This window comes from Budorcas taxicolor, chromosome 6 (genome assembly GCF_023091745.1).
Source record: "Budorcas taxicolor isolate Tak-1 chromosome 6, Takin1.1, whole genome shotgun sequence".
Classification (NCBI taxonomy): domain Eukaryota; kingdom Metazoa; phylum Chordata; class Mammalia; order Artiodactyla; family Bovidae; genus Budorcas; species Budorcas taxicolor.
In genome coordinates, this window is record NC_068915.1 from 61,223,647 (window position 1) to 61,512,004 (window position 288,358).

At 39.8% G+C, this 288,358-nt stretch overlaps 3 protein-coding genes and 1 pseudogene across 3 annotated transcripts; 2 read left to right on the forward strand and 2 right to left on the reverse strand.

Moving 5' to 3' along the window:
• Positions 1-30,860: 30,860 nt before the first annotated feature.
• Positions 30,861-67,129, forward strand: TMEM33 (transmembrane protein 33). The gene is made up of 8 exons (XM_052641941.1): positions 30,861-31,182; positions 33,516-33,610; positions 34,131-34,318; positions 37,694-37,761; positions 38,667-38,800; positions 43,644-43,727; positions 44,978-45,106; positions 67,024-67,129. Coding segments are annotated over exons 1-8 (744 nt in total). The 5' UTR covers positions 30,861-31,137; the 3' UTR covers positions 67,025-67,129.
• A 1,611-nt stretch (positions 67,130-68,740) lies between these two features.
• On the reverse strand, positions 68,741-69,135 carry LOC128049885 (40S ribosomal protein S12-like; annotated as a pseudogene).
• Positions 69,136-71,856: 2,721 nt separating this feature from the next.
• On the forward strand, positions 71,857-149,310 carry SLC30A9 (solute carrier family 30 member 9). The gene is made up of 18 exons (XM_052642037.1): positions 71,857-71,968; positions 83,087-83,239; positions 97,305-97,367; positions 99,532-99,631; positions 101,749-101,841; positions 102,484-102,566; positions 105,423-105,481; positions 109,318-109,385; positions 111,843-111,945; positions 121,639-121,694; positions 123,864-123,999; positions 127,061-127,100; positions 127,933-128,004; positions 128,566-128,673; positions 131,091-131,256; positions 137,916-138,045; positions 140,983-141,096; positions 147,885-149,310. The coding sequence occupies exons 1-18, from the start codon at positions 71,857-71,859 to the stop codon at positions 147,927-147,929; spliced, it is 1,701 nt and encodes a 566-aa protein (XP_052497997.1). The 3' UTR covers positions 147,930-149,310.
• Positions 149,311-188,910: 39,600 nt separating this feature from the next.
• On the reverse strand, positions 188,911-218,035 carry BEND4 (BEN domain containing 4). The gene is made up of 5 exons (XM_052642327.1): positions 217,558-218,035; positions 209,415-209,981; positions 195,646-195,737; positions 192,680-192,920; positions 188,911-189,128 (listed from the first exon to the last, which is right to left on the reverse strand). The coding sequence occupies exons 1-5, from the start codon at positions 218,033-218,035 to the stop codon at positions 188,911-188,913; spliced, it is 1,596 nt and encodes a 531-aa protein (XP_052498287.1).
• Between the last annotated feature and the right edge of the window lie 70,323 nt (positions 218,036-288,358).

Consider the following 288,358-nt stretch of genomic DNA (forward strand, 5'->3'; position numbering starts at 1 on the left):
TGGTAATTATCACCTAGGATGTCTTACCTGAGAGCTGCCTATCATGACAATTGCTTTTGTCCCTCAGCTTCCACAGAGAGGCAGTACAGTCAAGCAGCACTCTATGGGTCAATTCTTCTTTTGTGTTCAACCTAGGAAGGTGCTTCATGCTGGCGTGCTTCTGCCATGTCTGGAAAAGTGAGCCACTATAATATGCTTGTGTACCACTCTCTAGTTTGACTTTGCCTCAAGTAACTTGTATCCTACACTCTTTACATTTTCCCAACAATCCATCTCTTCGACCGTCTTCCATGTTTTATTTTAAAGTCTAGCCTTTTGGTGATTGGTGCCCCATAGTAACTGTGGACTCACCTCTTGAGACTGATCATATTTACACATGGCAGCAGAAAGAGCGCGGAGCCTGGAGATGCAGGACTCGGCTTTGAGCTCCAGCTCCACACATTCTCACCATGGACAGAGTAGCAGAGAAAGACATCTAGGCAACATTCGGATTGCATTAGGCTGGTTTGGAATCTGAACCTCAGTACTTTTTACAACTCACTTGGGCATTCTGATGTGCATCAAAGATTAAACAACACTGCTTGCATCTTAAACTTACACGATGTTGTATGTCAATTACATCTAAATAAAGATGGGGGGATGGAGAGTGGGGAACCTCTGCTCTGTATTGATGCATTGACAGAGCACTTGGGGGTCCAGGAAACTCCAAGGGCAGGACCCCAAGGCTAGGAAAGCCAGTGCTGGGGCATCTGACTTGGGCTCTTTCTTTGTCATATTCTTTAAGGAAAAAAATATCCTCTTTATGATACTGTTCATGCTTATCATGATAGGGCCCAGGAGCATGCTCTAGAAGAGGAGAAAGCATACATGAGCCCAAGTCCCGGTTCTAACACTGCAGCTATGTGACCTTGGACAAGTCACTTTATTTCTCTTGGACCTCAGTTTTTCCAAATCTGGCAATATGAAAGATGCCAATCTCCAGTGCGCAAGTTGGTTAGAAGAACAAACTATAATAAGCACACCTGCCATTTATCATGTGCTTGCTCTGATGCTCAGGCCACGTTCAAGTGCTTCATGTGAATACCTCATTGGACTTGTGAAATTTCATCTGAGGAAGGTCTTCTGGGGAGACAGTGCACTGAAAAGGTGCTTTGTGGTCGGGAAGGCTTAATGAAGGCATGAGACGCTCAGGCTTCACAGGGTAGACAGACAGATCTAGTTTGATTTTATTTCTTCCTTACATAATTATTTGCCCTTCCTAGTCTTCCAGAACTCTCTGACATATATATATTATTCGAGGCTCCATAACTGAAAAGCAAAAACACTAGAATTCACATTTGACTCTTTTAACACTGAGATCGTTGATCTTTCTACTCTACTCAACTAGCTCCTGGTTAATTGAAAGTATAGCACATTTGAATCCAACTGTTAGCTCTCTGATACACAAAGTGTGATCCATGGACTTATAACATCAGCTTCATCAAATTCTAAAAAAGTGTTCAAAGTTTAAAATGCTTAGTTTCATTATGTCACTTACTATAGTTTCTGTATTCTGGCAGTGGGGCATGTCTCTTCTAGGCCTAAATATCAATTCTGGGCACATGAAGTATGACCACTTATTTGGATGTGAAGTCCTTCAGGTTTGCCAAAATGTGCACTAGTAATCCTTAAGTATGTACTTCCTGAGAAGCTTATAGTTGTTCTCCTTCTATCAGTCAGTTCAGTTGCTCAGTTGTGTCCAACTCTTTGTGACCCCATGGACTGCAGCATGCCAGGCCTCCCTGTCCATCACCAACTCCCGGAGTTTACTCAAACTCATGTCCATTGAGACGGTAATGCCATCCAACCATCTCACCCTCTGTCATCTGCTTCTCCTCCTGCCCTCAATCTTTCCCAGCATCAGGGTCTTTTCAAATGAGTCAGCTCTTCGCATCAGGTGGCCAAAGTATTGGAGTTTCAGCTTCAACATCAGTCCTTCCAAGGAACATTCAGGACCGATTTCCTTTAGGATGGATTGGTTGGATCTCCTTGCAGTCCAAGGGACTTTCAAGAGTCTTCTCCAACACCATAGTTTAAAAGCATTAATTCTTCACCGTTCAGCTTTCTTTATAGTCCAACTCTCACGTCCATACATGACTACTGGAAAAACCATAGCCTTGATTAGACGGACCTTTGTTGACAAAGTAATGTCTCTGCTTCTTAATATGCTATCTAGGTTGGTCATAACTTTCCTTCCAAGGAGTTAGCATCTTTTAATCCATGGCTGCAGTCACCATCTGCAGTGATTTTGGAGCCCAAGAAAATGAAGTCAGCCACTGTTTCTACTGTTTCCCCATCTATTTCCCATGAAGTGATGGGACCGGATGCCACATGATCTTCGTTTTCCGAATGTTGAGCTTTAAGCCAACTTTTTCAACTTTTATTGAAACTGAAACTAATTTAAGATGTGCTTTTTTTTAAATTACAGATTTTATTTATTGTAACTCTCTTTGGTTTTAATGAGTTGACTGCCCCCTGGTGGACAAGAACTGTCAGCGCACATGATATCTAGTGCTTTTGCTGTTTACGATATGAACTATTTTCTTTCGTGGGTAGGTCAGCCGCTCAGTTGTGTCCCACTCTTTGGGACACTGTGGACTGTATAGCCCACCAGCCTCCTCTGTCCGTGGAATTTTCCCGGAAAGAATACTGGAGTGGGTTGTCATTTCCTCCTCCAAGGGATCTTCCTGATCCAGAGGTCGAACTCGAGTCTCCTGCACCTCCTCCTGCATTGGCAGGCAGATTCTTTTTTATTTTTTTGCAGGCTTATTCTTTACCACTAAGCCACCAGTGATATACTGGCTGTTGCACATATCTGGGAGAACTCCACCTACCAATTTTGATTTTATACAGCTGTTTTCCTAGGAATCAATCAGACTCCTGGAAACCCCTCAGGACTCTGTATATAATCATATACTCCAAGGATATATTTGAAGATACAAGTAGGAGGAGGTGATCTCAGTGGCCTAAGCAGAATAACATGGTTTCAAAATACAGTCTAACATATCTAGCAACACAGGCACGTTATTTTGTCTCTAAATTAAATATTGATGGGGCCAGAAAACTTTCTGCTTATCTCTGCTTCTAATGAAGTTCATTTTATAAGATATTTGGTTGGATTTTATTAATAGTAAATCTAGAAATGGCAAAACAGTGTGGTTTTTCAATACCAGTATAAGATAATACATTTTATGCACATACGGAAATGAAATTTTTATAATCTCAAGCCCGAAGTATTGAGGTAATTAATATTGGATTTAATTGTTTCCTTTTTTCCCTTAAAAAAAAAAAGTACATCTGCATTCACCCAGAAGCACATGCAGAGTTGAAATCAGACTGTCTGGGTGTTTTGGACACAAAAGGAACCTTTGAAAACTCTGATTTGAGCATATGAGTGTCAAGGACCCCCGCAACAGAGCCGATCCAAAACACGCTACAGTGTTTCCATTCAGCCAGCATCAATGTGCCTCTTTAAGGGTTTTTCAGAATCCCAGGAAATTGTGATTACATGGCATTAGCTTTTCATTTTCTAAACAACGGGTGAAGAGCATGAAAGTCCTCTTAACAATGTGAAGAAAAGTATTTTTGGTTCTGGTAAACTTCTGCTGTTCTCTGGTAAAAACTACACAGAAATGCCTTTAGGATACCACACAATCCTACATACAATTGTAGCTCAGTAGTGTGGGTGCTGGAAGGACTACCACCTTGTCCAGCCTGAAAAAGACTCCCAAACGCCTATTGTTCCCCCCAAACAGTCACTTAGTCAAGGATGGTATTCATTCCGGTGATATCATGAATGTATTTGTCTCTATTAGATGTTCTCATTTTTCCATGGATTTGAGGAAGAAAATAAACCCAAGTAAATCATTGTAGGTTTTGGTAACAATTTACTTCATCTGGTTGATTCTGTATTTGCTATATAGAGAAGGAAACTTTTCAATACTCCATTATGTGTACAAATTGTGGAAATAATATTGACTTGGCTACATTACATACATTCTAGTGGTTTTCACTGAATATCAACAAAAAAAACACCAAGAGTCATTTCGGATCATCAGTGGATTCTAAGCATATTTATATGTACCCAAAGATTCCTTCAAGATCTTGGTAAGAAAGCAATGTTGTAATCCTAGAATATTTTAGGGCAATATAAGGATTGGGGCTGGGCTTCCCAGGTGGTACAGTGGTAAAGAATCTGCCTGCCAATGCAGGAAATGCAAGAGATTTTGGGTTTAATCCCTAGATGGAGAAGATCCCCTGGAGGAGGAAATCGAAATTCTTGCCTGGAAAATTCCATAGACAGAGGAGCCTGTCAGGCTATAGTCCATAGGGTTGCAAAGAGTCAGACACACACACACACACACACACACACACACACACAAGGATTGAGGCTACCACCATCACACCATTATCAATTTAATGTATTATGAGATCATCAAATGATAGTCTTATCAGAGAACTCAGTCTCTAAACTCATGCTTTTTGAATTTTAATATGTGTAACAATTGCTTAGATGTTTCCTTATTAAAGATTCAGATTCACAGGCCCCTTGTAAAGATCACGATTCATTATGTAAGGTGTGGAGCCCAGGAGTCAGCATTCGAATAACATCCCGGATGAATCCGATGCAATGACCTATGGCGGGCTCAAAGAAACAAAACTCAACCCTTTTAACCCACCTTTAATATTTACCTAATCTGATTGTCCCCACCTGTCCAAATGCTTGTACTCATCCTGTTGTGCTTGTCTCCAGGTTTGGATAAATAATTATTTCCTGTCCACATAGTACTAAATGGCTACTCCATCGTCACCTGGTGGGGAAAGCTAAGGAAATATTTACCTTATGGAGAAACTACCCGAGCCACTCATCTCTTGAACAAAGTCAAGTTAGAATGGGCTTACCTAGGTCTGGACATCAGTTTATTTCTTCGATATTTTAAAAAATGTTTTTATGTATTTATTTGGCTGCACCGGTCTTTCTTTACTTGTGGCATGTGGAGTCTTTAGTTGCATCATGCAAGCTCTACAGTAGCAGCAGATGAGATCTAATTCCACGACCAGGGACTGAATGCTCACCCCCTGCATTGGGAGCATGGAGTCTTAGCCACTGGCTAAGGGAAGGGACTTCCACCAGGGAAGTCCCTATTTTTCGATATTGAAGAAAAAGGTACATGCCATTCCCAGCCTCCTCGCCCATGTTGTATATCTTTGCTGCTGAAAGTGTGATCCATGGACCAGCAATAGCTGGGCGTTTATTAGAAATGCAGAATCTCAGCTCTCATCCACACCTATTGAATCAGACTCTGCACTTGATCAAGAGCCTGGGTGGTCCCTGTGCACGTGAAAGATATGTATGATCAACAGCCTTTTTTGGAGAAGAATAAATGGGTGAGTGTGGGCTTTTGACAGCACAATTAAGGTGCCCTAGGTAATATCTCATCACAGTAGGATCAAAGAAGTTCTATGGACTAGGTGGACAACTTTTTTCCTTCCAAGATCACCTATTTAACCTAACCCTTCAATTTTTAAAAAAATTTTATTTATTCATTTATTTATTTGGCTGCATGGAGTCTTAGTTGTAGCATGTGGGATCTTCTTTGCGGTCATACAGATCTTTCATTGTAGCCTAAGGACTCTCGAGTTGCAGTGTGCCAGCTCTGGGGCTTCAGCAGTTGCAGCCCGTGGGTTTAGTTGCCCCTCACCATGTGGGATCTTAGTTCCTAGGGATCCAACTCTGTGTCCCCTGCTTTGAAAGGTGGGTTCTTAACCAGTGGATCACCAGGGAAGTCCCTCTAGCCCCCAACTTTTTTACCCTGGAAGCCTGAGACAGTCCTATGACCTGGATTGCTTCAGGATTCTCACTGCTGGGACAGGATTTTACGCAGTGTGCCACTCCCCAGTCCCTCTAGATGCCCTGTCTCTCTTCAGCAGACTTGACCAGGCTCTCTTGCAAGCAGGGCTCTGGGAAAGAGGCTGGAAAGAGTACAAAAGAGAACCGGGAAGGCCTCTACCCTCTAGAAGCAGTGCTGGTTTAGTCTCTAAGTCGTGTCCAACTCTTTGCATCCCCATGGACTGTAGCCCACCAGGTTCCTCTATCCATGGGATTTTCCAGGCAAGAATACTGGAGTGGATTGCCATTTCTTTCTCCAAGGGCTTTTCCCAACCCAGGGATTGAACCTGGGTCTCCTACATTGCAGGCAGATTCTTTACCAACTGAGCCACCAAGGAAGGCCTCTAGAAGACTGTGATAATAATAACTAACAGTAATAACAGGACAGGGACTTCCCTGGGAGTCCAGTGGTTACGATTCCATGGTTTTACTGCCAGTGGTGGGGGCTGGGGGAGGTGATCCCTTGTCGGGGAACTAAGATCCCACAAGTGTCACAGTGCAACCAAATAATAATATATTCAATCAGGTGCAGAGGGTTCCAATCCCTGTTGCTGGCTCCTCACAAGCATTAGCACAGCTCCGTGAGGTATGTGAGAAGTCGCTTGCTAAACACGGCACAACCAGGAAGGGACAGAGGACGGGCTGCAGAGCCTGGGTGGAGGCCCACAGGAGAACAATGCAGCGAAACTGAGGGATGATGGCTGGGGAAGAAGGGTCAGGCTGAGTTCCCACAGAGCCACCTCTTCATAATGAGATCGGCAGTGTCCCAGGGTCATTAAAGTGAGGCAGACATAGCATCAGCCTCCGAGCTCCCACCCTACCTCCCCTTGACTCCTGCACTAATTCCTCCTCAAAGGAGCTTCTGGAGTCTCTACTGAATGGTGGGTGCATTTCCAAACCACGACCCTGCAAGGTGGGTAAGCGCCCTGGAAGGGAAGCAGAGTCCTGGGGGAACATGACTATTCCCGTCCTACTATTAATGCGGGGACATTACAACGAGAGAGTAGTAATTCCTGTGAGGGATCAGGCTGCAGTGAAACTCCTTTGCAAATTACATTCCTAGGCTTCCTGGAGGAAGTGGCATTTGAGATAGACCTCGTTGGTCACGCAGTCTTCCCTGGTGGCTCCGAGGGTCAAGTGTCTGCCTGCAATGCAAGAGACCTGGTCAGAAAGATCCCCTGGAGAAGGACTTGGCAGCCCACTCCAATATTCTTGCCTGGAGAATCCCATGGACAGAGGAGCTTGGTGGGCTACAGTCCATGGGGTCACAAAGAGTTGGACATGACTGAGCTACTTTCAATTTCACATGTGAGTCATGCAGGCTAAGCGGCAGAAGGCCTTCCAGCTCAGATCACAGCGTGGGATGGGGCAGCTTTAAGAACTCTCTTAGGACTGAGCTGTGTTTACCTGCTTGGAGGGGCAGGTGAGGGGAGCCGTGAGAAGGGTCTCCCTTTCCTTGGAGCGGGCTCATCTTGCCCTGTCATGTGGTAAGGAAAGCAAAGTCTCGAGCCCATAGCTAGCTCACATGCTTGTTCCTCAGGGCCTGGTGACTCCATCTTCAGTTTCGCCAGAAAGGGAGGTATTTCCTATTGCATCAGAATCCCCTTCCTCGGTGAGAGAGAGGCTTCTCCTACCTTTTGAGGCACAGTCTACCCAGGAATCTGAAAATATCCGTTCCTCACTTTGCTCCTACAAGCTCAGGCCAGGCCTTCAGCAGTGTTCCTGTCAAAAAAAACAGTGCTGATGCAGACTCTGAGGAAAATCCTGCAGAAGACTGGCAGCAGAGTCAGCAGATACACGCGGTGTGAAGGGCTGTGTGTGGTTTTAGCCCAAGCGTCTGGTGTTCTGCTCCGGGCGTGGAGGTGGTTCACGTTATCCTGTAGTATTTGAACCCAGAGCGGCATCTGCGGTGGCTTCTTGGGGTCAATCCAGAGCATGACCTGTCCAGCTATGTAGTCTCTAGGCTATGTTCTCCAACTGAACTGTTCAATATCCTTTAATACGTTCCTTTCCTTCTTGAAACAGCTGGATTTGAATCTTCTTGCCTGAAACCAAGAATCCTGACGTGGTGTGCTGGAGAATGGAAGGCGTGCCTACAAGAACTTCAGAATTGATTCCTTGCTTTTACGGAAAGACCAAATGGTTTTTGCATAGGTGATTGCAAATTCAGCTATTGTCTCGATTTCCTGAGTTATTTGACAATTATCTTTGGACCTGATTCTGTAGATTGTGGGGAGCTATAGCTGAAGTTGGGGAGCCAATCAGAAGAGCTGCGAAAAGAAATGTGAGAAAAATGAGATCCTTGTGCTTAGTCGCTCAGTCATGTCCGACTGTTTGCGACTCTCCAGGCAAGAATACTGGAGTGGGTTGCCATGCCCTCCTCCAGGGATATCCTTGTGAGAATGACTCAGATTCAATGTTTTTTTCCCCAGTGGGCCTTTCGTGGAACTGTCAAAAGTAGACAAAGGGCCCATAGCCTTTTGTTGTGTTATTAGAAAATTGACTATTCAATCTGTATTCATATAGTCCTTTTTTGGACTCCAAAAGTTATCTCCTCTACATTAGTAGAATGGTATAGGATGGTGTGAACAAGAGAGTCCCAAAACAAAGAAGCAGTGTTTACATTTGCTGCAAGTGGAAAGAACTTCTATGCGGCAAGAAAGAATTGTCAAGAACAGTTTCTGGGGATTACCCTGGTGCCCAGTGGTTAAGATTCCATATGAGCTTCCCCTGCAGGAGGCAGAAGTTCGATCCCTGGTCAGGGAACTAAGATCCCTCATACTGTGAGGCCAAAAAAATAAAAATAAAATTACCAAAAAAAAAAAAAAAACAAAACCCTGGCTGTTTCTTTTAAGCTCAGCTGCCAACAAAACAGCACTATTCATAAATATCACTCTGTTATTGTCACAATGATCCCAGAAGAAGTAGACTTTAAAATACGATGTTAAATTTATAAATTTGTTGAAACCATCAAATTTACTTCCTCATATGATGCAATACATTATTTCGGTTGCATAGGTCTTCAAGTAATTTGGTAGAGCATATCATGGAACAATATACCTTTTTTTTTTGTCTGCTCTACTAAAATGGTAGCTTCATGAAAAGAGGGTCTTCAATTGCTCATGTCCTCAGAACATAATAGGCGCTGGGTCAAACTTGTTTAGCAGAAAGATTATACTGCCTTGGAGTTTGTGAAGAACAGAGAGCGTGTGTGTGTATTGTACATCGTTGGTTACCCTGATCATATCTTTGCAGCATACTCTTATCAGTAAGTATTTTTAGAAGGCAAAAATGTCACTGTATAGTCACTGCACCCATCTGTCTCCAGGTAAATGTGTGCTAACCAGTAAGTCATACCTTGTTTAGGTCTTACTCATTCTGCATGCCACTTCTCCATTTTGTTGGTGGTGTTGAGTCGCTCGATCACATCCAACTCTTTGTGACCCCATGGACTGCAGCCCGCCAGGCTTCTCTGTCAGTGGGATTCACCAGGTAAGAATACTGGAGTGGGTTGCCACTTCCTTCTTCAGGGGATCTTCCCGACCCAGGAATGGAACCCAAATCTCCTGCAAGTCTCCTGCATTGCAGGCAGATTCTTTACCACTAAGTCACCAGGGATTCGATTCCCACTTCTCCCTTCAGGACTCCTGTTTTCCACATTGAACAGAGAGGTTATTTACACACAAAAGAACTTGACTTGGGCATTCTTGGATTTTTTTCCATAAAAGTCAGTGGAGGGTATATTCTATTTTGTAATGTAATAGGATGTAAAGAAACATTCTATCTTCAAAAATGATTTGAGCAGAGTGTAAGGCTCTAAAAACCAGTGTGAATCTCTGAGATTCTTCCTGTAATTGAAGCAAGCAGTACTTCAAAGTTAACTCTTAGACTTTTCAGCGTGAATAGCTTCTATCTAAATTGGCAATTTACTTGTGAGTCTGCAATCCTCTACCTATTTGCATAATTAATATTGTAAACAATATTAATAGTGTTCTTTGATATTACAGTTGGAGATGAAAATTTCATTTTTAATGCATCCCACAAATAATTTGATAGTTGATTCTGTAAGTGTCATTTTAAATTTACTTATAGCTCTTTCCCAACAACTGTTCTGGCAATAAGCCACACTATACAGCAAATGCTTTATTTTCTTGGATTAAATAACACAACATAATTACCTTCATCTTTGTTTGATTTTTACCTGTTGTGACTCGTTTTGCCAGCTCTGACTTTTAAAAATAAAGAGTAAACTTCTGATCACCAATTGTTTTTTCACCGTATTTAAAAACAAGCAAAAAAAGATAAATACAAACTTAAAATAAGAGTATAAAATGCTCTAGGTAGCCAATTACAACCCAATTCCAGAAGGTAGACAACTGTATTAGTTTTATAAGGCTGCCATAACAAAGTGTTACAAACTACTTTGTAATACTTGCAAAGCTTAAAGCAATGGAGATTTATTGTCTCCTAGCTCTGAAAGCTAGCAGTCTGAAACCAAAGCAGGGCCACGCTCCCTCTGAAACCTGCAGGAGAGCTCTTCTTTGCTCTTCCTAGTTTCTCGTGGTTTGTCAGATCATTGGTGTTTCCTGTCTTAGAGCCATCACCCCCATCTTCTGTCTTCACATGGGCATCTTCTTAAAGGACACCTGTCATATTGAACTAGTATGACCTTATTTCACTGAAGTATGACCTCACTGAACTCACTACACCCGCACTGATCCTATTTTCCATCCTGAAATACCAGGGATCAGGATATCAATGAATCTTTTTTTGGCTGTGGAGGGAGCACAAGTAAACCTATAACAATTATTTTGTTATTAAAGATTGACAAATATTTGTATAGTACAATTAATGCTAGTTTTATTATATAAAGTATTCCTTAGAAGAAACCTTTGGTCTAGCAATTTGAGACAAAAGCTTGAATGTGGTTCAGCAGCACCCCAAGAAGAGGCAATATCGTGTCAGTCCAGATGGAGCAAGAAGAATCAAGGTTTAGGCAGCCAGTGGGTCATTTTTCTCCTGTTTGTTCATGACCCTGTCATCATCTGCAAATATTTGGAAGAAAGAAAAAGGTGGTACATGTAGGTTTCCCAGTTGCTACAGATTGAATTATGTCCCACTCAAAATCCACAAGTTGAAGCCCTAATTTAGCCTCCACGTGGTAGTATTTGGAGATGGGGCTTGGGGAAGTTATTAGGTTTAGAAGAGGCCTTAACACCTCCTCATCTCTTAGCTATGCTGTCCTGTAGTAAAATTCCATATCCTAGAATCAAACCACTAATCTCTAAATAATAACACTTTCCTAGGCACATGGTTCTTTTTGGAAAAGATACAAATACATGTAATGTTTTAGCTAAGTCATACCAAAATATTTATAGTTATCAAAAAGACCCAAATTATTGAGGAAATGCATTCTTGCCTCCAAAGGGCACAAACTGCTACTTACCCCCATAAATCATAATTCAAACAATACTCTGAAGCAGATCCAATTCATGTGTAGTTAACGTCCTTGTAGCTCCCTTATATTATTGTTTAGGCTTCCATGTGTTGTGTAGGGTAAAGAACACACCTATTTGACTTTTTTTTAAAGGGGAGGGGTGGGCTTCCCCTGTGGCTCAGTGATGAAGAATCCAATTGCCAGTGCAGGGGATATGGGAGGATCCCACAGGCCCAGGAGCAACTAGGACTGTGCGCTGCAACTATTGAGCCTGTCCTCCGTAGCCTGAGAAGCTTAACGGCTGAAGCCCCCACCCTGCAGCCCAGCTCCACAACAAGAGAAACTGCTAAGATGAGAAGCCCAAACACCGAAACTAGAGAAAACGCCAGCGTATCAACAAAGACTCAGTACAGCCAAAACTGAATAAATAAAGGAAGAACATTACAAGAGAAAAGAAAACGTTAGGGAATTCCGTGGCACTCCAGTGGTTAAGAGTCCACCCTTTCACTGTGACCTCATGGGTTCAGTCCTTGGTTGTGGAGCTCAGATCCCACAGGTCAAGTGGTGCAGGCAAAAACGAAAATGTAAATCAAAGCTGAAATGAAATACCACTGCATAGCTATTAGGTTATTAACAACAACAACAACAACAAAACAGAAACAACAAGTGTTGGCAAGGCTAGGGAGAAATTGCGACCCATATGTGCTGCTGGCAGGAAGGTGTTATAAAATGGTGCAGCCACTATGAAAAGAGGACAATTGTTCCTCAAAAAGTTAAACATAGATTTACCACATACTCCAGCAATTTGATTTCTGGGTATACGTCTGAAAGAATTAAAAGCAGGGACTCAAACTATTTGTACACCATTATTCACAGTAGCATCATTCACTGTAGCCAAAAGATTAACACAGCCCTAATGTTTTTTTGATGGGTTCAGTTCAGTTCAGTTCAGTTCAGTCACTCAGTCGTGTCCGACTCTTTGCGACCCCATGAATTGCAGCACACCAGGCCTCTCTGTCCATCACCAACTCCCGGAGTTCACTCAGACTCGTGTCCATCGAGTCAGTGATGCCATCCAGCCATCTCATCCTTGGTCGTCCCCTTTTTCTTCTGCCCCCAATCCCTCCCAGCATCAAAGTCTTTTCCAATGAGTCAACTCTTCGCATGAGGTGGCCAAAGTACTGGAGTTTTGATGAGTGACTACCTAAAGTGTGATATATAAAGGGAGGCAGGGAATGCGGGTGAAAAAAATATGATATATACATATAATGCAATAGGTAGCCTTAAAAAGGAAGAAATTTTTAAAAAAGGCATGAAATTCTGATGCATACTACAACCTGGATGAACTTTGAAGCATTATACTAAATGAAGTAAACCGGACACAAAAGGACAAATAGTATGTGGTTTACTTTATTTTTTATTAATTTTTATTGGAGTATAGTTACTTAACAATGTTATGTTAGTTTCTGCTGTACAGCAAAGTGAATCATTTATACATATTCGCACACCCACTGTTTTTAAGTTTCCCTTCCCATTTAGGACACCACAGAGCATTTGAGTAGAGTTCCTTGTGCTATACATTAGGTTCTCATTAGTTATCTATTTTATGGAAGTAGTGTGTTTATGTCAATCCCAATCTCCTAATTCATCCCACCTCCCTTCCCTTCTATCTGAGAAGGCAATGGCACCCCACTCCAGTACTCTTGCCTGGAAAGCTTGGTAGGTTGCAGTCCATGGGGTCGCTATGAGTTGAACACGACTGAGCAACTTCACTTTCACTTTTCACTTTCCTGCATTGGAGAAGGAAATGGCAACCCACTTCAGTGTTCTTGCCTGGAGAGTCCCAGGGATGGGGGAGCCTGGTGGGCTGCCGTCTGTGGGGTCGCACAGAGCTGAACACGACTGAAGTGACTGGGCAGCCCTTCCCTTCTTGGTAACCATAAGTTTGTTTTCTACATCTGTGACTCTGTTTTTGCTTTGCAAATAAGTTCATCTGCACCATTTTCTAGATTCTACATATAAGCATTGTTATGCAATATTTGTCTCTTTCTTACTTCATTTTGTGTGACTATCTCGAGCCCCATCTGTGTTGCTGCAAATAGCGTTATTTCATTCTTTTTTACTGCTGAGTAGTATTCAATTGTATATACGTACCACCTCTTCTTTACTGATTCCTTTGTCAGTGGACATTTAGGTTGCTTCCATGTCCTGGCTACTGTAAATAACGCTGCAATGAGCATCAGAGTGTGTGCATCTTTTCAGTTATGGTTTTCTCTGAATATATGCCCAGGAGTGGGATTGCTAGGTCATATGGTAGCTCTGTTTTTAGCTTTTAGATAGTCTCTACATTGTTCTCCATAGTGGCTGTATCAATAGGATTCCTTTTATATAAGGTACATGTGTGTGTGCTCAAATGAGTCTGACTCTTTGTGACCCCATGGACTGTAGCCCACCAAGCTCCTCTGTCCATAGGATTGTCCTGGCAAGAATACTGGAGTGGGGTGCCATTTCCTCCTTCAGGGGATCTTACCAGCCCAGGGATTGAACCCAGGTCTCCTACATCTCCTGCTTTGCTGGTGGATTCCTAACTGCTGAGCCACCAGGGAAGCCCCATGTAAGACACATAGAATAGTCAAAAGCATAGAGACAGAAAGATGAATGATGGCTGCCAGTGGCTGAAGAGGAGGAATAGGGAGTTGTTTAGTGGGTACAGAGTTTCAGTTTGGGAAGGTGAAGAATTTTTGGAGATGGATGGTGGTAATGGTTATACAACAATGTGAATGTATTTAATGCCACTGAAGTGTATACTTTTAAATGGTAAAATTTCTATCATTTTTTTAACAGAAAAAAAAAATTTTTATTAGGAAGAATCATGGAGAGAGGATCTTGGATACAGCCTCTCTGACTCACGCCCTTCACCTTCAGAGGGAGAGTTCACTTGAGCAATCCTTAAAATCAAGGGTTTTTCTGGTTCATGAAAATTTGCCAGATGAGGATCTGTTGCTTTGTTAACCCAGGATATTCTTCTAGAGAGCTAACTTAAATCTTTACAAATAGTTTCCTTTATTTCTTCTTTCCTTTTCTTTCCTTTCAAAAAGTGTTACTGAGGACCTCTCCTGTGTAGGGCGCCATTTGGGAGATATCACAGAGGCAAAAACGACAGAATAGATAGCAAATACACAGACTCTGGATTTCAATGTCAGTTTTTCCAATACCTTCATTATCTAATGGGCACATTACTATGGATACCTCAGTTCCCACCCCCTGGAGAAGTGAATGGCAATCCACTTCAGTATTCTTGCCTGGAAAATCCCATGGACAGAGGAGCCTGACAAGCTACAGTCCATGGGATTGCAGAGTGTCAGACATGACTGAGCGACTAACACTTTGAGTTCCCATATCTGTAAAATGGGCACAATAATAGTGCCCATTTCACAGGGTTTGTGTTGAATAACTTTGTTTGTCCCTCCAGACCCACTCTCTACCCTTCTCTGCTCAGTTCCTGGACATGGGAATCTGATTACATGAGCTGCATCAATGGTCACCCTTGCTCCCTAGCTTCAGTTTAGATTTGAGCAATCCAAATCCCTGGTAGGAGATCAGTGGGAGGCAGGAATGAGTTATTTATTTTTAAGTCCCTGGTTTCTCCCAGTGGGGTCGCTGCAGAATGGCTTGCTCTTAGACCAAAAGCTACAGCTGCTGCTAAGACAGTTCTCTCCACATGTCTTTCTTTCCCTAAACTTCTATGAACATTCCCTCCTTTATAATGTCAAGCCTAGCCGTAGGAGTGATCATGTTCATATTAACTAGCTACCACAGAGGACATGAGTGTCAAGAGAGGGGCAGTGGCTTTTGAATAACTCAGCACAACGTTCTGATTCTTCATCATTAGCAGCCAGATCCCAGAGGTCACTGAAGATACCATGATAAGCAGGTTGCAGATGACCCAGCCCGCCCTAGAATGAAAGCCAAAAGAGGACAGGGACCTCACCTTTTTTATTAATAGTAACTATTCTCTCTCCAATGTCTGGTACCTAGTGACTGGCCCTTCAGTATTTCATGAATAGATGAATGAATATTGAAAAAACAGCTCTGAATAAAATAGAAGGGACTGGTGCTTAACACTGACTTCCGTTTTATTTTTGTACTGTGTGTTCGCTGCCTAATTTACAAGCTGTCCTTACTAAGCTTATGGTCAGTGATCGCTATATGTCGATTGTTATGCAATATGTGTAACAATGACACTTGATGCCAAGGAGAATTTCTCATTGTCTTGAAAACTGTAGATGAATTCATGAACAAATAGTCTAGTGATTTGCGTTCAGTTTTAAAGGTTTTTTTTTAAAGGTTCTGTTAGAGAATTTTTTAAATTAAAAAAAATCTAAATTTTATATTTTGAAAATGTTAACTGCTGAATTTTGCTCTCCATAAATTTTTATTATTTAATAATAAACAGTAATAAAACAGTGATAAAAAGTGAATAAATATCTTTTCAGCCACCTAAACAGTCAAATTCCTATTACAGCTGTAAAGATAACAAATATACCAATAATACCTAAACTATGGAATACGTAACTGGTAAAATACTATGTAAAACTTAAGTAACAATGACATGGATTGCTTATTGTATTATGTGAAAAGAGTAATATAAAAAATTTTTATATGGATGAATTTTACAATGTAATTAAAAAAGTCCAACAAAAACTTAGGCATTAATGAAAGCCAGTGGTGGTCTAGAAGGCTGTTCTGTGAATAACTTTTCCTCTTATTTTAAAAATTCTTTTCCAAATTTTCTAATATAATTATATACTAATTTCATAATGAAAAATATTAAAGCATAATAAGTCCATCATCTAACATAACAAATTATTTTCTTCACTAATGGAGAGACAATATGTAGATTAGAAAGAAATAAGTACAAAAATTATTCCTTTAGACTCTGATCAAAAGGATAAATACACTTAGATGCCATTTAGAACCCAAACTGATTTTTTCAGGTTTCTAACATGCATACAAATTCCATTATCTGATGTTCATTTTACTATCATTATTATCATTGTTTGTTACTCATTTTTATTTTGCTAAAAATTTGTTATAATTAGAGCACAGTTCCTCAGTGACAAGTATCAAATGAAAAGGATTCGGATTGGTAATGTTAGCTTAAAACAATAAAATAATCAGTTATTTCACCAGCAAAATGGGTTTATGCAGGAGCAGCAAAGAATTGTTACTGGGGACATACAACTATAGTGAACCACTTGCAAGCCCTTTAAAACAAAGGAAGGGGAAACTCAAAGAGAAGGCGAGGTTGGGAGGGGCTGTTATAAACAACAAGTTCATTGTAGGAAACTGGGAATTGGAGGTACAGTGTCCTTTCACTGGCGGAGTTGAGACAGTCCCTCACTGGCTGAGCTATTGCCAGGCAAGGAGAATATCTTTCTTTCTCCGAATGACGGTGGTAAAGTAGTGTCACCTTCTGCTGGAGATGGAAAGTACATCGCTTCCTATTGGGGTATCATGTTGAGTGCTGTGTGTATGAGAGCTCCCCCTTCTGGACTCCTGATTCCATTTCAGTGAAGTTTGCTTTTATTAATTTTCAGATGAATAAAGATACATTGAATTTATTGTCTTGTATTTTCCTTGTTTCTTCTAGACTACTGGAAATTTTGATCTATTGAGATGCTGTGCTTCAATAGGTAGGGTAAAGCTTAGAGTAACTTACCATGTCAAGGTGAGTTTAGGTGCTTGAGATGAAAGAAAATAGAGCTAGGGTAATTGCAGAACAGAGAACTCCCCAACATCCTTGTGAAGAGTAATGGATATTCTACACTCCTATGTAGAAATGTTTGACATGTTCATCTAGTCTTTCCCAAAACATTATTCGTTGCTCAATGACTAGAGGTAGGGTGTTTAGCTAATTATCAGTTTTCTCTTTAAGATGTATATTGTAAAACTTCTGGGATCCAGCTAGGGTAATGAACAGATAATCTGAAACAATTCTCTTAAACTGACTGTGATACAAATGTGATTTTCAAATGTAGGGGTAAGTAACCTGATCTTTGGCCTTGAACCAATACAGTCCCAGCCAGGTCCATCTCCTGCTCATGTTGAAATTTATGAATGACAGAAGAGAGTGGTAGATATCCTCATTTTCTAAAGCCCTAGAACACATCTTGAGTATATGTATGATCGGACCACCCAAGATGGCTCTTCTCTTGCTTTCGGTACATCCAGGCTTGACCAGTGCCTGCTTCACCTATACCCTGCCCACCTGACTGACCTCCCTACATACTTGCCTCAGGCCCCAGCAAAAGATTCTTCTAACTTTAGCAACCAAGCTAGCATATCAAAGGAATGGTGAAGGGTGTTCCTCTCTGCTAGTTTCCCTGGTAACCGATGAACCAACCTAATGTCAACTCCACCATGACAGGTAACCCTCCCACCCCACAACCCCCCATTCCCTGGAGAGCAAAGACTATTGCCACGTCCTGCCCATCGTCAGTGGTTTTGCTCCAGGACCTTGTTTCAAACACGTAAAATGCCCCTATCTGTTAAACCATTGATGTCTCTGTCGCTGACTCCTGGCTACTCTTCAGTCGTGAAGCTGGGCAAGTACAGGGCTTGCAAGCCAGAGGGGGTGCAGCCCAACAGTATATATGACACAGGAGGAAAGGGGGCAGAGCACAGCCTATAAAAGAATAACATAGCCCAAGGACACAACACAAATTGATTGGAACCAAATAGGTCCAAGATGGTAGACCTTGAGCCTCAGCAAACTCTTTGTTACCCATTAGCAAGCTACACCCACAGGTGCCATGACAGCTTCAAGGCTGACCATGCTGCTGCTGCTGCTAAGTCGCGTCAGTCGTGTCCGACTCTGTGCGACTCCATAGACGGCAGCCCACCAGGCTCCCCTGTCCCTGGGATTCTCCAGGCAAGAACACTGGAGTGGGTTGCCATAGAAGTTCAAAGAGTGGGCTGTGACCCAATTCCTGGAAATCCCCACCCCTTCCCCCAAATAGCTGGAATACTCCTCCCACCTATTAGCCTATGAAATTACCCACCCTTAAAGAACTGACAACCCCATGTCCTGGTGCCGCTCTCCCTGTCTGAGATGGCCCACATTCTATCCGTGAAGTGTGTTTCTCTCTAAGTAAATGTCCATCTTATCTATCACTTTGTCTCTCACTGAATTCTTTCTGCAGTGAGATATGAAGAACCTAGTCTCATTCAGTCCTGAGACCAGGTGTGTGATTTTAGTTAAAAGAACATGGGTTCAAGTCCCAGTGTGGGTTTTGGCTGGACTGGAGTCCCAATTTGAGCTGCATGGTTTCATATATAGGTTGCTGTTCAGTCACTCAGTTGTGTCTGACTCTTTGTGACCCCATGGACTGCAGCACACCAGGCCTCCCTGTCCATCACCAACTCCTGGAACTTGCTCAAACTCATGTCCATCGAGCCAGTGATGCCATCCAGCCATCTCATTCTCTGTCATCTCCTTCTCCTCCTCCCTTCAATCTTTCCTAGCATCAGAGTCTTTTCTAAGGAGTCAGTTCTTCACATCAGGTGGCCAAAGTATTGGAGCTTCAGCTTCAGCATTAGTTCTTCCAGTGCATATTCAGAACTGATTTCCTTTAGGATAGACTGGTTTGAGCTCCTTGTAGTCCAAGGGATTCTCAAGAATCTTCTCCAACACCGCAGTTCAAAAGTATCAGTTCTTCTGTGCTCAGCTTTCTTTATGGTCCAACTCTCACATCCATACATGACTACTGGAAAAACCATAGCTTTGACAATACAGACCTTTGTCGGCATATAGAGAAGACAATTCCATCTCCACTAGGCAAAATTATTTATGTGTTTGAGAATGTGAAAGGTATAATAGTGCTTTCCTCCCCTTATCTCCAAGATGTCCACAGAACCACAGATGTCCTTAGAACGTGTAAATAGGTACAATGGTGAAATGGAATTAAGTCTGCAGACAGAATTAAGATTGCTAACCAGCTGACTTTAGTACAGAGAGAGTATCCTGGATTATCCAAGTAGGCCCAATGTAATCACAAGGGTTCTTAAAACTGGAAGAGGGTAAGCAAAACAGAGTCAGAGAGAAAGTGAAAGTAGCTCAATAATGTCCGATTCTTTGCGACCCCATGGCCTATACAGTCCACGGAATTCTCTAGGCCAGAATACTGGAGGGGATAGCCTTGGGGGCACTGTTAACCACAGAAAGATGCTCAGAAAAACTGCTACATTGCTTGCTGGCTTTGAAGATGGGAAAAAGAGGATCAAGAAGCCAAAAATAGAGTGGGCTTTAAAAGCTGGGAAAATCAAGGAAATAAATTTCCCCCTACAGCCTCCAGAAAGGAATAAAGCCCTACAGATATCTTCATTTTAGCCCAGGGAAACCTATGTGGAATTTCTCTAGAACTGTATGACTGTAAATTTGCAATGTTTAAGGAAACACAGCAGTGGAAATTTCTTAAAGCAATAATAGAAAACTAAAAAATAAGTACTGCTGATTGCATTACTTATCAACTATCTACAATTTACAGAGCTTAAAATGGCTTAGACAAAGATGAAGACAGGCACATGTACACACACACACACACACACACACACACATTAAGACCCAACACTCACACTATAACTGCAGAGCTTATGGAACTACTTTGGGGCAGCAAATAAAAGTAGGAATATATTCCTAATGAGATAAATGACTCAGCACATAGCATTGCAAAAATGCCCTATGCAACCACAGGATCATTAATCACTGATGATAGCAGAAATGAGCAAATTGATGACTTGATGGTTCAATAGAATCCCCCTTGAAAACTGGGAAGAGCCAAATCATCAATAATTCTGGAATCAATTCTTGCTCCATCAGCCAATTTCTAGCCAAAAGGAGTAATGGCCTCGTGGTGGCCAACTGCTTCAGCTATAGAGTTTGTGTTACAGCAGAATTTTCTTTTTTTCAATTAAGTAAGCTGGGTAACACTTAGGACTTGACCCTCATCCCATGGAAAACTCTTATCAAGTAGAAACTGATTGAAAGGGATTTGAAAAAAAATATATATATATATGTACATAAAGCATCAGCTAAAAAACTTATGATTGAAGCAGAATTATATTGTTTTTGCTTTCTTGGCATCCATACCTCATTCTTTTCATAGTAACACACTTAGGGTTTCAGATGAGGCTGATTCCACACATATTCCTCTTACCACTCCATTTAAACAAGTGTGGGTGAATGACCCAAGCCTGGCCTTTCTGTCTTGCCAATTGGTTTAAGAACTTATGGGGCCAGACTTGACCCGTTGAGAATCAAGTTTGGACCATTATTTGAAAGTACCAGGCAAGAAGCACTTTCTATGGGCTGGTCTTGCTAACCTGGTGGAATATGAGTAGAAGTTAAAGAAGGATCAGTTTGGCCATGAAGTCAACTCAGAGGGAAGCAGAAACCAGAACACATATCCGCTCCTTTGATATCATTTGTACTCTTAAGTCCTGTCACGCTTGTCACAGGATCATTCGCCTCTGATCTCTTTAAAGTAGCCATTTTGTCTCTTTTCCCCTTGAAACCTGTTTGGGTTTAATTTCTGTTACTTGCAATCAAGACAGTCCTGACTAAGAAGACCTTGTAGATTTGGGAAGTTAACTCACTACTGAGGTACATTAAAAATGTTAACAGTGTATTTGAGCAAAAGTCAATTATAATCATTACCAAACCAGAATTAGTAGGTGTTCCACTGACAGGAGCTAGGGGAAAGGCTTTTATAGAAGAAAAAAAAAGGCAGAAGCAAAGCAATAAAGCTAATTTATTGGCTATAGCTTAAATATTTGCCTTATCTGGAAAAGCTTAGTTGGCTATTTGCAATTGGTTGTCCTTAGGTTTTGATTTCTTAACCTTGAGGTATTAATAGGCTTAGATTTTGGTTTGCTTAGTAGGTTAATAAGGTATTAGAACCACCTTGGTCTCATGGCCTTCTTATTTAATTAACTTAACATTATGAAACAGACTAATCAAAGAAAGTAAACAAATACTCCAGGGGAAAAAGGGCTTCCCTGATAGCTCAGCTGGTTAAGAATCCACGTGCAATGCAGTTTGATTCCTGCGTCGGGAAGTTCCCCTGGAGAAGGGATAGGCTACCCACTCCAGTTTTCTTGGGCTTCCCTGGTGGCTCAGACAGTAAAGAATCCCCCTGCAATGTGGGAGACCTGGATTGATCCCTGGGTTGGGAAGATCCCCTGGAGGAGGGCATGGCTACACACTCCGGTATTCTTGCCTGGAGAATTCCATGGACAGAGGATACTGGTGGGCTACAGTCCATTGGGTCGCAGAGTCAGACAACTCAGCGACTAAACACAGCATAGCACTATAGGGGAAAAAGACAATTTCCAATTGTTAGAAAACAAAAATAGGACTTCCTTGGTGATCCTTCAGTTAAGAATCCACCTGCCAATGCAGGGGACATGGGTTTGATTCTTACTGTGGGAAGATTCCACATGCTGTGGGGCAATGCAGCCCTTGTGTCATAAGTACTGAGCCCACGCACTCTAGCAACCATGTACCACAGGTACAGGAAGCCTGTGCAGCAATAAAGAACCAGAGCAGCCAAAAAAAATTAATTAATTTAAAAAGGGGATTAAATATCATTCATACATTAAGCATAACACAAATCATAAAAGTATTCACAATAGTTTTATTTTCACAATTTTCTTCCCACAGAGGAAAAATGATAAATGTCATGGCATTGAATAGTTAACAATAAAAGCTCTTACACAACCAAATGTCTTGACAAAGTGACTTCAACTTCTCCCATTACAACCTCAGTACATTTTATGCTGTCCCTGAAGTTCCTGAAACACTGTCCTGGGATTCACATCAGCATCTATACTTTGTCTGAAGTCTGGAAGAATGACACAGAAATGGAGAAAATATACTCTGCCTTTCAGAGGCTTATGCTCTAGGGAAGGGCAATAGAAAAAGAAAATCTAATGTCACTAAAAGTGAGCACCATTTGTAATAAAGGTAGTTACCCCCTTATTTTTATGTATTCAAAACACATTAGCTCTTCTTTGAAATCTTTCTAGAACCTCCACTGTAGGACTAGGTCTGTGGTCCTTTTTAGTCTATTTTTAAGCACATCTGAGAATGCAGAAGAAGCAAAGGGATTGAAATCAAAATAGCCCAGTTCTTAGAATAATATAATTAAGTTGATTCAGTCAGGAAAACAAAGTCAACCTATTAAAAGAGTTTTGATGGGGAATATCATCTTTCATAAATCAACAAGATTTGGAAAGCAACCTGGCTGGTGCCCCCTTTTCATTTATCTTAAGTTAACAGCTTCACAGATCCAAGCCTGGCAGTCTCTAGCTCAGCTTGGTGTCTAGGTTTGTGGGACAGCCTGTTTCTCTGTCTCTGCCCCATGTATTCACTTATTATTTTGATTCAGCTTTAAAAGGGAGCAGAAAACTTCCAGCTCATAACAAAAGACTACTTATCAAAACATAATTTTAACATTTACACATGTATTTTCAAAATTAAAACAATAAATAATAATGGATGTTAATAATAACAATGGAGTCCAAAATGCAGTACTTGGATGCAATCTCAAAAATAACAGAAAGATCTCTGTTCATTTCCAAGGCAAACCATTCAATAACAGTAATCCAAGCCTATGCGCCGACCAGTAATGCTGAAGAAGCTGAAGTTGAATGCTTCTATGAAGACCTACAAAACCTTCTAGAACTAACACCAAAAAAGATATCCTCTTCATTATAGGGGACTGGAATGCAAAAGTAGGATGTCAAGAAACACCTGGAGTAACAGGAAATTTGGCCCTGGAGTACAAAGCAAAGGAGGTCAAAGACTAATAGAGTTTTGCCAAGAGAACGCACTGGTCACAGCAAACACCCTTTTCCAACAACACAAAACAAGACTCTACACATTGACATCACCAGATGGTCAATACTGAAATCAGATTGATTATATTCTTTGCAGCCAAAGATGGAGAAGCTCTATACAGTCAGCAAAAACAAGATGGGGAGCTGACTGTGGTTCAGATCATGAACTCCTAATTGCCAAATTCAGACTTAAATTTAAGAAAGTAGGGGAAACTACTAGACCATTCAGGTATGACCTAAATCAAATCCCTTATGATTATACAGTGGAAGTGAGAAATAGGTTCAAGGGGTTAGATCTGAGAGACAGAGTGCCTGAAGAACTATGGATGGAGGTTTGTGACATTGCACAGGAGGCAGGGATCAAGACCATCCTCAGGAAAAAGAAATGAAAAAGGCAAAATGGCTGTCTGACAAGGCCTTACAAATAGCTGCGAAAAGAAGAGAAGCTACAGGCAAAGGAGAAAAGGTTTACCCATTTGAATGCAGAGTTCCGAAGAATAGCAAGGAGAGATAAGAAAGCCTTCCTCAGCAATCAATGCAAGGAAATAGAGGAAAACAATAGAATGGGAAAGACTAGAGATCTCTTCAAGAAAATCAGAGACACCAAGGGAACATTTCATGCAAAGATGGGCTCAATAAAGGACAGAAATGGTCTGGACCTAACAGAAGCAGATGATATTAAGAAGAGGTGGCAAGAATACACAGAAGAACTATGCAAAAAAGATCTTCATGACCCAGATAACCTAGAGCCAGACATCCTGGAATGCAATATCAAGTGGGCCTAGGGAGCATCACTACGAATAAAACTAGTGGAGGTGATGGAATTCCAGTTGAGCTATTTCAAATCCTGAAAGATGATACTGTCAAAGTGCTGCACTCAATATGCCAGCAAATTTGGAAAACTCAACAGTGGCCACAGGACTGAAAAAGGTCCGTTTTCATTCCAATCCCAAAGAAAGGAAATGCCAAAGAATGTTGTTGTTTATACTGCACAATTCCACCCATCTCACACACTAGCAAAGTAACGCTCAAAATTCTCCGAGCCAGGTTTCAACAGTACGTGAACCGAGAAACTTCCAGCTGTTCAAGCTGGATTTAGAAAAGGCAGAGGAACCAGAGATCAAATTGCCAACATCCGCTGGATCATCGAAAAAGCAAGAGAGTTCCAGAAAAACATCTACTTTTGTTTTATTGACTACACCAAAGCCTTTGACTGTGTGGATCACAAGCTGTGGAAAATTCTTAAAGAGATGGGAATACCATATCACCTGACCTGCCTCCTTAGAAATCTGTATGCAGGTCAGGAAACAGCAGTTAGAATTGGACATGGAGCAATAGACTGGTTTCAAACCAGGAAAGGAGTACGTCAAGGCTGTATATTGTCACCTTGCTTATTTAACTTACATACAGAGGACATCATGCAAAATGCAGAGCTGGATGAAGCACAAGCCAGAATCAAGATTGCCAGGAGAAATGTCAATAACCTCAGATGTGCAGATGACACCACCGTTATGGCAGAAAGTGAAGAAGTACAGAGCCTCTTGATGAAAGTGAAAGAGGAGAGTGAAAAAGTTGGCTTAAAGCTCAACATTCAGAAAACTAAGATCATGGCATCTGGTCCCATCACTTCATGGCAAATAGATGGGGAAACAATGTAACCAGTGAGAGACTATATTCGGGGGCTCCAAAATCACTGCAGATGGTGACTGCAGTAATGTAATTAAAAGATGCTTGCTCCTTGGAAGAAAAGCTATGCTCAACCTAAACAGCATATTAAAAAACAGAGACATTATTTTACCAACATGGTCCATCTAGGCAAAGCTGTGGTTTTTCCAGCAGTCATATATGGATGTGAGAGTTGAACCATAAAGAAAGCTGAGCACCAAAGAATTGATGCTTTTGAACTGTGGTGTTGGAGAAGACTCTTGAGAGTCCCTTGGACTGCAAGGAGATCCAACCAGTCCATCGTAAAGGAAATCAGTCCTGAATATTCATTGGAAGGACTAACGCTGAAACTCCAATACTTTGGCCACCTGATCTGAAGAACCAACTCATTTGAAAATACCCTGATGCTGGGAAAGATTGAAGGCCAGAGGCGAAGGGGATGACAGAGGATGAGACGGTTGGATGGCATCATTGACACAATAGACATGAGTTTGAGTACACTCCGGGAGTTGGTGAAGGACAGGGAAGCCTGGCATGCTGCAATCCATGGGGTCGCAAAGAGTCGGACACTACTGAGCTGCTGAACTGAACTGAAGAATAATAAAAGACAACACAATAGAGAGGCAAAAAAAAGAGGAAGATTCCTGAATGGCCAATATAGTTGTGAAAAGATGCTCAACCTCATAGTTACTTAGGAAAATGCAAATGATATGTAATGCAAAAAAGGCAATGATATGCCATTTCACACATATATGCTCAGTGAGAACTGAAAGTAACAAGTGTTGCCAGGGATTAAGAATTTTCTCATATACTAAGTACAGCCACTTGGGGGAGTAAATTTGCAACTGTTTTAATATGCAAGGTTGAAGATACCCTATGGCTTACCCATTCCACTTCAAATATTTACTCTAGATACATGCTCAAAACTACTCACTGTAGAATTGATTTTAAAAGTGAAAAACTAAATGTTCATCATTAAGATTAATTTTGGTAATTCATAAATAAAGTACTATAAGATACAGTATTTATCACTAGAATAAACAAACTAAGCCTAGGTATACTAACGTGGACATAACTTAAACACTGAAAAAAGGAGGTTCCAAGAGGTACATGAAGTATGGTACCATCTATTAAAAATGTTAAAGGATTCAAAGCTGTACTGTATATTGTTTATTCTCCATGTACCTAGGTAATAAGTATGTATGTAATAAAACAATAAAACGATGAACAGAAAAAATACAGTCACTTCAGTGAAGAGGTAGCTCTGGGTAACTGGGTTAATTAGATGGAGATGATTTTCAACTGTATATGTATTGCTTTATGAGAAAGAAAATATATAAAGTAAATATGGCAAGAGATTAACTTCTGTGACACATTGACTCCTGGGAGTTAAAAAAAAAAGGTTTTCTGAAAGATCTGCTGGCACTGATAATTTTAATGGAATTGACCAAACCATAAATTCCACTGCAGGTGGTGCCAGTTCGACCCTGGTCAGAAAACTAACATCTGGCATGCCACCAGGTGTAACCAAAAAAAAAAAAAAAGTTTAAAAATAAATAAATAGTAAATCATAAATAAGTGTACAAGGCTATTCACCAAAAGTCCTCCACCTTCTTCTACTTTCCATTTTTTCAAGTTTCTTTTCTCAAATGTAAGACCTTTGATAAGGATATAAAAGTTATCTTTCTGAGAATATGTCACACTAGTTCTTTTCCAACCTCTTTTTCTTTCTGTAAGAAAGGCATCTTAATCTTCTGAGTCTTAGTAGCTGTCAAATTTTCTAGGGCACTGAACAAAGAGACAATTTAAAATACCAGGCTAGATGTTAGGAAAAAATTTGACTCAATAACCATGTAAGCAAATCCTTTTGCAATCTCAGTGACTTTTGTATGGGAAGTAAAAAGTTTTCCCGTAACCCTTCTTAGTTTCGTAGGCTGTGGTCCTATAAATTAGACTGACAAAAAAGAGTAACAAGAGAAAAATCAAAGTTTGTTAACATGGAAAGTTTATAACATGCATGATTCATACACGTGGGAGTAACTCAAAGGGGGTGGTCCAAACTCTGGCATATGTAGCATCTTAACAAAAAGTGACAAGACAAAGGGAAAGGACTTTTGAGTTTCTAGAGTGGCAAATTGTGGGAAGGCAACTATATAGAGGAACTAATGGAAAATGAGGGCTAGTTAGTAAAGTTTGTTACATAGATTGCTTTGGTGCCATGTCTGCGCAGATTCGGGTAACTTTCGTCCTTCCTGGTAGAGAGAGGAGGAGGAAGAACTTCACAAATTTATGTTCTGTTTTAAGGCAAATGGAGGGGAGAACAGATTCTCAATTGCTGCTTCTCAACTGCCTTCAGCTTAAAACAACCCTTTTGCCAAAGTGACATATCTGCTGCTGTTCACTTTCAATACCACTGGAAAAACAAACTAAGCTGTCAGTTGATTGAATATTATATATAATACCTGATAATAAATTACCATATGATTTTGGGCCTACTAAAACTCAGAAGGCATTACATTGCTATAACAAAATTCCTTTTAATTTCTTCTAAGCTTTTTAATGTGGAAAATTTTAACAGATGAAATCAGAGAATAATACAATACTCTTCCATCTGGACTGAACAATTATTAACATTTTGTTGCATTTGCTTTTGTTCTATCTGTCCATCCATCTACTTAGTTTTTTGTTTTTTGCTGACACTTTTGAATATAAGTTGCAGACATCCTGAAACTACCTCTAAATCACATCTCCCTCAAAAAAATTAACAATAGTCACATAATGTCTTCTAATATTCACTCTGTAATCGAGTGTCTATAATTTATAATTGTTCCCAAATTTCTTTTATTGCTCTCTCCCAACCTAGAATCTAGACAATCAAACCATGCATTTGGCTATTATGATTTTGCATGTGTGTATGCTCGAGTATGCTCAATCATATCTGACTCTTTGTGACCCTGTGTACTGTAGCCCCCTGGGATCCTCTGTCCATGGAATTTTCCAGGCAAGAATACTGGAGTGGGTTGCCATTTCCTACTCCAGGGCATCTTCCCCACCCAGGCATCAAACCTGTGTCTCTTGCATCTCTTGCATCAGCAGGCAGATTCTTTACCACTAGAGCCACCTGGGAAGCCCTACCATGACTTTGTACATGCTTTTAATTTGGAATAGCTCTTTCACCTTTTGTAATGATACTTATTTTTTGAAGGATCCTGGCCAGTTATTTTGTAGAAATCAAAATTGCATTTTGATTTTTGTCTCATGCTGTGCTTAAGTTGTTAATCTGTCTCTTTACATTTTCTGTAGCCTGGAAGTTAGGTCTAGATGGGCTGGATTGAATTTGGAGTAAATATTCTGCCAAGAATTTCTTTAGAGAATATTGTAAATATTATGTCACACCGGGAGACAGTGTCAGGATAACCCAGTATATTTATGGTACTAAATTTGATCTCTTGATTAAGGTTTAATTGACATGTTTCTCCATGGAAAAGATTCATTTTTAACTACAAATCTCTGGAGTGATACTTCAGAATTGTGTCAATATTGTGCCATCAACATTTCTCTCAATGGTTTTAGCATTCACTGATGGGCCTTTCTATTATTAGTGGACATTTGTCCATTAGTGGACTAATTCCACATTAGTATTATTTTATGGCCGTTTTTTAATGTATTTATTTTTAATTGAATATTTTTTAAATAATAATAAATACAAGGTTTCCCTGGGAGTCCGATGGTTAAGAATCCGTGCTTTCACTGCAGGGGGTGCCCAGTTTGAGCCCTGGTCAGAAAACTAAGATCCCACATGCCACTGGGTGGCGCCAAAAAAACCAATAACGTTTAAAAATAAATAAATTATAAATACAGTGTATAAGGCTATTCACTGAAAGTCCTCTACCTTCTTCCACTTTCTCATGTTTCCTTTCTGAAATGTAAGACCTTTGATAAGAATATAAAATTATCAGGTTATAATACAAAAGAGAATCAAATAAATTCTCCAATAGAATAGGAATATATTGGGACTTCCCTGGCTGTCCAGTGGTTAGAACTCTGAGCTTTCACTACCACCAACATGGATTTGATCCCTGGCCAGGGAACTAAGGGCTTCCCAGTTGGCTATAGTGGTAAAGAATCTGCCTGCCAGTTCAGGAGACACGAGAGGCTTAGGTGTGCTCCTTGGGTTGGGAAGATCGCCTACAGTAGGAAATGGCAAACCACTCCAGTATTCTTGCCTGGAGAATCCCATGGACAGAGGAGCCTGGCAGGCCACACTCCAAGGGGTGGCAAAGAGTTGGACACAACTGAGCAGCAGGCCTGGCAAGGCAGGGAACTAAGATTCCACAAGCCAGGAAAAAAAAACAGTCATGCTTTCTAAGTGTGGTACCAGCTGCCTGTGTATCTCTAGTCAGCTTCCTCCTTCAAAAAGCCTCAGGTTTTTATTCTCAGCCTCCAGATCTTCTAAGTCTTCCTTCTCTACAGCTCTTCTCTAGGTCTTGGAAGATAACCTTACCTCTCCAGCCTACTCATACCTAGTCAGCCACCAATCTTGAATGGCCTCTCCAAGTCATCTTTCCTCTTCTCTTCCCCCACAACACTGCTTTGGTTCAGAATCCCATCACTTTCCCCCTTGTATATGCAATGGCCTCCCTATAAAGCCCCTGGATTTTTTTTTTTTAATTTTTATTTGTGTTTATGTATTTGGCTGTGCTGGGTTTTATTTGAGGCATGCAGGATCTTTACTTGTGGCATGAGAACTATTATCTGTGGCCTGTGGGATCTAGCTCTCCTACCAGTGATTGAACTCGGGCCCCCTTGCACTTGGAGCTCAGAGTCTTGGCCACTGGACCACCAGGGAAGTCCCGCAAGTCCCTGGTGTTTTTCATTATTTATTTATTTTTGGCTGTGCTGAGTCTTCATTGCTGCTGGTGGTACTGGCTTTCTCTAGTTGTGGTGAGGGGGCCTACTCTGTAGCTGCGATTCACGTGCTTCTCATTACAGTGGCTTCTCTTGTTGAGGAGCACAGGTTTCAGGGCAGGAGGGCTTCAGTAGTTGCTGCATTCCGGCTCAGTGGTTGTAGCGCACAGGCTTAGTTGCCCACTTGCTCCTGGGATCTTCTCAGGTCAGGGATCAAACCTGTGTTCCCTGCACTGCAAGAAGTACTCTTAACCACTGGACCACCAGGGAAGCCTGCCCCTGGTGGGCTTATGGGTTTGCCCCTCTGATCATCCCCTTATCCTGTTTCCAGAGTGACCTTTGTGGTTATACTGAACTGTCCAGTTGCTTCATGCACTTTCTGTTGCTGTCTGCATTCCCCTTCCCCATTTAGCCAACTTCTTGTACTTCAAAACTTGGCGCCAGAATTAGGTTTTCTAGGAACGCTTCCGGGACCCCAGCTGATTCAGGCCCCACGCTGTGTGCCGCCTGTGATTAACTCCGCCTCTGCACACATTACAGAAGCTCTGGGCTATGACTGCCGTTTCTCCTCTCTCTCCCGCAGTCTGTGTCATAACCATCTCTGAAATATTCTTTGCCAAGTACAGGGCTTGTCACATAGCAGCTCTCATTAAGTGCTTGTTGAAATAACTAATTTTAGAGGTAGCATCAAAGAGCTTCGTGGGCCTCTGAAAGAAAACGGCAAAGAAAACATTTCCGAGGCTTCTGTATCAGGGAATAGAGAGCCTTTCTGGTTTGGCCACGGGTAGAGTGGACCAGCTCTGAGAGGACGACGAGGTAAAAGCTGCTTCGGCTGCCCGGCTTCTTAGCTTACAGAACAATGGGCGTGCACGAAACGGGAAGCCAAAGCAAAAAAAACGACAGTTCCCGTCATGCCTCAGGGCACCGCTCCACCGTCCCCTCTGCGTCACCGCCTCTTCCCCACGGAAGCAAAGCGAGCACTTCCGGGTTCGGCAATAACCTGGAGCCGGTGGCGTTAGGTCGGTCCTGCTGGGCCCTGTTCCGAAGCCCCGCCTTCGTCTCGGTCTTTCTGGAAACCCAGCTTTGCTCTTGGCGGTGCCAAGCGGGTATTTTCCGGCCGTTGCGGGTGCCCTTGGGACAGTCCGCTGCACTGAAGCGGCGAGACCTTTGCTCTGTGAAGGTTCGGAAGCTCCCGCAGAGAACAGGGAAGCCGGTTCCCGGAGTTGCGGCCCCGGCTCTGACCTTCCTTTTTTCCCTTCCCGATTGCAGCGTCTCAGACGCTAGTGTGAGCGCCCCCATGGCGGATACGGCCCCCAACGGCCCCCAAGGGGCGGGCGCAGTGGTAAGTGAGCGGACAGGATCGTTTGGCTTGATTGCAAGTTAGGAAGGAGCTGGGAGTGTAGCAAGTCGGCTCCCAGGCGTTCCACCGGTTTATTGCTTTTGGGACTGGGATTAGTGATGGGGTGGGGGTGGGGAGAGAGCTGATCGTGAGCTAAGACGTTAGACGGAGCTAAAGTTTCTGATTCGGCAGCGACAACAGGCGAGCCTCCAGCAGTGGCCCTCAGTTGTATGCCCACCTGAATGCCGAGGACAGAGGGCCTTTTCGTCTCTTCCCACCCTTCGGTCTCTGTCCTAGGTCCCACGGTTGAAGATGCGACCTGAGATTGTGCTGTGACACACGCCTCATTACGCACATGCGTGCTGGCAGAGAAAAACGGTTTTTTCTCTTTTCCTCCTTCGTCATTTTACGAAGAGAAATATTAAGCTTATGTAAACTTTTATTTCTAGGATGCATTTCTGCTGCTTACTGTCTTTTTTTTTTTTTGGTCCCAGAAGCAAAATTGTACTTAAACACTAAGCATGTGAATTCAGCCAGTCACTTTTTAAAAAAAATGTACAGCATCTCTCTTTGTGCACACCTTTTTTATTTTGCTGAACCATTTCAGAGTTATACGCGTCATTATAATTAACCCATAATGTAGTACTTATGTAGAATATTTTTGTACAGACCACAGTGCAGTTACCTCAAAAATTTGTGTAGTTCATTTTGCAAATTTAACGTTGCTACTTGTTACCACCTAATATACAATTCATATTTAAATTTCCTCAATTGTCTTTTAAATTGCTTTCTTCTTATCCAAACTCAATCAGAAAGCTTGCAGGGTGTTTACTGACCTTTGGTCCCTTTCAGTCTGGAATAATTCCCTTGTTGTTCTCTTCCCATTTTTGTCTTACCACAGTCCAGACCTGTTGTTTTGCAGAATGCTCCTTAAATTGGAATTATCTAATTTTTTGTACCCCCCCCCCCGCCCCCCTTGACTAGATTCAGGTTAAATGCTTGGTAGGAATATTAAATAAGAGAGATTTCGTTCTTCTCAGGGCATTTTATATATATCAGGAATCATCTTATGTTGATTTATCCCATCACTGGAGTTTGGTCATTTGGCTTTGGTGGTGTCCACCAGATTCTCTATGGTAAAGATAACTTCCTCTCTTTGTGAATAAAGAGTATTCTGTGTCATGATACTTTAAGATTATGTGAATAATTTTTCACCTCAATATTTTTTTCACCCAAAGATCCATTGATATTTTTTGCCTGAATTATTTGTCGTGGTCAGTCAGTTCACTCTTAAAATGTAAACCAATACATTTTCTTAGATCTTTTTTTTAACTATGTAGTTAAAAAATGCACATGCATAAAAGAGTACGAGGTGAAATGCAGAATTCAATGATTTATCACAAAATGAATACCCTAAACAAATAGATTTTTTTTAAATGTTCTAAAATTAAATTTCAGACAGTTGTGTACAGTCTGAATATTTGTAGAGAAACTGAGCACTGTAAGCTGGATTCATCCTTCCACTTGACTTCCTGGTGAACATTTAAATTTACAAGAGTAACATGTAGTAGGTTTGGATAGAATAAACCCCGAGGCATGTATCTGAAACTACCTGCATACTGTTAGAAAGCCTGCAGTAAAACTAAAAACATCCTTGAAATTTTAAAATAGGCTTGCGTTTCTTTCCCCAAAGTTTTTTGTATCTTCTTCTAAAGAGAATTAAAGTTAGATTGGTTCCAGCAGTGTTCGAGACTCCAGGTTAAAACCTGTTAGGTTTGAAATCCTTTTTGTGTAAACATTGTTTCTAAAACATTAAATAGAATACAGAATAGCAGAATCCATCACACATAGTAAAAGTAAGTATTGTTTTTGTGAAATTTGTTTTATTTTATATACTCACATGTTTATGTTGGGTTGTGATGTAAAAATTGTTTATGTAGATACTATCCAAAAATGTAAAAACCACTTTAGAATTTGAATATGAAATACAGTTTGAGAAAATCAATTTTAAGTTATTGAATTACTGTGATGGACATATCTTTTAGCAAAATGCAGCAAAAGAAAAGATAGAATGAGGAATAAGTGGAGAAGAAAGTGATATGTGCATGTTTAGTCTAGGGCCACAGAAATCTGTGAAAAACTTGTCAGGGAGCTTTCAGGAGAAGGAAGAAACTCACTAATGAAGAAACAATTGCCCTAAGAGTCATACCTAAAAAAACCAGTTGGTACAGGAGCGTTGAGACATTTTGAATAGGACTAAAATTGCAAAATAGTCATCCTTTAAAACATAATTTGCAAGCTTAATTTAACTACAGTATTTTTCTTTTTAAATTCAGCAATTCATGATGGCCAATAAACTGGACACAGCAATGTGGCTTTCTCGCTTATTCACAGTTTACTGCTCTGCTTTGTTTGTTCTGCCTCTTCTTGGGTATGTATTATACGTGTTTCTGCTGTTCAGTCATTTTTTTCTGGAATACCTTTTTAGATAGCACACTGTTAAACAGCCAGGGGTTTGATAAATAATAAAACACATGTCTCATCCTTAAAGGTACTAATATTCTAGTAAGAGTACCAAGTGGAGGTATAATTTTATATTATGTGCTTTGTGAAAAGTAACATCACATTGAAAATCTGAGAGGAAATGAATGTGGGGATGAGTTCATGTTTTTTCGCCTTTTTGAGTGTTTAAAAGGAAGAATGGCTGCTTTCGAAAATTCAGTTGGATATTGTACATCAATTATACTTCAATAGAGAGAAACATTCAGTTGGATATATATATAAAATGATGCTTCTAAAAAGCTTCAGTAGAGTCACATAATTTTTTTTTCTATTCTCAAGTAATAGATTTAGGTATTAGGTGTTGTGCAATTATGATGCAGTTCACAAAGGAGGAAGAGGTATGGTAGCTGTTTACGTCTCCTGATGATCTCTCCACTGTAATTTCGCAGGTTGCATGAAGCGGCAAGCTTTTACCAACGTGCTCTGCTGGCAAATGCTCTCACTAGTGCTCTGAGGCTGCACCAAAGATTACCACACTTCCAGTTAAGCAGAGCATTCCTGGCCCAGGCTTTGTTAGAGGACAGCTGCCACTACCTGTTGTATTCACTCATCTTTGTCAATTCCTACCCTGTTACAAGTATCCTTTTTTACCGTTTTGACAGTGAAATTGCTTACTGAATGTAGGGAGATCACTTTTGATTATTTTTTTGCTACTGGAAGGATTCGGCAATGAGGGTGTTCCATGAAGCCTGGGTTGGTTAGTTTGTTGGCACCTCATTTGAAAGCAGATACGTTAAGTGTAAGAGTTTCTGACTCTAAAATGTGAAGTCGAAGTTTTGAAGAGGTGATTGGGAATTTTAAACTTTTTATATTTGATCTTATAAACTTCTCTGGTAGCAATGGATATTGCAAAATTCAGATTCAAAGCACAAGCCCATGGAGGACTTACATTTTAATATGTGAGTTTCTTTCATTTAATTCACACCTTCTTTGGGAAGATACCCAGATGTCTTGCTTTAAGAAAAGAGAAATCCTTAGCTCTGTCTTTTAACTTTCAGTAAGCTAGAAACAAAAGGAAATTAATCAAGAAATAACTTATATTTAAGCCGAGAATGAGGTAATTAATAAAGTAAAAAGAAATTAGTATTTGCTTTGAATAGCCTGAAATGCAAGAGACGCTGGTTCAATTCCTGGGTTGGAAAGATCCTCTGGAGAAGGGACAGGCTACCCACTTCAGTAGTCTTGGGCTTCCCTAGTGGCTCAGATGGTAAATGCAGGGGACCTGAGTTTGATCCCTGGGTTGGGGAGATCCCCTGGAGGATGACATAGCAACCCACTCCAGTATTCTTGCCTGGAGAATCCCCATGGACAGAGAAGCCTAGCAGGCTGTAGTCCATGGGGTCGAAAAGAGTCAGACACAACTGAGCCACTAAGCACAGCACAACACAAAGTAGAAAATAAGGACAGACCCATGGAGTTTTGGAATTTGTAAGTTTATACATTTCAGAAATATGTTGTGGGATAATAGGTAATTTTTAAATGGAGGGGAAGACATTCTTCAGTTTGATGTTTGGGAAGCAATAGCTTTAACATTGCTAAACAGATTGTTTACTGTGGGACCTTTGATATGGTAATGTGCAGTGTGAGACTAAGAGTTACCAGTCTTTGCTAAACTTAATCATTTTAATCGGTTGTCCACCCAGCTACCCAGTTCCCCTTGAATCATCCCTTAGGAAAATATTCTGTACTTTAAGAAGTGTTGCCCTTAAGTGTTCTTGAATATTTATGATACAGCTGTACATAATGGAAAGCACAATAAAATATGTCTCTAACACAAGTCTTAAGGAGAAGAGAATGGAAGGAAAATTTTTTTGAGCACTTGTTTTGACAGTATATGCGACATTCTAAAGAAAATTATTATGAGCATTGTATTATTGATAAGTATACTGAGGCTCAAGGAGTTTAAAATAACCTGCCTGATAGCACATTGGCAAGTGAATAGTAGTGTAGGTAAAACTTGCTAGGTAATCCTTGTACTGCAGCTGTAAGCGATTAGCACGTTTGTTGACATATCATTGGATTGACCTGTTTTTATCAGCCACATTCATTGAGGTTCTTTACAATCAGCAATATTAAAATTCTTGCTTTTCTGAGATATAATGGGAAATTATATAGAGATTCTTGTTTCTGCCCTTAGTAGCTTAAAACTTCCTTGAAGAGAAAAATAGAAATGGTAGAAACTGTTTTCTAGATATTAATGTAGAGCAAATTGAAGACATCAGTTATGACTTCTGGGACATTTATATTGAGTGAATCCTGAGATGCTGCCAAATGACTCAATGACAGTGAAGACAACCTCTCTGTCTTTTCTGTCCAGTTATTTGCTATGCCATCTCTAGGGAATGTTGCAGATTAAGGATTTAATGTTCTTTAATTCTTACTGGGAGGGGAGTATGTAGTGGGAATAACATAAGCTATTAATTGACAAGAAATACTAATCTGATTCCTAAAGTAGTTAGGTGTGACATTAGTAAAAGTGAGCCCAAAGTCATGTTCTGATCTTTGCTCTCAGAAAGGTGATATATTGTCCTATTTCTATTATACACTCTTTGTCCCTTGAATTTTCTAAATAGTTTAACAATGAATGCTAAAATTATGAGTCTCTTCTCAAGGATTTCTGAACTATAGAATGTTAGAGATAGGACTTCTTAGAAACCCCTAGCTTTGATCACTGCAAATTTGTGCGACAGAAGATGGAACTTGGCCTAGGGAATTGAAGTTAGTGTCAGAGCCAAGAATGAGACCCAGATATCTTGACTCTGAATTCAGGATTCTGTTAAAAGTGTAAAGCTATTTTTATGTATGTGTGATTTCTTCTCAGGAAATTGGCATTTTATTTAATTCTTATAAGTGACAGGGAAGGTTTGGTCAGGATATTAATTGAATAACTTTTATGTTAGAGAGTTAGAATTCTTACAACACTTGGCTGTGGGTCAGTGTTTTACTTGCCAGTAGGAACTTAGGAACCTTTGGGTCCTAAATGATGAGTTATGGTTATAATGAATTTGATACTCAGATTGTGTCATAGTGGTCATCATTTCCCTCACACCAAGCTTCCAGTTGGTATAGAAAAATATCATGGATTATTTTTTAGACATTGCTATTGAGGACAAGTGTTTTTTCCATTTATGATTAACAGTCTATATCATTTCATGGAAATAACTTGGACAAGTGGGGGTTTTTTGTTATCAACCTAGCAGAAGTTGGGATAAATAGAGTATTTTGAGCAATTTCTATTTTTTAAAAAAGCTAAAAGAAAATTGTATATATTCTCTATCACAAAAAGCCAAATAATGAAACTTAAAATGAGGATTCTTTGCTCATGTCTATAATTAAAACTGATGAAACTCTCAATTGAGTATATATACAAACCAGGTATATAATGTCTTTTTTATTTGTACAGATTGAGAATACCTTAATCATGAAAGCTGGACTATAAAAGCTTGATTGGAACCGTATCTCAAACTAATGAAGTCCTTGTAGGAAAAATGAGTTAAAGATCTATAGTTGAGGAAAATTTGGGAACTGCTTTTTAAACCATTACCCTATACTCTTTCTTAAGTTGTTGAAAGCAGTACAGAGACTGTGTTGGTATTTGATGGCTAAGGTATTCCGTCCAGAATGACCATTGTGGGGTTAAAAGCCATATTACTTATCACTTTGAGGTGGTCTAGATTTTAATTTAATTTAGCAAATGTTCACAATATGTTATATACTAGAAATAGGGGAAAAAACTTTTTCACTATTCATAAAAAGAACTGTGGGTTTAAAAAAAATGTTTACAGATTTAAAAACAAACACTTCATTTTATGAAGTATCAGTAAAACAGAAGCCATCACTGAACTCATTTTAGCAGATGGCATTTCAGATCTGTATACTTGAACATAATACATACCCTGTTGTGCAGAGTACTTGATGAATTTGTAATGTTTTCCTTAATTATTTTCTTCAGTGAGTATTTTCCCAGTCTTGTTATTTTCTTTGCTTCATGCTGCCACATACACAAAAAAGATCCTTGATGTAAGTAGAACAATGTTGGCCTTGTCTTTTGACTCCCGGATTTACAGGTAGTTGACACAAATTTGAGTTCCAAGACATTTGGGCGTGTGTCTCAGAAAGTTCTTATGTTCCTTACAGACCTGCTCTAAATTCGTGATTTGAAAATTTTGGAATTTTTTATTGTTTCAATAAAATAGTACATTTTGTAATAATGGATTGTAGTTAAAATCACTGCCCAGTTCCTGGAGGAGTTTCAGAAGTTTGAAATACATTAGATAAGTTGTCAGAAGTCTCATTCTGTCAGTGATTTTAACATACTAGATGAGTAGAGTGTACTGAATTTCTTTACACTGATGTTCAAAGCTACTGCGTTTCTAAAACATTTTCTTATTCCTGAGTCGGAACATTTAGTCTAATAACCTCCATGTGCCAGGCAGATTCACTGCATATGCACTGAAGTTTAAATTAAAATATCCAAAAATTTGCCTTGTGTTGGCCTTTTTCTTCATCTCCATAGTTCTTGGGTTATAGCAGTAAACTGAACTTTGTGATTTCTATATTTAATTAACTAAGGAATCTCAGATACTTTCTGCATAGCCAGATTTTGTTATGGTGAGAGAAATCACCACCACTTTTAGTGGAATAATCTAATCTTTCTTAAGGAAAACGAAGCATCAATGAATGAAAAGGGCTTTTATTAAAATTCTCTATTTAATTCTTCAAATATAGAAAATACAGTGAAGCAGGAAAATATGTTAACTTTTGTCCCTAAAAGTATAGTTTGTAAATTTTTATATCATCATTTTCAAATAATTGTCTTTTGATTGTATTGCATGTTAGATATGCCATTTATCTAAGGAAAGAAAATAATTGAGTGATCGAAAATGCTTTCATGACTTCTAATATTTATTTTCTTACGTTTTAAGGCAAAGGGTTCAAATAGTTTACCTCTGCTGAGATCTCTCTTGGATAAATTAAGCACTAATCAACAGAATATTCTGAAGTTCATTGCTTGTAATGAAATATTCTTGATGCCTGCTACAGTTTTTATGCTTTTCAGGTAAGAATAAAAATACATTTATTTTAGGAGGCTGATGTCTAAGTGAATATAATAAATGTATCAACTCAAGTTTTATGCTGCTTAAATCTATTGAAGTAAATACTAGTATGTAGAGCTTGATGGATCTTAGCAATCATCTTCTCATGTGATAGTAGAGAACTACTGTGATAGCACTATTACTGTAGTTGACTATAGTAAACCTAGGAATTTGTCTTCTTTATTATTTCCTGCTGCTGCTGCTGCTAAGTCGCTTCAGTCGTGTCCGACTCTGTGCGACCCCCATAGACGGCAGCCCACCAGGCTCCCCCATCCCTGGGATTCTCCAGGCAAGAACCCACTCCAGGAGTGGGTTGCCATTTCCTTCTGCAATGCATGAAAGTGAAAAGTGAAAGTGAAGTCGCTCAGTCGTGTCCGACTCTTCACGACCCCATGGACTGCAGCCTACCAGGCTCCTCCGTCCATGGGATTTTCTAGGCAAGAGTACTGGAGTGGGGTGCCATTGCCTTCTCCGTATATAGTATGAGTTATTTAACATTTTGAAAATTATTTTCCAAATAACTACTTTTGAAAGAGTCTTAGAAAGGCTAATTTAGTCCATTGTAACATTACTGAGATTATTTTTCCCATACTGGAGAAAAATCTGAAAAGTTAAGGTCTGGTATTGGTAGTTGCCTACTGCCACCTCCTTATTTTGTTTGTTAGTTATGAGAAGAATGCGTAAGTAAAGAAAACCTTCTTTTTGAAAATAGAACATTAGGACAGTATTGACCTCAGTCTCTGAATTCTTGCATTTAAGTTATAAAACTACATTTCTCTCAAGAGGGCAAGGCTGATTCATGTTGTACAGCAGAAACTTAACACAACATTGTTAAGCAGTTATACTCCAATTAAAAAATAAATTTTTAAAAATGTAAAAAATGTAAAGGAAAATAGTTAAATAAAACTACATTTCTTCCCAGATTATTGCTTTTTCAATTTTCAGTTTCTCAGATAATAGGACATTACAGATAAAAAACTAAAATATCATTTAACTATGAATGCTAGTTGCAATTCTGTCCTCTCCTTCCCAGAGCTAAGGAATTTAATAAGAGTACATATATGTAGTTATTTTAAAGGACTTACACAGATAGGAAATGTGTATTATTATTTTATGGGTGTGGGGCTTTGTTTCGTTTTTATTGTACATCACAGGCATGAGTTGTGTGCACCTTGGTTCTTTCACTCATACAGTATGTTTTTGTGACCTGTTTATATTGACATTCACAGTTCTGGTTTGTTTTGTTTAATGGCTGTATAGTGTTCCATCATATTATTATGCTACATTTTATTAATGGCCATTTGTTTTCAGATTTTTACTTTTCCAAATGTTGCTGCAGTAAACATTTTTTTTAACCTGTCTGCTTATACTTTTGTGTGAATCCATATATACTTTTACTGAGTCTAAGCTGGGTATATTTTATATTTAATAGACCATGTACCAAATTGCCCTCGAATAGATCTGTGTTACCTATTTTCCATAATCTCATTAGTTTGTAACAAACATTTTTGTCTGTGAAATATTTCATTTTAATGTTCATTGCCTTGATTAACTAGTGAGGTTTTTATATACCAACAGTTACTCCTTCCCTTAGCAGTGTTTTTAAGCTGGTAAGAGACTTTTTTAGATTTCCTCATAAATACATCTGTACCATTGTTGTAAATAATATTTTCCTCTGAAAATTCCAGGATCACCACATGTTGTTAAGCTGTGGGGTTCCAAACTAGATAATATAATTTAAATAGGGTCCTAGAATGGTACAATGGAAAAACTCACCGAGTGTCAGGGAGCTGGATTCTGGATGATTTGACAGTTAACTAGGCCTTCTGGGCCTTGTTTTTGTACATTTAAAAAACTAATAGTAGTTGAAATTAGTAACTTCAAAAAATCCTTCCAATTGTAACGTTCCGTGAATATTAAGTATAGAATTTGATGCAACTGTATTTGTCTATTATTCTCCTCTGGAATTTTCACCCTAGACGTTAATTCATCTTTTTTGTGATCCTCATCATACACTTAAACATTTTAATTGATGAAAGGAACTTTTTACCCTCTTTCTTTCTTGCTTATTTTTCTGTTTCTTGGGTTGCCTGGTCTTGGGTATCCCCAAATTCTGTGATTTGCTTTATGTACCTGAGTGAAAGTTAAAATGTAGCTACCAAAACTAACTCTATATGTGGAGATAATTGGTGTCTATTCAGGTTAATAAACAGAACACTTTGTTCTCCTTTTAAGTAAGCTGAAGAGAATTACAATGAAATGCTGAGACGCCAAGCACATTTAAACAAAAAACCTCATTATTGGAACTGTAGTGAATTTTTTGTTGGCATACCAAGTTTTTACTATATTGGTATATTAAGTCAGTTGTGGTATTTAGTCTTTTATTTAAACACTTACAATGTACAAGTTGATCTTAATTTTTAAGATTATTATAAAGGAAATGAGAATTTACCAAAATATTTAAATAGAAGAATCATGTTATTTTTAAAAAGTAAAACTAAGTAATGAAGTATTATTCAATTCCCTAATAAGAGAAGCTATTAATGGTTCAAGTTTGTCACTTGACTTTAACACAGATTATAAAGTTAAACATTTCAAGTCATTATTCCTTAAATGCTACCTTTCATGGTAGAAGCACCGTCTAATATTAGAAGGCCTTGTTATTAAGTTAAAGTTGTAGCAATAATGCATAGAACTATATTTAGAAGTGAACAGTTTTTGAGTTTATCTTATACATGGAGTCTGTGAATTAGTTTATCTTACATAATACACACACATGTGCAAAGACAGATAAAAGGATGATCATTTTGGGTTTGTTCATTAGTAGAGAGCATGTTAGTACATGCATAAAACGGAATATTTCAGGTTGTAAAAAGAATAAGATAATTTGTGTGTTGTGATAGGGGATGATCGCTAAGATACAATACATTTAAAGTTAGTTGAGAACTGTGTAGGGTATTCCCCATTTATGTTTGAGGTGTGCGTGTTTAAAGGCATATATGTTTTGTTCTGTTTCATCTCTTTTTTTTTGGAGTATAGTTGTTTTATAACATTGTGTTCGTTTCTGCTGTGCAGCGAGCGTCCTGAATCAGTTATATGTGCGTATGTCCTCTCCCTGTTGGCCCTTCCTCCCGATGCCCCGTCCCACCCCTCCAGGTCATCGCAGAGCACTGAGCTGAGCTCCTGTGCTCGCAGCTTCCCACTAGCCGTCTGTCTTGCACATGGTGTGATGCATATATGTCAGTGCTGCCCTCAGTGTGTGCTGCCCTCTTCTTCCCACCCTGTGTTCACACGTCCCCTCTCTGCCTTCTCTACATCTGCATCTCTGCTCCTGCCCTGCAAGTACGTTCATCAGTACCTTTGCTAGATTCCATATATATGCGTTCATGTATGATATTTATTTTTCTCTTTCTGACTTATTCCCTCTGTATGACAGACTCTAGGTACATCCACAGGGTTCTTCATCTTTAAAATAGGAATGATAATACCACTTCCTTCCTAGAGTTAACTGAGTTCAGTGCATTACAGAGTGAGCACTGCGTTTTAGCCATTATATACACTTGTTTATGTAAATTTCTGGAAGGCTATATTAGAGACTGCTGTAACTTTGATTAAGGAACTAACTTGGATGATGGAAAATTTGTGTGTCATTGAATATTCTTTTCTACTTAATGTGTTCTGTAATGCCTCTATTTTTCAATTTACAGAGTTAAACTTTTATCACATGATTTATTGGAGAAAGATATATTTAGTTATAAATTTGTAATCATGTAAATTTTTATTATGAAAGTAATACAGTTGGGGGGGGGGCAGAGAGGCTAAAAAGGAGAATTGCCTGGCAGTCCAGTGGTTAGGACTCTGTGCTTCTACTGCAGGGGGCTGGGATTTGATCCCTGCTCAGGGAACTAAGATCCCACAAGCTGTGTGGGTCTGACAAGGGTGAGTGGGGAGGCTAAAAAAATTTAACCTAAAAATCAAACCACATTTAGGATCTTGATGCATTTATTCTACCCCAAATTTTTAAAATATAGTTGTAATAATATGTATAGTTTTATATCCTGCTTTGTTCAGAGTTCCTGTGTAGTTTTCAGTAGTCAAGATTTTAAGTAATTGCATACTGAACCCATCAAATATACATATCATTTACTCAGCCCTGCTACCCAACTGGGCTTCCCTGGTGGTTCAGATGGTAAAGAATCTGCCTGCAATGCAAGGGACCCAGGTTCAATCCCTGGGTGGAGAAGATCCCCTGGAGAAGGATACCCACTCCAGTATTCTTGCCTGGAGACCGTTAGTTTGTTGCTGTGTTTTATTTGTGGTTGTTTTAGTGAACATCTTAAGAGAGTTTTTCCTAGGAAAGGATTCCAGACTTAGAATTTCAGAAACATGTATATGACTCTTGGGGTATTATGATTGTCAGTTTAACCAAGAAAAATAAATAATATAGGCTATGTTTAGCCTATACTCACATTTACTAGTGAGCCTATATGGTTTTATTAATTTTTTTATTTGTTTATACCAAATAAACTTTTCATTTTAAATATTTTATAAAAAGTTTTAAAACTTGATTACCAATTATTAGTGGCAGTTGTTGAAGCATTTATATAACATTTTCTGATTTATTTAGTAGCTTTAAAAAATTTAACAATACCTACATGAATAACTTGGACTTAGATATGATAGATAGTATTATGATCATTTGATGAATGTAAACACACGCATTGTCCAGTTAAGTTGCCTTTAAATGTTGAGTATACATATGAATCGATAATGTATGTTTATTTCCCTTGTATTTGTTTATTTCAGTGGTCAAGGAAGTTTGTTCCAGCCTTTTATATACTATAGATTCCTTACTCTTCGATACTCCTCTCGAAGAAATCCATATTGTCGGTAAGCTTGTGATTAGTTTAAATCTATTTTATTTATTAATAGTATTGTGAAATATACCATTTGTAACTTTTAAGACTTGTTTAACTTTTATGTTAGAATTTAGAAGCAAGCAATGTTTTGCGAATCTAAGTTCTAGAATTGATGAGGTGCTTGCTTTTCAGACATTAAGACTGAAGTTTTCTTGACCACATCTAAAACAGTGCTAAAGCGTAAGGAATTTAAAACTGTGTAGGACAAAAGTCTCCCTCTCCTGGTACTATCCTAGTTGAGGAAACACATCGCAAATAAGGAAGGAAACAGTAGTGCAGGATGTGGTATTCACATGTCAACCTGTGATGAATTTCATGTTTATTGTATCAGTACTGTAGTCCGCAAGAGGGGAGAGATCATTAAACCAGAAGAGAGAAGAGCCCAGGAAAGTTTCACAAAATATTTTAATTTGCTCTGGAAGGATTAAAGACTTTCAATAGACAGTGAGAACAAGGAAAAGCATTTTAGGTAGGAAAACAATAGGAGCACAAGTTCAGAGACAATAAGATAAACACAGTTTCAGGGGCACATATGGAGGCCTGTTTGACCGGAAGGGAAATACCGAGTGATGAGTGGTTAGAGCGGAGATATAAAGGTATATTGGAACCATATCGTAAAACTTCTTGAGCCTCAGGGTAAGAAGTTTGGAACTTAGTGCTTTTTAGATGTAGAGGAATGATGGTGGGCTACAGTCCATGGGGTCACAGAGTCTTAACATGACTCAGCAACTAAATGACAGCAACATTTATTGATCATTTTCTGTGTTGCCTCATTGAAACTTCACTGTGACTCCAATAAGTACATATTCCCATTTTTCAGATGAGGAAGGCTCTAAGAGGCAGTATGTTCTTTTAAGGAAATGGTAGGAGGGGTAGCTCGTATTAGATAACTTTCACATTCTTGCTCTCTTTTTTTAGACCTAGTTGAATTTGCGTAAGTCAGATGTGAAGATTATGTGACTCAACTGTGAAGGAAATACAAATCATCCCTAATCTCAGCCCTTAGAGAGCCATTTATTAAATGCATTTATTAAATGAATATTTTCCCCAAAAAAGGACACAGGTGTTGATTTGGGGAATTTTAATTCTGTATGTTGCCTGCAGTACATCCTGGTTATTACTTCTTTCAATTCTTTAGTGGAAAGTCGTTATCAGCATTTACTCTTGAATCACGTTGCTTTTTCATTGAGTTTCTGAAAGAAAACATATTTTATGTTGCAGGACCTTGTTTAATGAACTGAGGATTGTTGTTGAACATCTTATAATGAAACCTGCTTGCCCGCTGTTTGTGAGAAGACTTTGTCTCCAGAGTATTGCCTTTATAAGCAGACTGGCACCAACAGTCGCATAGTGTAACATCCAGCTAAGTTATATATAATATAAATAAGCATTGTTAGCTGCTGGTACTTCTGCTAGGGATGGATAATTCCAGGTGTAAAACTGACCTCAATGCAATTTACATAATTTACATAAAATGCATCTCAAAAGTAATCATTTTCCTGGCATGTTAAATCAAGCCTTTCAAATACTTTCTGAGAAACTTTCTTGTGATGTGTTGTTAATAGTTAAGGAAGTTTGAATCTTGTGATAAATGTATCAAGAATTCTTTAGATGCTGCTGTGCCTTTATCATGAAGTACATTTATTTGTCTGGTAAAAATAGCTCTAAAGTTTGTTTTCATCTAATTGGTAACCTGAATTTACATCTGGCATGAGTTCATTATGATAATATTAACATGTAAATTCAGTATACTTTGAGACAGTATTCTTTTGCCATTCAGTAATTTTGGTTGATGGTTGTAACAAAAACACCTCCCTCCTCCTGTATTTAATTTCAAAGTGCTTCTATGTAGAGTTTGTACTGCTTCATTAGGACAGATTTATTTTGGATTTCTTTATGTATCTTATACTATGAGCTTCCGAAATTTTATTTTCATATTTACTTCTGTGGCTTTGGGTTTCTTTTTTCTTACAGGCCCAGCTGAAAGGTTGTTAACCAACTGGGTAAATACTTGTGGTCACCTAAGCATTTTACATCAGCGAGCAGTAGTCATACAGTTTTCCTCTCAGAGACAGGTTGAATAACATTTCTCAAATAGTAAATCCTTTTAGGATTGTGGATACAATTACTTAGATCGGATTCTTGACTGCCAGTTTTCTCAGTTTCCTAGGCTTGAATTTTCATAGACAGTTGCACCAGTTCAGGTGCCCTTTGAAAGGAATGTAAGTGAAGATTGAGCTGTGACTGAACTCTGTATCTGTTCGGAAATAATAATGAAGATCATACATACTTACCTATCAAATTTCATTTAACATTAAATAGAAAGGTTTATAGGTGTTGGTTATTGATTGGGAATGGGGCCAGAGGAGTTGTGGGGGAAATAGTGTGCATTTCAGTCTTGTAATGCATGGATGAATTTAGAGGAATTGAATGTATTATGCAACTGTGATTTGAGTTGTTTAACATATGAAACACATTTGTTGAGCTTCCATCAACTCCTTTTTAAAATTCATTCTGACCTTTATTTATTGCATGATTGGAAATGTCTAAAACATGGCAAAATGTTAATGCAGAGTAACGTAATGGTTTTTGTAACCAGTTTTCTTCTATGTGCATGTAATTTGGATTTCTCAAATATACTCAGTGACTTAGCAGTAACATCAGTTTTCTTTTTATTCAACTTTTTGGTCTATAGAAATGTGATACCTTCTTGATAGCTCAACTGTAACCAGCTATTTTTGTAATTTTGTAATATTACCTACAAAGTTAGAGAAGCCTCATAATACACAGTCGATTGTTGGGGGGCACTCTCATTGTCACTATGTGTGTAATCTGATGGTTTTAAAAACTAAATTTTCTAGAGCAATAAATTAACTTTAATGTTAAGTAAACAATATATTATTTCTAATGATGTTTTTTAAAAATTTGAATTATATCAAGAAATTATGGCAGCTGAAGGCATATTTTTCTTAAGTTACTAAGTTTCTTTGTTTTCTACAATTTTTTTATCTTGAGATAATTTTAGATTTATAGAAAAGTTGTAAAAAATAGTAGAGTTTCTGTATATCCTTTACTCAGCTTCCCCTTGTATTAACAGATTCCATAAGTATAGAACATTTATCAAAACTAAGAAATTAACCCTGGGACAATACTATTAACTACTAAGATGTGGAACTTAAATTTCACCAGTTTTTCCATTTATTGATTTTCTTTTTTTGTGCTCTCTTTTAACCATGATTGTTATTTTTAATGATCTGTTAAGTATGCCTCTGTTTTTATTTTTTCTTCTTTATTTTGAAAACTATTATTGATCAAAAAGATTTTCCTAAAGGAAATAATTTAGGTGGGCTTTAACGAAAAGAATTTAACATTAATACTATTAAAATTTAAAACTCTGTGTGCTTCAGAAGTTGAGGCTTTTATCATATAATGGGATTATACTTCTGATATATTTTTTTAAGAAAAGTTTGGCTTATAAATAAGCTTCCCTGGTGGCTCAGATGGTAACAAATCTGCCTGCAGTGCAGGAGACCCAAGTTCAGTCCCTGGGTGGGGAAGGTCCCCTGGAGAAGGAAATGGCAACCCACTCCAGTGTTCTTGCCTGGAATATTTCATGGACAGAAGGGCCTGGTGATTACAGTCCATGAGGTTGCAAAGAGTGGGACACAACTGAGCAACTAACACTTTCACTTTCCTTTCACTAAACTCATGAAAAAATAAATCCTACAATTTGAGCATTGCCAGATGTTTAGTTTGTATGAACTTATAGTTAGGAATTTTGCAGTACGAATATGTACAGTCAGCTCATTCGACATCTGAAAGTACAGTGTAACTTTATATCTATCAAGTTAAAATTAAAGAAATACAGGAACTTCCTTGGTGATCCAGTGGTTAAGACTCCACCAGTCCAATGCAGAGTGTGTGAGTTCAAGCCCTGGTCAAGGAACTAAGATCTCACATGCCGCGAGGCCAAAAAAATAAAATTGTATGTCTTGGATGTCATTTACACAATGCAAAATGTATAACAAGAAAATTATTATAATAGAGTATATAGAATGAGTATACTAGGAAAAGTTACAGCTGCTGAATTTATTTTTATGTGTTTAAAAACAGTTGATTTAACATCTCGACTATCTGATTGTTTAGGAAGTTTTATAGTGCTGCTGTTCTAGCACTTTTAAATATTAAACTTTCTTGGACAGGAGTAGGCCTCATACAGAATCTACTTTATTCTAACAAAGATTCTGTATTCCTTTTGTATACTTGATTCCTCATGAATTTTAACTATTTAACATCAGTCCAAAGAGAAATTTCTTAAATAAAGTTTGAGATCAGAATGAATGAAACTAATTTTGAGGGATTGTGGTAAAGTTCCTTATGTAATGTTAACAAATGTGTTTTAATTAACATAGGTCTGAAGCTCCTCTCCACCCCTACCCAAAGCCCTTTTTGATCTGCTAGCTTAATGCTGTCACCCAAATTGAGGCTGATTTTTATTCTGTGGTGAAAAGCTCAAGGGAGAAAGTAACCAGTTATGCTGATGAGCAGTAGGTGGCACTCTTTCCTCAAGTAGTCCTCAGCTGTTTATCATGCCATGTTGAAAGGTTAAATGTCACTAAATCCTGAGTCAGCCATAAAACTAAGGACCTGAATTCCATGATTCTCTTTAATATGTAACTATTCAACGTTCGGTAAATATTTAATAAGCATTTACTCTTGAGTACATTTTTTAAATACAAAAACGTTCAAAAGCTGGAATAAGTACCCTATTAATATCTGCTTCCTAGGTAAATAGAATAGGCCACAGTTAGTGGTATTACTCAGATCATAGTCTCTCTGCTGTTTTTGTTTTTGTTTCCCTAAGTGCCTAATTTACCTAAACATGTCAGTTATAAAATTTTTCTTTCACCTTCATTTTAAGGTATAGAGAAAATGGTACTTAATTTTTTTCACGGTCATTTTGTAGGTAAACAAGGTACAGCCAGTTCCATCTCTTAAAATTAAGACTTCACAGTAATACAAAAGCATGTTGATAATTTTGGATATTAGGAATGGTGCCTAGATTTGTAAATTCAGTTTGAGTTACAGAGACAGCTAATTTCATTTAACACCTTACTGAAATTTCTCTAGAATTAAGAGAATTCTGAGAGGCTATACGATAGCATAGTTGAATGGATTTAGTGTATACCAAAGGCATATATGTTTTGTAAATCCAGAAGTTGTTTCCAGAAATTATTTTAATGAGCAGTCCTCTTCTAATACTCTGGGTGGAAAGTTGTAATTGGATCTGGTATTAAGGATAAGAAAGAAGCTGCTCAATGTTTGGGATATTTCCTGGTGGTAGTTATTCTGTGACATGTGTATCTTCTAAGCTGGTATTCAGGAGGGTTCTTAGAAGGAACACATCTGTGTGAGGGATTAACTCTAGAGTAGTCTTTCTCCTCTTGGGCAGTGCAAATAGGAAAACTGACCTGCATTGAATATGACTTGATGTGACCAGAGATAAAGTACAGTATTTTTTTAGTCTAAAACAGTTCCTTTTTCTTAGGAAATGATAGGAAAAAATTGTTGCTAGATATCTTTGCTGGAATCTAAAAATTACTTTATATTTCAGGAGAAAGAAAGGCCCAAGAATCATTTTACTTTTTCCATCATAGTTTTCTGAAGCTACTTTTAAAAAATACATATATATGCTCAGTACTTTTGAACTAACTTTTTGTTTCCCTTGGTTCATAACAGTTTAAATTCCAAACTTTTGACTTTTTTTTTTTTGTAATTTTAAGATAAATGCTTTTGACATGAATTTTTGCTTACGTTTATATTTGTAAGTTGAGACCAAATGGGCAACGTCTTAGGCAGGCAACATTTGTGATATGTATATATTGGAACAAATGTAAAAGGGCCACAAAGATTAGAGAGTCATAGAAAATTGCTTGATTATAATAAATGCATTGCTCTGGTGCTCTATGTAATGGAATATATTGAACTAAATTTGTATATACAGTTTGTCAGCATTTCTTGGTAACTTCTTGATTCCATTTTTAATATCTAATATTATACAGGTTGGGGAGTTATATACTCTTCAGGCCAATACTATCCAGACTATATAAATTTATAAAATAAATTGAAAAATTCATCATTACTGTGTATTCAAGACCAAAGCACATAAATGCTAATATAGGGCTCAGAGGGGAAATATACTGCTCCTGAATATTTGAGAAAATGTGAAGTCCTTTCAGGAGAATCTAATAAACATAATAATCATAGCCTGCTGACACTAAGGAAAAAGGACCTCATTCACTCTTTCTTTTATGCAGTGATTTACTGGTCCCTACTGATTTCCAAATTGGATCACTGTGGTAAATTATCTATGCTGGTACCTGTGAAAGTAAGCCCTGGGATCCATATTTGTTTTGTGTTCTGCTTAAATCAGCAAGAATGATATATTTGATGGTGTGAAATTGGAAGTGTCAAGGGCTTTCTCTGGTGATTGAGCAAAATAATGTCTCCACTTGTAATTTATTGTGACCCTTTTCCACTGTATGTGCTTTGTGTATCTCGTATTTATTTCAATACAAATTTAATTGTTGTTCCTTCATCTGTATTGTTATATCTAAGATTTTATTGATGTAAAAATCAAATTGTGTAATAAAAAATCTCTCTGGATTTAAGCTGATTTGAAAATGTTATGTTGCAAAAAAACATTTACAATTAGAATTTAGTTTTCTATTGTGCTTCCTTGCCTTATTGTTAGAATAAGGTGAATTTGAACTCTTCTGTTTTCTTCAGCTCATCACAAATGAGAAGACTGGTATAATTTTGTGATCTAGTATGAAGCAGAAAAAAAATGTGGCTAAGGTGAGACTGGAAAAAAAAGAAAAATTATAGTTGTATTTCTTAGCTATTGGCTTGCTTGCTCCCCTGTACTTTTTTATCTAGTGAAATTTACAGCCTAATGGATGAGTTATTTGTAACCCTAAAATGATTCACAGTATACAATATATTCAGAGTCATAAGTCAACACAGGATAACATAGAAGAAGATACTCAGTACCTCCCTTTGAGGGAAGTGTTTAGAGTTGGCAGTTATTTTCTGTGGCAATTTTAATAACTGTTACCAAGCAAAACACTGTAAAGGTGAGTTAAATCTTTGTCCACTTAGAGATTATAATCTAAGGCGCATAATGGAAATCAGCTATATAAAGGCAGTTTTGATAGGTAAACAAATAGTTTTAGGAGAATTGATTTCCTCAAGATTTAGTGGTATAAGGTCTTAGAAACTAAAACATTGTTAGTTCATAATGCTCTTTCCCTTAGCATATGGGAATATTTGAAACTGTGTAAGAAGTAATTCTGAGCTTTGGGAAGCGAAAGGTCATCTCATTCTTCAAGCTTGGTTGAATGAAGAGACTCCTCAAAGAATGGTCATCCAAGATCCTTGAGAGTCACCAGTCTGAACAAGTGATTTGTCAGCAAGTTTTTGTCTGTTTTTTTTTTTAACCTTTTATGGTGAGGTGTTTTTTTGTTCGTTTTTGGGGGAGTTTTGGCCTTGCTTCACGATGTGTAGGGATCTTACTTTCCCAACCAGGGATCAACCTGTGTCCCCTGGCAAGGAAGCTTGGAGACTTACCCATTGGACCACTAGGGAAGTAAGTCCCTGTTGAGTTTTGAACATATGTAAAATTAGAACAGTATGATGAACTTCCATATTATCATCATCCAGCCCTCAGAATCCTCTACCGTGGTCATCCCTGTGTATTTTTACCTCTATTTACCTTTTCTTCTAGTTTAAACAACTCACACCATTCTTTTCCACTTAGTAAAAATTGTGTTTCTAAAAGATGCTATTGCTACTAAGTCACTTCAGTCATGTCTGACTCTGTGTGACCCCATAGACGGCAGCCCACCAGGCTCCCCCATCCCTGCGATAACGATCCTTTTAAAGATTGGTATTAAATTAACAATAGTTAATCTAGGTCTTTTCGACTGAATGACTAGACATGGTTGACTAACAGTAAGGCCTGGACATGAAAAAGGCTTAACAATTTTATAACAATAAACAACATGAAGGGAAGGGAAAATTGTAGTGTCTTTCTGTAAAAGGAAGACTTTTCCCCCTGAATTGTTGTCCTCAGAGAAAGATATAAAGACCACCACTGTTAAGGGAAAGTGGTAAGGAAGATTTTGCCTTTCCACTTCACTTTCTCCCTCCTAAAGGAGACAGTGTATCTAAAGACTTTTTCCTTGAACACAGAGTGTGGGGCTTTGGTGGGCCTCCTGGAAATGGGGGCTAGGTCAGTGCTTCAAATGAAGAGAGTACTGTTAACCAAACATGGAGGTAAATAACTTGGCATTAAATTCTTTCAGTTTAGAACTCTAATCATGCCTAGACTTCCAAGAGTAATAGGCCATTTCATTTAAGTAATAAACCCTCAAGACAAAGAAATGAAACTTGTGCATGCGGGCTCATTGTAGATCTCATTCTAGGAATCATACACATATGTATATGTATATGCATATATGTAATTGATTATATAATTATGATTGTGTATGTGCTCAGTTGCTCTGTCGTGTCCGACTCTTTGTGACCCCATGGACCGTAGCCCACCAGGCTCCTCTGTCCATGAGATTTCCAGGCAAGGATACTGGAGTGTGTTGCCATTTCCTTCTCCAGGGGATCTTCCCAGCTCGAAGATTGAAACTTCGTCTCCTGCTTCTCCTGCTTTGGCAGGTGAATTCTTTACCACTGAGCCACCTGGAGAGCCTCGAAACCTGTAGTGATCGAGAATAAAATGGATATCTTTTTTTGTCATTAACTCATTAAAAAAAATACAGTTGTATTAAAGTTGTATATGCAGGTTTCCCTGATCTGAAACAATTGACCCTGATAACTGAGAATTATCAAGTTCATGTTTTACAATTCAATTTAGTAATATCCAAAATACATAGTTCATCTTTTGAAGTGTTTAGAAATTACCCTTTTTACCACTTTATCTGAAAAACAGCTTCCTTTTAGGACATAACTATTATTGGGCCTATTTTGAACTGAAGTTTATAATATGAACTTTATGTTTTCCTTTCTTGAGGACAATCCTCAATTTAAAAATGAAAGCAGAACATTTCTTACAAAAATATTGGAATAGTTTTCAGAAAAATATTTTAATTTGGGCACTTGGATGTAGTTTATAACTTTAGTTATAAATTATGTAAACTATAATAACCTTAGTTATTAGATATATTGCTGAGAATAAAATATTCTTTCAAAGTGAGTAATTAAACATTTACTCTTATAATTAGAACCCACCAAGGGACTTTCTTTCTTTCTTAACAGAAAAAAATATTAACCTCTTAAAGATCTCTGTGCTCCTTCTTTGTCACAGACCTTCTGGTTCAGTTGCCTTTTGTGCAAGAAAATACCGAAGTTTTAACCCAACAATGCTTCAATTTTATTCATACTCTCTTGCCAACAATTTTCAGTTTTTACCAGAGAGAGCAGAGGAAGGGAAAGGAAAGGAAAGTAGGCACATCTCAAGGAAAGGGAATCCTCAGGCCCCTGTGGCCTAAGGTTTAGCTGCATGGCTCCCTGACAACCTTGCCCTCTGCTCTGAGGTATTGAAAGGCAAGTCCAGGAAAAAGAACTCTAACCCTAAAGCTCTGCTGAGGTGAAATCTCACCAGCAGCCTTGGAAGGCCATCATTCCACAGACACTCCTGCTTTCTCACCTTATCCTTGTCTTCATTTCCTTTTTGTCCAAGGGCCTCAAGACATCATTTGAATCTTTCTTTTGGCAGTGACCTCAACATTTACCCATGGTCCTATTGCAGCCACCTGGCAAAACCTCAACCTCTAAAGACTTCCCTGGTGATCCAGTGGTTAAGAATCTGTCTGCCAATGCAGGGGACACAGGTTGGGTCCCTAGTCTGAGGAAGATCCCACATGCTGTGGGGCAACTAAGCCCTCACTCCACAACTGCTGAGCCCCCGTGCTGCAACTACTGAAGCCAGGGTGCCCAGCCTATGCTCTGCAGCAAGAGGAGCCACCACAGTGAGAGGCTCGCACACCACGACTAGAGAGGAGCCCTCACACAGCAACAAAGACCCAGCACAGCCAAAAATAAGAAACCTCAACCTCCAAGTTCAGTTCAGTCGCTCAGTCATGTCTGACTCTGTGACCCCATGGACTGCAGCACGCCAGGCTTCCGTGTCCATCACCAACTCCTGGAGTTTACCCAAAATAATGTCCATTGAGTTGGTGATGCCCTCTAACCATCTCATCCTCTGTCGTCCCCTTCTCCTCCTGCCCTCAATCTTTCCCACCGTCAGGGTCTTTTCAAATGAGTCAGCTCTTGGCATCAGGTGGCCAAAATACTGGAGTTTCAACCTCAATATCAGTCCTTCCAATGAACACCTAGGACTGATTTCCTTTAGGATAGACTGGTTGGATCTCCTTGCAGTCCAAGGGACTCTCAAGAGTCTTCAACAACACAGTTCAAAAGCATCAATTCTTCACTCAGCTTTCTTTATAGTTCAACTCTCACATCCATACATGACCGCTGGAAAAACCATAGCCTTGACTAGACGGAACTTTGTTGACAATGTCTCTTCTTTTTAATATGCTGTCTAGGTTGGTCATAACTTTCCTTCCAAGGAGTAAGCATCTTAATTTCACGGCTGCAGTCACCATCTGCAGTGATTTTGGAGCCCCTCAAAATAAAGTCAGCCACTGTTTCCACTGTTTGCCCATCTATTTGCCATGAATTGATGGGACTGGATGCCATGATCTTCGTTTTCTGAATGTTGAGCTTTAAGCCAAGTTTTTTTACTCAACCTCTAAAGTCGTACCTAATACCTCCTGAGCTTTTCTTTCACAGCATGCTATTTTTCCTTTACACTTTTTGTTAGAATTGTTCAAATCTTGTATGTCCTTTCTTATTTCTTTTACTACTGAATACTCAGAAAGGTATGCCAGAGTCTCACTGTGATAAGAGATTTGTCAATTTCTCCTGGAAATCCTCTCAATTTTTGCCTTATGTGTTTTAAGGCTGTATTACTAGGTGTAAGCAACTTTAGACTTTTGTCTTCTGGTTGAACACTTCATTATGTAACAGCCCTCTAACTCCAGAAAACAACTTTTGCTTTAAAATCTGTTTTGTCTGATTTTAATCAAGTACACCAGGTTTCTTTTGCTTAGTTTTTGCCTGATGTGTCATTTCCCACTCTTGTCCTTTCTGTTTTAGATGTGTCTCCTATAAAGCGTTATTCTGGATTGTCAGCTCAGTCAAGCTGGGAGCTATATTTTCCCAGGATTTCTCTTTCTGGGTTAGAGTTGGCTCCGAAAACAATTTTGTGTGAGAATTGAGTGGTAGATGTGAAGGTTTGTACCTTCACATTTGTGGTAGAGTTGAAGGTGTGTAGACAGGGAGATGGATAACTGCAGTAAATGCCCCGTAGGGTCTAGCATGTTCTTTTTGCCCTTCTTCCTCCTGAGGGCTGCTCCTGGTCGGCTTCTACTGCTTGTCTGTGTACCCACAGAGAAGGTAGCCCCACTGGGGCAATACATCCGCAAATTCCTATTGTTTGCACTTTGCAGATGAATGGGCAAAGCTTTTTTCTTTTTTTCCCTACAGTCCTCAGCACTCATGTGAGTGCTTAGGAGCACTAGTCAGTATCTTTGATTCTCTTATCTCCTTTCTGGATGTTCAGGTCTCTACCTCCTCATACAATTTTATAAAATCTACTTCCGTTTCTCTGCCTGAAACTTGACTAGCAGTAATGTATAGCTACATTTTAAAAAATGGTATGGTAACTCTTTTTTCTGTGTAAAACATTGCTTTCAGTTTTAATGTTTATTTCCCCAAGACAGCCTGGCCTGCATTCTACTTGCATAAATTCTACAAGCTAGTTTTCTGCTGCTTCTAGTTTTAAACTTTAACCGTGTTTCTGATGACAAGGAATGCTGCAAAAATACTCTAATTCAACAGAGTTATGATCACCAAATATCACCGAATAATTTTTATCCATTCTACAGTGTTTCAGAATTACCAGCTGATTTCTAAACACAGAGTAGATACAGATGTTAATGGTGGTTAATCTGGTATGTTTCTTACAGCAAACTGATAACTTCTTTTTTTTTAAGTGCATCATTTAGTCCACTCATAATTAATGTTATTACTGATATATGTTGGAAAAGGGCTTGGCAACCCACTGCATTATTCTTGCTTGGAGAATCCCATGGACAAAGGAACTTGAAAGACTACAGTCATGAGCTCACAAAGAGTCGGACACGACTGAAGCGACTGAGCGCTGATATATGTGGGTTTATTTCTAGTGTCTTATTTTGTGCTGTTCTCTGCCTTTTCTGTTTCTTTTTTCCTTGTTTATGCCTTTTGTGTGTGTGTGTGTGTGTGTGTGTGTGTTTATTTCCCCTGGACTTTTTTTTAAAACTCATTTCCCCTACTCTACCATTTTGGAATTTATACACACTTGCTGCCTTTTTTTCCCCATTAAGCTTTAGAAATTTAAACATGCATACTTAACAAAGTTTTGAGTTAAAAAGATTTAAATTTGCTTTTACCAAGTGCCTTGGGGCACTACCAGAGTGGGACCACTTTAAACTGAGTTCTTAGCTCTAGGTTTTTTTTCCCACATAAGAAATGTAAATTCAGGGCAGAAGTTCTGGCTTGTAGTATTGAATTCTTACAGGAGATTTTTCTTCCCTCCACCTGACACCAAGGTAGAAAAAGGCAACTTTGCTAGCTGTCTCTTTAGATTTCAAATGCAGTCATCATTTTACAAACTTCTGTTAGAAGCCACCTTCCCCAGTGGCTCAGATGGTAAAGCATCTGCCTACAATGTGGGAGACCTGGGTTCAATTCCTGGGTCAGGAAGATCTTTTATCGAAGGAAATGGCAACCCACTCCAGTACTCTTGCCTGTGAAATCCCATGGAAGGAGGCACCTAGCAGGCTACAGTCCATGGGGTCACAAAGAGCTGGATATGACTGAGGGACTTCACTTTCACTTTCCTGTTAGAATCCCCTCCTTGGGTGGGGCCTCTTTATCTCCCACCTTCAGTGTCCTGTTCTGGCTCCCACCTCTTACCTTAAATTTACCAGGAGCTAGAATAGATTCAGTCATTCTGAAAATTCTTTACATTTCGCCGTTTGGGGGTTACTTTTAAGCTGTGTGTGAGGGAATAGCATTTTCCTGTTTAACCTGATTTTTTTAGGTTGACTTGAGAACCAGTCAGTATTAACAAGAGAAAGGTTCACTTGGTGATGTTTCATTCTGAAAAATCTGAAGGACCCAGAGCCTCCATCCCAGATGGATGGGAACTAAAGGATCCTTTATTGCCAGTTCAAGATAACAGGAGGCAGGAGACAGGGAAAGACTTGGGAGAAGGGCTGAATAGAGGGAAAGAGATGGTTGGGAGGTGGAATCTGTGATACAATAGGATAAAAGACTCCATGGGAGAAGTAAATAAATGTTTTGCTCTATACTCTGGGCTCTTTTTTATTCAGGATTTTTCTGGTTTTCTTTTTGGTGATGGATTCAGCTGATATACTAGCTCATGTTAAAACATGATCAAGGAGTTTTATACATATAACATCAGGAATAATGTTAAAAAGTCCATAAACAGTAGCTCTAATCTTTATAGACATTCTTTTAATTTCCTTGGCCCTCAGTTTCCTCATTTGTAGAATGTGACCAGTTGAGAATTATTTTGAGGATTGTTTGAGTTGAACATATTTGTACACTGTGAAATACTGTACAGATAGCAACATTTTATATTATGCTTCTCATTTTATTGTACCTTAGGAGATTCTGGGGCTCCTGGAAATAAAGAACTTCCTTCAAAATTCTACTTGATGGGTCAGTGATGGTTAAAACTTTTGTTACCATGTTTTAAGTCAACACCTTTCAGGGCAAAAAAGAAACTTTGGACACTTTAAAAGAATGTTTTTCTTTTCCCCTTATTAAAATACAAAGCCTTATGTATGTTGACAGGTGGATTTTATAATTCTCATAATTCCAGGGACATAAAGGTGCTATTACTTGGCAAAATCAGATCAGCCTCTCTAATTGCAAGAGCTCTCTCCAGAAGTACTTCTTCAAAATCAGTAAATGATTGAAAGTCCTCTCTAAAACATGCTCTAACTATCCCAAATGAATTAATAAGAAGGATGCAAAAATAGTCTTAAGAAATGCTCAAAACTAAATTTATCTGCAATGTACAGAGAATGACACTCAGAATTAACAATTCTCTCTTGAGGGAGTCTGGCAGAAATTGGGTGTGACCTGAGACATGTAGGAAGTAGCAGAGACGATCACTGGGGGCTTCCCTGATGGTTCAGTGGTAAGGAACCCACCTGCTAATGCAGGAGACGTGAGTTCAGTCCCTGGGTTGGGAAGACCCCTGGAGAGGAAATGGCAACCCACTCTAGTATTCTTGCCTGGGAAATCCCATGAACAGAGGAGCCTGGCAGGCTACGGTCCATGGGGCCGCAAAGAGTTTGACATGACTTAGCAACTAAACAACCCTAAGTAAAGCTAAGCTCTGATTTATTTCCTATAACATCAACAAAAAATGTATATTAAAAAATTTTTAAAAGGTCATTGGAAGGCAGTAGAGCACAGCTGGGTTCTAGGACTCTGAAGTCTAACAGACCTGGTTCCAGTCACTTCTTAGCTGTGTGATCTCTGCTTCTCCCTGTAAAATGGGGATAATAATAGGCTATCAATTGTGAAATGATAAAATGAGCTCAAGCATATAGAGTATTTAGCATAGTGCTTCACATAAAGGGCTCAAAACATTTTGGCTGTCATCATCTTCATCATCTATAATTTAGAACAATTCTATGGAGTGCTATATTGAATAAATTGAGTAGTTGTTAACATAATTTGCCAGTTATTTTTATCCCAAATAGCCAGACAATAACTGTAATTATTTTTCAGGTACTCTTTAGTAATAATTGATGTTTGTAACAATGACCACCTCCCATTTTCTCCCCTACCCAGGTACTGTAAAATTTCGAATTGTCAAAGAAAGTTTAAATTTTGGAGATTACCTGATATTGTGATATAATAGTAAGAGAACAGAATAAGGATCAGAACCAGGTTTCAGTAGTAACTACTTCATACAGATCTGTGACCCTGGGTAACCCATTTAATCATTCCTCTGATGTGTTCCTGTTTTGAAGAATAAAGAGTAATACAGGATCCACGGGACTTCCCTGGTGGTCCAATGATTAAGAATATGCCTTCCAAAGCAGAGGATATGGGTTCAGCCCCTGGTTGGGCAAGTAAGCCTGTGGAGCAACTAGAGAGCCTGCACCACAACTGAAGAAAGTCCAAGTGCTGCAAGGAAGACCCTGCGCAGCCGAACTTCTTTAAGAAAAAGCGTAATACAGGCTCCAGATTGCTAATGTGTGCATGATGGAATGGGGTTTTCTTCCCTACCACTTCTTTCCGTTTTCTAGAATGTTGCATTCTAAAAGCTACATTAATAGAAGGGTCAGGAGTTTTTTGTTAGTTTATTTTCCCAAATAAAATCTGCCGTTTCTTCTTCTATAAAAGGGTGTTTTTAAAACAATATTACTTAATGCAATGAAGGAGAAAAAGTATCAGTGCAATGAGGAAAGATCTAATTGTATTAGATATTCTATCTGGGGGTCAGACCCCCATGAGGAGTTTTCCCCCACTGCCTCAAGCATACTCAAGTTTTGAAACCTGCTCACTATCAAAAGTAGAACCAGTTGGAGCAGAGAAAGACTGACAACGTCCTTTGGAAGCAAGACCCAGGAAGAACTGGAGCTGAGACTTTCCTGGAAGGAAAGAGTGAGTGTATCAAAAGGACAAAGGGACTGCGTATGTCTATAGAGCAGCACTGTCCAGCAGTAACATAATATAAGGCACACATGAGATCCACATACATAATTTAAAATGTTCTGGTAGCATATTAAAACAGCAAAAAGAGGGACTTCCCTGTGGTCCAGTGCCCAATACTCCATGCTCCCAATACAGGGGGCCCAGGTCATATCCCACATGCCACAACCAAGAGCTTGCATTGTTGTTTTAGTCACTATGTTGGGTCTGACTCTTTGCGACCCCATGGACTGTAGCCCGCCAGGCTCCTCTGTCCATGGGATTCTCCAGGCAAGAATACTGGAATGGGCTGCTATTTCCTCCTGCAGGGGATTTTCCCAACCCAGGGCTCAACCCCACATCTCCTGCATTGGCAGGCGGGTTCTCTACTGCTGAGCTACCAGGGAAGCCCCAAGAACTTGAAACCTACAACTAAAAAAAGATTCCACGTGTCGCAACTAGAAAATCCTGCATCCCGCAAGAAAGATGGAAGATCCCACGTGCCACAATAAGAGCCAGTGCAGCCAAGTGAATAAATATTTTTTAAAAAGTAAAAAACAACAGGTGAAATTAATTTTTGTAATATGTTTTATGTAACCCACTGTCAACAGTTATTAACTTAATAATTTTATATTATTTTTTATATCAAGCCTTCAATATATATTTTATTCTTCCAGCACCTCTCAATTCAGACTTGCCATATATCAAATGCTCACTCTTCACATATGGTTAGTGGCTAATGTGTTGAATAACACAGATATGGAAGATATGAAGGAGACTGAGATTCTCTGGTGACATTGGGATTATCACATGCTGTTCCCCCAGAGTCTAGGACTAAGACTCCATGGCTATGAATGGAGCTCAGAAGCAACTTGAATAGAGTGAAACACTCTCCACTGGCTGGTGGACTTGTGGACTTTGTGTGGTTTGGATGACATGGCCTGAAAATGAAGCTGCAACTGAACATTCTTTGCAATTTTGTATGTATATTAAATTGTCTAACATTAAGACTGCTTTATTATAGAGTAAGGGCTTCTCAGGTGGCGCTAGTGGTAAAGAACCTGCCTGCAAATACAGGAGACTTAAGAGACACAGGTTCAATCCCTGGGTCGGGAAGATCCCCTGGAGAAGGAAATGGCAACCCACTTCAGTATTCTTGCCTGGAGAATCCCATGGACAGAGGAGCCTGGTGGGCTACAGTCCATGGGGTCACAAAGAGTTGGACCTGACTGAAATGACTTATTGCACATGCTCACTGTATTATAACCACCTTTCTCTTCCATTATATGGTGTATTAGTTTGCTCAGGTTGCCATAACAAAATATTGTAAACTGGGTAACTTAAACAACAAGAATTTTATTTTCTCGCAGTTCTGGAGGTTGAGAATTCCAAGGTCAAGATGCCAGCAAAGTAGATTTCATTCTGAGGACTCTTGGCTTATAAGTAGTTGCCATCTCACTTTAACGGTCAGGTGGCCTTCCTTTGATGTGTGGACTTGGAGAGAGAGAGAGAGAGGAGATTTCTCTCTTCCTCCTCCTATAAAGCCACCTGTTGGCTTAGGGCTCTACCCTTATGACTTCATGTAACCTTAATTATCTCCCTATCTCCACAGTCAAAGTAGGGGTAGGACTTAAATATAAAAATTTGAACACAATCCAGCCTAGTTAATTAAGCAGACAAGGACTTGACTAACAACCATTAGCCTGGCTAACAACATGTTTTAAAAGGTGGGAAGGTTCAGGCTTGGGAGCTCTGAAACAGAATGAAGCAGCTTCCTATTGTTGTCACTCTTGCTGGGACACTCTCCTGGACTCTTGTACCTATTGCCTCTGAATTTGTGTATCTAGGCCTCACATCTCTTCCCTTGTCAAAATATGTTCCATGAGATGCCTTGCTTTTCCCATTATTTTCTTGCAAATTGAGGCCTTCCACAGATTTCTGATGGTTGGTTGGAGCTTCTGTCGCATCTGTGGGCCCTCACTGGAAAGAAATCAAGGGTCAGTCTTCTACCTGGGAGAGAGAAATCCACAAGGTGGGAGATTCTCCAGACACTGAAAGCATTCAAAATATGCTGGGCAGCCCGAAAATATAAATGTCCTTCACTGGCACTGAGCTCTATTATTGTTTGGAAAAAAAAATCCAGTTCAGGAGACATAAATTTAACTCAAAAACAACTTTGTTGGAGCAACTGTTAGAAACAGTCTGTCTGCTTTCAAATTTACTTTTCTTTATACCTGACCTTGCTTCTGACCTTTTCAGTTGCATCATATTTTTACATCCTGGTAAATAGCCCAGCAGGCTCCTCCGTCCATGGGATTCTCCAGGCAAGAATACTGGAGTGAGTTGCCATTTCCTTCTCCAAGGGATCTTCCCACCCCAGGGATCGAACCCAGGTCTCCTGCAATGCAGGCAGACACTTTAACCTCTGAGCCACAAGGGAAGCCCTAATAGTCCCTAACTGGAACCCAAATATTATTCAGCAATGGAATGGATAAACTATGGATACTCACAACAGTGGGATACTATACAGTGACAGGGATGAACGCAGCAACATGGATGAATCCTACAAACATAATGTTGAGATAAAGAAGCCAGACTCTTGCATACATATCATGAGAGTCCATCATCTATAATCCACGCATACAGAGTCCCCAAACAGTCAAAACTAACCTATGTTGTTATAAGGCAGGATTAGTGGCACAGTTGATGGTTGGGAGGATCCTGATGAGAAGAGAGGTGTTCTGGGAAGCCAGTCATGCTGGGTGCTGGTTACAGCTTTGCTCACTGCTTAGGATTCTTAGAGCTGTGCCCTCAAGACTTGTGCTGTTTTCTGTGCATTATACTTCCATAAAAAGCTAAGTTTTGAAAAACTTAAGGAGAATTTCCTGTCACCACCTGTGGCTTTGGGGAACAAATGAACTCTTCACCCATGCTGTTTTCCCCCAGAACATCAAATCTACAGTCCACATGCTTTCGGTCCACAGCCTATTTCTCTTAAGGATAAAAGTTAACCACATGTTTCATCTCTTTTGCCCTCCGAAGTATCTAGTAACTTGACTTTCCCTACTGTAATAACTGTAATCCCAATCTTGTTCACTGACCTCTCAGGAAAGGAGGTGGTGGGTTGGAATGTATACACGTCAGTTCCACATTTCATTTCCTTTGCTTCGGCAGGATGGCCTTGCCAGTACACACAATGTGTCTGTGCACACCCACACTGCCTCTGACCTTGGTTGTACAGCAGGTAGCATCACCCTTGGTGTGGTCCTTTTCTGTTTGAAGCGTTCAGGTGGGCAAGCTCTCTCCTTTTCTAATCCCACAGAGGAAAAACAACATGATGCCAACAAATATATCTGTGATCAAAATTAAATTTGTGTTCTTGGTAAGACTCAGGATAAAGCCACTGACTAGCTCATAAAAGATTATCTAAGTTAGTTTTCCAAATAAGCAGCCAAGTTTGTCTCATGATCAGAATTACTATTTTCCCAAAGCTAAAGACAGGATGAAACTGAGGAGCAGTCTGCTCAACTACAGAGGCAAATTTCTGCAAGATGTGGAACTTCAGAATTAAGGTTAACGGTAATATTCATGACACTTCACCCATTACCTACTACTATTTCTATCTGTCTCACTTAATATTCCCTGTGTGTGCTTAGTCACTCAGTCATGTCAGACTCTTTGGGACCCCATGGGCTGTAGCCTGGCAGGATCGTCTGTTCATGGGATTCTCCAGGCAAGAATACTGGAGTGGGTTGCCATGCCCTCCTCTGGGGGATCTTCCTAACCCAGGGATCGAACCCAGGTCTCCCGCATTGCAGGCGGATTCTTTACCATGTGAGCCACCAGAGAAGCCCTGATATTCCCTTTATTGGGGTATTTATTTATATTAAAAATTCTTGAAAATTTCCTGGTGGTCCAGTGGTTAAGACTCCATGCTTTCAATGCAATGGGAGTGGGTTAAATCCCTGGTCAGGGAACTAAAATCCCACATACTGAGCAGTGCAGCCAAAAAAAAAAAATCTCATGAAACAGACAAATTAATATCATGTTGCTCACACAAAATAGGGAGATATAAAATCTGGGGAAATGATCTCTTGACCTACATTTTAGACAACAGTGGGAAGAAAAGAAAAAAAGTGAGATAATGATTTTTTTAAAAAGGAAAGAAAACAGTGAAAGACCTTATATTTTCTTCCAAAGGACAAAACCCACTGGCTTAGAAAGTACTTTAGTGGTTGAGAGATCTTTGTGCCTCAGTTTCTTCATCTATAACTTGCTAAGGTATTATGAATGAGATAATGCACATAGAAGGCACGACAATTAGTGTAAATAATAAGTATTACTACTACGACTATCATCATTTGAAATTATATGTGTTTATTTTTGAATTTTCTGTCTCTTCCAATAAAAATAAGCTCCATGATGCTGGAATCTTACCTGTGTAGTACACACAGGCATCTGCTGAATGTGTCTCAATTTCAGCAATAAGTAAAGGAAGGATGAGATTTCTCAAAGAATTTAAGGTCAATGGAATTTTCCCCTAAGAAACTCTAAAGCTGATGCTGTTACCCCAAAACTCTGTTTGCTTCTTGGTGAGTGTCCACCCAAGAGATACAACCAAGCCAAAGAGGAAGAGAGAGGATTTTTTACTTGCAGCAAGTAAGAACACCAGGGATCATTTCCAAAGCAGTGTCTCCCTGAACAGCAAAATTGGGGAATTTTTTAGCTAAGGGCACATGCATATTGGTGAAGGGGCTTGAGCAGAGGAGAATTCAGCATTGAATTGGGGCAGAGGTCCACAAAGTCCAGACTTTAGTTGATTGAAGTTATGAGGGTCAGGAAAGTTCAACATCACCATTCCATCCTCCATCTAGCTCGGGCCTTTGTGCCTGCTGAACACAGAAAGGCGTCAGGTTGCTATGTATCTCCCTTGAGGAGGAACTAGGATTCTGTTTTATCACTGAACTATTGTTTTTTAACTACTTTTGTTTTGTTTCTGCATTTCCTCAAGATCATTAATTATAAAAACCTGTTCAAGGGCACGCATTATGGCCAGACTTAGATCACAAGATGGCTTCGGGCCAAAAATAGCTTATCTTATATCAAGAAAGCCATGCCTGGCTCTGTTTCTCTGAGGTGGGGGGTCTACTCTATGTGCTTACAACATTGCTTCTATTTTCAGCACTTGGGGAAATTTTGGAGCACATCCACCAGGACAAACATATGGTGACAGTATAGGTATAAACACCAAGACAACTGCAGAAGCATTTTAATCCAAGTCCATGGAGAACATATGTGATACAGCATTGTGAGGGTTAAAAAAGATGAAACAGCATGATTTATCTTATTCAAACTTTTAAGCAAGTCAAGGCTTTTGTAGGCTTATTAAAATTAATACAGTGTCTAAGTCAAGTTATACAGTGCTATGAAGTTTTGACTTTTTTTAAAATTTAATGATGGAAACGTTTTTTTTTTTTTTTTAAGAATATTTATTTTTATTTATTTTTGGCTGCATTGGATGTAAGCTGTGGCATATGGGATCTTTGTTACAGTGTTTGGGCTCCACAGCAAATCCGATCTTAGTTTCCTGACCAGGGATCTAACCCATGTCCCTTGCATTTGAAGGCAGGTTCTTAACCACTGGATTATGACCAGTCTTGATTAAAATGATAGTTGAAACTAAGGGTCAACTTTAAGAATCCAAAGTATTTAAGTTAGCAATATAATAAAAGTTCATGAATATTTACGTATAGTTACCAGAAAAATCCAAAGTATTTAAGTTAGCAATATAATAAAAGTTCATGAATATTTACGTATAGTTACCAGAAAAATCCAAAGTATTTAAGTTAGCAATATAATAAAAGTTCATGAATATTTACATATAGTTACCAGAAAAATCTGGGAAATAGATGGGGAAACAGTGGAAACAGTGGCTGACTCTATTTTTTGGGGCTCCAAAATCACTGCAGGTGGTAATTGCAGCCATGAAATTAAAAGACAGTTACTCCTTGGAAGGAAAGTTATGACCAACCTAGATACCACATTAAAAAGCAGAGACATTACTTTGCCAACAAAGGTCCGTCTAGTCAAGGCTATGGTTTTTCCAGTGGTCATGTATGGATGTGAGAGTTGGAATGTGAAGAAAGCTGAGCGATGAAGAATTGATGCTTTTGAACTGTGGTGTTGGAGAAGACTCTTGAGAGTCCCTTGGACTGCAAGGAGATCCAACCAGTCCATTCTGAAGGAGATCAGTCCTGGGTGTTCATTGAGAGGACTGATGGTGAAGCTGAAACTCCAATACTTTGGCCACTTCATGTGAAGAGTTGACTCATTGGAAAAGACCCTGATGCTGGGAGGGATTGGGGGCAGGAGGAGAAGGGGACAACAGAGGATGAGAAGGCTGGATGGCATCACTGACTCAATGGACATGAGTCTGAGTGAACTCCAGGAGTTGGTGATGGACAGGGAAGCCTGGAGTGCTGTGATTCATGGGGTCGCAAAGAGTCGGACACGACTGAGTGACTGAACTGACCTGAACCAGAAAAATTAGAGTTAAACCTTTAGGTGTTTTAGAGCATAAAACTGGATTACTGCTAAAATCTATTTACAAGGAAAGGATAAAAACTTTACAATAATATTCAGATTTCTGAGTAAACTTGAGGTTATAAATATTTATGGGGCAGCATTTTTTAATGTTTAAGCACTAAATGTTTTAATCTATGTTTGTCATAGAAAGTTAAATTTGCTTACCATTCTTGTGATAATTTAATCACTATGACTTCACTAATCTGGTTGTACTTTCTCAATTAGCTTAAAAGACTGTGTTGATTCTCTTAAAATTGGTAACATACTAATTTATTTCCCCTTGAATTAGTTATGTTGTAGCGAAACTGAGAAGAACCCTGTGGGGCCTTTCAGTATCCCGTTTCTCATTTGTAGGAAAAGGCTTAGTTGCTCAGTTGTGTCTGACTCTCTGCGACCCCATGGACTGCAGCCCGCCAGGCTCCTCTGTCCATGGGGATTCTCCAGGCAAGAATACTGGATTGGGTTGCCATGCCCTCTCCCCTCAGGGATCGAACCTAGTCTCCCACATTGTGGGCAGATTCTTTACATTCTGAGCCACCAGAGAAGCCCAGGAAAAAGGCTACAGCCTCTAAAACCTTCCCTGTCCATGGGATTCTCCAGGCAAGATTACTAGAGTGGATTGCCATGGAGTGGTTGTCATGCCCTACCAGGGGATCTTTCTGACCCAGGAATTGAACCCATGTCTCTTACTTTCCTGCATTAACAGGTGGGTTATTTACCATGGGACCACCCTGGAAGCCCCAGGATATACATAACAATGTATCTCTTCAGATATATACAATAGGATATACATAACAATATAGCTCTTTGTTCTTTCACAGGAACTAAGGCCCCCACCAGGTGAAAGAAGGTTGGAACCAAGCCTGGGCCAGTTGGAACCAAAAGGATGATGATTGAGATTCATGGAACATTACACCTGTTTTCTTACCATCAACCAGTCAGAGAAAGGTCACAACCCTGTAGACTTTTCTCCAAATTTTGCCCCAAAAGACTCTTCCTTGAAACCCTTCTGAGAGTTTGAGCTTACTGATCATGAACCACCTGTTGCCCTTGTTTGGCCGTGCAATAAATTTGCTCTAAATGCTGATGTTTTGATTTGTTAGGATTCACAATGCATCAGGCACATGAACTTGGGTTCAACAACAGTAATGACCTCTGAGAGGCAGTGGTGACCAGTGACATGAAGCAAGATCTTAATTCCTTGCCCAGGAATTGAACCTGGGTAGCCTGGATGGAAACATAGGAATCCTAGCCACCAGACTAGCAAGGGCTAGAGACTAGAAGCTGTTTTTCACTGGCTCTTACTCCCAGTGAAAAATTCATTTCTCACAGAGGCAAAAACTGTAAATGCAGGTACAAAGTTTATTATTAAACATAGCGTTACAACAAGAGGGAGAGCACACGAAGAAACAGTTAGTTTAGTTAAGAGAGGAGCAAGGCAGAGATTTACACACTTGGAGAGAAAGGGTGTGGGCATCCCCCTGAGGAGAAGGGAAGTAAAGAGGCAGTTAAGTCATTTATATAGGATAGTTCTTTGCTTACCTTTGGCTAATTGTCTGGTTTCTTTTTCCACACCTGACCTGCCCGAGGACCCTCCCCAACATGCGTGTGCAACTTTCCAAGATGGATTTCAGCCCAGAGGCCTATGGAATCACATATTCTGGGGTTGTGCCCCTCCTTTTTATCCCCCAGGAGTCTTTCTGAGCATGTGAAATGTCTCCCTTGCCCCAAGGAGGGGAAGTACATGACCTCTTGATTCTTTACTCAAACAATACTTAGACCCTCTCTGCTCCTGTCATGACTGTTATCTGAAGGTGTCCATAGGAGACAAAGTCTGACTATTTACCCTGTTTCAGTTGTTATTTCCATTTCGGAGAGCAAACAGGAGGCTGGTTGTAAATATCTAAACTGGAGCTCACCTATCCCTGCCTCAGTAGCACTATAGTCAAATGACTCATTAATTTTAAAATCATGTATTCCGTTCAATTAATTTACTTGTGTCAGGCATTGTTTTACCCCTGGGAACCAGCAATGGGCAAAACACAAGACTCCAGCATCATGATGCTTATTTTTCATTCTGAGAGACACAAAATTATAAAAAATGCATAGATAATTTCAAATATATACAGGCATTTTGAAGAAAAGCATACAGGGAAAAGGGGTAGAGAATAAACAGGCCTATTATAGCATCAGGGAGGAAGAAATTTTCCTCTACCCTTTGAGAAATAGAATATTTCCTGCCATACCAGTAAATAAAGGATATCACAGTGATCAGCGATTGCAGTCAGTACTGATTGCAGTCACCATCAGTGGTGAGCTGGTGAGCCCTGAGGAATCTCAGGATTCCTCAGGACATACAGGACATTGTATGAACCTATGGGACACTGGCCCCAGATAGCTGAGGCACGTATCAAGGGCATGATTTCAGCGAGCACAGACTCTTGCATCTTCCCATACATAGGTGCTAAATGAGGTATCTTGTATCCCTTTAATTAACAATAATCTTAAAAAAAAAAAAGAACTCAGTTTTTAATTTCATCATTTCTTGCATTTGATGTACACCTCGATGACATCCTTGGCCTGAGATTCTTTGCCATAGTCCTTAACCACCAAACAACTGCAACCAACCACTTTATGGGGTTTTCCCTGTCAATTTTACAGAGGCCTACCCACTCCCCTAGTTTCTTGTTGTCATCAACCTTAATCAGGTTGATTTGATGCTCAGCACAAAGGGCCTCCACCAACTTGACATACATAGGCTCATCACAGTTGGATGCAAGCACACATAGATGGGCTTGGCGCTTGTCTAAAGATTTCAAAGCTTCGCAAATTCCATGCGCTAAGCCATTGTGGATGAGGGCAGTCTTCAGCACCTCTTGCAGAGCAGTATTAATGTCTATTACACCTCCAGGAGCAATGCCTTCCTTGGCCATGGCAGTGGGTTACAGGTGGAGCCGAATCTTGAATGCACCCGAGCCTCCGCCTCCGCATGGCTCGCAGCAGCAGGGAAAGAGAGCAACAATAATCTTTTGATGTTCAAACTACCTGCCCTTTGTTGCAAAACTATATAACCTGATTCTCCGCTCACCTCCTCGGAGCAGTTCTTTCCAGGTTACCTGAGATGCTGCTTCCCCGGCTTGAAGTCCTAAAAATTCCTGCGTAATAAAACATAACTCTCAATATTTTTTAAGTCTACACCTTCTACGTTCTAAGTTGGTCTAAGAGTTAAACTTACATCAGATGGATTACAGGATAAAATCAAACAAAAGTTCAACAACATGTATACATAGAAGAGACCCAGGAAAACTGAGTAACTCTCCAAAATGGCCAACTTGAATACCATCTTCAGTTAAAGAAAAAAGAGGATGTTAGGGGTGGTAGTTTGGGACTTCCAAGGGGAGGAAGGCAACTGAAAAGGAGACAGAACAGCAGACGTTTGGTAAACAAATATTTGATGGGTCAGCAAACACAATGGGACACAGAGGGGAATTTTAGCAGACTTTGCTATGTTCCTCTGAGTCTACACATCTAGTTTGTACTATGGTTATCTATGGTGGTATCACCCTTGGCAGACATGTCCTCCACATTCTTTTAAGCAGGTTGGGAAAGGTCAAAGGTGATGAGTCTCTGACCTTAAAAAAAATCAGCCTAAACTAATACACATGCCAAAGAAACTCACTTTGGGGTGGAAAATCTTACTCCCATACAATAGCTAGGGCAGTCAAGGTAAATGTCGCTCGTTTGAGCTAAGACCTGAGAGCATGTCAGATAAACATCACAGTTAACGCTTGGTGAATATTGTTGATTGCTTTCTCCCTGGGACCACACTGACTCCTATTTACTTGTCGGCACACCTGCTCTACCCAGATAAATCCTGAGCTTGTAAGTCTTACATTACAGACAGGAGTCCCAGGTTCAGAGGTTAGTAAAGCAAGTTCTGATTCTGTGGGTACTTGCCCTTGTGGTAATGGCTACACAGTGGTGTTGTGACATACTGTGGTGCAGGTTCTGAGAGCACTGAGGACAAATCAGCCTAGTCTTGGGCTTATCCAGTAAGGCTCAGGAGAACGAGAGGCTCAGAATGCCATTGTCCTTCCTTCCCACCTTCCATCCCATTCCAACAGCATGGCCCAGGATGTGAGCCCAGAAAAAAGGAGAGTAGGCAGAGCCCCCCAAAGCTGTCACTTCTGCCCGAGTTTTCATGGGCTGTTAAGAAGCAAATAATTCACGTGTAGACATCCAAGCAAAGTGCCACAGCAGAAGCAAGGAAGACAGTTCAGTTCAGTTGCTCAGTCGTGTCCAACTCTTAGTGACCCCATGGACTGCAGCATGCCAGGTCTCCCTGTCCATCACCAACTCTTGGAGCTTACTCAAACTCATGTCCGTTGAGTCAGGACACAACTTAAGTGACTGAACCACCACAACCATGTTAGTCAGGGATGTTTTCACCTAAAAGTGTAGGCAAAATGTGGCTTCTTAGTTTAAAAGACTTATATAAATAAAAAACATGAGATAATTCAGTCTATTAATGATTTCAGTTCAGTTCAGTAGCTCAGAAGTCTCCAACTCTTTGAGATCCCATGGACTGCAGCATTTCCTGCATCACCAACTCCCGGAGCTTGCTGAAACTCATGTCCATCAAGCTGGTGATGCCATCCAACCATCTCATCCTCTGTTGACCCCTTTCCTCCTGTCTTCAATCTTTCCCAGCATCAGGGTCTTTTCAGATGAGCCAGTTCTTCACATCAGGTGGCCAAAGTATTAGAGTTTCAGCTTCAGCATCAGTCCTTCCTAAGACTATTCAGAACTGATTTCCTTTATGATTGAATGGTTTGATCTCCTTGCACTCCAAGGGACTCTCAACAATCTTCTCCAAAACCACAGTTCAAAAGCATCAATTTTTCGGCGCTCAGCTTTCTTTATAGTCCAACTCTCACATCCATACATGAATACTGGAAAAACTATAGCTTTGGCTAGATGGACCTTTGTTGGCAAAGTAATGTCTCTGCTTTTTAATATGCTGTCTCCATTGGTTTTCCTCCAAGGAGTAAGCGTCTTTTAAGTTCACAGGTGCAGTCACCATCTGCAGTGACTTTCGAGCTCCCCAAAATAAAGTCTATCACTGTTTCCATTGTTTCCCTATTTGCCATGAAGTCATGGGACCAGATGCCATGATCTTAGTTTTCTGAATGTTGAGTTTCAAGCCAACTTTTTCACTCTCCTTTTTCACTTTGATCAAGAGGCTCTTTAGCTATTCTTCGCTTTCTGCCATAAGGGTGGTGTTATTTGCATATCTGAGGTTATTGATATTTCTCCCGGCGATCTTGATTCCAGCTTAATTCCAGACATTCAAACAAAGCACCACAGTAGAAGCGCGGAAGACAAGGAAGACGCCAAACTTCCTGCGCAGCCACGCCCTCCCCCGATGGTCAGGGTCTGGCAAGGTCTCGCGATTGGTCCTGCTCGTGCAAGCCACTTCCGCTGTCTCCGCAGCTAGGTCTCTAAATGATGTTACCATTTCCGGGTTTCCTGAAGCCGCCTGAGGCGGCGCAGGCGTCGGTGTACGGTAGTGTCCGGTCTATGGAGTCAGTTGGTGGCGGCGGCGGCGCGGAGGCAGCAGGCGGTGTCCGAGTGGGGGCCTTTGCCCCGCCAGGATGTTACCGGGCTTGGCCGCCGCCGCTGCGGCCCACAGATGTAGCTGGTCTTCCCTGTGCCGGCTCCGTCTGCGCTGCAGGGCGGCGGCCCGGGGCTCCAGCGACCGCCAGGGTGAGTGTCCCGCGCCGACCACTGACTCCGCGGAAGCCGGGCTTGAAGACAAGGCCGGGCTTGGAGCCGGGTGCCTCGCCTCGGGCAGTACTCCGCCTTGCCCTTCCCCAACCAAAGAACCTTCCTTTTTGGCCTCCGTCTTCGCAGTTCAGGCTACCCACCCTGCGGTGGCCCCTACAGGCCTCCTTGATCTGGTGTCGCGTACCTTTCTGTCGCGGCTCCCGCGGGAACTTGGGGCAGTTCGCGGTCCCGGTGGCATCCATGAAACCGACTACTTCGTTTCAGATGAAACGTTACGTGAGCATCTTAGTGCATGGCGGTGACGGCCCGCCTCCTCCCCCAGTCAGTAGGAAATTGCTGACTCCAAGTTCCAGGGTGTTTTAAGCTCACCGCCTTACCTTTATTGAGCACTTGTGACTCAGTAGATTTCCTTTCCGTGCTGCACTTCTCATATGCCCAGCTTGTTTTATTAAATTTTCTGAGAGGAAGTTGGGAGTTGCTACTTAATATTTACGAATAATTATTTAATATGAGACTCTGACAGTCTCGCAATTAATTGAATGAACTCAGTTCGGTTGAAAACTCTTTTTGGTGAAGAAATGTTTACTGTTTTACTGTTTTTATAATTCTTTTCCAACAATCGTTTCTGACTCAAATTTCAATGGGCACTTTACAAAATATCATTGAACTTGCAAGTCTGAGTTAGACTTAACCTCCGTTTTTGCCATAGCACTAGTCTCTTGCAGGCCGAGAGGAACAATGAGGGAGAAACAGAATCAAATCCCCCAGACTTAATCCCCCAGATTCTTGCGGGTGAAAAGAGAATTTAAAGAAACATTTCCCCAAAGTTTATGTTTGAAAAGTCTTGTAGCATGTTTGTGACTTTGCAATAAAAGTTAGAAGTTGTAGACATTCAAGTTTATAAGTAACATAGGCTTTATTAGAAGCTCTTTACTGTGCAGTTATTTTGGAATATGGTCCTATTTTTGATTTGTAATAAATGTAGAAACTGGCTCTTAAAATTTCAGAAGAGTTCATTTTAACAGAACTGTTTTGGAGACTTTTTGGTAGTGATAAAAACGTGTAACTGAAGTTTTCCTGTAATGGGAAATACACCCGATTCTCTTGTGAACAACATGAATCATCTAGTTGTACCATACTCCAAAATCCTCAGCTAAGCTTTCTAGCATGACTGCTTCTATTGACCAAGTAGTTTGAGCATTTTACACCTAAATTAGGTGGAGTGGCTCTTTGTTGTTGTTTGGTCGCTAAGTCATGTCCCACTCTGCAACCCAGTGGACTGTAGCCTAAATTTAGTCTAAACTGACATTAAGTGTTGGTAAAAGGAGGTGAAATAGTGTAATTTGTTAATTCATTATTCTCTGTTGAAATTTATGTGCTCTTCTCTCATCCCTCTGCGATAAGAGTCACCTGTCCTCACCAGTCACAGTGACTGCAAAGTTGTTTACAGTATTTATTACCAAAAAATTAAAATGTGTTCTCATACTTAAAAATAGTAGATTGAAAAATAACCTTGTTGGTGAAAATTTAGTTTCAGTAATACCTAAACAGTTTTTAAAAGGGCGACCATAATTGTTATAAAACTTCAAAAGGATTATTTAGAAAAAGTACTTATTAAGTTGGTTGCACATAAGAAAGAAATATGGAAGAACTTTTGGGGAGAAATTTCTAAAAATAAACGTTGTTACTTTGTCAAGAAATAAAGTTTAGTTTGTGCTTCTAAAACCCCAGTATAAATTTAAAAAGAGTAGTAGAGGAAGAATCTTAAGGGAAACAACTGCTGCTTGCTGCTGCTGCTGCTAAGTTGCTTCAGTCGTGTCCAACTCTGTGCGACCCCATAGACGGCAGCCCACCAGGCTCCTCTGTCCCTGGGATTCTCCAGGCAAGAACACTGGAGTGGGTTGCCATTTCCTTTTCCGTTGCGTGCATGCATGCTCAGGCGCTTCAGTCATGTCCGACTGTTTACAACCCTGTGGACAGCAGCCCACCAGGCTTCTCTGTCCAGGGGATTCTCTAGGCAAGAATATGGGAGTGGGTTACCATTTCCTTCTCCAAACTGCTTCTTATGCATGCTCAAAGATGAGAAATGCTGGTGGGTCAAATTAACACTGTAAACATTTAAAGGCAACAAGGAAAACAATATTCGAGGGCAGTTCTGTCTGAAAGAAATATGTGTATCATGTATGTAATTTTGATTTGTCTGATAGCCGTATTTTAAAAAGTAAAAACAGATGAAATTAATTTTGTTAATATAGTTTATCCAGTATATTCAATGTTATGATCAATATAAAAATTATTGAGATATTTTACTTTATCTTTTTGAACTGTTTCTGGAGTCCAGTGTGTATTTTACACTTACAGCACATGTTCAGACTATCCGCATTTAAGGTACTTAGTGAACAGCGACTGCTGGACAGTGCAGTTATAGAATTAGTATTCCTAATTTATAAAGAATTTTTACAAGCCAAAGTACATTCCAGTAGAAAAATGGGCAAAGGAGATGAATGCATTCATAAGGGCATTCGAGTGACCAATAAAAATGCAAAAATGTTCCATACTTACTAATAAGTATAGAACTATAAATCTAAAGGATTTACTACTAATTGCTTTCATATTAGCTAAGTTTTTCATAGTGAAACTCCATATTGAGGGTACAGGAAAGCAGAAACTCTTACTACTGACTGGGACATACAGTTAGTTGGTCAGTGTTTTGGAGGTCAGTTATTCCTTATACTAAAAACAACCTGTGCCTTCTCACCCAGCAGTTCTACTTAAAGGGATTTGCTTTCAAGAAATAACCAGATACTTACTAAAGTGTGCACACAAGTTTATTATTAATAGTAATAAATAGGTAACACTTATGAAGAGTATATTACAGTTATGAAAAGTATATGGTATAATAAATATACCACATTATGGTATATTTATTAAGGGCTGGTGATAGATGCAGCCATTAAAAAAATATAATTTAGAAGAATATCTAGTGACTTGGGTAAATGTTCTTGATGTAAATGTCTCACCTGTTTTTCATGTATTGGTACCTTGCCTTGTTGACAAGGATTTGAGGGGGGATACTCCCTTAAAGACTACAAATCAACAGATACAAGCTTTTGCTGAAATCCAAGATTAATAAAAGTATAGGTTTTACATGAAAAGATAGAAATTAACCTTTGTATTTTTAAATTTTGGTTTGTAACGTGCTGGTACACCATATGAAAAGTAGAGTGGGGATTGAATCCCTTAAATAACTAACAGGAACATTGACAGTTGTAAAAGACCATTTTGGCAGAGTGACAGCAGGATTCTCTGTAGGTCAAATTAGTGATAAGGTTGCCTGTGAAGTGAGGTTAGCCACAGTATGTGTTTCAGGTATAGAGTTTTTGTGAGTGAGGATCATTCAGGAAGAGGTATCAGGCATTGTAGTTGCTGATTGTGTTGTACTGAACAAGACAGACTTTCCACCATTTTTGGAAATGAGGAATGAGAAAACATACCTAAAGACTGTAAAAGAAAGAAGCTGAGTGGTAGTCTAGAAGCCTGCAGGGGCCATTTTATTAGTTATGCTGGCCTGGGACTCCAGCTTTTCTAAGGAGGTGGTTACTGAACCAAGTCATGACAAATGAAAATGAGCAAGCCAGGCGAAGATCTGGGGCAAAGAGCAATCCAGGCAGAGCAAATAGAAACCCTGAAGACCAGACTTGTAGTATTCAGGAGCAGAAAGAAACATGCTGTGGCTGGAGTATGGTTGGAAGGGGAGGGATGGGTGAAGTGAGATTTGAGAGGTATCAAGGAGGCCCCGGTTCGATTCCTGGGTCAGAAAGATCCACTGGAGAAGGGATCAGCTACCTACTCCAATATTCTTGGGCATCCCTGGTGGCTCAGCTGGTAAAGAATCTGCCTGCAATGCTGGAAATCTGGGTTCAATGCCTGGGTTAGGAAGATCCCCTGGAGAAGGGAAAGGCTACCTACTCCAGTATTCTGGCCTGGAGAAGTCCATGGACTATAATCCATGAGGTCTCAAGAGTCGGATATGACTGAGCAGCTTTCACTTTCATAGCCTTTTGGGCTGTAGGTTTAAGGGGCCAGAAAAGGAAATGTTTTAAAAATATCATTCTGACTACTGTGTAGAGAATGGATTGGAAAGGGGAAAGTATAAATAAGGAGATCAGAAGAGGGCTATTAGAGTTAGCCACAGAAAGAAGATTGCAGTTGGGCCATAGGACTTAGCAGTGGAGATCAGTTCAGTTCAGTCGCTCAGTATGTCCTACTCTTTGCAACCCCATGGACTGCAGCATGCCAGACTTTCCTGTACATCACCAGCTCCTGGTGCTTGCTTAAACTCATGTTCATTGAGTCAGTGATGCCATCCAACCATCTCATCCTCTGTCATCCCCTTCTCCTTCTGCCTTCAATCTTTCCAGCATCAGGGTCTTTTCCAGTGAGTCAGTTCTTCACATCAGGTAGCCAAAGTATTGGAGTTTCAGCTTTAGCATCAGTCTTTCCAAAGAATATTCTGAGAACCCCATGAACAGTATGAAAAGGCAGTGGAGATGGAGAGATGCAGATGATTTTGAGGCATACTTTGGGATATATATTATAGTGTGATAATACAGGTAGAGCATTTAGGACAGTGGCACTTGGTGAATCCTTAATATATTAAATATTCTCCCCTTTTCTAAGAAAATATTAAGAATTAAGCAAGGAAGTAGAGTTGTATGCCAAGATGCAGTGCAGAAAGTTGCAGATTCTTTACATACTCAAAAAAAAAAAAAAGGATTCCTGGTTGCTTAGTCTATTCTGGTGAAAAATCACATCAGCAGTAGTCCTGAAGGTTGAGGCTGCCTGGTGTAAGTCACCAGACAGTCTTTTTGCTTGCCTGATGATTAGGCCTGAAAGGGATTTTCCTGCATTTTATTTTGCTTGCTGAAAGTTTAAAAGTAAACTAGAGACCAGTCAGTGTGCTCCTATTAGCAGAAATAATGCTAGAAGTGATTTAACAATGGATATATTTTTAATTTAAAATTTTAGGCGTTGGGGAAAATACAGAAAAGTTATTAAGCTACAGAGTAAAAATTATGCATAATCCAGATATTTTACCAGTCACATTTAATAGTTGAAATCAACCTGTATTTTGCTTGTTTTTAAAAATGCAACATCATGGTTCAGTTATACACACACACACATATATTATCAGATTCTTTTCCATTGTATGTTATTACAAGTTATTGAATATAGTTCCCTGTCCTATACGGTAGGTCCTTGTTTATCTATTTTATGTATAGAAAGTTAGTCGCTCAGGTCCGACTGTTTGTGACCGCATGGACTATAATAGGGCTCCTCTGTCGTGGGAATCTTTATGCAGGAATACTGGAGTGGGTTGTCATTTCCAGGGGATCTTCCTGACCCAGGGATCGAACCTGGGTGAGTCTCCTGCTTTGCAGGCAGATTCTTTACTGTCTAACCCACCAGGTGTGTATGTTAATCCCAAAGTCCTAATTTACCTCCTTTTGTAACTAGAGCTTCCCTTGTGGCTCAGCTGGTAAAGAATCTGCCTGCAGTGCAGGAGACCTGGGTTCGATCCCTGGGTTGGGAAGATCCCCTGGAGAAGGGAAAGGCTACCCACTCCAGTATTCTGGCCTGGAGAATTCCATAGACTGTATAGTCCATGGGGTCACAGAGAGTCGGACACAACTGAGTGACTTTCACTTTGGTAACTACAGGTTTGTTTTCTATATCTGTGAGTCTGTTTCTGATTTGTAAAGAAGTTTATTTTCGTCATCTTTTTAGATTCCACACGTAAGCAATACGATATTTGTCTTTCTCTGTTTGACTTACTTCACTCAGTTTGATAATGTCTAGGTCCATCCATTTGCAGAGGTCTCACGTATAGAGACTGATCTCTGAAAGACTTAGGTACATGTTATCTCTTGTCCTGAAACTAGCCTAAAATAAAATATTTCAAACCGTTAAGAAATCTTTTTGTTTGTTTTTTAGTTATTGTTATTGCAGAAGCAACATACATAATAGATAGAATTGTCAGTTTGCCTGGCAGAAAGAGAGTCTTTTGTATTGTAGTCTGAAAAAGAAGGCCAAATTTCCTCCAAAAGCCAGAGTAAGTGGTAGGTGACAAACCAGATTGGAGAGGACAAGGGGTGATCAGTAGCAATGTCATTAGGAGCTGCAGAGACAGTAACAGTAAAATAAAAGCAGAGAAAAGTGATTGTTAGGGTTAGACTGATAAGATACCTAGCTCTGCAGTCTTGATGAAAAAACAGCCCTTGTATATACAGCAATGAGAAGTTCCTTTTCCAAGCCCATAGAGTAATGAGCACTGAACTGAAGACTAATCTGTAGCTTAACATAGCTTATTTTAGAAGTCATCTTGAAGAGAGGGTATAAATGATGGGTGATATTTTTTTTACTATCTTTTTGCCTCCTAGAATTAATTAACAAATTCAGTAATTTATTCAACGAACAGTTGAGTTTCTACTGCTGTGTTTTAGGTATTCTGTGTATTTTATTGAGTCAAATGTTGTCCTGTATATTCTGCAATTTCCTTGCAGTTTCGGTCTTGTATTATGCCAAATATGTACTTTGAAAGTTGCTGATATCTGAAATTTTTCTAAAGTTAAAATTTAATAACTTTTTGAAATAGTGAGCAAGGAAGCTAACAAGACTGCTAAGGTAGTATCACAAAGACACAGGAGTTGGGAATTCCATGGTGGTCCAGAGGCTAGGATTATTCACTTTCTCTATCGAGAGTGAGGGTCTGATCCCTGATGATACTAAGATCCCCATGCCTTGGAGCAAGTAAGCTGGTGAGCTCTGGAGGCTGTGTGCCCAACTAGAGAGCCCATGTATGGCAGTGAAAGATCCTGTGTAATGCAACTAAAGCCCGACACAGCCAAATAAATAAATATTTTTAAAAAACCCAGTTATGGTTCAGTTCAGTCGCTCAGTCATGTCCGACTCTGTGACCCCCTGGATTGCAGCACGCCAGGCCTCCCTGTCCATCACCAACTCCCAGAGTTTACCCACACTCATGTCCATTTAGTCGGTGATGCCATCCAACCATCTCATCCTCTGTCGACCCCTTCTCCACCTGCCTTCAATCTTCTCACCATCAGAGCCTTTTCAAATGAGTCAGCTCTTCGCATCAGGTGGCCAAAGTATTGGAGTTTCAGCTTTAGCACCAGTCCTTCCAATGCAACCAGGACTGATCTCCTTTAGGATGGACTGGTTGGATCTCCTTGTAGTCCAAGGGACTCTCAAGAGGCTTCTCCAACACCACAGTTCAAAAGCATCAATTCTTCGGCACTTAACTTTCTTTATAGTCCAACTCTCACATCTATACATGACTACTGGAAAAACCATAACCTTGACTAGACGGACCTTTGTTGGCAAAGTAATGTCTCTGCTTTTTAATATGCTTTCTAACTTGGTCATAACTTTCCTTCCAAGGAGTAAGTGTCTTTTAATTTCATGGCTGCAGTCGCCATCTGCAGTGATTTTGGAGCCTAGGAAAATAGCCACTGTTTCTACTGTTTCCCCATCTGTTTGCCATTAAGTGATGGGACCAGATACCATGATCTTAGTTTTCTGAATATTGAGCATTAAACCAACTTTTTTACTCTCCTCTTTCACTTTCATCAAGAGGCTCTTTAGCTATTCTTCGCTTTTGCCATAAGTGTCATGTCATCTGCATATCTGAGGTTATTGATATTTCTCCCCACAGTCTTGATTCTAGCTTGTGCTTCATCCAGCCCAGCGTTTCTCATGATGTACTCTGCATATAAGTTAAATAAGCACGGTGACAATATACAGCCTTGACGTACTCCTTTTCCTATTTGGAACTAGTCTGTTCCATGTCAAGTTCTAACTGTTGCTTCCTGACCTGCATACAGATTTTTCAAGAGGTAGATCAGGTGGTCTGGTATTCCCATCTCTTTCAGAATTTTCCACAGTTTATTGTGATCTACATAGTCAAAGGCTTTGGCATAGTGAATAAAGCAGAAATAGATGTTTTTCTGGAATTCTCTTGCTTTTTCGATGATCCAGCAGATGTTGGCAATTTGATCTCTGGTTCCTCTGCCTTTTCTAAAACCAGGTTGAACATCTGGAAGTTCATGGTTCACATGTTGCTGAAGCCTGGCTTGGAGAATTTTGAGCATTACTTTACTAGCGTGTGAGATGAATGCAATTGTGCAGTAGTTTGAGCATTCTTATTGCCAAACTCAGACTTAAATTGAAGAAAGTAGGGAAAATCACTAGACCATTCAGGTATGACCTAAATCAAATCCCTTACAATTAAACAGTGGAAGTGAGAAATAGATTTAAGGGACTAGATCTGATAGAGTGCCTAATGAACTATGGACAGAGGTTTGTGACATTGTACAGGAGACAGGGATCAAGACCATCCCCAAAAAAAGAAATGCAAAAAGGTAAAATGGTTGTCTGCGGAGGTCTTACAAACAGCTGTGAAAAGAAGAGAAGCAAAGGAGAAAAGAAAAGATAGACCCATTTGAATGCAGAGTTCCAAAGAATAGCAAGGAAAGATAAGAAAGCCTTTGTCAGTGATCAGTGCAAAGAAATAGAGGAAAACAATAGAATGGGAAAGATTAGAGATATCGTCAAGAAAATTAGAGATACCAAGGGAACACTTCATGGAAAGATGGGCTCAATAAAGGACAGAAACGGTATGGACCTAAGAGAAGCAGAAGATATTAAGAAGAGGTGGCAGGAATACACAGAAAAACTGTACAGAAAAGATCATCATGACCCAGATAATCACGATGGTGTGATCACTCACCTAGAGCCAGACATCCTGGAATGTGAAGAAAAGTGGGCCTTAGGAAGCATCACTATGAACAAAACTAGTGGAGGTGATGGAATTCCAGTTGAGCTATTTCAAATCCTAAAAGATGATGCTGTGGAAGTGCTGCATTCAATATGTCAGCAGATTTGGAAAACTCAGCAGTGGCCACAGGACTGGAAAAGGTCAGTTTTCATTCTAATCCCAAAGAAAGGCAATGCGAAAGAATGCTCACACTACCACACAATTGCACTCAGTTATGGTATGTGGACTGAATCTAAAAATTATAACACTGGAAATTGAGAAAATTGAGATTATTGGAAATTGAGGCTATTTTCATGATATCAAGCTTTTTTTTTTTTTTACTTGCAGTGATGGTATACCTATGTTTTAAAAAGTTCTTATCTTTTAGAATGCATACTGAAAGTTTTATGAATGAAATTATTTTATGTCTGAGATTTGCATCAAGTTAATATGTCGATGACATATTGGTGAGGTAGAGATACAACAAAGTTGTCCATCAGTTGATAGTTGTTGAAGCTAGGTAATAAGTACACGTATGTTTATTGTACTGTTTTTTTCTACCTTTGTATATATTTAAAATTTTCTATAATGAAATGTTTTTAAAATTAAGGAGAACTTTGAACAAGATCGAGGATCAAGTTACGAATATATTGACATCTTCTGAGGCAAGACTTTTAGACTGTAGTAATCCCTCTTTAAACACCTTAGCACAATGTCTATAGAGGTTATTTCATCAGTGGGTTAAAAAAGTGTTAGTGATATATTGTTTTTGTTTGGTAATAATCACAAAAGATACTTTGATCAGGGCTGACAAGTCAGAACACCAGTGGTGGTGGTGAAGAAGATGCTTTCCTGGAGGGTGGTTTTCCAGGGAGAGTTTGCTTTAGCCTTTAGTGACGTATTTATTTTAACATGCAAGAAGATCCATTGATATATTTGCTTTACTCAGCCTTTAATAAGTAACGGCAAATGACCAAAAAAACCCAAAAAACAAAAAACCATACTGGGCCTTCAACAAATATTTGCCAAAAGAAAGATTTAAGTTGCCATCAGGAAGTTTTTCAAGAGGACAAGTTCTAAGCCTGAAATTTGCGTGAATACTTAAGGGTGCCTTATGTCCCTCATGCTTTTCAGATTACCTTCGGTATTCACAGTAATTGATGTCCCTGATGAATTCTCTGAGCCATTAAAAAAATATTCATTTTCTTTGATTTCAGAAGGCAATCTGTACATGCAAATACATGAATTAACGTCTTGGGAAGATCATTATTAAGCAGTTATAAAAGTTTGAACTCTTACATGCTTAACTTGACTGTTTCTAATGATATAATTTCACTATTTCACCTACATTTTAGAAAATGTATAAATTGCACCTAAACAAGGTTTTCAAGTTTCAGTCCTCAGCATAAAAAGTAACAGGGAGGCAGGGCCACACAAGAGTAGAGACAAGTATGCTTTTCTCCCACTTTGATGCAAATGTGGGCTACATTTTTCCATTTCGGCCCTCCGAAGCCCACAATCAACCCAGATGCAGCAGCTAAAGCGCTCTGTAATTAGACTTATATTCTTCTCTCAATTAGAATTCCCATATACTGAGGAATCTCTGTTGAGATTCCTAAATTCAACCTGAGTTTTCCAAATCTGCTGACATATTGAGTGCGGCACTTTCACAGCATCATCTTTTAGATTCTCGGAAATAAATGTTGATTTATTTATTTGGTTTAAAAAAATCAGTGACAGTATGAAGGACTGATTCATATAATTCACATATTGATTGTGAAGTGGAAGAGGACCTGGTTTCAGCTAGCAGAAGGAAGACACAATGTAATTTTGAGTAGAAAGCCCTCATGACCTTTCTCCTTTCAGACTTCTTATTCTGAAAGGTATATTATGCCATTTTCTTTTAGCATGCAACCAACATACAAAATAAAGAGTACCTTTATATGCCAGAGACCTTCAGAATAGCTGAATAATATAAATGTTCTATTTGACTTTATGTAATTAAAAAATATCTATATAAATTTGCAAATGAGAAAAGAAGGAATATTATCTTTATATTTCCTTTATAGAATATAGATGCTGTATACCTAAGGGCCAGTGAAACACCTGTATGGAAAGGGTGGCTTAACATTGTGCATTTGGGTATCTACAGAGTGCAAATTTTACTGTTATTTTGTTCTCTTTCTAATCATAGGTAGGCTTTATTGGATATAAAAATCCTTGTTACTAGTTTGTTTGAAATTTAAATTTTTTTCTTTTAGAATGGCAGAGTTTAGTGACATTTGGAAGCTTTTCAAACAGTGTTCCATGCTGTACACTGAATCAAGTAAAGTTGTATTCCACAAGTGTTCAGAAAGAAGGACAGGGATCACAAACTCAGAAAATGGAAAAAGTACCTTCATTTGATGAAGCAGGTATGTATAAATCTTTTAAAATAGTTTTTTTTCCCCTTTATACGGGAATAGTTTGCATGAGATTGTTCCTTGAATGTTTGATAGAACTTATAAGTAAAACCATCTGAACTAGTGTGTTTTTCATGAGGAGCTAACTTAATTTCTTTTAATTTTTCTATTTCTTTTTGACTCAATTTTGGTAAGTTCCATTTTTTCCCAGGAATTTATCCACTTCAACTAAATTTTTAATTTATTGATATAAAGTTTATTATATTCTCTATGTACATTTTTAAATAGCATATGTACTCTTTTTCATTCCTGGTGGTGTTTGTTTACTTGACTAATTTTGCCTGAGCTTTGTCAATTTTATTATTTTTACTAAGTGATAATTTTTTGACTCTCAATCTTTATATTGTATTTTTGTTTCCTATTTCATTAATTTTTACTCTTACCTAATTATATTCTCCTTTCTGCTTCCTTTGTATTTATTCTGTCATTCATTTAAAAAAATACATATTTACTTGGCTGGGCTGGGTCTTAGTTGTGGTGTGGGAGCTTGCTGGTTGCAACATGTGTCTTTTAGTTGTTGCATGCAAACTCTTAGTTGTAGCATGTGGATCTAGGTCTTTGACCTGGGATCAAACCTGGGCCCCTGCATTGGAGCTTGGAGTCTTAGCCACTGACCACCAGGGAAGTCCCCTGTTAATCGTTTTTTGATGACCTGTTAGCTGTTTTGCTCATTAATCTTTAATTTTTAAATTGTTTTAGATCCTCATTAGTTATCTAATATAGTATTATATGTAATACTATATGGTAATATATATATGTCAATTCTAGTCCTCCAGTTTTCCTGTCCTTTGACTTTAAGCTTTTTTGTCCTAGTTTAGTTTAGTATGATTATATTTGCTACAGTCGTTGATATATTTGGACATACTTCTGCCGTTATAGCATGTGCTTCCGTGTGTGTGTGTTTAATTACTTTTTTTTGCCTCCTAATAAAATCTTATTTTTCTTATTCCATTATCCCCTTTCCGTCATATACACAAACATATACACACTTGCTTGGGAGGTATATGCTTTATGTATGTGCTAAGTCTAAGGGTAATTGGAAAGTTTACTTTCCTTCTGAAACATATAAATGGTTTGGAATGTTCACTCTGGTCGCCCATTCTGAACTTACATGTTATTTGCTGGCTGGTAGCTTGTATCTGTTCTCCCCTCTTTTCGTTCTCTAAAATTTATACCATTATTTGTTTAAAGTTTTAATCTAAAATCTTTGTTAACCATCTTTTCTTATGTGTCTGCTTTTCTTTCTGATGTGTTGATACATCCTATAGAAATTTCTTTAGGTGAGACTCTTTCATGGTAAAGGCACATTTAATACATACCTTATTCCATTGTGTTTCGGCTGACACTGTTACTGCTGAGAAGTCAGATATCATGCCTTTGTTTTCATGTCTTTTCTGTTTGCTTTTAAAATTTAACTTTATTTTGAAAGTCTTTTTCTTTGGTGTACAGTTTAGTTTTACTATGAAATGAGTAAGGTCTTACCTTGCCTGAGATTTGTTGGGCTTCCTGGATCTGAGAATTGTCATTTTTCTACAATTCTGGAATTCTGCAGTTCTCTGTCACTGTCCCTGGGCTTCCCCAGTGGCTCAGCGGTTAGGAATCTGCCTACAGTGCAAGAGCCACAGGGGGCCTGGGTTCCATTCCTGTGTCAGGAAGATCCCCTGGAGGACGGCATGGCAGCCCACTCCAGTATTCTTGCCTGGAGAATACTATGGACAGAGGAGCCTGGCGGGCTACGGTCCATAGGGTTGCAAACAGTCTGACACAAATGAACTGACTTAGCATACATCCCTTGAAGTGTGTATTATTACCACTTCTCAATTCTCTGTTCTCCTTTGGAACTCTGTTAAGAAATCTGAAATATTTACTGCATAATTTTCCATGTCTTTAAACCTCTCTGACATACTTTGTATTTCTTTATCTTTCTGGCCTGACTCCTGGATTATTTTCTTAGGTCTACGTAGTGTACGAATTCTCTTTTAGTAGTTGCCTCTAATCTGCTGGTTGGTACCATGCTGGGTTTTTAATTTTAATGATTATATTTTTCATTTCTAGAAACTGTATTTTTATTTTTCAGCTTGCTTGGTTGGTCTCTTGTGTGTTTTCAGACTTCTCTTTTATTAGACATTAAACATAGCTGTTTTATATTCTATGACTGAAAATTCTGCTCTCTGAAATGTTTTGGTTTTTACTGTATTTATTACCTTTTTCCTCCATTTCCTGCTTTCATTCATGATGATCTGTTTTTAAACTAAGAATTGTTCATTTTCCATGTAGTTTAATATCTTTGAACTATTTGATGTCTCTCATTGAGGATGTGTTCCTGCATAGAGAGTTTGCATTTTCTTCTCTTAGCTGCTGGGACCACATTAAATTAAATCCTCAGCTTAGGACCATGTTAGCAGCATGAATTCATACTGTAAACTTGTGTGAGTTGCCTTATCCTTAGGATTTTCAGAGGAGTTTTTTATTCTCCACTACTTAACACAAAAGTCGGGGCAGGCTTACTTCCTTGCTGACTCCTTTTCTGTGTTTTTCATTGTTGTTGTGTAATCGCTCAGTTGTGTCCGACTCTTTGCAACCCCATGGAATGTAGCCTGCCAGCCTCCTCTGTTCATGGGATTTTCCAGGCAAGAATCCTGGAGTGGGTTGCCTTTTCCTTCTCCAGGGGATCTTCCCAACCCAGTGATCAAACCCTAGGCATCTCCTACATTGGCAGGCAGATTCTTTACCACTGAGCCATCAGGGAAGCCTCATGTGTGTTTTTTAGGTCACAGTTATGCCTTGTCTACCTTTGTTTCTGCGTATCTCCTGTGACCAGAATTCTAGAGAATTTTGCTAGAGATGGAGACTCTTAACAGGAGATACCCAGAAACAAAGCTAGACACTTGGCATAACTGTAGAAATCATCAGGGAAAAAACTGACTTTGGTGTGCTCTCTTATTCTATAGAGATCCTGCTTTCCCTTCATTTTTGCCCCCTTCAGATCATTTTGGTAGCTTAGCAATGCATTTGAAAAGATACTTTTTCAGGATATCTAGTCCACTGTGCAGCATTAAAAAGAAGTCTTTATTTATTCATTAATTTATTGAAGTATTTATTGAGGACTTTTTATATGGCAGCACATGAGAATGAGTTTATATTTTTTATTACTGAAACAGAAAATTAAGCAAAACAAGTATAGGAAGTACTCTGGTAGAAGAAGTACTATGTGCTGGAGGGACACCTGGGTCGAGTGGCTGGGAAGGCTCCCATAGGGAAATGATATCTAACTAGTGGCCTGAAAGCAGGCATTGGTGTGATGAATGGTGGGAAAAAGATAACACTGCACCAACTCCTTGTGACCAGACTGGTGAGCAGAGCACCTCATGGTGGGGTTTGTAGTTTGGAAAGGGGTGAAACTCAAGAGGTAAACAGTAGTCAGATCAGGGTTTTTGTTCAGGAGTGTGGACTGTTTTGGAGGCAGTGGGAATCCGTTGGAATATTTTGAGTACAGAAAGTATTTAATCATATTTAAGATTTTAGAAAGATGACTAGATGCAGACTGGAAAATAGATTGCAAAGGGAGGGACTGAAAACGGGTGTGAATGAGGCTCTAGACTAGATTCGTGGCAGTGATTTTCTTAAGGGAGTAGGTGAATGCAAGGTATTTAGGAGCTGAATAACTGACTTGATTGAATTTGGTGGACTAAGAGAGTCAGTAAAGGACAATGCATGGTTATTGGATTTGACTGGCTTTTGTGTTGGTGATTTCATTGACTTCTAAAAGTAGAAATACCAGAGCTGGAATGTGTATTAATGAGAAGTTGAGGGTTCAGTCTTGGACATCTGAATTGTAGGTGCCTCTGGGGCATTTTAATAGATAACTACTAGTAGGCACTTGTCATACTACTTTTCTAGTGTGAGACATCATCTCTTTGGCTGGATTGCTGCAGTAGCCTCTCTGGGCTCCTTGCTTCCACTCTCACTTTCTCATAATATTTCAGTCAAACCATTTTCCTTTTGGCTCTTAGAAAATAAGAAAATACCAAGCTTGTTCTTGTTACGGGGTGTTTGTTCTAGTTGCTTTAACTTTCCAAGATGCCCTTCATCATCTGGCTGACCCCTTTTAGTAATTTACATCTTACATGACATGTCAACTCTGCACACCCAGTCAGTCCTTGATATTACACTAATTTTAATTCTCTGTGTGGACATCACTTATTACTGACTGATATTTTCAGTATCTGTTTTATTTATTTTTTCCCTTGTTTCCAAACCTCATCATAGCAGGAACTTCAGTGCTTAGCTGCTGCTGCTGCTAAGTTGCTTCGATCGTGTCCGACTCTGTGTGACCCCATAGACAGCAGCCCACCAGGCTCCCCCATCCCTGGGATTCTCCAGGCAAGAACACTGGAGTAGGTTGCCATTTCCTTCTCCAATGCATGAAAGTGAAAGTGAAGTCACTCAGTTGTGTCCGACTCTTAGTGACCCCATGGACTGCAGCCTACCAGGCTCCTCCATCCATGGGATTTTCCAGGCAAGAGTACTGGAGTGGGGTGGGGTTGCCTTCTCCATCAGTGCTTAGAGTGGTTTGCATATAGTTCAGTTCAGTTCAGTTGCTCAGTTGTGTTCGACTCTTTGCGACCCCATGAACTGCAGCATGCCAGGCCTCCCTGTCCATCACCAACTCCTGGAGTTCACCCAAACCCATGTCCATTGAGTCGGTGATGCCATCCAACCATCTCATCCTCTGTTGTCTCCTCCTCCTCCTGCCCTCAGTCTTTCCCAGCATCAAGGTCTTTTCCAGTGAGTCAGCTCTCTGCATCAGGTGGCCAAAGTATTGGAGTTTCAGCTTCAACATCAGTCCTTCCAATGAACACCCAGGACTGATCTCCTTTAGAATGGACTGGTTGGATCTCCTTGCAGTCCAAGGGACTCTCAAGAGTCTTCTCCAACACCACAGTTCAAAAGCATCAATTCTTCTGCACTCAGCTTTCTTTATAGTCCAACTCTCACATCCATACATGACCACTGGAAAAACTATAGCCTTGACTAGATGGACCTTTGTTGGCAAAGTAATGTCTCTGCTTTTAGTAGGGGTTTAATAAATTTTGTAAATGAGTAAATGCATAGAGTTCTAACCTGGGGATAAAGATTTAGGAGTTTTTAGCTGTACCCAGGTGGTAACTGAAGTCATGAGTGTGTTTGAGACAGTACAGGGGGAGAGTTTAGATTGGGGAGATAAGAGCTAGTCTGAAATCCCCAGAGAGTAAGGGACAGGTGGAAGAGGAGAAGCTTGCAAAGAACAGTTGAGGAGGAACAGCCTGGAGAGGTAGGAGAAAAGCCAAGGAGAGGATGGTGTTAGGAGAAGAGTGTTTGAAGAATAATAAACATTTCAAGACCATCTTTCCTTTAGTTGGATGTCTTTCACAGGAAAGATTTTACAGATTGCTTGAGAAACCTGTGTTTATGTTTATCTAGGGAGAGTCGGAGAAGGCAATGGCACCCGAATCCAGTACTCTTGCCTGGAGAATCCCATGGACGGAGGAGCCTGGTGGGCTGCAGTTAGTGGGGTTGCAAAGAGTCGGACATGGCTGAGGGACTTCACTTCACTTTTCAGTTTCATCATTGGAGAAGGAAATGGCAACCCTCCAATGTTCTTGCCTGGAGAATCCCAGGGACGGGGGAGCCTGGTGGGCGGCCGTCTATGGGGTCGCACAGAGTCAGACACGACTGAAGCGACTTAGCAGCAGCAGCAGCAGGGAAAGAGCAAATTATCCAAGATGGCAGTGGTCAGGCTTTCTCGCTCCACATCCTCTCACTCTTGCCCCACGTTTTGTAGATAATGATTGTATAACAGCTGAGATCACTTATAGCACTGTGCATGCACGTGACAAAGTAACCACTTGGCCACAGGCTACCATGCTTTTGTTTTGTATGCATGTATATATAAGCTCCCGCTGAAAAAGCCCTTGGGGCTGCGTTATGGTTGCATTTTGGTGGTGAGGCTGTGTTATGGCCATGTCCGCTGGGTCAACCACGAGAGGAGAGAATGCAGCATGTCTGCTGCTGCTACGCCTGCTGTGCCAGCCTGGAGAGAATAAACACGTCTGCAGTTTCTACGGCTCTTCTAGTTTTCTTCCAGCCTCTTAGCTCGCACCTTACCTGCCTTGGGTTCAGTGAACAGTGTGCATAGTGAGATACTGCAAGACAGTTTATCATGCCTGTTTTTCATCCTTTTCCCCAAGCCGCATCCTCTCTTTGGGCTTATTACCCACTTTTAGTGAGTTTCTTCCTTTTCCTTGTGATGGAGAACTCCTGGGGTAAATATTGAGAGTCTGATATTAGAGGATGAAGGAATGGAGAGGATCATGAGTCCCTAAGTTCCAGAAATAAGCACATTTATTTAGAACATTGAGATGGGAGAAGAAACAGGCCGTAGAATAATGTAATTAAAGGTGAAACATGTTATAATGCTATTGTGAGGTGAACATTGACTCAGGCAAAGATATTTAATGTTGGTTCCACTTTACAGAGTGCTTGAAATTGAAATCTGTGACTCATTTTCTTTTTTCTCTGCTGACTTGTGAAATTTAGATATTAGTTTATTCTATTAGATTAGGACTACATTGTTTACTGATGGTTTTGTTTTGGGCTCAATTTTTCAGAATTTTCTTAGGCCAGATTAGACCTTGTTAGGCATCAGATTGGAGAAGGAAATGGCAACCCACTCCAGTATTCTTACCTGGAGAATCCCATGGACAGAGAAGCCTGGCAGGCTACAGTCCACGGGGTTGCAAGAGTCGGACACAACTTTGTGGCTAAACCACCAGCCATCAGATAGACAGCAAGTAATTGCTTGATTGAAAGGTAATTTGTATATTTAAGAGTTTGAGATTGACTTTTGAATAATTCAAATCACATGATAAAGTCAGAAACAGCTCATTAAGAGGCAGAGACTTGCTAAGGAATCGTTAAGTTTTTAAGGAGCATTCAGATGTTTTAAATTTTAGTAAAATCAGTTTTAATTTTGCTAATGACAGCAGATGTGTGGCAAACAGCCAGAGCTTGCGCTTAAAACAAAATGTCTGGAGATATTCATGGATAGCATGTCTGGTTGCTTATTGAAATCATCAAGATTCTACTCCAGTGATCCAGTGTAAATTTATTAAGATGGTGATATGTAAAAAAAGTATTCCTATATGTGTTTGAGCTTTTTGCTAGTATTTCTTGTTTGTGAGTCTTAACACTATATATTTAGTAATATCTAGACAGTTTGTGGTAAGAAGAATATCCAAAAATGTCAGTATTAGAGCACCTCATTTTATGTGATTTGTTTGAATGACTTTGATCATTGTAGAAAGAATGGCTGTCTGTGAAATTTTAGATAGTAGATTTTAGTTGGTCACACACTAGATGAGTGTTCAAAGGTTAATATTCTGCCACCCCATCCCTTCACTTTTGTCTGCCCAAGACTCTATTCCCCAAAACAAAATTTTAAGTAATTAATACATAGATTCTGTAGATAAAGATGCTTTAGAATTTGTTTGCTGTATAGCCAGACAGAAATGAAATATCAGTCATTTAACTGATCAGCGTCAAATATTGGAAGCCATAGTTACTAATTAAATAGAAGTGTTTTTAGGTCTCTTTTTTGTTTGTTTTTAACCAGTGTGTCATCATAACTTACTTAGAATCTGATGAATAGTGAAAATAAAGCCTTTTTGGATTTTCTGTACATGTTTTAGTTATGAAAACATAATATACCATGTTAAGTCATTTCCCCAGTGGCTTTCCCTGAAAAATAATTGAGAAATACACTAAATATTACAGGTAAGGTTTTTTTGCTTATATTTTGAAGAAAGTTTTGTTTTTGTTAAGTGCCTATTCTGTTGATATTTAATTTATACATAGGAACGTTCAGTTCAGTTCAGTTCAGTTGCTCTGTCGTGTCCGACTCTTTGCGACCCCGTGAATCGAAGCACGCCAGGCCTCCCTCTCCATCACCATCTCTCGGAGTTCATTCAAACTCACGTCCATTGAGTCAGTGATGCCATCCAGCCATCTCATCCTCTGTTGTCCCCTTCTCCTCTTGCCCCCAATCCCTCCCAGCATCAGAGTCTTTTCTAATAAGTCAACTCTTCGCATGAGGTGGCCAAAGTACTGGAGTTTCAGCTTTCGCATCATTCCTTCCAAAGAAATCCCAGGGCTGATCTCCTTCAGAATGGACTGGTTGGATCTCCTTGCAGTCCAAGGGACTCTCAAGAGTCTTCTCCAACACCGCAGTTCAAAGGCATCAATTCTTCAGTGCTCAGCTTTCTTCACAGTCCCAACTGTCACATCCATACATGACCACTGGAAAAACCATAGCCTTGACTAAACAGAGCTTTGTTGGCAAAGTAATGTCTCTGCTTTTGAATATGCTAGCTGCTGCTGCTGCTGCTGCTGCTAAGTCGCTTCAGTCGTGTCCGACTCTGTGCGACCCCATAGACAGAAGCCCACCAGGCTCCCCCGTCCCTGGGATTCTCCAGGCAAGAACACTGAAGTGGGTTGCCATTTTTTCCTCCAATGCATGAAAGTAAAAAGTGAAAGTGAAGTTGCTCATTCCTGTCTGACTCTTAGCGACCCTGTGGACTGCAGCCCACCAGGCTCCTCCGTCCATGTGATTTTCCCGGCAAGAGTACTGGAGTGGGGTGCCATTGCCTTCTCTGTTTCTTCCAAGGAGTAAGCATCTGTTAATTTCATGACTGCAGTCACCATTTGCAGTGATTTTGGAGCCCCCAAAAATAAAGTCTGACACTGTTTCCCTGTCTGTTTCCCATGAAGTGATGGGACCAGATGCTATGATCTTAGTTTTCTGAATGTTGAGCTTTAAGCCAACTTTTTCACTCTCCTCTTTCACTCTTACCAAGAGGCTTTGTAGTTGCTCTTCACTTTCTGCCATAAGGTGTTAAAAGAAGGTAAATCAATGGATTGGCAGAAATTTGGATCAGATAGCAATAGCATTGTTGAAGGAATGCTCTGAGGTAACCATTCAACTTCTCACTTATTGGTGTGATAGACTGAATATACAAAGAGAAAACTGAAGAAGTAAGTGGACTCAAAAAAAGATGTGGCCAAGAATTGAAACAGAAGGTACTGGCCTCTGGGTTTGTAAGCAGGCACTGGCAGCCAGAAGTTTGGCTCATTTGGGATAATGGATCTGTAAGTGCTACATGCATAGCCAGACTCACCGTGTGAATTTACCCATCTACCCTTCTATATGAGGCTGAAGCTAGCGTCTTCTATTTGTTATCTGGGGCTCTGTGTTAATAGGAGGCTGTAGGGTAGGTGGAGGCAGCAGAAAGAACAGGAACTTAAACGTTTCTGCTGGCTGGCATACTAAACTGGAGCATATTTATTTCACACTGGCAGTGTGAGATCTGGTTCAGGACCGAAGGGTTGGATTGAGTTCTGGGCAATAGATCATGAAGAGAGTAAAGCAATATATCCTATTCAGAATAAGACTGCACATTCCAAAATTTAGAAGTACATGAAGAATCATATTGTAATATATAAATTAATCAAATCAATGTATTATATACCTTAACCTTCTGTCAATTATATCTCAGTAAAAAATGCACAAAGAATTCTAGCACAAGAAAGCCAACAAAATCAACAATCAAATATAAATTAACTCCAGATAATTTTAAAATAACAGCCCAAATTACTTCAAGTAAGTTTAATATCCTCAAAAGAATAAATGAAGTACCCATATTATGAAATACAAACTGGCAGAAATAAAAGCATAACAAGTAGATCTGGAAGAGCCAATGAGAATGCCTAGAAATGAAAGTGTAGTCATTAAAATAAGAATATAATATATTGAATAGCTATAGTCAAGTAGAGAATTAGTAAATTGAAATTCATTCTGAATGTGCATAAGAAAGTAAAAAAGATTTTCCAAAAAAATGAAAAAGCTTTTGAAAGGCATGAAGCTTTAGCCTATATTCAACAGGCATTTCAGAGAGAGAGAGAGAGAGAGAGAGAGAGAGAGAGAGAGAGAATGGAGGAATTACATATAAAGAGATAACGGATGAGAATTTTTCAGAATTTGAGAAAATCAATCTTCAGATCAAAGGTACACTTTTAGTACTAAACAGGATAAATGAAAAGAAATCCATAGATTTCAAAACTGAAAAAGAAACAACCTAACTTAGCTTTCAAAAAGTCAGGCTGTTGTTAGTACAATTGTTATTATTCTTTTGAAGTAGATTTTTTATCTCCAACAATAAGCAGAAAATAAAGGAGGAATGATTTGAAATACTGCCCATGAAATGATCAGAGGAAAATAAGTGTTCCCTAGAATTTTACATGTTCTAAATAATCATTGGGGCTTTAAAAGGATTATTTCATCTAATAAGTACAATCTTACGGGCTCTTGGGCTTCCCAGGTAGCACTAGTGGTAAAGAATCTGCCTGCCAGTGCAAGAGATGAACGTTCAGTCCCTGGCTTGGGAAGATCTCCTGGGGAAGGAAATGGTTACCCACTCCAGTATTCTTGCCTGGAGAATTCCACAGACAGAGAAGCCTGGCGGACTACAGTTCCTGCGGCCGCAAAGAGTTGGACGCAACTGAGTGCGCAAATAATCATTCCAGGGGAAAGGCAAAATAACATTTCACATGTAAAGATGATTTATCATTTACTACTAGACTACCCATATTAAAAAAAACCACAACTGTTCAAATACGTGTTTCTTACAGATTGCAGAGTAAATTCAGGGAAAGAAGGGTTGGGACAGTGAAGAGCAAGAAATAGTTCAAGTGTGTTAATAAAGTTATTGATAGTAAAAGTAAACTTTATATTGAATGCTAAAATTTTAGAGTAGTAAGATAAAAGAAATCTGAGTGGTTAAAGATATTTTTCTTGTTCAGAGGAAGGTAGAGATGGTGAATAACCTTACAGATGATTAGAAAGATTTATAGGAAAGCATGTATGTTAAATTTCTAAATGAAATCATGAAAACAGTAGAACTTTAATCTTGTAAATTCAAAAACCAGCATGGAGGTGGGGTGAGAGGAGAATATAGAAAATTTTATCAATCTAACAGATGGCCAAAAAGGCAAAATAAAGATACAAGCAAGAAAAAAAAGGATGGTAAACCAAAGACAGACAGTAAGGTGGCAGAAGTCTAAATCAGGTAACCAGGTTAGGTTTCATGGTGTTGCCTGTCATTTATATAGATGCATATTCTAAATATGTAGAAATAATTATTTTCCCTATTTCATTACTTCCACCTCTATAAAAATAAAATCATTATTTTATTTTTGATAAATAATGATTCCTTGATTCCATTCTCTTTTCCAGCTCTTACTGAAAGTCCAGATATTGCTTTTACTGTCTCATCTCCCTTTCTCACCTCTACCTCATCACTACTCTTTCTGCTGAAACTGCTGTTGTCAGAGGTTACCAGTGATCTCCACATTGCTGATCCAGTTTTCACTTCTATCCTCTTTTCCTGAAAACATGCAAATATCAACTTATAAACCAAATATTATTTTAAATATAGAGGCAGTGTAGGAAAGTGGTTAAAAGAATAGACTAATAAAATGTCTTCGGTTTTAATCCTGACTGTGCTTCCATATTTAAAATACTAGCTATGTGACATTGAGGGAAGTTCCAAATAAGATGAATAAGATGAAGATAATAATAGTACTTACCTCAGAGCAGCTTTGTGAGGATTAAATGAAATAATGCATGTAAAGGACATAGTACTGTATATGGCACATGGTAAGTAGTTCGTAAATGTAAGCTATTATTAATAGGCTCAAAAATGTTATTTTATTATTGAATGAGGATATAAATTAATAAGGGAAGCTATTTTAAGGATGAGGTTTTTATTACAAAATACTTGATACGTGTATAAGAATATATGTAATCAACACCTATAATTTTCCACCTAACCTTGTAATTTACCACCTAACCTAACCTTGCATTTTTGATCACATTCTTATTATCCTTAATACTTCTTTTCATAGTTCCTTTCACCCTTTGTATACGTGTGACTGTCCTGAATTTTGTGTTTCAATCTCTTGAGTTAAAAAGAATAGATTTAGACAATTGTGTATGTCCTTAATTGTTTAGCTTACTTTATTGTGATAGTTTATTGTATGTATTCTTTGGTGATTTATTTTTTCATTAAAATTTTTTGCCATGATTTATCTTAGTTGTATATGTGTCTAGTTGATTAATTTTCATTGAGATAATTACAGCATGTACTTTTGAGGGCTGTTGTGTGAATTAAATGATTTGATGCACATTGAGTGCTTAAATAATGCTTGCAGTTACCTTAATAGTAAAGGTGCAAAGAAAGATAGCCATTATTATGTTTTTTCTTCTTTACTGATGTACAGAATGCTGCTGAATGAATATAACATGGTTTCTTTGTCTGTTCTCATGCCTGTGGACGTTTGGGTTGTTTCCAGTTTGAAACAACAGAACACAGTACTGCTTTGAATGCTCAACTTTTTATACCCTTGTACAAGTTTCTGTGTGCCAAGCACGTTGACCTGGAAATAGAATTGCTAAGTTGTAGGTTGTGCTTGTGTTCAGCTACATTAGATAATGCCAATTTGTTTATCAAGATTATTGTACCTGTTTGTATTTCAGCCAGTAGTGTATGAGTTACCATTGCGCCATACCCTTGCCAACATTAGGTATTATCGTATTTCTCATATTTCATAATCCAGTGGTTGTTAAATGGCATCTTGTGATTTCATTTGGATTCTGTTAATAACGAGGCTATCATCTCTTCATATGTTTATTGGTTATTTGTATTTCCTTTCCTGTGCAAGTTTGTTCTTATATTCTGCCCCGTTCTGTCTTTCTAATGGGTTATCTTTTTCTTAACACATTTGGAGGAACTCTTAAATATTCTTCATACTTATCCTTTGTTGATTGTATCTGTTGGAAATACAGTCGCCCAGTTTGAATCTTTCTTTTCTTTATATATTGTTGTGTGTTAATCATGCGTGCATGCTAAGTTGCCTCAGTCGTGTCCTATTCTTTGCGACCCTATGGACTATAGCCCGCCAGGCTCTCTGTCCATGGGATTTCCCAGGTAAGAATACTGGAGTGGGTTGCCATTTCCTCCTTCAGGGGATCTTCCCAACCCAGAAATTGAACCTTCATCCCTTGTGTCTCCAGCATTGGCACGTGGGTTTTTTACCACTAGTGCCACCTAATCATATAAATGCCTTAGTCTTTAATCATTAATTTTCCTGGAATTGATTGTTTATGGTATAAGGTAGATTACGGTTTTTTGAAGTGGTGAGGGTTGTACCATTGTTCCAGTAACCATTTAATAGTCATCCTTTCTTCATTGAAGGGTATCTCTGGAACAGTTTGGGGGTGGAAAAATCAACAGCATGTGCCCTTGTTTTGTTCCTTGTTTTAAAGGGATGCATCTAAATTTTTACCATTGAATACGATGTTTGTTACAGGTTTGCGTTACCCTCCAAGGAAATTCCTTTTGTCCTGATTTTTCTTAAAAAGGTTTGAAACGTGCATGGGTGCTGAATTTTATTAAGTGCTTTTTGGTTAGCTCCTGAAATGATTCTACAGTTTTTTTTTTCCTTCAATCTGTTAATGAGAGAAATTAATAGATTTTCTAATGTTTAACTGGGCTTCCCTGGGAGCTCAGTGGTAAAGAACCCTCCCTGCCAGCGCAGGAGATGCAGGTTCAATCCCTGGGTCAGGAAGACCCTCAGGTGAAGGAAATGGCAATCTGCTCCAGAATTCTTGCCTGGAAGATTCCCCTGGACAGAGGAGCCTGGCGGGCTATAGTCCATGGAGTTGCAGAAGAGTCAGACATGACTTAGCAACTAAACAACAATGTTTAACTACTCTTTCATTCCTAAGATAAATCCTCAGATTTATCTTGGTCTGTGATATATTATCTTTTTTATACATTGCCAGATTGTTTTAGCAAATGTTAATTAAGTTTATAGGGTTTCTGTGAAAACAACTACTTAAAATAACTTTTAATCTTTACAGCAGAAAATATGGGTGCAGAACTGAAAGCTCCAATTATTAAGCAAGAACCTCTCCAAGTAAGAGGTAAATATATTTTATTCTATTTTTTATTATAATGGTGCTTTGAATTAAATATAAAAATTAGTTTATATAGATATATTTATAAAAGTATATTCATTTTTACTTTAAAAAATATTTTGACCATAAGGATTTATTCTATTTATAAACTAATTTTCTACTGAAATTTGCATTCTGGTCATAAATTTTATAGTAATCGTAATTTCAAAAGCCCAAAGAAAGGAGTAAAGGCAAATAAAAATTGTTTTATCATTTTTAGAAAAGTAATGTGATTAATGAACTAGAGGCCAATACCTGTGTCATGTTGATATCGAGATAATTTGGACATTCTTGATTTCCATTTCTAGAAGTAATTAAGTAAGGAAGGAATTCTTGTTTGCAGTTCTTTTCTTTATAATTGGGCTATGGCTACCATGTCCAAAGTAGCATATTTCATGGAGGTACTAATTCTGTGAGTAGGATCACCATGGCTTTGGTGTCAGACAGAAGTAAATTCAGTTTGTAGCTTTAGCATGTGCCAGCTTTATGGCTTTGGGCAGTTTACTTGATTTTTCTGAGTCATAGTTTTCTCCTCTATGGTGGTGCTGAGAATGGGACTTCTTTTTTGTAGGATAACTTTGGAGATGAGACATACTGTACAGTCACAATTAAGAATACTTACTGTTGTGTTACCATCGATAATCTGGGCCGGGACAGGCCAACAGGGATTTCTTGATACTTTGAAGAAATTATTAAAAAGTAATTTAAAAAATTAATCTTTTTGAAGAGAGATGTATTTCTCCTCTCTGAGAAGCTTATTTGAATTTAATATTTTAGGGTTATTAGAATAAGGTAGTTTAGAGACTTAAACTTATGCAGAAAGAAACCTGAACTTCCTTATATACTTTTTTCAAATAAAGTTTTGATTTTTATATTGAACTTTATTTTTGAAATGTTCTTATTAACTATGATTTGTGAATTTTGACTTTCATAGTGTATGTTTTAAGAGTCTTTTTACTTTCTTCAGTGGTGGATAATTTAGTCTTAATTTATTCTTTCAATTTGCAAGTATAACAGAAAACTTAGTAGTTACTAGATATGAGAATAGAATATGAAGTAACTTGGCAACAATTTGAAATAGAACACATGAGTTTCTGCTGTTTTTCTCCTGCTTTTCCAAGATACGCTTATGTTATTTATCTATATCATGTGACTGAAAGTCTAACTTTATAAAAATGAACAGACCAATGTTGGCTGTAATTTTTAATCTACAGAGTGTAACTGATGCCAAATTGGTATTTTGTTATTGATGTCTGTCATTTTTTATGAACAGTTTGATACTTGATAATAGGGGAATAATTTAATAGAAGGCAGTGTTTTGCCTATAATCTATAATTAACTTCCTATAATTTTTAACTAATAAAAATGTTCCTTATATTTATTTCACCTTTGTTACTTTATGTGAAATCATTCAATGAATTTCAGACTTTTTTGACTGCAACCCACATAGGAAGTACTAATGATTTAGTATATATATATGTAGAGATTATTATATGTAACTGAAACAAAAGTTTTCACAAAAACTGCTGATTCTTCATTATATGCAATACTCTTTGATTACTTTTTTTTTAATGCTGGTTTCACCAGTGTTTGTAAAACACTGAACCAGCATGTAATTTTTTAATTGAAACTTCAGTTCATTTTCACTTAGATTTTCCAAGCAATTTAAATTGTACTAGTACAATTTAGCAGACCAGTGATACCTTTGCAGGGTGTCCTTTAGACAAAGGGTTGATCTTTTGGCATCAGTCAGGAAGATCCCCTGGAGGAGAGCATGGCTGCCCACTACTCTAGTATTCTTGTCTGAAGAATCCCATGGACAGAGGGATCTGGTGGGCTATAGTTCATAGGGTCACAAAGAGTCAGACATGACTGAAGAGACTGAGCATGCAAGCACGCACTGATGAACTATGGAGTTAAAAGCTGGGTGGTTGCCAGTTTAATTCTGTCCTATTCTGTACTTCAAGTAGACTTTATTTTCCCCTGATGCCATCCAGTGCATCAGGAAAAACCTGTTTTCTATGCAACTCACTAGTGACCCCACTTAAAAATTAGCATTATGTTCATCTTCAAATGTGACTTCCAGTGTGCATATTTAGTATGTTTTCTTTTTTCTTTTTTTTGGTTTTAGTCAAAGCAGTTCTTAAAAAGAGGGAATATGGACCAAAGTATACTCAGAATAATTTCATCACTGGAGTCAGAGCAATGAATGAATTCTGCCTCAAATCCAGGTATGGTAATTTTTTTTTAAATGTAATGGTTTGTTCTGTCTAATCTAAATAACCAGTTACTTCTAGAATTTGTTACCTCCTCTTTTCTAGGATGCACTATATATGTGACTGTGACTCTCAAGGAAATTTGTTTGCCATTTGCTGATTTTTTTTTTTTGAAGTTAATTTCTAACTTCTTTCACTGATAAATGAAGAAAAGTATTGCACCTTTTGAAATACACCAAATGGATTGAGTACATAATTAAAAAACTTCCCCCCCCCCCCGGAATAAATAAATAAATAAATAAATGTAATGGTTTGTTCTATCTAATCTAAATAACCAGTTACTTCCTAGAATTTGTTACCAGCTACCATCCATGTGGAAACTTTACTATGGTTCCTTCCTAAATTGAAGAAATATTTTTATTCAGTTAAAAAAATATATTTTTTAAATGTTAAAATTGTTCGCTTATTAAACTGAAGACTACTCCAGCTTGAGCAATTTCAGTCTTTCTTGGCTCCTTTAACTCAAAAAAGCAGGTTCTTCAAAAATCTGTGTGTTACACAAGAACCTTAGGAATTCTATTGTTAATATGTAGCAGAATTATCAATAAGAGTATTTGTATATTAATATAGCTTTAAAATTTGGGGTTTTTTTGGTAGAGCAATTTTATTATGTCTCTGTTCACATTCCAGCTGTGGTTTGTGTTGAGTATAAATTATTTTACTTCTTTCTGGTATCTTATTATTTTCTTCTAACTGAAGAGATTATTGAGGTATAATTTTTTATAAATTTAAATGTTTTCCCCTCTTTTTTATGTTTGTCTAGGAAAGCTATATATTTAAGTGGAAGATTTCTTGACAATTTAGACATCAGATGATCTAGGCTCTCCCTCCACCACCCCCACCATGGTACATCTTCTAGAGTATAAAATGAAAGTCCCTTAGTCATGTCTGACTCTGCGATCCCATGGACTATACAGTCCATGGAATTCTCCAGGCCAGAATACTGGAGTGGGTAGCATATGGTATAATATCAATAAATAAGGATTCCTATAATCAGTTTTATAACTTTTGTAAATATTGAAACAACAACCAATTATAATAATGATATAAAACTATATTTTGTTTCCCATACAAAAACTTTGTGAGTAAAGTAGGTTAGGTATAGCTATCTCCATATTATAGGCCAGGAAATACAATAAAGATGTTAGCAATGACCTGGTTCATTTAGTGAGTCAGTGACAGAGTGGGAACCAGAATACATATCTTTTGCTACCTGATCTAGACCTTTACTTTTTTATTTTTTGGCTACAGCACATGGCTTACAACATTTTAGTTCCCTGGCTAGCGATTGATCCTAGGCCACAGCAAGAAAGCCGGGATCCTAACCACTAGGCCACTAGGGAATTCCTCAGATTTTTGCTTATAGGTCTTTCATTGCTATTACAAAATTTCCTTAGGAAGACCAATGGTCAAATTTAGAATGACTGTTTAGCAGAGTGACTTGATGCATGCATGTATCAACCTTTCAGAATTTAAGAGAAAGGAAAATAATTAAATAGCATGAAATTGACATATACTCTTTATAAATTGATATCTATGAATCATGTTACCACTTAGTATTAGTCTGGACATGAGTTTGAGCAAACTCAGGGAGCTAATGAAGGACAGGGAAGCCTGGCATGCTGCAGTTCATGGGCTTGCAAAAAGTCGGATATGACTTAGCAACTGAACAATGACGGTTAATCTGGATATAAACAAATGACTGTAAATATTAACTTTACATTCTCAAATAGAGGAGTAATACTCTAATCTGTGTTCTTCCTACTTTTTTTTTCTTCATACATCAGATATTGCAGTGGTGTATACATAGCAGATAAAGGACAAGCACTGTTTAAGGATTTGACTCACTACATATTATATTATGGTATCTATATTGAGTCAAGAATAATTCTTAGTTTTTCAACTGTTTCTAAACCACTTTTATGTACAAAATGCCATCTTTAAACTGATTTTTACAGGCTCTCCAGCTTTAGCTCCTAAAATGAGACTTACTTAGTAGTTTTTACCTGCCCTTAATAATCCTGAACTATATGAACCTTCTCTGAATAAATTCAACATATTCCTTTCTTCAGTGATCTGGAACAGCTTCGAAAAATCAGACGACGAAGTCCTCATGAAGATACTGAGTCCTTTACTGTATACTTGAGATCAGATGTGGAGGCAAAGTAAGAACATAGTTCTTTTGTGATTAATAAAAACCCATTTTAGACAGACTCAGAATTTTTAAAATGACATGTTTTAAAAGCAGAATATATACATATTTTTAAAGTATTTACTTTTATTTATTTATTTGTCTGCACCAGGTCTTAATTGTGACACGCCGGATCTTTGATCTTTGTGGAATGTGGGATCTTTATTTGTAGCATGCAGAATCTTTAGTTGCAACATGTGAACTCTTTAGTTGCAACATGTGAACTCTTTAGTTGTGGCATATGAGCTCTTTGTTGCAGCATGAGGGATCTAGTTCCCCAACCAGGGATCAAACCCAGGCCCCCTACGTTGGGAGCACACGGACTCTTAGCCACTGGACCACCAGGAAAATCCAAGAGCAGAATATGTTTGCAGATTTGTTTGAGAGTCACTAGTATGTATTAATTAGCAAAAAAATCAGATTTTTTTTTTAGAAAATTTGCTGTTGAATTTATTCTTATTGTGTAGATTTAGTTTAGAAAAGTTTCTTAAGTGCTTTATATTTTTCCTAAAGGACCTATGATTTTCATATAATTTTAGTTATCTAGATTTAAATATGATTTTCATGAAGTCATTAAAATTGTATTACTGAATGGTGGCCATGTGTATGTACATAGATCTTTGGAAGTTTGGGGAAGCCCTGAAGCTCTTGCCAGAGAGAAAAAACTTCGTAAGGAAGCAGAAATAGAATATAGAGAAAGTAAGTACATTCAGTTTAAAGCTGAGTTAACTGAAAAGCAACTTGTAAATGAGACCTGTGCCTATGATAACTGTGTCCTCCCTCGTGGTTGTCTACCTCTTGTGTTTGGCTTTGTTGGTTCTAGCAAATGCCAGTTTTCATTTTGGGGTTTAATTATTTTATAAAAACAATATCTATTTGTTTTCCTCCCTATAGCTTTTAAAGATCATGAGAGCAAGCAAAGCTAATTTGTCGTTTCTATAAGACATATGAATATTAAAACTCAGGGTCTGATTTGAAGATTGTACCTGTTCTAAACGTGAATCCTAGTTTCTAAGGGGGTTGGTCTCTCAGAAGAAGCAAACAGCTGTTTAGTATCTTTATATTCACAGATGAGCTAAAGAGACCTGCATTTAAATCTACAGGAATGAAATGTTTACTTTCTTTTTTCTAATTAACTTTTTACTGAGGTAACGTTGGTTTACATAACATTATATGTTCTGTTTCTGTTTACCCTGCAACTTGATCACCACCAAAAATTTAGTTTCCATCTGATACCACACAATTGATCCATTTTACCCATTTTTCCCTCAACCCTGCCCCTTCCCCTCCAGTAACCACTACCCTGCCTCAGATTGGTAATCAGCATTTATAGTAGGAGCCCCTTTTCCTCTTAATAGGAAATAAAATTTAGAGACATGTGGGCATTCATTCAGTTCAGTTCAGTTGCTCAGTTGTGTCCGACTCTTTGCGACCCCATGAATCGCAGCACGCCAGGCCTCCCTGTCCATCACCAACTCCTGGAGTTCACTCAAACTCATGTCCATCAAGTCGGTGATGCCATCCAGTCATCTTATCCTCTGTTGTCCCCTTTTCCTCCTGCCCCCAATTCCTCCCAGCATCAGGGTCTTTTCCAGTGAGTCAACTCTTCGCATGAGGTGGCCAAAGTATTGGAGTTTCAGCTTTAGCATCATTCCTTCCAATGAACACCCAGGCCTGATCTCCTTTAGAATGGACTGGGGGCATTAGGGGTACTCAGTTTTTTAAAATAAGTTGATATATTTTTAAGGTATTTTCAGTGGACAGAGTTAGGAAATACTTTTTGTTTCTTAAGAGAAAATATGTAGGTTATTTTGATAAACTTCCTCCTTTTCCTTGTGTATCTCTTACTCTGAAAATCTTATTTATTAATTCATTAATATCATTAATTACATTTTTTATTTGTTCTTATATGTATGTACACACATATATAGACAGAATACAGTGTTGTTTCAAACTATCAGTATCAGTATTCTTGCTAGGAAGGTGATTTAAGATTTCTTTCTTTTTTTTTTTTTTTACTGTATATCTCACTGGGGATATACAGTCAAATGCCTATGTTTTAAAGTCACTTGTAATTTCTCACTGTATGGATAAACCATCTACTAGATATAAAAATGGGTTTGTTTGTTTCGTTTTGCTTCTGATTTTAAGAAATTTGATTTATTTTTATTTTATAATTTTGTAAAACATTTATATGGTTCCAAAGTCACCTCAAATACTTTAAAAACAAAATACTTAAGAGAAATTTAACTTCCATCCCTGTCTTTTCCACCCTTTTCCCTCCCTCTAGCATAGGTAATTGTTTAAAAAATTAGTTTGAGTGTTATTTTTACTAAAATAGCATATATACTGGTAATTTAGACCCTCCTTTTCATAAATAAGGCATAGTCTATGTACTTTCTGTGCTTTTTTTTTAACTTGATTATATGTCCCAGAGAACATTCCATAGCAGGAAATAGAGAGGTTTCTTCATTTCTTTTATAATACTCCATTTTGGGGGGTACACCATAGTTTATTTAGTCATTTTCACCTAAGGTCGTTTCCAGTCTTTTACTGTTAAAATAATGATGCTGTGAATAGCCTTGTACATATATTAGAGGATGTACTTAAAGTACAGAATTTGGGAAAGCACACTAATAAAATATTTTTTCCTTATTTTTAAACTTTGAGCTAAAGATAGAGAATTGGTTCTTATGTCAAGCTTAAATAACTCATCTTGCTGCACTGAAACTATACTTGTTAACAGTTCTCCTGTCCCTCTAGCCCCTGGTAGCTACTCTTTTTTTCTATGAATCTGACTTCTATAGATACCACATATAAATGGAGTCATACAGTGTTTGTCTTTTTGACTGAGTTACCTCACTTAACATAATGTCCTCAAGGTTCATCCGTGTGACAGGATTTCCATTGTATGTATATACCACATTGTTCAGCATTTATTTGTCCATGGACATTTTGGTTGCTTTCACTTCATGCCCATTGTGAATGGTGCTGCGATAAATTACGGTGTGAAAATAACCTTTTTGAGACAGTGCTTTCATTTTTTTTTTTTTATATATACCCAGAAGTGGTATTACTAAATCATATGATAGTTTTTAATTTTTTGAGGAACCTCTATATTATTTTCCATAGCAGTTGCAATGTTTTATGATCCTACCAGTATAGTCAAGATCTGCAGTTTCTCTGCATTCCTTGCCTACACTTGTTATTTCCTCTTTCTCTTTGTTTTTATTTTGTGGTAGTAGCCATTCTAATGGCTGTGAAGTGATACCTCATTGTGCTTTTGATTTGCATTTCTCTGATGATTAGTGATCTGAGCATCTTTTCATATGCTTGTTGGCCAGCTGTATATCATCTTTGGAGAAAAGTCTGTCCACGTCCTTAACCCACTTTTTATCAAGTTGCAAATTCAGATTTCTTACCATCACCTGATATTTTTGTTTGTATCTGGGAGAAGACTGTTTAACATAGTCTTAGAATAATTGTGTTAATCTAAAATGTGAAAGGATAAGAATATGTACGAGCTAAATGCATTGCGTAATTCTTTTTTTATAGGGCTATTTAGAAACCAAAAAATACTGAGGGAATATAGAGACTTTCTGGGAAATACCAAGGTAAGAATATTTTTCTTTTACTGTTATGTTGAGTATGTGTTTCACAGAAAATCCTGGTATCTGTCCATGATGAAAATCTAGCATGTCTGTGATCCTATTCCAAGGTAGATCTAATGTGCTAAAAAAAATACCTTATCTTCCCATCACCAAATTTACTACCTTATCTACAAGTGTGCCAGAATACTCTTCTTTTCCTTCCTACCAGAAGGAAATTAATATTGGGACCAGTATAGAAAGCTTACCTTTAGTGTCCACTTCTGATTTTCTCCTAAGTCCTTCACTGGACTTGCATTCCCACCACTCCACTGAAAGAGCTGTTGTCAAACCCACTGACACTTTCATGATGCCAAGTAGTCATGTTCAGAGTCAGCCTTGCATTTAAATTGAGCTGGAGGTGTCTCCTGTCAAGAAGTGAGCACCATACCTGGAGAAAGGGCTAGCTTTGCAAATTGTCTCTTTTCTTCTGATTTAAATTTGAGTCATTGCTTCCTTCTTGGAAAATTTAGAAATTAGCAATGATGACAACTCTAGTCATACCTTATTTGATATGGTTTTCTTTCCCATTCGTCGTATTCAAAGTTAATTCCATTTCCCTTTTGAGCCCTGCATTTCTGGCGCCCCAGTGCTGCACTGAAGACCTGGATTCTCTTCGGTGGTAGGGCCTTTGTATGTCGTGTGAGTCACTTCTGTGCCTTGACAGACAGCCTCTGCCCCTGCCTCTTGCTATGGAGTAATTTAGGCTGGTCCTGGGAAGAATTACTACTAGCTTTATATCTTTTTTGCATGGAGGATCATCAGCACCAGATTTTTGAATAGCAGCTGTTTGACTTCTGAAATCTGTGTCACTTAGAGCCCTTTTGAAGATTAATACTCATCAGCCTTGAACTGTTACAGATTTTGAATAAAATTTCTATTATACTTTTTAAAAAAAATAGTAATAGAATAAGACTTTAGTATTGAATTTCCTACTATTTTGGTATTCTTCCTAGGAACACTCACTCTCTCACTAAAGATGGTTGGTTTCCTTCTCTAAAACATAATAGGGTTATTCATGTTTCCTGGAATAAAAGTACCTTCTTTACTTCTTTTTTTTTTTTGGTCTTTTTATTATTTATTTATTTCTTATTGGAATATGATTGCTTCTCAATGTGTCAGCTTCTGCTGTACAACAGAGTGAATCAGCCATATGTATAAACATATCCCCTCCCTCTTGAACCTCCTCACCCCCCTACTTTGGAACCTTTTTTCTCTCTGATCCAGATACTTCCTTCTCTCTTCTATTCTTCTTCATTTTATGGGAACTCCAATAGTGAAATATATGAACTCAATATATTTTAGGTTTGGCACAAGCACTCTCTCAATGCTCAGTGTTCTAATTGATATTTTATTTCTTATCCCTTTAATATTTCTACTTTTTTGTGCCTTTCCCTCTAATCCTAATTCTCTGAACTTCTTGGGATAGTCTTTCAGCATACTGGAGTGGGTGGCCACTTGCTACTCCAGGGGCTTTTCCCGACTTAGGGATTGAACCCGAGTTTCTTGTATCTCCTGCATTGGCAAGTGAATTCATTACTACTTGCGCCACCTGGGATTGAAATGATAGTGTCACTTTGAAATTACCTGTAGCTCTTTGAGTATTTTATGCTGATTTTCCTCCTAGTCCTCTGAAATCTATCCATCTGCTATGGATCTGTTGCCTTTTGAGATTTTGCTTCCCTTGCTGCTAGATTTCCTTGGACCTTGTTGCTGCTGCTACTGCTAAGTCACTTCAGTCGTGTCCGACTCTGAGCGACCCCGTAGACAGCAGCGCACCAGGCTCCTCCATCCTTGGGATTCTCCAGGCAAGAATACTGGAGTGGGCTGCCATTTCCTTCTCCAGTGCATGAAAATGAAAAGTGAAAGTGAAGTCGCTCAGTCATGTTTGACTCTTCGCTATCCCATGGACTGTGTAGCCCACCAGGCTCCTCCGTCCATGGGATTTTCCAGGCAAGAGTACTGGAGTGGGTTGCCATTTCCTTCTCCAGGACCTTTTTGCTGTTTCTGACCTAATTATTACCAACATTTTCACCTTTTCTACAACTTTTCTCTCTCTCTTTTTTTGGCTGTGCCGTGAGGCTTACATAATCTTAGCTCTCCAGGACTCCAGCAGTGGAAGAGCCCAGTCCTAACCACTGAACTGCCAGAGAATTCTCTCTGCAACCTTCTTTCAGAGCAATTTGAGCTCAGTGGATCTCTCTTTTTTTGTTATTATAACATTCTGTTATGGTTTAAAAATCTCATTTTCCTTCCCTATCTGTCTTGTTTACTCCATAAGTTTTCAAAACTTTCTTCTAAAGAAATTTTTTTCACCTTCTACCTTAAGTAGCATGTTTTCATTTTCTACTATTCCTGTAACAATTTCATTTTTTTCCCCTGTACTAAGCAAAGGATTTGATATATTCTCATTGTAGTAAAATGCACATACACTGGTTTTTGTTTATCAGTAAATGGCATAACTCAGAAATTTGGAACCATGGTCAGACTTTATAAATGAATCACTTTAAAGCTTGCAGCTCCCTCTTTTGCTCTGTTGTCCACAGGAACTTAGTAGGTGCTTTTTAAATCCTAACCTGCAGACCTGACTGCAAAGCATTATCAGAGTGCAAAATAAAAAGAAAAGCATTTTGCTCCCCTAATGCCACATCAGCCTTGTTTTTATCCTTTCTTCATACAAAACTTATTTCTGTCAGAATCTTTGAATGTGCTGTATAGTCTGCCTAAAACATTCTTGCAGATTTTTCATGATTGCGTCCTTCTCATCACTGAACTCCTTTCCCTTGGTATTCTAATCAAAACAGCCCTCCCTGTCATACCCCCAACACTATTCCATCAGTCTCTGTCTTAGTCTCTTTATTTATCACTCTCAGACATGACGGATTTGTTCTCCCTCTTCCTATGCTAGACTGTGAGATCTGTGAAGGCAGGGACTCTCTTTTGTTTACTCTTGTGCTCCAGCATCTAGAACTGTGCCAGGTATGTAGTACTTGCACAATAAATATTTCTTGAATAAATTACATAAGGGAGAATATATGACTTGCTTTAATAGAAAAGTAAAGTACAATGGTAAACGTGGAGCAGAGTGAGTATTCTCTGGGGGATCAAGGAAGGCTTTACATAGAAGGGTAACCCTTGGCCAGATGTGGAAGAAGATGAGTAAAGCTTAGAGAGGTTACAGTGACATATGATAGCATTCCCGGGAGAGGAAGAGCAGGAAAAGAAACACAGAAAGTATAAATTCAAAGAGTAGCCAAAGAATATTTAACTGAAGAAAAATATTCTCCTTGAATACGTTCTGTACTTCTTTGATTTCCTTTTGTTTTGCTCAGTTTTGGAATTAAACACAGTGTGATCATTTGAGGGCTTCAGTCTTTAGAGATAGTCAGGAGTTAAATGAGGGCAACAGACTTACTGGCTTTGGCTGTTCTTGTTTTAAAAGTTAAGAAGTTGCTCAAGAAATGGAAAATTTTAGGTTATTTCAGTTCAGTATATTTTTATCACTTTATTTCTGTTTTTTAATGTAACCAACTCAGAATTTTTCTGGGAGTAGGCAGGAAATGAATTACAAGGAAATAAATGACATTCTGGAAAAGGATCTGCATGCACTTTCAATTTCCATTTTCCCACAATTTAAATAGGAAAGTCTAGAGAAAAAGAATTAAGTAAATCTTAATTTACTTATATGAAGAGGCATTGATAGAGGAGGTATTTTCTGGTGTGTCAGAGTCACATATAAATATCGTCATAGTGCCTTTTGGAAAAATGTTCGAGATTTTTTTGTTTTTGTTTTGTTTTTATAGCCACGCTCTCGAACGGCATCAATTTTTTTTAAGGGGCCAGGGAAAGTGGTGATGGTTGCCATTTGCATGTAAGTACTGAAAAATAAACCTTTAAAAATAGAATTATATTGTTTTTAATGTATATATATATATGAATGTATAAATTTATTAGTTGGTATCTAGATAAAGATAAAGGTGCTATCTGACAAATTTTCTTCTATTTTCATTGGTGTTTATAGAAATCTTTTTTAAAAAGTTGAATTGGCCAAAGTTACATTTAGAGTAAACCAACCTGCTTTATGACTACTGAAGAGTATCTGCCCTCTATTTTTCTGCCATTTAACCCGGTAGAACATAACTGATGCTTTTGCCTCTTTCTTTTCTCCTCTGTCTTCTTGATCTCTATTATTTTGCCTACCTTTTAATCTATTGTACTGAGTAATCTATTTTAGGATGTTTGTTTAAGAGCATTAATTCGTAGTTCATTAGTTTGTGCTTTTATTTCTCAAATACATATACTACATGTGTCAGGAATTTTGATGTGGTCTGGAAACATAAAGGTAAAATACGTAATTCTTATTTTCAAGAACTGGAGGGGCACTAGACTAAGAGTCATTTATAATAATACAACACAGATAGTGGTAGTAGGGTTGGAAAGACATGGTTAGGTTCAGAAAGTATTTAGGAGGACTGAGTAGTGATGGTGCCCAGGTTTCTGACTTGGACAATTGGATGGATACTGTACTATCGCTGAGAAAAAAGGAGCACTGGAAGGAAGAGTCAGGGTGGGAGCAAAGAAAATAATGGGTTCCTTTTTGAGTCTGAGGTGTTTATAGGGCACCCAAGTAGAGCTGGTCAACAGAAATAATTGTTTTTGTCAGTAAAGTGGCATTAGCAGCTAAAGCTTTTTATATTGGAGGAATGTGATGCAGGGTATGTAAACTGCTTAGCAGAGTTTCTGTTATATGGTTGTTACGTAATATATATAATATTATATAATATACTTACTGTTTATATTATATATACTGTTATATAATATACTTGATGGTTATTATTGTTAGTATATATTGGTTTGAAGCTCAGGAAGGAGACCTGAATTAGAGATAAAGACTAGAGAGTTATTAGTATACAGGTAATAATTAAAGCCATAGGAATAGTTAAGATCACCTGGAGAATGTATATGTATATACATTATATGTATGAGGAAGGAAAAGCACTCCTGAATAAGCCTTGAAGAATGCTCACATTTAAGAAATTGGTAGAAGACAAAAAAAAAGCCTATAGAAGAGACTGAGGAAGAGTAAAGAGAAAGGTGGGAAGAAAACCAGGAGTCCCGGACAGAATCGCTGGACAGGTGGCAGCTGCCAACAAGAAGCATTAGAACAAATGATGCTGGGTTAATAAATTGCCTCGTTCGTAAAAAAAAAAGAAAAGAAAACCAGGAGTCTGGTAGAAATCAAGGAAGACACTGTTTTAAGAAGATAGTGGCAAATGTCTCTATAAGATTAAAGAAACTATTAAAAATGTTTTCAGGAATTTAATAGCAAGAAACAGGATATTGTTAAGAACAATCTTATGAGGTGTTGGTGGCGAAGCCATTGTTTAGGAATTAAAGACTGAATACAGAATGAGGAAAACTGAGATAGCAAGAGCAAATACAGTTCTTTCAAGAAATTACCTGAAGAGGAGAGGAGAAAAGGGTTGCTGGAAGGGGATGTATAGCTCCTCATTTATTTTTATTTATTTACTTAAAAATTATGTATTTATTTACTTGGCTGCACTGGATCTTAGTTGCAGCAGTGGGACCTTTTAGTCACAGCATGCAAACTCTTAGTTGCTGCATATAGGATTCTCTCACCAGGGGTCAAACCCAAGTCCCCTGCATTGGGAGTGCAGAGTCTCAGCCACTCGACCACCGGGGAAGCCCCCTGGCCCCGTTTCCTCATTTATAAAGTGAGAATGTTATTACTTATTAATATTTGTATAATAGTTATAGTAAAACATAAGTGACTAAGTTTAGTGTCTGAGATAAATTATACTAGTTATTACTGTCAGAATCTGAGCACAGCTAGCTTCCTCAGGAGATAATCATGTTTATTTTAGCATGTATGATCTTCTAGTATGACCGAGACTACTTGGTCTAGCTTTGTTTTCACCTCTAGCATCTGCCTAATTAAACAACCTGATCTTCACCAATGTCGTGTCTTTGACAGTGACCTGCTGAACAATATCACATGCTGATCTTTCACCTACCTAAGACACAATTTCCTTTCTAATTCCATTTTGTCCAAATGTAGAACACCCTCTTTTCTCATCAGTTCTTAAGTAATTTGTTTGCACATATCATGCCTCTTTCATTTAAATATTTAGTGAAACCATAATCTATATTCTTCAAATTTGTACTCTCTTGCCTAAAGCATAGTAAACTAGAAATCTGTTTTAATTTACTTTGAACAAAATCTTATGGGTGTGTGTATGTATAAATAAGCTTTTGGTGGGAATTTTTATCTAAATCTGTGCTAAATTATCTTTTCTTTCTCTCCTAGTAATGGATTAAACTGCTTCTTCAAATTTCTTGCTTGGATTTATACGGGTTCAGCAAGCATGTTTTCAGAAGCGATACACTCTTTATCTGATACTTGCAACCAGGTGAGGGGTAAAAGCTTTCTTACTAATTTAAAGTAATATTTTTTGAGATTTTAGTCTAAAAGTTGACATTTAAAAAACTGAATGATTCCTACAGTTGGGTTGTAAAAGAAAATGGAAGGTGTTTTACTTTTGAACGATGATATACAAAGAATTATGATCATAGTATTTGAAAACTGATTGTTATGCTTTAAAAGCTTTTAACAATGAAGTATAAGATTATCAGATACTAGGTATTGGGCAGAGGCTTTTGCGAAAGTGATTCTTACATTAAATAGAAATTTGATTTAAGAATATGGGTTCTTATAACTGTAAGAGCCAGTGGATTTGTTTGAATAAACATATAAAATAGTCACATGTGATTGATGAATTAAAATGATTTTCACCATAAACTAGTATTTTGATTTTTTCCTTGAATTTACAAATGAAAAATAATTTTTATAAAATTAAAATACCTTCTTGCTGCTGCTGCTGCTGCTGCTGCTAAGTCGCTTCAGTCGTGTCTGACTCTGTGCGACCCCATAGACAGCAGCCCACCAGGTTCCCCCGTCCCTGGGACTCTCCAGGCAAGAACACTGGAGTGGGTTGCCATTTCCTTCTCCAATGACGAAAGTGAAGTTGCTCAGTCGTGTCCTACTCTTAGTGACTCCATGGACTGCAGCCTACCAGGCTCCTCCGTCCAGACTCCCTTTAATTCAAATTTTGAATACTACAAATCTAAGCCTTTTTTTAAGAATACAACATTTCTACTTGTATATCATTTCACATTTTATAAAACGTGGCCTGTTAAAACCCTTTTAGTTGTTATTTGTTTATCCTCCTATTATATAAGAATGATTTGGGAGAACTTATAACAAAAAACACAGGTACATACAGTAACAATATTTAAGACAAAGTTAAAAATAATAATAAAATGGTAAGGAGCAGGGAGACCAATTTTAATAAAAATTAAATCTGAGAACTCGTAACTCACTGTGAGATAGATTAAAACCTTTTGTAAAAGTAAAGACTCCACACTCCCAATGCATGGGGCTCAGGTTCAATCCCTAGTCAGGAATCTAGATCCCACTTGCTACGACTAAGAGTTACCATACCACAGCTAAAGATCCCACATGCTGCAAAGAAGATGAAAGATCCCATGAGTGGCACCTAAGACCTGGTGCAGCCAAATAAATAAATATTTAAACAAATTTTTTTAAAGATAAGGAAAAAGTAGACACTTGCTATTAGTACTAACAGTCATTTTCTTAAATTTTTATACTCAGTAATTACTTAATAACTACTATTTATAGATTATTTTGCCTGTTGAATGGGGGAGAGTAGGGGAGAGAGAAATCTATAACACATAGTACCTATTTTGTTTTTTAAGTTTATGTGAATATGAGAAAATTAAAATGTAAAAATAGTGCATATTATTAATTTTAGTTGTTACTTAAAACATTGAAGACACTTTTTAAGTGTCCATACTCTGAAATACGATTTAGGGTTTAAAAGCAGGTGGTAGGGGACTTGCATTGCAGTCCAGTGGTTAAAACTCCATGGTTTCACTGCAGGGGGCATGGATATGATCCCTGGTAGGGGAACCAAGATCCCGAATGCCATGTAGCACAGCCAGTAGATAAATAAAAGCATATGGTAGACAACTATGTATTGATCTGGAATAATAACCATATGAAAAATCAAGTTGCAAAACATATGTACATAACTTAATGTTTCCAGCCATGATGGACACATGGGGACTAAGGCTCAGTCTTTTGCTATAAACAGCTAAAAAACTATACAAAGTAGATTTAACAGTATTTTCAAACATTGAGCATTAACAGTGCAAGACTGTGATCGCTGAAGAAGGGGAACAGGTGAATTAAATTATGATCACTCTGATTTTTTGCTTGGAGGCACTCTTGGGATAGTGGAGGAGGGTGAGTTACCCATCATTGAGTTGAGAAGTTAGAAATTAGGGTTCAGTGAGTCTGAGGTGGCTAGAAATTACAAGGCAGATTACACAGAGGAGGGAGCTATGCAGACAAAAAGCTATAGAAGTCTACCTAGGGTTTTCCTTGAGTTGAATCTTTTCTGAGGTTTTGTTACACGTGTGTCGGGTAAAGCACCATGAGACTAGGCAAAGAACCAGCAGGGAACATTAACCTGAGTAAACCCTAGAGTTCACAAAGGGCTTGGATTAAGTTCTGACATTCTAAGATTGAAAGTCCTGACTGATTACCCAGGCCAACAGAAGGCTTAGACTTTGGTAGTAGGGCTAAATTATCTTAGTTGTAAAGTTTTAGAACCTTTCTGACAGAAATCTAGAGGATCATGCTGATTTGCAAGTAACTTAATTACCTGCCAGAACAAATCCCTATACTTATTAAAAGGAAGACAACAAATTCCAGACATGCAGTATAACGTTCATGGTGTTCAGCACCTAATTTAAAAAATTTGTAATAGACAACCAGGAAGCCGAAAATTTGACATTCAACCAGGAGAAAAATTAGTCAATAGAAACAGGCTCAATTGACATATGATAGAATTAGCAGACAAGGATAAATGGCTATTAAAGGTGCATTCATATTATGTATCAAAAGAAAATATGAATATAATGAGAAGAGAAATGGAAGATAGAAGAACCAAATGGAAATTTTAGAGCTGAAAAATATATCTGATATGAAAAATCCAATGTATAGAATTAAGAGCAGATTAGACTTTGTGGAAAGCATGATCAGTAAACAAGTAAACATGACTGTAGAAAGCATTCATACTAACACTAGAGTGAGAAAAGACTTAAAAGAAAATGAAGGGAGCCTTAGATATGTGGGACGTTATCAAGAGAATTATATCAAACATGCAAGGAAGAAATAATAACCAGTAGTACACAGACTTTCAGATATAGAGGAGAAGGAAACACTTTTCGTTTCCTCTAATAAGGCTAGCATAACCCTGATTGTTGTTTAATTGCTAAGTTGTATCTGACTCTTTTTAAACCCCAAGGACTATGGCCTGCCAGACTCCTCTGTTTGGGACTTTTGAGGCAAGAATACTGGAATGGGTTGCCATTTCCTTCTGAAGGAGATCTTCCCGACCCAGGGTCCAGTCTCCTGCATTGGCAGGTGAATTCTTTACCACTAGGCCACTAGGGAAGACCGTCTTAACCCTGATCTAAAACCTTAAAGATAAAAAGAAAAAAATATGGACCCATATCTATCATTAACATAGATGTAGATATCCTTTCATTTCAGTTCATTCGCTCAGTAGTGTCTGACTCTTTGCGACCCCGTAAACCACAGCACGCCAGGCCACCCTGTCCATTACTGACTCCTGGAGTCCACTCAAACCATGTCCATGTGTCGGTGATGCCATCCAACCGTCTCATCCTCCGTCGTCCCCTTCTCCTCCTGCCCTCAATCTTTCCCAGTATCAGGGTCTTTTCCAGTGGGTCAGCTCTCCACATCAGGTGGCCAGAGTATTGGAGTTTCAGCCTCAGCATCAGTCCTTCCAATGAATACCCAGGACTGATCTCCTTTAGGATGGATGGTTGGATCTCCTTGCAGTCCAAGGGACCCTCAAGAGTCTTCTCCAGCACCACAGTTCAGAGCATCAATTCTTTGGCGGTCAGCCTTCTTTATAGTCCAACTCTCACATCCATACATGACCACTGCAGAAACCATAGCCTTGACTAGATGGACCTTTGTTGGCAAAGTAATGTCTCTGCTTTTTAATATGCTGTCTACGTTGGTCATAACTTTCCTTCCAAGGAGTAAGCGTCATTTAATTTCATGGCTGCAATCACCATCTGCAGTGATTTTGGAGCCCAGAAAAATAAAGGCAACCACTGTTTGCACTGTTTCCATCTGTTTGCCATGAAGTAATAGGACCAGATGCCATGATCTTAGTTTTCTGAATGTTGAGCTTTAAGCCAACTTTTTCACTCTCCTCTTTCACTTTCATCAAGAGGCTCTTTAGTTCTTCTTCACTTTCTGCCATAAGGGTGGTGTTGTCTGCATATCTGAGGTTATTGATATTTCTCCTGGCAATCTTGATTCCAGCATGTGCTTCCTCCAGCCCAGCATTTCTCATGATTTACTTTGCACATAAGTTAAATAAGCAGGGTGACAATATACAGCCTTGACATACTCCTTTTCCTATTTGGCACCAGTCTGTTATTCCATGTCCAGTTCTAACTATTGCTTCCTGACCTGTATACAGGTTTCTCAAGAGGCAGGTCAGGTGGTCTGGTATTCCCATCTCTCAGAATTTTCTACAATTTATTGTGATCCACACAGTCAAAGGCTTTGGCATAGTCAATAAAGTAGAAATAGATGTTTTTTCTGGAACTCCCTTGCTTTTCCGATGATCCACCAGATGTAATGCTGAAGAAGCTGAAGTTGAATGGTTCTATGCAGACCTATAAGACCTTCTAGAACTAACACCCCAAAAAGATGTCCTTTTCATTATAGGGGACTGGAATGCAAAAGTAGGAACTCAAGAAACACCTGGAGTAACAGGCAGATTTGGCCTTGGAGTACAGAATGAAGCAGGGCAAAGGCTAACAGAGTTCTGCCAAGAGAACGCACTGGTCATAGCAGATACCCTCTTCCAACAACACAAGAGAAGACTCTACACATGGACATCACCAGATGGTCAACACTGAATCAGATTGATCATTTCCTTTGCAGCCAAAGATGGAGAAACTCTATACAGTCAGCAAAAGCAAGGCCAGGAGTGGACTGTGGTTCAGATCATGAACTCTTTACTGCCAAATTCAGACTTAAATTGAAGAAAGTGGAGAAAACCGCTAGACCATTCAGGTATGGCCTAAATCAAATCCCTTATGACTATACAGTGGAAGTGAGAAATAGATTTAAGGGACTAGATCTGATAGAGTGCCTGATGAACTATGGATGGAGGTTCGTGACATTGTACAGGAGACAGGGAGCAAGACCATCCTCAAGAAAAACGCAAAAAAGCAAAATGGCTGTCTGAGGAGGCCTTACAAATAGCTGTGGAAAGGAGAGAAGCAAAAAGCAAAGGAGAAAAGGAAAGATAAACCTGTTTGAATGCAGAGTTCCAAAGAATAGCAAGGAGAGATGAGAAAGCCTGCCTCAGCGATCAGTGCAAGGAAATGGAGGAAAACAATAGAATGGGAAAGACAGAGATCTCTTCAAGATAATTAGAGATACCAAGGGAACATTTTATGCAAAGATGGGCTCAATAAAGGACGGAAATGGTATGGACCTAAGAGAAGCAGAAGATATTAAGAAGAGGTGGCAAGAATACACAGAAAAACTGGACCAGAAAGATCTTCACGACCCAGATAATCACGAAGGTATAATCATTCACACTCACCTAGAGCCAGACATCCTGGAATGTGAAGTCAGGTGGCCCTTAGGAAGCATCACTATGAACAAAGCTAGTGGAGGTGATGGAATTTCAGTTGAGCTGTTTCCAGTGCTAAAAGATGATGCTGTGAAAGTGCTGCACTCAATATGCCAGCAAATTTGGAAAACTCAGCAGTGGCCACAGGACTAGAAAAGGTCAGTTTTCATTCCAATCCCAACGGTAATACCAAAGAATGCACAAACTACCGCACAATTGCACTCATCTCACATGCTAGTAAAGTAATGCTCAAAATTCTCCAAGCCAGGCTTCAGCAGTATGTGAACTGTGAACTTCCAGCTGTTCAAGCTGGTTTCAGAAAAGGCAGAGGAACTGGAGATCAAATTGCCAACATCTGCTGGATCATCAAAAAAGCAAGATATCCTTTAGATATAATCAAATTGAATCTAGCAATATACAAAAATTATAATACATCATGATCAAGTGAATATTCTAGGAATGCAAATTTAAATTTTCAAAGTCAGTAGAAGATTAATATACAAAAATCTATTGCATTTCTACTATCAGCAAGCAAATGGAGAATGAAATTTTTAATAAATTCCATTTATAATATTAAATATATAGGAGTAAATTTAAGAAAAGATGTGTAAGACTTTAACACTGAAAACTTAAAATATAACTGGAGGAAGTTAAGACCTAAGGAAATGGATAGAGATACTATGATTATGGATTGGATTACTGCATTAAATAATATGTCTAATTTCGCTAAATTAATTTACGGATTTAATGTAATCCATCAGACTTTTTTTGTTAGAAATTGACAAACTGATTAAATTCTAAAATTTATATGTAAATACAAAGAACCTGGAATATTCAAAGCAATCTAAAAAAAATTTTGGAGGATTTTAAGACTTATTTCAGAGCATAATAATTAAGACAGTAGGGAATTCCCTGGTGGCTCAGACCGTAAGAATCTGCCTGCAGTCAGGAGAGACAGGTTCCATCCCTAGGTGGAGAAGATCCCCTGGAGAAGGAAATAGCTACCCACTCCAGAATTCTTACCTGGAGAATTCCATGGGCAGAGGAGCCTGGCGGGCTATAGTCCATGGAATCGCAGAGTCAGACATGACTGAACAACTAACACTTCCAAGGTACTGGCACAAGGACTGACAGGTCAGGAGAACAGAGTAGAGGGTCCAACAGTTACACAGTTGATTTTTGACAAAGGCATCAAAGCAGTTCAGTGAAGAATAGAAACTCTTCAACAAATGGTATGGGAATAGTTGGATATTCACATGGGTAAAAAAACAAAGGATGTCAACTTATACAAATGCCTTTATGCCTCGTACAAATTTAAGGTGGACCCAGAAGTACCAGCTAACATGATGAAAATATTAGAAGAAAACCTAGGAGAATATCTTCTAGGCCTTTGGGTAAGCAGAGATTTCTTAAATAGGACACAGGAATAGGACCATAAAATAAGAAAAACTTCATCAGAATTAAAAATTCTTACTAAGGACACTTTTAAGACAATAAATAGACAAGTTGCAGATAGAGAGAAAATATTGGTAAAGCTTATAATCTGACAAAAGACTGTTATCCAGGATAAATAAAGAACTTCTGTTTTGTTATTGTTACTCAGTTGCTAAGTCACATGTGACTTTGTGACCCCACCGACTGTAGGACACCAGGCTTCCCTGTCCTTCACCAACTCCTGGAGTTGCTAACATTCATGTCCATTGAGTCAGTGATGCTATTCAACCATCTCATCTGCTGCTGCCCTCTTCTTTTGCCTTTAATCTTTCCCAGCATCATGATCTTTTCCAGTGAGTCCGCTCTTTGCATCAGGTGGCCAAAGTATTGGAGCTTCAGCTATAACTCAGTATTAAAAAGAAAATCTAAGTTTTTTAAAAAAGGCTGAAGATTTGAAAAGGTATTTCACAAAAATACATGAATGTAGTTAATGGACACAAGGAGGTGGTCAACACTGTTCATCATCAGGAAATGTATATTGAGACCCAAACAGGACCTCTCTACACATCCACTATAATGATTAAAATTTAAAAGCCTGACAGTCAAATGTTGGGTTAAGATGCAGAGCACCCAGACCTTTTAGATATTGCTGATGGAGTGTAAAATGTTATAACCACTCTTAAATTAGTCAGTTTCTTGTAAACATATGTCTATTGCTGGACTCAGCGATTCCCCTCCTAAATATTTAACCAAGAGAAATGGGGACAAAGGTCCACAAAGAATTATATAAGAATGTTTATAGCACTGTAAAGGTGCTGTAATGGAGAAAAAATTGGAATCAACACAAATGTTCATTAACAGTGGAATAAACAAATTGTGGTATATTCATACAGTGGAATATTGTCTAGCAATAAAAAGAAAAAATGAAGTTCTTCTCTGTAACAGTATATATGCATCTCCCAACAGTATGTTAAATAAAAGATGGCAAATACCAAAGAGTAGTAATTGCATGATTTCCATTTACATTAAATTCTAGAACTTTGACTTTAATCTTTGGAGAACAGCATTAGTGATATCTTATTTTTATAAGAATAAATATGGCCCATATTAAATTTATAGAACTTGTGATATCTCACACTTCATTGCACAGCCAGCCTGAACATTAAGTATTTTAAAAATGATTGAACACTCATTGACTATTTTGTAAACATTATAAACACACACATATATAGTGTGAATTAATAATGAGTATTTCAATTTTAGTATACCAGTTTTAAAATTATATGTTCTTAATTTACTCTCATTCTCTTAGTTTAATGTATTGAAAAGCCATCATCCATTTTGGGTATTTTGACCCTCTTTTCCTTTGGAATCAAGTAGGAAAAAAAGTTGTAATATTCTTGGTTTTTAGGATAGAATTTCCAGTATCAAAACTTAAGTCTGGTATTTATTTGTTTTAGTCATTTACAGGGTGGTATAATCTCCATGTATTTTACAAAAGAAAATGTTTTCTATTAAATGCATGGTAACCTACAGAGAAACCTCAACTGTGAAGAATTTGGTTATCTTGAAAGTTTACCTATTTGATACCATGCTGAAAAAATGGAAAACCCCCGGCTTAGTCGAATAAAATTACATAGGATATTCACTCAGAGGCTTTGTATTTTTATTAGATAAATAATTTTAATAAGGTAATCTTTTTCAGATTTCTAAATTTACATGAAATTAATAGAAAAGATACTTAGTGCAAACATAATGCTGAGCAGTTCCAGTGAATCAGTCTTTTTTAACAAAAGATATGATCAATATCAAACAAACAGAAACAAAGGAAGAAAAGAGGAAGGCAAAGGAGGAAGGAAAGGAAGATGGTAACCAATATAAAAGACATTTTTGCATTTTTGTCATGCAAAATTTTGTCATTTTGTCATGACTTTTTTCCCTAAAGGAATAAAAGTTTCGTTGTAATTAGTCTTCCATCTTTATTTCTTCCTCCCACACCCCACATAGTCACTGCTGTATATACATTGATATGTATGCTTCATGCACATCGTTTTGGAGTTTTACTAAAAATGTAAATGCGTCATAGAATAGAATAGTCGCTCAGTCATCTCCGATTCTTTGCAACCCCGTATCTGTAGCCTGCCAGGCTCCTCTGCCCATGAAATTCTCCAGGCAAGAAAATGAGTGAGTAGCCATTCCCTTCTCCAGGGGATCTTCCTGACCCAGAGATCAAACCCAGGTCTCCTGCATTGCTGACAGAGTCTTTACCTTCCAAGCCACTAGAGAAGCCCAAATGTATCATGTGTATACACAATTTGTACTCTTTAAATCTTATATTTGTTCAGTTTATTTAAGCTATTCTTCCTGTAAAAAATTAGGTATTACAGGCTACCCTAATCCTACTTTTCTCCTCAGAGGTTAAATGTGAGTTCTTCCAGGCTTTTTCCTATGATTTACGTTATATGTTGTTTACAAAAACTACGAAACACAAGTTCTTTTGTATTATACATACCGTTTCTAAACTTGCTTTTTTCCCTTTCACTGAGTGTTATGTCTTGGAGCTTTCACCATGTCAGCATAGAGAGCTGTATCCCAACTCTATTCTTTTACACTGAGGTAGAGGACAGTTACTATTTGGTTGTACCATGATTTATTCTGCCATTCCTCATTGAAGAAGCTTTAGGTAGCTCTTATTTCTCAGCTTTATAAGCAGTGTTTTATAAAGCCCTTTCTGGTCGTCTTTATGTCTCGATGGCAAGTACTAGAAACCAGAATTGCTGGGTTATTGGACATACGTGTGTTAAGTGTTTCTTTGTTGTGCCCTCTAGACTGGCTTTGCCTCATTATACTCCCTGTCTTGCTAATGATCATTTACTCTTTTTTCTTCCATAGGCCTTATTAGCATTGGGCATCAGTAAGTCTGTTCAGACACCAGATCCTACTCATCCGTAAGGACTCTGTCTATTATGTTTTCATTTGTTTTGGCAGTAAGTCGTCGAATTATAGATATGTCCTGAAGTTTTATATACCTGCAGCTTTGTGTTAAAGAGTTGGTCCTTTCTTCTGCTGTAGTATCTAAAATGCAAGTTTCAACTGCTTTGTCAAAGTAAATTCAAGGTCTAATTTGAAAATGTAGTTCAAATTATTTTTATTCTTTGTAATGTAACATAAAGATCTTGTCCTCTTTGTATTTGATAATAACAAAGCACATATTTTGATCTTGGAGTTGTTTTATTTGGTCAAAGGAAATACATATATTTCACGTTTGGACTAATAGGCCACTCTTAAATTTTAATGATAATTTTCTATTAAATTCATGCTTAATATATTTTAATCCCCTTATTGTCATTTGGAGATAGTATTCTGTTAATGTTTCAAAATGACTTATTTTTAAAAGAAATGTGCTCTTTAGCACATATTGTTTTGAATCATATTAGTTATTTGATACAAAGACTTGCTACTGCTTCTATTAATATAACCAGGTAAAATTTTTGGATTCTACGTGTATTTTTTTCTTTTTTTAACAAGCTTTGGTAATAGAATTTGAGCAATCAAATTTGCCTTAAGGCAAAAGAAGTACACTTTTATTTCTGTATAGGAGTCGGCCTCTGTGCTTTATATATCTTGAAATCCAGACACTCCTGATTTCTTATAAAAGCATATTTTGAGTATCCTGTAACTGTCAGGAAGCTTTAATATGCCCCAAATTTTAAAACAGGGTGAAATTGAAAATTTTTAGGTGTGTAGCTTTCATAAGATATTTTCAACAATCTACTTTAGTGCTGCCTGATAGACTTTTTTATAATAATAGGAGTATTTATGTATATCTATTCAGTATGCTAGTCACTAGCTACATGTGGCTGTTGAGCACTGGAAATGTGGCAGGTGCAATTGAAGAATTATGTTAAAATTTTATTTAGTTTTACTTAATTTACATTTAAATAGTCTTTATGTAGCTAGTGACATTGGATAATGCAGATCTACATAATTTAAAATTTCGGTAAGAATATACAAATTCCTTGAAAACACGTAAAATGAAAGTAATGCTATTTACTTTAGATCTTAAGTTATCTTAAATATATATAGTCTATCTATGTGGGAAAAACTTTAGAAGAATGTTAATTTTTCTAAATCAAGCTTATAGAACACTGTCACATCTATAAACTGATAATTTCCTATGGTAAGATTACATATTTGCAAAGGAATTAAAAAAACAATTTTAATTAAGATTCCAAGCAAGAATACTGGAGTGGGTTACCATATCCTACTCTAGAGGATCTCCCCAACCCAGGTATTGAACCTGTGTCTCTTGCATCTCCTGTATTGACAGGCAGATCCTTTACCACTGTACCACCTGGGAAGCCCTTTTAAATTAAGAACTCTTATTTAAATTTGCATCTACTCTAGGGGTACCGTGTTTGAATTTGGGGGTTAATCTCCCAGAAACTTTTGTATGAATGAGTGATTCTTTCCCTCTCATATTATCTCATATTTTTAAATTTATTACTCACTATTTTATTGGTACATACAGTACTACAAAGTAATGCACATGTTGACCAAAGACTCTTAAAGAATAATTGTGACTTAACAAAAAAATTGTCACCAAAACACCCAGAAAACTGAAGCTCTTAGTCTTTTAATAATAGTAGTGAGTTACTGTGTGTTAAATTCTACAGAATCCACAAAAAATATCTAGCATCAAATTATAGGTAATATAAATTATGTAAGACAGTATTTAATTAGAAACTTCATTATAAGGAAATTGAAATGTTACCCTGTTCATTAAACATTTGACTACATTAAAAAAAATAAAATGTATCTGTTTGTGGTATTTAAGAGTAAAGTTGCTGTAGTAAATCAAAGCAAATTATAAGAAAGAGGGATTAGCCAAAACCTGAATTAAATCATATTCACTTTACTTTTATATAGTTTCAAAGATCTTGCAGTTTTTTCCACTTTATATGTTATTTTCTGATTAGATTTGACTTACCTTTTACTTAACTATAAAATCATAACATCTTGATGTTGTAAGAGGCTTTTTTTCATTGAACTATTAAACATATTTTGGAAGGAAATAATTTGTATTTCTTGTAAACTATTTGTTTTTAATTTTTCAGGTATGGATTTTCAAATATGCGCTATATTGCTTCACTAATTAGTGGTGTTGGTATATTCATGATGGGTGCAGGATTATCTTGGTACCATGGAATCATGGGATTGCTCAATCCTCAACCAATAGAATCTCTTCTATGGGTAATTTTCTCCTTCCCTCCCCCCTCAATGTTAAAGTAATATGAAATAACAATTAAGTACAGTAGAATACCTTTGTTATATTAATGTTAAAGATTGGGACCAAATATACCTTCTTGACTGTAATATAGGATTATATTACACATACACACACCTGTATGTGTTTTTTAGGATGTGACTGAACCTGACCTCTAAATCCATATGATTCAATGATGTTGAGCAAGAGTATCTCTTTAGGTACAGTTGTTAAGCACTGTATCCTTGGTTAAAAGTTTGGACAGTTCTATTAATTTCTGCTGTTACTAAAAGCAGAAAGGCCAGAAGACCTCTGTTCAGTTTTAGTACTAAGAATAACCTGTCAGTAGTTAAAATATCCATTCCCTCGTAACAGTCATATGTTAGAATTTTTCTTAAAATTAAAGCCTCTTCTTTCCCACGTTCTGGTCGGAACCCTACATGGGAGAATGGGAGTGTGGTTCCCTTCTGTGTTTTTTCACCCAAGGGCCTGTACTCTTCTCTCCTACTCCCTAGGCTGCCTCTGGCAGCACTGAAGGTAGAGATAGGGGACAGAAAAGTACCGCGCTGCGGGTACCAGCACCACCTTGCACTGGTGTCTGCTGGCCTTCGTAGGTACCTAAAGCTGTCTTTTTTCTTCTCATGGGAACTTGTTGGAGATTACCCTGCTCGGCAGCTGTGACCATAGCTCCCCTGACGAGTGCAGATTGGTCATGTGGCAGCCCTGTCAGCTTTTGTATCTCATGGTGTAGTTCCAGACTATTTCTGCTGATGTTGCCAGTAAGATTCAGTGGAAGGAGCCTAAAACTGAGATAGGAAAACCTGTATTCTAGTTCTTATTTCAATATTCTCTCCATATACTCAAGCAAATCACGTAGTTTGGGAAATCTTAACTTTCCTTAACAGGATGAGGAGAACATTGAAGTGGGTTCAGAATTTTTAAACCTTTATTTCAGGGAAGGCTGGGGTTCCAAAAATTCTATATTTGAATTTTTTAATTTTATATAAAATTTATCATTTGAATTTCATATAAAACTTTAAAAAAATCTGTGTTATTTCTTTCTGTATGTCTTGGACTAATGCACAAAGCTGTTTTTGATAGTTCAGTTCAGTTGCTCAGTTGTGTCCAACTTTTTGTGACCACATGAACTGCAGCACGCCAGGCTTCCCTGTCCATCACCAACTCCCGGAGTTTACCCAAACTCCTGTTCATTGAGTTGGTGATGCCGTCCAACCGTCTCAACATCTGTTGTCCCCTTCTCCTCCTGCCCCCAATCCCCCACAGCATCAGGGTCTTTTCAAATGAGTCAGCTCTTCACATCAGGTGGCCACAATATTGGAGTTTCAGCTTCAACATCAGGTTGGATCTCCTTGCAGTCCAAGGGACCCTCAAGAGTCTTCACCAGCACCACAGTTCAAAAGCATCAATTCTTTGGTGCTCAGCTTTCTTTTATAGTCCAACTCTCACATCCATACATGACTGCTGGAAAAAACATGGCTTTGACTAGACGGACCTTTGTTGGCAAAGTAATGTCTCTGCTTTTGAATATGCTGTCTAGGTTGGTCATAACTTCCCTTCCAAGGAGTAAGTGTCTTTTAATTTCATGGCTGCAGTCACCATCTGCAGTGATTTTGGAGCCCCCCAAAATAAAGTCTGTCAGTGTTTCCATTGTTTCCCCATCTATTTGCCATGAAGTGATGGGACCAGATGCCATGATCTTAGTTTTCCAAATGTTCCTTCACTTTCATCAAGAGCCTCTTTAGTTCTTCTTCACTTTCTGCCATAAGGGTGGTGTCCTCTCCATATCTGAGGTTATAGATATTTCTCCTGGCAATCTTGATACCAGCTTGTGCTTCATCTAGTTCTGCATTTCTCATGATGTACTCTGCACATAAGTTAAATAAACAGGGTAATAATATACAGCCTTGATGTACTCCTTTCCCGATTTAGAACTAGTCCGTTGTTCTGTGTCCAGTTCTAACTGTTGCTTCCTGACCTGCATACAGATTTCTAAGGAAACAGCTCGGGTGATCTGGTATTCCTATCTCTTTCAGAATTTTCCACAGTTTATTGTGATCCACACAGTTAAAGGCTTTGCCATAGTCAGTAAAGCAGAAATAGATGTTTTTCTGGAACTCTCTTGCTTTTTCGATACAGCGGATGTTGGTAATTTGATCTCTGGTTCCTCTGCCTTTTCTAAAATCAGCTTGAATATTTGGAATTTCACGGTTCACATATTGCTGAAGCCTGGCTTGGAGAATTTTGAGCATTACTTTACTAGCGTGTGAGATGAGTGCAATTGTGCGGTGGTTTGAGCATTCTTTGGCACTACCTTTCTTTGGGATTGGAATGAAAACTGACCTTTTCTAGTCCTGTGGCCACTGCTGAGTTTTCCACATTTGCTGGCATATTGAGTGCAGCACTTTTATAGCATCATCTTTTAGGATTTAAAATAGCTCAACTGAAAATTCCATCATCTCCACTAGCTTTGGTCTTAGTGATGCTTGTTGATATCTTTATCTAATTCAAGAGTGTCTGGGATTGTAGGGAAAATGGTATTATCTTCCTCCCCCAAATTGATTACTGTGTATAACTGCTGATCCATCTGAATCAGGACTGAGAAAGAATTCTCTTGGTACTGGGCGTGGAAACAAAATTAAGAAATAACTGGGTATGGTTGTGGATCATATCATATCGACAGCCCTAGATTTCAAATGTTTGTGTTCATTTTGAAGTTCAAAAGCTTTTTTTTTTTACCAGTTAAGTAATAATTCTTTTGTATCATGAATGAACTTAGGTCATGGTATAACATTCTACTGTGTGTGTATATTACTCTTCCAGGTATTAGAAAATGAGATAGTCATCAAATTTTAACTCGTTTCTTCTTATGAAGACACCATGTGTCTCATTGTCCTCATTTGAACTATTTCCCATCAAAATTCTTATCTGATTAGGATTGATGTTTCCTTCCATTAAGCTTATGCATGGACTGTTATAATTCTTTAGTGAAATATTAACTTATGCTTTATTTTAATATTCATTTCCTAGGCATACTGTATTTTAGCGGGATCATTAGTATCTGAAGGAGGTACGTACTATCCCAGGATTTTATTGTTAATAATCTATAGTCCATTTTTATAGTTTGCCATTAATAATAAGTTCTCTTGGTTAAAGAAAACTGTAGAAATAGGAATAAAGTTTTGTCTCCTTTGAGGGAGGAAATTCTTTGTATAATGTACTATGTTGATTCCTGTAATGGATGGGGCCAAATTTGGAAAAGTTTTTTGTTCTTGTTCTTAAGTATCATATCATAATGCTCAGAACATTTGAAATGGAGTATAAATGCATAACTATATAGTGAGTTTTTAAGAATCAGGCTTTAGTAATGTTAACCTGGGAAGACTGTCCCTTTTTGCAGAACAAGTATTTTTTAAGTTTTTGGAAGTTTCAGCTGTAGCAGTAATAGACAGAGAAGTGCTAATACCGTGCATGAAACTGGCTTATCTGCTGCTCTACTTATAGTATGTTTACTTCTGCAACATTGTCGTTTTCTATGCATTATCCCTTCATCTTTGACAGTCTTGTGAAATGTTGATAATACCACCTGCCTCAAAAGGTTGGGAGTCTCAAAAGTAATTGTGCTTAGTGTGGTACCTGACAACTAATAGTTGTCTAATAAATTAAGGCTGTTGTGACGGTAATGATATTTAAATTATGGTAGCTAAAAATATGGGATTCATTTTATTATAATGATTAACGGGAGTTCTTGATAATGGCTAGTTTAATATAGAACTTTTCCTTATTGACAGCTCTTAGGTAGCATTAAAGCATTGTGCCTATTTATCTATCTTTTGAGATGCCATCTTTAAAGTTTGGAGGCATGAAGTTTCTTCCATCTGATATGAGTGCTTTTCTTTCAGCAACACTTCTTGTTGCTGTAAATGAGCTTCGTAGGAGTGCTCGGGCCAAAGGAATGTCATTTTACAAGTATGGTATGTACTTTAGAAACGTAGATGTATTATATCATCATCTTTATTTGCCTAAAATCACCGAGTACTGTTGCTTTGTTCCACATAGATGTCTACAAAATATATCTCAGTGTCTTCCCTATATGGCTCTTACTTATTTATTAGCTCTTTTAAAAAGAAAAATGTAGTGTAATTTGATTAGGAGTGCTTTATGTTTGGATTTAACTTATGTGGACTTCAGTATTTCTGTGTATGCCTATGTAACTTGAGAAAGTAATCTGACTTTAAATATCAGTTATTGTTAACATTTAAATCAAGTAACTATGTTTATATTGAACAGTTTTAAAAGTCAGGATCTCATACATTTTTAATTTTTTTTTTTATGGCCATTGGGCACAACTTGTGGGATTTCAGTTCCCCAGGAAGGGATTTAACCTGGGCCATAATCCTATAATCCTAGCCACTAGGGAACTCCCTTTTAATTCAAATTAAATTAAGTTAAATTAATGGACATTTTATGTTACCTGGTAATATCAAATTAAGGTTTCAAAAGTTTCTTTTCTTGTCTCTACCCCAATGACTAAGTAATGGAAAGTCGTGATCCTAGTACAAATGTTATATTACTGGAGGATACTGCAGCAGTGTTGGGAGTGACAATAGCAGCCACTTGTATGGGCCTAACCTCCATAACAGGTAAATATTTCTCGGATTACAGGTGATTTATTTGTACTACTTAAATAACCCTTTAATATGTGGGAATTTTCCTTTATATCATTGAAAAAATTTAAACCAATAATAGATTGTTAAATGTGAATTTCATACTAACCGTTTGTATAAGACAAATAAGACAATAAAAGTGTTCAGATTTCTGAGTTAGAAATTTCTCTTAGAAGTAAAGAAAGCTGCTAATAGAGCATTTCTGTAATGCTCTAAACCTTTCTAGCTGTGACTTAGAAATAATTACACAACTGTTCAGAGCTTTTAAGTTCTTTATGTGTAGAGACATTGGTAATACTTGTTCTAGTGACCTTACAGGTTTGAGATAGTATATGAGAGAGAACTTTAATAAACTCTAAAGTTTAAAGTAAATATACATTGTGGCTCATCCATTTGTCTTTTTCCACTATTAGTGCCAATAATAACTGCTCTTGCTTTCCTGTTTCCTTGATTCTTTAGTTGCTTCCATCCTCATTCTGGCAGCTAGTTAAATGTTTTGAAGGCTAGTGCAGCACAGGTGAATAAGAAGACAGAAAAACCATTTTATTTTTATTTTCTAAAATAAACGAACCAATTATTATGAAGAAACTCAATTTGTGAGGTTGGAGTTCTCTTGGAACGGTATTTCCATTCTTCCCTGTTTGTTCTAGCATATTTAAAATAATTTTTGGTAATGAGTTTCCACCGTTTGCAGTATTAACATAGTCTGAAGTATGAATAGATTTTTCTCATTTTGAATGTGCATATTGAGACTAAACCATCATTTTCTGATGTACACTATAATCCAAAATACTCCTAAATGTTTTTATTGTTTTTCTAGTTGACCTTACCATTTTAGACACTTTTTAGACATAAATAATTTCTTAGCAAAATGTAAGGCTTAAGGAAAGTATGACTTGATGAACAGTTCAACTTTTAATAGAGGGGTAGGATGGGATCAAGGGTGGGAGGGAGGTTCCTAGCGAAGGGCATATATATACTTATGGCTAATTCATGTTGTTGTATGGCAGAAACCAATACAACATTGTAAAGCAATTTTCCTCCAGTTAAAAATAAATTTAAAAAAAAACAAGATTGAAAAAAAACAAGATAAAGAAAGATCTCTATCAAGTCTGTTTTATTATATCCTTCATTAAAAAGTTTCACCTTGATTTTTATTTAATTACTTAAGTCATTTACATTAAATGACATGCCAGGAAATAAGATATTTTCCAGCTAATAATTCTGTTCATTACTATTGTAATTCAGTTATTAATAATGTATATTTGAAAATAAAAATAATTAAGTTTAGATTTCTAAAGAATAGCAGTATTTGATTTGAAACTCTGTAATTACAAACTTCCTAATGGATTATGTTTTACAAGTGGATCATATTTGTATACTTCAGTAGTACAAAATAAGTCATCCCTTTTTAGTGTTGTATTTTGACTACATGTTAATAAAACTAATGTAAATTGAGGTTTTTTTTTTTAGTAAAACATTTTATCAAGCATTAAGGTAATTTAATACTGACATTTGATCTATGGAATAAAAGGCTTAATTATGAAAACCTTGTGTGTAAAATTTATTATAAAGATTTAAAGTATAATATTTATTGATACATTCATAGATAATAAGTCAACTCTAATTGGTTCTGGAAGAGAATAAAGCCCTAATAACCTAAAAGCAAACTTTACAATCAGAATCATCTGGAGGTATTGGGAAGGCATAGAATGCTAGACCCCTGCTGCAGATTTCTGATTTAGAAGGTCTTGAGCGAGACCTGAGAATTTGCATTATTACCCACATTATCTAGTGATGCTGATGCTGCTACTGGTCATAGGACTGCATTTTGAGAACCACTGCTTTAAGGTAGCCATTAGATGCAAATGAACTTCCATTTTCTTTCTGCTTTCTTTTTATATATCTAAGAATGTTACCACCTATGTATCATTCTTGGTTGAAAGAGATAAAAGTGCCTCATACATATTTTTTTATATAGCTTAAATCTTTCACAGAACCTTTGTGAGACAAAACACAAATTTTTTTTTTAGCTGTTGATCCTACAATTATTTTGTCAACTAGGAAAAGTGCTACCGACATAACAAAAAAGAAGTGGACCCTTTATTACTTTCGTATATATACCATGTCTCTAATTTGAAAATGCTCTGAACCCTACCCCATGTAACCAGGTGCAAGTAATGGATCATAAGTAATTAAACTGCATAATACTCCCATGCAGCAAGTTGTAGCATTCTTATTTTGTAGAATAGTAAAACTATTAGGGAAAAGTAATTAAAGGAATTAGGAATGAATTTCAAGTCCCTTGATTTACTAATTCAGCTTCTTTGCTCCCTAAAGCTCACTGAAATAGAACATGTTAATTTACTGACTTCTTATGTGCTTTTATTTAGGGAACCCACTGTATGACAGCCTGGGTTCTTTGGGTGTGGGCACCCTATTAGGCGTGGTCTCAGCATTCCTCATCTACACTAACACAGAAGCACTCTTAGGACGATCCATCCAGCCAGAACAAGTACAACGGCTTACTGAACTCCTGGAGAACGATCCATCAGTAAGGTCAGTTTATTCCAGTGATGCTGTTAAAGTTTAGAGAAATAAATTAAGAAATAGAAATGCTTGTTTTAGAAGTTCTTCCAAAAGAGGTTTTGAATCCCTAGCCATCAGAACTTTTTACTCTATTACTTTGCAGCATTGCAACCTTATAAGAAAGCAAGTGAAAGCATTTAGCAAACTCCTTGAATTTCCTTTTAAATTTTGTATATTTTTAATTTTTCTAAAAATAAGGAACAGTTATATCATATAATGGGAACAGAAGTTTGCTAAGTATTTGCCTCTTCAGTGTGGAACCACTTATATGAAATCTTCATATTTATATTTGCCTTATATTTGGATTATAATTACAAATTGAATATGTATTTTTTAAAATTTATTTGACTGGACTGGGTCTTACTTACAGCATGTGAGGTCTAGTTCCCAGACCAGGACTGAACTTGGGACCCTTGCATTGGGAGCTTGGAGTCTTAGCCACTGGACCACCAGGGAAGTCCCCACAAATTGAATATATTGAACTTAAAAGATTTTTATTCATTGGGATATGACTACCAAATTGAATATAATTTATACTTTTTTTTTAGTGTAGACATCTTATTTTAGCTTATTTTAAATATTTTTCCTTATAATCTTTATCATTAAATGATAAAGAGTTGAAGATTTAAGAGATAATCAGAAGAGATAAAGTGTTCTAATAGAACTTAGTGAACTTAAACAGTAGTGTAGTTTCAGAGTGAAGGGGAAGGAACAATCCTTTAAAATTCTAATTTTCTACTAACCTATACACACACACACATATTTAAGAATGTGTTTGTCTTGTGTTATAATTAAAATTTTAAAGTTCAGTCTTTTAACAATGACCTCTGTATCTGTATCACTAAAACAAATGAGTATGTGATTACTATATTTATATTCTAAGCCCTACATGTTTATTCTTAAAAAGTAGTTACCTACTAGATCAAATTAGAAGTTGAGCATTTTTAGAATCAATACTAGGCTTAGTGACTTCATGTTATATTCTCCATATTAATATCCTTTTCTTGTGATATCTTTTGTCTACTTTCAGTATCATGGTAATACTGACTTTATAAAATGAGTTGGGAAGTGTTTCCTCTTCTCTTCTAATTTTTTTTTAATGAGTTTGTAAAAAAAAATTTGTTATAATTTCTTCTTTAAATTTTTGGTGCAATTCAGCAGTGATGCCATCTGGGGATGGGCTTTCTGCTTGGTTAGGTTTTTGATTACTTGCTCTATCTCTTGTTACACGTTTATTCGATTGTCTGTTTCATCTTGTGTCAGTTTCAGCAGTTTGTTTCTTTCTAGAAATTTGTCCATTACTTATCTAATTTGTTGGTACAGCTGTTCCTGGTTTCCTTTGTATTTCCTTTTATTTCTTCAGGATTGGTAGTAATGTCTCCTCTTTCATTTCTGATTCTGGTAAGTTAAGTGTTGTTTATTTTTTTTTCTTGGTCAGTCCAGCTAAAGATTAATCAATTTTCTTGGTCTTTTCAGAGAACTAACTTTTGGTGTAATTGATTTTCTGTCGCTTTTTCTATTTCTTGAATCCTGCTCAAATCTATATTATTTCCATCCTTCTGTTTGATTTACGTTTAGTATTGATTTAGGTTTCCTCTTTTTTCAATGTCTCAAGATGGTACGTTAAGTTTTTTTTATCTGATATCCATCTTCTTTATTTAATATAGGCTTTTACAGTTACAAATTTCCTTCTAAGTACTGCTTTCACTTCATCCTATAAATTTTATTATATTGTGTCTTAATTTTCATTTACTTCAAAGTATTTTCTAATTTCAGTTTAGATTTCTTCTTTGACCATTGGTCGGTTAGTAGTGTGTGGTTTAATTTCTCAAATGTCTTTGTTACTTCTTATTTCATTCCATTGTGGTTGTCAAGCACTCTTTTATTATTTCTGTCCTTTTGAATTTACTCAGCTTTATTTTATAGGCTAACATATGATCTGTCTTGGATAATGTTCCATGTGTACTTGAGGATGTTTATTCTACTATTGTAAGGAGTGTTATGTAGATGTCTGTAAGATTTGGTTGGTTTATACTGCTCAAGTTTTCTGTTTCCCTATTGATCCTCTTGCCTTTGTTGTTTTCTCCATTATTGAAAGTAGGATATTGAAGTCCCCTATTACTGTTGTTGAATTACCTATTTCTCCTTTCATTTCTGTCAATTTTTACTTCATGTATTTTGGCACCCATTTGTTAGGAATAATGTGTTTATAATTTGCATATGTTTTTTATAATTAAACTCTAGGAAAGAACTGTACATGGAAAAATTGTGACCAATTTGAAATTTCCTGAAAAGTGCTGCACTCAATATGTCACCAAATTTAGAAAACTCAGCAGTGGCCACAGGACGGGAAAAGGTCCATTTTCATGCCAATCCCAAAGAAAGGCAATTCCAAAGAACGCTCAAACTACCGCACAATGGCATCACCTACACAATGGACATGGGTTTGGGTGGACTCTGGGAATTGGTGATGGACAGGGAGGCCTGGTGTGCTGCAGTTCATGGGGTCACAAAAAGTTGGACACGACTGAGTGACTGAACTGAACTGAAATAGTGAAGATCAGTAGATTAAATTGCTGGAAAAATAAATGTCAGTATTTCAGAAAGTTTATATGGTTTTTAAAGCAGTGTATTAGTTATCTCTATTGCTCTGTGACAAATTACCCCACAACTTTGTGATTTAATACACCATTTATTGCCTCACAGCTTCTATGGATCAGGAATCTGAACACAGTTGGAATCTGAACACCTGGGTCTCTACTCTAGGGTTTCTCACATGTTACAGTTAAGGTGTTGACTGAGACTTGTCATCTCCTGGGGAAGGATCAGCTTCTAAGCTTACTCCTACAGTTATTAACAGAATTTGGTTCCCTTGCCATGTGGAACTCTCTAACATGGCAGTTTGCTTAATCGAAGTATGCAAATAGAGAAGACAATAGATATTGAGTGTGGACAAGATAAAAGTCACAGATCAGTCATCTGATCTTGAAATGACACCTCATCATCTTGCCATATTCTTTTGGTTAGGAGCAAATCACCAGGGGTAGCCTGCATTAAAGAGACAGGGTCATACAAGGGCCTGAGCACAGGAGGAGAGGATCGCTGGAACCATGATAAATATTGCCTATCACAGTTTTCTATCTGCAGTTAAGATATATAAATAACTAAACATATAAGGGAAAAGTATATCAGAATATTTTTACTAACTGCTGTTTAATTTTAGTCACGTCATGAGTATTTTAAATTGTTTAAGACAGAGATAGATACGCTTTTCTAAAATGAATAAATTGTATAGCCTCTTACAAATCTGGACAAGTTCTGTTTCAATTTGGACATAAATAACTTTATAAATATTCAGCCATTAATTCTTATTTTCATCTATACATCTTTATTCATATGGATGAAGAATTTTAGACTCCGTGGTATCTTGCCTAAGATCTCTCAGGCAGATGTTTTAAGAGTTCTTGGTGCCTCATTTAGGCTTGTTTTCCCAGTAGAAAATCTCAATGTCCTTAGAATTCAGAGGGTTTTTCTCTTCTTATGTATCCTGTAAACAAAAGATATTATAGTGATTACCATAGAAAGAAGGAATTTATCAGTAGTGTTCTAGGGAAGATTGATGCCTAGGATTAGGGCAAGAAGGATAAAAATCAGTTACGCTTGAGCATCTGCTTCCTTTTCTGGAAGGCAGAATGGTATAATGGAAAGGCCACTAGGTTTGGATATCTAAAGGTCTGGGGTGAAGCCTGGCTCTACTGTTGACTAGATAAATTACCTTAGACAGGTCTCATATCCCTCTGGGACTCTTTTATCTAGAAATTAAACATGCCACCTTAATCTACTTTATAAATGTCATTGATTAAATGCCTGCTGTGTGATTGGTACCATATTAAACATTTTATATATCTTGGTTCATTATTTCCCACATCCATCCTGTTCAGTACAGTTCAGTCACTCAGTTGAGTCTCACTCTTTGTGACTCCATGAACCGCAGCACGCCAGGCCTCCCTGTCCATCACCAATTCCTGGAGTTTACCCAAACTCATGTCCATTGAGTCAGTGATGCCATCCAACCATCTCATCCTCTGTCGTCCCCTTCTCCTCTTGCCCCCAGTCTTTCCCAGAATCAGGGTCTTTTCAAATGAGTCAGCTCTTCGCATCAGATGGCCAAAGTATTGGAGTTTCAGCTTCAACATCAGTCCTTCCAATGAACACCCAGGACTGAACTCCTTTAGGGTGGACTGGTTGGATCTCCTTGCAGTCCAAGGAACTCTGAAGAGTCTTCTCCAACACCACAGTTCAAAAGCATCAATTCCTTGGCACTCAGCTTTCTTTATAGTCCAACTCTCACATCCATACATGACTCCTGGGAAAACCACAGCTTTGACTAGACCTTTGTTGGCAAAGTAACGTCTCTGCTTTTTAATATGCTGTCCAGGTTGGTCTAACTTTCCTTCCAAGGAGTCAGCATCTTTTAATTTCATGGCTGCAGTCACCGTCTGCAGTGATTTTGGAGCCCAGAAAAAAAAAGTCAGCCACTGTTTCCACTGTTTCCCCATCTATTTGCCATGAAGTGATGGGACTGGATGCCATGATCTTAGTTTTCTGAATGTTGAGCTTTAAGCCAACTTTTTCACTCTCCTCTTTCACTTTCATGAAGAGCCTCTTTAGTTCTTATTCACTTTCTGCCATAAGGGTGGTGTCATTGCATATCTGAGGTTATTAATATTTCTCCCAGCAGTCTTGATTCCAGCATGTGCTGCTTCCAGCCCAGTGTTTCTCATGATGTACTCTGCATATAAGTTAAATAAGCAGGGTGACAGTATACAGCCTTGACATACTCCTTTTCCTATTTGGAACCAGTCTGTTGTTCCATATCTAGTTCTAACTGTTGCTTCCTGACCTGCATACAGGTTTCTCAAGAGGCAGGTCAGGTGGTCTGGTATTCCCATCTCTTTCAGAATTTTCCACAGTTTATTGTGATCCACACAGTCAAAAGCTTTGGCATAGTCAATAAAGCAGAAATAGATGATTTTCTGGAACTCTCTTGCTTTTTCAATGATCCAGCGGATGTTGGCAATTTGATCTCTGGTTCCTCTGCCTTTCTAAAACCACCTTGAACATCTGGAAGGTCACGGTTCACATGTTGCTGAAGCCTGGCTTGGAGAATTTTGAGCATTACTTCACTAGCATGTGAGATGAGTGCAATTGTACGGTAATTTGAGCATTCTTTGGCACTGCCTTTCTTTGGGATTGGAATGAAAACTGACCTTTTCCCGTCCTGTGGCCACTGCTGAGTTTTCTAAATTTGCTGGCATTTTGAGTGCAGCACTTTCACAGCATCATATTTTAGGATTTGAAATAGCTCAACTGGAATTCCATCACCTCCACTAGCTTTGTTCGTAGTGATGCTTCCTAAGGTCCACTTGACTTCACATTCCAGGATGTCTGGCTCTAGGTGAGTGATCACACACACCATCAGTTCTTCTGTGTATTCTTGCCACCTCTTCTTAATATCTTAATATCTTCTGCTTCTGTTAAGTCCCTACCATTTCTGTCCTTTATTGAGCCCATCTTTGCATGAAACATTCCCTTGGTATCTCTAATTTTCTTGAAGAGATCTCTAGTCTTTCCCATTCTGTTGTTTTCCTCTATTTCTTTGCGTTGATTGCTGAGGAAGGCTTTCTTATCTCTCCTTGCTATTCTTTGGAACTCTGCATTCAAACAGGTATATCGTTCCTTTCCTCCTTTGCTTTTCGCTTCTCTTCTTTCCACAGCTATTTGTAAGGACTCCTCAGACAGCCATTTTGCTTTTTTGCATTTCTTTTCCTTGTGGATGGTCTTGATCCCTGTCTCCTGTAGAACGTCACGAACCTCCATCCATAGTTCATCAGGCACTCTATCAGATCTAGTCCCTTGAATCTATTCCTCATTTCCAGTGTATAATCGTAAGGGATTTAATTTAGGTCATACCTGAATGGTCTAGTGGTTTTCTCCACTTTCTTCAATTTAAATGAGTTTGGCAATAAGGAGTTCATGATCTGAGCCACAGTCAGCTCCTGGTCTTGTTTTTGCTGACTGTATAGAGCTTCTCCATCTTTGGCTGCAAAGAATATAATCAATCTGATTTTGGTGTTGGCCATCTGGTGATGTCCATGTGTAGAGTCTTCCCTTTTGTTGTTGGAAGAGGGTGTTTGCTATGACCAGTGCATTCTCCTGGCAAAACTCTATAATCCATCCTGTTAGGTAGTTATTATTAACCTCATTCTAATACAGTATTCTGAGCATCGTGTGAAAAAGAAGCTATTGAAAAAAAGATGATGAGATAAAATGACAGTATTGTAAAAAGCAATTTAGAGTTGATTTTTTAATCCACAAACTATGTAATTAATGTATATAAAAATTACCATAAAATACTAGTGTTTGCACTTTTGTATGGCATTATACCAAAAAAGAAAAAGCTAAACGAGCAAGTTTTTGGAAAATGGTAGGTAGTGCTTAATGGTGAACACTCTGGAAGCTATCTTAATCCATTTTCATACTGCTGGGAAAAAATAAAAATTCTAGACTTTTGCCACTATAATGTGTATATGTGTATATAAATTTGTATGCGTTGTTATTAATTGCAGGGCAATTCATGATGTTAAAGCCACAGACCTGGGATTAGGGAAAGTGAGATTTAAGGCAGAAGTGGATTTCGATGGACGAGTTGTCACGAGATCGTATTTGGAAAAACAAGATTTTGACCAAATGCTACAAGTAAGTTTGTGTATTTTTTGTTTTTTTTTTTCCTTATATAGTCAAGAGTTGAAGAATTACTTCCTGAGTAAATAAAATAAAAGCTTTTCTTTGTAAGTCTTAAAGTCAGTTCAGGTTTCGGCTTCTTAGGGCTCTAAAAATTTGGCAAAGACCTCTTTGTTTAGTGTAAGAGTGATTCAAAGGAGACAGCAGAAAAGGTAATTTATTATTAAAGTGCTTGTTAGTGCCAGACATTTTATATATGCTATTTTATTTACTCTCAACAACCTGTGAGGTGAAGAAATAATATTTTCATTTTTATTTTATTTTTGATAATTTTTATTGATTTAGTTTTGGCTATACTGGGTCTTCATTGCTCTGTGGGCTTTCCTCTAGTTGCAGCATCAGGGTCTACTCTAGTTGTGGTGCACGGGCTTCTCATTGTGGTGGTTTCTCTTATGGAGCACAGGCTCTAAGGTCTGTGGTCTTTGGCTGTTGGAGCACGTGGCTCAGTAATTGCAGCTCCTGGGCTCCAAAGTGAAGTGAAGTCACTCAGTCGTGTCTGACTCCTTGTGACCCCGTGGACTGTAGCCTACCAGGCTCCTCCGTGCATGGGATTCTCCAGGCAAGAATAGTGGAGTGGGTTGCCATTTCCTTTTCCAGGGGATCTTCCCAACCCAGGGATTGAACCCGGGTCTCTGCATTGCAGGCAGACGCTTTAACCTTTGAGCCACCAGGGAAGCCCAAAGCACAGGCTTAATAGTTGTGGCCCAAGGGCCTAGTTGTTCCATGTCATGTGGGATCCTCCTGGGCCAGGGATCAAACCCATATCTCCTGCTTTGGCAGGCAGATTCTTTACCACTGAGCCACAAAGGAAGCCCCTTAATTTTTATATATAGGCAAATTCAGACATAGGAAGATTAGATAACTTGCCTAAATTTCAGAGCCATAATATGGAATCAGATATTAATTTAGATATCTGTAACTCCAGAATCCATGCTTTTTTATTAAGAGTACTTTAAAGGAAGATTTATAGATAATAGTATAATGAGTAGAGCAGAGGTTACCACTTGCCTTTGTCTAATATTAACATTTACCATACTGTATTTGCTTCAGTTCAGTTCAGTAGCTCAGTCGTGTCTGACTCTTTGCAACCTCATGAATTGCAGCACACCAGGCCTCCCTGTCCATCACCAGCTCCCGGAGTTTACTCAAACTCATGTCCATCGAGTCGGTGATGCCATCCAGCCATCTCATCCTCTGTTGTCCCCTTCTCCTCCTGCCCCCAATCCCTCCCAGCATCAGAGTCTTTTCCAGTGAGTCAACTCTCTGCATGAGGTGGCCAAGGTATTGGAGTTTCAGCTTTAGCATCAGTCCTTCCAAAGAACACCCAGGACTGTAAGATCTTAAAAAACGAAAAGAAGTCATTACAGAAATAGTTATAGCCCTTGTTTCTCCTTCTAGATCTCATTCTTTTTTTCCCATCCCAAGAACTAACAATTGTCTTGAATTTAGTACTTCTCATTTCCATTCAGATTTTTATACTTTTCAACATATTTTTCTTAGCACAAGATAGAATAACACTTCAGGTGTTTGAAAATTGTTATAAATGATATAATATGATTATCTCTATAATTTGTTTAGCAGTGTGTTTTATGTTAATATTATACCCTAATTAATTTACTTTTACTTGCTATATAATATGTCATCTTATAAATGAACATACTGCAGTTTATTTATCCAGTCCCCATTTGATGAAAAGTTATATTGGCCCCAGTGTTAAACTATTGGAAACAACACCACGATGGCATTTTTATACACGTTTCCTTGTTTGCATGTGCAAAACTTTAGGGCACATGTGCAAGAAATTTAGGGCACTATTACATAACTCGATTTAAAATAGGTGAGCAATTGGCTGAACATATCTTCAGCTTCGTTAGTTATTGGCAAGTTCAGTTCAGTTCAGTCGCTCAGTCGTGTCCGACTCTTTGCGACCCCATGAATCGCAGCACGCCAGGCCTCCCTGTCCATCACCAACTCCCGGAGTTCACTCAGATTCACGCCCATCGAGTCAGTGATGCCATTCAGCCATCTCATCTTCTGTCGTCCCCTTAGATATTGGCAAGTTGTTCTCCAAAGTAAGTCAGTTTAACTTCCATCATCAATGTAGCAAAGTTTCTATTGCTTCACATTTTCGGTAGACTGTATTGACAGTTTAAAAAATTTTGTCATTATGATAGATATAAAATAGTATCCTGTTGATTTAGTTGATATTTCCGTGATAGTAGTAAGGATAATCAGCATAGAAATTTATTGACCATTGGAATTTCCTCTAGTTACTTCATTGTTCATTTACTTTCTCTTATTTTGACAGATTTGTATATGTTTTATTTTTAATATGCTGAGTACTAATCCTTCCTCAGTTACGTATATGCAGCTAACTTCCTAGTTTGTAATTTATCATTCCACTTTGTTGTTTTACAGAAGATTTAATGCAGTTTTTAATTGTATGTCAAATTTGAAATGCTTTTTATTATCTTGATTGAGAAACCCTTCTGTATCCCATTATCATAAAATATTCTTTTCTTCTAAAAAGTTTATGGTTTGCTTTTATACCTATGGTTTTCAGTCCACTTGGAATTATTTATTAGTCTAAGGTAGGGGTTTAGGTTTTTTCCCTATTAAAAAATAATTTTCTCAGCACTACTTACTGATTTGTCCATTCTTTTCTCACTGGTTTTGCAGTGTTACCTCTGTGGAGCATTGTACTCAATTTTTCTGAAATTGATTTTTTTTTTTTTAGAAATAGGTGGTCCATGGCTTATGGCTTGAAAGGTTTCCATATTTCATAAAACTCAATGGTATTTGTTATAATTTTTTTAAAGAAATTATCAATGTGTGACTATGATTTTTTTAAAAGAATTTATTTTGTTTTTATGTTATCGTTTTCTTTTATAGGAAATTCAAGAAGTGAAGACTCCTGAAGAACTAGAGACCTTTATGCTTAAACATGGAGAAAATATTATTGATACTTTAGGAGCTGAAGTAGATAGACTTGAGAAGGAACTGAAAGTAAGATATATTTATAAGAATAATATGCTAACAGTATCACCTATTGTTTGAATATTTATCTGTGTCAGGCACTTTGCTAATTGCATTACTTGTGTGCTTTTATCTTCTCAGTAACCTCATAACGTATCGGTAGTTATGGTCAACAAAATGACCATGTTAGAGAAGTTAGATGATATACTCAAGGAAACAGGGGACTTGGGATTTGAACCTTTATTATTTAGTTTAAGATTCAGTATTTTTAACCGCTGTTCTATACTGATTGCTTAGTTTCTAAAATAGTCAGAGGTTTGTCTTTAAGTAAAAAGTGGCCTCTGATATTTTTAGAGAAAGGTAAAGGGGAAACTTTAGATTCTGTTCAAAAGTTAAAAAAAATGACTTTAAATATGTACATCTTTCGTTAATCTGACATTAATTTATATTTTCTCTTTGTTTCTGTTCAGTTGATAGCATTAGAAGGTATCTTTTTTATACTAAAATATTACATAACCAGACTGCCTTTAAAAATACCTCTGTGTTCTGAAATTGTCATTTGTTGACATTTGAGTTCTAATCATTTGCAGTGATGAAAACTTGTAAATGATTTTTAACATCTATAGTTTGTTGAAGGCAGTGAATTTTCTTTAGTTGATGTTGATCAGTATTTAGTATTGTTAAAAATTGATGAGAAACGACAAATTGAAGGGAAACATTTTTATCACTATTTTACTATCTTTTAGAATCTACGTACGTAATCAGATTAACAGAAGCACTTCAAGAAAAAGATGATTTTGTTAATGTATTTGTTTTAATTTTGATGATTTTGTTATTGTTAATATTATAGTTCATGAGCTTTATCAGGCATGATTTTCAGAACTTCTAGATGAGTAACTGTCACATATTGTGATATTAGGATTCTACTGTCTTAAATACTATTGAGGACTTGAGCTTTTTTGGCAGGTTATATTTATTGATACTTACCAAATTATAAATTACAATTGAGAAATTTAAGAATATTTATTCATATAAAAAGATAAATTGTTATATTCTCTTTGAATGTTATATCAAAACCTGGCAATTGGTAACCTCTTAAAGCTTAGTTGTGATGCAAAATATGAAACCATTCAATGAACTTTTCATACAGTGTTTGAAGTTAAAGGGCACAGTCCACAAGACCATCTTCATTTGTGACACCAGTTGCAAAGTTCAAGGAGTTTCTACGACTATCCTCAGGTTTGATAATTCACTAGGAGGACTCACAGAACTCACTGAATGGTTTGTTACAGTGAAAGGATACAGATTAAAGCTAGCTAAAGGAAGAGGTGTATAGAGCAGAGTTCTGAACCTGGAGTTTCACTGTCCTCTCCCCATGGAGTCATGGACAGCGTTACATTCATGATAATGTTGTGTGACAATTTGCATGGAGTGCTGCCAACCAGAGAAGCTCAGCTGAGCTTTGGTATCCAGGAGTTTTCTCAGGGCTCTGTAGTTGACTGCTTGAGTAGCCGATCTCTCATCTCCAGCCCCTATAAGGAAGAGCTGACACCTTTAGTGAAGGAGCTCCACCCCTTTCTGGAGATACAGCAGCCACCATGTGGCCAAAGATAAACAAAAACATAATTATTAGGCAGGATTTCCAAGGGCCTGAAGATGACCTCCCAGTAGCAAGAGCAACTGTCAGACGTCTCTTTGGATACAATAAGTTCTCTCCTATACACTATTATATTAAAATCTGTTAGCTTATCTTTGTTCTGTGTCTGATGGCATCTTTTAGCCCATGCATGATTCTTTACCATTATGAATTGGTCATTTGGAAGATACTGTCTCATTGAATTTATGCACATCACTCAAATGTTGATACATTTCTAAATATTGGGAAGCTGTCAGACTCATCATGGTGAATATGAGTTTTTCAGCATCCTAATTTTGACCTGAAAGCTTGCATTTTATTATTAGCAGCAAAATACTATTAGTCGTTTTTCTTGCAGTAGACTTATTTTGTTTATTTCCTAAGAGGGTGCCTACCAAATAACCAGATTTTAACAACCATGGTTTGTTAGTTACTCTTACAAGTAAAAATGGTGTTCAGATAAAAAGCATCTGATTGAGCTCATAATTCAAGCACTCATGGGGGTTCCTTTCCTTGTGACATCAGACTTCAGTGTGGAACTACAGGGCTTTATACATACTTCCCATTTTGTCACAAAACATTTTTAAAAATTGTATGCAAGGATTTCAGTTTAATGATTTTTAACATCTATAGTTTGTTGAAGACAGTGAATTTTCTTTAGTTGATGTTGATCAATATTTAGTATTGTTAAAAATTGATGAGAAACGACAAATTGAAGGGAAACATTTTTATCACTATTTTACTATCTTTTAGAATCTACGTATGTAATCAGATTAACAGAAGCACTTCAAAAAAAGATGATTTTGTTAATGTATTTGTTTTAATTTTGATGATTTTGTTAATGTTAACAATATAGTTCATGAGCTTTATCAGGCATGATTTTCAGAACTTGTAGATGAGTAACTGTCACATATTGTGATATTAGGATTCTACTGTCTTAATTATGATTGAGGTCACAAAGAGTTGGATGCAACTGACCATTCATGTGATTTAATTAGAAGCCATTAAATCATTAATTATAGTCTTTTCAGCCAAAGATGGAGAAGCTCTATACAATCAGCAGAAACAAGACCAGGAGCTGACTGTGGCTCAGATCATGAACTCCTTATTGCCAAATTCAGACTTAAATTGACGAAAGTAGGGAAAACCACTAGACTATTTGGGACTTAAATAAAATCCCTTACAGTGGAAGTGACAAATAGATTCAAGGGATTAGATCTGATAGAGTGCCTGAAGAACTATAGATGGAGGTTCATGACATTGTACAGGAGGCAGTGATCAAGACCATCCCCAAGAAAAAGAAATGCAAGAAGGCAAAATGGTTGTCTGAGAAGGCTTTCCAAATAGCTGAGAAAAGAAGAGAAGCTAAAGGCAAAGCAGAAAAGGAAAGATACACCCATCTGAATGCAGAGTTCCAAAGAATAGCAAGGAGAGATAAGAAAGCCTTCCTCAGCGATCAATGCAAAAAGTAGAGGGAAACAATAGAATGGGAAAGACTAGAGATCTCTTCAAGAAAATTAGAGACACCAAGGGAATGTTTCATGCAAAGATGGGCGCAGTAAAGGACAGAAATGGTGTGGACCTAAGAGAAGCAGAAGATATTAAGAAGAGGTGGCAAGAATATACAGAAGAACTATACAAAAAAGATCTTTATGACCCAGATAACCACGATGGTGTGATCACTCACCTAGAGCCAGACATCCTGGAATGTAAAGTTAAGTGGGCCTTAGGAAGTATCACTGTGAACAAAGCTAGTGGAATGGAATTCCAGTTGAGCTATTTCAAACCCTCAAAGATGATGCTGTGAAAGTGCTGCACTCAGTATGTCAGCAAATTTGGAAAACTCAGTAGTGGCTGTAGGACTGGAAAAGGTTTTCATTCCAGTCCCAAAGAAGGGCAGTTCCAAAGAATGCTCAAACTACTGCACAATTGCACTCATCTCACACGCTAGCAAAGTAATGCTCAAAATTCTCCAAGCCAGACTTCAACAGTACGTGAACGATGAACTTCCAGATGTTCAAGCTGGATTTAGAAAAGGCAGAGGAACCAGAGATCAAATTGCCAACATCCGTTGGATCATCGAAAAAGCAAGAGAGTTCCAGAAAAACATCTTCTTCTGCTTTATTGACTACACCAAAGCCTTTGACTGTGTGGATCACAACAAATTGTGGAAAATTCTGAAAGAGATAGGAATACCAGACCACCTGACCTGCCTCCTTAGAAATCTGTATGCAGGTCAGGAAGCAGCAGTTAGAACTGGACATGGAACAACAGACTGGTTCCAAATCAGGAAAAGAGTATGTCAAGGCTGTATATTATTACGCTGCTTAGTTAACTTATTTAACTTATATGCAGAGTACATCATGCAAAATGCAGGACTGGATGAAGCACAAGCTGGTATCAAGATTGCCAGGAGAAATATCTATAACCTCAGATATGCAGATGCCACCACCCTTATGGCAGAAAGTGAAGAAGAACTAAAGATAAAGAGCCTCTTGATGAAAGTGAAAGAGGAGAGTGAAAAAGTTGGCTTGAAACTCAACATTTGGAAAACTAAGATCATGGCATCTGGTCCCATCACTTCATGGCAAATAGATGGGGAAATTGTGAAGACTTTATTTTTCTGGGCTCCAAAATCACTGCAGATGGTGACTGCAGCCATGAAAATAAAAGACCCTTGCTCCTTGGAGGAACAACTATGCCCAACCTAGACAGCATGTTAAAAAGTAGAGACATTACTTTGCCGACAAAGGTCCATGTAGTCACAGCTATGGTTTTTCCAGTAGTCATGTATGAATGTGAAAGTTGGACTATAGAGAAAGCTGAGCACCAAAGAATTGATACTTTTGAACTATGGTATTGGAGAAGACTCTTGAGAATCCCTTGGAATGCAAGGATAACAAACCATTCAATCCTGAAGGAAATTAGTCCTTAATATTCTTTGGAAGGACTGATGCTGAAGCTGAAACTCTAATACTTTGGCTACCTGATGCAAAGAACTGACTCATTTGAAAAGACCCTGATGTGGGAAGGATTGAGGGTAGGAGGAGAAGGGGACAACAGAGGATAAGATGGTTGGATGGCATCACCAGCTCAGTGAACATGAGTTTGAGCAAGCTCCGGGAGTTGGTGATGAACAAGGAAGCCTGGCATGCTGCAGTCCATGGGGTCTCAAAGAGTTGGACACTCTGAGCGACTGAACCGAACTGAAATCATTAATAGACTGAATTATCTGATGTTTTTGAGTTATATAAGTCTTTCAAACCAAGAAGCCACATTTTGCCTACACTTTTAGGTGAAAATATCCCTGACTAATGTGGTTGTGGTGGTTTAGTTCCTTAAATTGTGTCCAACTCTTGCCAACCCATGGACTGTAGCCTCCTAGGCTCCTTTGTCCATGGGATTCTCCAGGCAAGAATACTGGAGTGGGTTGCCATTTCCTTCTCCAGGGGATCTTCCTGACCCAGAAGCCAAACCCAGGTCTCCTGCAGTGCAGGCAGATTCTTTACAGACTGAGCTATGAGGGAAGCATAGCTAAGGTGGTCATCAGTTCAATTCAGTCGCTCAGTCGTGTCCAACTCTTTGTGACACCATGGACAGCAGCATGCCAGGCCTCCCTGTCCATCACCAACTCTTGGAGTCTACTTAAACTCATGTCCATTGAGTTGGTGGTGCCATCCAACCATTTCATCCTCTGTCGTCCCCTTCTCCTGCAGGAGGAGAGGAGGAGAAGGTGGTCATAAGGTACAATTAATCTCAAGTCAAAGGAAAGTTCTTGTGTTATGTATCATATCCATAGTGGGAAAATCCTCCCGAATCTTACCTTGCTCTGTAGTAGCATAACATTACAATGTCTGCTTATTTAACGTGTGTTTCCTCACTAAAGATAAGTTCTTTCAGGTCAAGCGCTGTTTGTTTCTTGTTCATTGTTGTATGCTTCAGTGCTTGCTACAGTCTAGGCCTATAATAAATTTTGTTGTTGAAATTTCTTTAGATTTTTCTACAATCTGACTTCTGCTTATCTTTCCAGTCTTATCACTAACCCTCCCTTTTTGCAGTTTCTGTGCTGATCATAGCATAGAGTCAGCAGGCTCTCTGACTTAGTTCGTGTTGTTTCTTCTGTCTAGACCCTTTTCCTCATCTGTCTGGAAAATTCACTGTATTCAAACCTAGGTTAGATACTACATCCTCAGTGAATTCCTTCTGGATCTCATGAATGAACGTAATAGATCTCATGTTATTGTAACCAGAATCATTATTTAGTACATGAAAATAGTTAGGAGCTTTGGGGTCTGGAGTCCGGCCTGGAAATCTGTCTTGCCTCCATCACTTACTAGCTGTGTGACTTTGGATGGTTAGTTAATTTCTTTAACCTTCAGTTTTCCCATATGTAAAATGGAAATAATTGGGTTATTATAATAGTTTTAAAGCGCACATTATTCCATGAAGCCTCTTGCACAGTGTTTGAGACAAGAGTAACTGCTCATTAAATGTTAACTGATTATTGTTACTAGTTATAATGCTTTAACTCATAAAGGTTATTCATATACTTGCCTCTGACTAAACGAAGTCCCTCAGAGTCAGAAGCAGAGTCTTATTTAATAACCATAGCTCTACTTTCTAGAACAGTCTTAGATCAAGACTATGTGGACTGTTACTGGAATATGTAAAATAAGTTAATATCAGCTTAATTCTGATTATTATTGTTCTGCAGTGATTTTCACCACAAATGAGAGTATTTGTCCTGCTTTGCAATACTTTGCATGTACTAGATTCTTAATTCATTTTTGTGTTAATGAACATACGGACAAAACTCAGGGAGGTTGGACTACTTACTGTTAGTGTTTATAGTGTATAATTGGTCATTGTCTGTTGATCTTGTGTTTTTCCCTATGTAAATATTTCTGTTGATACTATGCTATAGCGAAATAGTTTGACCAGGTGTTTTCATTGGCTTTAGGGAGCAAAAGAAATAAAAAGAGAGACTCTCCTGGCAGTCCAGGGTTTCAGACTCTGAGCTTCCAATGCTGGAGGCACATGGGTAATGATCCCTGGTTGGGGAACTAAGATCCCACATGCCATATGGTGCATCTAAGTAAATAAAATTGATAAAAAGGAATAAAGGAAATAGAAGATTGTCTTTTGCTATTAATAATGTAACGGTGATTTTTTTTCCTTCCAGAAACGAAATCCTGAAGTTAGACATGTAGATTTAGAGATACTATAGACTTGATGGGATGAATCACCTTGGAACCAAGTTTGCGAAGACTACTTTCCCACCCTGAGGGAGTCATTGCCATTCAGAAGCCGTTTATTTGAAGATGGAGGAAGTATTTATATGAAAAGGGCAATTCAACAGTCCATAGAACTACAACAGCTTCTTCTAAGAGACATATTACAAGTTGAATCAATTTGGAAATCATGTTTTTATGTTTCAATGGGAAACGTTTTAGTTACTTAAATTGTTCATAATTTCTTATTTTAGCCTGTCAGTGTGTGTTGTACCTGCAATCATGTTTCCTTCCTTCACATGGGTAAAAATAAGCAGCATCCATAAGATTCAGATTTTTTATTTTGTTGCCAGTGAAGATTTCACTCCATCAAAACCTGTCAGTCTTGAACATTCTGGCTAAATCTTGTATTCTGGTTTTTAAAACAGTCACTCCGTTTTCAAAGTCTGTCTTTCCTTATAGAATGTAGAAATTATTTCGACATAGCTTGTATTTTTGCCCTGAGCACTAAGAGGAACACTGTCCTAATAACTTAGTTATCCATAAATGTTCATTCCAGTAGGACTTTGTTACTAAATTGAAGGAAGATAACTTCAGTACACTCTTGTAGGTCATGCTAGTTGCCATTTTGTAAAATTTCTTTTCTCTCCTTTGTTTTTTTTCCTTATTTAGTTCAATTTTTCTAATGGTAGGAAGTATAACTCTAGATGTTTCCATGGGCCAGTGTGATGACTGGTTTTTAGTGTTTGTTTTTGACTGGCTCCAGTGCTGCCGTGTGCATTTACTAGGAGATAATGCATTTATAAGCATTCTGACATTCTGTAAAGTGGACTAGAAATATTTATAATTTTGCAGACACCACAGCGTTTTATTTTTAATTTATTTTAAAAGAGGCACTACTTATGTACATCTGAACTGTGTGATATTTCTTGCTTTCAGAGATAGAGATGTAAACCTCTAATACAGAAACTTGTGACCATGACTTTATTTAATGTCATAGTCAATAGTATAACAGGAGTTTCTTGCAGTTACAAATGGGCATTTAGCATAAAGTATGATTATAAATTATGTAAGTAGCTTTCTAATGATCATAAAGTATCAAGGTGAAAAAACATGCAATTCAGTAATTAAAAACTTAGTGCAAAACTACAGCTGTGTCTCTCCATTCATCAAACCAGTTCACATGCACTTTAAATTGTTCAGGGACCGATGAGCATTGTCCATGCAAGAGTGATGGCTGGATGAATACTCTCTCTGCTAGATACGGGGGTGTTTAAGGACCTAGGTCAGTGTCTATAAACTTATTTAGATTGAAGTTTATCAATTATAGCAAACTGTAATGCCAGAAGCAAAAAATAAACATTTGATTAAAGGGTTTGTAGTGGTAATTTTTTGACCCAGAACTGTCATTTACTGGAAAATGGTGCAAATCTAGTTTGCTGTACATTTTTTACCATTACAAAGCATTTTGCATGCTGTACATTTTAAGTGAAATAACATTCCAGTTTTATTTTTTAAGATATAAAACTCTTTTATACATATACCTGTGTACACCCACAATTTGTTCTTACAGTTTCAAATTCTTCACCCTTTTTAAGAAACTTTTTTTACCCATTATAATTCACTCTATATTTTCTATGTCTGCCTTCCTCCCCTTTCCCACCTGCCATTTTGTTATCCATGTCAGTGCCATATGGAAAGGTACCAAATTATATCCAATTTCCTCCTAGTACAATTACTCTGAAAAATATCACATAGCTAGACAAGAATATTAACTTATTGAAAAAAATCTCAAGTTGATGTGCAATAGTTATTCCAAATGGTAGATTTTGTTTAAAGGACTCCCTGAAAGAAGCCAATCCCTGATACTTCTTTCACTTTTCTAATCTGATCTTGACTGAAGTAATACCTAATTGAAGGTTATGTTTCTGTCCTTTCTTCCTGGTCTTGTCCTGCACTGATACTTTAAAGTTTAAGTGAAATTTGACATAAAGAAGTACAGCCTGTCTAGGAATTTAAGGTATAACAACACTGGTCTTTGTTTTCTTTTAAATGAGAGTCAAATTTGAATTTTGAAATCAGTGAATTTTATCCTCTTTCTTTAAGATAATATCTAATGTTGGACAGAGAAGAGGTCAGTTAAGGCCATTACTTCTCTTTGTATTAAGCTGAAATCTGGAAACTAGCAAAGACGAAGTATACTTGTTTTCAGTCCTGGTTGTAAGTAACAGGCCCCAGACTATGGAAGGTGGCATGTCTCTCAGACCACAGCAGAGGATGAGGAGTAGAGATCTATTTTTAAGTGGACTATGTTAGTGGCCAGTAATATTCAGTTCCAAAGAGGGAGATTCCTGAACATATACTTAGGAAACTGTAAGATAGAATCAGATTGGAAAACCTTCAAGTTTTTTAAAAAATAAATTTATATCTGCATACATCCTCCTACACACCAAATAACCCAGAACAACAAAATGGCATTAGATTTGAATTTTAGGTATATGACTTCAGTGTGTTAACCTTAATTATCCTGTACTTTGGGTAATGCTTTTTGGTAAAATTACACCATCTAGAGGAAATGGCTTAAGTTTTAAATCTGATAACTTTTTGAGAATGCTGGAAACTACAGAAGATTGCACAGGCATATGGAATTTATACTATTTTTCTTAGATTGCATTTGTCAAGCTTTGGCATTTCTTTTAAATGTGATGACCCCCAATTTGCCAAACTGTCAGAAGTCAGTGAAGCAAAGAATTGAAGGTAAAATGTTGATTCAGAGATTGTCCCCCCTAAGTCCCTCATCTTTGTCTCTGAAATGGAACTTTGGAAAGCATTTATGTAGAAGATTGGTCTGGCAGCCTTTATATTTGTATTTAAGTTTACTAGCATCTCTAGACTTGGTTTTATGGAAAAGAAAATTTTTGTTTCTATTACATTGTATTTCATCTGTCTGATCTCTGGCAGGTTAGATTTCCCTGGTCCCTCAGGATGCGTTCTTCCTTAATAAATGTTGTATGTAAATAAGAATGTTTTACTTCTTAGTTTGGGATTTCCCCCCCCCGGTGAATAAATGTTTGTTAAATATTTCTTTACCTCATGTGCTAACCTTAAATATTGTGCCTTTGTTTCCAAACAATTTATTATTTCTTGAGCATGGTTGTTAATTTGTGGGTGTCCTCAGTTTTACAAAACTAAGATATAAAAACCCTTAATTGTTTTATAATCCATTTACAGTATAAAGAGAACTATTAATATACTGTTAGGATATCATGTGCTTGGTAAAGTGAAAATTTAAAAATTTATATTCCTTAGTGACACATACCATGCTGTATCACTACATTTTGACAAAGTAAGATTATTGGAACATGTTAGTTGGTTTATGTCTTTTGAGATATACCTATATAGTATATTTAGGGGGAAAAAGTATAAAAATTAAAACAACGAAAGATTGAGCCTAGAGCCAGCCTGTAGTGGGGTCCAGGTTGAATTCTGTACTAATCCTGCAGGAAGCCCAACTATGTTTCCTTTTTCACAAGAAACTGAGCCACATTAGTTATTCGAAGTAATTCAGTGTTTTGAGAGCGCATGAAGTGAAGTGAAGTCGCTCAGTCGTGTCCGACTCTTTGCGACCCCATGGACGGTAGCCTACCAGGCTCCGCCGTCCATGGGATTTTCCAGGCAAGAATACTGGAGTGGGCTGCCATTTCCTTCTCCAGGGGATCTTCCCAACCCAGGGATCGAACCTGTGTCTCCTGCATTGCAGACAGACACTTTACCGTCTGAGCCACCAGGGAAACCCTTGAGAGGGCATATCTCCCTCCAAATCAAAACATACTGAAAATAAAAGCAGTACAGTTTAGAATTTGTGAAGCAAAATCCAAAATATGTGTGTGTCTTTAAGAGCTTGTAGAAGTTTTTAAATAGACAAAAGTAAAATAAAAAATCCGTTGTATATAATGGCTGTCTTTGAACTGTTTATGCCAAGTACAATTTTTGATGTACACGCATCCCTCAGAGATTGCAGGTTCTGTCCCAGACCACTGTGATAAAGCAAACATTAAAGCAAGTCATACAAATTTTTTGGCTTCCCATTGCATATAAAAGTTACGTTGGACTTCCCTGGTGGTTCAGTGGCTGACTCTGTGTTCCCAGTGCAGGGGGCCTGGGTTTGATTCCTGTTCAGGGAGCTAGATCCCACATGCCACAACTTAAGAGTCTGCATGCTGCAACTAAAATTACCCAATGCCGCAGCTAAAATTAAAAAAAAAATTTTTTTAATTAAAAAATTCTAAGAAAGGACTGCACATACCAAAAATGAAAACCTAGCACAGCCAAATAAATGTTTAGAAGTTATGTTTAGAGTATACTGTAGTCTATTAAGTGTGCAATAGCATATGCCTAAAAGCATGATGTAAATACCATAAGTTAAAAGTACTTTATTGCCAAAAAATGCTAGCCATCATCTGGGCCTTTTGAGAGGCTTAATGCTGATGGAGAGTCTTGTCTTGATGTTGATGGCTGCTGACTGACCAGGGTAGTGGTAGTTGCTGAAGATTGAGAGTTGCTGTGCCAGTTTCTCAAGATTTTAAAGTTTCCCTACGGCATTGGACTTGCTTTCTTGAACAGTTTCTCTGTAGCATGCTATGTCATTTGATAGCATTTTACCCACAGTAGAACTTTGTAGATTCTCCTCCAATTTTCTATACAGTAGAAAATTGAAGTTAATCTTCCCAAACCCTGCCCTGCTTTATCAATTAAATTTACATTATATTTTCAGTACTTTGTTTTCATTTCAATATTCTTCACAGCATCTTCACCAGGAGTCAGTCCACCCCAAGAAACCACTTTCTTTGCTCATTCATAAAAAGCAATTTCATCTATTACAGTGTTATCATGAGATTGAAGTAATTCAGTCACATCTTTAGGCACCACTTCAAATTCCAATTTCCCTGCTATTTCTACCGCTTCTGCAGTTATTCCCTCCACTGAAGTTCTTGAATGCCTCAAAGTCATCTGTGATGGTTGGAAGCTTCCAACCTGCTGTTAATGTTGATAATTTGTCCTCTTTCTGTGAACCACTTCTGTTCTTAATAACATCTACAATGGTGAATCCTTTCCAGGTTTTCAATTGACTTTACCTAGATCCATCAGAGGAATCACTACAGCTTTATGAAATATATTTCTTACATAATTAGATTTGTAAGTCTTGGTCCATGGGCTCCAGAATGGATGTTGTGTTAGCAAGCATGAAAATATTAGTTTTGTGGTACATCTCCATCAGAGCTCTGGGGTGACCAAGTAGTTGTCAATAATGGAGAAGCTCCATACAGTCAGCAAAAACAAGTCCTATATCTGACTGTGGCTCATATCGTGAGCTCGTTGCAATATTCAGACTTAAATTTGAAGAAAGTAGGGAAAACTACTAGGCCATTTAGGTATGGCCTAAATCAAATCCCTTAACGATTATACAGTAGAAGTGACAAATAGATTCAAGAGATTAGATCTGATAGAGTGCATGAAGAACTATGGACGGAGGTTTGTAACACTGTACAGGAGGAGGTAACCAAAATCATCCCAAAGAAAGAAATGCAAGAAGGCAAAATGGTTGTCTGAGGAGGCCTTACAAATAGCTGAGAGAAGAGAAGCGAAAGGCAAAGTATAGAGGGAAAGATATGTAGTGTTCCAAAGAATAGCAAGAAGAGATAAGAAAGCCTTCTTAAGTGAACAGTGCAAAGAAATAGAGAAAAACAATAGGCAAGACCAGAGGTCTCTTAAAGAAAATTAGAGATACCAAGGAAACACTTCATGTAAAGATGGGCTCGATAAAGGACAGAAACCGTAAGAACCTAACAGAAGCAGAAGAGATTAAGATGAGGTGGCAAAAATATACAGAACTGTACGAAAAAGATCTTAATGACCCAGATAACCATAATGGTGTGATCACTTACCAAGATCCAGACATTCTGGAGTGTGAAGTCAGGTGGGCCTTAGGAAGTATTACTTCGAACAAAGCTAATGGAGGTGATGGAATTCCAACTGAGCTATCTCAAATCCTAAAAACAATGCTGTTAAAATGCTGCGTTCAACATGCCATCAAATTTGGAAAACTCAGCAGTGGCCATTGGACTGGAAAAAGTCAGTTTTCATTCCATTTGCAAAGAAAGGCAATGCCAAAGAATGCTCAAACTACTGCACAATTGTGCTCATTTCATATGCTAGAAAAGTAATGGTCAAAATCCTTCAAACTAGGCGTCAGCAATACGTGAACTGAGAACTTCCAGATACAAAAGCTGGATTTAGAAAAGGCGGAGGAACCAGAGATCAAATTGCCAACATCCATTGGATCATAGAAAGAGCAAGAGCAATATTTTAAAAGGAATTTTTTTTTTTTTTGAGCTGTGTGTTTCAACAGTTGTCTTAAAATATTCAGTAAACCTTGTAAACATATGTTGTCTTCTGAAGGCTTTGTTCTTCCACTCATAGAGCACAGGCAGAGTAAATTGAGCCTAACTTTTAAGGGCCCTAGGATTTTTGGAATGGTAAAAGCGTTGGCTTCAAGTCATCAGCTGCCTTAGCCCCTAACAAAAGAACCAGTCTGCCCCTTGAAGCTTTGAAGCCAGGCATTGACTTCTCTTTAGCCATGACGGTCCTAGAGGGTGTCTTCCAATATAAGGCTGTTCTGTCAACACTGAAACTCTGTTACATAGTGTAGCCACTTTCATTTGTTATCTGAGCTAGGTCTTCTAGATAACTTGTGGCAGCTTCTCCATTAGCACTTGCAGCTTCTCCATTACACTTGCTAATATAAAGTTCTATATTCGCACTTCTATAGTATGGAAATGGCTCTTACCTTAAACTTCATGAACCAACCTTTGCTAGCTTCAAACTTCTCTTCGGCAGCTGCCTCATCTCTCAGCCTTCACAGAGTTGGAGAGAGTTAGGTAGGGCCTTGCACTGGATTAGGCTTAAGGAATGTTGTGACTTGTTTGTCTTCCAGCCAGACTACTAAAACTCTCTCCATATAAGCAATAAGACTTGTTTTCTTATCATTCATCTGTTCATTGGAGTAGCACTTAAAATTTCCTTCAAGAACTTTTCCTTTGCATTCACAACCTGGCTAGTCAGTGCAAACTTTTGGCCAGTCTTCCTAAATTTGACAATGTATGAAATCTTCACAAAATTTCTGTATTTATATCAATATGCTCTTATGTCTCCCATCATAGAAAATGAACTAAAACAAACATCAATCACAGACACACTCATGAATTCCTAAAAACAAACAAGAAAAAACCTTCAACTACTTTCCCAATTTTCTGTTCTCCTTTACAGGAAAAAAGCTCAAAGGAGTCATCTATATCTGCTACTCTTCTTTTTTTCCCATTTTCATTCTCTCTCTGCTAACCCTGTCCTTAACTTCCATAATCATTTGACTTGACCTACCAGCAACACGCGATGCTAAATCTTTGACTTTCTGAACCCCACTCTCTTGAGTTCTCCTCCCACCTCAGTGGCCTCTTTTCCAGTCTCTTCTGCAAGTTATTCCTCATTTCCCTTACCTCCAAGAATTGGCATGTCCCAGGGTTACATCTTTTCTCCAGCCACACTTGTTCACTGGGTAACTCAATTCTATGCCTTCAAAAACCACTATTTATTGAAATCTGAATTTTCTATCTTGAACCCTAGGTTCATACACCCAGTTGCCAACTTGACATTCCACTTGGGTAAATTAGGTGATTGGTCCTGATTATTCACTGCCCTTACGAAAGAACATTACACGTCTCTGTTGAATAATTATCCCATGGCCATAAGACCTACAGTCTTTATTAACATCAGGCTTTGTCATGCAACAGGCTTTGGCTAATATATTGTGAGCATGAGTGGTATATGCCATGTCTTAACAGATGTCTTGTATTTTTTTTAATTGAAGTATAGTTGATTTACAGTGTTGTGTTAATCGAGCAGATGTTTTAAGAGCTATTGCATGATTCTACCATAGCTTTCCCCCCTCTTTCTTGAGAATGGCATGTTCCAGATAGGGGCTGTTTTATTTTAATGTGGTTTCTTGAATAAAAAAGGCACATGGAACAGAAAGACAACCAACCCATAATCATTGCAATGTGAGCATTACTGAGATTTGGGAGATCACTAATATCTCAAATTCAACATATCAAAAAAGAAAACTCCCAGTTTCTTCATCTCACCTTCAAGACAATTCTCTTGCAGTCTTTTCCTCCTCATTAAGTGACATCTTCATCCTTTCAGTTGCCCTAAACTTTGGCTTTATGCCTGGCTCCTCTTTATTTTTCATATAATGAACATTCAATCCCTTAGCAAGATCTACGGGCTCTAGCTCCAAAAGATACTTAGAATCTACTTCTCAGCATCTCAATTATTATCTTCATGTCAGCCATCATCATATCTTGCTTGAATTTTCAAAATAGACTCTTCATTGATTTCCTCCTAATCCTAGCCCTCACATTGCTTCAACACAGAGCTTGTGATTTTTTGAAAATATATTAGATCATGTCACTCCTCGAAGCCCTCCCTGAGTTTCTCATCTCATACAGACTAACAAAGTCTGTTCGGACGAAGCTTACAAGTCCTCCATGATGAGTTTCTCCACCATCTTTCAGATGCCATTTTCTACTATTTTCTCCCTCCCTGTTCCAGCTAGACTGGCCTCCTTTCTGATTTTTATACATCCTAAGTATGCTCTCCACCTAGGGCCTTTGTACTGCCTGAAATACTCTTTCCACCACATGCCTGCACAGTATGTTGCTTTGCTTCTTCAAATATCTGTTCAAAGGCTACCTTAACAGGGACTTCCCTGGTGGTCCATTGGCTAAGACTCTGTGCTCCCAATGTAGGGGGCCGGGGTTCAATCCCTGGTCAGGGAACTAGATCCCACATGCCACAGCTAAGAGTTTGCACATACTGCAACAAAGATTAAAGATTCCACAAGTGGCAAATAAGACTGGGTGCAGCCAAATAAATAAATAAGTATTTTTTTTAAAAAGCATAAAGTTTACTTTATCAGTGAGGCCTTTCCTCACCACCCTTTATAAAGTAGCAAACCCTCTCCATTTCTCTCCCCACACCTCTAATTTTTCCTTATTTTTGATAATAGCATTTATTACCTGCATACTATAATTTTATTTTGTTTATTGTCTATCTTTACTAACATAACATCCATGAGAGCTGGATCTCCAGAAACTAGATGGGCATCTAGATTGGCATAGTAGGCACTCAATAAATATATGTTGACAAGGGAATATTTCATGTATGATGCTATCTCTAGAGGTATAAAAATTAAAAAAAAAATAGACTCACAGTCTAGTTAAATGACTAGCGCAGTGCAGCTGCACGGCACTGCAGCGACTGTGAGGAGGTCCCCACACCCAAGGGCAGAGAAGCCCCAGCAAGATGATAGGTGCTGGAGCAGTGGCTAGGCGGCACTGGAGCAACTTTGAGGAGATATCCCATGTCCAAGGGCAAAGGAGAGGCCCCAGCAAGATGGTAGAAGGGGAAAGATTGTGTTTAGAATCAAACCCCATACCTGCCAGAGACTTTCAGAGGACTCAAATATACTTTGTGCGCAACAGGACCCAAAAACCCCACAGAGGCTGAGACAGAACTGTGTTTGGTGTCTCCTGAGGAGGTATGGGTCAGCAGTGGACAGCTGCAGGGGCAGGGGCTCTGGGTGCATCAGACTTGGGTATGGCATAAGCCCCCTTGGAGGAGGTCACCATTACCCCACCACAGAGCTGCCAGAACTTACACAGGACTGGGAAATAGACTCTTGGAGGGCACAAACAGAACCTTGTGCACACCAGGACCCAGGAGAAAGGAGCAGTGACCCCACAAGCCACTGATCCAGACTTGCCTGTGAGTGTCCAGGAGCCTCTGGTGGAGGCGTGGGTCGGTGGTGGCCTGCTGCAGGGTTGGGGGCACTGAGTGTAGCATTCCTGCATGGGACCTTTTGAAGGAGGTCAGCATTATCTTCATTACCTCCACCATAGTTTGGCCTCAGGTCAAATAACAGGGAGGGAGACACAGCCCCACCCTTCAACAGAAAATTGGAGTAAAGATTTACTGAGAACTGCCCTGCCCATCAGAACAAGACCCAGTTTCCCCCTCAGTCAGTCTCTCCCATCAGGAAGTTTCCATAAACCTCTTATCCTTCTCCATCAGAAGGCAGACAGACTGAAAACCACAATCACAGAAAACTAACCAATCTGATCACATGGACCACAGCCTTGTCTAACTCAGTGAAACTATGAGCCATGCTGTGTAGGGCCACCCAAGACAGACAGGTCATGGTGGAGAGTTCTGACAAAATGTCATCCACTGGAGAAGGGAATGGCAAACCACTTCAGTATTCTTGCCTTGAGAACCCCATGAACAGTATGAAAAGGCAAAAAGATAGGACACTGAAAGATGAGCTCCCCAGGTCAGTAGGTGCCCTATATGCTACTGGAGATCAGTGGAGAAATGACTCCAGAAAGAATGAAGAGATGAACCAAAGCAAAAACAACATCCAGCTGTGGATGTGACTGCTGATGGAAGTAAAGTCCGATGCTGTAAAGAGCAATATTGCATAGGAACCTGGAAGGTTACATCCAAGAATCAAGGAAAATTGAAAGTGGCCCACAGGAGATGACAAGAGTGGACACTGACAATTTAGGAATCACTGAACTAAAATGGACTGAAATGGGTGAATTCACCATTATATCTACTACTGTGGGCAAGAATCCCTTAGAAGAAAGGGAGTAGCCATCATAGTCAACAAAAGAGTCTGAAATGCAGTACTTGGATGCAATCTCAAAAATTACAGAATGATCTCTGTTCATTTCCAAGGCAAACCATTCAATATCACTGTAATCCAAGTCTATGCCCCAACCAGTAATGCTGAAGAAGCTGAAGTTGAATGGTTCTATAAAGACCTACAAGAACTTCTAGAACTAACACCCCCCAAAAATGTCCTTTTTATTATAGGGGACGGGAATGCCAAAGTAGGAAGTCAAGAAACACCCAGAGTAACAGGCAAATTTGGCCGTGGAGTACAGAATGAAGCAGGGAAAAGGCTAATAGAGTTTTGCCAAGAGAACGCACTGGTCATAGCAAACACTCTCTTCCAACAACACAAGAGAAGATTCTACACATGGACATCACCAGATGGTCAATATAGAAATCAGATTGATTATATTCTTTGCAGCCAAAGATGGAGAAGCTCTATACAGTCAGCAAAAACAAGACAGGGAGCTGACTGTGGCTCAGATCATGAATTCCTTATTGCCAAATTCAGATGTAAAGTGAAGAAATGTAGAAGTGACAAATAGATTAAATAGATTAGATCTGATAGACAGAGTGCCTGAAGAACTATGGACAGAGGCTCGTGACGTTGTACAGGAGACAGGGATCAAGACCATCCACAAGAAAAAGAAATGCAAAAAGGCAAAATGGTTGACTGAATAGGTCTTACAAACAGCTATGAAAAGAAGAGATGTGCAAAGCAAAGGAGAAAAAGAAAGATATACCAATTTAAATGCAGAGTTCCAAAGAATAGCAAGGAGAGATAAGAAAGCCTTCCTCAGCGATCAATGCAAAGAAATAGAGGAAAACAATAGAATGGGAAAGACTAGAGATCTCTTCAAGAAAATTAGAGACACCAAGGGAACATTTCATGCAAAGATGGGCACAATAAAGGACAGAAATGATATGGACCTAAGAGAAGCAGAAGATATTAAGAAGAGGTGGCAGGAATACACAGAAGAACTATACAAAAAAGATCTTATGACCCAGATAACCACAATGATGTGATCACTCACCTAGAGCCAGACATCCTGGAGTGCAAAGTCAAGTGGGCTTAAGGAAGCATCACTATGAACAAAGCTAGTGGAGGTGATGGAGTTCCAGTTGAGCTATTTCAAATCCTGACAGATGACGCTGTGAAAGTGCTGCACTCAATATGCCAGCAAATTTGGAAAACTCAGCAGTGACCACAGGACTGGAAATGTCCATTTTCATTCCAATCCCAAAGAAACGCAATGCCAAAGAATGCTCAAACTACTGCACAATTGCACTCATCTCACACGCGAGCAAAGTAATGCTCAAAATTCTCCAACCCAGGCTTCAGCAATATATGAACCATGAACTTCCTGATGTTCAAGCTGGTTTTAGAAAAGGCAGAGGAACCAGAGAGTAAATTGCCAACATCTGCTGGATCATGGAAAAAGCAAGAGAGTTCCAGAAAAACATCTATTTCTGCTTTATTGACTATGCCAAAGCCTTTGACTGTGTGGATCACAATAAACTGTGGAAAATTCTGAAAGAGATGGGAATACCAGACCACCTGACCTGCCTCTTGAGAAACATGTATGCATGTCAGGAAGCAACAGTTAGAACTGGACATGGAACAACAGACTGGTTCCCAATAGGAAAAGGAGTACGTCAAGGCTGTATATTGTCACCCTGCTTATTTAACTTCTATGCAGAGTACATCATGAGAAACGGTGGGCTGGAAGAAGCACAAGCTGGAATCAAGATTTCCGGGAGAAATATCAATAACCTCAGATATGCAGATGACACTACCCTTATGGCAGAAAGTGAAGAGGAACTAAAGAGCCTCTTGATGAAAGTGAAAGAGGAGAGTGAAAAAGTTGGCTTAAAGCTTGACATTCAGAAAACTAAGATCATGGCATCCAGTCCCATCACTTCATGGCAAATAGATGGGGAAACAGTGGAACCAGTGTCAGATTTTATTTTGGGGGGCTCCAAAATCACTGCAGATAGTGACCACAGCCATCAAATTAAAAGACACTTACAGCTTGGAAGGAAAGTTAGGACCAACCTAGACAGTGGCAAAGAATTGATGCTTTTGAACTGTGGTGTTGGAAAAGACTTTTCAGAGTCCCTTGGACAGCAAGGAGATCCAACCAGTCCATCCTAAAGGAGATCAATCCTGGGTGTTTATTGGAAGGACTGATGTTGAAGCTGAAACTCCAATACTTTGGCCACCTGATGCAAAGAGCTGACTCTTTTGAGAAGACCCTGATGCTGGGAAAGTTTGAGGGTGGGAGTAGAAGGGGACAACAGAGGATGAGATGGTTGGATGGCATCACTGACTCAATGGACATGAGTTTGGGTAAACTCTAGGAATTGGTGATGGACAGGGAGGCCTGGCGTGCTGCAGTTCTCGGGGTCACAAGGAGTCGGACATGACTGAGTGAGTGAACTGTACTGAACTGAACATGAGGTACCCACTTTAAGAGCTTTTTCACCTTTCTAAAATCCTTCAAATACCAAACGACCGTAAAATGGTCGATGTTGAGTTCTTGGGTAACTTCTCATGTAAGTGGACCAGCTTCAGTGATGGCTCTCGATTGGTCGTTGTCAACTTCCAATGGCTGGCCATTGAGCTGCTCATCTTCAAGGTTCTAGTCTCATTTTCACAACATCTTGAACCACCACTGCACTATACATTCATTAGCAGTTCCTGGGCCAAGTGAGTTGTTGATTTTGCAAGTTGTCTCGGATGCTTTCTGACACATTTTGAACTGGAATAAGAATATTGCTCAAATTTGCTTCTGTTTAGCATCATTTTCATAACTAAAACACAAGTAAAATAAATAGCAAGTAATAATTTACTAGCAGAAAACATAAAGAAAGAAATGTGCATTAAAATGTTTATAACATAACCACATTTATTTAAGAATATTCCAATATCAAATGGCAAATTTCAACAATGCAAAACTTGCACCAACCTAATACACACACTAAGCAGTAACAATGTTCAATATGACTTATCTCTTTTTTGTCACTTAGAGATTTCCAGTGATCAACGTGTCTTTTATTGGGTTGATCAAAAAGCTTGTTCAGGTTTTTCCATAAGATGTTATAGAATATAACAAAAAGATAATTGAAAAGGACCGACAACTCTTCAACTGTCCTGATATAATTGAAAACATATAGAGTACCATAAAACTAAGATGTGAGAATTTCTGAATTAGAATTCTAACTTTAATACTCCCTTTCAAAAGGAAATAAGAACCAAAAAATTTAAAGGGAAAAGGCTGAAGATAAGCTGGTTTCTTTCAATTATTTTTAAACTTGAGTTTAATACCATTAGATTTCAACTTTCCCATAGGAAATTCCAGCTCTAATAATAGGGGTATATGGTGCTATATAACAGAGGATGCCCAGCCTGATGCTTTTTGATGACCTAGAGGGTGAGATGGGTGGATGGGAGGGAGATGCAAGAGGGAGGGGGTATAAATCAGTTATGACTGATTTGCATTGTTGTACAGCAGAAACCAACACCACATTGTAAAGCAATTATCCTCCAATTTAAAAATAAAATTTAAAAAACAGTTGTATTTCGAACTCAACATGGCCGTGTGCTTAATTCTTCATTTATATAATCTGTCATGCTCTTGGATCTCACTATGGGTTATTGTAAAAACAGATACTTCTCTGTCAGGGAAGCCTAGAGAAATTGTCTTATAAAATTGGAAAACTGAAATTTAAAAAACCGAGACTTCAATTGTTGCATTCACTCAACAGATATTTTGTGAGCACCCTGTGTCACTAGGCACTGTATACCTCATTCCTACCTAGGCAGTAGGGATAGGAAAGCCTCCTCCAGGGTGTGCCCTTTGAGGTCAGACATAGAGAGCGCAGGGTGGTGTGTTTCAGGAAAGAGGAAAGGAATGTGTACAAAAATATGGTATTGATCTTCAAGTGATAGCTCTGTCTAATTAGGCTCATGCAACCTCATTCTAACAGGAATATCAGAGTGCATTTTCATTCCTGAGAACCTGTTCCTCGAGTGTTCACGCAGACTGTCTCTAGCTGTCAATCCTGAATGAATTCCACTCTGCTGGATCTGGAGAGGCATAAAGGATGAGAGCCTCACGCTTATTTTGAAATGGTAGATAGTGTCTCTGGTGGTTCAGTAGATTTAACTTGTTTCCTCATAAGTGTAGCTTCAAGGTATTGTTTCTTGCTGGAGTTCTGAACTGTGATTTATTTGTTCTCAGTAGAAATATTGAATAAATCTGCGAAAACACTAAAACCCATTTTTATTGTAGTTTTTCCTGTTGAATTCTAGATGTAGCTTTAAGATGATTTAGTAAGAGGTGAAAGGAGAGGTGGCTGTTAAACTCAGATTGAAGCAGTTTAAAATTTTACCGGCAGTTGTATTTGGTATAAACTTTCTCAGCTTATTCTAAATGGGGAGAAGTTTGGACCTCCAGAAGGATGAAATGGATGTCACAGCTCTTTCCTTTGTTGCCTGGGACTTCTTTCCTGCCCCAGCCTGCAAGGTTCCTCTTAGGTCTCCTAGCGCTGCCTTCATATATCCGAAGCCCAAGGCCTTGCTGTGTCCTGAAGATGGGCTTAGTGTTGCAGTAGGACCACCCCTCAAGCTTGGCAGTGTTTTCAGACTAAGGCGCTTCAATTTTCTTACAAGTTATTTACTTACTTAATTTTACTGAGGTATAACTGACATATTACATTATATAAGTTTCAGGTACACAGTATTATGAGTCAGTATGTGTATGCATTGTAAACTGATCACTGCAAGTTTAGTTAACATCCATCACCAGTTATAGTTACAAACTTTTTTTCTTGTAATGAGAACTTTTAAGAACTACTCTTAGCAATTTTCAAACACGCAATATAGTATTGTTAAGTGATGCATGGGTGGTTCAGTAGTAGAATTCTTGCCTGCCAGGCAGGAGGCACAGGTTTGATTTCCGGCCCATGCAGCCACAGTGTCCCCTCTGGGGCTTCCCTGGTAGCTCAGATGTTAAAGAATCTGCCTGCAATGCAGAGACCAGGGTTCGATCCCTGGGTCAGGAAGATCCCCTGGAAAAGGGTATGGCAACCCACTCCAGTATTCTTGGGCTTCCCTAGTGGCTTGTGGCTCAGACGGTAAAGAATCTATCCACAACGTGGGAGACCTGGGTTCAGTGCCTGGGTTGGGAAGATCCCCTGGTGAAAGGAATGGCAACCCGCTCCAGTATTCTTGCCTGGAGAATCCCATGGACAGAGGAGCCTGGCGGGTACAGTCCATGGGGTCTCAAAGAGTCGGACACGACTGAGCGACTGACACTTTTCTTTCTACTATAGTCACTGTGATGCATGTTACACCCTCGTGACACTTTTTAAAACAGGAAGGATTGCACTGTTCAACTCCCTTCACCAGTTTCATCCATTTCACAGCCCCTCCACCAATCTGCTCTCCGTTTCTGTAAGTTTTTTCTTTTTTTTTAAGACTCCATGTAGAAGTGATAGCATATAGTATTTGTGTTTCTCTGTCTGACTTCACTTAGCATAATGCCCTTGAACATGGTTCATCCATGTTGCTGCAAATGGCAGGATTTCTTTTCTAATGGCAGAATCAGTTCAGTTCAGTCGCTAAGTCGCTCAGTCGTGTCCGACTCCTTGCGACCCCATGAACTGCAGTACTTTCGGCCTTCCTGTCCATCACCAACTCCCAGAGTCCACCCAAACCCATGTCCACTGAGTTGGTGATGCCATCCAACCATCTCATCCTCTGTCGTCCCCTTCTCCTCCTACCCTCAATCTTTCCCGCATCAGGGTCTTTTCAAATGAGTCAGCTCTTGGTATCAGGTGGCCCAAGTATTAGACTTTCAGCTTCAACATCAGTTCATCCAATGAACAACCAGGACTGATCTCCTCCAGGATGGACTGGTTGGGTCTCCTTGCAGACCAAGGGACTCTCAGGAGTCTTCTCCAACACCACAGTTCAAAAGCATCAATTCTTCAGCACTCAGCTTTCTTTATAGTCCAACTCTCACATCCATACATGACCACTGGAAAAACCATAGCCTTGACTAGATGGACCTTTGTTGGCAAAGTAATGTCTCTGCTTTTTAATATGCTGTCTAGGTTGGTCATAACTTTCCTTCCAAGGAGTAACTGTCTTTTAATTTCATGGCTGCAGTCACCATCTGCAGTGATTTTGGAGCCCAGAAAAATAAAGTCAGTCACTGTTTCCACTGCTTCCCCATCTATTTGCCATGAAGTGACATGACCAGATGCCATGATCTTAGTTTTCTGAATGGTGAGCTTTAAGCCAAAATCTTCACTCTCCTCTTTCACTGTCATCAAAAGGCTCTTTAGTTCTTCACTTTCTGCCATAAGGGTGGTGTCATCTGCATATCTGAGGTTATCGATATTTCTCCCAGCAATCTTGATTCCAGCTTGTGATTCATCCAGCCCAGCATTTCTCATGATGTACTCTGCATATAAGTTAAATAAGCAGGGTGAAAATATACAGCCATGAAGTACTCCTTTTCCTATTTGGAACCAGTCTGTTGTTCCATGTCCAGTTTTAACTGTTGCTTTCTGACCTGTATACAGGTCAAGAGGCAGGTCAGGTGGTCTGGTATTCCCATCTCTTTCAGAATTTTCCACAGTTTCTTGTGATCCACACAGTCAAAGGCTTTGGCATAGTCAATAAAGCAGAAATAGATGTTTTTCTGGAACTCTCGTGCTTTTTCAGTGATCCAGTGGATGTTGGCAATTTGATCTCTGGTTCCTCTGCCTTTTCTAAAACCAGCTTGAACATCAGGAAGTTCACGGTTCACATATTGCTGAAGCCTGGCTTGGAGAACTTTGATCATTACTTTGCTAGCGTGTGAGATGAGTGCAATTGTGCAGTAGTTTGAGCATTCTTTGGCATTGCCTTTCTTTGGGATTGCAATGAAAACGGACCTCTTCCAGTTCTGTGGCCATTGCTGAGTTTTCCAAATTTGCTGGCATATTGAGTGCAGCACTTTCACAGCGTCATCTGTCAGGATTTGAAATAGCTCAACTGGAACTCCATCACCTCCACTAGCTTTGTTCGTAGTGATGCTTCCTAAGGCCCACTTGACTTCACATTCCAGGATGTCTGGCTCTAGGTGAGTGATCACATCATTGTGGTTATCTGGGTCATAAGATCTTTTTTGTATAGTTCTTCTGTGTATTCCTGCCACCTCTTCTTAATATCTTCTGCTTCTCTTAGGTCCATACCATTTCTGTCCTTTATTGTGCCCATCTTTGCATGAAATGTTCCCTTGGTGTCTCTAATTTTCTTGAAGAGATCTCTAGTCTTTCCCATTCTATTGTTTTCCTCTATTTCTTTGCATTTTTCGCTGAGGAAGGCTTTCTTATCTCTCCTTGCTATTCTTTGGAACTCTTACATATGCATTCTTACATAATTAGTACATATATATTCTTACATAATTCTTACATAATTAATACATATGCCTTCTTATATAATTAATTATTGGGAGTAAATCTGGAATTGTATCCAAAGTATGATAATAAAATAATGTCAACATATTTTTAATAAACATTAAAGTGCAAGAGAAACCTGTATGCAGGTCAGGAAGCAACAGTTAGAACTGGACATGGAACAACAGACTGGTTCCAAATAGGAAAAGGAGTATGTCAAGGCTGTATATTGTCACCCTGCTTATTTAACTTCTGTGCAGAGTACATCATGAGAAATGATCGGCTGGATGAAACACAAGCTGGAATCAAGATTGCCGGGAGAAATCTCAATAACCTCAGATATGCAGATGACACCACCCTTATGGCAGAAAGTGAAGAGGAACTAAAAAACCTCTTGATGAAAGTGAAAGAGGAGAGTGAAAAAGTTGGCTTAAAGCTCACCATTCAGAAAACTAAAATCATGGCATCTGGTCCCATCACTTCATGGGAAATAGATGGGGAAACAGTGTCAGACTGTATTTTGGGGGGCTCCAAAATCACGCAGATGGTGATTGCAGCCATGAAATTAAAAGACAGTTACTCCTTGGAAGGAAAGTTATGGCCAACCTAGATAGCATATTCAAAATCAGAGACATTACTTTGCTAACAAAGGTCCGTCTAGTCAAGGCTATGGTTTTTCCAGTAGTCATGTATGGATGTGAGAGTTGGACTGTGAAGGCTGAGCGCTGAAGAATTGATGCTTTTGAACTGTGGTGTTGGAGAAGACTCTTGAGAGTCCCTTGGACTGCAAGGACATCCAACTAGTCCATTCTAAAGGAGATTAGTCCTGAGTGTTCATTGGAAGGAATGATGCTAAAGCTGAAACTCCAGTACTTTGGCCACCTCATGTGAATAGTTGACTCACTGGAAAAGACTCTGATGCTGGGAGGGATTGGGGGCAGGAGGAGAAGGGGACGACAGAGGATGAGATGGCTGGACGGCATCACTGACTCGATGGATGTGAGTCTGAGTGCACTTCAGGAGTTGATGATGGACAGGGAGGCCTGGCGTGCTGAAATTCATGGGGTTGCAAAGAGTCGGACACGACTGAGCAACTGAACTGAACTGAACGCGCAAGTAAATTTTCCTTTAAAAATAGTCCCTTGTGAGACTCTTGTCTTATTCTAACAATGCTGCCATCTTTAGGATATGTTTGGAACACCTGCTTGGGAGTTAACTATAGTATTTGTAACTCGTTTGTAAAATTAGGCTGATGAAGTGATAGATATCTTCACCTTTTGAGGATAAATGGAATTTGGGGTGAAGCTGTCAAAACCACTTAGATCCAAGACTTATGAATGTGGATGGGTAAGCTAGTTATCATTATTTGGGGGTGATTAATAAGGAGCAGTATAATGAAATCTGGTTTGTGTTTGTGGCTCATCATTTCATTTTGTAGGAGGAGCCCCACAAACAACATGAATATTGTTATAATATAATGAGTTCCAGTCTTTTCAAGGTAATTACTGATTTGAAGAATAATGTTTACCTGAAGATATAAATTCTGGTTTCTTGGTTAAAGAAATCAGCCTCATTATCTAACAGAGTTTCAAAATGTGTGAGGCAAAAGCTGATAGAACTGGAAGAGAAATAGATAAATCCACACAATGCTCCTCTCACAATAATCAGTAGACACTGATGGAAAGTCTTCTATATACGTATACAGAAGATGTGAACAACACTATCAACTAACTTCATCTATTTGACATTTGTAGTACGTTCCCTCTTGAAACAGAAATACACATTCTTTTGACGTTCACTCACATTATTTACCAATAAAGACCTTATGCTTCACCATAAAACATGTGTTGATAAAATTAAAAGGATTTCAGTCATGCAAAGTATATTCTTTGACCAAAATGGAATTGAGTTTCAAAACCCATACAATGTAGAATTAAAATATATGACAGTAATAGTACGAAAGGACAGGAATAGAGAAATAGAAGACTCTCACACTATTAATGAAGTGTTACACTTGTATTTCAAGGCAGCCTGAGCAAGGTGAAGGACACTATAGCAATGTGTGTGTTATAATAATGTGTGTTTAGCAAGGCTAAAACACATTATCAGCTCTACCTCATAGAAAAGGGGTGTAGCTGATAAGCCAACAGTGGAGATGAAATGGAAATATAATAAATATTCAGTAAATCCTAAACAAGGAATAAAGAGAAGATGAGAGAAAAATCAAATAATAAGATGCTAACTTCAATTCTTATGTTAATTCAAAGTGGTCGATATTTTACAGATAAGGAACCTGACAGCTTTAAATAACTTGCGCAAAGTGACACAGCCAGGATGTCCTGGGGCTGGGATTTCAATTCAGGTCCCCTGTCTTCCAAGATCTCTGCCCTTTATTTAATGCCAAGGTACTGTAGTGGTAGGAGCAGGGTGCGTGTGTGTGTGTGTGTGTGTGTGTGTGTGTGTGTGTGTACCTCCTAGCTACTGCTGCTACTGTGTGGCATTCTCAGCCATGTCCAACTCTTTGCAACCCCATGGACCGTAGCATGCTCACTCCTCTGTCCCTGGAATTTTCCAGCTAAGAATACTGGAGTGGGCTGCCTTTCCCTTCTCCAGGGGATCTTCTCAACCCAGGGATCAAACCCCCTGTCTCTTGCACCTCCTGCATTGGCAGGCGGGTTCTTTACCATTGTGCCACTCGGAAATCCTTTCTAGCTACTATGTGTACAGAATATAATTTGGACAACTAAACCTATGTCTTCCAACATTTGTGCATATAATTGACATTTACATTTCTGCATGCCTATGTAACTAAAATATATTCTCACTTTTCAAATTACAGTGACATTATATAGAATTATTTCTTGGGAGTTTCCTATCTGTCTTCACTCTCCAGCGCAGGTCAGGATATGCCTAGGTTCTCTACAACTGAGGGAGTGGGATGAGACGGTGTCAGTGTTGTCCGGCCCTGCTTCACTGACCACGGTGAGGATGACCTAAGTCTCTTCTCACAAACCTCTTCAAATCTTTATGAAATTCTTGCTGTGTTCATCATCTATGTATAATACACACATATGAGCATAGTACACTAACATATTAAACATGTGTTGGCACTCCAGAAAATATGCAAGATTCTGTGGTAGGCAAAAGATATTAAAAGATGAACAATTTATGTCTCCTGATATTATAGAATTAGAAGTCTGATGGGCATGCAAACTTTATACAGAGAATCACACAAATATACACAATTTTGTCATAAATGATATGAGAGCAACAGGTTATCATGATTGATAATAGGATGACCTATTTGCAGGGTCATCAATGGTATAGGCATTTTCTTCTTTTACAAATATATTGAAGACTTTGAAACTATTACAAATACTACTATTATTTGTAATACTACTACTATACTATTACTATTCTAGCCACCAAGCTAAAAGTTGATATTTTAGTAATACTACTACTATACTAATACTACCTAGTCACCAAGCTAGAAGTAAGATAATTTATTAATAAAAAAATTATTTCAACTTCAGCATGCTTGGAGCCATGTGATATATTTCTAACGGAATATATTTCTATTCTCTTGAATATGAAGTGCTGTCACTTGCAATTATTTTGAAAGTTATTCAGCCTTTTCTTTCCAATCTGCTAGAAGAATGATGGTTTTTTAAGAGTAAAGATTAGCTAGGAATTTTTCATTACAATGCAGGCTTTAACTACAGGACTTTAGAATAAAACTCTTCACTTCCAGCAATGCATTTAAAAAATGGCTGTGGATGCTTTTAAAAGAGCAGTAAAATCAGCTGTAGCTGATAGAGTGTAAGGGGCTCACCTAGACCCTGCCGTGTTCATTCTGAGCTGTGTTCTGGGGGAAGCTGAGCAGGAGTGATTCTGGGAGTAGCCCACTTCCTTGTCTCAACAAGACCAGATCACACTGGGGCTATTTCTGATTCTCTCCAACCAGAGTCCACTGGTTGGAGCCCAGTGACCAGCTGCAGTCTGCGTGAAAGCTGCACCATATCACTCTGAAAAGACCACAATACTCTTTCCTTCAGATCCCATCTTTCCCTGCTGATAGGGAAATAGAGACCCAAGGACAGGCCCAGGACCAACCACCTGCACAGTGCCTACACATACTGAAGACTCAATAAATGCTTAGAAAAGAAAAAAGTAAAACAAAATTGAGTGTGTTCAGATAGCTCAAAAGGAAGATGGAAATAAAACTAATTTTTGTTAGTTGTTGGATAAGAACTGGAGCAGGAAAAGACAAAAAATAATATGACCCAACAATCCTACTACTGGGCATATATACCGAGAAAACCACAATCAAAAGACACACATACCTCAGTGGTCACTGTAGTGCTATTTACCATAGCCAGGACATGGAAGTAACCTAGATATCCATCGACAGACAAATGGATAAAGACGTGGTACATATACACAACGGAATGTTCAGTTCAGTTCAGTCGCTTAGTCGTGTCTGACTCTTTGCGACCCCATGAATCGCAGCACGCCAGGCCTCCCTGTTCGTCATCAACTCCTGGAGTTCACTCAGACTCACGTCCATCGAGTCCGTGATGCCATCCAGTCATCTCATCCTCTGTTGTCCCCTTCTCCTCCTGCCCTCAATCCTTCCCAGCATCAGAGTCTTTTCCAATGAGTCAACTCTTCGCATGAGGTGGCCAAAGTACTGGAGTTTCAGCTTTAGCATCATTCCCTCCAAAGAAATCCCAGGGCTGATCTCCTTCAGAATGGACTGGTTGGATCTCCTTGCAGTCCAAGGGACTCTCAAGAGTCTTCTCCAACACCACAGTTCAAAAGCATCAATTCTTCAGCGCTCAGCCTTCTTCACAGTCCAACTCTCACATCCATACATGACCACAGGAAAAACCATAGCCTTGACTAGACGGACCTTTGTTGGCAAAGTAATGTCTCTGATTTTGAATATGCTATCTAGGTTGGTCATAACTTTTCTTCCAAGGAGTAAGCGTCTTTTAATTTCATGGCTGCAATCACCATCTGCAGTGATTTTGGAGCCCAAAAAAATACAGTCTGACACTGTTTCCACTGTTTCCCCATCTATTTCCCATGAAGTGATGAGACCAGATGCCATGATTTTAGTTATCTGAATGTTGAGCTTTAAGCCAACTTTTTCACTCTCCTCTTTCACTTTCATCAAGAGGTTTTTTAGTTCCTCTTCACTTTCTGCCATAAGGGTGGTGTCATCTGCATATCTGAGGTTATTGAGATTTCTCCCGGAAATCTTGATTTCAGCTTGTGTTTCTTTCAGTCCAGCGTTTCTCATGATGTACTCTGCACAGAAGTTAAATAAGCAGGGTGACAATATACAGCCTTGACGTACTCCTTTTCCTATTTGAAACCAGTCTGTTGTTTCATGTCCAGTTCTAACTGTTGCTTCCTGACCTGCATACAGATTTCTCAAGAGGCAGGTCACTCAGCCATTAAAAGGAATGAAATTGGGTCATTTATAGTGAGGTGGATGAACCTAGAGTCTGTCATACAGAGTGAAGTAAGTCAGAAAGAGAAAAATAATGTATATGGATGCATGTATATGGAATCTAGAAAAATGGTATAGATGAACCTATTTGCAGGCCAGGAACAGAGGTGCAGATGCATCGAACAGACATGTGGACACAGGAGGGGAAGAGCAGGGTGGGGCAAATTGGGAGAGAAGCATCGCCGTATATCCACTGGCACACGTGAAACAGCTAGTGTCACGCGTTGGGCTCAGCAGCATAGCCCAGGCAGCTCAGCTTGGTGCTCCCTGATGACCTACAAGGGTGCTATGAGGGGTGGGAGGGAGGTTCAAGAGCAAGGGGACATTTGTAGACATACAGCTGATTCACTTCATTGTACAGCAGAAAATAACACAGTATTGTAAAGCAATTATACTCTAATAAAAAAAGGAGAAAAAGAAACAGTGACTTTCAAGACATTTTACAAAAACACTGGGTCATTGTCTGATGACTTGTATGTAAAAATTGCTTTATTTTGGGAACAAATTTAAGTGACCGGATTTTAAACATTCTCCCCAAGTATTTTCCTGGTTAGACACTTAGTACCTAGGCAGTAAGGAACATCTGCTTGCTGAACAGATATCACACTGTAGAGTAAAGGCACTCAAACAACGGCATTTGCTTTTCTGATTAGAGTGAAGGGGAGGGAGGGGAGGCAGGAACATGGGGGAATAATGTGGGTGGCTGAGTCTGCAGTGCCTGCCTGCTTGCAATATAAATTGGCAGCTTGTCTGCTTAACAAAGTGGGAAGGATTGTTTCTAGCACAGAATAACCATCCCTAGAAAATGTTTTCTAATAAATATTTTTATTAGTATACCATTAAGTTTTTAGTATTAATATTAAAGAACCCACCAGATTAAGGCTGGGCATCATTTTGAGAAGGTATATGCATTTGTTTTAGGGTATTTGGGGAGCAAAGCTGCTTTGTTTCAATAAGGATTGTAGCACAATGCTTTTTTTAAAAAAATAACATTTGCTCATTTTGTGCAGGTGATGTTTATTTATTATTGATTAATTAATATTAATATTTTGGCTGTGCTAGGGCTTCATTGCTGCATGTGGCCCCTCTCTAGTTGTGGTGAGCGGGGGCTACTCTGCACTGAGGTGTGTGGGCTTCTCGTTGCGGTGGTTTCTCTTGTGACCCAGCACAGGCTCTAGGCACGTGGGCTGCAGTAGTTGCAGGGCTGTGTGGCAAGTCCCAGTGCAGTGCTTTCTTAAGAGTGGGATTTCAACTTTGGAACAGGTTTGTCCATTTGTCTTTCTGATATCCTCTTTCTAGCCTAATAATTTGGGCATAATACTTTTAATATTTTACTGGAAAGCCTTTCAATGTAGCCAGCAACTACTAAGAAGAAACAAAAAAGCTGTGGGATAAGCTGCCAGGGAAAAAGTGATTCAGAGCTGAGGTGAAGGTTTTAGATTAGTATAGGAGTTCTTAACATGGGGACCATGGATAAAACTCAGAGTAAGAATCCCTTGGAATTTCCTGGAAAATTCTGAGTGTATCTAGGGAGAGAGCCCCAAGTTTTTATAAGATTTTCAGAGTGGTCTTTCCCCTAACAGTTAAACTCCTGTAGTGTGTGTGTGAGTCCAGATAGACTAAGTTACGCTGCAGTAACAAGACGATTTTGAGACCTTGATAGCTTAAACCCCCAGTGCTTCTCACTCCCTAAGTTACTTCCACTTCCCACTTGTGTCAGACAACAGATACTTGTTCAGAGGGGCTTCTGCTCAAAGTCTCCTAACTAACTAGGGCCCCAGAGAGAGAGGGAGCAGGTCCCCTGGACATCACATGTCTTTACCTCTGGACAAGTTCCTCATTTTTCCTTATCCACCAGATTCAATTTAAATGATTGAAGTTTAGTTAATTTAAAAGTTGTATTAGTTTACACTGTACAGCAAAGTGAATCAGTTGCACATATACAAATATCCACTTTTTTAGATTCTTTTCCCGTATTGGGCATTAGAGTATTGAGTAGAGTTCCCTGTGGTATATAGTAGATCCTTGTTAATTATCGATTTTACGTACAGTAGTGTGTATATGTCAATCTCAACCTCCCAATTTAGCTCTCCCTCCCTTCCTCCCCGATAACTGTAAGTTTGTTTTCTACACCTGTGACTCTATTTCTGATTTGTAAATAAGTTCATCTGTACCATTTTTTTTTTAAAGATTTCATATATAAAAGGTGTCATATGATATTTGTCTTTCTCTGCCATCCACCAGGTTCTTATCCTCATTGCAAAGAGGGGAGAGAACCCTGGCAGGGACGTGGCCACAAGGGTTGAGAAAATAGATTCCAGATAGGTAAGTCGGGACAAGTAATCTGAATTGTTTTTGTTAGTGCTGGGGAGGGGTAGGTGGGGTAGGTGGCAGAAAGGGGTGAAGATTTCTAATTTCTGGGGTTAGCTTTTGAACATGACAATATATGTTCTAGCAAGCATTCTAATATACTTATCACCCATACTTCCTCTATTTCCAGGTAAAAATAGCTCATAATAATAAAGCACTGTTACAATAAACTTTCAAAGATAAATGCAAAGATGAGAAAAGAAAAAGATGGCTGGTAGTGGTGGAGAAAGCAGACTGGAAAAAGTGAGCTAAGGGAAGCTGCAGTTGAGATGTAACTTAACATTGGCCTTCCTGGCGCCGCGGGAAGAAAAGGGAAGAACCAATAAGAAATTTGGACAAGTAGCTGTAAAAATTTTAAGGTTCTAGGGTCTTAGAGTTTTGATATTCATATAGGCACTGCTAGCAAATAACTGCATGAACTTAACAGATTACTAGAATGTTCTGGGCCTCACTTTCTATAAGTGATAGTAATTGCCTGCTGAATTAGACAGTATCTAAATTTGTTTTATTCATAACTTCTCAATTATTAATGACACTTCAAAGAAATGTCTTCCTTTATATATTTCATTAGGATTACTCACTTCTTCATTAAACATATGTTTATGGTTCACAGTAGATTCATGAGATTTTTCCTCATTAAGCATTCTTAAAGAGAAATGTGACAGAATTATCTAACCTTTCCTAATTTTAAGGCTAACATATATTTCACATGTCACTTGTTTTTACTTTGACATTCTTCTGAAGTCACAGAAAAAAAAATATCCAAAATTACATAAGAAATGAAAGGGTAATTATTTAGTACAATGTGTTAATAGAAAACAACACAAGTCACAATCAAACACAATTATTATGTTTTAAAAATTGAATTGAAAATGCTTCTGTGTTGCCAGGAAGGAGAAAACAATCATTGTCACTGGGACCAAGAAAGAGACAGACTAGAAGACATTTCCCTACCCCTGTTCCTCACATCTTGACAGGGCCTGCGTCTTCCTAGAATCTGGCAAAGACTGGAGAATGTTTTAAACCTTGCTTACCGCTGGGAAGTGCACCGTAGCCTTTAAAAACAGCCTATATTTATACATTTTCTGGTCTCTCTGTGTGTATCCAACCACACAATTTATTGTTCACTATATTTCATTTTCATTTGTGATATTCTTATATATTCTGTGCCTTTATGAATTTTTATTTTTTAGTAGTAAAGAAGTTAAAAAAAAAAATCAAAACTAATCTGGTCCATGACATTTTCTTTTTCGGCCGTGTCCTGCAACTTGTAGGACCTTGGTTTCCTGGCCAAGGATTGAACCCAGGCCCTTGACAGTGAAAGCCTGGAATCATAACCACTGTGGTCCGTAACATTTTTGTTAGGTGAGAATGAAAGTTGTATTTCAAACCCATGTTTTAACCTAATTTATTGAAATTTGACAATGGATCAGAACAAGTTCAAGATAGTCTATTCTGATGTATCTCACTCTACCTTATCTATTGTCTATCAATCATCTATTCACTCATTCATTTACAGAAGCAAGCATATGTATTAAACATCAGGATCAGTGAACACAGAGGACTACTGATAGAGGCATTAAGATCTCTATGGAGTTTTAGGACTGAATCAGAAACAAGACTCACCTGGGACCCAGGAATTGCCCCACTATTCATTGGGGCATTTTTTGTTTTTAGGATTTTGAGCAGTTTTTTCATGCCATTGAACAGATGAATTATAACTTCATCAGTCAAAGCTGGGTAGACTTAAGAGGTAGCTACGGGCTTCCCTTATGACTCAGCTGGTAAAGAATCCACCTGGAATGCGGGACACGGGGGTTTGATCCCTGGGTTGGGAAGATCCCCTGGAGAAGGGAAAGGCTACCTGCTCTGGCCTGGAGAATGCCATGGACTGCCTAGTCCACGTGGTCGCAGAGTTGGACACGACTGAATGACTTCTACTTTCACTGTTTTATCAGCGTTATTGTTACAATTCCTTTTTCAGCCTTGAAGATCTTCAAAGATCAGTTTTACTGGCGTGGATGAAACCTGGGCTTCTCACCTGGAGCTGGACTGCCTGGATGAGCATCTTGCCCTCAGCACGCCACCACCACTAGCTCTGTGACTTTGGGCCCATGTCTCTAAGCATTAGTTCACTCAAGCCATCCTATTAAGTTTTCCTCACAGGCCGTAAGAAGATTCACTGCAACAATGATAGCAAAGCATTAAGCTACTGGCCTGAGATGTTAACTATTCAAATTATTTAGAACTAAAATGTCATTTATGTAAAGTCAACTCTCAGGATTTCAGTGAAGGGGAATCAAAGAGATCCTTTGAATTCTCCAACTCGTCCCTGTCATCAGTTGTGACCAACTTCTTCCCTTTACTCCGTCTCCACCTTTGCTCTGAGTCCCAAGGTGCTGACCTGTACGGGCTTCCACGTGCTCTGCTGCCCTTTGCTTTCCAGGTTCTTTCGGCTGGAGAGGAGCATCGGGAGACTGAGAAAGAGGGAGCTCAGCGTGGTGGTTCTCCTGGCTCCTCCCTGCAGGCTTTGCGGAGTCCAGCCATGTTTCCTCACATGGAGACCACATCTCCTAGCAGGCACTCCCAATTCCAGCGCCCCACTGCTCACCTCACTTCTTCAGGCTGATGACAGTACCCTGCCAACGCGAGGGCTAGATGCCACTCCCCACTGTAGTTTCAGGCTAACCTGCTCCCACCTTTGGACTGTGTTTTTATCAAATTCTTCTCAAATCGACTGTGCCATCTATTTCCTGACCGACTGGTTGAAACACCAGGTGTGTATCACTAAGGTGGTGTCTTAGTGAGGCCTGAAAAACAGCTTTAAGAGGAGGGAGGAATTATGAGAAAGAGTCAACCAGGGTTTGGGAGCACATCAAATTATATATGAATAATTCCCTGAACTGGCATGTACTTTGGCTGAGATGCTCAGATTGAATTATCTTAGTGTGACAGAGACAGACATGTATTTTCTCTTTGTATGACTGATGCGGTTTTTAAAAAATATTGAAGAATGAGTTGCTCAGTGGAACTTAGAGTTTTCTCATAACAGGTGTTGGTCCTTTTACTCCAAATAGTTACTTAGCCATCAGCTGTATTTATTCCATTCTTGGGACACAGTACCTGTACAGTGCCAGGCAATCAGGCTCTCAGTAAATATATTGCATGAATGTATAATCAACTTGAAACGGTTCATCTATGGTGTAGAGTTCTGCCAGGAGAACGCACTGGTCAGAGCAAACACCCTCTTCCAATAACACAAGAGAAGACTCTATACACGGACATCACCAGATGGTCGACACTGAAATCAGATTGATTATATTCTTTGCAGCCAAAGATGGAGAAGCTCTATACAGTCAGCAAAAAGACTGGGAGCTGACTGTAGCTGATCATGAACTCCTGATTGCCAAATTCAGACTGAAATGGAAGAAAGTGGAGAAAACCACTAGACCATTCAGGTATGACCTAAATCAAATCCCTTATGACTACACAGTGGAAGTGAGAAAGAGATTTAAGAGACTAGATCTGATGGAGTGCCTGATGAACTATGGATGGAGGTTCGTGACACTGTACAGGAGACACGAATCAACATCATCCCCAAGAAAAAGAAATGCAAAAAAGCAAAATGGCTGTCTGAGGCGGCCTTACAAATAGCTGTGAAAAGAAGGGAAGCAAAAAGCAAAGGAGAAAAGGAAAGATATACCCATTTGAATGCAGAGTTCCAAAGAATAGCAAGGAGAGTAAGAAAGCCTTCCTCAGCGATCAATGCAAAGAAATGGAGAAAAACAATAGAATGGGAGACTAGAGATCTCTTCAAGAAAATTACAGATACCAAGGGAACATTTCATGCAAAGATGGGCTCAATAAAGGATGGAAATGGTATGGACCTAAAAGAAGCAGAAGATATTAAGAAGAGGTGGCAGGAATACACAGAACTGTACAAAAAAGATCTTCACCACCCAGATAATCACGATGGTGTGATCACTCACCTAGAGCCAGACATCCTGGAATGTGAAGTCAAGTGGGCCTTAGGAAGCATTACTACGAACAAAGCTAGTGGAGGTGATAGAGTTCCAGTTGAGCTATTTCAAATCCTGACAGATGACGCTGTGAAAGTGCTGCACTCAATATGCCAGCAAGTTTGGAAAACTCAGCAGTGGCCACAGGACTGGAAAAGGTCAGTTTTCATTCCAATCCCAAAGAAAGGCAATGCCAAAGAATGCTCAAACTACCACACAATTGCACTCATCTCACATGCTAGTAAAGTAATGCTCAAAATTCTCCAAGCCAGGCTTCAGCAATATGTGAACCATGAACTTCCTGATGTTCAAGCTGGTTTTAGAAAAGGCAGAGGAACTGGAGATCAAATTGCCAACATCCGCTGGATCATCAAAAAAGCAAGAGAGTTATAGAAAAACATCTATTTCTGCTTTATTGACTATGCCAAAGCCTTTGACTGTATGGATCACAATAAACTATGGAAAATTCTGAAAGAGATGGGAATACCAGACCACCTGATCTGCCTCTTGAGAAAACTATATGCAGGTTAGAAAGCAACAGTTCGAACTGGACATGGAACAGATTGGTTCCAAAAGGAAAAGGAGTACATCAAGGCTGTATATTGTCACCCTGCTTATTTAACTTCTGTGCAAGAGTACATCATGAGAAACACTGGGCTGGAGGAAGCACAAGCTGGAATCAAGATTGCCGGGAGAAATATCAATAACCTCAGATATGCAGATGACACCACCCTTATGGCAGAAAGTGAAGAGGAACTAAAAAGCCTCTTGATGAAAGTGAAAGAGGAACGTGGAAGAAATGGACAAATTCTTAGAAAAGTACAATTTTCCAAAACTGAACCAGAAAGAAATAGAAAATCTTAACAGACCCATCACAAGCAGGGAAATTGAAACTGTAATCAGAAATCTTCCAGCAAACAAAAGCCCAGGTCCAGACGGCTTCACAGCTGAATTCTACCAAAAATTTCGAGAAGAGCGAACACCGATCCTACTCAAACTCTTCCAGAAAATTGCAGAGGAAGGTAAACTTCCAAACTCATTCCATGAGGCCACCATCACCCTAATACCAAAACCTGACAAAGATACTACAAAAAAAGAAAACTACAGGCCAATATCACTGATGAACATAGATGCAAAAATCCTCAACAAAATTCTAGCAATCAGAATCCAACAACACATTAAAAAGATCGTACACCATGACCAAGTGGGCTTTATCCCAGGGATGCAAGGATTCTTCATATCCACAAATCAATCAATGTAATTCACCACAGTAACAAATTGAAAAATAAAAGCCATATGATTATCTCAATAGATGCAGAGAAGGCCTTTGGCAAAATTCAACATCCATTTATGATAAAAACTCTCCAGAAAGCAGGAATAGAAGGAACATACCTCAACATAATAAAAGCTATATATGACAAACCCACAGCAAACATTATCCTCAATGGTGAAAAATTGAAAGCATTTCCCCTAAAGTCAGGAACAAGACAAGGGTGCCCACTTTCACTGCTACTATTCAACATAGTTCTGGAAGTTTTGGCCACAGCAATCAGAGCAGAAAAAGAAATAAAAGGAATCCAAATTGGAAAAGAAGTAAAACTCTCACTGTTTGCAGATGACATGATCCTCTACATAGAAAACCCTAAAGACTCCACCAGAAAATTACTACAGCTAATCAATGAATACAGTAAAGTTGCAGGATATAAAATCAACACACAGAAATCCCTTGCATTCCTATACACCAATAATGAGAAAGTAGAAAAAGAAATTAAGGAAACAATTCCATTCAACATTGCAACGAAAAGAATAAAATACTTAGGAATATATCTACCTAAAGAAACTAAAGACCTATATATAAAAAACTGGAAAACACTGATGAAAGAAATCAAAGAGGACACTAATAGATAGAGAAATATACCATGTTCATGGGTCGGAAGAATCAATATAGTGAAAATGAGTATACTACCCAAAGCAATTTACAAATTCAATGCAATCCCTATCAAGCTACCAGCCATATTTTTCACAGAACTAGAACAAATAATTTCAAGATTTGTATGGAAATACAAAAAACCTCGAATAGCCAAAGCAACCTTGAGAAAGAAGAATGGAACTGGAGGAATCAACTTGCCTGACTTCAGGCTCTACTACAAAGCCACAGTCATCAAGACAGTATGGTACTGGCACAAAGACAGAAATATAGATCAATGGAACAAAATAGAAAGCCCAGAGATAAATCCACACACCTATGGACACCTTATCTTTGACAAAGGAGGCAAGAATATACAATGGAGTAAACACAATCTCTTTAACAAGTGGTGCTGGGAAAACTGGTCAACCACTTGTAAAAGAATGAAACTAGATCACTTTCTAACACCGCACACAAAAATAAACTCAAAATGGATTAAAGATCTAAATGTAAGACCAGAAACTATAAAACTCCTGGAGGAGAATATAGGCAAAACACTCTCCGACATAAATCACAGCAGGATCCTCTATGATCCACCTCCCAGAATACTGGAAATAAAAGCAAAAATAAACAAATGGGATCTAATTAAAATTAAAAGCTTCTGCACAACAAAGGAAAATATCAGCAAGGTGAAAAGACAGCCTTCTGAATCGGAGAAAATAATAGCAAATGAAGCAACTGACAAACAACTAATCTCAAAAATATACAAGCAACTTATGCAGCTCAATTCCAGAAAAATAAACGACCCAATCAAAAAATGGGCCAAAGAACTAAATAGACATTTCTCCAAAGACGACATACGGATGGCTAACAGACACATGAAAAGATGCTCAACATCACTCATTATCAGAGAAATGCAAATCAAAACCACAATGAGGTACCACTTCACACCAGTCAGAATGTCTGCAATCCAAAAATCTGCAAGCAATAAATGCTGGAGAGGGTGTGGAGAAAAGGGAACCCTCCTACACTGTTGGTGGGAATGCAAACTAGTACAGCCACTTTGGAGAACAGTGTGGAGATTCCTTAAAAAATTGCAAATAGAACTACCTTATGACCCAGCAATCCCACTGCTGGGCATACACACCAAGGAAACCAGAACTGAAAGAGACACATGTACCCCAATGTTCATCGCAGCACTGTTTATAATAGCCAGGACATGGAAACAACCTAGATGTCCATCAGCAGATGAATGGATAAGAAAGCTGTGGTACACATACACAATGGAGTATTACTCAGCCGTTAAGAATACATTTGAATCAGTTCTGATGAGATGGATGAAACTGGAGCCTATTATACAGAGTGAAGTAAGCCAGAAAGAAAAACACCAATACAGTGTACTAACACATATATATGGAATTTAGAAAGATGGCAATGATGACCCTGTATGCAAGACAGCAAAAAAGACACAGATGTGTATAACGGACTTTTGGACTCAGAGGGAGAGGGAGAGCGTGGGATGATTTGGGAGAATGGCATTGTAACATGTATACTATCATGTAAGAATCGAATTGCCAGTCTATGTCCGATGCAGGATACAGCATGCTTGGGGCTGGTGCACGGTGATGACCCAGAGAGATGTTATGGGGAGGGAGGTGGGAGAGGGGTTCATGTTTGGGAATGCATGTACACCCGTGGTGGATTCATGTCAATGTATGGCAAAACCAATACAGTATTGTAAAGTAAAATAAAATAAAAATAAAAATTAAAAAAAAAAAGAAAAAGAGATTCAAAAAAAAATAAAAAAATAAAAAAATGAAAAAAAAAGAAAGTGGAGAGTGAAAATTTTGGCTTAAAGTTCAACATTCAGAAAACTAAGATCATGGCATCTGGTCTCATCACTTCATGTGAAACAGATGGGGAAACAGTGGAAACAGCAGCTGATATTTTTCTGGGCTCCAAAATCACTGCAGATGGTGACTGCAGCCATGAAATAGATAGTTACTCCTTGGAAGGAAAGTTATGACCAACCTAGACAGCATATTAATAAAGCAGAGACATTACTTTGCAGTGGTCATGTATGGATGTGACAGTTGGCCTATAAAGAAGGGTGAGTGACGAATAATTGATACTTTTGAACTGTGGTGTTGGAGAAGACTCTTGAGAGTCCCTTGGACCGCAAGGAGATCCAACCAGTCCGTCCTAAAGGAGATCAGTCCTGGGTGTTCATTGGAAGGAGTGATGTTGAAGGTGAAACTCCCAATACTTTGGCCACCTGATGCTAAGAGCTGACTCATTTGAAAAGACCCTGATGCTGGGAAAGATTGAGGGCAGATGAGGAGACGACAGAGGATGAGATGGTTGGATGGCATCACTGACTCGATGGACATGGATTTGGGTAAACTCCGGGAGTTGGTGATGGACAGGGAGGCCTGTCGTGCTGCAGTTCATGGGGTCACAGAGTCGGACACGACTGAGCGACTAAACTGATGTAGTATGTATCTCATTCCTTTTTGATAACTGAACACTCCATTTTGTAGATATACCACATTTTATCTGTCCATTCATCACCTGATGAATGTCAACTGATTTCACTTCTTGGTATAAGTAAAGCTCTATGAATATTTATGTACAAGTTTTTGTTTAAACATTTTTTAATTCTCTTGGGTATATACCCACTAGTGGAGTTGATGGGTCAACCACCACTGAACTTTTTAAGGAACTGCCAAATTGTTTTTCAAAGTGACTTACAGCATTTACATTCTTACCAGCAGTGTATGGATATTTCATCTTTCCATATCCTATCTGTTATCACATTACCTTTTTCATTGCTATTTCACTGTGGTTTAATTTGCATTTTCCTAATGACAAGTGGACTGCAAGGAGAGCCAACCAGTCCATTCTAAATATCAGCCCTCGGTGTTCTTTGGACGGAATGATGCTGAAGCTGAAACTCCAGTACTTTGGCCACCTCATGCGAAGAGCTGACTCATTGGAAAAGACTCTGATGCTGGGAGGGATTGGGGGCAGAAGGGGATGACAGAGGATGAGATGGCTGGATGGCATCACTGACTTGATGGATATGAGTCTGAGTGGACTCTGGGAGATGGTGATGGACAGGGAGGCCTGGCGTGCTGCGATTCATGGAGTTGCAAAGAGTCCGACACGACTGGGCAACTGAATTGAACAAGTGGTGTTAACCATCTTTTTGTGCTTATCGGCCATTTGTATATATCTTCATTGGAGATAGGTACATTCAGAACCCTTGCCCACTTTTAAATAGGTTTTTTGTGCTTTAATTAGTTAGGTTGTGTTTATTATTGAGTTGTAAAAGATCTATATATTCTGGCTATGTCTTTTATCAGATATATAATTTGTAAGTATTTCCTCTCATTCTATGGGCTTTTTGTTCTTTATGTTACTTTAGAAATGTAAAAGTTTTAAACTTTGATGAAGTACAACTTATCAGTTATACTTTCTGGTGTTGCATTGAAAAAAACTACTGCTTAACCCAAGATTTACTTCTGTTTTCTTCCAAGTTTTGTAGTTTTAGCTCTTCCATTTATTTTGAATTCCCTTTTGCACATGGTATAAAAGTAGGGGTCCAACTTCATTATTTTGGATGCGGATATCCTATTGACTCAAGATAATTTGTCAAAAAGGCTATTCTTTCCTTATTATCTTAGCACCCCTGTTAAAAATCAACTGACCACCAATGTAAGCATTGTTTGTATTTCTGTAAGAACTTTAGGGTAAGGTGGTCCATTTCTGCGGAGGTCACCTGAGATTTGCTCAAGAACTGCAATGGACTCGTAGATCAGTCTGGGAAGTACTGCCATCTTAGCAATACTGATTCCTCCACTTCACTATCCTGCAGTATCTTCCCAGTTATTTAGAACTTCTAAGATTTCTTCCACTAATGTACTGTAGTTTGCAGAGTACAAGTCTGGCACTTATTTTAAAAAATTTATTCCTAAGGGTTTGTTTCTGATATGATTGAAAATAAAATTGTTTTTTAAATTTCAGAGTGTTGCTAGTATATAGAAGAGTTGATTTTCATATATTGATCTTGTTTCCTGCAACCTTGCTGAATTTGTTCCTAACATTTGCTTGATTTGTAGCTTTTACTGTGAGACCTGCTACAAAATATTAAAAACCCAAGTGACTTAATAATCCTGTTTCAATGCTTTAGAATAGTAAAATAATTTAAATTTCATTTTAATTTTATATCCCAATTCAAACTCAAATTATTTGGACTGAATTGCATTTTCATCCAAAACTACTGTTTAGGACATTCACCTTGTAGTGAAAGAAATGAACCATTTTCCCTAAATGAAAAAATTTATTAGTTTTAACTTGGTCTAACTTATGAATGATACATTCAGCCTCACTGTTCAATAATATTTGATGTCAGATTTATTTTATGTAATAACTAGTGGGAAGCCACCATGCCACCTTATTTAGCCATAGCTACTTTGCTTTTGTAATGAGGTCACTGTTCATAAACAATCAACATCTTTTCACTGTTAAAAGGTCAAGAGAAGACATTGTAGCATTCCTCCTCTCCCTGAACAATGGAACTATAGAAGCATGTATTTTTAAAGTGTGAATGTACAAAATGCAGGACAGAAATTTTGGATCACATGTTACTTTCACTTCATCACTGGTTGTCCCTTTCATTCACTAGATCAAATGGATTTTTTGGAGGAGTTCTGGTCAGTTCCCTGACATAACTATCTTTTATATGGGTGTTAAGCATGTAACATTTTCTTAGCATTCTGAGTCAAGCAGAAAAGCCCTACTGTCAAGGCAAAAAAAAATTTTGTTAAAGAAAAAAACACCCAGAAAAGCGTCTTGAATAAATTTGAGAAAGATGCAAAAAGCAAGTTAAAACACTTAACAGAAACTTGACATTTATTGTGCAACTTTATCTCCAACAGAACATGTGGCATTCTAGAGGTATATGAAGTAATAAAATCAATACTCCAATTAGAACACCTGAAATAACTGGCTCTAGTAACAAATGTTTCTTATAATTAAAAATATTGAATGTTTAAAAAACTCTTATAACATTTTAAGTTCCTAAAAGAAATGTGCCTAACACTTAAAAAACAACTTACTCTTCTATATAAATTGTTCACAAAAAATCTTGCTATCCTGTATTACACTATGCATTTATAGCTTTATTAACATATCTCTAGTGGGTATTAACTCTACACAGTACAATCAAATAGAAATTATTAATAAAGAATCAACAAGACTTCAACAATAAAAATATCAGGATCAATGGATTTGTCACAGTTTCTGCACATGTGTTCTTCATAGAAAATAGAGTAAAGGCAAGTTGGCCCCAGTGTCAGGCTGCTACAGGAAGTTCCGGAGAGGAGACACACACAGAGGCAATGCTTAAACAGGGCAGGGTCGGACTGCAGCAGCAACCTTCAAGGTTTCAGGACCCCTCTCACGGTCTGGCACGCCCTGCTCCCTAGAAACAAACCCAGGCTCTGATGGCCGAGGCAAGCTCTTGAAACTTAAAACACAGCCAGAGGTGTCAAAGCCACAACTACAGGAAAGGATCAACAGATTACTGTATTTTCCTACAAAATCTTCACGACAATTCTCACAGTGACGTCATGGTTAAAACCCTCTCTTCCAAACCAGACTCATCAAATCTAAGGCTACGAATACAACAAATGTGAAAAGTGAAGGAATGCTGGCTAACTGATGTCCAGTGCCACGTCTAACATCTATCTGTTCCCGAAGAACATCACTTCACTGAGTTCAAACTTTTGCTTTCATATCCCTGCATTTTTGTACTGGGAACCCTAGGATGGAAATGTGAACAAATTAGTCATTTTTTTCACTACTTTGATTAAACAACAAATCTATCCCAAAGTGTTGATGGGTTTTGAGAACTGGAGAAAACTGGAACTACTGGAGAAAACTGAACAAGTCATTCCACTTTCTAAACCCCAAGATTTCCCCTTACTAGCTGAGTAATAAGCTCAATAAAATGGGATAACAATAACAGCCTAGGGAGTGCTTGTGAGGATTAAATGAGAGGAGGCATAAAGTGCTTAGCAAAACACCTGCACACAAGGACTCTGAACTATAAGCTATAGCTATTGTCAGTGGGGCCTGAATAGTTTTCCAATGCAGGGAAGACCCATCAGGCTACTTGTACTGGGGCAATTCTGACAATGAACATACTTTTGAGTAAGTCATCTTAGCAGATATATTTTTTATTGTAATTTGGGGAACTGTGATTCAGTGAAAGCGTAGTGCTTCTATTAGCCAGTTTTGGACAGCCATGAGGAAATTTAATCTGGTACTTTACCACAAAGATACGGTAATTCAGTACTATCAATAAGCCGTACTGACCGAGCTGGTCATTAGATGTGTGAAGTCCTCTGAATGTTCTCTGCAACTGGATACACCATGGAGGGTAAAAGTGGTCTCTAACAGGTAAATATACTCATTATAGTTTTGAATTTTAATTAGGAGGCAAGTACTGGTGAGTTATTACTTTTGCACTTCACGTTGTCCAGCATTAATTCTTCACTGTCCTCTAACCACTGGCTGATAATTCAAGTAACTGCAGAGGGCCATCAACTGGGTGGCATTTTCCACATCATTTCAAATGAAGTGGTTATTTTTATCCAGTACTTACATGACTGAAAGAAGCCATCACTATGTTTACAAAAATATATCATAATGATACATACTGCTGTTTAGAGACATTTACACTAGCGTTCTGACTCAAGCATCCTATTTGACATGTTTTGCCAAGCAGTTTTGGCAAGTGTCACCACATTAAACACACACCAGCAAGACTTGCACCATATGTTGAAAATCACTATTACATTTTAAAAAATTGGTATATAAGAGCTGTCAAAAATTATAAACATCTGTATGGGGAAATGACACAGCACTGAATGAGAAAAGTTCAAATCTTTTCTAAAAATGAAGCTATCCAACAATGATACTTTTTTTTAAAATGAATGAAATCTAAGAAAAACGAAGGAGGTAGTCTGTGGGCATTAGGTTCAGGTTCTAGAGTACATGCTGAATGACAGAATTCAAACGAGGGCAATATTCATGTTTTCCTACTTGATACCCCATCTATTTTCTGACAGCATCAGGAGGTCAAGCCATTAAAAGTGGCAGGAAAACGCAGACATCATGAACTTGGAGATTGCCAAGTTTGTACCGTCGTCTAGATTTTGGGAAAAAAATCTGCTATTATAAGAATTTACTGGACTTAACCATCCTATTGCTATCTGACACATGGAGAAGCTGGATCAAATAATATATTAATAGATCACCTTATAATTCTGATGAAGGTCAGTGTGTTTATGACTGGCAAAAGACTACACAGTCAATGTTTATGGACCAATGAAGGGCTAAGAAAGACCCAGAATAGGAAATCACCCACTTGCTCTACGGCTGTGAAGTAGCCACATATATAACATCTTTCAATTTCCCTATCAAAAGAGATGACTTTTTCTTTTAAACAAATACTCTAATGTTATCCTCTCCATTCCCAGTGAAGCCTAAAACAGCAGCAGCCTTTAATAAAAGCTGCCCATTTAGCCCTAAGCTTTACAAAGAATGCAGTTATCTGGATTAGGGTGATAAAGGAAGCCTCCCCTCCTACCCACACCTTAAGCAGAAACAGATTCTATCATCTCTAGAGCATCTGGTGATACGAAATGATTCCAAAGACACTACTACAAACTTGAGCTCAACAAATTAAACTGGGGAAAGCAGGTGGGAAAGGTCCGCGCTAACTCAGCCAAGGCCAGAAATTCAGGGGAATATTGGAGGGAAGCAAGTACAACTGGGGTGAAACATTTCCATTGGTGACAATGAGAAACAAGATTTATGCAAATTCTAAAGATCAACTCAGCACAAAAAGACCCCCAAATTTCAGAGAAATTACGAACAAGCCTGTTGCATAGTTGTCAGAATGGCCTTGAAGCTGTGTGTATACAATTCCAGAACAAATTCAGTGAATACCATTGGCCTCACCACTTGTTTGGTCCTCAGTGCACCAAACGGCTAGCTGATTGAAATTCTCATTGTTCAGCCCATCACTTTGGCATTGTGTCAACAGAGCCTGGTTTAAGGCTGTGGAAATAATGCATCTATGAACCTACAAAATTGAGCATTTGAAAATGGTTTTGGATCTTTGGATGTTTCTTGACTGACACAGTGAAAACTTTTACTGTTTGTCAATCCCAGAGATCATATAGTGCCTTCCTTATCAACACAGTAGAAATTTTATTTTTTGGTCAAAAGTAACAAAGAGAAAGAGCTAGCTTCCAACTCATCATTGTCTAGAGGTGACCTCTGATCTCTGGTTTCTGTTTTAGTAACAGGTTCTGTCAATGTAGACACAACATACAATGTCACCTATCCCATGTCTTTGCTGAGAAGTATAAATTCAAGTCTTTGGAAAACATAAAGACAACTTATCTGAACTAAAATGAGAATGCCTGTTCCGTGTCCCTCAGGACAATGCTGTGTCTCAAGCTTCTCCCATGAGCACCAAACTAACCTCCATGGGGACCAGCTCTGCTCACGAAGCAGAGCTTACCTGAAGGCGTCAGACAGGCGACCAAGAACTCGCCTATCTTTTTTCACCCTCACCATCTAACTAGTCATCATTTGAGATCAACTGTAGTTTTTTCTTCGTATAATATAGTATTCTGAAAATCTCTGCAGGCTCCATACACTTTCCAAACAACCCGAAAATGGGCTTGTATTGGGAGCTGTTTGGCAGTAGGTCAAGAGAGTTAAGGTTTAGGATGTGTAAAGTCTGATAGAGTGACATGCTTTGGATTCTAAAGTGATGGTAATAGAACATTCACCACTGGAACTCGAGAGGACTGGCTGCTCGTGTGGAAAGATTTTGTCCACTAATCACCAGATCCATCCTGGGAATTTTTATTGAAGACTTCATCGTGGGAAGGTTGGTGATCGATCCCTTCGTAAAAGGAGCCTCCGTTGTGCAGGAAAGTGCCCACGGCTCGCCCCTGCCGGGCGTGACCCACAGCATCGCTGAACACTTTGTTTATCTGCTCCTCTGAGGGCATCCACCAGTCGGGGTTGGAGGTACAGTGCATCCTAATGAATTCTGTGGGAATATACACAACAGTAAAAAGAAAAAAAAAAAAAGAGAGAGAGAAACAGCTGGTTTTTGCAGTGGATGATAGGAAGGATGCTTAAACTTTAACAGCAGCTCTATAAGGAAAGCTTTATGGGACATCAGATGTAGTGCCATGATGATGTCACTTATTAGACTTTAAAACTTACACCACCTACATTTTCTACTCACGTGCAAAAATAAAAATTATGTGAGTGGTCCCTCTAACACATTTGCATGAAAGGTAAATCTGATTTGTGAGGCATGGTCTGCACCATGCTAGGTTCAAACCCTGTTGCTACATGCCCACATTTTTAACTCTTTCCAGAAGCACAGCAAGTATCATTAGCATGGCATTCTTTAACCAGCTACTAATTTGTAGATTAAGTGCAAAAAAATAAAATCTCAGTAAGAACCTGCAAAGGTTTTGGTTCGGAAGAGATTTCCACATTATTAAAGGCTGTATTTATGTCTCTAATTATGATATCTATACATGTACTGACAAATTTTTTTAGATGGAGTTTTCCTCTAAATATTTAATTTCACCAGATACAATTAGGAAGAGAGAGTGTATAAAGAGTAGCTAAGATTCCAATAAAACAATCTCAGCCTCCCTCCAGCTGAGTTCAAATCAACCTTTCCTGTTTTCTCAGAGAGTCAGGGGACATGCAGAGTTCCCATACAGCTATTTCATTAATAACATGGGCATCTGAAAACTGAAGTGAGCATTCTGGAAAAGGTCCTAAGTCAAACTGTTTTGTTTTGCACAGCTGATTGAAAGTTCAGGGTGACTGCTATTTACGTATCATTTCTTCTCCAGCACTGCTCCCTCTAGAAGACAGCAGTTCTGGTCATAGGATTGGATTTGTCTGAAATTTACTTATGAAAGCCTGATCCTATTTGCCCTGAGAAGCTGATGCTTTTACGAACCTGGACCAGAAAAATCTCATGAACTGAACTGTGTCTATCTTAGCAGATAAACAGGGCCTTCCCTTCAATTTCATGCCTGAGGTGAGAGACTCGTTCATCTCGTCGAAGTCCTAGCTCCGGTGGCCTTCCCTGGGCTGAGAACTGTGTTTATTCAGCATCTCATCCTGCAAAATTGTCAGGAACCAGATGGCTGATGGTGGGGTGCAAGCCTAGCAAACACTGAAGGACACCTACACCCTCAAACCCAAGCCATGGCCACTACAACGCTGAAAAGCGAGAAAGCAAGTGGGAGCACCAGGGCTCACATAGCAAGATCTCTCCCTATTATCTCCCTGTGTTCACACTTAGGCACAACTGCAACTGTCCTCAGACTGCCTCCAGCTAGGCTGTGAGCTCCACAAGTCAGGGATTCTGTTTTCTACTCCTCTCTGCCTTTCCCAGGTCTCCTACCTCAAGTATTCCGTAACTGTTTAAGGAGTTCCCCTACCTCTGTCCAGATGCCCCATTCTCCCAGGAACATCAAGAAATGAAAGAAGGTGCCCATGAGCAGCAATCAGCCCTGCCACTCTGAGAATGTGCTGCTCTGGGATACCTACACTGCCCCCTCTTTAGCACCCACTGTTGTGACAGGACTTCCCCCAACACTGTGCCAGACGATTACAAGCTCCAGATAGATGTCATTCTGTTACACAGACTGGAAGCACTGTCACGTAACTGACCCCCTCTTCCTGCTGGAGTCAAACCACTCCAGGGAACAGGCCCGCCTAGAATTTGATTTCATTCCCTGAAGCACCCTGCTCTCCATCCCTCAAGTGTCCAAACCTCTGCAGCTTCCTTAGCCTTCCTACGCTTGCTGACCACAAGGACGTCACCCTGGGGGTCATCACACCTGAGCCTTCAGGAAAGGAATCCCATTTAGGTCAAAGAAGGCCCCAAGAGTTCAGCCTTTGGGACAGACACAAGGGCTCTAACCAGCTGCCCTGACACATCAGCAGTTCCTGCCTATGCCTTCTCCACCCATGGGCAGGGGAGGCCTGTGCATCCTGACCAGCTCTCCTGTGCTGGAGAGAACATGTTCTGATTGGGCAGCCTGGGCTGCATCGGTGTCCCAGGGGGCCTGGCAGCATTCCCAGGGCAGAAACATTAGTGCTTTGGGATGTAAGTTAATCCCTCAGTTTCACAGACTTGCTCATTAAAATGTAAAATGTTTAACAAGGATTTATGGTAAGGGACAGTGAGCCCCCTTATCCTGATTCCTCACAAGCCGCAGGGCAAATTCCTGAATCCATACTGAGCAAGTTCTCAGCAGCCCCCTCCCCCTGCTAAGCTTACCACCACTCTGGTGCCTCTGTCTGCTCTGATGATACCGGGGAATAAAGGAACCTATGGCTAGTTTGCTAAGGCAGACACTGGAAATTCCCGTCACCCAGACACTCTAAATGGAATCTTTAGACTGGCCAACAAGGGGTGCTCCAGTGCACCTGAGCCAAGTTGTTAATAACGATGGTATCTTCATTCTAGGTGGCTCTGTCAAGCCTGGGCCACCTGAATCAATCATCTGGGGTGGTCGCGAGGTGCAATAATGCACGCCTCTCCTGTCCTTCCCCCAGACCGCTGAATCGGAAGTTCAGGGTGGGTCTGGGGATCTCTGTTGCTAACAAATGCTGCACAGGCACCCTAGTCGCTGTGGGTGTTAGGACAGGGGTGCAGGAGTGAGTGTCTTTCTGATGATGAAGGCCTTATCAGTGATAAGGTTTTTCCACTGTGACTTCTTCACCAGGAAATATTTTGATTCCTATCAGGAGTAAATCATTATTTAGTCTTTCCAACCAATAAAATCACTCAAACTATACAGGTTAAGTCTTTCCAGCCAATAAAATCACTCTTGAACTACATTCAAGTTAATATTCTGATATGGACTTTTCAGGTGTGAACAGAGCTTACGTTGGCAACTGTAATGTTTCTGCTTGTCTGTGCTGATCTGCAACCACCGAAGCAACCGTTTACATCTGGCTTCTTCCTCCTCACCCTCTGCCTGGCCTATCCGTAGTGTGGATCAGCTACAGAGTCATCAGCTGTTAATACTGATGAAGAGGTGTCATCTAAGCAGTATTTTTTAAATACGGACACTTAAAAAAAACTAGAACAGAATCTGACTGGGCGAGAAATACTTTAGGCCTAGGGAAAATTAACTAAATAAATTTAAGGAGCAGGGGCAAGTATTCTCGACAAGGGTAGCTAGACTGGGGGAGGGTGCCATAGGCTTCAGATGAAAATGGGGTAAATTTTAAAATCCCTTGTCTTCTTTTCCTCTGTGCTTTTCCCAGTGTTCCAGCTTTCCTGGAGGTGGCCTTCCCAGGCAGCAAAGAAAATCTGAACTTAAAGCGTGAAACATGAGGTGCTATGCAGTGCTTATGTGCCACTAAGTGCTAAAGCAAACAAAGAATTTTTAAAGAACTTCTCGATACCAAAGAGATGGGCTACATGAAGCCTATAAAGTCTCAGCGGAAAAAAAACCAAAATACAGTCACGGCTGAACACTTGCACGGGGAGCCACAGCCAATGCGGTGAAATGAGATCACAGATGGACACTGAGCGGAAGGATGCAGTACCTCGGAGGCATGTTACTTTAACTGGATCCAGAGGGCGCCTCTCAGGACCTGTCTCTCCTGACTGCACTGACCTTTTCCTTTTTCCAAGGCCGCATGAGTACTTAAGCTCATCGGTAGTGAAAACAAATCTGATGAGGTATCGAAGGAGCCGCCTCCCATCTTTCTTTGAAGAATTTACAGCCTCGTCCCACTGTTTGCTCGTTATGTAGACAGGATAGTTGTTCAACAGCTGCTTGCTTCCCTGGAAAAGCGAAATATTTTCTCATTACCTACTTAGCCAGCCAGCCAGCAGCCCGGGCGATCTCCATTTCAAAGGCAAACACGCTTTTTAACCAAGTGGCTATGCTGACAATGAACCAGGTACTGAAGAGCACAAGTAATTGCTCACTCTCAAAACGGGCACTTTTCAAATTACATTTGCATTTTCTATAACAAGAGCCAATGAGGTTTAATGAACACCTTTGAAAGAGGAGCTATTTATAACTTGCATTTTAACAGGTAGGTTAAAACGTGTCAAGATCCAATGACAGGAAACACTATTTAAATATAACCTGTAACTTTCCTTTTCAATCTATTAAAATATGCAAAAATGACTTTGAAGAGCGTGATCAAACAGGTCTCCTCATCCTTTGGTTGGCGGTTAAGTACTTTTAGAAACGATGATGGTGGGTTATTTCCATAAGGTATATTTTTTGTGTTTAATGTACCTAATATCTGATAGCTGCTGCATTTCAGTGAAACATCATTAAAAAGTGAATTTAAAAAAAGTGGAATTGTGGAAACAGAAAAAAAAATCACTAATAATAATGCAAAACAAGTTTCCTCGAATTATAGCTTCTGCAAATGCCACTATTATATCAACTCAAATTTTTCTTACTTTTCACCTTTGTAATTTATGTCTGCTATAAAATTCCCAGGCTAAATAGCTGCAATGGGACTAATTATAGGAATTTCTGTAACATTTATAAGCCATGTTTAATCAATTGCACCTACACAACCATTATTTTAGCTCTGGTTGTCCATAAAATTCTACAGTCCAGGACAAATTAATTAACCGATGATCTCAGTTTTAATGTACTTCTTCCCCAGTAATTAAGGTGTACAAAATAAAGAAAGGAAACTCATTCAGTTTTACAACTTTGCCAATTTACTATAGGTTATAAATTGGCACTGTTTGGGTCTCACAGGTTTTTATTTTAAAAAGTGCTGTTAAGGTCTGAAGAGGGCAAATGGTACAGGAGCCAACAGGAAAGGAAGAGGCAGCAGCTATGAAGCTGTCGCTAGATTAGACCCACAGAAACTCATCACCGCAGCGTCATACTCCTGTGAAGTAGCAGGCATGTGACTGACTGTCCTTTTTATAGGAAGCAACTGAGGGACATGGCTTGAGGTTGGAATTTAGTCAGTTTGGGTTTGAACTGAATCTTAGTTCTGCGTCTTATTTGGTGTTTCTTGAACAAGTTACTTCAACTGAGAGGAAGAACTAAGTTATCATAGGTTTAAACTATGAGTATTTGGGAGCATAAACCAGCATATGTAGCATATGTCCTACGTATGATCAAAAGATGGGCAGGAGCCCAGAGGTTCCTAAGGGCCCCTTAGCCCAGACTGCTGTTTCATGGCAGGAGGGGCGAGACAGAGGGTTGACTGGCATGTGTGGCAGTGCAGACAGGAAAGCGGGGGTCAAAGACGTAAGACCAAGGGGGCTGGGCAACCAATCCCGTGAGCCAGGCTACGGGGGACTGAGGTGTTGCCGATTCCCAGGTGAAACGAGACATCCTCCACAAAGGTAAGCAACAGAGGGTTATGGTTGGGGGACGGAGGCGGCAGATACTACCGAGGACCAGTGTCTGTCACACGGCAGGTGCAGTGAACATCTGTTGAATGACGACTGCAGGGACTCCCCTGGTGGTCCAGGGGTTAAGACTCTGTGCTCCCAGTGCAGGGGACACAGGTTCGACCCTGGTCCAGGAAGATCCCACACACCGCAGAGCAACTAAACCCATGAGCCACAACTGCCGAGCCTACACTCTAGAGCCTGGGAGATGCAACAAAATGAGAAGCCCACACACCAGAATGAAGAGTTGTCTCCGCCTGCCTCAACTGGAGAAAGCCCATGCACAGCAACGAAGACTCAGCACAGTCAAAAATGAGAGAGAGAGAGAAAGGAAGGAAAAAAAAAAGAAAGGAATGGGGAATCAGAAGAGTCCTGACACTAAGGCCCACAGAAAGAGAGCAGGTGCAGGAGGGAAGAGAGGCGAGACTCTGGGGATGAAGAGGGCTGGGAAACGGGCCCCTGGACGGGACAACCGGGAGAGCAGCCTGGAGTGGGGTAGGGGGCAGCTCTCTCAGAGCATTCTGATAAGGAGTGGAGGTGCAGCCAGACTACAGACAGGGCAGAGCAAAAAGAAATAAGAGTGGAGAAATGAACACAGACCAGTCTTTCAAGGGTTTGATCACTGAGGTTACCATTCAGCAAGTGCCTTCAATGACAGGAATGGGGCTGAGACCTGAACCTACCCTTCAAGGAGCAGGATGCGTTGTGCTGTTAGGATGACAGTGCCGCAGGGTGCTTTGGGTGATGGAAGGAGAAAGAAAAGATAATCGTTGAGGGAGGGAGGGAGCATCAAAGAGGGGCTGATTTTCAGAGTAGGAAGACTTGGAACAAACACTGTCTCTGCCTGAGGGAATGACAGGTGGGTTCCCCCATTTCAGGTCCCTCTGAGCCGAAAGAACATTGCCCACAATATTAAACTTCTGTTTTCCCCCCTCAGAGTACAGAGGTGAATGTACTTCATGATGCATGGCCTTTCTCCGCAGGATATATCCTCATTCATAAGGCTCAAGAGTCTACCAGGCCTTCTGTTGGCCAATCTGTTCTGGGGTACAGGTGGCTAAGCACCGAGATGCTTCGTCTTAAGGACCTTCCGCACGGGGCACCGTTTACCTCGCCACTGGAGACCTACCTCGGTCGGCTGGTCAGCTGGCTGTGGGATCATGAGCTGGTTGTGATGCTGGAGCACCATCTTCAGGTAATCTAAGACTGTCTGGCAGGGCACTGGGTGGAAGAAATTGCAACAATTGCACATGAGCTGAACTGTGCTGGGAAAACAGAAAGCTTTCAACCTTTAAAAAGATTTTTGATGCAAACATCTAAAAAAAAAATCGACTCATTTTCTAAAGGAAACAGAATCTTCTTTCATTTGACATCCGCAGTTATTTCAGTTTGTAAACATGGAACAGATGCTACAGTTTGGGGAGAAATTTTGGGTTCAGCACAATTTAAGTCAAACTGACTCTAAGATGAATTTGGGTCAATAATAATGATGTCACATTGAACAAGCCACAGAAAAGACATGTCTTCTTTGATTCAAGTTGTAACATGAGCACCCAATGGTGCTTTTGAAAATTAAGGTACTGAAGACTGTGATGTTCCACTCATTTAAAATTGATGATACAATGCCATTATTAGTGCCATTCATCCCTAGTTCTTCAGGAAAGCAGTTAAGTCATGCACTTTAGACCTGCTTCCTGACATGGACACGCCTGACCATGTAGCGCATCCCCTCTCCAGACGCTCCCCTGATCTGGTCCAATTCAGATTCAGTTAGTATGTATATCATTAACTGTTGTACTATATTTTTTGAGGCATGGTCTTATAGAACTATTGAATAATTACAATAAAACTGAACACATGAGCCCAATATACAACCTGATATATTTTTGTACCACTGCAGAAATAATTCTTACATCTCAAGATTTATATTAGAGCCCTTTCTGAAGTATTAACTAATTGCTTTTAAAGGTCTCAGTAGCCTAGTTAATAACCTAATTGACATGGATCACTGGCATTATCTGTCCTGGCTATGTGTTTTCTTAGAATGTTTTTGTCACCTTAGAGAAAACAGTAAATATTTAACCTAAACCTTACTTTTAAAGTATTATCACTGAGCTTTCTTCACTTTTTTTTTCCTCACATTTTTTTTTTTTAAGAGAGCAAACCGAAGTTATCATCTTTATCCCCTGCTAATAGCTCTGGGTTTTTTTAGGTGACATTACACTGCAACGTAAGAAATCAAACACTGTATCAACATCCTTTGGGAGAATTTGAATGATAAGTAGAAGTAGGTTAGGAAATTCTTCTTCTTGCCAAGAAATATTTTCTTAAATTACAGATCTGTCACCGAGGGTCACACGAGGCACGCTCACACACCCGCGTGGGGTGCGCAGCGCGGCGGCAGCGGCACAGCCCTCCCCGCCACAGGGAGGGCCGCTCGCCGGGCACACGCCGAGAAGGCCAAGCGAGAGCAATCTGTGGTGTCAGAAGACCAACGGCCCCCACTGACGGCCCGAGGCAAAGAACGGGAGACCGAAGATCAGGGCCAGAGGCCACACCCAACCCCTGCCTCCCTCACCCTCTCTGATGGGCAGCGGCGGGGAAGACAAGTGAGGGGCCCCGCGGACAGACCGAGAAGAGCAGACACGTTCACTGGGAACGCCCGTCCCTCGTCTGGCACGGCTTAGGCTCAGCCCGGGAGAACACGACCACACCACATCGATCCGTTGAGCCAAGGTGGAGCGGGGTGGTGGTGGTGGGGGGGGAGGCACGGTGAGGACAGTCTTAAATTACATCAGTGTCACAGGTCACTCTTGCATAGTCATCTGAATATCTTCTTTAAAGAAGCATTTTGGGGACAACCACAAAAGTCAACAAAAAGAAGGCATATGTGTTTCAGTTTGAAGCAGGACTTTCACTAAGCCAAAGTTTAATAAAACCTGTCAAGTATCTCTAATTTTACCACTGTATTAAAAGCCTAACTCACTTTAAAGTCCATCCTGATGTAACTAAATCCTGTGATTTACAATTCTGCCAGATCTTGCCCAAATTCCTCTTAAGGGGTGCACTTACTGGATAACAGTTCTATGTTCTGACAGACACTTTTACCCTGGATATGGCTGAGTAGGGAGTTTGAGTCACTGAGAGCTAGAAAATCCGCTTTCTAAACCATACCATTTCTGCTAGGGTATGCAAAGTTCATGGAAAAGTCTGAGCAAGTTAACTGAATGACAAACAGTAATTTCCCACATTACTAGAGTTCCATAAACAAATAGTCCAACCCACTTGCTGATGCCATAGTGAGTGAGAATGAATCTTCTGGCAATGGGGATTGATTACAGGAAAAATGTAGAAGACTTGAGAAGCTAGTGGAGACAGGAAACCGGTTTGCTATTGAGTTCTGGCTTTTCACTGACTGTGTGGCCTTTGGGACTCCATTTAACTTCTGTGTCTAAGTCTCTTCTGTACATTGCCAAATATAAGGGTTTCAGGAGCAGCAATGCAGGAGAAGGCAATGGCAACCCACTCCAGTACTCTTGCCAGGAAGGTCCCATGGATGGAGGAGCCTGGTAGGCTGCAGCCCACGGGATCACCAGGAGTCGGACACGACTTCACTTTCACTTTCATGTATTGGAGAAGGAAATGGCAACCCACTCCAGTATTCTTGCCTGGAGAATCCCAGGGACAGGAGAGCCGGGTGGGCTGCCGTCTATGGGGTCACACAGAGTTGGACACGACTGAAGCAACTTAGCAGCAGCAGCAATGCAATTGTATGTATGTCACTGCATTGCAAAGCAACCTGTGCGAGGTATTATTCTGGATTTAGTTTGGAAGTTTTAGTAAAATTTGTAAATACTCACTGACTGATTAGGATTTGAATGAAACTCCTTTTGCTACTTTATCCATATTTTACATATGTTTACAGAAAAATGTTTAAGAACAAAATGCTTATAAAACTGAATATTCAGTGTGACCTCAACCGTGTTAAAAATAATTATGTGCAAAGAGACTGGAAAGAAATAAACCAAAGCATCAATAATTAAAAATGATTTTAAAATTATTTTTAAAAATTAATTTAAAGTAATTAAAAACTTTATCCTTTACCATCCTTGTAAAGACCAATTTTAAAAAATCTCTACAGTGGGCATGGACCATAATTTCAAAGTTGTTTAAAGAATGTCTACATAACTGTTATCTCCCCTTCCTTTGCCATCTATGACCTTCAGTAGTTGCTTGTATAGGCTTGGAGGCAGACTCTCCCATCTCTACACCCTGAATATTCAGGCAGCAGTGCTAACCTCTGAGCAAGGCCAGCTGACCCAAACATTCTGGAAGAAAATGGAATTTCACCTGCATTTACCAGCCATGGGGCTCTGCTGAAGGCAGGTGGGTCCTGTGGGCTGATGTCTGGGCACAGGGCTGAAGCCAGGAACACTGAGGACTAGGCTCAGGTCTAGCTACTTAAATCGACTCTGCAGAGCTGGCTGCTGTATGGTCTGAAAGCCTTGTTAAGTAAGGTTCTTCCACGGAAAACTGCTCCTTTTGCCCTTGTTAAGGGTGCTTGGGTGTCAAGTACCTAATTTTCCTGGCAGACCACTGCATTAACATCTTGATCAGCTTTTCTTCCTGTTCATTCAGCATTATTTAATCTACTCTGCTATATCATTGTTTTTAAAGACTCAAAACATTTACTCGAAATCCAGCACATACTGTTTCATAGGGAGACTGAACTCATTCACCATCCTGACAAGCATGCCATCTGTGTGCTGTATCACCTCTAAGCGTCTGCCCTAGTCGCACTGTCTCTGGAGAGTATAAGTTCCTGAATTGTAAACATCTAGAAATAAACAGTGAGCTTTAAAAAGTCCTCAGCCTACAGACACATGGCTGTTCTCTTGATAATGAAAAGGTTCTGTCTCTGATTAATTTAATTGATATGTATAGACGCTATAACAGAGCATGCCTGAAACTCCGCTGGAAATCAGGGATACAAGGATGACTCTGACTTACGTCTCTGCCCTCCAGAACCATACATGGCCTGCCTCTCCTTGTATCAAGACACCAGGAGAGACAAAGAGTGAAAACTTGCCCTGCTACTGACTTCAAAAGAAGCAAGCATGATGTGCTACAGAAAGTGGTTAGTTCTGCCTGGGAACTGGGGGAGGGGTCTGGCAGGTAACTGTCACCTGCCTGGGATGTCACCTGAAGGGTGAGTAGGAGCTCCTCGAGTGGGGAAAAGGGAGGGTATGTCCTTAGACTGGAGGGACAGCAGGAGTTAAGGGAAGACCAGAAGCAAGAGGTAAAGAAACTGCCTGCCAGTGCAGGAGACATGGGTTCAATCCCTGGTTCAGGAAGATTCCCTGGAGTAAGAAATGGCAACCCACCTCAGTATTCTTGCCTGGAAAATTCCATGCACAGGAGCCTGGCAGGCTACAGTCCATGGCGCTGCAGAGTCAGACATGACTGAGTGATTGAGCATGCAGAACCAAGCGCATGGAGGTTTAGGAATCACAAATTGTCCAGAGGGGTTGGAGCACTCAGGGCCTGGTGGGAACTGAAGGGCGAGCCTCCAAAATTGAACAGGAGGACTCAGGTAGCGAAGGACATCATGCCATGCCACACTAAGGGTGCTGGAATTTACTCCATGCACCACGTGAAGCCGAGAGGCATTCAGCAGGGGGTGATGTGTGCTGTTTCATCTGGGACAGCCTGGGATTGAACAGATACTGCAAGAGGCCACGTTCTGAGTCAGGTGTGGATGAAAGCCGTGGGGAGAGAGACAAGGACTCCATATGGATGGGCACATAACAAGGTGGAATCCAAAGGACAGAAGACCGACATGAAGTAGGAACAGAGATGCTTATGAACGGAGCTGAAGTTCCCCACCCGGGTAACTAACTCAATGCCCACCTCTTTACAAGGTTAAGACCACCACCACCAACCTAAGAAAACCACTTTTCTGTATTCTCGGGCACAGCACAGCGTCCCTCTTGGTCTCTCAAGGTTGCTGCTCTGTACGGAGTGTTTCCTAGAAGATCTAGCAGGCACTTCATTGTTACTTGATGAGCTCAATACTTCATCATTCCAGTGTTACTAACCTCATGGTACAGAAACCAGAAACTGAGGCTCAGAATGGTTATGTAATTTGCCCAAACCACTGCCAGCAAGTAGCAGGAGCAGGAATCCAAGCCCGGGTTTGACTCTAGAGCCATTTTCTTCGGCTCATGCTCTTTCGTGTCCCACAGTCTCTCTCACAGCTTACAGCAAGAGCTGTGTGACATTTACCAATCCTAAGTCAAAGAACTCAATTGTTTCCTCCTCTGTCCCTATCACTTGCTCTTTTTTTTTTTTCTCAGAACATATTTGTGTCTCCTCATTCTCCCTAGAACGCCCACATTAAATACGATCACTGTGTGTCTCAGGGACGGCAGTCGACCCGAGCCTTCTCCCACAGGCACTTCTGGCACGTGTGAGCTGGAGGCGGTGCAAGCAAGGTGGGCACTAGCAGACACTGCGGCTCCTCCAGGGCCTTTTTGTTCTCCCAAAACTAGTTATCCAGAAACGGACACTGATTTATCTTTTTAAAACCTTCTTACAGTATCCTTACTTAAGATCAGACTGCATACTTCAGAGCTTAGCCTTGTGAGTTAGTGCAAGTGATCCTCATTATTTGCAGGTTCTGTACACTTGCCTACTTGCTAATGGACTTCCCAGGTGGTGCTAGTGGTAAAGAACCTACCTGCCAACGCAGGAGACATGAGAGACTCAGGTTTGATCTCTGGGTCGGGAAGATCCCCTGGAGGAGGGCCTGGCAACCCACGCCAGTATTCTCGACTGGAGAATCCCACGGACAGAGGAGCCTGGTGGGCTACAGTCCACAGGGCCGCAGAGAGTTGGAAACGAATGAAGTGACTTAGCACACACACCTGACTCACTGACATGAATCTGTAATGGTCAAATTCGAATTTGGGGTGCTCTTGCTGGCACTGGAGGACTTTGGCAGGTCACCAAGAAACCCGAGTTGCTGGAATCATACACTCCTGGCTGAGGCTGAACAAGGATACGCTCTGCCCGCTTGTTTCAGCCCTCATATGACAGTGAGGGTTCTTTCCATGGTCTAGTTAGTGCCACGTTCTTTTCATTTTTGTGCTTTTCCTGTGTGGTGATCTTGCTGTTTAAGATGGGTCCCAAACATAGAGCTGAAGTGCCGTGTAGTGTTCCTGAGCACGAGGCTGTGATGCGCTTCAAGGGGAAGATGTGTATGAGATAAGCTTGGCTCAGCTGTGAGTCACAGGGCTGTGAATTTAGTGTCAACCGACCAGCACTATATATTAAACAAGGCCTCTTTAAACAAACACATACTTAAAATGAGGTTATGAACTGACTGGTTGACAAAAACGTTGCGACCTGAGGCTGCACAGAACTACAGTGAACGACAAGAATCAACTATATTTTGAGGGTGGAAGAGGGTAATAAACTAGCTCTGTAAAATGTGAACATTAATTTTTGTTTGGAGTTATAAAGATAAATCGAGATGATAAAAAAACGTACATTTAAAAAAGTAGAATGTTCTTTAATAATATCAACAGTTAAGTTTACCTTCCCTATATCTGCACTTAGAAAGTTTCAAGGTATTTTCAATGTCACAGTTATTTTACTTTGGAAGTTATGATTATTTCTAAAATTTTACTGAAGTTGATTAACAATATCATGTTAGTTTCAGGTGTACAGCACAGTTATTCAGTTATATACGCATGAAAGTGAAAGTCACTCAGTCATGTCCGACTCTTGAGACCCCATGGCAGATCATGGGGTCCTGCCAGGCTCCTCCATCCATGGGATTCTCCAGACAATACTGGAGTGGGTTGCCACACCCTCCTCTAGCAGATTTTCCTGACCCAGGGATCAAACCTGCAATTTTATGTCCTACATTGGCAGGCAGGTTCTTTACTACTAGCACCACCAAAGAAGCCCTCAGTTACATATAAATGTGTGTGTGTGTGTGTGTGTGCGCGCGTATGTATGTATGTATTTTTTTCCAGATTCTTGAGCACAGTTCCGGGTTCTACATAGCAGATCCTTGTTGGTTGTCTATTTTGTATAGAGTACTGTTGGAAGTGGTTTTTTAATTACCATATTTTATGTTTTTAATACCTACATTTTGTCATATTTTAAAATCTCTAAACTTGGTGTTCAAAGACAATTATAAAGGGCAATTAAGATTTGAAGTGTTTTTTCTTCTTAATGGAACATAAACTACTGGTGTGTCTTATATTCAATGAGGGTTGAAATTAGATGAAATATGGCCTTTTATACCCAACTCCCTTATGAGTTCCCTTTAACCAGTGCTGACTGCAAGCTTTCTAAATAAAAGTGACTACTGTAACTTGACACCTTCTCCATTGAAATGTCTGCCCATCATTTTTCTTCTTTTAATAACCTCTCAGCTCTTTGTATCCCTGACCCCAGTATCTTCCTTTTGTGACTTTTTTCTTTAAACCTATTTCTTTTAAAAAATGTAAACTTCTAAAGACTCCGTAATTTCTAGTGTGATGTAGTATCTAGTGTAATGTCTAGTGTAACTTCTAATACAAAAGAAAATGTGCTAATGCTACCTCCTGGGATAAAATATTTAGTTACCTACTTCTGCAAATAACTCTGGAAAGTAAGTTAGAAAGTACTTTCTGGAAGCCCCTCGCTTGCATGTAGCTGATACTCAATACAACTTTGTTGGATGTTTCACAAATAATACAATAAACAAAGGCTGTCTCAGGTGGTGCTGGAAAGAACACCTCTTCCCAGCCTCCTTCCTTGAGGTGAGGGCTGGTGCCTTCCTGTCTCCCTTTTATAGCTGAAAGTACCTTCCCCCTGTAGACTAAATAGACTCATTTCTTTTGAATTCTTAGTTCAAGAACTACTCCCAGGTATGAACGCCTTATTTCAGGGAAAAACAAGAAGAAAGCGGAATCTCAGACTGCTCAATAGCATGACTCTGGAGAGAGGGACTCTGGAGAGAGGGACGCGCCCGAGGAACTCCTCCCCTACTCCAACCCACAACAGGTGCCCCCATCATCTCCAGCACCTGACTCCCTCTGCTCACTCCGCATGCTCCTCTCCCCTTTGTACTCATCCGCCTGCTTGGCCACAGGAAGAGTGATCCTGTGACACAAGGGCAGATCCTACGAAAAGAAAGCCCCAGGTGCTTCCACGGAAATATACTGGCCTCTAGGATAACAAAGGCCCGCTGTGATCGTTGGAAAGCGTGGACACTGCTTAGGGAAAACTGACCTCAAGTCTCACAGCAAAGTTACTGCTTGCAAAATACTCCGGTTATGTGCAAAACCAGACATTATTTGCCACACTTTTCTTCATACGGGAAAAAATAACAGATTCCCCTGACTCCCAACACCAAAGGGAGAGCTAGCTCATTACAGCTAGCCAGACTGCTTTCTTGGGCCATCATCTACAGTCTGGTTTGTGTTTAGCCAAAGATGGAGCCTGGGGGGTGAGGGCAAGAGGTCAATGATGTCCTTCTGATTCAAGTTTTCATCTTAAGTGGCACTTTCAACCGGACGCCCAGCACTCATGTCCCTGGGCAATGAATCCATGAGTCAAGTAATCAAAATAGCTCGTCTTTCCTGCATTTCACACTGTTTTTTACTATACATAATGGACAAAGCAATTTTTACCTATATGGTTGAGTTTCAGTATGGACTAAACTCAACTAAACTCCGACATTAAAGAAATCAGTGAACTAAAATGGACCTGAAGGGGCGAATTTATTTCAATGACCATTATACCTACTATTGTAATTCTCTGCAATTTGATCTCTGGTTCCTCTGCCTTTTCTAAATACCTACTTCCCTTAGAAGAAATGGAGTAGCCCTCATAGTCAACAAGAGTCTGAAATGCTGTAGTACTTGGGTGCAATCTCAACGACAGAATGATCTCTGTTCATTTTTAAGGCAAATCATTCAATATCACAGTAGTCCAAGGCTGTGACCCAACCACTAATGCCGAAGAAGCTGAAGCTGAACATTTCTATGAAGACTTACAAGACATTCTAGAACCAATACCAAAAAAAGATGTCCTTTTCATCATAGGGGACTGGAATGCAAAAGTAGGGCGTCAAAAGATACCTGGAATAATAGGCAAATTTGGCCTTGGAGAACAAAATGAAGCAGGGCAAAGGCTAATGGCGTTTTGCCAAGAGAACGCACTGGTCACAGCAAACACATTCTTCCAACAACACAAGAGATGACTCTACACATGGACATCACCAGATGGTCAATACTGAAATCAGACTGATTATATTTTTTGCAGCCACAGATGGAGAAGCTCCATACAGTCAGCAAAAACAAGACAAGGAGCTGATTATGGCTCAGATCATGAACTCCTTATTGCAAATTCAGACTTAAATGGAAAAAAATGGGAAAAATCACTAGGCCACTAAGGTATCCATTTAATTCAGTTATGTTCAGTCACTCAGAAGTGTTTGACTCTTTGTGACCCCATGGACTGCAGCATGCCAGGCTTCCCTGTCCATTGCCAACTCTCAGAGTTTACTCAAACTCATGTCCATTGATTCAGTGATGGCATCCATCTCATCCTCTGTCATCCCCTTCTCCTCCCACCTTCAATCTTTCCCAGCATCAGGGTCTTTTCTACTGAGTCAGTTCTTTGCATCAGGTGGCCAAAGTACTGGAGTTTCAGCTTCAGCATCGGGTCCTTCCAATGAATATTCAGGACTGATTTCCTTTAGTATGACCTAAATCAAATCCCTTATGATTATTTAGTGGAAGCGACAAATAGATTCAAGGGACTAGATCTGATAAGACACAGTGCCTGAAGAAATATGGATGGAGGTCTGTGACATTATACAGGAGGTGATGATCAAAACCATCCCCAAGAAAAAGAAATGCAAAAAGGCAAAATGGCTGTCTTAGGAGGCCTTACAAATAGCTGAGAAAAGAAGTGAAAGGCAAAGGAGAAAGGGAAACATATACCCAACTGAATGCAGAGTTCCAAAGAACAGCAAGGAGAGATAAGGAAGCCTTCCTAAGTGAACAATGCAAAGAAATAGAGGAAAACAATACAATAGGAAAGACGAGAGATCTCGTCAAGAAAATCAGAGATACTAAGGGAACATTTCATGCAAACATGGGCACAAGAAAGGACAGAAATGGTATGGACCTAGCAGAAGATATTAAGAAGAGGTGGCAAGAATACACAGAACTATACAGAAAAGATCTTAAAACCCAGATAACCATGATGGTATGATCACTCACCTAGAGCCAGACATCCTGGAGTGTGAAGTCAAGTGGGCCTTAGGTAGCATCATATGAACCAAGTTAGTGTAGGTGATGGAATTGCTGCTGAGTTATTTCAAGTCCTAAAACATGATGCTGTTAAAGTGCTGCACTCAATATGCCAGCAAATATGGAAAACTCAGCAGTGACCACAGGACTGGAAAGGCCAGTTTTCATTTGAAACCCAAAGGAAGGCAATGTCAAAGAATGTTCAAACTACCATACAATTGTACTCATTTCACATGTCAGCAAAGTAATGCTCAAAATTCTCCAAGCCCAACTTCACCATTATGTGTACTGAGAACTTCCAGATGTTCAAGATTTAGAAAAGGCAGAGGAACCAGAGATCAAATTGCAGAGAATTACAGAAAAACATCTACTTTTGCTTCACTGACTATGCTAAAGTCTTTGACTGTGTGGATCACAACACACTGTGGAAAATTCTGAAAGAGATGGGAATATCAGACCACCTGACCTGTCTCCTGAGTAACCTGTATGGAGGTCAAGAAGCAACAGTTAGAACCAGACCTGTAACAACGGACTGGTTCAAAATGGGGAAAGGAGTACATCAAGGCTATATATTGTTACCCTGCTTATTTAACTTATATGCAGAGTACATCATGCAAAATGTTGGGCTGGACGAAGCACAAGATGGAATCAAGATTGCTGGAGTAATATCAACAATCTCAGATATGCAGAAGATACCACCCTAATGGCAGAAAGCAAAGAGGAACTAAAGAGTCTTCTGATAAAGGTCAAAGAGAGTGAAAAGGCTGGCTTAAAATTCAACATTCAAAAAACAAAGATCATTGCATACAGTCCTATCACTTCACAGCAAATAGACGGGGAAACAATAGAAAAAAGTGATGAACTTTATTTTCTTGGGCTTCAAAATCACTGCAAGATGGTGACTGCAGCCACAAAATCAAAAGACGATTGTTCCTCAGAAGAAAAGCTGTGACTAACCTAGACAGCATATTAAAAAGCAGAGACTTTAGTTGGCCAACAAAGATCTGTCTAATCAAAGCTATGGTTTTTCCAGTAGTCATGTATGGATGTGAGAGCTGGACCATAAAGAAAGCTAGCGCCAAAGAATTGATGCTTTTCAACTATGCTCTTGAAGAATCCCTTGGACTGCAAGGAGATCAAACCAGTCAAACCTAAAAGAAATCAAACCTGAATATTCACTGGAAGGACTGATGCTGAAACTGAAGGCCACCTGATGGGAAGAGTCGACTCATTAGAAAAGACTCTGATGTTCGAAAGACTGAAGGCAGGAGGAGAAGGGGACAACAGATGAGATGGTTGGATGTCATCACTGACTCAATGGACATAAGTTTGAGCAAGCTCCGGGAGATGGTGAAGGACAGGGAAGCCTGGGAAAACTGAAGTTTATGGGGTCACAAAGAGTCGGACAGAACTGAGTGACTGAACAACAAATGGACTAATTAAAGCAATCAAGGTTCTCTATGTAGAATGGCTATTCATTCAAGTTCATGGAGGTGACTCTTTACAGCAGCAGTGGTGGGTGTTTACACTAACAGTGGGGATCATTAGCCTACTTTCAACAAGAGTCATTCAATGTCTGGCCATCAAGAAGACTCAAGAAATTGCAGCATTTTTGTTTTTCTGGGCAGTCGAAAAAGACGATTAGTGGCAGGCCAGCAATGATTTACTCCTGACACAGATATTTCACCTGTGCAGATTCAGGAAAAAGCAGATGGAGTGAACCTCACATTGGCTGAGTAAGTTTACCAAGGACAGACGGCTTGCCACACATTCAGGATGAGGAGTTGGGCAGCAGTGCTCTGCGTGCGTGTCACCCGCCCTTGCGCCGTGAAACCCCTACCCACAGTGCTGAACGGCTAATTCAAGAACCTGCAGTTGGCTGACCTCAGGACACCGTGTTCTCCCCTAATGAAACAGCAGTGGGGAGTGAGATGCGACATACCCTTTTGATATTAAAACCCACAGTTAATGGATCATAATTCACACAACTGTGAAAGGTGTAAAATGCCAGTCTGTTAGCTGCACCCGTATCTCTCTGACCAGGAGAAACCAACAGGGCTCTGGTTCTACTGCATTCTTCTGGGTTCCACCAGTCTCTCTCCTGGAGTTAGACTTTGCATCTAACTCCAGAGCTCAACTGCAACAACCAAGAATGGATTTACTTCACCTCTTGCTTGTCTCCCACAGGACAAACTGCACTCAATCTAACTCCAAGATATTCTGAGCCAAACCTCAGCACTATCCGGGAAATGCTTTAAATAAAAGGACAGAAGGAAAGTAAACTTTTTGTTTGGCATTTCTAATAAACAAGCGGGTAACTTTAGTCAACATTTCCTTCTTTCTACGTAAGCTGCCAAACTGTGTGATGCAAAGACATCAAAGAAGGAAAAAAAACATAATTTCTATTTATGGATCAGCCTTAAAAATTTTAAATGTATTATGTATGCTTTACTTTGAACATAATATGTTAGTATAGTAGTACATGCAGGTAAATAATCAATGGATGTGTACACTGGTGGATACATGCTCAAAATTTTTTATCAATGGGCTGCATGATTAAAAAGGTTTTAATGTCTCTTGTTTCTTTGGCCATCCCTTACAGCTTAGTTCCTGGACAAGGGATTGAACCCAAATCCTTGGCAATGAAAGCAGAGTCCTAACCACTGGACAGCCAGGGAGTTCCTATAAAAAAAGGCTTTACTGTCTTTTATTTATTTAGCATTGCTATATATTCTTTTTAAAAAACTGAAGTATAGTTGATTTACAATATCATGCCAGTCTCTCTGCAAAGCCACAGACATGTAGCAATGAAGTCAAAGCTATATACAAAATCAGAACCTTCCCAAATAAGGAAAAAATGGCTTTGCAACCCACAGAAGATCTTGCCATAAAGATGACTTTACTACTCTGCAAATCTAGTGTCTCTGAGAGGCAGTGAATGCCTCATGTTTAGCCAGGAGCACAACTGGTTTGGGACTAGCCTATCTTTGAGCTATTCCTTTTAGTTCACAGTTGCTCGTTAACTTTAGGGGGAGTCTGCATGCTAAAGAAACCACACCTGTTGAAACTTAACAAGAAAGGCGGGAGATTAATGGAATGGAAGAGACAATTTGTTCTCTGAGTGCTGCCTTTGTAGGTGTCATTTCATTTCAATTTCTATCACAGACTGATAAAACACATATATCAAAATCTTTACAGATACAAAAGCTATTTAAAAGGAACAGGATCACTTAGTGAAGAAAACTCAAGCCCACAGCACATGGCCTATTTCAGTCTCACTGCACTACAACCTTGGAATCACGTTTGTATCAATGGAGACATCTTTTTAATAGGACTACAGCCTTCAGGTCTATACCCTAGAGGACTGTGACTTAAACACAGGACAAGACTAGTAGCTCAATCTGAAATTTGTTTGGCACTGGCAGACTAATACTGCACATGCCTGTTTTCCCAACTTTTCTACATCACTGGTTCTAACAGACAACAACAAAAACCACACACACATACACACACACACACACACACAAATGGGACAACGGAAAATGAGTGGCAGTGGCTTTTAAGTAACAGGGCAGGGTACCTGGGATGCTCTCTAACTTTCTTCTGAGTTCTTCGTTTTCTTGTTGCAGCGAAATCACCTCCTGCTCCAGCTCTTGGCATCGGGGACAGTAGCCTTCCTCTTCCTCCTCCTCTTCCTCCTCAGGCAGCGTAGATGATGATGGGTGACCATGGGATTCAGATGTTGCTGGGGAGGTCCAGCCACCTAGCGTGTGCACGGGGGATGTTGACAGAGGATCCACATCCGCCAGGTGGCCATACTCGCTGACCGAGGAGGTGTTTGGAGTTGGAAAGCTCCCTGAGAGCAGGTAATTTTGCAGGGAGTCGGTGAAAACTCTCAAAAACGCAGAAGTTTGTTGTTTCCTTTGCATATATTGCATTTCAATGTCTAAATTGTCTGAGGTCTGACTGTGGACCCCTTTGCCAACAGGACATGGTTCCTGTCTTTCAGTGTAACTTGAGCCTTCCTGCTTCACACAAGATATCATGGATTGAGAATGGTTGGAGTCTAGAAGTTTGCCTCCACAATTTAAGAGGCTAAGGACTCGGCTGCATTGTTGAGCAAAAGCGTCCAAGATCATACGACTCTCTGAAACAGAGGAGAAGACACGTCAGAGACTGACAGCCAAGACAAGGGACAGAGGGTCCTCGACTTGGAGCTCAACATTCAGAAATGTCAGAACCATGGACTTCTACTCTCTGCCGCACACCGGTGTGACACAGTGAATCCACATGTACCTGGATGCACAGCTTCCTGCTGCTCCCGATGAGCCACCCCAACTCGATTCTGGGAAATGGCTGGATGGGACTGGGGCACCGAATAGAGACCCCCTCTCTATGGCATCGGCTGGCCTGCACAGCTCCGAACCAACACCTTTGGCTTCATTAACATCCTCACTCTAATGAATCAAGCCAGCCCTGCAGACTCAACTCCTCATTGACAGGGGAGCTTACAGCATTCATTACTGCTATTTCTGGAGTGCCCTCATGCCCTTGCTATTAATCAGCTGATACAATCCCCACTGAGAGTACGTTGCTCCCAGATGCAAACTGGAGAAGAACGAGAGGTGAAGTACTCACTAAACACCTAAGATAAAACAAGGAGTGGGCCTATGAGGCAAATGAGGAGGAGCCCCAAAGCAACACTGTGTCATCCACCATCTGGGTTGGTAATTCTTTCCTGTATCTGATACCTTAGCCTGATCTATAGCAGCAGCATCTGAAAAGCAACAGTGCCCTTCTCAGGGATTCTCCCACCAAATCTCTTAACTGGCATGCACAGACAGGGCCAGTCAGTTTCCACAAATGTATTCCAAAGCGTGTTAACTGTCAATCAGTGGAAAGCAAAAAACGGATAGAAAGCAATCAGTTCACCTCAAAAAGAAAAAATATGGAAAGGCCCCCGCTCCCTGCCCCAGTCAATATTGTGAAAATGTGACTTAATGTTGTCAGTCTAAGAGTTCTGAAAATTCACCCTAAATGTAAGCGCTACATCAACAGTCTCTTCTTTGTAGACCACCACCCAGAATGGGCAATTTATAAAAACCCAGAGAGATATTTTTTTAGGGTTTATATTTGGCAATGAGGGTGCCTCTTATTTCCTCTCCCCTCTATGTAAAATAGTGGCAACAAACAAAATACTGTAGATTCTAGATGCCAATATCTATTGTTTATTATAGAAATATAACTAGTCACTGAAGGACTGACGCTGAAGCTCCAATACTTTGGCCACTTGATGCAAAGAGCCTACTCATTAGAGAAGACCCTGACGTTGGGAAAGATTGAAAGCAGCACAAGGGGACAAGAGCATGAGATGGTGGGATGGCATTACTGACTCAGTGGACATCAGTTTGAGCAAGCTTCGGGAGATGGTAAGGATAGGGACGCCTGGCGTGCCACAGTCCACGGGGTCTCAGAGTCGGACACGACTCGGTGCCTGAAACAACTAGTTGCTTGTTGTCCCTGGAAATGTTGTCTAGCTGTATCTTTACCAAGGAAAAAAAGACCTTTAAAAGTGAAAAATGGTGAGATGCTCAAGGGTTTCTTTGGGGACAACAAACCAGAATAATTGTGATTTAAGAAAATTGATTTCTCTAGAAAACCCAGGTTAACGACCAGTAAAACCAACCTTTAGAAATCTCCATACAGTACGTCATGCTCTTCTTTGTTTTTTCTTACTAGCCTTCCTAAAGTAACTAAGATATCAGCAGGAGGGGGACAAGTCTCCTTTTCTAACTATTTATCTAAGGCCCAGAGTACACAGGAAGCACCCCTCACATCTCCCACATCTATAAAACGCTACCATTCGTAAACCCTCAGGAAAAATGACAAGTCAGAACACAGAGGCCAGTACTCTTCAGCTCAGCAGAGACCTAAGAGACTGTATATTCCATGAGTGGACTGGAGCTTGAGGGCCAGCACAGTATCTCACGAAATATTTACTGAATACATGCGGGGACTCTTGTAGATAAAACAGTATCTTAGTTTACAGCATTTGTATTCTCACCCTGAATCCCACAAATATGAGGCACAGGCCTGCTTTTTAACCACAATTACTTTGAGTGCTGAAGAAAGAACTAGATGCCAGGTATAGTTTTAGTCTAGAGCTGACTGACGGGCCGTGAAACTTGACCCAAGTAGCAGCTGAGATAAAGCTGGCTTGCTACTTTGGAGAAAAGGGGATGTGTATATGGGAACTGTCTTTCCTACACCAAACACTGGAAGTCATGATGACTCTGCCCACAGCCTGGTGGAAAGAAAGAAATGAACTCATGATTTGAACTGAAATGTAACTGAGAAAGACTTCAAATAGTTGGGCATTATATTTTACAATGGCCAAAACTGAATAAATCAGAAAGTAAACAGCTGAACCATACAAGGTTTAAGATGTTGCATTCTCATTTTTTACTTCCAGGTTTTTGTTCTTTTATTAGTGAAATCAAAGGACAATATTGATTGGGGATTCTCAATTCTGGTACATTAGCAGTTTTCATTCATTTAATCCTATAATCCCATTTCAGACCTGAAGTTGTATTTACTGTATGCATTTTAATCAGAATAGTCCCAATCGATTCATAGCCTATACACCTTTAATATGAAAAGAAAGATTAAAACAGAATTGCTTAGAAAAAACAGCTTGAATATATTTGTCCAGTGTCCTAAAAGGAGTTCAGTTGTCTGAATACTGATAAATCACACTACGGTATAGATTTTAAGGGGAAAAAAAATCTGATGTATAGACAAGCGTGATTTGTTTTCTTAACTGAAGGAGAAACTCGTAATATGTTGAGAAAAAGTCATTATGTATTATGCTATTATGGATAATGTATTAAAGTGCATTCAGAACCTCAGAGAATAGTTACAGCTACAAAACAGTTCTTGTCTGCAGTTTTTCTGAATGTTTTATTCAGAATTTGTTCTCAGAACTGATATATGTAAAAATAGCCACTGTAGCCATTAAAAGGCTGAATTTTCTTTTCAGTACCTTATAATATTTGAATAGTATTTTATGTCAATACATTGAAGAGTGCGATGAAAAATGTTACTATTATATTTGGTGGAAAACAGCAAATCTTTCCACTTAACATATATTGCAGCCAGCAATACTTCACCTTTCCAGACAAAATATAATTAGAAGTGTAGGTACTGTGTGATGCCCCTTATTGCTAAGAAAAGGAGAAAAGTTCTGTTTTTATATGAACACAGTTGTATGACACACTGATCCATGATTCTTAATTGAGCAATGTGTGAACATGTATTTTAAATTTTTTGAACTTTTTTACCCCCACTAGTCACAGAATGTTCCACTCAAGTGTTAGCAAAGCAGTACAAAGTCAACAGATTACAGAGAGGTTTTAACACAACTTACTTTATCCCTAACTTCCCTAAAATGAAAGATCATAAAATGTTTTTTAAAAATCACAATCATAAAACACTCTAAAATGACCATGTTTTTCAAATTTGCTTTATTGTGAAACCTGTCAAGAGATAACACCATGTTGCAAATTGTGCCTAGTTTGAGTCCAGAATCTGAACCCATGATTATTTTTGTAATTCAAAAAGTCATTTCTAGAAATTCTTCATAATTTAAGAGGTTTAATCCATCCTAAATCTGGTAAGTGAAGAGGGATGGGAACTCAGCAATGAAACACAGGCTCCCTACTTTAACATCCTTCTTTGTAAGTAAAGCCTTGAATGGAATTTGCCCATCACAGCAGATCCCCAAGAGTATTCTGTTTCTATGAAGGAGATCACAGTAGTCAAGATTAGTGGTAACCTTTTGATTTTAGCCCAGTGAAGGGTGAAATATATTAATATTAAAAATGCAGAAGCAGAAAAAAATTTCTGTGACCTATACTACCACATATCCATATATTTATTATAATCTACTAAAAGGATTTCCAACTAGCTCAAAATAGATGATTTTCTTAAAACATTAATATAACTTCTATGAGAGGACTTTGTGGCATAGAAAATAGAAGTTACAAAATGAAAGCATCTCTGGAAGCATCATCCTGTTTTTAAATCAATGAACTACTGTATGTCTTTAAAAAAATGCCATCAGTTTTTTTTCCCTAATGGCAAACATCAACACAGCAAAACAGGATGCAATTTTTCTAAATAAATAAATCAATGATGTGTCAAAAATTAACAGATGAGTTAATATACTCGGTGCTATCAAAACCAGATGGTGCTTCCTAATATTCATCCTGCTCAGTCAATCCCTGAATATTTTCTGGACCATCGGTATATAAAATAGGATGCTGCTATTTGTGATGGCAAACAAAAGCAATCATGCCTGCCAAGCACATACTATAACAGGCAGCATTTCAGCTCTGCTAGACAGAAAGTAATTAGAATGCTTTTAATGTCCAAAAGAATGATGCTGATAGGCTGCCACAGATGTGTAGATTTATGAATATTTATATGGTGGTTTATAGCTGACACTTTTATCAGTTGAAGAAGATAAAATATCTGCCTGACTCAAAAGCTTGACAGTCAGGTTAATAAAATCTCATTAAAGAGAATGACCTATGCAATTATATAGGATTTATTGTAATTCATTTTTGATTGTACTCTGCTTAAAGATGCAATTTCCCATTTCCTGATGCCAAATTTAGGCTGCATATCAAGATCTACGTGGGTTTTAACTCTAAGCCTCCCACAGAGGAAAAATATGCTTTTAGAACCATGGTATATTACCCCTTTTAAGGAAAATTATTCTCTTCAGGAGATTTTATAAGAACACTGAAAAATCTATTTTAAATCACATGTCTCCTCTCAATGGTTTATGGCCCTTAATGGCAAATAAGGTTCATTTCAACCCTTTCATCTTTTCACAGCATTTACTCTGGACACTCAGTTATCTCTCTTCCATCCTTCACTTATTTCATCTCATTGATGTTTTGATTATTTTCAGTTTACCAGGTGGCCTGAGACATTGCAATAACACTGCAGGGAGGGTGCAACAAGCAAATCACCACCGTGCCTCCACTCCACCAAGTATGCTCACATGGCTGGCGGGGCACACATGCTCATTGGTTCAAAGCGGCACCACTAGTTCCTCAAAGGGCCAATCATCTCTTCAGGCGCCTGTCCTTCTGAGGGCCACTCACACACTGTGCCCGTTAAGAGATGGCTTTGTCCCCAGTGATTAATATTATGACCACAATTCATGATGTCTAGTACTAAGGTCTTTTTTTTTTTTTTTGCTCCTGACCATTTCCAAGAACTGACTCACTGGAAAAGTCCCTGATGCTGGGAAACACTGAAGGCAGGAGAAGGGGATGATTGAGGATGAGATGGTTGGATGTTGTCACCGACTCAATGGACATGAGTTTGAACAAGCTCCAGGAGTTGATGATGGACAGGGAAGCCTGGTGTGCTGCAGCCCATGGGGGTCCCAAAGAGTCGGACACGACTGAGCCATTGAACTGATCTTCCTTACTGCGAGGAAGAAACCTACAACCCAATTCCTGTCTTTCCAACAAGCACATGGCATCCTATTCTTGGGGCTATCAAGCTTGCCACTTCATGAGCTCTCTTTAAAAAAATAAGAAATGTTGAAAATAAAGGGGAATAAGAAATACAGGGAATCTGAGGAGCATCGGCAAGCTCCTTTTCACACTTTTAGAATCAGTGACATGATTTCCACCTGGGGACAGAGACAGACTAAACAGGACATCAGAGTAAACACTGAGAGAGGACATTCAGAACAAGGTAAGAAGGGAAAACAAAACAACAAAAACTCTTTATGGATAAGAGTGGGGAAACTGCCAGAGTAGAAGGGACCCTGGAAAGGACAGCAAGTAACTGGTGCAGAAAACAGAATACAGGAAAAACAGCAGGAAAAAGTAAGGTTAAAACTATGGATGAACATGAAAATGAAAGGGGGCAGACTTATACTGTCTTAAAAAAGGTAAAAGACTGAAAAACAGTCAGCAAAGTCTAAAAGGAGAAAGCAAGATGAGATTAAAGACTGAAGTGGGTGGATAAAGAGGGGGAAACCCCTAATGAACACGATGGCTTGGAGGTTGTGCAAAGGAGTACACAAAGTACAGAATATGGGAAAAAGACCCAAACTTCTGAATAAGAATGCAGAGCTAGGAAATTAACAGGAATGACCATGAAGGAGTTTGTAAGAAAACCAGAACCCAAACCCAGAAAGCACACAAACCTCACTAAGAAAGGGGGAAAACACTAGAAAAATGAGGAAAATGAAAGGAGAGCCTAACAACGAATACAAAAGCACAACAGAATACAAATACAGGGGAAAAAAAAAAACCACCTCCTGCAAACAATGAGGACATCCACACAAGAACCCCTCCAAATCAGTGAGGGATGTGACAGGACAAGTCTTCACTATAACCTATAATTAGATTTTCTTTCTCAAAACCAATCCTTCATGTGTCAAAATATTGACAAACAACAGAACAGGAGCTTAGGCTTCTATAACTCATTTCAAGACGATGCTCCTATTTTTCATTAGCGGAAAAAAAAAAAAAAAAAACCACCTTTGGATTCACTTATATGCAAGATTCGGAGGGCTCCAAAGTGCCGTAAAAGGCCTGAGCAGGAACTTTTTAGTTCCGAGGAGCGGGATAAACGGGGCTGCGCGTCCTCAGGAAGCAGTGCACCCTTGGGCGCAGGCCCCAGGCTGCGGCCTCTCCCGTCAGCCCGCCTCCCTCCCCGCAGCTGGGCAGGAGGGCCGGCTTTTACCAGAAGTCTCGTACCCGGGGTGAGTGCTCCCCGAAAGGCATTTCTGAGGGGCCCGGGCCCAGAAAGCTCGAGAGGCGCGGGATCACGGCGCGCAGCAGCGCCCACCCGGCGCGGGGAGGGCGGGCGGGCGGCGGGACCTGGAGCGCCGGGGGTTCTCGGGGCTGGGGGAGGGGCAGGAGTCTCCGTCCCTGAAGTCGCGGCCGCCCGCCCCACCCGCGTGGCTGCTGCCGGGGGAGCCCCGCGTCTTACAGCCACCCGCGGGGACCCTGGGGTGGGTGGCAAAAGGGGCAGGCAGAGACCGCGCGCGCTCGCACGGTCAAAACCAAACGGCCCTAGGGCCCGCTGAGGGACCGCGACAGAGCGAGGGAGAAAGAGAACCAGAGAGCAAACGGGAAGGAAAGAGGAGAAGCAAATGGAGGGGAAGTGAGAAATGGAAGAAGCAGAAGGAAAAAGTGAAGCCGCAGAGAGGGAGGGCTTCCTCGAGAGTCGCCGAAGAGCGCCAGCTTCTCCCGGAGCGGCCGCCGCTGCCACCCGAGGGTGTCCCGCCCCTACTCCCAGCCCGCGCGCGGCCCCCGGCTCCCCCGCCACCAGCCAGGTCGCCCATCGCCACCGCCGCGTTCCCCGGGCGCCGAGCGGGAGGCGAGCGGCGGAGACACCTGTTAGGAGGCGCGCGCGCGCCGTCGGAAGCCCGGGACGCGGCGGCGGGGGCGGCCGGGAAGCGCCAGAAGTTGCCGCGGCGCGTGGAGGCCTCCGGGGTGCGCTCGGACGTCCGAAGCCTCCCTCAGCCGGTGTGCGCGCCCCCTGCCCACCCCCGCTCTCCCCTCGCGGCCCTCCCGCTGGGCCCAGCGCGCCGCAGGCTCTCCGCGGTCCCTGGGCTTCTCCTTCCCGGGGCCCCACCCCTCCCCCCGGACGTGGCGGGACGGAAAGTTGCGCCCGAGAGTTGGTACCTGCGCTGAGCTCCAGACTGGCGCCGTCGCCGCCCGTGCTGCTGCTGCCCGCGGCGGCCGCCGGGCTCGACCCGTACCTGACGACGGCGGCGAAAGAGGAGGATGATGACGCGGCGGGGGCCGCGGGCGGCGGCGCCGTAGTCCTCAGGTGGCCCTGGGACGCGGCGGGCGTGCCGGACGGAGACGACGACGACGCGGCGGCGTTGGCCCGGCCGGGCCCAGGGGGGAAAGATCCCTGCGCCTGGAACTGCTGCGGCGGCGGCGGCTCGCTGCTGCTGATGGAGACCGCGGCGTGCGGGGCGAAGGGCGGCGGGGGCGGCCGCACGTGCGGCAGCTCCACCAGGGTGGGTCGCTCGTAGCGCTTGGCCAGCGCGGGCCTCTTGCCGGGGAACGTCTTGAGGACGCTGTAGGGGCCGCGCTGCTTGTAGATTTTGGGGACGCTGGGCCCCTCCTCTGCCGGCTGCATCTCTTCCTCCATCCTGCGCCTCCCGCCCGCTTCCCGGCCGCACGCCCCCTCGGCGCCCGGCGCCGGGCTCCGAAGATGCCGCTGCCGCCCGCCCGCCGGCTCTGCCCGGGTGCGCGCGTGTGGGAGGGTGGGTGTCTGTGCCGCGGCCGCCGTCACCACCGCCGCCTGTCGCGAAGCCTGGCATCGCCGAACCCCTGCGCGGGGGGCTGCCGCCCGAGCCCTGATTGACAGGCTGCCTCGCCAATGCCTGGAGGGAGAAAGGAGGTAAAGAGCAAGTGTTTAGGGTAATATCTGCTAATGATAATGGGGGCGGGGGCGGAGCCTGGTGCCGCCGCTGCCGCCCGCGTGGTCGCCGAGCCTGGTGTGCGCCTCCGACGGGGGAAGGGAAGGAAAGAGCCGGGACCCCGAGGGCGTCCTGCTAACAGCGCGAGGTTCTGGCCGGGACGAGACTTCGGAGCCCCGTGCACTTGAGGCTCCTGCTGTTATGGGCGGGGCCCGGTTTTAGGAAGGAGCTCTTGGCGACCCCTGCACGACCCCAAACTCTCGGCTTGCAGCCAGCTGGGAGTAGTTGGGGCTGGGCGGGGCGGGGTAGCTGGAGTGCTTGTGTACCTTGGGAAGATAATACACCGCGTTCTTCTGCCTATGGAAAATTGCTCCGCCAGCCTTCTGAGAACATCTTGAAGGCTTGACCCAGGTTGCTGCGAGTTGTTTGCGCGCCCAGGGGCTTTTGTCTATATCCAGCTCATGGCCTTCGAGTTCATGTCGTCATAAGAAAACACAGAGCATCAGACTTTTACATTATGTCATTAGATTCCTATGAGAGGGCATAAAAGAATCCGTTTCCCCATTCTACAGATGAGGAAACTGAGGCTCTTTGAGGAAATTGCACATAGTCAGATACTCAAGTGTGTGGCCGAGTTGCATAGATGTACCCAGATGTGCAAATTCTCACTTCTTGTAGCAGGTAGACTCTGCAATTTAGGGGAAAAATATGACCTGATACCCCCTTTGGGGATGGTGATTAGATACAACAATATCGTTTGGGGTGTGTGGGTGTGTGTGGGTGTGTGTGTGTGTGTGCGCGTGCCCTTGTTGGACCAAAATTGCCCAAATGCTCTGGCTCTCTGCGTTGCCCAGGCAGCTCCTCACTGTGTCTGGGGCCACCAGGGCAAGGTTTCTGGACGGCACAAAATTTCAGTAGTTGTTTGAATGAGGGAAGCGCCTCTGTGGTTCAGAGAAGGATCCCTTGGGCTAGCGATGTCTTCAAATCTAGAGGACTGCCCTGGCTTCTCCCAGCCATTTTGGGAACAAATCACCCCTCCCCTAGGTTAACTCCAATATCAGCAACTCCCTCCCAGGTTTGGTTTCTAGCCTTCAATCTTCACTCTCCAGGTTAGAATTCTGGGTACGTCTCCTCCTTGATGTGTGACTGTCATCTCTCCACTGTGAAGTTGGTTTCCTTTTCAGAGCTTTCTTTTAGTCTTGGAAAAGTGACCTATTTTCTTCTTCTCCGGGTTGAGGACCTTGGTCTCTCATTCGCCAGACTTCTCTTCCTCTGGAAACCTTCTCTCTCTTTGCAGGATCAGCTTCTGCATTCCTCCACCCTCCATAGTCTCCCTCTTTCCTGCGGCCTCCTCAGATCCTGCTGCGGTTTTCTCCCCTCCATTTATTAGAGATGAAATAAATAATGCCATAAATAAAAGTATTTGGGAGTCCAGGAACTGTCAGGGCTGATTAGGGCATAGAGGACATTTTCTTTCTCATTATGCAAAAGCATTTCATGGGGAAATAAAAGAGGTTTCATTGTAACTCATGCATGTCATATTTCAAGGAATTCAAGATATTAATCATATTTAACATTATTTGCAACATTTCTCCCTGGCTTCTGAAAACTGCTAAATGAGGACACGTGGATCAGTAAGAAAAAGGGAGACAAGCATGAGAGGGACAGTTAAGAAATAATGAAATGCTGGTGAAAGACAGGGAAAGAGAATGAGATGCCAGGGAGATGTTTCTTAGGCACATAAGTGAAAAATGGGGGAGCTTCTTCTCAGAGGTGAGACAGCTGAAATTGAATGATACACTGGAGGAAATAAATGATAACAAACCTCCCCATACTTTTCTTTCTATAAAGCAGTTCTGAATTTTGCATTGAAATGTTTTCCTCCCACTTTACTCCCAGATAATTTGCCAATAAGTCCTGGCTTTTGAAAAGAAATTGGGTGGTGCCAGTGTGAGTAGGTAGGGGGTGGTTAGAGGGGAGAAATTCATCAGTTCTACTACTGAAGAAATAATTTCCTATACCTGGGAGCTTTTTCTTCTCTTATGTATTTTTAATTTGTATCAGCCTTACCACTTAAGCACCTTAAGAGACTGGGAACAGTACTTCTGTTGTTATAGTTTACCAATGAAAGGATCTGCCATTCTGTATGTTGAAAAGTGAATGTTTCTATAAAACTGAATGGTAAAATTAGTGGTTTAGCTAAAAAAATGAAACCCTAGAGGAAAAATATTAAAATTTTTTAAATGACCAGCTTTTAGATCCACATGCTAGCAGTCACCTATGTCTGGATCCATAGAAAAATGAAGTGCTTAATAATCACGTTTTAGAAAATGAAATGGGCATTTACTCCCAAGTGTGGAGTTGAACTCAATTTTAAAATTGTAAGTGACCACTGTTCCCTGCCTGGGGTTGTATGTACCTGAGTATTGTATGTAAGTGTAATATATTGAGGTTTTATAAAATCACTGGCAGCACTTTTGTAAGCATCTTACTGTAAATTTTAGTCCAAATTATCAGATAGTGATTTTGCTGATATCCTCTCTTTAGAGTCTCAGGGGCTGACGGGATGGTAATTACACCCATGCTTTAAATCTTTTTATATATTTACTCTTCCTTAAAAAAAAAAGATAGTGAACTTTTAAAAAGCCAAGTGGCTATTTATGGATAGGGTGATTTTTTGACTGGCAGCATGTCAATTCCTTGAGCCATCCAGAATATAGCTTTTAAATAATGTCAGCCATGGGAAATGCTTTTTATTGCACCAATTTCAATGATATTTAATGAGCTTCTGATTGACTGTTTGATCTCCCAATGTTTTGTGCTACTTTTAATTCATTTCGTATAATAGGAAAAAAAAGTAATTGGAATAAAATTTTGTGACAAGATAATGACCTTCCACTTTGAAATTAAATGTCTGATTAGCTTCAACATTTTAATGCTGAGATGATATTGCAGCAGGAACAGGGGTGTGCGTACTATCACTCGGTGGAAAATGACTGAGGAATACTCCTTTACTTTTCCCATTTGCGTAGTAGAAAGGGCACGGTAGCCACTTAATCATAAGCTCACCGTCCTAGAGGGACCAAAATGGTCTTTTATTCTTGTGCTTGAGTCTATGCCCATAGCTTTACTAAGACCCTGTCAAGTGGTTGTATAAACCATGCTTAAATACCTCCAGTGATGAGGACTTTACTACTTCTAGGAGCATCATTCACCCAGGGATTTATTCAACAAATATTTATTGAGTGCCTACTATGTGCCTGGGATCTTTCTAGGCAGTGGACAATACTCATGCTAAGTGGCTTTGGTTGAAACCACATGGACTGTAGCCCTTCAGGCTCCTCTGTACATAGGATTTCCCAGGCAAGAATACTGGAGTGGGTTGCCTTTCCCTTCTCTAGGGGATTCTCTTGACCCAGGGATCAAACTCAAGTCTCTTGAGTTTGCAGGTAGGTTCTTTACCAATAGCACCACTTGGTAAGCTCTGGATATAGTGGAGCCAAATGTCCAGATCCTATTATGATAGAATTGGGGTGGGAAGGTAGTAAATAATCAAGTAGCTAGCTGAATGATATTAATATATTTATATAACAATATATATTTATAAAAATCTAAATTATTATGCTTATATGTTATATTTAAAATGTTGAATAATATATAATGCATAATAACACTATTATTATTATTTCAGATAGAAATAATTATTAAAAAAACAGCATGGGGGGTGTTACTTTTGATAGGGTGATTGAGAAGAGTTGTTTGAGGTGGAACCATCCAGTTGAGAGTTACTCCTAAAAAAGAGTCATCCATCAGAAGAGTCTAAAGGAAATCAGTCCTGAATATTCATTGGAAGGACTGAAGCTGAAGTTGAAACTCCAATGCTTTGGCCACCTGATGCGAAGAACTGACTCATCTGAAAAGACCCCGATGCTGGGAAAGATTGAATGCGGGAGGAAAAGGGGACGACAGAGGATGAGATGGTTGGATGGCTTCACTGACTCAGTGGACATGAGTCTGAGTAAAATCCGAGAGTTGGTGATGGACAGGGAAGCCTGGCATGCTGCAGCCCATGGGGTCACAAAGAGTCAGACACGACTGAGCGACTGAACTGAACTGAACTGATGAGAAGAGCAGTCTAGGCTGAGGGACAGTAGTTGTGGAGCCATAAGGCAGGAACAGGCTTGAAGTTCTCAGGGAGCCGGAAAAAGGGCCGGTAGTCCTGGTGTCCTGCCAAAGGGTAGAGTGAGGAGATGAGGTCCGAGAGGCAGGCTGGGCCCTGGCTGGGCAGGGCCTTATCCATCTGAGGAAATGTTTGGGATTCATTCTGAAAGCAGTTGGGAAGCTTGGAGGCAGTTAAGGTGGGGAGTAACATGACCAGATTTATGTTTTTAAAAGATAATTTTCAGAAAAGGTAAAATCATGACTCCCATACATAAAAATGAACAGATGTTAAAGCTTTTATTTAACTTGCTCAATGCCATCATAGTATTCAAAGGACAATTTGATGTGGAAAAAGGAATGCTGAATTGAATGCATAAATATTTAGTGTATGTTAGTTGGTTTTCCCACGAGGGATATGGGTGACAGCTGAAAGGGAACCTCTACCATGAAGGAAGGTTTGTATATCTATCAGTTATCTAAACTTTCAAAATTGTAAAAATAGTTCAAAGACAATGAAAGAGTAGATTCAGATAATTGGGGAAGGTGTGCTGTACGTAGACAATGCAGTTTTCCAATGAAATACAATTTACTTCCTGCAACGCTTTTTTAAAAAAACCTTTTAATTTTGATAGTTATATATTCTAAACTTTTCATTTTAGAATAAGCTTATTAATAAGCTTATTATTTTTAAATAATTACAGATTCACAGGAAGGTCCAGAGATAGTGCAGAGAGGTCCCAGGTACCCTTCATCATTTCCTCCAAAGGGTGGAATCATGCAATATGTGATCTTTTGAGATTTTTTTACTTGCTTTAATGCCCTTGAGATCCATCCATGTTGTTGTATCAATAGTTTGATCCGTTTCATTGCTGACTAGTACTCCACAGTGAATATCCCACAATTTGTTAAACCCTTTACCTGTTGTAGGATATTTTGGTTGCTTTCAGTTTGGGACTATTGCAAATAAAGCTGCTGTGAATAGTCTGGCACAGGTTTTAGTGTAGATGCAAGTTTTGTTTCTCTGAGTCTTTCTACAATATTTAAAAAGATTTCTTCTGTTTTGTGAACAATGGACTGTAGAAGATCAGACTGAAAGCAGGGAGACATTTATTTTCTAAACAGTGACTGAGTAACCCTTTCAAAATATAATCATGTATTTTCACTGCCCTCCATTGTCCTCCCCCTCCATAGAGTAAAATCCAGAGTGTGCCATTGCCTGCTAAAGTCCCCTTAGGAGCTACAACTATCCCTTGCCTCTCAGGCCTCATTCCTTCTGTCCCCTCCCCACCTCACTCCACTCCAGCCTTAATGATCTTTCAGATCAGATCGGATCAGATCAGTTGCTCAGTCATGTCCGACTCTTTGCGACCCCATGAATTGCAGCACACCAGGCCTCCTTGTCCATCACCAACTCCCAGAGTTCACTCAGACTCATGTCCATCGAGTCAGTGATGCCATCCAGCCATCTCATCCTCTCGTCCCCTTCTCCTGCCCCTAATCCCTCCCAACATCATAGTCTTTTCCAATGAGTCAACTCTTCACATGAGGTGGCCAGAGTACTGGAGTTTCAGCTTTAGCATCATTCCTTCCAAAGAACACCCAGGACTGATCTCCTTTAGAATGGACTGGTTAGATCTCCTTGCAGTCCAAGGGACTCTCAAGAGTCTTCTCCAACACCGCAGTTCAAAAGCATCAATTCTTCGGCGCTCAGCCTTCTTCACAGTCCAACTCTCACATCCATACATGACCACTGGAAAAACCATAGCCTTGACTAGACGGACCTTAGTCGGCAAAGTAATGTCTCTGCTTTTGAATATGCTATCTAGGTTGGTCATAACTTTTCTTCCAAGGAGTAAGCGTCTTTTAATTTCATGGCTGCAGTCACCATCTGCAGTTACCAGGTTCCAAATGTCGTGCCTCAAGATTCTTACCTTTAATGTTCCTTCTGCTTAAAATGTTTCTTTCTCCAGATGTCTGCATAACTCTGTACCTTATCTCATTCCAGTCTTTGCTCTAGTATTTCTTTTACAATGAGCCCTTCACTAGTCACCCGATTTACGATTGAAGCCCCGCCTCCCTTCCCCATACTCCCCACCTCTTTTTCTCTCCAGCACCTATCACCGTCTGTCATGCTATACAGACTGTCTGCTGTGTAACATCACGTATATTACACGGGCAGCCCTGCATATCCTTGTGTTCCCCACCTGTGATTTCAACCAACCATGGACTGAATTTTAAAATTTGATTTACTGATACCTAGAGCTGACTGCACCACTGCCATTTTATGGAGGGGACTTGAGCAGCCATTTTATGCAAGGGGCCTGAGCAGCCATTTTATTTAGGGTCTTGAACAGCCATTTTGTATATAGGACTTGTGCAGCCATTTTATTTATGGGATTTGTGTAGCCATTTTATGTAGAGACTTGAGCAGCCATTTTATGTAGGGAATTGTGCAGCCATTTTTTTTTTTTTAATACTTTTAAATGATTTTATTTAAACATTTTGGTAACTGTAAACACATTTATAATTTCTTTCAGCACGAGTGCTTTTTGTTAGTAAATGGACTTTCTATCATTTGGAAATTTTTATTTAATACTTTGTTCATCACTAACAGTGTGGTATTATTTTGACTCCAGCTGATAAGGCTTTTCGAGACATGAAGGTGCTCAAGATGAGTCAGTCCATCGTTGTATCTGGAGAATCAGGAGACTCATCTCCTCCTGCAAGGGCACCAAACTTGCAACTAGCTGTTGAAAAACCATCGACAGGCAGAAGGACACTGGAACCCACCAGAAGAGTTACCCTGCTAGTGTTGGAGGGTCTCCTGTGGAGGTGTCAGTTGGCAGGGGCTCATCACAGAATCAGGAGCATTGACAGCCACAGTCCTGGAAGGTCCCCCATAGCATAAGCCCTCTTAGAGGTTACCATTAACACTGCCCTACATAGACCCCAGGGCTGGGTCTCCTTAGGCTGTCAGGGAGGGAATGTCTGTGCAGCCATTTTATGTAACATACTTGAGCATTGGAGGATCTTGGTATCTTCAGCGCATCCTAGAACCAATACTGAGGAATGCTATGCTATGCTATGCTAAGTCGCGTCAGTCGTGTTGACTCTGTGTGACCCCATAGACGGAAGCCCACCAGATTCCCCCGTCCCTGGGATTCTCCAGGCAAGAACACTGGAGTGGGTTGCCATTTCCTTCTCCAATGCATGAAAGTGAAAGGGAAGTCGCTCAGTCGTGTCCAGCTCTTCGCGACCTCATGGACTGCAGCCTTCCAGGCTCCTCCGTCCATAGGATTTTCCAGGCAAGAGTACTGGAGTGGGGTGCCATTGCCTTCTCCTACTGAGGAATGACTGATTCATTTTTTTGCTTCCAGTGAGTAGTATGCAAATTCCTTAAGGGTAGGAGTTCTGTTTTTGTTCTGTTCCTTGACTCTGTAGCATCTAGACTAGCATCTAGCACAGAGTTGAGGCTCAGGAAGGGCTTGTTGGATGAATGGGTGACTTTAGGAGGCGCTGGCAATAGTCCAAATGAGAACTTGGACTGCTTGGACCAGTGCACTGGTGGTTTCAATGGAAGGAAATAGATAAACGCAGAATGTATTCAAGAGGCAGTTGTTCCTTTTTATACAGCTTTGGAAAGTGGAAAGTTTATGCTTATGTCAAGCCCAAATTTTCTTCTTCTAACTGTTGGCTGTTGGGATTATTCAGAAGAAGTTTAATACTCTCCCTAACTTGAATTTAGAATGAAATCTTACAACATTTTTTCTTTCCTTCCTGTGATGGTTCCTAGGACCTTTTTGAAATGGATCCATCCTTTTAAACAGTAGATTAGGATAGGCATCTTTGGTCTAATTACTATTTTTCTCATTAATACGATTCTGTGTTCATTAGGACTCTTTCAGTAGCATGTGGCAGAAACCCAATACAAATGAATTATGCATAAAGGTGCTTATGGCTGTCATAACCCTGAAGACTAGAGGTAGGCCATGTGTAGAGCAGATATATATGCTCATATAGTATTATTAGGAATCTACCTCTCTCCATTGCTTGCCTTCAATTTTCTGTTGATTCATCTTCTGGCAGGCTCTTCCTTTGTGGTGGTCATCTGGCCACCAGCAGTTATCACCTGTGTCAAAAGAGAGCACCTTTTCCCGTCAGCTCCAGGGAAATACCAGAATTAACTGTCATTGTTTTGTTGTGTCTTGATTAGTTTACTTGTTCCTTGACCCTTCCAATGTTGTGATGTTGGGGCTGTTTCCCTTAAGGGGAAAAGAACTAGAGAACAAGGAATTGAAGGAATTTCCCCGAAGTGAAAAAGTGAATTAATTGGAGTTTAACTCAAGTGAAGAGTCTTATGTTTAATCAGAGTAGCAAATATAACTTGTTAAGCTTAGTAAATATAATCTTTTACTCTCTATTCCTCACTTCCCTCCAATTTCTGAACGAACATTCCTCCCAAAGGGCTGAAAGCACCCTAGACAGAAGTATGAGCTTGAGAAGTATATGAAAATCAAGTTGCATATTAAAGCCTGGAGGGCAAAAGGAGGAGCAACTTATTAAGGGAAAGTCGAGGAGATGTAGTAATAGTAAGTTGAACTGTGGGTGATTCAGTTTTTTAAAAAATTGCAGTCTTCACCAGCAAGGTCAGTTTCCATTTTGCCTTCTTAATTTCTTTAATTAATTAATTTTAAAATTGTCTGGCCATGTGGCATGTGGGATCTTAGTTCCTTGATCAGGGATCAAACCTGCATCCCTTGCATTGGAAGCACAGAGTCAGGGAAGTCCCTCTTAATTTTTTTATATGAGTATTGAATCACAACAGGAAACAATCAGTTCCTAATGTTAGTTAGTATTTAAGCCAGGATTTTAGTACATGGTACCACCAGAGGACCAACTTCCATGCAGAAGGTCCTGAAATGAGCCAGTGAAATGCAATCTGAAGTATTTGGCAGTTAAATATTGAGATTTTGTGACATCACACATTGTATGCTTTACCGAAATTTTTACAAATTAATGCATGCTGTATGTCCCCAACCAAGAAAGTGATTTTTCTGTTGTTCTGGCTGCTTAGAGTATTTCATGGTTTGTTAACAGAGCGTCTTTGTTTTATTTATTTACTTTTAAAATTTTATTAAAGTATAGTTGACTTACACTGTTGTGTTAGTTTCCGACATACAGCAAAGTGGTTCAGTTACACACACATACACACACGCATATAAAGTTTGCATTTTCTAATCCTAAACTATCAATCTACCTCACCCCCTTGGGAACTACAAGTGTGTACCCTATGTCTGTGAGTCTGTTTCTGTTTCATAGGTAAGTTCATTTGCGTCATATTTTATATTCCACACATAAGTGATACCATATAGTATTTGTCTTTCTCTTTCTGGCTTACTTAATATGATAATCTCTAGGTCCATCTATATTGTTACAAGTGACGTTATTTCATTCTTTTTATGACTGCGTAGTATTCCATTATACATTTGTATGCCACATCTTTTTTATTCATCCATGTGTTGGTGGACAGTTTAAGTTGCCTGCATGTCTTAGCTGTTGTAAACAGTGTTATGAACATAGGAGTGCCTGTGTCATTTTGAATTAGAGTTTCATCTGGATGTACGCCCGTGAGTGAGATTGCTGGATCCATGCTACTTCTCATTTTAGGTTTTTGAGGGAACTCCATACTTTTTTCCATAGTGGCTCCACTAATTTACATTCCCAACAGTGTGGGAGGGTTCCCTTTTCTCCACATCCTCTGCAGCATTTGTTATTTGTTGACTGTTTAATGATAGCCATTCTGACTGGTGTGAGGAGATACTTCATTGTAGTTTTGATTGGCATTTCTCTAATAATTTGTGATAGTGAGTATTTTTTCATGTGTTTTTTGCCTTCTGTCTTCTTTGGAGAAATGTATATTTGGGCCTTCTGCCCATTTTTTGATTGGGTTTTTTTTTGTTGTTGTTATTGAATCATATGAGGTGTTTGTATATTTTGGAAATTAAGCCCTTAATGAGGCTTCTTTAAATACCCAATTTTGAAAACCAAGAGAAATATGTTTTTCTGCAAAAATTATGATAATTTTCTAGCTGAATTCTCTAATGTCCAGGCAGCTGGGCTTTTTGTATCTGTTTTCTAGGTTACAAAACAGGAAAGTTTTATTTTCCCCCTGTGCTTTTGTCTTCAAAAAGCAACTGGTAATAAATGTCACATGTTGCATGAATATTAATGATAACACTTTGGTCTTGTTTTCAGGTTAGTCAGACTTCGAGGTTCCCCACCCCCCAATAGCTGCAAAGATGACTGATTATAGAATCATAGACTTTGCTTTTCAATAAGAGATGATATTCATTTCCTAGGGCTGTTGTAATAAAGCAGCACAAATTCAGTGGCTTTAATCACAGAAATTCTCACAATTTCAGAGGCTGGAAATATGAACTCGAGGTGTCAGCCAGGTAGGTTTCCTTTTGAGGACTAGGAGAAGAACCTGGTCTGTACTCTCACCTGACTTCTGGTGGCTGGATGCTGGCTGTCTCTGGGGTTCGACTTGTAGAAGCATCATCCCAACTCTGCCTTCATATTCCTGTGTGCCTGTCTCTCTTCAAATTTCTCTCTTTATACTTTCTTACCTCAGCCCTAGCAAACTAACACACATACCGTTGAGGAAGATTATATGATAATCTCTAGTAACAAAAATGAATTATGGCAGAAAGGTCAAATGTTTGATTTTTTTAAAAAGCAAGACTACCAGAACTTGTATGATTTAAAATACATTGCTGGAAGACTTATTTGCACACAACGCTGCTGCTGCTGCTGCTGCTAAGTCGCTTCAGTCATGTCTGATTCTGTGCGACCTCATAGACGGCAGCCCACCAGGCTCCTCTGTCCCTGGGATTCTCCAGGCAAGAACACTGGAGTGGGTTGCCATTTCCTTCTCCAATGCATGAAAGTGAAAAGAGAAAGTGAAGTCGCTCAGTCGTGTCCAACTCCTTGCGACCCCGTGGACTCAGCTGACCAGGCTCCTCCATCCATGGGATTTTCCAGGCAAGAGTACTGGAGTGGGGTGCCATTGCCTTCTCCATTTGCACACAGTAGATATGCACAATTGGGCATAAACAGTGGCTTCCCACAAGGCTACAGCTCACAGGGCCAATTGTAAGTGAGGTTATGAGCAGGGACCTTTGACTATTCCCATCATGCCCCTTGAATTTAATGAATTCAAGCACATCCCTGAAAATGCTGAATGAGTTACACAGAGCTAATGCCTCCATGCCTTCTCCAACCCCACCCTCAAAGGTATGGTCAGAGAACAAGTTGAGTCACACATAAAACTTACTAAAAGCATGTATAAATATATATTTAGTCAGCCAGTCTTAATGTTGGCTGACTTAACTTTGCTGGGAGAATTTTCAAACATACTGTTGCCTGGATCTTTCCTCAGACCAGTCAAAACAGAATGTCTGGGGTAGGGCCTCGGCATTGGTGGTTTAAGAATCTCTTTGGATGATTTCAATATAGAGCTATCTTTAGACTCACTCACTGAAGCAACAGCAGTGTCACTAGAATATAGACATCATTATATCAAGGTAGCTGTGTGGAAGCCTAGTATACGTTGGGATGCTTGAGCATTTTGCTTTTAATGAGCGAACAAGCTATCTCCCTGTCGCCCCAAAGATAAACTGATACTGTTAGAGAGCAATCATATTGGCCTGGAGTCTGAGCTAAGCAGGGCTGAAACATAGGAAGAAATGGACTGAATGCAGAAGAGATTGAGACCAGCCAGACAACAGGTTTACTGGGTATCAAAGAAACTCAGTCCTTTGCAAGAGGAGAAAATATAGTCAGCTCAAGTAGGCATCTTCATGAGAGGTCAAGGCAGTGATTTTAAACGTTGAGTCTTTAATATTATAACTCTTTTGGTTGCAAGAGACAGAAATCCAACTCAAACCAGATAAGCAAAAAGGGAAGTTTATTGACTCATTCAACTCAGAAGGATTTCTAAGATATCTCATAGGAAAGGCGAAAGGACTGCAAGAATTAGTCTTTGAGATTAGAAAAAGGGACTCACTGACGGTAGAATTTTTTCTCTCTCCGTCTAACTCTCATCTCTCCATGTTGCATGAGAGATGGCCTCAAGTAGACCCAAAGTATTATCTTCCTAGCTTAAAATCCACAACAGAAAGATGGTTGTCTCATGCCATCCTTGGTTCAGTCTTCATTGTTTTGGAGAGAGGGTTCTGTTATTGGCTAGGCCAGGGTACTGCACATGGGAAAGTGATTCCCTGAGGATGGGATGCAGGTAGACAAAAACAACTGCTCTCTACCCCATCTTCAGAGTGAATTAATAACTCTTCTTTCAGCCTTTAGTAAAAACCATTTTTATGGGATTTGAATGCTACCTAAATCAAGGAAAAAGCCTTCTTTGGAAATGTAAGGGTAAATGAAATGACAACAGAAGACAAGCTTGAATATCAAGAGTGAGAATCAAATGGTTTTAGGCTTAACTGTCTCTCTTTTCTAGTTGGTGAAATTTAGGACTGTTCTAGACTTGTTTGTTCAAGGACAGGTATACTTGTGCAAATGAGAGCTTGACTTACTCTTGACACACTCTGCTCTGTAAACCAGGTACAGCATTTTCTGTAACATGCATGACAACAGCTGTTACTTAGGTTAGTTACTTTCCCTTTAATGATACAGCCTAGTGGTTTTGTTTTGCTTTTCTCTCCCAGTGGAACTCCAGGCTTCCCAAGAAAGGTCATCCATGAATTTGGAAGATAAGAACAGACCTATGGATGTGACACCCACCTTGGGGAGTCTTGAATTTGGGGGCATGTGTTTTCAGCCTGTTGAAACTATCATGGATGTTTCTGATTTCCAAGAACACAGATATGGTTACAAGTGTATAGATTTGTTTTTCTATGATATAAAGTTAAAAGAGATCTCATTTTGTTTAGAAACTTGTAAGCCACTCCATATCCCAGGTGTCTCCTTTTTGCTAGTAGAAGGATAAAAGTCTGAGTGGTACAATGTACAATTACAGAGTTGTGGGCTGGGCTAACCATTCGTTATCCATGTGTCTTAGTAGAAAACATAGAATAGAAATTAGGGATATGAGCTCTGGAGCCAGTGCCTTGGGTTTTATGTTGGCTCTTCTGCTTACTAGCTATATATTCTTGCACCAGTTACTTAACCCTTAGTGCCTTAGTTTGTCCATCTTTAAAATGGGGATAATAATAGTGGCAGCTTGGCAGCATTGTCCTGAAGATGAAAGGAATGTGGCACATAAGCAGAGCCTGGCACACAGAAAACGTTTGGTAAAGATTAGTTCTTACCATTGTCTGTATCATTAGATACAATCAAGTGAAGTCTTCTGGCTATATCTTAATCCCAAAGGAGCAGCTGCCCCAGAGAGGGATCTATGAAGCTTATGCTTCTCTGCTGGCCTCTTCCTAAGCCCCATAAAGAGCACAGACCTTGGTACCAGCAGCCCTGGACCCAAATTTAGGCTCCGCCACTCTTTGAAATGTGGGCAAGTCTTGTGACTTCAGGCAGATTAGGCGTGCCTGTGCATCCCATTGTCCTTGGTCATGTAGCCAAGATGGTCCTGCTACATTCATGGCTTTAGCGGGCGGGCAGGTCAGTGAGGCAGCACTCGGCAGCTGCCCCAGGCCTGAGGTCAGCAATGGTGAGCAGCCAGCAGCTCAGATGCACTCCAAACTCGCCTTCCTCTCTCCCCCAACACTGGTAATGTTTCAGTAGACAGAAGACACCTACAGTGCTCTTGTTTTTAACAGTCTCCCATTTTGTCTCTATCTTGCTCTCAAGTTTTTGCTATTCTGGATTTCAGAAAATAGTTCAGTTGCCAAAATTGGTTGAATGAGCTACTTTTAAAATTAGTCAAGTGATACGAAGTATTGCTTTGCGGAGCGGTTCTAGCAATTTCCCTTCACAGAGCCATCCTCTAAGAGGGTGTTTTGACAAAAGGGGAGGATTTACAAAATTCACTTTATGAGAAACATCCACACCCAGGGAAATTCATGTCGTAGAAATCTCTTTGGTTCCCTAACTACGATAAATCAAGACATGGATCATCATTCAAAGATAGACATTTTAAATTTATTATTATTATTCACTTCAGCATGAGGTCCTTCTTGGGCTACTGGTTTAGTCCTATCTGGATGGCCTCAGGTTCTAACCTCAGCTATTTAATTTCAGCTCAGTTCAGTAGCTCATGTTTATGGATAAATGAGCAAAACAGTAAAGATCAAAAGCAAAAAATAAAATTACTATGGAATTCAATATTTCAGAAGCTGGAGCCCAGTAAATGTTAGTGAAGTGTGGCGTTCAGAACGAAAGGCCTGCACTTATGATAATACGCCTAACAAGGAAATGAGATTGACACAGCAATTCTCTGTTTTTGTTGTCCCCTGAGGTTAGAGATTATGCAGTGCATGCTTCTGTTTTTAGCTTCTTTGGTAATTCCTGTGGTGAGAGACTACACTCTGCATATTTGTCAAGGTTGCACTCCTGCGAGGTGCTGGGTCTTTGAGGTAGCGCAGGAAACACGGTTCTCCTCTGAGCCTTGAACTCCATCCCTCCCCACTCCGGTCACCCCGTGATCCAGGGGCCCCCTCCTGTGACTGATTTCTTTATTTATGCTCAGTTGCCAGGGAATTCCACAGAGGAAGCATAAGTCTATCTTACCCACAGTGGTTGCTGTGAGAAATGTTCAAACCGGTGTCCAAATGACAAAATGTTTATGTTCTTTATTTGATATTTCATTGTAATCATGAGGCCTTTTAACACCAATTGAAGGTAGCCTAAGAATAGGAAACTATGAAACATCAGTGTGGATTTGAATGAAAAGTGAACTAGTTTGGCTTCTTTTGTGACAAAAATGTGGGTTTGGGACTGGTGCCTCTTTGATAATAGTTATTCTGGCCAAGTCCTAGGGTTGCAGTGTCATCAATAAACTCAACTCAGACCTGTTGAAGGAGCTTAGGGCTGTGTCAGTTGAGGTAGCTGGGAAGGATATGGGGTAACAGATTTACTATAGCAGCCAAGACTGTAGTCACTGGCATGAAGGGGTTGGTGCTGGCAGGACTCTTCCCTCCCCATCCACACCTTTTCCCTGCTTGCCTATTAAAAAAAACATATTTGTTTATTTGTCTGTATTGAATTTTAGTTGCAACAGGTAGAATCTTTTAGTTGTGGCATGCGAACTCTTAGTTGTGGCATGTGGAATGTAGTCCTCTGACCAGGGTTTGAACGTGGGCCCCCTGTACTGGGAATATGGGGTCTCAGCCACTGGACCACCAGGGAAGTCCCTCTGCTTGTCTTGCTTCTGTGTAAGTCATCCTTACTCTCTCCTGCTGAAGATGCACCCTGTCCACATGGCAGAGCACACAGCCAACGTCAGCCTCAGCTTAGTACCCAGGTAAAGCTGGCTTAAAGCTCAACATTCAGAAAACGAAGATCATGGGATCTGGTCCCATCACTTCATGGGAAATAGAAGGGGAAACAGTGGAAACAGTGTCAGACTTTATTTTTTGGGGCTCAAAAATCACTGCAGATGGTGATTGCAGCCATGAAATTAAAAGATGCTTACTCCTTGGAAGTAAAGTTATGACCAACCTAGATAGCATATTGAAAAGCAGAGACATTACTTTGCCAACAAAGGTCCGTCTAGTCAAGGCTATGGTGTTTCCAGTGGTCATGTATGGATGTGAGAGTTGGACTGTGAAGAAGGCTGAGCACTGAAGAATTGATGCTTTTGAACTGTGGTATTGGAGAAGACTCTTGAGAGTCCCTTGGACTGCAGGAGATCCAACCAGTCCATTCTGAAGGAGATCAGCCCTGGGATTTCTTTGGAGGGAATGATGCTAAAGCTGAAACTCCAGTACTTTGGCCACCTCATGCAATGAGTTGACTCATTGGAAAAGACTCTGATGCTGTGAGGGACTGGGGACAGGAGAAGAAGGGGATGACAGAGGATGAGATGGCTGGATGGCATCACTGACTCGATGGACGTGAGTCTGAGTGAACTCCGGGAGTTGGTGATGGACAGGGAGGCCTGGCATGCTCCAATTCATGGGGTCGCAAAGAGTCGGACACGACTGAGTGACTGAACTGAACTGAAAGAGAGTTCCTTTTGTCCAATGCATGCTCAGTCACTCGGTTGTGTCCAACTCTTTGCAACCCCATGGACTGTAGCCCACCAGGCTCGTCTGTCCATGGAATTCTCCAGGCAAGAATACTGGAGTGGGATGCCATTTCCTACTCCAGGGAATCTTCTAGACTCAGGGATCAAACCTGAGTCTGCTACTTTGGCAGGTGGATTCTTACCACTGAACCACCTGGGAACCCTTCCAGTGTTTGTATGTAGATCCCAGGTGAGGAAGCAGGTTTGCTCTGCTTTGGAACATATGCCCATTCCTTGGACCAGTCAGTCTCTGTGGATGGATATTATGATTGGTTGGCCTGGGTCTGATGCTTCCTACTGTAGCCAGGGCAGAGATTGAGTTCCCAGGAGAAGAGGCAATCCAATAGTTGATATTTGAGTCCAGGACAGTCCACCCCTTGTCTGTCTGATGAGCGTATCGTACAATCACCAGCATGCATTCACTGATCATAACTGTGCCATGTTCAACCAAAACGCAGTCACATACTCCCTCTGAGAGAAGCAACCTGATGTCACATCCGGTTACCACATCTAGCTCCAATGCGTGGCTCTTTATGACCCAGCAACCTGTGACTAACCATTTCCAAAATACCCAATGGATATCAATGGGTATATCACAATGGAGGCAAAAGAAGATAAATACATAAAAACTCCTAGTTAGAGAAAAGGGAAAATGGAGAGCAAATTATTATCAGTGGCCGGTCCTTAGCCTTTTCCATATGCTGCTAGGTAGACAGGGATAGGAAGCAGTCCTTTCCCTAGCAGTGAAACCCTTCCAAGATCCGGTGACTTGAAGTGGTTTTACTGGCAAGCTTATAATTAAGCAATAGGATGGGTATGGCACATTCACTTTAGGAGATGTGGAAGATATACTCTGATCCCCAACATCCATGCCATCCTCAAACCAGTCTGTTTATGGGTTGGATTACATGCCAGTCCTATATTCCAAAACCCAAACCCAGCTTCCTGATCAGTGATTCAGCATTTAGATAACAAAACATTAGCTTTGCAAGGACTTGCTTTTTTTTATCTGAACCATTTGTATTGGAACCTTCTACAATATAATGCATACTTTCCTGTGTCGTAAAAAAAATGAGCAATCTGTATTTGTTGTGAAAAAGGAAAACATACAGATGGACAGCAAAATGTTACCCGTAATACCACTATCCAGAAAGCGACCGTAAACACTTGACTTACATTCTTCTGGATGTTCTTTGTTAGTATGTGTGTGTGTGTTGGTGTGTATGTTTAGCAAAAATGAAATCATAGCATACAACTTGTTTAAAGCCTGCCTTTCAATCCTTCTGCCATTCTAAAAGGTGATAGGATAACTCAGGAGAGAGGGAAGAGAATTGGTCTTTTTAAGTGCCTGGGTATACGCTCACTATCTTGTTTAATCAGAACTGTGAACCTAGGAACACAGGAGTGGTTCCAGCCTAGGGCTCAACCACTGTGGCCTGCTAAATCTCCTCTGTCCACTTCCTCACCAATCCTGAGTTAGTTTCCCTTGAAAGAATCTCTCCTCCTCCAGCCTTCCGTTCTCTTTCCTCTCTCTGTGACAGACACCCCTGATGCTTTCTGTTTGCAGCTTTGTGGGAAGTTCTTTAGGTTCGTTTAGATGATTCGTGGGGCCAGTGGGATACAAACTATGAAACCATGACTGTCCTGGGATCTCTAGAACTAGAGGTCACCATCCAATATCAGAGTAAGTGCTGAGTTCCTGGTAGAGAGGGCATGCTGCTGTCTGGGGCAGTAATCCTTGGTTCTGTCATCAAGACTGAATTTTAGGATTTGGGTCAGGTGCAGTCTTTTTGTTTTTGTTTTTTCATTCCTTTCTTCTCCCCTCAGTTTCCTCTCAGCAACTGTACTTGCAAACCTTTGCCTGGACCAAAACTGAGCTCTGAGTGTGGTCCAGAGGCTGTAGACTTGGATGCACACAGAGCCTGACGTCCTATGAAGGGGCAGCTCTGTACCCACCCTGTACTGCTTTGGTCTTCTCTGTAGTATGTGTAAAATGATAGAATGGCTGTTTTCTGCATCTTTGCCAAGTGACCTCTCAGTCCAGTTTTGAAATCTCAGTGGGAATATTGAAGTTGAATTGGTGGATGGGTACGAACTCTGGAAGCTGATTTTCATCTTTCTGGGGAACTTCAGGTCAATGTATCCAGTGCCTGTACTGCTGCCCCAGGAGATGATTTTGAGAGGGAAGTTGGGTCATCACTGCTTTGCTCAGATTCCCAGTGGTTTCTGCTCTCACTCAAATGAAAGCCAACACAATGCCTGCCAAGGCCCTTACTATCCATCCCTCTTTTTTAAAAAACTGTATTTATTTTAATTGGAGATAATTACTTTACAATATTGTGCTAGTTTTCGCTATACGTTAGTATGAATTGGCCATAGGTACACACGTGTCTCCTCCTCCCTCTTCCCCCCCTGACCCCACCCCTCCAGGTTATCACAGAGCGCTGGCTTTGGGTGCCCTGCATCATACATAAAACTCCCACTGGTTATGTATGTTATGTACAGCAACATGTATGTTTCAATGCTTTTCTCTCAAATCATCCCACCCTCTCCTTCTCCTACTAAGTCAAAAAATCTGTTCTTTACATCTGTGTCTCCTTTACTTTCTTACACATAGATGGTTGGTATCATCTTTCTAGATTCTGTATATGTGCATTAATATCCCATATTTGTCTTTCTCTTTCTGACTTACTTCAATCTGTAGAACTAGGCTCTGCATTCATCTACCTCATTAGAACTGACTCAAATGTGTTCCTTTCTTTTAGCTGAGTAATATTCCATTGTGGGTATGTACCACAACTTCCTTATCCACCCATCTTGTCCCCTGTCTTGTTCTCACCCTTTTGTGCTCCCCCACTCCATCCACACCAGCCTTGCTGTTTCTGGGGGTCACTTGAGGGGCTGCCATTTCAGTGCTGGCAGTTCCTTCTTCCTGAATTCTCCCTGCACATCCACACAACTTACTCCTTCAGCAGCTGCTGCTGCTGCTTTTCTTTTTTTTGCCCACATCATAGCATGTGGGATCTTAGTTCCCCAACCAGGGATTGAACCCATGTCCCCTGCAGTGGAAGCTAGGAGTTTTAGCCACTGGACTGCCAGGGAAGTCCTTCCTTCTTTAAGTCTTTGATCAAATTCTCCGTGTAAGTAAAGCAGGCCCTGAGTAAGAGAGCAAACCCTCAGTTCTCACTGAGATCATCTCTGCTCCCCTGACCTGCTGACCACTTCCTGTCCAGACTTGATCACTACTTCTTTCTGCTTGCCTCCTGCATTTGCAGTGTACCTCCCCTCACTAGAAAGGAAGCTCCTTGGAGATTGTGATGATCTCTGCAGTATCCCTAGCATCTGTAACACTGCCTGGCTCGATAAATATTTGTTGAATTAATGAATTGATGGCAGTTTCTTCAGAGGCTAAATGATCCTTACTTAGAAACCCCCTTGCCCCCCCCAATTAAAAATAAATAAATACAGATGTCCACTCACTAATGGAATAGGTATTTTTTTGTAAGTTGGCTATGAAATCAAATCTATTTGCCTCTTGATTTTCATAATGAAATTAAAGATGCATTTCTATGAAAAAAGTCTCCCAGGAGATTAAACAAGGATTAGGAAAGCTTCCAAATCTATGACATTCTGGGCATCATTGCCATGCTGTGTTAACTCGCTGCCTTGACGTTCACCTGTCCGTTCTTGCTTCTTTACAACACTTGCAGCCCACAGTGACAGTTCTAATGCTGCCCCTCTCTCTCCAAGGAGGGTTTTTTTCTTTTTTTGATGCTAGGATCCCCTCATTCCATGTTATACATTGTTCTAATCTTTCCTCTCCTTTCTTTCTCTGAGAGCCTAATGTATTGTCCAAGGTTATCAAGCACTCCATCTTACAGTTTACAGTTAGAAATGAAGCACAGCATCAGTTTAGATTTCCTGTTCTTACCCTCGTTTATGCTGCAGAGTCTCTTGCCCTGAAACCATCTCTCCTAATAGGTATTTCTTAGAGTCCTCAAAGGTGAGCCCCATAACTTGAATGTCAGCTGTAGACACCATTTGGTGTCTGCTATATTCTTTCTCTCTTGATTAAGCTGTCCATAATCGAGGTCCAGTGCCAAAGACATCTCTTGAAGGACTCTCATCATTATCAGTGCAGGTGGTGTTCACTGGGGGCCACTGCTTCCTGATGCTCCCAAGGCTGCCAGTCCTCTGGAGTTCTCACTGCTGAGAAGTGGAAGAGTGACTGTGGGCCAAGGATATTGCTGCATTTGGTCCTCTGGATATCGAAAAGCATTGCTTGGGTTTGTTGTTGTTGTTGCTGTTTGTTTATTGTCTTCTTAAAGCTTTGAAGTGATGGTTGACTTGACTTCTACCATTCCTACCAATGTTTCAAAAATCTTAAGGTCAAGTTTTAATCAGAACTCAAACCCAAGATTCTACATGAGCTTGTTTTTAAAAATAATTTTCTTTATTTATTTTTGGCTGTGCTGGCTGTCTTTATTGCTGCTAGGGTTTTTCTGTAGTTGCATCATTCCAGGGCAACTCTCTGGTTTCAGTGCATGGGCTTCTGTTGCTGAGCACAGGCTCTGGGACACACGAACTTCAGTAGTTGCAGCTCCTGGGCCCTAGATAACAGGCGCAATAGCTGTGATGCTCAGGATTAGTTACTCCATGGCATGTAGGCTCTTCCCAGATCATGGATTGAGTCCGTGTCTTCTGCACTGGCTGGCTGAGTTTCTTTACCACTGAGCCGCCAGGGAAGCCCCACATGAGCATCTTGATGCTGTCTGAGCTTGCAAGGATTTGAATTATCCCATGAGGGGGAGGTCTGGGAATGAGAGCCTTGAGAAAATGATCCTCCTCTTGCTCTAAGAATCGCTGCTTTATTCTTGTAGGAGAACCCATTCCCCCAGTGAAGCTGACTGTTGCAAGGTTCCATGGTGGTGTTAGTGCATTGTTCACACGGTTCCATTCATTCCTTTATTCACTAGATCCACTGAGCGCTTACTCCATGACCTGTTGAGAAGACAACAGTGACCATACAAACATGACTCCTGTCCACCTGGAGCTCACCTGTGGTCTTAAAAGGGGGTAGGTATTACACAGGTTGGGCTTCCCTGGTGGCTCAGAGGTTAAAGCGTCTGCCTGCAATGTGGGAGACCTGGGTTCGATCCCTGGGTTGGGAACATCCTTTGGAGAAGGAAATGGCAACCCACTCTAGTACTCTTGCCTGGAGAATCCCATGGACAGAGAAGCCTGGTGCGCTACAGTCCACAGGGTCGCAAAGAGTCAGACACAACTGAGCGACTTCACCTCACCTCACCTCATTATACAGGTAAATGCCCATTGGTTACAGATGAGTTCAGACCATTAAAGGAAAAGCCAGGTTTATTGAGATTATGAGGGGGGAGGTTTAGTGGGACAGTCTCCTGGGTTGTGGGAAAGGGGTTCTGGGACAGCCCCCCCTTGAGGCTGACAGAGGGAAGCCGAGACCTGAAGCATGGGTAGGAGTTACACAGGAGTAAAGAGGAGAATGATGTTCTAGGCAGAGAAAAAAAATTTTAAGATCAAGGTATCAGGGAATCTATAAAATATGTAAAACGTTAATTTATCACTAGTAAAATGGCTGACTGCAGCATATTCAGTTTAAACATGGGTTGTAGTAATAATAATATCCAAAATAACCCATCTTATTCCCAGTGACTCAGGACACATTTTCTTCGTACCTGCTTCCTGCTCTGCAAAACCTGTGGTAAGTGAATATCTATAAGAATGTCAGGACCCTTTGGTTGATCAGGGTTTGGTTTTTTTAAATTTGTTTGTTTAGTTTTGATAATATAAGTCATTTCCAGGGAATTCCCTGGAAGTCCAGTGGTTAGAACTATACTCTCACTGCCAAGAGCCCAGGTTCAATACCTGGTCACAGGGAACTAAAATCCCACAAGCTGCATGATGCAGCCAAAAAATAAGCAATGTCCAGAACCTAGTCCTTTGCTTAAGCCATAGAATTTCTTGGTATGTTTTTTAAAGTGGTCATCAGCTTTGTGCTTTGGTGGGCTGGATCAGTGCTTGAAAAGCCCCTAAGTGTACATGTAAGGGAATTTCTGTGTCTTGATGCACAAATGAAGGAAAAAAACATGTTGCGTAAGAAAGGTGCAGCAAGAATTTCAGTATGGAGACCTTGGACATCAGGGCACAGTGAGGCAGCTGGATGATAAGCACATTTCTTGCTCTTTGGCTTATCCAGTGGTGCTAGTGGTAAAGACCGCCCCCCTGCCAGTGCAGGAGATGTAAGAGACATGGGTTTGATCCCTGGGTCAGGAAGATTCCCTGGAGGAGGGCATGGCAAACCACTCCAGTATTCTTGCCTGGGAAATTCCATGGACAAAGGAGCCTGGCAGGCTACAGTTCATAGGGTCACCAAGAGTCAGACATGACTGAAACGACTTAGCATGCACGCATGCACACGTACAGGTATAACTGTTTCTGGGAACTGACATGACCTTTCTGGAAGAGGATGAAGTAGAATTAAGAAGCCAGGGAGCCTCCTTTCTGTGCAGCCTTTGGACATACTGGAGTTTTCATGAATCATGGACCACAACCTTGGTGGATGCCAGAAAGAAACATCCAGCAGTAGCCTTTGCTTCTGTCATTCTCATATTCTTTTCCCTTTACAGTTTTATTTATTTGTTTATTGGCTGTGCTGTGTCTTCGTGGCTGTGCACGGGCTTTCTTAAGTTGTGGTGAATGGGAGCTACTGTCTAGTTGCAATGCATAGGCTTCTCATGGCAGTGACTATTCTTGTTGTGGCACATGGGCTCTGGGCAAGTGGGCTTTAGTCATCGTGGTGGGCCAGCTTAGTTGCTCCGAGGCACGCAGGATCTTCCTGGACCAGGGATTGAACTCATGTCCTCTGCATTGGCAGGCCAATTCTTAACCACTAGATCATCAGGGAAGTCTTTATATCCTTTTTGACAGTTCCTGAAGCTTGTGAGTAAAAATAATCTGCATTCATGAGATTTATTTCCACCATCCATAAACCCATCTCTGTGTCTCCTGCATCTAAGACAAGGACACAACATTTGGATATCCAAGCAACTTGTACTCTTGGGTGTTGTATACATGATAACACCCAAGTGTCCCTTTTCTATGCCAATTTTATAAGTTCCCATATTTGTCTAACACTCCAGTGTCCCTTTTTTATGCCAGTTTTCACAGAGTTCCCATATTTGTCTATAGAATAGTATTGACTTACGCATAGCACTTTAAAACTGCCTCATGAGCTATGCATAGGTGTCTCATCCATTCATTCATTCAATCAGCACATATTTATTGTACTAATTGAATATGGGGTTTCCCTTGTAGCTCGCTGATAAAGAATCTGTCTGCAATGCAAGAGACCCCTATTTGATTCCTGGGTTGGGGAGATACCCTGGAGAAGAAAACAGCAACCCACTCCAGTATTCTTGCCTGGAGAATCCCCATGGACAGAGAAGCCTTGCTGGCTACAGTTCATGGGATCGCAAAGAGTCGGACATGACTGAGCGACTAAGCTCAATAAGTACTGTGTATCAGGTGCTGTTTTATGAGCTGGTGGTGAACAAAACAAATTTCTTATCCTAATGAGCTCACATTTAACTGAGAGGCACAGGCAGTGAATTTCTTTATGTATATAAAGAGAGAAATATGTCAATAATATAAGTGCTAAGAACAAAAAAAAAATGACAAGCAATAGGGAGTGATGGGAGTAGGGTATACTACTTGGTATAGGGCAGCCAAGAAGACCTGTCTGAGGAGATAACATTTTAGCAGAGACCTGAAAAAAAAAAGGGAAGAAACTCCATGGTTTTGTGGGTAAAGAGCATTTTGCACAGTTGTTTAGTCGCTAAGTCATGCACAACTCTTCTGTGACCCTGTGGATTGTCTGTAGCCTGTTAAACTCCTCTATCCATGAGATTTTCCTGGCAAGGATACTGGAGTGGGTTGCTGTTTCCTTCTCCAGGGTATCTTCCTGACTCAGGGATTGAACCTGTGTCTCCTGCACTGGCAGTAATAAGCATTATATATGTTGGCAGACAGATTCTTTATCACTGAGCCACCAGGGTTTTGCCCAGAGGGTGCAGCAAATGCCAAAGAACTGAGGGACGAGTATGTTTTACTTGTTCAAGGAATAGTAAGCACAGTTGTGGGTGTGGGATGGGGCCTTGAGATGATGGTGGGTGGGAAGGAGAATGTGTTAGGACAGAAAAGTCTGAGAAGTAGTCAGAGGCCAGAACAAGTTGGGCAAGGTTTAAACAAACTCTGTGTGATAGCCAGGACTGGGAAGGTCTTGAGCAAGGTCTGACATGATCCAACTTAGGTTCCATCCAAGAGATCCCAGAATGGCAGAGACCTTTGTTGTCAGACTGTGAGTGGTTGTCCCTGGAAGGGCTCCAGGACTCCCACCTCCCTCTAACCAGGGCAACCTCACTTTGGTCTACTTCACATGTTTGACTTCTGGATAGAATTTTTTTAAAGAAAGGTTCTCATTATTTCAAAAACTCCTGAAAATTATTGTTTTATATTACTTTTGACGTTCATAAAAATGAGTGGCAAGTGGAAAAATTAAAGTAATAGGAAATGAGTATCTCATACATTTTACTCCATTGAGAAGACAAAAATGGCAACTACTATGAAGGCAAGGGCGGTCGATCTGAACCTCAGCTGGACCATCTACATTTAGACCAGTTTGGTTGTTCCTTTGTGTTAACTACAAAGTAAAAGGGTGAAATTACAGGTGAGGATTATGTAGGGAAATTATAATACTTTTCAGTTGGGTGGGAATAGAAGGCTGTTTAAAACAAGTGGATTGTTCACATCCATCTTTAAGAACACATGTAGTCAAGACGGGGATTCCTTGTGCAGTGCAAAACTGAGCTTTAAAAACATAAGCTGTAAATTTACATTTTAGATAGAACTTGTCATTTTTGCCTCCTGTTTTTGCATTACTTTTTTGAGTGGGAAAAAAATCTAATGTCAGAATTTTAAAAAATTGATATTTTAAAATATTTCCATGAATTTTTAAATTCAGTATCTCAGAGAGGTATTTTTAAGGTATTATTAAGTTGTTGGCTGCATTTACTAAGTGACAACAATATGATAGGGTGTATGTTTTTATGTGATTGATTTAAAAAGACATAAATCTTTAAAACTCAAAACCTCAGTAAAAGTATGTCATTATTGAAAGGAAGCTTGCTCTCTGCTAGCCTCTGTGTTGAACGTTCATTCTACATGCATTAGATATTTTAATCTCCACCACCACCCAGAATCTGGCATTATTTTACATTCCACAGATAAACTGAATCACAGAAAGTAAAATGATTGACCCCGACTAGGAGAGCTGAGCTTGGGAAATGGATCTACCAGCCTCAAGGCCAGCCCTTTTATGGCTGCATGGAACCATTCTCCCAGGAAGGGAAGGGTGGTTTGTCTGGAATACTCTAGACGTGGTCCAGATCTTGGTGACAGAGAGAAATTTCACAGCCTCTGTGCCTTTGTGAAACTATCTTCACGTGAGCCCGTCATCCTGTGACCACATGAAGGTTGTTCCTAATGCTCTGGGGTATGGAACCTTCACAGATCAGCATCTTGGGGTTCTTCTGGGGGTGGATATTTACCATCTGAAGTAACTTTAAAAAAATTGCCTAATGAACCCCCAAAACTTTGATAGCCATGAAATAATACTAACTGTGCTTGCCTGCATAGTGTGTTGCTAGATGTGAACCCCTGATATTAAGATGTGTTTGTCAATATCTTTCTCCTCAAGAAATCAAGATATCTCGGAATATCAGTCCTTAGAATGTTCTTTGCTTGAATAAATTTATTTTTTAATCCTGAAAACATAAAAGCCTGGTCTATAGTGTTTGGGTTTTAATGTGTAAAAAAACAGAAATGGATTAAAAGGTAGATATTGACACTAAAGGAGAAGGAACAGACATTAATTGTGTGAATGCTCTTGGGTCACAGTGTGTTCATTAAATGTTGATGGAATCTGAAGTTCTTCAGCTAGAGGAATCAGGCTGAGGAGGAACGAAAATAGTCAGTTGTCTTCAGTGTCCTCTCTACCTTCTCTGTCTGTGTGTGTCTCTGTTTCTCTCTCTGTTGCCCTTCTTTTAGCTGGAAGAGAAAAAGTACTAGAGTAACCAACAAAATTACAAAAAAAAGTAGAATAGAAAGTGGGAACTTAACCTAGTAATTTGAAAACACATTGTGAGATTACAAATATTAAAACAGTGCTTGACCAGGAGTTAGGCAGCAGTTGTTGTTCAGTCACTAAGCCATGTCTGACTCTGTGGCCCCATGGACTGCAGCACATCAGGCTTCCCTGTCCTTCAGTCTCTCCCAGAGTTTGCTCAAACTCATGTCCACTACAGTGGTGCTATCTAACCATCTCATCCTCTGCCGTCCCCTTCTCCTTTTGCTTTCAATCTTTCACAGCATCAGGGTCTTTTTCACTGAGTCAGCTTCTCTCATTAGGCAGGAGATCAGATTAGAAGATCAAGAATCAGATTTACTTCCAGGTGGGTAAAGGAAAACAGAATCAGTGAGAAAGTGACTGGATGGATATTTAAAAACTAATTTGTTTTGTCATTTTCTAATTCTTTAGGAAAAAAGAATGACAAAGTATTTTCTCACTACTTACATCAAAGTAAATTCCATTTGGAGGAGATTTTAATGTAAAAACTGAGCTTCATAAAATATTAGAAGGAAAATAAATATCTTAGGATGGTAAAAGGTTTTTAAAGCATAACTCTAAAGTAGAAACAGGAACAGTTGATTGATTTTATTAAATTTTAATTAAGAGCTTGTATATGATTAAAAATATAACACCCAGTTGAAAGACATATAAACTTGGACCGAGATAAGCAATGTTATAAAAGTTATTATCTTTATTATATGAGGAGCCCTTCTAAGTAGAAAAAAATCATCCCTCCAGTATCATAGTTTAACAGAATGGTGAACATACTTAACATCAATTTTGCTGAAAAGAAAAACTGTTTAGTAAGTGTTTAAGAAAATACTTTTAATGTCACAAGCAATCAGATAGTTGCATATTGAAATAAAGAAGGAGGTGGAAAGTAAATCCTTGGGATGTCCTGGAAATCAGGGGAGCGGTGTGCTAGATTCATGGGCTTAAGACATCAAAGGACAGCAGGTGGGTGATGACGCAAGATGGGTGAGTGACCGAGAGAGTGGTGAGAAGAGAGGTGACATGAGAACGGTACTACCAGAATGCTTCCAGAGGTTTCCGTGGAGAGTGCCCGGGGGCAGGAAAAGCTCCGGTTAGTGATGGTAACACTGAGAGAGGATATAGTTCCTGAAGGAGGACGTGATTCACAGGTTGAAAAGCCACAAAGAGGTTTAGCAAGATCAGGGTTAAAAAGAAAGGTGTTTAAAGGTTAGACAGTTGTTGGCAGCCTCCCTGAGAACATTGGGTGCCTGGCCAGATTACAGTGCGTTTAGGAATAGATGGATGAAGAAATTGAGAGATGACTCTTTTGAGAAGCTGGCTGGGAAAGGCTGGAAAGAATTCAGGTTGTGGTAGGGGCCATTATTATTCTTTAGTTTAATTTATAAGAAAGGATTAGTAGAGCATACCTACATACTGAGGGAGTAGGGGAATGTTATGGGGTGAATTGTGTCCTCCAGAATTCATATGCTGAAGTTCTAACCTTGAGTACCTTAGAATGTGACTTATTTGGAAACAGGGATTTTGGAGATATAATTAATTAATATGTGGTTATATTGGTGTAGGGTGGGCCCTAATCCAATATGACTGGTTTCACAGGTGGGTTCTTTATGGCTGAGCCACTGGGAAAGCCTTAAAGGAAATGTTGTGTGGAGATATGCAAACAGAGAGAATGCCATATGAACAGGAAGGCAGAGCTTAGGGTTATGTGTCTACAGGCCTAGGACCACCAAAGATTGTCAGCAAACCACCAGACTTGAAGTGGGAGACTTAGAACAGGTCTTTCTCTAGCACTTTCAGGGAGGCCATCACCCTGGCAACAGTTTGATTTCCAACTTCTATCCTCCAAAACTGTGAGACAATACTTCCGTTGTTTAAGTGGTACTTTGATGTGGGAGCCCTGGAGAAAAGAGACAACAGAGGAGGAGAAGGGAGGGATGGCAAGAGGAGACCTGAATAAAGCGTAAGTCGAAGGCTCTGGCTAGGTGGCAATGTCACAGCAGCATCTGCTTAGTGGCCACTGTGGGAGATTTGTTAAAGGATATGTGGAAATGCTTCCGAACCAACTAGGCAACTTGTAGAGGCCTACATCCAGTGTTTTGGTTGCATCTCTTTGATCAAATGACCTAGAAGTCACTTCTACATACTACCTGCTGGAGACAAAAATCCTTGTGATTTTTTTCTAATTGATCATTTCTTTATTATGTAAGTTCAATAAAATCTAACATCACATAGCATAATTCAGAGTGCTTTTAAAGATAACAATTATAGGAACTTGGCAAGATAAATCTTGGTAGTATTGACAAAGTGTTTATGCAGATTTTTCCAAATACCTCAACTTGAGCAGGAAAGTGGGAGTGAATAAGTAACAAATTGCACTCAACAATATTTTAACAAATTGATTTCCACTAAAATGAAAAAAGATTCATATCTTGGCTGAATATTAATTCTTATGCTCTTTATAGAGGGCCAAATTAATCTTTAGAATAAAATTCATAATTCAACCAAATAAAAACTACATACATCAAGCCAAAGAGCTAGAAATTTGTTCAATGAATTGCAGCTGCTGCTTAACTCAACTTGATTTTCATCTACTTTTGGGGAGCAAATGCATTATCAGACAATTGCTACCATATCTACTTTGCACATGACTTTTAATATTTATGTATTTATTTAGCTGTGCGGGGTCTTCTTTGTGGTGCACAGGCTTTCTCTAGTTGCAGTGAACCAGGGCTACTCTTTGTGTGGTACACAGGCTTCTTATTGTAGTGGCTTCTCTTGCAGAGCATGACCTCTTGGTGCTCGGGCTTCAGTAGTTGCAGCACAGGGTCTCAGGAGTTGTGGTGCATAGGCTTAGTTGCCCCATGGGATGTGGGATCTGTTTTTGGACCAGGGACTGAACGCCTGTCCCCTGCATTGGCCGAGAGATTCTTAACCAGTGGACCACTAGGGAAGTCCCTGTAAATGACTTTGGATGATGTTGTTTTTGCTAAAAGAACATGAATACTATGATGAGCAGGAGAAGGGCTATTTTGTGTTTATGGATTGCCTGGAAAATCCTACATCTGAGCATGTTCAGTGGTGGCATATGAGGTGAAGAGGGGGAAAAAGGAGCACTAAACAGACAGGTTACAGCTTGCAAAACTGTGTGGCCTAGGGCAAGTCACTTCACTTCTCTGGGTCTCAGTTTCCTTATCTCTGTTGTTGTTTAGTTACTCAGTAAGGTCCAACTCTTCTGCAACCCCATGGACTGTAGCCTGCCAGGCTCCTCTGTCCATGGGATTTCCCAGGTAAGAATACAGGAGTGGGTTGCCATTTCCTTCTCTAGGGGATCATCCCAACACAGGGATCGAAACCACGTTTCTTGCATCTCCTGCATTGGCAGGTGGATTCTTTACCACTGAGCCACCAGAGAAGCCCTTCCTTATGTCTAACGGGGTTAACTGGGCCTACTTCGCTCTTGTATGGGGAAGCATCTAGCAGAGTGTCTGAGGCAGAGTAAAAGTGCAATTCATGTTGGTAGCATCTCTTTAATAAAGAGGATCTGTAATGGGTGACAGTATAGTGGAGTGGGAGAGAAGTGAGTTTTGGAATAGGCTGATCTAGATACAAATTTTAGCTCAGCTTCTTACCAGAGCTTGGTTGACTGAACTTCTTCGAGTCTTGTTGTCTTCATCTTCACACTCTTATTTTGGAAAGTTATATATTGATTAAATGAGATAGCATAAAAGAAGAAAGCATCTGGCATAGTGACTCTCAGAGTCACTGCTGGCCTGTATGACATCTTTATGTGAATTGCAAAAATCAAGCCCTTCTCCAAGTGGTTTGACTTTTGCCTGTTAGAGAATCTTCCTAGTTTACTGATAATTAGAACAAAACATTTTACTGCTTACATTAATTTTCTAGAACCATGGCAGGATATCACATGTTGGGTGGCTTTTAAACAGCAAGAGTTTATTTCTCATAGTTCTGCAGCCTATAAAGTCGTGATCAAGGTGCTGACAGGGTTGATTTCTCCTGAGGCCTCTCTTCTTGGCTTGTAGACGGCCGCCTTCTCACCCTCTCCTCACATGGACTCACCATGTGCACACACCATTGCTGTCTCTTCCTCCTTTTATAAGGACACCAGTCCTGTCGGTTTAGGGCTCTGTCCTTTTGATCTTATTTAACTTAAATTACCTTGATAAAGGACCTATCTCCAATACAGTTACAGTGGGTTAGGACTCCAATGTACGCATTTACAAGGGACAAAGTTCACTCCGTAACACTACTGTCTGCCAAAAAATTGTCAGACTAAATAGGCATATCTGTGGTGTTTACACTTTGAATGTGGTGCTGCTATGCAGAGTGTGACTTGGAGAGCTAGTTACAAGTCTGGCACATAGTAGGTGCTGACTTAATGTATATTTTCTCTTCTTCCCTCTGTCTGCTATCTCGGTCTTCCTTTCTTTCCCCCAGGCAGAGCACTCCGATTGGTAGACCTTGCAGCCTCATCTGAGTTGTCTCCATTCTGATTCGAGTGGCCATGACCCGCTAATGAGGACTCTCCATGGGGAGCAAATATAGCTTGATTTTTCTGGTCCCTACATATATTGAGTCAGAGTTGATGCTTCCACTGTATATCCCACTGTTTCCTCATCTCCTCAAGCTAACCTGTGAGAATGAAACTGGAGGAAATCAAATGGAGCTCCTCAGCAGTAAAAGGCAGGGGAGTTCTGGGAGCAGAAGCCAAACAAGGAAACAGTTGATGAAGAGGAACTGATGCTGGACCAGGTGCTATGTGTCTGCCCTTTCATATTAGCTCCACCATTCCACTCACTTCTTGAAGTCTTTTGTCCAGTGGTCTTTCTGGTCACCTCTGTGCTTGTCATCATTGATGACTTCAACTTCTAAGAGCTGATCCATCCAACACCTGAGCCAGTGACTTTCATCTCCATCCCACTGCAGCTGCCATACTAATCATCTTCAAATATTGCAACATTCCAAAATGATTGCTCCACTCAGCCCACTCCTTAACTGAAACCTCCTGTACTTCCATTTGTTTTGCTTGATTCCCTGCTGTAACGTTTCATTGCTGTCATTGAGATGGCTGGTCCACTGATCAAACTCCTTTCTCTGTATCTTGCAGAGCCCTCTTGTCCTTTCCGTCCCTCATTATCTATCTTAGATTCCACGACACATCATTGTAATCACCGTCTTATAGATATCTTGAATTCCCTTGATTCTTTCATCTTTTGTTACTCTTACGTGGTAAAAGTCTGACCTTGGATGAACCCAAGCATTTGCCTTCTCTAGCCTTACACCTGAATACTTGGGCATTGCTACCTTGTACCTGTGGTGGTCTTACCTTAACTTGAAATAAGCTTGCTTTCCTACTTTCAGTGACATTTTATGACCTGCTTGATACCCAGACTTCCCAACCCTTCCTCCATTTCTTCCAAGTAGTTGTCAGCTGATGAAATTATCTTCTTGGAGAAATAGAAGCCATCAAATGAGATCTCCTTTATCTTTCCCTTATGATATCTACAGACCTTTCTGAGTCTGCATCATCCTGGCTCTCCCTCTGTCATGCACTTCCTGTACTTGCTCTCTCTGTGCCTTTTCCTCTTCCCCTACCTGACTGTCTCCTCTTCTTACTGGAGCATAGAAGCCTCCTCACATTCCTCCCTTGACCCAATCTTCTTCCTGTAATTGCCCCATTTCTCTGCTTCTCCTCATTGTCAAACTTCTCAAAGGGACCGTCTTTTGTCTCTGTATTTCCACCAAAAACACTCTTCATTTTCATCAATTGCCTAATACGATGGACCCTCTTCAGTCCTCATTTTGTTTGGCTTAGCAGCAGCAAGTCAACAAAGTTAAAAACTCCTCTTTAGTACTGAGGTACCACTGCCTTCTAGTTTTAGATCTGTCTTCTTATACATTCTATCTCTGAGTATCACATTTTCTTAGGAATTGGTCATAGGCCCTCTTTTTTTCTTCCATGCCATCTTTCCACATCATCCTCTCCATTCCCATGCTTTTAGATACCATCTATAGAGTGATGATGATTCCAGCTCCACTTTCTCTTCTGAACTTCAGAACTAATGAAGATCTGACATCTCCACTTGGATGTCTTGCATAGATCTTAGTCATGAACTGTCTATAATTCTTTATAGTCACTTCTCAAAATATTTATCTCAAACTCTTTACCATGTCAGGAAATGGTAATATGTAAGTAAACCAGCTGTAAAACCTGGGAGTTATTCTTTGTTTTTTTTTTAAGTTTATTTATTTAATATTTTTGGCTGCATTGGGTCTTTGTTGCTACTCATGGGCTTTCTCTAGTTGTGCCGAATGGGGGCTATTAGCAATGCATGGACTTCTCATTGCAGTGGCTTCTCTTGTTGCAGAGCATAGGCTGTAGGGCACGTGGATTTCAGTAGCTGTGGCATGTGGGCTTAGTTGCCCCTTGGCATATTGAATCTTCCTGGATCAGGGATTGAACCTGTGTTCCCTGCATTGGCAGGCAGGTTCTTAACCCCTGGACCACCAGGGAAGTTCAGGATTTTTCTTTATTTTTTTCTCTGCCTTACCTTCCATATCTAATACATCACATTTGGACTTGACTTCCAAAATATTTTTGCAGTTAGGCTACATCTCTCCATTTCTACTGCCATCAACAAAGTGCAACCAATATAACTTCACTCCTGGACCACTGTTCCTAACCTGTCTTTCTAATTATATTCTTGCAGCTCTCCAAACTACTTTCTACCCAACCACCATGGTGGTTTACACGATGTAGATTTCATCCTTCCATTTCTCTGATAAAGAGTATTTAGAGACTTTCTGTTGCTTTTGGAATAAAAACTGAATGCTCTTCCATGTCCATACAAGCCTGCCCTGCATGGACTGTTGTTGTTGTTGTTGTTTAGTTGCTAAGTTGTATCTAACCCTTCTGCAACTCCATGGACTGTAGCCCACCAGGTTCTTCTGTCTATGGGATTTCCCTGGCAAAAATACTAGAGTGGGTTGCCATTTCCTTCTCCAGGGTATCTTCCTGATCCAGGGATCAAACCCACATCTCCGGCATTGCAGGCAGATTCTTTACCACTGAGCCACGTAAATGATTCCCAATTATTTAGCTGAAGTGATTTCTAAGCAAAGTGTTGAAGGTGTGGCTCAACCCTTCCTGACTGCTGATAGTAAATGCCAGAAGAGAAAAATGAATAGAAGATGGAATTGTTAAGGAGAAAGGAACTAGACTTACAAATCTGGACAATTCTCAACCTATCCATATCAGAAAAAGTGAGAAAGCATGTTCAGGAAAGAACCCTAAGGGTATACCCGATTGACCATTGGATAAGGAGATTAGTAAGGGTTGCAACACGGACCTCATCAGCCATCTAGATAGAGGCCAGATGTTAACCTTTAAGACAAGGGGGAAATGACCCCAAAGGTGACAGAGATCATTAGGACTGTTTCCTTCGTTTCAAAAGGGAGAACTATTGCCTTACTTTCAGCAGGCCAGCTGACCTCTGCCTAAAGCCATGTGGGTAGGGCCGTCCAGAACCTGGGAGTCCCCACCCCAGTGGGACAGAGTTTTAGGTCAGGGTGGATCACTCCCCGAGTGGGTCCAGAAGGTGGGACTCTTGTCCTAGTGGGTTTGAAAGGTAGGACTTCTGTTTCAATAGGCCTGGGGCACAGAATTGAGCTAAAGAGGATTATTCTTGAGCTTTAAGATGAAGAAGAACTAAAGAGCCTCTTGATGAAAGTGAAAGAGGAGAGTGAAAAAATTGGATTAAAGCTCAATGTTCAAAAAACTAAGATCATGGCATCTGGTCCCATCACTTCATGGCAAATAGATGGGGAAACAGTGGCAGACTTTATATTTTGGGGCTCCAAAATCACTGCAGATGGTGACTGCAGCCATGAAATTAAATGACACTTACTCCTTGGAAGGAAAGTTATGACCAACCTAGACAGCATATTCAAAAGCAGAGACATTACTTTGCCAACAAAGGTCCCTCTAGTCAAGGCTATGGTTTTTCTAGTAGTCATGTATGCATGTGAGATTTGGACTAAAAAGAAAGCTGAGCACCGAAGAACTGATGCTTTTCAACTGTGATGTTGGAGAAGACTCTTGAGAGTCCCCTGGACTGCGAGGAGATCCAACCAGTCCATCCTAAAGGAGATAAGTCCCGAGTTTTCATTGGGAGGACTGATGTTGAAGCTGAAACTCCAGTACTTTGGCCACCTGATGCGAAGAACTGACTCATTTGAAAAGACCCTGATGGTGGGAAAGATTGAGGGCAGGAAGAAAAGGGGACCACAGAGGATGAGATGGTTGGATGGCATCACCGACTCAATGGACATGAGTTTGGGTAAACTCAGGGAGTTGGTGATGGACAGGGAGGCCTGGTGTGCTGCAGTCCATGGGGTCGCAACAAGTCAAACATGATTGAGCAACTGAACTGAACTGAAGATCTCATGGAGTTTGCTTGGCAGTTTGGACTTATTTGGGACCCATTAACACTTTATTCTTTCCTGTTTCACCCTTTTGGAATAGAAATGTCTGTCTTATGCTTGTCCCACCATTATATGTTAGAGGCACACAACTTGTTTAATTTCTCAGGTCCCAGATGAAGAGTAATTTGCCTCAAGATGAATCATACCTTGAATCTTACCTGTCTCTAATTTAGATGATATTTAGATGAGACTTTGAACTTTAGACTTTAGGGTTGTTGCTGGAATGAGTTGGAACCCCGGGGCTGTTGAGATGTAATGAATGTATTTTCATGTGAGAAGAACATGAATTTTGGAGGGCCAGAGGTGAACAGCTATAGTTTGAATATTTGTGTCCTTTCTAATTCATGCGTTGAAACTCTAACCCCTACCATGATATTACTAGGAGATGGGATTTTTGGGAGGTGATTAGGTCATGAGATTAAAACAGACTCTGAAAAGCTCCCCCATCCTTTCTGCCATGGGAGGAGACAATCGTCTGTGAGCCAGCAAGCAGGGTCTCACCAGATACAAAATCTGTCAGCACCTTGCTCTTGGACTTCAGCCTCCAGAACTCCAGAAATAACTTTCTGTTGTTTACAAGATATTGATGCCTACACACTTTCCTTGGGGTTTTGATACATGCTGTTCATCTGTCTGGTATTATCTTCCCTTCAATCTTTGTTAGGCTGGTTCCTTCTCAATTGTGAAGTCTCTTTGTAAATATCCCCCTCCTGTAGACAAGAGGGTCTTGGCCACCCTTTATCAAATGTGTCTCCACCTCTGTTATTCTCTTACGTAGCATGCTGCTCTTTGCCCTCACAGCATTGATCACAGTGATGATTTCATATTTATGCCTTTGTTCTTGTTTATTTCTGGCTCTCCCACTAGACTGTCAGCCCCGTGAAGGCAGGAACCGTGTTGGGTTGTCCTCCATAGTGAGCCCAACACTTAGCATAATGCTTAGCACCTAGGAGGCACATTTGCTGAAGTTTTGAATGAACCAGCTGTTAGATTTTGGTTAAGTCAGTTTTCATTTCTGAACTTAAACTTCCTCACCTGCATCCCCTAAAGTATCACCCTAAGATTTATAGAATGATTATGAGAAACATTATGAGGTATTATGTTTTTAAAATGTTTCCATTTTAATTAGTACCTATTAATTGCTTGCTAGGAAAGGTGAGGGAATTAACACTCCCATTTCTTTCTCCTCATCCCCCTCTGTTTTTCTTGGTCATATTATTTTATTATATATTGGCAAGGTCCATAACATTTAGACCTGTGAATTCCCTCAGTTATCTTAGCTTTCTATTTAAATGGATTAATTGCTCACCATCTGTATCAATTTAGATTCATGATTTCAAACAACAAAGACCAACTTTGGTTAATTTAAGTAGAAGAGGAATTGATCAGAAGGATATTGGGTGTCTCACAAGTGGGAAGGTAGGGGAAGTCTGCTCAGAGGTGGGCAGGACTGAGAGAAATGGAGCAATGAGAAAACTCAGCTGAGGTCCTGTCATGTGAGCGCCTGGCTAGGATGGACCTCAGGATCCCTCTCCCACTGGACAATCCCTCTCTTTCTTCTTTCCTCCTTCTTCCTTCCTCCTTTTCTCCCTTTTTCCCCTCACATTTTCCCCTCCTCCTTTGCTGTAGCTTGTGTGAAAGCTTTCTTGTCATCTTTTTTCATTTCATTGAAACTTCGCTTACTCCGAGAAGATTTTCCAAATGATATCTTCTCTCTTGTCATGTGGATGAATTCCCCTTGACCCTTTCCTTCCACTGTGTCTGAAACCTAATTATTGTCCATTCTGTGTTGTTTAAAGGAAAGATATCTTGTTTTCTTTCCAGCTTTTTTTTTTTTTTAACCTTTGGGAATGGGTAAAAAAAGAGGGAAGATGGGGCTGAAGATGTGGGAAATCTCCACCAGAAAGCCTATGCTTTGTTTTGTATGTTAATTTTGTTAAATGTACTTTATGATAATTCACCCTAGTTAGTTGGAGTGGATCACATTCCCATGTGTTAGAGCTCCAGAGTATTCCATCCCCACCCTCTAGGACCTAGATTCACTGAAGGGTCCTGAAGCTTTCATTTCTAGCAGAGAAAATGGGCCCTGGGTGTCTCTTCCTATTTCATCCGTCCATCTATCTTATTCCCTCCCAATAAGAAGAGGGAAAATATGAAGATATACCCTCAATCCACTTCTCCCCTGGTTAAGAATAAAGGAGCTGAAGTTTAGGATTTTTTTGATTCCTGTCACTGCATCTGTTGGGGGCCACGGGAGGGTGATGGTATGGCTGGAGGGGATATGGTCCAAAGGTCATATTTGGGAGCTGTGTTAGATCAGAAACTTCATTCTTGTTCATTAGCTGCCTTCCCCATGTTTGGTTGATATTGGTGAAATTTCTGCTAATTGTTTGACTTTAGTGTTGAAGGGGGAAAGTCTGTCTGTCTTCACTGGTTCTAGCTTCCTGATCATATATGCCCTGTTTGCTTAATCTGGTTCAAGTTGGATTTTTTTCGCTTGTGAGTCAAACAGTACTAACAAATGCAGTGTAGTAGATGCAGGAGGCAGCCTACTAGTCAAAAATGAAGTGCCCAATTTGTATCTGATCAACTCCTAGCCTTTCAGCTCAGAGGTGGGTCAAATGGAGCTTACAACCAGGAACATCTCTTTCTCCAGGGGCAGCATTAGGTTATCTGCTTAAACACTTAGTTTGCAAACCCATAAAACTACCGTTGCTATTGTTCTTCAGTTGCTTAGTTGTGTTCGACTCTTTGCAACCCCATGGACTGCAATATACCAGGCTTCCCTGTCTTTTACCATCTCTCAGCGTTTGCTCAAACTCATGTCCATTGAGTTGATGATGCCCTCCAACCATTTCATCCTCTGTCATCCCCTTCTCCTCCTGCCCTCAATCTTTCCTGCATCAGGAGCTTTTCCAATGAGTCGGCTCTTCATATCAGGTGGCCAAATTATTGGACTTCAGCTTCAGCATCAGTTCTTCCAATGAATATTCAAGCTTGATTTCCTTTTAGGATTGACTAGTTTGATCTCCTTGCTGCCCAAAGGACTCTCAAGATTCTTCTTCAGCACCACTGTTCAAAAGCATCAGTTCTTCGGCATTCAGCCTTCTTTATGGTCCAACTCTCAGACCCATACATGACTACTGAAAAGACCATAGCTTTGACTAGATGGACCTTTGTTGGCAAGGTAATGTCTCTGCTTTTTAATATGCTGTATAGGTTTGTCATAGCTTTTCTTCCAAGAAGCAAGCATCTTTTAATTTTGTGGCTACAGTCAGTGTCTACAGTGATTTTGAGCCCCAAAAAAGAAAGTCTGTCACTGTTTCCACTTTTTTCTCTTCTATTTTCCATGAGGTGATGGGACCAGATACCATGATCTTAGTTTTTTGAATGTTGAGTTTTAAGGCAACTTTTTTACTCTCCTCTTTCACCTTTTTTTCTTTTAATTGGAGGCTAATTACTTTACAATATTGTAGTGGTTTTTGCCATACATTCACATGAATCAGCCATGGGTGTACATGTGTTCCCCATCCTGACCCTCCCTCCTGTCTCCCTTCCCATCCCATCCCTCAGGGTCATCCCAGTGCACCAGCACTGAGCACCCAGTCTTGTGCATTGAACCTGGACTTGTGATCTATTTCACATATGATAATATACAGGTTTCAATGCTATTCTCTCAAATCTTCCTACCCTCACCTTCTCCCACAGAGTCCAAACCTCTGTTCTTTACATCTGTGTCTGTTTTGCTGTCTCACATATAGGGTCACTGTTACCATCTTTCTAAATTCCATATATATGCATTAATATACTGTATTGGTGTTTTTCTTTCTGACTTATTTAGCTCTGTATAATAGGCTCCAGTTTCATCCACCTCATTAGAACTGATTCAAATGTATTCTTTTTAATAGCTGAGTAATATTCCATTGTGTATATGTACCACAGCTTTCTTATCCATTTGTCTGCTGATGGACATCTAGGTTGCTTCCATGTCCTGGCTATTGTAAACAGTGCTACAGTGAACATTGGGGTACACGTGTCTCTTTCAATTCTGGTTTCCTCGGTGTGAATGCCCAGCAGTGGGATTGTTGGGTCATGTGGCAGTTCTATTTCCAGTTTTTTAAGGAATCTCCACAGTGTTCTCCATAGTGGCTGTACTAGTTTGCATTCCCACCAACAGTGTAAGAGGGTTCCCTTTTCTCCACACCCTCTCCAGTATTTATTGTTTGTAGACTTTTCAATAGCAGCCATTCTGACTGGCATGAGATGGTACCTCATTGTGGTTTTGATTTGCATTTCTCTGATAATGAGCGATGTTGAGGATCTTTTCATGTGTTCATTAGCCATCTGTATGTCTTCTTTGGAGAAATGTCTCTTTAGTTCTTTGGCCCTTTTTTTTAATTGGGTCGCTTATTTTTCTGGAATTGAGCTGCGGGAGTTGCTTGTATATTTTTGAGATTAATTATTTGTCAGTTGCTTCATTTGCTATTATTTTCTCCCATTCTGAAGGCTGTCTTTTCACCTTGCTTATAGTTTCCTTCATAGTTGAGAAGCTTTTAAGTTTAATTAGGTCCCATTTGTTTATTTATTTTTTTATTTCCATTACTCTGGGAGGTGGGTTATAGAGGATCCTGCTATGATTTACATCAAAGAGTGTTTTGCCTATGTTTTCCTCTAGGAGTGTTATAGTTTCTGGTCGTACATTTGGATCTTTAATCCACTTTGAGTTTATTTTTGTGTATGGTGTTTAAAAGTGTTCTAGTTTTATTCTTTTACAAGTGGTTGACCAGTTTCCCAGCACTACTTGTTAAAGAGATTGTCTTTTCTCCATTGTATATTCTTGCCTCCTTTGTCAAAGATAAGGTATCCATAGGTGTGTGGCTTTATCTCTGGGCTTTCTATTTTGTTCCATTGGTCTATATTTCTGTCATTGTGCCAGTACCATACTGTCTTGATGACTGTAGCTTTGTAGTATAGCCTGAAGTCAGGCAGGTTGATTCCTCCAGTTCCATTCTTCTTTCTCAAGATTGCTTTGGCTATTCGAGGTTTTTTGTATTTCCATACAAATTGTGTAATTATTTGTATCTGCTGCTGCTGCTAAGTCACTTCAGTCGTGTCCGACTCTGTGACCCCATAGATGTCAGCCAACCAGGCTCTCCCGCCCCTGGGATTCTCCAGGCAAGAACACTGAAGTGGGTTGCCATTTCCTTCTCCAATGCCTGAAAGTGAAAAGTGAAAGTGAAGTCGTTCAGTCATGTCTGACCCTTAGCGACCCCATGGACTGCAGCCTACCAGGCTCCTCCATCCATGGGATTTTCCTGAAAAATACCATTGGTAGCTTGATAGGTATTGCATTGAATCTATAGATTGCTTTGGGTAGTATACTCATTTTCACTATATTGATTCTTCTAATCCATGAACATGGTATATTTCTCCATCTATTTGTGTCATCTTTGATTTCTTTCATCAATGTTTTATAGTTTTCTATATATAGGTCTTTTGTTTCTTTAGGTGGATTTATTCCTAAGTATTTTATTCTTTTCGTTGCAATGGTGAATGGAATTGTTTCCTTAATTTTTCCTTCTGTTTTCTCATTGTTAGTATATAGGGATGCAAGGGATTTCTGTGTGTTAATTTTATATCCTGAAATTTTACTATATTCATTGATTAGTTGTAGTAATTTAGAGTCTTTAGAGTTTTCTATGTAGAGGATCATGTCATCTACAAACCGTGAGAGTTTTACTTCTTCTTTTCCAATCTGGATTCCTTTTATTTCTTTTTCTTCTCTGATTGCTGTGGCTAAAACCCAAAACTATGTTGAATAGTAGTGGTGAGAGTGGGCATCCTTGGCTTGTTCCTGACTTTAGGGGAAATTGTTTCAATTTTTCACCATTGAGGATAATGTTTGCTGTGGGTTTATCATATATGGCTTTTATTATGTCGAGGTATGTTCCTTCTATGCCTGCTTTCTGGAGGGTTTTTTTTTTTTATCATAAATGGATGTTGAATTTTGTCAAAGGCTTTCTCTGAACCTATTGAGATAATCATATGGCCTTCATCTTTCAGTTTGTTAATGTGGTGTATCACATTAATTGATTTATGAATATTGAAGAATCCTTGCATCCCTGGGATAAAGCCCACTTGGTCATGATGTATGATCTTTTGAATATGTTGTTGGATTCTATTTGCTAGAATTTTATTAAGGATTTTTGCATCTATGTTCATCAGTGATATTGGCCTTAGCTTTCTTTTTTTGTGGCATCTTTGTCTGGTTTTTGTATTTGGGTGCTGGTGGCCTCATAGAATGAGTTTGGAAGTTTACCTTCCTCTGCAATTTTCTGGAAGAGTTTGAGTAGGATAGGTGCTGGCTCTTCTCTAAATTTTTGGTAGAATTCAGCTTTTAAGCCAGCTAGTCCTGGGCTTTTGTTTGTTGGAAGATTTCTGATTACAGTTTTGATTTCTATGCTTGTGATGGGTCTGTTAAGATTTTCTGTTTCTTCCTGATTCAGTTTTGCAAAGTTATTCTTTTCTAGGAATTTGTCCATTTCTTCCAAGTTGTCCATTTTACTGGCATATAGTTGCTGACAGTAGTCTCTTATGATCCTTTGTATTTCTGTGTTGTCTGTTGTGATTTCTCCATTTTCATTTCTAATTTTGTTGATTTGATTCTTCAGCCTTTGTTTCTTGGTGAGTCTGGCTAATGGCTTGTCAATTTTATCTTCTCAAAAGAGCAGCTTTTAGCTTTGTTGATTTTGTTTCTTTTGCATTTATTTCTGCCCTAATTTTTATGATTTCTTTCCTTCTACTAACCCTGGGGTGCTTCATTTCTTCTTTTTCTAGTTGCTTTAGGTGTAGAGTTAAGTTATTTATTTGATTTATCTCCTATTTCTTGAGGTAGGCTTGTATTGCTATGAAGCTTCCCCTTAGCACTGCTTTTACTGAATCCCATAGGTTTTGGGTTGTGTTTTCATTATCATTCGTTTCTATGCATATATTGATTTCTTCTGTGATTTGTTGGTTATTCAGAAATGTGTTGTTTAGCCTCCATCTGTTTATATTTTTAATAGTTTTTTTTTTTCCTGTAGTTGACATCTAATCTTACCACATTGTGATCAGAAAAGATGCTTGAAATGATTTCAGTTTTTTTGAATTTACTAAGGCTAGATTTATGGCCCAGGATGTGATCTATCCTGGAGAAGGTTCCATGTGCACTTGAGAAAAAGGTGAAATTCATTGTTTTAGGGTGAAATGTCCTGTAGATATCAATTAGGTCTAACTGGTCCATTGTATCATTTAACGTTTGTGTTTCCTTGGTAATTTTCTGTTTAGTTGATCTGTCCATAGGTGTGAGTGGGGTATTAAAGTCTCCCACTCTTATTGTGTTACTGCTAATTTCCCCTTTCATACTTGTAAGCAGTTGCCTTACATATTGTGGTGTTCCTATGCTGGGTGCATATATATTTATAATTGTTATATCTTTTTCTTGGATTGATCCTTTGATCATTATGTAGTGTCTTTCTTTGTCTCTTTTCATGGCCTTTATTTCAAAGTCTATTTTGTCTGATGTGAGTATTGCAACTCCTGCTTTCGTTTTGTCTCCATTTGCATCAAATATCTTTTTCCAGCCCTTCACTTTCAGTCTGTATGTATCCCTAGGTTTGAGGTGGGTCTCTTGTAGACAACATGTATAGGGGTCTTGTTTTTGTGTCTATTCAGCCAGTCTTTGTCTTTTGGTTGGGGAATTCAACCCATTTACATTTAAGGTAATTATTAATAAGTATGACCCCATTGCCATTTACTTTGTTGTTTTGGGTTCGAGTTTTTAAACGTTTTCTGTTTCCTGTCTAGAGAAGATCCTTTAGCATTTGTTGAATGGCTGGTTTGGTGGTGCTGAATTCTCTCAGCTTTTGCTTGTCTGTAAAGCTTTGGATTACTCCTTCATATTTGAATGAGATCCTTGCTGGGTACAGTAATCTGGGCTGTAGGTTTTTCTCTTTCATCACTTTAAATATGTCTTGCCATTCCCTTCTGGCCTGAAGAGTTGCTATTGAAAGATCAGCTGTTATCCTTGTGGGGATCCCTTTGTGAGTTATTTTGTTGTTTTTCCCTTGCTGCTTTTAATATTTGTTCTTTGTGTTTGATCTTCATTAGTTTGATTAATATGTGTCTTGGGGTGTTTCGCCTTGGGTGTATCCTGTTTGGGACTCTGGGTTTCTTGGACTTGAGTGGCTATTTCCTTCCCCATTTAAGGGAAATTTTCAACTATTATCTCCTCAAGTATTTTCTCATGGCCTTTCTTTTTATCTTCTTCTTCTGGGACTCCTATGATTCGAATCTGGGGCATTTAACATTGTCCCAGAGGTCTCTGAGGTTGTCCTCATTTCTTTTCATTCTCTTTTCCTTTTTCCTCTCTGCTTCACTTATTTCCACCATTCTATCTTCCACCTCATTTATCCTATCTTCTGCCTCAGTTATTCTACTGTTGGTTTCCTCCAGAGTGCTTTTGATCTCAGTTATTGCATTATTCATTATTGATTGACTCTTTTTTATTTCTTCTAGGTCCTTGTTAAACATTTCTTGCATTTTCTCAATCCTTGTCTCCAGGCTGTTTATCTGTAACTCCATTTTGTTTTCAAGATTTTGGATCATTTTTACTACCATTATTCTGAATTCTTTTTCAGGTAGACTCCCTATCTCTTCCTCTTTTGTTTGGTTTGATGGGCTTTTATCATGTTCCTTTACCTGCTGAATATTTCTCTGCCTTTTTATCTTGTTTAGGTTGCTGTGTTTGGGGTGGCCTTTCTGTATGCTGGAAGTTTGTGGTTCCTCTTTTTTGTGGAGGTTCCTCCCTGTGGGTGGGGTTGGATGAATAGCTTGTCAAGGTTTCCTGGTTAGGGAAGCTTGCATTGGTGTTCTGGTGGGTGGAGCTAGATCTCTTCTCTCTGGAGTGCAACGAAGTGCCCAGTAGTGAGTTTTGAGGTGTCTATGGGTTTGGTATGACTTTTGGCCACCTGTATTTTTGTGCTCAGGGTTATGTTCCTGCATAGTTGGAGAATTTGCTTGGTATGTCTTGCTCTGAAACTTGTTGGCTCTTGGGTGGAGCTTGGTTTCAGTGTAGGTATGGAGGCTTTTGGATGAGCTCTTATCGATTAATGTTCCCTGGAGTCAGGAGTTTCCTGGGTGCGTAGTGGGAGCGTCATCTCAGGTGTGCCGTGTGTCTCTTCTGGGGGAGCTGTTCCCTGGCTGCTGTCCTCCTGGTGGATGTCAACCGTCCAGAATCCCAGGAAGACTTGGTTAGCAACTGGGAGCCTGCTCGCAGTTTGGTAGAGGATACCATCTCTGGGACTGAGTTTGCCCTTAGCCTTCCGGCTCTGGCTGTCACCCGCCTGCCTCCCTGCCTCTGGTGGGAGATGGGCTGGTCCGCTGCCAGCCAGCTCTCCTCTCATATTTGCTCAGTCCTTTGTTCTGTGAGTGGGCCTGGCAGTGCCTTAGGTTAGAGCTTTTCGCGGGAAAGTTCTTTGTCTCTCCTCTTTTTTTTTTTCTCTCTCTCTGGCTATCCCACAGTTTGGGTTGCTATCTCACCTTAGCTCCCTCAGATTGCCCTCAGGGCATTCAGGCCCGGTCCTTACCCTAAGCAATGCAGCCCTCGCCTCCCTGTTCAGCCTCTGCTTGCTGGTGGCGGATGCGAGTGTCTGGGCTACTTCTCCACTGGGAGTTGCTGGTAGGCACATAATCTGTGGGTTTTATTTATTTATTTATTTTTCCTCCCAGTTATGTTGCCCTCTGAGATTCCAAAACTCCCCACACACCCACCGGTGAGAGGGTTTCCTGGTGTTTGGAAACTTCTCCTCTTTTACAACTTCGTTCCCGGGTTGGGTCTCCATCCCTAACTCTTTTGTCTCTCTTTTTATCTTTTATATTTTGTCCTGCCTCCTTTCGAAGACAGTGGGCTGCCTTTCTGGGTGCCTGGTGTCCTCTGCTTACGTTCAGAAGTTGTTTTGCAGAATTTGCTCAGCGTTCAAATGATCTTTCAATGAATTTGTGCGGGAGGAAGTGGTTCCTCCACCATCTTAGGACTGCCCCTCCTCTTTCACCTTTATCAAGAGACTCTTTAGTTCCTCTTTGCTTTCTGCCATTAGGGTGGTGTCATCTGCATTTCTGAAGTTATTGATATTTCTCCTGGCAATCTTGATTCCAGCTTGTGCTTCATCCAGCCCAGCATTTCACATAATGTAGTCTGCATATAAATTAAATAAGCATGGTGACAATATACAGCCTTGATGTGCTCCTTTCCCAATTTTCAGCCAGTCTGTTATTCCATGTCAGGTTCTAATTTTGCTTCTTGGCCTGCATACTGGTTTCTCAGGAGGCAGGTAAGGTGGTCTGGTATTCCCATTTCTTTAAGAATTTTCCACAGTTTGTTGTGATCCATATAGTTAAAGACTTTAGTATAGTCAAGGAAGCAGAGGTAGATGTTTCTCTAGAATTGCCTTGCTTTTTCTATGATCCAACAGATGTTGGCAATTTGATCTCTGATTCCTCTGCCTTTTCTAAATCCAGCTTGAACATCTAGAACTTCTCAGTTCATGTACTGTTAAAGCCTGTCTTGAAGAATTTTGAGCATTATCCTGCTAGCATGTGAAATAAGTGCAGTTGTGCAGTAGTTTGAACATTCTTTGGCATTGCCCTTCTTTGGGATTGGAATGAAAACTGACCTTTTCCAGTCCTGTGGCCACTGCTGAGTTTTCCAAATTTGCTGGCTGTTGAATGCAGCACTTTAACAGCATCATCTTTCAGGATTTGAAATAGCTCAGTTGGAATTCTATCACTTCCACTAGCTTTGTTGGTAGTAATGCTTCCTAAGGAGTGACTTCACACTCCAGGATGTCTGGCTCTAGGTAAGTGATCACATCACCGTGGTTATCTGGGTCATTAAGACTTTTTGGTATAGTTCTGTGTATTCTTGCCACCTCTTCTTAATATCTTCTGCTTCTGTTAGGTCCATACCATTTCTGTCTTTTATTGTGTCCATCTTTACATGAACTGTTCCCTTAGTATCTCTTAATTTTCTTGAAGAGATCTCTAGTCTTTCCCATTCTATATTTTCCCTCTATTCCTTTGCAATGTTCACTTAAGAAGACTTTTTTTAAAAATCTCTTCTTGCTGTTCTCTCAAAGTCTTTGTTCAGACTGGTATATCTTTCCTTTTCTCCTTTACCTTTTACATAAAACTATAATGTTAAGCATTAACAGATCCAGTTTAGATTGGATTATTTTAAAAGTAGCTTGATGGTTAATTTTTTGTGTCAACTGGATTGTGCCATGATACCCAAATACTTGGTCAAATACCAGTCTGGATGTCTCTTTGAAGATATTTTAGAAATGTGATTAATATTTAAATTAGTAGGACTTCCCTGGTGGGACAGTGGATGGGAATCTCCCTACCAGTGCAGGGGACACAGGTTTGATCCCTGGTCCTGGAGGGATTCCACGTGCCTTGGAGCAACTGAGCCTGTGCGCCACAAGCACTGAAGCCCACGGCTTTAGGGCCCACAAGCCCTATAGCCACAACAAGAGAAGCCACTGCAGTGAGAAGCTCATGCACCACAATGAAGAGCAGCCCCCAGTCACTGCAGCTAAAGAAAGCCCATGCACAGCAATGAAGACCCAGCACAACCAAAAATAAAAGAAAAAATACATGGTATCACTTGTTAGTTTAAAAAAGTTTACATTAATAGACTTCACATAAAGCAAATCCAGAGAAGGCAATGGCAACCCACTCCAGTGTTCTTGCCTGGAGAATCCCAGGGACAGGGGAGCCTGGTACGCTGCTGTCTATGGGGTTGCATAGAGTCGGACACGACTGAAGCAACTTAGCAGCAGCAGCAGCAGCAAAGCAAATCATCCTTAATGTAGGTGGGCCTTATCTAATCAGTTGAAAGCCTTAGGAGAAAAAAGATTGAGGTCTCATAGGAAAGAGGGAATTCTGCCTCCAGAATCTTCAGACTCAATCTGAAACATCAACCCTCCCATATGTCTCCAGCCTGCTGGCCTATCCTGTAGCTTTCAAGATTTTGAATTTGCCAGCCCTATGACAGCTTAAGCCAATTTCTTAACCCCTGCCCCCTCCCCATATACATATATGTATATACACACACATTCACACACCCTAACTAAGTCAAGTAGAAATTACTGAACATCTCTGCTGCTATAGATTTTCAATATATCTCCTAAGGTGTGACTAGCTTTGCCTGTTGCTAACTCCTGTAGGATTTACCAAGATGAGTTTGCTACAAAGAGAAGAGGCAGACTCTGGAGGCAGACTGCTTCAGGCAGGTTTCAGCCTTCAGCTCCACCACTTACTTGCTCTGTGACTTGACAGCTTATTTACTCTCCCTATACATCAGTTTTTTCATTTGTAGAATGGGACAGATGTTTGGATAAACCTTGTAAGGTTCTGTGAAGATTAACTGAGATAATAGATGTCAAGCATTTAGAATAGGTTCTGATATGTAGCAACTTCTCAATGCCCAGTCGTGTCCGATTCATTGCAACCCTGTGGATTGCAGCGTGCCACGCCTCCCTGTCCCTCACCATCTCCCTAAGTTTGCCCAAGTTCGTGTTGATTGCATCAGTGATGCTGTCCAGCCATCTCATCCTCTGATGCCCTCTTCTCCTTCTGCCCTCGATCTTTCTAGCATCAGGGACTTTTCCAAAGAGTTGTCTGTTCACATCAGATGACCAAAATACTGGAGCTTCAGCATCAGTCCTTCCAGTGAATATTTAGGGTTGATCTCCCTCAAGATTGACTGGCTTGATCTTGCTGTCCAAGGGACTTTTAAGAGCCTCTTCCAGCACCACAGTTTGAAGACGTCAGTTCTTTGCCATTCTACCTTCTTTACGGTCCAGCTCTTATAAAAGGCCAACTTCTCAGTAAGTAAGTCTTGAACTTACAGGTTCACTGTAGTTCCATATCTGAAGCCTTACAGAATGTGTATTGTATGCTGCATAACATCCCTGGTAATCAAATACAGTCATATTTCTACAGTGAAATCCACTAAGAGGAGTAAATAAAGACCATAACCTCCTACTCTACTTGTTCAGGTCAGTTTTTGCCACCAAATCAGTTTGGGAAAAACTTGGTTTTCAGAGCTCTGGATTTTGGAATTGTGGCTAAGCAATTGCAGACTCACATCACACGATAATGTTTTGAAGATCAACTGTTTTTGAAAAACAGTTGACTTGCTGGATGAGCTGAATATTTTCTGCTTGAACACTGGAGTACATCTATTAGAAAAATGATTTTTATTTAGGCATAATTGATAAACAGCCATATTTTAGACTCAACTTAGCACTGATATGAGATGCTTCTGGAGATCTCTCCTAGTTTCCCAGGCAAAAGCTGTGCCTTCAGTGTAAAGAGAATGCTTGTCTTCACTCTGAGTTGTTTGTCACAGCAGAGGGTGTCCTTTCACTTCACACCAAGTCCTCCCTGTTTCTTACACAGGCTGCTAGACTGAGAGACCAGACTGGCCATGTGCTGGGAGGAAGCCAGGCTCTTGGTGGGATGTGGGGTATTAGAATCATACTCCTTTATCTATTCAACATATATATTTTTGAGTACTTGTTCTGTGCTAGATATTAGAAGCTCTATCTATACAGCATTTTATGTTTAGCAAGTGCTTCCACATTCATTGCCTCTTTTAGTAATCTGATAAGGAGGCTATAGTAAATGAGATTATCCTTGTTTTATTGGTGAAGAAGCAGAGTCTTAGACCATTTGTGTCACTTTAAGGCACAGTTGTAGCTGATCTTAGACACAAACCTGGCTCTTTTTTTCCTTTGTGCATTTTGTGAAAATAGGGGTGAATATATATTTTTGAACTCCAAAAGAGTAAAATGTTTAGCAGCCATTGGTGCCAATAGTCACAATAGGATCTAAATTGCTTTAGCAAAATATTTCATGGAACCTGTTTCAGCTTTAGGTGTGGAGTTTCTATGGGGTTACCCTGTGCTGAGCATGGTGGGGTAGAGACCATGGGGGTCACAAGGAGTCAGACACAACTTAGTGGCTGAACACATACACACCTTGTGCTTTGGATGCTATTGTTATACTGCCCAGATCCCCTCTTCAGGACTAAAAGGCTCAGCCCCTTAGCTCCTGGGAAAGTTGTTGGCCTTTCTTTGGGAATTGCCATAAGGTGGAAAGAGAGTCCCACTCCTGCTTTGGGGGCAGCCCGCCTCCCCTGATGCTGATATAGAGGCCCGGCCCCCCTTCCCCTGACTACCTGACTGGACACACAGCTCTGAGGTCCATTCCTGCTCTAGACTTGCTGTGGCATTGGCTGAGACTTTGCTGTGCTTGCACCATCACCCAATACCTCCCCTGTCCAATCCCCCTTCCCCTCCTTCCTTCTGCAGGGGTTGAGCCAAAGGGTGTTCTCCTAAATAAACTCCACACCTAAATCATCCTGTCAGAATCTGCTTCCTGGGGAACCCAACTGCAGAACCAGGTCTCAGTGGGAAGTGGGAAAAAAAATAGTTTCCAGGTCTTTTTTGTATGAGAGAATACCCACTTCTGAGATTTCCTGTCCTTGTTCATTAAAGGAAAGAAATGACCCTCTTGAAATTTACCAGGTCTTTGGATAGAACTAGATACTCTGCTGTTTGCTGTTTCCTTTTATTTATGAACTTTCACTCTAGTTTTAATTTATCTCAAAATACAAATAGCCAAGCCTACTTGAATTCATTTCACCATTGAAATTTTTGTGGAACAGAAAATGACACAAGGAACTTAAAGGACAGGGCATTCGTTGGAACAGGAAGCACAGAACGTTACAGGAGCCTGGAGTACTTTTGGTAATGATGCATGGGGTTGAAATGATGTGAGAGGGATATCATTTAGCCATATAAAGTGAACAAAGGAGATTTCTATGTTAATGATTCCAGGCCTCAGTTTTTAAGGAATGAAAACGGTGGGCATCAGAATATGATCTCTCTGACACATGTGGCATTTTAGATCCATCAGTCTGCTTGCATTTGGCAACCTGGTTTGAGTCTCTGCCAGAGCATGAGTTAGTTTTTATCTCAACAATCCTTCCTCTCCTTTGAGGGCAAAACATAGGCCCATTTTATAATATACCACAAACTATCTCAGGGTAAGAGCTATTTTAGGGAAGGAGCATTTTCACAAACAAATTGGCAGCTCAGTTTGCACTGGAGTTTCCAGGTTAAAACAGTTGCATTTACTGGAGAAAAAGAAGAGGAGGCAGGGCTGTTATTGTGATTGTTTTTTTCTAATATTTCCTACCAAGCCACTGCTTTGGGATAACAAAATGATATCACTATGGAAAATATGCAAAGAAAAGAAACGGGCTGTTTGATTGGCTAATAATGAACATAAAGGACTTCATGCTTGTTGAATGGCAGATTGAAATCCAGTGTGTATTCATGCACATCTTATGGGGGTGATATTGGATTGGACCACAAATTAGTGCTGGCATTAATGAGATGGAAGCCATAAAATACAGAGAGTTCCAATAACCATGATCTCTGATAAGGCCCAGTTGAAAGCACCCGGACCTTTCAGACAAGTCCTCTGTGAGAGCAGAGCAATAAACAACAGAGACAGTCAAAATGGGGGAAAACTGGGGATTACATAACGGACTGAAGTGGTGTTAGACATCTTGGATAAAAGGACACAGCACAGCTGAATGACAAACATAACCTTGCCTAGAATAATGATTTTTAGAAACAGACACTGTTTAGGTGCTGCTCAAATGATCAGGAGAAAAAGATTATGCACCTTCATTTTAGGGAAATTAGTCTAAATAGGAACTTATCCATGATAATACCCCTACTGCTACTATTACTACTACTACCTATACACCTTATATGTGATATATGTTGTGATTTCGTGTTTACCTCACCCTTGACATTTGTTATCCTGTTTAATCTTCACAATATTTTCACATTAATAGTTGAATCCATATCTGCACACCCAGTTAGTGTTTGAATTCCATGACTGCAGGAACTCAATCATACTCATTTTATGAAACTCTTCCTCTTTCCATTTAATTGTTCATGTACAAGTAATTTGTCTCAAAGAACACTGCCAGGTGGAAAATCTCTCTTTGCCAGCATTTTTGGGATCATCTGGCATAAAGAACAAATACTGCTATGGCAAAATTATATGATTAAATTAAGTTGATAAATGAGCAGAAAATACCATGTCACATTAACACAAGTGGATTGAATTTGCACATGGAATTCTTGGATGACCCAGTCTGCGAAACTCATCCACAGCCACTGTCACTGTATTCTCTTTCTCAAGTACACTAACAAGGTCTCGGCGAACATGTGTACATCTTCACTCAACCTCCTGGTGTCCTAGAACTCCATCAGTAAGTTTTCAGGAATTCTTCTCAGTTTTGTCTCAGGTGGACCAGATGGGACCTCTCCTGTTGGTGCCACCCATGCCTATGTGTTGCTCATCGTCCAGTGTTTTATTTCCTGTTCCTCTGGGGAAGCTCTGGGTAATGAAGAAGCTATGGCCTGTCCAGCATACTTTTTGTTTGAGGCATACATACTGGTTGCTGTGATGCTCCAAAAGCAGGATTGGGAGGGAGAATTTGTTTCATTTCCATGATGGTTGCCATCTTGGTTTTGTTCTTCCGTATCATTTCCTCATATAACTTGAGAGTTATTTAAATGCCCATAGGTCCTTCAAGGGTATCATTGGGTACACTGTCCTTTAACTTGCTTTTTTTGTAGTCTGTCCTTGTTATTATAATTTGATACCTTTGTGTCCAGCACAAGGCCTGACATACAATGTATGTTTATTTAGTAAATGTTGAAATGAATGGAACAACTACCCTGTGAAATAGAGGCCCTTCCATAGTCATTAGACATATGAAGAGCAATTAAACCAAAAGACGTATATCAACAATCTTAGATAAAAATTTACAGCTAGGAAAACCCTTAGAAATCAATTAAACCTCTCCACCTCATCTCCATGATTGGTATTGATTAGAAAATTTAATTAAAAGGAAGTTGACTTTTCCAGTATCTAGTAGTTAGAGGGTAGATTAGTAAAGTCTAGAATCCTGAACCATGATCAGAGTCTATCTCCACCCCGCCCCCCGGCCCCCACCCACGTCTTTCTCAAGGGTAAAGACTGTAGGTGTAGAGAGGCTTCTGTGTGCATTGTATCAATCTTATTTCAACATCTTTCTGCCAGTCATGGCATACCGATGGATTTTTATTCCTTGATGACTGCTTGTCTTTCCAATCAGAGAATTTAAGAAATGTCAAGGAAGGAGAGGCTGGAAGCCTTCCTGAACTGGCTGGTTCAGAATCATTGAATCTATAGGTCAGAAGAGGTTTTACAGTTTCCTCTGGCCAGTCATACTGTGAAGTTTGAATCTCTATCTATGACGTTTTGATAAGTGGTCATCAGATGCTATTGAAATATCATGGCCTCTCTTTGGGCAGAGCTGGCTCAAGATTTGACTGAAATTCATCTTCCTGAAGTCTTTACTTGAGTTACAAGTCCACCACTATAGAGACTCAGAACAACTGAATTTTTGGCCCCCATCGCTATTCTTCTGATTTGGTTTTCCATGATGTTTCTCCTACATGAACAATTTTTTTCTAGTAGTGTTTCCGAGGCTTTTGAACTCCGAGGCAGATACAGAAAATGATATTTGCATGACATCCTGGGGTGAACCTGAAGTGAATTAAGGATGTCTGTCTGGAGATTAATGAAAAACTCATTATATTTTCTTTTTAGTAGTATATAATTATGATAAGAAAATAAATATAAAATATTAGGGAGGAGATTAAATATTGTATTTGTATAAAGCTTCCAAATAAAATCTTTTTGAAGGTTTGACAGTGAAACTTAGCTTGATTCCGTGAATATAACCTGTGATATCAGGTTTGACATTTGAAATGGCTACATGTGATTCCTGATGAAGACTTATTAATGCTGGTTTCTTCAAATTCTTGGTAGCCATAATGGACGAGAAACAATGATTTCAAATATAATACCATTTTTTACAACCTTCAAAATGTATGACAGTTGCAGTTATAGTTAAAGACTCTCATAGTTCTTTCTTTACTTTCTAATGTTGTTTCTAATATAAATTTCTAATGTTGGTGAGAGAAGACTTCTAATCCAGTTGAACTTTTTCATATTAAGTGTTTCAAAATACATTGAAGCTCTATTTTGCAGAATGCAGGTGCATTGTTAGAGTGGCTATCCAGTGGTGCCAATGCCTCCCAGAGGGGTATGTGAGCTCCACAGGGAGAGAAGTAGCTGTTGTATGTGAAGAAAGGTTCTGAAGAGCCCTGGAACCACATCCACTGGGGCACCTTTCAGCTTCCTTCCCCAACCCCCTATCTCCGACTGGCAGCACCTAGGGTCAGACACATGCTCTTTGGGCATCTGGAATATGAACTACCTCAACATCAGGTTCCTCGGTCCCACTTTCAGGATGGGCAACAGTGTGCTCTGCCAAGATGGATGTCTCAGGTGGTACAGCACCTTGTTTATGCTCAGTATATCCAGGCTGAGAATCAGGGCCAAGAGTCACTTTTTGCCCTTGTGCCACAACCATGTGCTGTGCAACAAGAGCATGCTCAGTCACTTCAGTTGTGTCTGACTCTTTGTGACCTTCGGGACTGTAGTCCACCAGGCTCCTCTGTCCATGAGATTCTCCCAGCAAGAATACTGGGGTTAGCTGCCATGCCGTCCTCCAGGGGATCTTCTCGACCTGGGGATTGAATCTGCATATCTTATGTTTCCTGAAGTGCAGGCCAGTTCTTTACCACTAGAACCACCTGGGTAGCCCCTGCAACAAGAGAAGCTACTGTAATGAGAAACCTGCACAGAGAGAGTAGCCTCCACTCACCACGACTAGAGAAAAGCCTGCATGCAGCAAGGAAGACCCAGCACAGCTTAAAATAGTTACTTTTTATGCTTTCCTCCAGGGAACCATGAAAGGCATCCTCAGACCCACTGCACTTGAACAATGCAGAGCCCCTACTAGGGTTGCCTTGGCCACACCTGGCTGGTATGGAGTCTTCAGCTGTTCCAAGTCATGCTCAAGGACTGAACAATTCATCTCCAGGCACAGCTGTACACGGTTCGGAGCACAGGGATGCCAAGGCACACAGGTTGGGAAGATAGGCTTTCAGTCATTTCTTCCATCATATGGATTCAAGTTCATTCATCACTGTGGCTTCTTTCTGATGATCATGTCCAATTGATCTCCATCTTTTTCACAGCATGATGCCTAGACCTAAACTCCAGGAGTAGTCTAATCAGCAAATGTATATATGTGAATATATACATTCACATCATTATGAAACTATCACCACCATCCGTCTCAAGAACATTTTTCATCTTCCCAAACAGAAACTCTGCACGTATTAGACAGTAACTCTCCAGTCCCCTTTGTTCCTGGTTCCTGACAACCACCATTTTGGTTTCTGTTTTTATGATTTGACTATTTTGACCTACAATATTTATCCTTTGAGACTGACTTATTAGCATAATGTTTTCAAAGCCTGTCAATGTTATAGCATGTTTCAGAATTTTCTCCCTTTTTAAGGTTGAAAAATGTTCTGTTGTATGTTTATACCAATGCTGTGTTTACCCATTCATACATGGATGGGTTGCTCCCCACCTTTTGACTGTTGTGAATAATGCTGCTAAGAACATGAGTGTACAAATATCTACTTGGGTCCCTGCTTTCGGTTATTTTGCTATAGACCTAGAAGTGGAATTCTTAAATTATATGTTAATTCTGTGTTTGATATTTTTGAGGAACCATATACTGTTTTCTTGGTGGCTCAGTTGGTAAAGAATCTGCCTGCAATGCAGGAGACCCAGGTTCAGTCCCTGGGTGGGGAAGATCCCCTGGAGAAGGAAATGGCAACCCATTGCAGTATTCTTACTTGGAGAATCCCCATGGACAGAGGAGCCTGGCAGGCTGAAGGCCATGAAGTTGCAAAGAGTTGGACACGACTTAGCGACTAACCCACCACCATACTTTTTTCCACAATGGCTGCACCCTTTTATATTTCCACCAGTTATGCACAAGGGTTACCAGTTTCTCTACAACCTTGCCAACACCTTTTACATTCTATTTTTCTGCTTCTGTGATTGCTTTCAAATAGCAGTCATCCTAATGGGTGTGAAGTGGTATCTCACTGAGGTTTTGATTTTAATTTCCCTAATGGTTGGTGACATTGAGCATCATTTCATATGCTTATAGGTCATTTATTCTCCAATACCCATTTTTGATTGTTTACTAGAAGCACATGCTCCCCCTCAACTTTAACATTTCATAAATTCATACTAGGCAAGTCACAACATAGTATAGTGGTAATTTCCTTTATATTTTCATGATATGTTCATACTCTCCTAATCAGCACATTTCTGGACCATCTTACTTGTTACTTGTGAGTTACTTGTGATAAATTGCCAATCTCAATTACTAGATGTCGATTTTTTTTTTTTTACCTTTAGTTTCGGAGGGTGCTTTTTTATCCACCATGTTGCCATAGTCTGATGAGCAAGAAAGCTTTTGGTAGAGATTATAGCAATGTGAAAATAGACCCTATGTGTTGAATGCTTTCCCAAAAGAAATTTAATGAGTATATCTTGAGCAGCCCCTGACAATGTTGACCACTTTATTCTTTTTGAAACATTTTTTTCCTTTGGTTGTCCTGACACCATTCTCTCTGGCTCCCATCCTACCTCTTTAACATTGCTCCTAAGCCTCCTTCTTCCCTCATTCTTTGTCTCCTGTTCTTCTGCATCGATTGAATTGGTTGGATGACATCACCGATTCAATGGACATGAACTTGGGCACACTCAGGGAGATGGTGAGGGACAGGGAGGCCTGCCGTGCTGCAGTCGATGGGGTTGCAGAGTCAGACATGATTTGACGACTGAATGCCAATAGCAACAATGGCAATTGCCTCCTGTTCTTCTATATACAGTCTTGTTCCCATCAAATCCATTCCTTAAATTCTTTCAATCAGGACTGATTTTTCTCATAACACAATCTTATCATCCTGCCCAAAACACCTTGAAAAAGAAAAGTGAAAATGTTTGTCACTTGTGTGCCTCTTTGCGACCACATAGACTGTGGCCTGCCAGGCTCCTCTGTCCATGGAATTTTCCAGGCAAGAATACTGGAGTGGGTTGCCACTCCCTTCACCAGGGGATCTTCCCGAACCAGGGACCGAACCCTGGATCTCCTACATTGCAGGTAGACTACCATCTGAGCCACCAGGGAAGCCCCAGAACATCTTAGTGGCTCCCTGTTGCCTACTGATTGTCTTTAAGCTCGGCACACAAGGTCTCCAGGATCTGGCTCCTGGCCCTGCTGCCTCCATCTTTGGCTGCTTCCCCACTGAGCCCCACATTCCTGAGCAGATGCCTTCAGTCCTCTGAACACAGCATCCAGTTGCACAAGTCTGTGTCTTTGCCCACACTCCTTCTTATTCATAAAACGTGTTCTTTCCCTTTGTCCTGTGACCACAGCTCGTCCTTTGAGGCTCACCAGGTGACTTCTACCCATTGCCTTCCATGACCTCAGGTTTTCCAGGATCATCCCCCCGCGAACCATCCCCTCATTTGTGCTACTGTAACTTGCACATCATCACAGGCAGTACAGGTCTCCAATCAATAAAACAGAAATCGCTGACAACATTTCTGATGGACGTTTTTCCAACATTGAAAATAACATAAAATTGTAAGGTCCAATTCTCACTGGCAGTCCTGTCACAGTACCATTTTTTAATTTTAGATTGCTTTGTAATCATCTTTTAAAATGTCTGCCTTCTGACTAATGTGAAATATGGGGAAAGACCTGGGTTTTCTTTGCCTTTGCAGCACTTGGCTTGACACCTGATAGCAAGTATTTATTGAGCACCATCTGTATGCCGAGCACTGCTGTAGGGGTGGGGGGAATCATAAGGAACAAAATCCCTGCCCTCCCTGAAGGGAGCCTGTGTACTGCCCATCATTTTCCAGTCTCTTTCCAACCCAAAGGCTGATGTTATTCACTGAGTTTTCTGTGATTACTAATATAAAGGGGGGGAAAATCACTCAGAGAGAAAATATGAACTGTCAGATGAGAATGAAATTATAAGTGGTAAGAGGAGAATTAAATTAAGAGCAGTAAGCATCATGGATTTATAAAAACAAGTCATGTCAGACAAACTTAATTGCTTTTCCTGATAGAATTACCAAATTAGGGGATGGCGGTGTACAATATCCTGAGAGCAGTTTCTTTCAACAACCAGGTAATGAATATTATTTTTGAAGTTAGCAGAGCCTTTTGAAATAGTATCTGTTGAAATTGTACCAAATGAATTCAAATTGACTTTGATGTGAGTCTGGTTCTCTGACTTGACGGTGGTTTAAAGAGGAGATGAGCTAAGGCAACTACAAGCAGTGTAGTGCTCAGCTGAGAAATATTGCAGAGCAGGAGCTCAGGGGGGTTTTATTCAGATGGGTTTATTATGATCATTGTCAGGGTCAAAGTAGGATTTTATGGCATTTAAACAACAACGAAAGAAAATCATAGGACTTTGGGGAAATCATTGCATGGAGCACAGAAATGAGATGGTTCAATGCCATCATTATAACGGTATGGCCTTTGGAGTGCTGGGCTTCCCTGATAGCTTAGTTGGTAAAGAATCTGCCTGCAATGCAGGAGACCCTGGTTCAATTCCTGGGTCAAGAAGATCCGCTGGAGAAGGGATAGGCTACCCACTCCAGTATTCTTGGGCTTCCCTTGTGGCTCAGCTGGTAAAGAACGCGTCTGCAGTATGAGAGAGCTGGGTTCAGTCCCTGGGTTGGAAAGATCCCCTGGAGAAGGGAAAGGCTACCCATTCTGGTATTCTAGCCTGGAGAATTCCACAGACTGTATAGTCCACAGGATTGCAAAGAGTTGGATATGACTGAGCAACCGTCACTTTCACTTTGGAGTGATAATACCTAATATTGTGTGTGGTGCTTTAAAACCTTGCTACACAAAGTGGTGTGCAGACAGCAGGAGCCTGGGGAGCATCTGGGAGTTTGTGGGAGATGGGGACTCTCAGTTCCCACCCCTGGAGAAGGCAATGGCACCCGACTCCAGTACTCTTGCCTGGAAAATCCCATGGACGGAGGAGCCTGGTGTGCTGCAGTCCATAGGGTCGCTGAGAGTTGGACATGACTCAGTGACTTCACTTTCACTTTTCACTTTCATGCGTTGGAGAAGGAAATGGCAACCCACTCCAGTGTTCTTGCCTGGAGAATCCCAGGAACAGGGGAGCCTGGTGGGCTGCCATCTATGGGGTTGCACAGAGTCAAACATGACTGAAGCGACTTAGCAGCAGCAGCAGCAGTTCCCACCTCAGTGAAGCTGAATCTGCATTTTCACAAGATCTTCATGTGATTCATTTACACATTAGGTTTTGAGAAACACTGCTAGGTTTATTTCATATGCTAGTAATGTCTTGATGTGTAGACCCTTCTCAGAGGTACAAGGTGTTAGGTCAGTCTATTATATCTAACCAATTAAGCCCTAGTCTCAATAATTCCACTGTTTCCCCCTTTTACTTTCCTTAAAGTCAAGAATATGAAGCTGATGAAATTGGATCTGTGGTGAAGTTATTTCAGCTCAGTGGGTCATACCATCTTCTTTTGTAAAGGGGGACTAACAACCGGTGCCTCCTCACAGCATTTTTATGTGCAACACATGTTCATCATCTGCTTGTGTCCTTTAACATCACTGAGAAATGTATTATTGTTCCCATTTCACAGATGGGGACATTAATGTTTGGAGTGTTAATGTAATTGACTTAAATTCATGGTTTCAATAAATGGCAGAGCCAGGATTTAAACCTAGGTTCTGTCTGACTCTCAGAGCCTTACGATTTCACATCTAGATGTTACAGGGGTTCTAATACAGCAATGTGTGAAAAGAATTTCAGAAGCTGGGACCAAGAAGGGGATTCAGTTAAAAAATATTTACTGACCACCTATGATGTAGGAACTACTGAGAGTATTCATTAAGGAATAGAACGAGGGACATGCCTTTGTGAGGTTTAGAGCAGAGATGGGAAAATGTGTGTTTGCTTTGAAGTGCTGAGAGTATGAGGATATTGCTTCCAAACTTGTACCATGTGTTGCATATAATGCAGATGTCAAAGATGCTGGAAAATGGCTCCAAATGTAAGGTCAACTGGATGATCAGTAGACATGAGAGTATGGAAACACAAGTTAAAATATGTAACATACTATTCAGCAATTAATGACACACTTTTAGCCAAACATTTTGCCAAACATTTAGAATTTATTCCAACCTTCAGTTCAGTTCAGTTCAGTCGCTCAGTCGTGTCCGTTCGTGACCCCATGAATCGCAGCACACCAGGCCTCCCTGTCCATCACCAACTCCCGAAATTCATGTGCATCGAGTCAGTGATGCCATCTAGCCATCTCTTCTTCTGTTGTCCCCTTCTCCTCCTGCTCCCAATCCCTCCTAGCATCAGGGTCTTTTCAAATGAGTCAACTCTTCACATGAGGTGGCCAAAGTATTGGAGTTTCAGCCTCAGCATCAGTCTTTCCAATGAACACCCAGGACTGGTCTCCTTTAGGATGGACTGGTTGGATCTCCTTGCAGTCCAAGGGACTCTCAAGAGTCTTCTCCAACACCACAGTACAAAAGCATCAATTCTTCGGTTCCCAGCTTTCTTCACAGTCTAACTCTAACATCCATACATGGCCACTGGAAAAATCATAGCTGTGACTAGATGGACCTTTGTTGGCAAAGCAATATCTCTTCTTTTGAATATGCTATCTAGGTTGGTCATAACTTTCCTTCCAAGGAGTAAGCATCTTTTAATTTCATGGCTGCAACCACCATCTTCAGTGACTTTGGAGCCCCAAAAATAAAGTCTGACAGCGTTTCCACTGTTTCCCCATCTATTTGCCATGAAGTGATGGGACCAGATGCCATGATCTTCGTTTTCTGAATGTTGAGCTTTACAAGAACCTTATTGGGCCCTTAGAGAATTTTGCTCTTCAGTGTGTGCCAATGAGAGCTTTGGAAAGGAAAGTTGAAGGAAACCCTTAAAATGCCAACAGTGCTATTACTGACTTTGCCCAGTGTCTAGGTCTGACTCTCTGTTGGTTTTTGAGGTATCTGCTGGCTCAGACAGTAAAGAATCCTCCTGCCAGTGCAAGAGACCTGAGTTCGATCCCTGCATCAGGAAGACCCCCTGGAGAACGGAATGGCAACCCACTTCAGTATTCTTGCGTGGAGAATTCTATGGACAGAGAAGCCTGGTGGGCTATAGTCCGTGGGGAGAGTTGGACACAACTGAATGACTAACACTTTTACTTTCAAGAGAAAGATACTTGTTTTGGGTGTGAATCTGGCCTCCAAAATACTGCAGGGTGACAAGTATTACAGAAATCTAGAGCCCAAGAGACCTCAGTGGGGAGATGGTGTGTTGAGAAATGTTCCATGATCAAGCATCCCTTGGATGCTTTTCTCCTATGAATTCTGTTTCATTCCTCAAATTCCACTGAATGCCTCTTCCCCAGGAAGGTTTGTCTGTTCCTGTGGACTGGGTCAGGAGGATGGCATCTGTCAAATGGTCCTATACAGCTTTCAATTTTCCTTCAAAGTCCTCATCAGATTCTAGCTTTTTGAAATATTCATCTCTCCCCACTAGCTCTCAGCTCCATGAGCACAGAGCATGTGTCTCTCACAGTAAATATTTTATCCCTAGGACCTAGCTAAGTACAAGGCATATAGAGTAGGTGTTAAACAATGACTTAATAGCTGTATTAGAATTTGGAAATGTGATATTTTTTACTTTAAAAATATGGCTCAATAATTACCTTTTATTATTTTTTTGTGGTAAAATACGCTTAACATAAAATTTATCATCTTCACCTTTTTGAGCATACAGTTCAGTTGTATTAAATACATTCACAGTAGTGTGCCACCACCATCCATGCACAGAACTCTCACCTGGCAGAACTGAATCTCTGTAGCTATTAAACACTAACTCCCCACTTTCTCCTCCCAGTTCCTGGCATCTGCCACTGTGCTTTCTGCCTCAATGAGTGGACTCTTTCAGTGTTTGTTCTTTAAAGACCATTTTACTTTATCCTTCTGTATTACCAAGGGACACAAACTACATGGTAGTGTTTGTGGGTGTCTTTTTAATATCTAATTTAAAAAGATGTAGGCTTACTCTTTGGTTTCCCAGGTGGCACTAGTGGTAAAGAACCCACCTACAAATGCCGGAGACATAAGGAGATGCAGGTTCGATCCCTGGGTTGGGAAGATCCCCTGGAGGAGGCCATGGCAACCCATTCCAGTATTCTTGCCCAGAGAATCCCATGGACAGAGGAGCCTGGCGGGCTATGGTCTATAATGTCACAAAGAGTTGGATACGACTGAAGCAACTTAGCACACATGCGTGCTTATTCTTGGCTGTTTATATTGATAGAACCAGAAAATAACAGAGAAGAGTCTTCTTCAGGCACCTGGCATTTAAGCCTCAAGTATAAGGTTTGTTGATAGACTGAAATTCGAGTGGTTCAGAAATTGACCAGGTATTTCTTTTCCAACTGTCGAACTACTGAATGTGAAAATCCACGATAATGTAATTTAAACAGTGTTATTTATTTTTACATCTTATGCAGACTTCCAGCATAGTATTGGAGGGAAAGCACAGAGTCAACCTATGGAATGCAAATAAAAAATAAAGACAAAATGAATGTGGCAGAGATCCTTGAGCAATTGTGTAATACCTGAATCTGGGGCCTAAAGAAGGTGTGAGCTCTGGTCTCTCTGATCAAATGAGACTGGCCAGGCAAGTTACATGATTCTCATTTATGCCTGGGCTGAAATATGCTGATCCTGAAGCTGAAACTCCAATTTTTTGGTCACCTGATGCAAACAGCTGACTCATTGGAAAAGACCCAGATGCTAGGAAAGATTGAAGGCAGAAGAAGAGAGCAACAGAGGAAAATAGGGTGACAGAGGATGAGATAGTTGGATGGCATCACCGATTCAATGGACATGAACTTGGGCAAACTCTGGGAGATGGTGAAGGACAGGGAGGCCTGGCGTGCTGTAGTCCATGGACTTCCAAAGAGCTGGACATGACGAGGTGACTCAACAACAACATACTTGCCAAAAAAAAAGTTTTTTTTTATTTAGTGTTTTGGAGATGGCAGAGGGGGCTTGTAAAAAGTCAGATCTACAGATGTAACATCTCTTGACAGGCCAATAAATTGAGAACAGTAAAGGTGAGACTTTTGAGACCTGTGTTTAGGTTAGCTATCTGTATTACTCAAATTCCCCTCTCTGTGGTATGGGGAGGAAAAGGGGGAGATGGAGTGGCTGGAGGTCGCACAGCTCCATGAGCAAGGCCAAGAAACAGGATTCTCCTTTGTGGCTTTGAGCATCCTGAGATTCTGGGGGACACATAAGCAAAGAGCTGAAGAAGACATCAAAGTTCAGTAAGCTGGTTTAAGAGGTCTGAACGGTTGTAAAATGCAAACAGGGTCAGAGATCATTACCAGAATCAAGAACTATAAAGCTAAGGGTTTATTAAGTAACAGTTAAGACGTAAGTGGGCTGCAGTCTGGGGCAACAGCCAGGATGAGATGTTTTCTGTGATCATGGCCCATGATGAGTGTAATCCAGGCAAGTTTAAAGGTCTAGGAAAATTATAGGCATATGGTGCCCAAATTGCTAAACAAGTTGCATGTATTTTACTATGTAGACTTGTCCAAGGTGCCATGTCACTATCTCCTTTCCCTAAAACCTGTCTCCTCTAGGTGTGGGACATTAGCCCAAGCTCTGTGACCAGCCTCATATTCCTGTTATGGATCAACCACCCAGATGCCAGTGCACTAGTGTAACAGGGGAGGGGTGTCCTAACAAGGTAAGTTCTTGACCCTCCACGATTCTGCCTGGACTAGAAATGTGCATCCCATTTTGAGATCCCTGCAGTTGTCTGAGAAACTTTGGGTCTTACACAAAACCATTTTCATGTCTAACACACATTTAGCTCTTGCATATGCAGAAGTGATAATGGGCCTCCATTTATTCTTTTAACTTCCTTTGACTATTGAAAGAAGTAGTTATAGAGTTTGCTGAGAATCTTTGCACCCCAAGTGCAAGAAGAATATATATATCATGGATAATATAAATGTTTTATATATATATGGCTTCAGAAACCAGCCTTTGCAACCTCAGGTCCTACTTCTGGACCAGATGATGTTTTCCTTCTTGGGTCATGTGATATGTGCCTCAGTCTGAATAACATTAAAAATATTTTTCTTAGCAGGATGTGGTGGGTTGTTTTCTTTTTTAATTTCAAATAACACCACTCCTTGAACTGGGAACAAACAATTCACTTGCAGCTCGGCTCTGCATTTATTTGTAATTTTCACATAAATCAACTTATATGAAAATGTATTCATAATTTGAGCTTTCTCTATAGCGATAAAATGTTTCTGCTTCTGTGGTAGAAAATAGCTTATTATGCAAACAACATTGCCACTCTTACATTATGCATGGGATTTACCTGGAGAACATCACAAAAGCTTCAAGAAAAAAAAAGAAAAAAAAAAAAAGACTGGGGAGGGTGAAGGGTGCTTCATTTACTGCACCACTTACCTGTAATAATTAGCTACAAATGAGCTAATACCTGTATTTAGCAACTTGTTTAATATTGCTTTGGTTAATTCAGTGAAACAATGGAAGGAAAAGAAAAAAATACAAGGGAGGTCTCCTGACAAATGGTGCCTTTCAGGATGTCAGCCCAGTGAAAAATGAGATCTGGTGGTTTCAAACTTAGGCCAGTGGTGGTGAGTAATTAATGGCTAACTCATTTGAACTTGTGTGCTCGATCTAATTTGGGATATTGAGAGTTCACACTGATTTGCCTTTAAAAAGAATGTCTCTGTCAAATAAAGTGATTGTATAAGATTGATATGGAGATCTCTGACTTGGATGTATAGCCTATTTTATATTTACAAAGGCGGCAGCAAACAGTATTATTTCTAGCTGTGTGTGCAGTGGGACCACCATTTCTGGAGGGAAAGCTGTTGCCCTTTCTAGATAGGATTCAAGCAGGGATCACATTGGGTATAAATGGTGTGTGGTACTTATTTTTTCACTCTTATAATAAATACATTTTGAATACCTTTTCACTGTGTTCAGGCCTGTGGATAAAGCAATAGTATAATATGACCTCTTAGAATTGATGCTTTTGAACTGTGGTGTTGGAGACGACTCTTGAGAGTCCTTTGGACTGCAAGGAGATCCAACCAGTCCATTCTGAAGGCAGTCACCCCTGGGATTTCTTTGGAAGGAATGATGCTAAAGCTGAAACTCCAGTACTTTGGCCACCTCATGCGAAGAGTTGACTCATTGGAAAAGACTCTGATGTTGGGAGGGATTGGGGGCAGGAGGAGAAGGGGACGACGGAGGATGAGATGGCTGGATGGCATCATTGACTCGATGGACGTGAGTCTGAGTGAACTCTGGGAGTTGGTGATGGACAGGGAGGCCTGGCGTGCTGCGATTCATGGGGTCGCAAAGAGTCGGACTCGACTGAGTGAACTGAACTGAACTGATGTGACCTCCATTGTGACTGGGGAGGGCAGTGGGTAGACAAAGAACAAGTAGCATAAATAAATGAAGTAATTGCAAGATGAGTGATAAATGCTATGAAGGAAACACACAAAGAGCATGATTTAAAAAGTATGGGGGGAGAAATGAAGAGTATGGAGTGTTCCATCACCTTTAAGATATAGAGTGTAATCCTTGACAAACGATTAACCTCTTTAAACTTACTCTTTGTAAATTATAAAAGAAGATATGTACAATAATTATCATTATTTAACATAGTTTTACACAACCCTACACAATTGCCCTTCATGAATCCACTATCTTGAATCACTGTTTGTGGTCGATTTGCTCCATCTGGATGATCTCATTTCAAAGGATCAGATACCAAGGAGATCATTCTCTGGTTGGGGCTTCTCAGCAGTTCACAGGTCTTCTTTGTAAGGTTTGTGACTGCTCCATTGGGTATTCTCCAAAGGTGACTTCTTTCATTGGTCCTGCTATAGAATTTCTGATGTCTTTGTTTCGGTCAGGATTTCAGGCTTATCCTGGAGAGAGGAGGTGGTACATGGTAGACCAAGGTCCGGGCCTGGAATCAGAACCCTGGTATTTCATTCCTAGCTTCACACCATAATAGTTGCTTGATGTTAGTCAGCCTACATACTTTTCTGAACGTCTACTCCTTGTCATGTTTAAAAGTTGCATAACAATAATACTCTCGCTCCAAAAAAAAAAAAAAATCCTCTCTCATAATATCTAATAATACCTTTCTAAGTTGGTGAAGTAAAATTATGAAGTAAAATGAAAATTCCTATGTTATGTAAATAATTTCAGGCCCTAGGGAAAAAACCAGACAATCCTTTAGTTCATTTTATAAAACTAATATCATCTGATAAGTATATATTGATTTCACTTATAAATATGATGCAAAAGTCTAACTAAAACATTGGTTTACCAAATCTAGCCCTGTATAAAATGAATAATACACCATAACTCAGTAGGCTTTATTATCTACATGGAAGTTCTTTAAATGAGCAAACTAAAAGAAGAAATAAGCATTGCTTTAAATTATAACATACTGTAACATAACTTTATAAAATTAAATAGCCATTCTTGACTAAACTATAAGCAAAATAGGATTATAGGGATATTTACTTAAACATGAAAAGACTATCAAATCCTTTTAGCAAATCTAATATGAAGTCCAATGTTGAGGTTATTTTGTTTAAACTCAGGAACAAAATAGAGCTCCCTTTTATGACTGCAATTATTTACATTGATTTGGAGGTACTAGCTAATGTAATAAGATGAGAAAACTAAGTAATAGATATAAATATTAGGAGAGATGATGTATTTGTAGTGATATTGATTGGTTACTTAGCACACCCATGGAGACTAAAAAATGTTCTAGATTTGATAAGGTGTTTAGATAATTGATAAATGTACAAAATCTGTAATTTTTCTTTTTTGCTAGTGTCAATAAGCTAGAAATAGACTTTGGAAAAAAAAACCCAATTACAAGTGCAAAATTTAAAATACAGAGGAATAGTTTTACATGATTTGAACCCATATTAAAAAAAACCCTAAAACAACTTATTGAACAAATGGAGAGATGTACAGTCATCTATAAGGAATACTTAAAGCTGTATAATTTTCTGTTCTTTCAATAAACAAATATTTGCAATTTCACTCAGAAGTTTTAATGTTTTTGTTGAATAAAATAATTTAAGTTCAAATGGAAGAATAGATATCTTAAAGTGGGTGCATGCTCAGTCTCTTAGTCTTGTCCAACTCTTTGTGACCCCATGGATTGTAGCCTCACCGGGCTCCTCTGTCCATGGGATTCTCTAGGCAAGAATACTGGAGTGGGTTGCCATTTCCTCCTCAAGGGGATCTTCCCAACCCAGGGATCGAACCCATGTCTGCTGTGTCTCCTGCATTGGCAGGCAGATTCTTTACCACTGAGACATCTGGTAAGCTCATCTTAGAGTATAAAATACAAAAGAATAATAAGACATACTTCCTTCACTAGATAGTAAGCCTAGTTTTAGAGCCACTGTAATCAAAATAGCTTGTTATTGGCATAAAATCAGATAAATGTAGCAGTGAAACAGAATTGAAACGCCAAAAAGAGATCCAGGTGTTCATGAGAATTGCCCATATGTCAAAAGTGGCATTGCAACCTATGAAAAGGGTGGCTTATTTAATAAATGATGCTGGCAAAATTGGCTAAACATGTGGCAGAAAGCAAAATTTGTAATTCCTACCTCTTAATACAAAAGATAAAGTCCAGATGGATTAAAGAAAGTAATATGTCGATAGCTATTAAAATGAGTAATGTACCTAAGCTCTGACCTTGCAAAGTGAGTAGAATTCTAGCCAATAGAATTAAAGCACCAGTATATAAGGACATGTGTACGAATATTTATTACAGCATTGCTTTCATTGGCAAACAAACAAAAATTGGAAACAACCTTACTTTCCATCAAAAGAACTATTGAATAAGAAGATCCATACATTGGAATTTTATGCAGTCATTTCAAAGAGTGAATTCCACTTCTAATTGTTCACTTCGAAAGATGTCTATAATGTAATAAAAGGAGAAAAGCAAACTGCAAAATTATGTGAAGAGTATGATCCAGTTTTTGTATCTATACATTATATGCACATAAAAAGGTTTGAAAGTGTATAGCTGGCCGTTAATATCTGTTTTCTCTGGGAAGAGAGTGAGAATGGAGGAAGATTAAAAGAGAGATGCATAATTTTTTCTTTATACGTTGTTAGATTGTATCACTTGTTACAATGAGCACATGTTCATTTAAAAATTTAAGAAATGATTTAAAATATTTAATGACCGAATGAGAGTAGATGTGATATGCTCTGTCTGATGGGCATTTTTTTTGGTTTTGGTTTTTTTTGGGGGGTGGGCCCTAGAATAGAAAATCAGCTTATTGAGAATGGGCCAATTATTCTTTAATTAAATAATATTTTTCCAAATATACTCCATGGGGCAAGCCTTCCTAAAGAATCCTAGAATCTCAGCCCTTCAAATCCCAATTACTTTCCTTCAGACTCTCATAGTTTTTCAGTCACCCAGTTGTGTCTGACTCTTTGAGACCCTGTGGACTGCAGCACACCAGGCCTCCCTGTCCCTCACCCAAGTTTGCCCAAGTTCATGTCCATTGCATCAGTGATGCCATCCAGCCATCTCATCCTTTGACGCCCTCTTCTCCTTCTGCCATCAACCTTTCCCAGCATCAGGGATTTTTCCAATGAGTTGTCTGTTCGCATCAGATGACCAAAATACTGGAGCTTCAGCTTCAGCATCAGTCATTCCAATAAGTATCCAGGGTTGATCTCCCTTAAGATTGACTAGTTTGATCTCCTTGCTGTCCAAGGGACTTTCAGGAGTCTTCTCCAGCACCACAGTTTGAAGGCATCAGTTCTTTGGCGTTCTGCCTTCTTTATGGCCCAGCTCTCACAACCATACATGACTACTGGGAAGACCAAAACCTTGACTATATGGACCTTGTCTCTGTTTTTCAACACACTGCCTAGGTTTGTTATTCCTTTCCTGACAAGAAGCAATTGTCTTCTGATTTCATGGCTGCAGTCAGCATCCACAGTAATTGTAGAGCCCAAGAAGAGAGAATCTGTCACTACTTCCACCTTTTCCCCTTCTATTTGCCATGAAGTAATGTAGCTGACTTCCATGATCTTAGTTTTTTTAATATTTAGTTTTAAGCTGGCTCTTTCACTCTTCTACTTCACCCTCATTAAGAGGCCCTTTAATTCCTCTTCACTTTCTGTCATTAGAGTGATATTATCCACATGTGGTTAGCATCCACAGTCTCTAATTACTAATATTTAAAAAGTACATTGGACAATGTTGTTTCTTGTTTAGTACCTAAGATTTGTCTGACTCTTTGTGATTCCACGTACTGTAGCCTGCCAGGCTCCTCTGTCCGTGGGATTTCCCAGGCAAGAATACCGGAATGGGTTGTTATTTCTTGCTCCAGGGAATCTTCCTGACCCAGGGATCAAACCTATATCTCCTGCATTGGCAGGTGGATTCTTTACCACTGAGCCGCCTGGGAAGCCACATTGGGCAATAAGAACAATTAAAAACCCTTTGGTTGGAAAATGACATGAGATCAGTCTCCAAAGGAACAGATCCTAGGGCCTGTGGAGTTCTAAAAGGATAATGGGGTTCCAGTTGGGAATGCTAGGGCCCCCTCATGCCTGACTGAGAATCTGTTCTTTCTAGGGCCACATACTACCTCTCAATCTGGACAAAGGGCACCAAACCTACTCTAAAATGGAAATGTTTTCTCTCCCACCCATTTAGAAGACCCTCTGAGCATTTTACAGACTCCTATCCTGAACTGTGAGTATCATACAGCTCTGAGGATGGTGTGTTGTGTTGAACTCTTTGGTTTTTAAGACACTGAAGTAAACATTTTCATAGGCTGGCCCTGACCACTTTCTGCCAGACCTGGCACGACACCTGCAGTCAAACTGATGCCAGCTTCTGTCTTGTTCATTTTACTGCTGATCCGGTGGAAGTTAGAGATGGTTTGCAGTCTGGTGAGAACCGGAAGCCTCTTGGTCCAGTGCCATGATTCTCTAGGTGTCTGACATGGGCCAGGGTAGCCTGGGGAGGCAAGCTGGTGAAATGGATGATACCCGTGCTCCAGAATTAGAGGCACGCCAGCCCAGGCCTTCGTGTGTGTGTGTTTGCAAGGCTTAGAATTGCCTCGATAATGATCACAAGCACTTCTTGATGTTTGCAACCTGTGAGCAGATGCCAGCAATTGACTGGCTAAGCTGGATGAGTGTCCCAGAGGATGGGCTGTTGGCAGCTGTTCTCGGTGTACCTTTAAGCATCGTTACTTGTGAGAGAAGAAATAAAATTGGAGCAAGAGAACAGCTTGGCTTCATTCCTTGAGTAGTGGGAAAGGATTGTGACTCGAACTCATCTATCTGTATCCTGATGTTAAGAGTAGCTCAGATGTAAATTTCAAATTAAATAAGAAGGTCTGAGAGAATGCATTATGAGCTCAGTGCTCAATGAACAAAATAGAAAAAGATTTCAGCCAAGGGAGTTAATTTTACTCTGGGGATAAGTTTCTATGTTTCCTCTTTAAGCATGCCTGGAATTCAGTTCTGAGGGTCAAATATTGGAATTTACGAGATGACTTCTTGTATTATACAGCATGAATAACTGTAAATACAGTCATCCTCCATATCCATGGAGGATTGGTTCCAGGTCCCTTGCCCTCACCTTGACTACATGCTATATTATG

Bases quoted from the DNA above. Each gene is read 5' to 3' on its own strand.
- SLC30A9 (XM_052642037.1), top strand. From the start codon at position 71,857: ATGTTACCGGGCTTGGCCGCCGCCGCTGCGGCCCACAGATGTAGCTGG. The intron at 124,000-127,060 runs GTAATTTTCTCC...TTCATTTCCTAG, and splicing joins CAATAGAATCTCTTCTATGG to GCATACTGTATTTTAGCGGG. The intron at 141,097-147,884 runs GTAAGATATATT...TTTTCCTTCCAG, and splicing joins GACTTGAGAAGGAACTGAAA to AAACGAAATCCTGAAGTTAG.
- BEND4 (XM_052642327.1), bottom strand. From the start codon at position 218,035: ATGGAGGAAGAGATGCAGCCGGCAGAGGAGGGGCCCAGCGTCCCCAAA. The intron at 209,982-217,557 runs GTACCAACTCTC...CCTCTGTTTCAG, and splicing joins CAGTCTGGAGCTCAGCGCAG to AGAGTCGTATGATCTTGGAC. The intron at 192,921-195,645 runs GTAGGTCTCCAG...TCGCTTTTCCAG, and splicing joins CAGCTGACCAGCCGACCGAG to GGAAGCAAGCAGCTGTTGAA.
- TMEM33 (XM_052641941.1), top strand. From the start codon at position 31,138: ATGGCGGATACGGCCCCCAACGGCCCCCAAGGGGCGGGCGCAGTG. The intron at 31,183-33,515 runs GTAAGTGAGCGG...TTTTAAATTCAG, and splicing joins CCCAAGGGGCGGGCGCAGTG to CAATTCATGATGGCCAATAA. The intron at 37,762-38,666 runs GTAAGTAGAACA...TTACGTTTTAAG, and splicing joins ACACAAAAAAGATCCTTGAT to GCAAAGGGTTCAAATAGTTT.